The sequence below is a fragment of the Molossus molossus genome, unplaced genomic scaffold (genome assembly GCF_014108415.1).
Source record: "Molossus molossus isolate mMolMol1 unplaced genomic scaffold, mMolMol1.p scaffold_m16_p_3, whole genome shotgun sequence".
Classification (NCBI taxonomy): domain Eukaryota; kingdom Metazoa; phylum Chordata; class Mammalia; order Chiroptera; family Molossidae; genus Molossus; species Molossus molossus.
The window spans coordinates 5,362,424-5,650,781 of NW_023425366.1; the positions used below are offsets into that span (position 1 = coordinate 5,362,424).

The 288,358-nt window shown below is 46.3% G+C and overlaps 1 protein-coding gene across 2 annotated transcripts; it reads right to left on the reverse strand.

Annotated features, from left to right (window-relative positions):
* Nucleotides 1-29,546: 29,546 nt before the first annotated feature.
* Nucleotides 29,547-188,549, reverse strand: PARP8 (poly(ADP-ribose) polymerase family member 8). Of its 2 annotated transcripts, XM_036280606.1 has the most exons (26): nt 188,448-188,549; nt 187,532-187,586; nt 108,022-108,059; nt 99,443-99,532; nt 98,811-98,881; nt 96,851-96,928; nt 95,517-95,611; nt 83,967-84,027; nt 83,383-83,473; nt 74,957-75,023; nt 70,956-71,081; nt 69,695-70,256; nt 68,155-68,205; nt 67,955-68,050; nt 58,619-58,711; nt 54,871-54,996; nt 53,302-53,367; nt 50,387-50,454; nt 48,008-48,056; nt 46,825-46,937; nt 46,547-46,619; nt 45,083-45,152; nt 42,515-42,588; nt 41,308-41,377; nt 40,100-40,184; nt 29,555-30,206 (listed from the first exon to the last, which is right to left on the reverse strand). In XM_036280606.1, the coding sequence occupies exons 1-26, from the start codon at nt 188,536-188,538 to the stop codon at nt 30,104-30,106; spliced, it is 2,562 nt and encodes an 853-aa protein (XP_036136499.1). In that variant the 5' UTR covers nt 188,539-188,549; the 3' UTR covers nt 29,555-30,103. The 2 variants fall into 2 exon arrangements, with proteins under 2 accessions (XP_036136498.1, XP_036136499.1); XM_036280605.1 differs by lacking the exons at nt 96,851-96,928; nt 98,811-98,881; nt 99,443-99,532; ... (1 more) ...; nt 187,532-187,586; nt 188,448-188,549 and adding an exon at nt 96,176-96,685 and having other exon boundaries at nt 29,547-30,206.
* Between the last annotated feature and the right edge of the window lie 99,809 nt (nt 188,550-288,358).

A 288,358-nucleotide genomic window follows, 5' to 3' on the forward strand; every position in this document is an offset into this window, starting at 1 on the left:
CGTCTGAGAAGGTCAGTGGCCCAGCTGGGAGAGACCGATCCAGATTCTTCTGGTCAGTGCTATAAGGTAAACACCGGGGAATACGCTGTCAAGGAAACTATCTGCTCAGGATATTCTTTGTGGATCTTCGATCATCACAGAGCCACCCAAACCAGGTCACAGCCTAAGGCAAGAGTCTGGGACAAAAAGCACTTTCATTCCAGGACATTATTAAGGAAGCATCTAGCTGGTCAACCTCTTTCTTGTCTTCTTTTTCTCTGAGCAGAAGAAAGGGTGCCGGGGAAGAACCTGGGGTCCTCTACTGAATAAAGGTGGGAACAATGAGCGACCATGGCTACCAGGGCTTATTTTGCAAACTGTACCTCTGACCTTGAAGTGAATGCCAGTTACAAACAAGTACTCATTACTTGGGTCATCCTCCAGCTTAGATCATGAACAGAAACCTCTGAAATTGGCTGCCTCTCTTCATTCATCCATAATACTTTCCCAAGATAGTCATTTCCTGGGCCATTTGCTCTTTATAGAATACTTTTAAAACTTTTACTTATAAAGAAATCTACCTTTCAAGGAGCAGTAAGCAGCTCATCTTTCCCACCACAGTTTTATTAAGAGAATTGAAAGGGATAGAGGAACAACTTAAGTGTCAGCCAATGAATAAATGAATTTAATGTGGTATGCATATGCAATGGAATATTATTCAGCTATGTAAAAGGAGGAAATCTTTCATTTGCAACAACGTGAATAAATGTGGAGGACATGAGTGAAATGAGCCAGTCACAGAAAGGCAAATTCTGCTTAATCTCACTTATATGTGGACTCTAAAAAAAGCAGAGAGTAGATTGGTGGTTGCCAGGGGTTGCGGGGCGGGGAGGAGGGTGGAAATGGGGAGATGTTGGTCCAAGGGTACAAACGTTCAGTTAGAAGATGAATAAGTTCTGGGGATCTAATGAGAGAGGAAGGGAGAGGGAGAGTTAGAAACATCGATGAGAGAGAACATCGATTGGCTGCCTCCTGCATGCCCCCCACTGGGGATTTGGCCCACAACCTGGGCATGTGCCCTGACTGGGAATTGAACTGGTGACCTCTTGGTGCAGGGGTTGACGTTTAACCACTGAGTCACACCAGCTGGGCTAAGAATGTAGATCTGAAGTGTTCTTATCACACACACACAGTGTGAGGGGATGGATGTGTTAATCAGCTTGATTGTGGTAAACATTTCACAATAGATATGTAAGTATATCAAAACATGTTGTACACCTTATGTATACACAATTTTTATTGGTTTATTATAGCTCAATAAAGCTGGTGGGGGTGGGGAAAAAGAATTCAAAGACAGCCCCCCTTTCCCAAGATTCCTGTAGCACCATTACGGTTCTGTAGCCAGAGATCTCATTACCGATTACATCACAGTGCGCGGTGCCTCTGTCCAGTCTTCCCAGCTACAATGAACACTCCTGCTGGGTGCTGTCCGGTCCTAGGCGGTGTTCAGTCGTCAGCATTTACTCCGGGCTTTCCCACTAGTATTTTGGAAATAAATATACACATACTTGTGAAATATTAACTTAATGATGATACATGCGCACATGCTTCACTAAGACTAAGAAGAAGTAAAACCAATAAAACACGTAATGCGGAGGCACGATCTTTGACAGGCGGTGCTCCTTTGAACACGTTTCCCAGCCTTGTCAGCACCAAATAAGTTTTGTCCCAGGATGTGGGACCACAGTGGCTTTTTTTTTTTTTTTTTTTTTTTAGCAAAGTAGAAAGTGGCAGACAAGACTTATTTTCAGAAAACTGAAAGATTACTTTACAACAAGCAGACATCCCAGGGAAACTTGTTTCTGTTACTCGTGAGAACATCGCTGAGGCTTCTATAAATAGAAAAGCCAGGATAGAATTGTATCACAAAGGAAATAGCAGCTCAAGAAATCTCATATATGGTAACTATTTGAACCCTTTAAGAAGTATCATAACAATCACATTCTTAGGGCAGGAAAAAGAATGAGTGATCCGAGGAGAACACGGAAATCTTTATTCGTACTCGGGAAGTTAGGGATATAAAGAGGTATTCAGGGGAAAAAAGGGGACTCTGTTTCCTTGTTTGTGTCTTTAGATGTGCCTGTAGTTTGTACAGTGGTGAGTCACTTTAAATCCTGTTCCATAGACCACATTCCCATCCACACATCTGGTCATTCATTCATTCATTCATTCATCTATTCAAAAACTTTTTCAGTTCAAGGAGCCCTTCTTGTGATTTTTTTCACAGAAGCAATGAGGCCAAAATAATTACCTGATTCTTTAAATAATTAATTTTTTTATTACAAATGTTGCCCCGCCATTGACGCGCCCCTCCCTGCTTCTGCCACACCCCCCACGCTCCCCCACACTGTTGTCTGCGCCCAGCAGTCGTGCATCTATGCATATATGTTCTTCGGTTTATCTCTGCCTGCCCTCCCCCCTCTCCCTCTGAGGTTGTCAGTCTGTTCCCTGCCTCCTTGTCTCTGGATCTATTTTGTTTGTCGGTTTATTTTGTTTACGAGAGTCCACATATAAGGGAGGTCAGGTGGCACTTGTCTTTCTCTGACTGGCTTATTTTGCTCAGCATGATGCTCTCCAGGTCCCCCCAGGTCATCTCAAAGGGTAAGAGATTCTTCTTTCTTACAGCTGCATAGTGTCCCACTGTGTAAATGTACCACAGCCTTTTTATCCATACCTAAGGGTTTATAAAGTCATTTAGTCTAAAAAAATTAATAGGTGTTTATGTTCCAGCAACTTAGAAGGCATTACACACACCATGGGCTGGACAGTCGTGCCCCTTGGGCACTGCAGCCCTTCTCAAACCTGGGGATCAGATCAGAAGCTGCCACCCTTATCTCCTCGTCCGTATCTTTTTCTACCTAATACTTGCTTTTTATCACAGCAACCTCAGAAATCTCAGCTTCCCAAAGACATGACATCATCGGAAGAGATTGTAGCACAAAGTTGAACCTGGGAACGAACTTAAGGTGATAACTGCTAGTGTCTGACAGGTACTAAGTGCTTCCTCGAAGACTGAGCACCTCCTGCTGGGCCCTGGGAGTCCCCGAGGTGCCCTGGGGCCCCTGGCACACGGCCCGGAAAGTGTGGGTTGAAGGGGCTGCAGGAACTGTTACCCACACTTTCACCCCTGTTCTCAGAGCCGACAGCCCTCAGAGCGGGGTTGCTGCAGTGCAGACCCTTCCGCAGGTTGTTACAAATTCGTCACGTAGATAAAAGCACTGCTTACTGGTGTCCTCGGAGTCTCAGTAGGTGAAGTGTTCTCAAGACTGACTTCTACCCCTATGTTTGCCGAAACTCAACAGGAAGCCAGTGCTGTTAAGCAATCCATGTGGAAGCTCCCCCAGCACTCCTCTGCGTATTTCTGAAATACCTGTAAATATTTCTGTAGAATGCTCCCTGGCTGTCAGGCAGAGAAGCTCCCCAACGGAAACCAAAGTCTTGGGACTCCCTGTCCCACGCGGGCGACCCTACTCCGTTGGTCACCTCGCTGCTTCCTCCCGGCTGCCATGCTCACGGCGTCTCGCTGGAACCGTCTCTCGCTCCCCCAGTCAGACGGACAGCACGTCAGGCCTGCCCGTGCACAGCCTCACCTCCCCGGTGAGTGTCTGGCTCCCCACCTGGCGGCGAGGAGGGTGCAGGGTGCCTGAGGACACGGGTCAGCGCAGTGGCCGCGGGGCGAAGCGCTGGTTGCAGAGGCTCCTTCAAGGTGGAGGGAAGTTCGGCTGGGTTCGGGGTCTGGAAGCGCAGCCTGCAGACTTGATGTGGCCAGGATGGGAACTCCAGAAACAAGGCCCTCCTTACATTTACTGTACACGAGAAGCCCTGGAGGGTGGGGGGTCTGCCCTCCTGAGCTCTGCTGGGACCTCCGCTCCTCTGCATTTGTTCATGTTTCCAAAGGTCACTGGAAGGAAGGGGTCAGAAGCCCCCACCCCCTCCAGGAGGTAAATCCCTGAGGAGGGCGTGGAAATCATGTCTTCAGTCATGGACGGAGGACTCAACAAGCCCAGCTTGTCAGAGTGATCACTTTATACGTTATATACATGTCTAATCACCATGTTGTCACCTGAAACTAATATGTATTGTATGTCGATTATAATTTAAAAATGTCTTTTAATGATTAAAAAGAAGCCCAACTAACAGCAAGGGGCCGCGGTGCCTGGCTCTGTGCCCCCAGGAAGGTCCACGCTCTAGAGGCCTCCTCGCCTGCCTCCTGTCCCCGGGGTGCGTGGACATCACCGGAGCACGGGTCCCTGCGACACCCCATCTGCAGGGCAGGCCGGCCTCCCGCGGGGCCCGAGAGGGGCTCACGTACGGCAAGGACACGAGCCACGCTCTCCGGCACAGCGGAACAGAACTGCCAACCCTGAATTTTGTTTTACTGTTTCAATTATTTCTAGAAGACAATATACTTGCTTATCCTTCAGGACAGTTGAGTTAGCTCCACTTTCAGTTAATTAGCAGAAATTTCGGGTTAGTTCATTTTTCTGAAGGGCCCCAGCTAGCACGGCCTCGCGCCCAGCCGAGCCTCGCTGGCCACCACGTCTAACGTTTCTTCTCCCTCTGCTGAGGGCTGGGCCGAGTCTGCCACACTTGACCTTCAGCAGTGCCCCGCGGAGCTACCGCCATTTCAGAATATAACATTTACTTAAAGTAAACCCCAATCCATCGGATCGGTGACACCGCACCCCCAGTGCCCTTGGGGTACATGAAGGTGTCATCTGTCTGGGCAAAGAGAAAGCCCTCGGGTGTCCGGCACCGCCGCTCGGCATGTCTCGGGAATGACGAGAAGGCGAACGGACTTTTAGACGGAGAGAACACCCGCTCTCGCTGAAACAGGTCTGTGTGGCTCCCTGAAGAGGGTTCTCCCAGAACACAGGCGTTAGGGCTGAACCGTGTTCCCCCAATTCCCGTGTTGAGTCTCTAGCCCTCCGTCCGGCAGAATGTCACTGTATCTGAGGCAGAACCTTTAAAGAGCTGATCAAGTTAAAATGAAGCCTTTCGGGCGGGTCGCAATCCAGTATGACGGGTGTTCTCAGACGGGGGACGATGTGGACACAGAGAAGCACGAGGGGTACACACACCCACGGGAGAGAACATTCACGAACACAGTGAGCAAGAGGCATCTGCAGACCAAGGAGAGACGTCTCGGGAGAAACCAGAGCTGCTGACGCCTCGAGCTCAGGGTCCAGTCCCCAGAACAGGACGCACGTCCCTTGCTCAGGCCACCAGTCTGGGATTTCGCTCCTGCCGTCCGAGCAAACGAGTCCAACTGGACACGGAACGTCCCACGTAACACTGCAGAGCAAGACCACGTCTGCTGTCGGCCGACCAAGAGCAACGACGTCCTTCCGATTGAGTCCTGACCTCTTGTCCGATGACAGCAGGTTCAGCCGGATGAACTGTGTCTTTTCGTTCTTCAGACCCTGTCTCCCTAGAACCACGGGAAGAAGAAGGACATGGGAATAAGGAGGTGATGTTGACGGGTGTCGAGCTGACGTACAGAAATCTCCCACACGCCACATAGCACGGGCCTCGGGGAGGAGGGGACAGGCGCCAGGGAGGAGGGGACAGGTGCCAGGGGAGGAGGGGACAAGCACCAGGGGAGGAGGGGGCAGGTGCCAGGGGAGGAGGGGACAAGCACCAGGGGAGGAGGGGACAAGCACCAGGGGAGGAGGGGGCAGGTGCCAGGGGAGGAGGGGACAAGCACCAGGGGAGGAGGGGACAGGTGCCAGGGGAGGAGGGGACAAGCACCAGGGGAGGAGGGGACAGGCGCCAGGGGAGGAGGGGACAGGCGCCAGGGGAGGAGGGGACAGGCGCCAGGGGAGGAGGGGACAAGCACCAGGGGAGGAGGGGACAGGCGCTAGGGGAGGAGGGGACAGGTGCCAGGGGAGGAGGGGACAAGCACCAGGGGAGGAGGGGGCAGGTGCCAGGGGAGGAGGGGACAAGCACCAGGGGAGGAGGGGACAAGCACCAGGGGAGGAGGGGACAGGTGCCAGGGGAGGAGGGGACAAGCACCAGGGGAGGAGGGGGCAGGTGCCAGGAGAGGAGGGGACAAGCACCAGGGGAGGAGGGGACAGGTGCCAGGGGAGGAGGGGACAAGCACCAGGGGAGGAGGGGGCAGGTGCCAGGGGAGGAGGGGACAAGCACCAGGGGAGGAGGGGACAAGCACCAGGGGAGGAGGGGACAGGCGCCAGGGGAGGTGGGGACAGGTGCCAGGGAGGAGGGGACAGGTGCCAGGGAGGAGGGGACAGGCTCCAGGGGAGGAGGGATGACAAGAGGACGTAGAAGTGAGACGTGAGGACAGAGCGAGCCCAGGGACGCGGTCACGTCCCCACGCTGCCCCCGATGCCGGACACACGTGCACAGTGCAGCAGTTGTGTCCTGTGCCGTACTGCACCGAGCCCGTGTTTCTTTCAAAAGACAACCTCAGTTTCGAAGCCTGAAGGTGAATGGTTGGGTGGGTTTCATTTAGCTGGTGAGGGGTTTATGCTGAGATTTACTTCAGGCAGAAGGATGTGTCCGTCCCCAGTGACGTGGTGAATTCTCGGAGTGTGAAACCGCTCCTCGCTGCTGTTCACAGGTAAGGGCTTTGCAAAGTGTCCTGTGCATGTGAGAAGTGAGTGACGGCAGAATGTCTCAGAGTCGGGCAGATTCCTGATGATTGAGGTCAGGACATTACGCCATTGCCGGTGTGGCTCAGTGGACTGAACGTCGTCCAGGGACTGAGGGGTCCTGGTGTGATTCCCGTCAGGGCACAGGCCCGGGTTGCAGGCTCGATCCCCAGTAGGGGGCGTGCAGGAGGCAGCCTACCAATATCTCTCTCTTTTTCTCTCCAAAAAAAATCAATAAAAACATATTTTAAAAAAAAGGTTCAGTACATTATGTCTACTCCAAACTAAGCCAAGAATTGATTGCCACCAAGTCAGTGCACAGAATGGTTATCTAGACCTGGGAGAGCAGACAGAAATTTACTAATTTAGTTTGCTGAAGAACTGGTCCAGGGAAACCAAAAAACTCCCCGAAGGCCCCCACGCTGACACACCGGCGTAGCCCGCTCTTGCCATGTGGTCCCGGGAAGGTCATTAATAACCGCAGGGAGCGACTGGCCGTCAGCGTCTGTGAAACGGCACACAGCATGGAGCCCGAGCTGCATGACGCCGTTTCTCCTTCGAGGGGTGTTCAGGCTCCAAGCGAGAAATGCAGCACTCGTCACGGGGAAGACGGCCAGCCTGGAAGATGCCACGCATTTGCAGAGAACGGTGCTGGAAAAGACCTCTTGAGAGTGAGGAGAAAAATCCGATATTCATTGCAAACAGTTTTTCATGAAGGATTTTCAGACCTTCCTGGTGGGAGAGCCAGAACCACCTGTGGACGACATCCTGTGGTCCTTTTCTTCCATTGTCCCCTACACTGCATTTTCTCCTGGTGTCTTACTTCCTGGAGCACAGCTGAGTTGGCTGCCTTGAGGGTAAGCCCCAAATACCTAGGGGAACAGGGGGTGACATACGAAACAGAAGAGAAAAACGTAATGGCACCTTATACCTAAGATTCAGTCACCAGGGGTAAGTTACAGAAGGGGCTCCTGATGCCACGGGTCTGAGTCACTCCAGTCCCCGAGCAAGGCCATGGCGGGCTCTCAAATGTCTGGGTACTAATGGCAAACGGCGTCTCAGTGCGATGATGAAAATGGTTTTAACCTGCTGGACCCCCTGGAAGGGCCCCCAGGATGCACAGGAGCGCTCTGGCCACACTTTGAGAACCGTGGCCGTCGAGAGCCGATGGGACCTGCCCCGGACCGAGTCAACCTGGATAAGGAGGACGGGAACGTCACTGCTGGTCTTTCAGGCGGTGACACCGCTGCTTGGAAACCGAGAGAAGCGTGACTCAAAACCTACAAAAACCAAACCAAAGCGGGGTTGGAAACGCAGGTGGCCCTGCTGGTTTGCACTGGGAAGGGGGGGAGTAAGCTCGGTCCGTTCACTTCCAAATTGTGTCAAAGAATGAAGGGCGGATATGGGAGCAAAGTATCATTTCAATGAAATAAACACAAACCAGGCAATTGAAGTTTATTGCCACCACACTACCAGCAAAATCCAAGGGAAGGCTGTGATCAGCCCCCACGCACATGTATGTTAGGACATGTTAGCAATGCAACTTACGTAACTCCAGGTTAAAAAAAAAATTACCTGTATGAAACCTTACATAGTTTTCTCTTTTTCTTTTGCAATGCATTGCAAATAATAATTTTCCAATATGCTACAAATAATATCTTGTCACAGAAAATAAAAGAGAGAAAGAAAGGGGGGTAGAGAATGACAGAAACGTCAGAGTGGGGACATTGCACGGGTACAAATTCTCTCAATGCAAGCATTTCCTTTGCTCCTACCCTTCATCTTGGTAAAATTCACACCAGCCCATAAAAGTGTGAATGCTTCCGAAGTTAAAAAAATCTATAAGAGAAATACCTTTATAATAACTTCTGAGGGCTCAAGCCTTTGGTTTCTGTTTTTCTGCTTTGAAGGTGACGGTGACAGGTTCGACATTAACATCAGCAGAACCCAGTAGAAACGGCACCCGTGGACGGAGGCAAGGGCACGCGAAATAGAATGTCCCCTAAGAGGCACGGGTCAGGTGGACGGTGACAGACACCAGAATACTGCTAGCACGTAGGGATTAGAGTCATGCGGAGAAATAGTGCAGCACGTGGGATAAAACATAGCCTGGGTAAATGGGTCCTAGAGAAATACCAGTCTGGAAAATTTACAGTACCCTTTTCATTTTTCTAAACTAAAAATACAGAGTGTAGTTTTACTGGAAACACTTACGTGCATGTTTTAATGCCCTGGCCTGCCAGGGAAACGAGCCATCAGGGAACAGAAGAAGAAAGGACCAGCTATGGAGTGAAAATGACCTCAGTGCGCGCCGCCCAGCACAGAGGAGAGACTCCGCTGGGTTCTGTCATTGGCGCTCAGTGACCCCTTCCAGAGGACCCCCCGTCACCGACTCCGTGAGAGCCTGGAACAGTGGCCCCAGCGTGGTCTGTGAGGCTGAGCCCTGGTGCCAATCCCCAGCTCAGTGTTCTAGCCCACGTGGTCTTGAGCACGTCTGGGAGCCTCCTTGTGGGACCCGTGGGCTGTGCTAATACCAGAAGCTCTGAGATAAGGCACAGGAGGCCAAGTCTTGTTCTGAGACGCCGGTCCTCGGGCCCCCTTCCCTCTCTCAGAGTCATCTGGCGTTTTCTGGGCATCAATCTGGGCATTTTATGGGCGACACGGTTTGCGTGCCAAAATTCATAAATTTCTATAGAACTGTATTAGAATCCTCAACCAAGACATAACAAATAAAGGGATCTGTTTGATAACTATAAAGCACGTGCTAGCTCTCATATTTACAATTTGCTTCAGAACATACCTACAAAGATTTTTCACAGGGTTATTAGAAAAGTTGGAGTTAGGTTGCTTTGTAGAGAGAATAGACCAATGCTCTCTGTCCACAGACATGGGGGCATGACTGAGACCTACTATGGACCGATTTCTCCTTGCTGCCCATTCCGTTTGGTTTTATACATTGTTTGACCCTCTCTTGGCTCCCAAGCATTCTTGTCTTTGCTAAATCCTTTTAACACAGCTCTGCCCTTCAGTTGTGTGTGTGTGTGTGTGTGTGTGTGTGTGGTGTGTGTTTGGGTCAGCACCTGCATTCTCTTTTATTTTTCAGGTATAATGGATAAAGTCTCTATTTCCTGTCATGCGACTATTTACATAGGTTTCTGCTCCCAGCTTGCAAATAACCCTTGGGCTTTGCTAACTATTTCTCTTGTAGAGCATGAAATCCAACGTGGTCTAGGGTCCCGCTCACAACCACAGGATCTCTGCCGCACCCACACTCGCCTTCTGGGGAACGGAACGTTCGGGCTGTACCCAGGGATTTCTCGGCGGGGTTCAAGGCTGTCGTTGGTCCTGGAGAAAGTCTGGCGCCTGGCTTCCTGGCCAAGGGCCTCTAGGGAAAGTACCCGAGGAAATGCACCTGCTGAGCGGGTATGGGCTGGTGTTGTGGTCTCAAGCATCCCTCGCTCAGAAAGAGCCACAGAGGGTGTCTGGGAAGCAGCAGACGCTGTCCCATCACGTGCTCTCCTCTCTCCGGGCATTGCTTAGGGAGGAACACTAACATTGTAAAGGGCTGTATCATTTGTGTTCTTTTCAATCCACCATTGGGTTGTGTCACCATAAAAATACAGGCAGTGCTGATGAAGCTTCTTTGAACACAACGGCATTTTGCTGCTGCAGTCCTAGCCCGTGCAAGCCTGGGTCTGAAATGACTGTCTGCAACTCTGGGGAGCCAACAAGTACACCAGGGTACCTCCCACTCTTCTATCATTCCCTTTTCTTAATCAATAAAACAACAGAAATACAATTTAAGGTATCTCACCAATATGCAACATTATATCAGGTGGAGAAATAAAGAAATGTCTGAAAGCTACTACTACCATAATGTGGTGTATTCTCCAGTGTAGTGAGCACTGCCTTTCTTAGCTTTTTTGAATTAATGTAGCCCAGAATACCTCCCACACGTCCATGAAGTCTTTATAGTGGTCACATTTAATAGTAATAGAACTTTTTTAAATCTCATTTCAGCCATGGGAGCCCCTTCAGTCTCCATCTCTGAGCGACTGTAGTTACCGGGGAATTATGACGACTCTCTCCTTACTCTGATGCATTAAGCAGAGAAGAATTCGTGTTTTACTCGGTCTATGGCCTGGATGAAGCCTGAGAAGTAGAGGCCACAGCAGTCGTCATCATCCTCATCACCGATGGCCGAGTCGCTGAGGGGTTTACGTCCGGCAGTGTGCCCACTACCCTGCTTCCTGGGGTCTCAAGGTGGCAGCACCACACGGGCCCCTTGTACTCTGGGAGATGACCACAGAGTTATTGGCTTCCAAACGAGCGGCCAGAGTGACCTTGGTCCAGCCCTAGAGACCCCAGCACAGGCTCACAGCGCAGCACACCGTCGTGTGTCTTTCAAAACCTCCCCAACCTTGAAGCAGATGCTCGAGGCGAATCACTCCGGTAAGGTTTTAGCACAGCTCCTTTGCTGGGATGGAGTGTTGAAGGGAACGGCGGGGGACCCGGTCAGGCGCCTCCAGCTGTACCCTGTGACGTGCAGTGCAGGCCAAGGAACCTTCGTCACCCACAGAGGGCTTCTGCGTGGCCGTTTCCTGGGGCGACAGCTCGGGCAGGTCCCTCGCCGTCACCCCCAACATGCACTGCGGTGAGTGCAGACACGTGGCCAGGAAGGTGGGTGCTGCTGAGCCACGCGGTGAAGCGTGATGCGGTCTGTGGGTACGCAGCAGTCTTGCTGGAATTGAGCGTATATGTGAACACTTTCAAGGGTTTAAGTAAAAAGTCCTTCCCTAAAAGCATAGTTCAAAGCCTTTCTCCTCTGGGACTGTGAAACAGTATTAATTTTACATGGATAAAAATTAAAAGTAAGAGAAAATGGTAAACTGATTTTAAATATCTAAAAGAAAGGATGTACAAATGTTTATCTGACATTTGGATAAAGGCCTTTTAAGCTGTCTGCATGGGAAAAATCATATGGAAATCTATCGATGGATCTGCATACATAAATATGAAAAGTTCTATATTTCAACATTATAAACAAAAGTAAAAGTTGATAGAAAAAATTGGTAAGCCCTGGCCAGTTTGTCTCAGCGGTTGGAGCATCGGCCTGCGGGCCAGAGAGAGCCAGGTTCGATTCCCGCTACGGGCACGTACCAAACAAGAAAAAAAATTAAAAAAAAAAAAAAAGGTAAAAAAAAGATAAAATATTTGCAGCCAATTGTCATTGTTAACAATCTACAACTATAAATAGGTTGTGAATTAAAGATAGCAATGATAATTCAATAGTCAAAGATATCAGCAGCATCAACAGAAAATCCATGACAAAATAAAAACAAAAATCTCACAGAAATGGGAAACCAGTGGACGTCTACCTTCCAGAAGACGGAGTGGCCGTCTTCCCTTGTACGTCTCTAAGTGCAACGAAAGTCCCTGGACATTCCGTGTGAAGCAAACGCAGCCAGCGCATGAGCGTGGACGGAAGAAGGCAGACGGGCTGGAGACCTGGGGACCAAGGGACAAGGCAGAGATTAGTCTCCAGGGTTTTCCTCCTCATACATTCCGGACTTGGACCTAAAGAAGCCGGCAACCCAGAAATGTCCACCGTCACGGACCAAGCCCAATAAACGTGTGCTCTCTCCAGCCAGAGCACCAGGAGAGGGACGGCCTAGCAAAAGGGAGCAATTTTAGACAATAATCAGCCTGATGATCCCAGCCCCAGAAGAACAAACAAAGGACAAGTGGCTCCTCTACTACCCGCGGCAGAGGCCAGACTTCCACTCCCGCCCGCCGGTCCTAGAATGTCCTCTGCTCCCTGCTGGGCGGTGTCAGAGGACACCTGGCAGAGTCCAGGCTCTCCCCTGCCCTGTGGTTTCAGTGGCACCATACAGGGGGCAGCTAGAAGGCCTACCCAGTGGGAGCCAGACTCTCACCCCCTCCACAGTTAGCAGAGACCCACCTGCTCAGGTGTCTGCAGAGTCTGCGTGAGGTGACAGTCCAACATGTTCCTTGGGTTCTCAAGGGACCCAGGACCTACAGATGTTTAAACCACACAATATCCTCAATGACAAGATCACTTCTATTGATCCCTTATTCTGGCTTAACCCCTTCAAGAAGTTTCTTCCCGCCTGCCTGGTGTGGCTCAGTGGTTGAGCATCGACCCTGCACCAAGAGGTCTCCAGTTTGATTCCTGGTCGGGGCATGTGCCCAGGTTGTGGGCCTGATCCCCAGTGGGGGTCAAGCAGGAGGTGGCCAATCGATGTTCTCTCTCATCGATGTTTCTCTCTCATCGATGTTTCTATCGCTCTCTCCCTCTCCCTCTCTCTCTAAAAATAAATAAAGAAGAAAAATATCAAAAACAATAAGTTTCTTCCCTGTAGGAGTTAGGCTGAGACTCAGTCAGTGGATAAGGTAGAATCACTTAAGAAGGGGGAAATCTTGTCATTTACACTCCTTGTTAAGTGTGGAACACAGTGGCGTGGCTAGCTGGCGAAGAGCCAGCGAGGAGACCCCAGTGACAGAGCGGCTAAAGGACTTAAGAGCTTGTTAATGTCACAGAAACTGTCCGTGTTGCACCTGCCGCAGGTGTGTGGACGTGAGGGGATGGCCGAGTGCCGTGTCTGGGAAGAAGATGCGTGACTGACACCACGCACCTGGGCTCCCGGAGGTGGAAGCGACCTGAGCACAGGAATAAGTGACAGAAATCTCGAGTCAGGATTTCATAAGGTGTTGACCTAGGCGGACATTTAAGACAACTCTGTCTGAAGTTCAGGGGCAAGAAGGCAATGAGATGTTTGTAAGCAGCTTCTCCGAGCAGGTGGTCCACGGACGCACGTGCTGCCCGGACCCAGCCGTCCTGTGCGCTCCCCCTCCGCCTGCACAGGCTCGGTGTCCACGGACGCGCGCTGCCGGACCCAGCCATCCTGTGCGCTCCCCCTCCGCCTGCACAGGCGACACTTGGTGCTGCCTCCACCCGGAGCTGCAGGTATGCCTTCGACTGCTGAGCAAAGACTCCAGGTGAACAGAGCTGCAAAACCACGGCTTCCTGACACCTGGCAGTCCTCTTTCCCGATTCCGACATCAGTCTAGTCTGCACGCGACATTTTGGCGGCATTGGGCACTTGGCACGCGGCCCATCTGGCAGCCAGGGAGGCACCGCACCTCGGACACTGGGAGCTGAAGCTCTGCAGTTAAACACCAAACAGAAGCTGGTTGATGTCTGTTGGGACGGAGCAGCAGACCCCGGGTTTGTCCCCAGCCGCCCTCACGCAGACGTCCGTGCAGCAAAGCGGCCCCTGCCACTGAGAATCGTTTTTAACTAGATGGATAATTTCAGCAGCAGCTGCCTTTTGTGACAAAGAAAGAAAAAAAAAATACAAAACAACAAATGACAAGCAGAAACGGTGAAGGAAATCATCACAAAATGCTTGCTTAGCTTTTGGAACCGGTGTATCAAGGATAAAATGGCTTTGTGTGTTTAGCTAGTTCCCTTGCTCAAATCTTTCAGTGATTCCGCAGGCTGCCTCCAGGCTCCGTAGTTTGGCCGGCGCCTTTGCCATCTCGATGCGGTCATCTTCCCGTCCAGTCCCCGCAGTCCTGGGGTGCATCGTATTCCTACCCCGGAAGGAAGAAGCACGGAGCAGGCCTGGGCTCCCACCCGCTCTCTCCTCTCTGCCTTCTCGACCTGTGCAGTTTCTGATCTTGGACCAGCACATGGCCTGCTGTTCGCCCAACGTTTCTCCTTCGAAATGCAATTTCCCTAAACACGGGAAACACACCAAGAACTGTTTCCTTTTGTGTTCCTGTCGGGTGCGCGTCCCTGTCGTCATCTCTACTGTCCGTAGCGTGACGCCTGTATACGTGTTGACTCCCCACCCCAGATCTTTTGTCTACTGAACAGATATTGAGCAATGGCCTGTGATAGGCTGTGCTCTGGGCACAGAGAATGCAGCGGTCCTGTCAGTCAGGGTCTACGCTGTGAAACCCTGGAGGGTTTAGAGCAGAAAGGACACAATCACTGGTGATTCGGGTGATGGAGGAGGTTAGAAGCAGTGGGAAATGAGCAGCATCAGGAAGTCGCCAGCATCCCAGGATGAGAGAAGCTAAAGAAGGAAGAGATGCGAAGAGCCCAGAGGTTGGTCGGGGCCCCCTTTCCAAATGGGCGCCAAGTGAACCTGCCTGAAGCGGCCACGGAGGGGACCAGCCTGTGCCGGAGAAGCCGCCCAGGGAGCAAGAGGAAGAAATACCCCGTCCGCTCCGTCTGCTCCCCAGGCTCTGGGGTCTTCCCACAGCCCAAGTGCATGGAAGTCGGCCAGCGCAGGAGCGTGAGAAATGCCGAGGTCAGCTCCCAGGTGGCAGGGGGCCCTGGGAGAGAACAGGAGAGATCGGAGGGCAAAATGCCCAGGGCGGGCATGGTGGCGACCAATTACAGTCCCTCTTCCCTGGCCTCGCGCTAACTGCGCCGTCGTCCTCCTTTGTCTGTGTGCCCCTACCTCCGGCACGGCGACTGCACATGACAGTGCTCACACACATCTTGAAGACGGAAATGGTGAATAAAAAGCCGTCCAGAGTCACCAAGCTTTGTGATTTCACCGTTCCCTCCACAACTCAGACAAGTGGCTTCACGGGCAAACATCTTGATGGCAGCTTTACCTCCTGAGGCCAAATCAGCAGCGGAGCGTCCCCTTCTTCCCGCGTCGGTCTCTGTGAATCCCAGTCCTTGCTGTCTTCTGTGCTGTTCTGCTTGGAACCTCATGCACCTCATGGCATTCAAGGCGCCATAGTCCCGGGACCACAAGGTCGCAGCGTTCAGCCTCGCAGGATGGAGCCCGTCCCCGCAGCCCTTCCCGCGGACACGCGCTCAGCATTCTGCGGGCCGAGCCCGAGCTCCCTTCTGCAGCCTGGGCACGGCCAGGCCACTGCAGCCTCTCCAGCTCTTCTGGGCCGAGACTTCCGGTGTCCAAAGTTTGTGCTGAACTTGCTGGCAAAAGTCTCCGAGTGTTGTGAGTAGCATTTAGATTAGCAGCTGCTCTCAGTCGTATGAGGACCCTCTCACCGCCCAGGGCTTTTTCTGGCCCGTGGTCAATGGCAGAATTAGTTCCGAAGGCAGGGCCGAAGGTTTGCATCCACACTGCCCACGAGGACATTCAGCTCAGCCAATATTCGGGCGTGGGAACTCCGCGCTTGAAGCTGCGCTGACCAGGGGGTGAGCACGAGCTCGGGTACGGCCTGGGCCCCCGCACGCACGGACTCTGTCGGCCCGGCCATACTGTCCGCCCTCTGCTTCAGTGTCCGAGCATGTGAAATGGGGCAGTCCTGGAACCAGCCTCCAAGGTCCCCGAGTGAGAACGATGCCTGTGCACAGTCATCATCACCATCCCCGTTCTTACTCATCGGAGCTGTACGGGACTGTACACTCCGGAGGGCGAGGGCTGAGGCGAGACCACCTTGGACCCCAGCCCGTGCCCAGCACAGCATGTCTAGCACAGTGGCCGCTTTTTATTCTTTAACTCGATTCAAATATAACGAAAGGCCTCCTGTGGCTTCCTGTGCCCTGTTGGAAAGCACCCTCACTCCAGCCCTGACTTATTCAGTAGGAAAGGCTGTGCTGTACGGCCTCAGCCTCCAGGGTGTCCCCTGGCTGGCTGGCTTTCTGTCCAGCCTCCAGGGGTTGCTGGAGTCCAAGAGGGAGAGTGGGGAAGGTCAGGGAGACACAGGCGGATGAGGAAGGGACATTCAGAGTGGATGGGGCGTGGGCCAAAGTCCGTCACAAATCCCCACACCGAAGGAGATGAATTACCAGAAGACGATTCTCTCTCCTGTGGGCTCACTCAGCGTTTCCTCTGGCGGGGGCCTCCTGTGAACCCCCTTGCTTAGAAGCGTGCCTCTCCCTTCCTGCAGACCTCAGATCTTAACCGCCCTTGCTGGTCCCTGGATGTGTTTCTACTGGGTCTGCAGGAGCTTCTTCAACACAGCACAGAGTTCCCGGTAGCCTTGAGTGGGGTTACCGAGGGTCCCTACTGTGACCGCGTGGACTTCACACATGCGTTCGTCTCTGCGCCAGGCAACGCGCTCCCACAGTGAGGTCCACGGACCACCTCTCCGAACCAGGCACGGGACCGAGGCTCACGAGACAGGTGAGGGCCTCCAGGGCCAGGGCCTCAGCAGGCACAGAGACATCGATGTTACGTTCGGGAGATGACAGACGTCTACCTGGGACCGTGTGAGCAGGAAACAGGATGACTGACTCTCTGCAGGGTTTTTCTTGGCTGCGTATCCAGCCCTTTCAAAGGCCGACTTTCTCAGGCTGTTCACACTCCATTGGCTGGCCAGTCCGGTCTGTTCATGCAAGAGCTGTGTGCTGAGTACTCGTGACATGCTAAGCTTCACGTGCAGACATCCAAAGTATAAACATGTCTTCCCTCCTGAGTCTCTACCAAATGTTAACGAGACAAAAAATAAAAAATTCCTCACGTGCCTGGCCGGTGTGGCTCAGTGGTTGAACGTTGACCCAGCACTAAGAGGTCGCGGTTCAATTCCTGGTCAGGACACCTGCCCAGGTGGGGGGCATGCAGGAGGTGGCCCATCGATGTTCTCTCTCCTTGATGTTTCTATTGCTCTCTCTCTCCCTCTCCCTCTCTCTCTAAAATCAATAAAGAAAATTTTTTTTTTTTTAATTCCTCACGAAGCACCTTGAAACAGATTGCTCTGGAAAGAGGTCACGGGGCTGAGCTTGAGCCTGCAGAGATGGTCAGAGATCCGTCCGTAGAGGACAGAAGAAGGAGACCTTCTAGACAGGGGGGGAAGTAGGGATCCTCACGAGAGGGAACGGGCTCATGGCCAAGTTGAAGGGCGTGAGGAAGGAAGACGGGCTGAATCCAGGGTGCTGGGAGCAGGAGACACTGGGAGATAAGGTTCGGTTGATGAGTCCCCGGGGAAACCAGCCCCATTAATCACAGTACCTAGTCCCTGCTCTGTGCCCAGGGCCCCGTCCTGCACTTCCTGACAAAACAAAGGATAATGAATGAATTGTGGGTTTTCTTGGGCAAATGGAACACACTAGAGAGCTCTGCTGTGAAGAGAAGTTCGCCTGGACTCAAGATTGAACGTCTTGCCATGGCCACCTTCTTCAGTCCCGTCCCCGTCCCCGTCCCTGCCTTTCAGCAGGTTCGCCTTGACCTCTCTGTTGCTGTGAGGTCTGTCGGTGGCTACGTGGACGGTGGTGGTTACCTGGGTCCCCTCACTGTGCTTCTGCTGCTCACCCTCTGTCTGCAAGTCCTGAGATGATGACAGCTTGTCAACCATGTCACAGCCCATACGGGCCAACCTAGCACGCTCTCCCCGTGCAGGTGGACGCCCACACCTGCTGGTTCTGCGGGGCGGAGGGTGGAGAATGCAGCTGCCGTCTTGCTGGGGAAGACGCTTATTTCTGTAGATGAACACGATGTAAAGCAGCAGACAAATAAACGCGTATTTTTCAACCGGAATAGCTGGACGACTTGAGGTAACAGCTGCAGAGCCGGAGAGGAAAGCCAAGCAGGCATTTAAACAGAAGTGGATCATGTTTATCAAAAGGGGCATGAGACATGTGCTTGAGAAATACACCCGTCTCCGTCTCCTTGGTTCAGCGGGCTCCCAGACTACGCGAGAGGCCCCTCGCCGTGGCTTTCCCGCTGACCTGGGGTCCCCCCCTCTCCGCTGCTGAGGGACGACAGCGGCCCCCACTGGCCCCCGGTGTCCACTCCGCACAGTGCGTCAGCAAAGGAAGCAGAGGCCACCTTCCCAGGTCCCTGAAGGCGGCCGTGGAAGGGGACCGGGCTTCCTGGTGACCCTTTCTGTTTGCTTACAGGAAAAGGGTCCTCGCCTGGACACCGTGGTCGCTCCATCTACCACGTCAAAGGAAATGTCTGTCCCTGTAAGTCACCTGGGGATTCCCTGCCTGAAGCTGAGAGGGGTGGTTATTCCTGGAGGAGGGGGGGAGGGACCGGAGGGGACTGGAGGCCACGGGCTCCAAGGGGAAGGCTCCCTCCCTGTCCCTCCTGCTGCTGCAGCCCCAGGACGCCGCCCGGGCCTTGACCTGGGAACCAGGCTGTGAGCACGGTGTCACGGTAGCTGCATTTTCAAGACAAAACAGGACACATGGAGGACAACCAGGAATCCAAGTCGAAGGTCAGTTGTTTTTGTCTTCCCAGAGGGATGTCTGGTTGCTATTTGCACAGGGTCGCCACTTTGCTATAGTGAATTTGCAAAACAAGGTTCAGATCTATGTCCCCTCTGTTTGTAGTTCAGTCCCACTGGGGGGACGGGCAGGAATCGCTGAGGATGTTGCTGGCATGTAACTGCGTCTCCTGCTAATGTTCCAAACTATACTTCTTCATTCATTCATTTATTCATTCATTCATTCATTCATTCATTCATTCATTCATTCATTCAAACATATTTGCTGCTAGCTCCCTCAGGGTGGGGAGGACATCAGAAAGGCAATGTAAACACAGTCCTTGAGTTTCCGTTTGTGTGTCGTCATTATTTTTACCTGGAGGAGCTTCCTGTCTAGTGGGAGAGGCGGACCAAGGAGGGGCGGGGCCCACAGCAGTCTGTGGTGGCCCCGCGGGACATGTCCAGCTCATGGCTAAGAGAGGGCGTGGGAGGAAGAGACTGCACTGGGGGCTGAGCTTCAGAAGACGTAAGATTTCCTCTGAGATTTTTTAGGAGGAGAGGTTTAAAGCCAACCGACCGAGGGGGTGGGTGGAATGATTGGAATCAAGGGCAAACAGGGTAAGGACAGACAATGGACAGAATCCAAGGTTGGCCGGAAGCAGGGACGAGTGGGGACCCTGGTTTGACTGAAAATAAGTCGTATGAATCGATTTTGTGATATAAAAAGATGGAACTGTATTTAGTTTCTTCGCAGAGGGCTTGAATGCCATGTAGGATGCGTGGTCCACATAAGATCGAGACCCTGACAAGGTCTTCGAGGCTCGGTGAAGGGTTTCCTTCCATGACCCACCGTCACCATCTTCTGCGTCCTGGATCATAACTGCCTCTCTCTGTGCTCTCCTAAGGACTGTGACATCTTTCCGGGCAAGAATCACTCCTTTGAGGTGAACCATGAGCATCTAAGAGAACACCTGTCACAGAAACTGGTACATAGCCCGGGTTGAACAAAAAAGAGTTCCAAAGAGATAAATGACAACATTAGAGTTGGCGAGTATAACAGCAGACCAGAGGAGCAGAGAGAGTTTGGATGCAGACTGGACAGTTCTTGAAGATGGAGCGGATGTCGTGGGCAAGAGAAATGGTTTTCAACCTGGTGACCTTGGGGATGGAGGTGACTTGAGCAGAGATCAGGCAGTAAGGAAGCCATCGGCATCGCTCTTTCGATGGGAGAGGGGCTGGAGTCTTCTTCCCAACCCTCATTCTTAGAATGATGGAAGCCAAAGAACTTTTTATGATCCCTGGAAACACATGCCAATCAGATAATATTTCAAAACAGTCAATCCACAGGGTGGGGCAAAAGTAGGTTTACAGTTGAGAGTACACAAGTGTTTATTCTTCTATTGTTATTTATTGATTATTGTATCATTTTCCATGTGAACAACTGTAAACCTACTTTCGCCCCACCCTCTACCTATGAAATTTAATGTTTGCTTACACATTTGAAAAATGTCTTTTTATGGAAAAGCAAAGCATGCATTTGTCAAGTCTTTCAATCTGGCTTTTTCTACGTCTACAGGCAGCTCCTATCTTCCTTGCTCCGTGTCTACTGTAAGGACCAGTTGCTTTCACCCTCAACAGATGAAGGGAACTCCCATAATGAGGGTGGAAAGAAAGTGGTGAATCTGTTACACATTAAATTGTTCTGTAGCTAAATGGAAACTCTGCCCCATTATGTCCCCCAGGCCACCCTGGTTTGGTGGCAGAGATGGGCTTTAAAAAATTAAATAACAAATGTTCAACAGATTAAAGTCATGAAATTAAACATAACATTAGCAAGGAGAGGTTTTTGGCACAGTGGGTAGAGTGTAATGCTCAGGAATGCATTTTCTGGAGCCCCAGAAAAAGTGGTAACTCAATCAGTGCTACCAGAGAACTACAAGGGGTTGCAGAAAGACCTCGTTTATGGCTGGGTGCTCCAGGACATATTCATGTACTTGAAGGTACATGAGCTTAGCCTAGAATTATGGACAGATTTGCAAAGAGGCAGAATCTCAAGAAAAAATGTTCTAAATAAACAACTGCAGAAACCTATACTGCTCCGCGACTGCTGTATATTAGAACTAGAATTGACTGTGCTGTAAGCCTACTGCTATTAGGAAATATGTATCCCAGAAGTTCACCAGGGAATACATAAAGAACAGAAATGTTCCCAACTATACAGCTGCAAAAATTAAGTTGGGTGTCACAGAGCAGTTAGTACGTGTAATAAAATTCAGGCCCGTTACAATTTATACCATGTTAGAAGAATGCAGTTCCTTTGGAAGAAAATTTATCTCCCCATTGACTTATAATTATAGATGCACTTAGTTCCATCACTGATTTATTTTTATTGGTAATGAATATTAGTACTTTAGCTCAAAGTTTCATCTGCCATGTATGTCAAGTAGTTAATGACCTGTAAATGAACTCCTAAATATGCTAAAGAAGCTCATTATTTAAGGTAATTATTTAGCAAAGCACTGATCCTTTGGTTATGCAAATCACTGACATTAAATTATAAATTGTTAAGTGTCCAGCTTTGTGCTTCATTCTGGGCCCGCAAAATGACCTTCCAATCCAGGTATTGCTTGATCCAAAGTCAAGATAAATAATGGTAAGATGAAAAGATATACTTCAAGGTGACAGAGTAGATGATACCAAGACCTAACAATTCCTACATTTTCTGCAGGTGATGAGGCTGGAGCTGGAGCCCATGATGATGAAGATGAAGAAGATGATGAAGAAGAAGAAGAAGATGATGATGATGGCTCTGGCTTGTTCTCCTCCCCCTGCTGGAATTTTTTAGATTCATGAATTTATTATATGCCAATTAAAAGATATTTTAAGGATGTTTGGCTTTACTGTCACTTTATTTCAAGACCATCTTCATCAGATAGACATTTATGATTTTCTTGCGTGTGTGCCTACTGAGCGCCAAACATTGACCAGGGAGTGGACACCACCTGCGTCTGGTGGCATGGAGGAGGGGTCATGGGGGAAAGCAGGCAACTCAATCAGCCTTTTCATTGTCTGCTAAGTAACACAGGTGGGCTACGGTCAGACGGCAGGAGATTAGAACCATCTGGCCCACCTGGGAGTACGCGGGAAGCTTGGGAAAGAAATGAGAACTGACGGAGGTCCAACAGGGGTGAACCCTGGAGATGGGGCGGGGGCTCGGGCAACAGAAAAAGCCCGAGAGAGGAGGTGAGGAGGTGCCACTGCTGAGTGGACGGTCCACAGGGTGGGCGTGGGGTGAGGCTGCAGAGGGCGGAGGGGGACGCGGCAACAAGACTTTCTATCCCAGTGCGTGACAGAGGGGACACGGAAGGATTTCAAGTAAGGGTGTTACAAAATCAGATTTGCATTTTAGAAAGATCACTTTTGTTTCAGCACATGACAGGGTGTCAAGCCAGTTGTCATATTAAAAATATGTGGTAGCCTATTTGGCAGAGACCAACGGGTGGGAGAAGGGTGCCCGTGCTGAGCTCACCCTTCAGCGCTGCGTGCGGGCATCGGGACTCGGGGGCCGTGTCTCCGGCACAGGGGGTTTACAGCATCTTACCAACCACAAAGCTGCCATCAATGTGCTGGCGGAATATCTGAGCAGAGGACCCTGACTGCGGTCAGGAAAGGCCCCTGGAGATGCCGACATCACCCGCGTAAAGGTTAACGAAGACAGTCACAGGGCAGGGCGGGGAAACAATGCACTCCAGACAGGAAGAGGAATGGAGATGGCTTGGCCGCGCACTGGTGGGGATTGACTGGGAAGGCAGGCGGCTGGGAGGACGGGGCTGGCTTGTGTACAGGTGATGGTGTGGCCGCTCATGGGTTCACTGTGAGGCAGGCGAGAGGAGAGAATGGTGGCTGGGGACACTGCTTAGTTTGAGGTTTCCTTGGGACACCCGGAAGAGATGTTTGCTTGGTCTATTCGATCACATCGATTTGGTGCTCCAATTTCAAAGGAACAAGAGCTATAGGTTTAGAGGTCATCAGATCACGATGGGAGTTAGAGTCATCCATGGTGGACAGTGATTTCAAAGTAGTGCCTGGAATAAGAGGCCACCGTCCTGGGCAGTAGTTCTAAGCGTACCCCAGACTATAATGCATTGTACACACACACACACCACACACACACACACAATTTGATAGATCTGGGAAATGGATGTTGCATGGAAACAGACTTACTAAACTACTGACAATTCTCTTACAGATCAGAGTATTCCGCAGTCTGGTTTACAAGTGGAGGGTGTGAGGTGTCACAAACACACCCCCTTGTGGCCCAGCACCTCTCTACATGCCCCTTCACATGGCTGAATATGCGCGTACAGGCCTCTTGGGGTTGAGACAGTATTGCTGGGCCCGGTCCTCAGTGAGTCCTCCTCTCTTTCCTGCACACCAAAAGGAATGGAAGCGTGTTGACTGATCTCCAAGAAAAAGTCCAGGGGGAAATGACTCTCAATATATTAAGTTATCCCTATCACACAAACTGGGTCTCTGGTTTCTTCATTTACTGCTTCTTCCTAAATCTGTGTCTTCCCTCTATCCCTTTCCCTCAGTTGCCCGTCCAGTCCTGTGCACCTTCGTCGGAATGACAGAAACCGACCTCTAACACCTCTTGCTTTCTGCCAGCCTCAGAAATCCTCCCGGAGACGGCCGCCAGCATGCTTCCGAAACTCCAGTCGTGATGTCACACGCCCAAAGGCTGACAACAGTCTTCCGTTGCCAGTTACAGCACGTGCAGACTTCTCTCCTGCCAGGCTCCAAAACAAAGTCACGCCCAGCCTGTGCAAGGGTAGTTCAACAGCTCCGCTGCGCAACTCTCCCAGGCAACCAGACCTGTCTCTTCATCGACTCTCCTTACTAATCTGCCGTCACGCTTACTTGTATTTGCTGCTTGTGTTGCCGAGGTGGGGTTTCAGCGATAACAGACATGGTTTATTCGACAGGACAGAGGTGAGACTCAGAAACCCTGTCCCTAGTGACCCCTGGGGCAAGCTACCTAACTTCTCCTTTATAAGAGATAAAGGTATCTGCTGACACATTCCACAGAGTTATTTTGTAGGAAAAATGAGGCGTTTTCTACATTCGAAAGTGCTACATAAGGCAAATCCTATCTAATAAAACGTTTCTCTTATCTGGAATTCAAGAAAACATCACTTGTCAACTATGTGCGTGGCATCTTTGAAATTTTCATTCTGCTTAGATGAAATTCCAGGGCACTGCTATTTGAAGTCATTAAAAAGAGAGGCCTGGAATTTGGGAACAGCAATAGAAGTCCAATGAACACTCAACCAAACCTCAGGGATTCTTCACATTGGCTTTCCACAAAAACAAGCCTCTGTAGCTTTAAGTGAGCCTGGAAGCAGAAGCGACACTATTGCCAGCACATTCCCGAGGAGGAACTAGCCAGGTCACGGGGAAGGGCAGCTCAGGACACCAGTGCCACGGAGCCTCAAAGCCAAAACGCTGTCATTAAAATTTGGTTGAGGAATCGCAATCTAAATGCGCAAAAAAAATGAAGTGTTTTCTAATATACGAGTCTCTTGCAAAGCGGAGGCAGATGTACACGCCGATCATTGTGACTTTGTGGCGAAAAGTTTATGCAAAGTGGTATAAACAGAAATTAGTTACATGCTACCCATGAGCACACCTTTAAAGATTCAAAGTGTCATTTAAATTGTAGAAGTGTGTCCAGCCAGTGTGGCTCAGTGGTTGAGTGTCGACCCAGGCACCAAGAGGTTGCTGGTTTGATTCCTGGTCAGGACACAGGCCCAGGTTGCAGGCCTGATCCCCGGTGGGGGGCGTGCAGGAGGTGGTCAGCTGATGTTCTCGCTCATTGATGTTTCTATCTCTTTCCCTCTTACTTCCTCTCTCTGTAAAGTCAATAAAGAAAAAAAAGTGCTTGTTTCTGGAGGTCACCCAAATCCTTGCATGTTGGCCTATTGCCTCCACGCACCCCCTCTCCTCCACGTCCCTTCCCCACTGTCGGATGCACGTGATCTGTTCCTCCCCTCAGCCTGGCTTGCACTTTTGGTCTTTTCCATTCAGCATCATCGGCCTTGTGTTATTCTTGGATTATTTCCAGATGTGTTTGTTTTCTTTTCCCACAAAGATCGAATGCTCCTGAAGGCCAACGCAACAATCTAATCATCTCTATTCCTTATACCGACTAGACTCTTAACAGGTATTTCTGGAGCAAGTGAAATCAAGTCTAACAAACAGAAGTTTGCGTCTATGGTTTCTCAGCTGTAAATGTAACAGAAGTAAAAAATCATTTTAATTATGAGAATATAAACAACTCCTCATAAACATTTACTATGAATGTGATTAGAGAACTATGTTTATTTATGGACTAATGTCTTATGCAGTTAATGAGATGTATTTCATAAAAAGTGGTGTTAAAAATCACTTTCTTATTACTAACCGAGTCAGAAACGCTTAGAAAATCTGGGACGGTGTATTTGAAATGCTCCTTTGGGTATTATGCCAAAGCATTTATAAACAGAGCACACATACAAAAATCTTTCTTTTCCATCCTCTATTTCCTGACATAATTTGAAATTAAAATCACATGATCAGCTACATCTATCACAACTATTTGCAGAATGCAGGCAAAAACAGATTTTTTCCCTTGTATTCCCTCTTATTTTAAAAGTATTTTATAAGTGAAAAGGGAAACATCCTTTTTTAGAGTTTGTTGAGAACTTCAAATATCTAGTCTCCAGAAGCAAGATTCATCACGAGGAATACCTCAGCCTAACCGAGGTTTCAAAGCAGTGCCCACATAGACCATGCTTGTTGAACAAATTCAGATTTATTGAAAGTAAACATTTACATTGGCTACAATGTTGGAACTATTACAAAGCTGGATAAAAGAGGCTTAAGGAGCAATAGAAAGCAAGTGCAATAAAAAGTGAATAGAGAAAATATTTGGCCTTAGTGATCTCTTGGCAGTATTTACATTATGTACATATTGTTAAATATTTATAATAACTCTAAGGCACCAAAGGCTAAATAGCAGGTTGCAATACTATTTTGTGCACAAAAGTCAAGAAATGTGTTGTAAAGAAGGCGATTGAGTTAAAGAAACAGAGGCATGTTGTAATGTTTCCATAGAGGGGTGGCTGCATATTTTAAAATCTCAACTGATACGTTAAATATCGGGCAGATTGAAGAAATTATTTTTAGAACATTAAATTATGTTGACTATGTAAATAAGCACTATTTTTTTTTTTACTGACTTGCTGGTAAATGTGTAATGTAATCTATTCCTCAACACAGCTTTTTCACACTCATGGATATGTTTTGTCTAAAAACTACTTGAAATTCTTTTGACCTACAAAAAACTTATCCTAATATATCATGGTGTATACAAAAATCCCCCAAGAAAAATTAACTGGGTAATAATATACATCAATTTTATATATAATCTGACAGAAATTTAGCAGGCATTCAATGCCAAAATATTTGAATGTTCAGGGTGCCATTCTGGCGTAGGCATTGGGTATTTTTAATCCTTTAACTGTTCAGGGTGGGCATCTGTTTGTGGCTTTCGGTGAATGGACATAGATTTGGCCCCTGTAGAAAACCAATCTTAAAGGGAACTAATTATTTTCAAATTTTGCAACTTGAAACCCCTTCCCGTGGCTCATTGGGTGTTAAGTGTGTCATCCATCACCCATGACTGAAGTATCCCTTGTACTGTGTTGTCAAGAGACAACTGACAGTATCTGTGCCCAGCACAGCCTTGACCGTTGAATTGTTTGATGACTTCTATTTGTAAAACTCCCTTTCTTACACTGGAATCCCCAATTCACCTTGACAGACAGTCTTATCACTGGTCTTGAGGTAGTGTTATAACGAAGAATTCAGCAAGACAACAGAACAACATCACGATATTTTTAAGACGCCCGTTCAGGGCCACCACAAAATCCGTACGTCTAGATGGTAGGCGGCCCACGGTCCCGTGGCCTGACGGACAGACGTGTGAAATTACCACCTGACTTTAACAAGGGTGATGGATTTTTCCTGAACACGTCCTGAAACCCCGGGTCCTTATGAAGTTATGGTATTATGGCAGAAAGTGCTGCTATGCTACACAGCATCCTTCAGCCATCATAAAGACTTGAGAGGCTTGTGTATCAAAGGTTTTCCTTTCTTTTCGCAAAGGGGAGGACAATAGAGGATTTCTTTTCTAGATGCTTACATTTTTCAGTGAGTAATACTCAGAGCATTAACCACAGTTCGGATTGGATTCTTACATCACATAGTATTAGATAGTGAGTTTAAGGGCTTACTATCTTATACAAAATTTTATATTTATATTCAAATTTTAAATTAAAAAACCACCTTCAAGTCCAACATTTCCGACCTGCTGAGCAACAAAAATAAAAACCATTTCAACGTAATGTAATCGGAGGCCACTGAAGTACCTTGGCTTCGTGAATTCTACAGTAATAATATAAGTGTGTTATTGCTTTTTCTCTTCTTGAACATTTGATTATTTTCTTTTTTAATACAATAGACAATAAAAGAAGACAACTTATTTATAGTGAAATGTTCACAAAATCAGCAATACCAGAAAAAAAAAAAACAGAATAAATTAAGGTTCTTCTTTCCCTTCTTTGACAATGAAATGAACAGTAGCCTTTGCTCAGTGGGTTAACGTGATGTAGTAACAGCTACACAATTAATACAACTATTACAAAGCAGCAATAAACAGACTTCAAATGATCCTATAAATGCAATATAGTATCACATGCTTGGAATCATCAAATAAGTCAATAGATAGTATCTTAATGGGGTGACTGAATCAAGGCATGATAATAATGTTTAAACTTCTGAATTTTAAAGTTCTGTTTGGATTTTGGAAGTATGGTATTCACAAGGTACGCATCAGTATACTATAGTATACTGATAGTAACATTTTCAATGAAAAGATTGGCTCTAGAATATTTGCTTAAAAAGGATCTGACTTTTTGAAACAAATGTAAAATTTGTCATTCTGCACTACAGTAGCACTCCATTATCGTCAGAAGTCACCTCAATTGATTACCGTAAAAGGTGCCTATTGTCTGTAATATTATTAGGCATCAAAACTATCAAATACTTTCCTTGCTCTGAGAGAAGAATCTTTCATTCTTAAATTGGCAGAATTTTCTAGTAGGCTAGTTTTTCCTCCCCTCCTCCTATATTGAAATAGTCTCCCAAGTCCTTGAAGTTACCGTTACAGGTCAGATTTGAATACTGCACTCCTCACAGATCACTCGGCTGTTCCGTAAACCCTTAAGGAGTTGCATCAGTGGTTCTAAATTTTGCATGGAGGCACTGTTGAGTCTTTGGGGTGCCTCAGTGGCCCCAGGGGCCAAACAGGTGGGGCTCCAGGACCTCAATGTCCAAATCCTACTATTACATCTTCCTATTTATGTCAGATATAAAATGGCCCAGAAAATTAATTTGAAAAAATAATCTTGTGGCTTAAAAATGTTTTTAGAACACAGTCAAAGGGACCTGGGAGACTTCAGCAAATAGTTATCTTGTCCTACATGAAATCCTCAAACATTTGTTCACAGGCACGAAATAAGATGCTGCCTCTTGGCCCTATCCTGCCAACAGTATACCTCAGCGTCACTTTGGGTTTGAAGGTACAAGTCAAAACAGATCAATGTTTTAAGTGGACCGTGTCACAAGGATTAATATCCCAACCGTTTCAAGTCCTTTTTGCAGAAATCAAGTATTTACACTATAAGAAAACAAATGACTAGTCAAGGCTTCCCAAACAGCAACCCTTAATAACAAGGATGACCTTTTTTTTTTTCTCACCTTATATGCCAAAGAGAATAAACACAGAATAGTTACAACATTATACTTGCAAATGACTATACATTTTTATTTTTTTCTTTCTAAGTAAATTAGAATCAGATATGAGCCTTGATTCAGGGTTTGAATAGAGTGGCAGGCACAATAATTAAAACTGCTCTCATGAATGGCCCTATTCCAAAGACATCGCGTGAGAAAATTAAACACTGTCGAGTAAAACTCGTGATGACTAAGAAAAACCTTCGGAGCCAAAGAAACAGAAATGATGTCGATGAGCACATGACCCTCGAATGGAGAAGGATGGGTGCTGGTGTCATTGTTCTCTATAAACGTATTTTGTGTTCTTTTAATATAAAAGAAACTTCAAAGTTTGTCTTCTTTCTCAATATGAAAAAAAAATATGCAGAGGTATTAGATGAAAAAATATAAAAATGCTGGTGTGGCCTAAATAAATTTTTAAAATGTCCCATTGTAGAAAATAAAAAACATAAACGTTTGTTAAAATTCTTTTCTTTTTTTATACGTGTGGTCACTTGAATACAGACTTAGTCCACCAGGGGCTTCTATGTTCCCAAATTGTGACTTCTAATAACATTGTTAAAGAGTTGAATTTTAACTGAAGACCACAAACATTCTTTGAACACACTGAAATACTGTTTGCAAATATCTTCAGTGAATGGCTATGGTAAATTTGGCTCATATCTTGGTTTGTGTCCAGATTCACTGCTAACTGAACATCACATTTGTTTTCATTGAGTGAGAACAGGGTTGTGGGCTACGCCATCTGTCGCCATGACACACGTGTGCAAATACACATGTGTGCAAATACACACACATGTGCACAGTCACGCGTTTCGATGCATGAGTCTAGAGATATGTATATTACAAACTTTGGGGCAAAGCATTGCATCTACGACTAATTGTTTCTGTATAAGGGAAAAAAATAATGGCAGAATAAGAATCATCCCTCCAAAATAGCTGAAGGTTCATCTCACTAAGTGTACATAGCACGTCAGAATGTGCAAACATTTTACTTATTGCAAAGTATCTTAGAGATTTAGACATCATTATAAAATGTTCTCAGTTCTATTTTGGTAACCTAAAGTGTCGGTATATAATACCAAATTTCCAGTGGAAGAGTTTAATATAAAAATATCAGCACGAAACTGTTTTTTCAATCTGTTTATTGTGTGAGCAACCCAACTGCAGTTCAAGTGCTGCTGAACATTTATTCCTAGAGTCCAGAACCCTACAGTCGATCAACTTCATACCGTTTTAGGTATTTAATGAGATACTTAGAAATACTAAGAAAAAAATCAGTATTCAAAGGATTAATTTTGTTTATAATAACAATAAATTATTTCGTCCTCTTCTTCAGTTCAAAACCCAGCTTTGAACCCGAGGAAGGCTTCCAAAAGTCGCTAACGACCGGTCCTTCACCCAGTGGCGGTTTGGTTACCGATCACCCGAAGGATCTCTCTGTAAATGCTTCCTTCTTGTGTGTTAATGTTTGTGTCTCCCACCTGGCCATCTTCATAGCTAAAGTACAAAACAGAAACACAACACATTTAGAAGGGGGAAACATTTCCAAAAATTCAAAAGGCAATTCAAGCAGCTCAGAAATGTGATCGGAGACCGAAAAGACAGCCCAAGGTCATCGGGGGCAAAAGACTGTTATTTCTCAGTTGGGTGTAACAAGGCATCTGTACTGGGAGACACAGCAGAGCCTGGACTGCGACATGCCTGGTTGTTCTTCCCCATGCCTGCCCTCCCGCCCTCCCTCCCTCCTGCCCTCCCTCCTCCCTCCTCCCTTCCCTCCCTCCTCCCTCCTCCTTCCTCCCTTCTCTCCCTTCCTCCCTCCCTCCCTCCCTCCTTCCCTCCCTCCCTCCCTCCCTCCTTCCTTCCCCTCCTCCCTCTCTCCCTCCTTCCCCTCCTGCCTCCTTCCTTCCTTCCTCCCTCCCTCCCTCCCTCCCTCCCTCCCTCCTTCCCTCCTCCCTCCCTCCTTCTCCTTCCTTCCTTCCTTCCTTCCTTCCTTCCTTCCTTCCTTCCTTCCTTCTCTCCATCCCCCCTCTTCCTTCCTTCCTTCCTTCCTTCCTTCTCTCCATCCCCCCTCTTCCTTCCTTCCTTCCTTCCTTCCTTCCTTCCTTCCTTCCTCCCTCCTTTCCTTCCTCCCTTCCCTGTGCCCCGACCTGCCCGCCCTCCCGTCACCGTGTCGCTCTGTCCCCGAGCCCTGCCGACTGCAGGAAGAGTCTGTGCAGACACCCTCACAGCTGTCACAGGAAACCACTCCACTTCCTGCTCCTCGATTCTGGCTTCACCCCTATGTGGTCACTGGTTTATTTCCTGACCAGTGACACTGAGGAGCCCTTCCCTCTCTGCCACGCCTGCCTTCCACTCGTTACTCTGCGGTGACCAGGAAGAGCGTCTTCCCTGTCACTAGTGTCCCATTCGGCGGATCACACGGGCCCTTCCACGGGTCCTTCCCACGACCACGCACCAGGTCAGCGCAGCGCAAGTGAAAACAGGGCGCTCAGGGAGCAACTGCGACGTCCGTCAGGGAGACATAGTGGTGTTAGATGATAAAGCATTTCCTCAAAGAGACTTCCATGGGCAATGAAAACGTCCCAAGATGAACTGTGGAACTTCCATGACAATACTCAGTGTAGACGAGGTGCGGAATTAATTTCACTTCATAAAAATGACTTCAAGACAGCAGCTTTCGAGAAGTGGTAAGTACTTCAAAACAGGTAACCGGGGGGTGGGCACAGCCTCAAAGACGAGGGCACGCCGTGTCTTTTCCTCGTGTACACGGTCCTGAGGGCACCCACCCCGAGGCCCTGGGGCCCTGCCCGTCCCTGCTCACCCACCTCCTGACCGCCATTGGGATCAGGTTCAAACTCCTGGGCACTGACCCTGCGGGCCTGCCAACATCGTTCATTCTCGGCACACACCTGTCCACACACACGTACACGGGGCCCTCGGGGTAAACAGCCGGGAGAAGGAAAGAAGCACAGTCCAGGCGTAGACGTGTTCTCAGGAGATCAAGCGGAAAGCCCCGCGGTGAACTAGAGAATGTGCAAAGTGAAATGCTTCAGAGCTGCCCAGATCTAACTAGGGGCTTCGTGGCAAAATACGGAAAGACTGATCTGACTGGACAAGAAAATCTGTCATCCTGGTTTCTGAGTGAATCCTGGCTCCCCATGGGACCGAGGGTCCACTGAGCCAGCCAGGAATCCGAGCCAAGGCTGGGGGCAACCTGCCGAGGGGGTGATGCTGTTGACAGGGCCGCCTCCAGCCCCTCCAGGACGCCGAGGGGAAACCACAGGGGACAGAGTGGACTCCAGACTCCTGTCCTGGGAGAGAAACGGGACGAGTGGAAGGTCTGCAAACTGTTTCGGTGCTTGACGGCTTCCCGATTTCAAATACCGGTGCACACGTATCTCTAGCGTACATTTCCTAACAGGCATGTACATTTGTTCCAGTCTATGGCATGTTTGGTGCAGACAACACACCTACTGTCTCTAAACTTTAGACACCATGTTGAATAAGATACGTGCGGCGTGACTGAGACCTACACGCCACCATCTCCACTCCTTTCCAGTCAAAGTTGACCTTCAGTTAAGCTTTGTCTGCAACACAAAACTTCTCATCTTTCCCACAATCCACTGCAGTTGTGCACCTCGTCTACACCTGCACTGACGACGACCGGCATCGTCCACACCTGCACTGACGAAGACCGGCATCGTCTACACCTGCACTGACGAAGACCGGCATCGTCCACACCTGCACTGACGAAGACCGGCATCGTCCACACCTGCACTGACGACGACCGGCATCGTCCACACCTGCACTGACGACGACCGGCATCGTCCACACCTGCACTGACGACGACCGGCATCGTCCACACCTGCACTGACGAAGACCAGCATCGTCTACACCTGCACTGACGAAGACCGGCATCGTCCACACCAGCACTGACGACGACCGGCATCGTCCACACCTGCACTGACGAAGACCGGCATCGTCCACACCAGCACTGACGACGACCGGCATCGTCCACACCTGCACTGACGAAGACCGGCAACAGCTGCCCGCGGCCTCCTTGCTGACACTTGAGGAGATTTTATCTGCTACAAAATCTCTAGTCTGCAGCATGCGATACAGCTGCCTGCTCCGTTTCTTTGTATCTTTATTTTTCGATGACGGTGTACTTTCAATACTATTCTGTGTTGGTTTCCGGTGTGCGTTATAGTGGTTAGACAATCATCTCCCTCACCAACTGGTCCATTCTCCCGATATTTCCAGTACCCGCCTGGCCCGAGGCAGTCCTTCCCATATACTGACTACATTCCCTATGCTGCCCTTTCCGTCCCCATCAGAGCCGAAGGGGGGGGAGGTGGAGCTGGAAAATACTCAGAAAAGCACACAGTTTCCCATCGTGCATGAAGCCTGAGCACAGCAGCTGGAGGCCGGGGGACAGAACTGGCCCGAAGTGCTGGGGCGTCTCAAACCATGAGGCAGACATAAGAGCACAGGACACACGGACTAGCACCTGACTCGGTCAGCGGGCACAGCTCGGACATGTGACTGTTCGTGGCAGAGGGCACCGAGTCCAGCAGGGCAGACGGCCTCGGTGGCTATTTATCAGCACAGCAGACAAACACCAGGTTAATCGGGAGAAGTTCCTTCCAGTCCAGAAAGCAAGGCAATTTACAAGAGAAACATCAGATCTCAGCGGGGAAATGATACACTGACCGGGGTTCTATGAAGGAGGGGAAATGAAGCCATCTAAAAGGAAACAAGAATAACTTACGTTCCCAGGTGTATAAATGGGCGACAGCAATTTTAATTAGAAAAGAAACCAACTTGCTTAAAATGCCAGGAGAGATAAACGGAGAGACAGTTGGTGGGACTCTCCCGGGCACGCGAAGGTATCTCATGGGTACAGACTTCTAAACGTTTTTACCCCTCTTCTCAAATGGATATCGCAGCTCTGTGACAAGCCTACACTGGGCCCAGGTAAATCTGCTCTCTGTCTCCCTGGGTCTGGGACCGGACCACAGCCCTGGCGTCGATCGGCGGCAGGGAGGAGACGTTCCCTGCGAATGACTGACCCCGGCGCTCGCCCGAAGTCCTGGTGGGAACCTGAGCCGCACCAGCACCCGTGTCAACCTCCTCCCTGAGTGAGAACATCCGTCTCCTGTCACCGCTTTCACTCAACCTGTATTCAGTGCTTCTGCGCAGGACATGAGGTCCCCAAACTCGGACGCAATGTGCACTTTACTAGGGAAGATAACAGATACGTGAACAGCTGTAGGTCACGGTGGCCCGGGGGGTTGAGAGACAGGACGAGCAAAATTCGGAGTCAAGACAGGTGCCGTCTGATGGGGGCATCTGGAAAGGCCCGTGGGGACGACCCTGTGGCCCCCTCGGAAGACTGGCTGAAGGCCAGCTGTGTGGACGGACGGACGGACACAGTGAAGACACAGTCTTGGGAACACGGATCCCTACTGCTGGGTGATAATGTTATTCGATCGGTGGCTTGCGCCGGTAACCGGAGCAGGGACGTGGCCTCCGTGCTGCGGAAGGCCACGCGGTTAAACAGTAGCAGCCTGCTTGAGGAAGGAATAACCCAAAGTCTGCTCTGGGAAAATTAATGCGGTATAAATAGCATGATCTTAATATTTTAAATGCATAGACACGTAGGCTGCACACCAAGAGATGAACCGCAGCTAACTCTAAGCGGGGGCATCGTGGGCGGTTTTCTGCTCACCTTTGGTGTCAGTTCCTGGCATCAAGCAGGCACCACCAGTGCGACAGTGGCGATGCTTGGTGAGCCTGGCACTGCGAGGCGGGCTAGGAGCAATGGAGAAACCAGAAGTGTGCGAATAGCCCGGCTGTCGGAGCCCTGGCGAAGCGGCCAGTGGAAACAAAGGCCCCACCGCAGGAAACCGGCGCGGAGCTGTGAGTCAGGACCCAGAGCGGAGAACGACGCTCAGGCCCCAAGCCCGGGCGAGACGCTGCCGCGAGACCGGAGGGAGGCGCTGGCTGCCACCGAGCAAGCACAGGGCCTCCCTGCTCGCGGGGGTCTGAGGCGTCAGCAGACTTTCCGAGTGGAACACCCAGCAAGTGGCTGTAACGAGGGCATTTCATTCATTCCTCTACCGGCCGAGCGCGGCACTCGGCACGCAGACCACCCGACCTCAAGAAGCACACGAGTAAAGAAAAACTCCACACGTATAAAAAGTAATGCGCCGATCACACCGGGGCCTGTGCACACCCATCACACTGGGGCCTGGGCACACCGGGGCCTGGGCACACCCATCACACCAGGGCCTGGGCACACCGGGGGCTGGGCACACCCATCGCACCGGGGCCTGGGCACATCCATCACACTGGGGCCTGGGCACACCAGGGCCTGGGCACACCAACCACACTGGGGCCTGGGCACACCCATCACACCAGGGCCTGGGCACACGGGGGCTGGGCACACCCATCACACCAGGGCCTGGGCACACCGGGGGCTGGGCACACCCATTGCACCGGGGCCTGTGCACACCCATCACACCGGGACCTGGGCACACTGGGTCCTGTGCACACCCATCACACCAGGGCCTGGGCACACCGGGGCCTGGGCACACCAACCACACTGGGGCCTGTGCACACCCATCACACCAGGGCCTGGGCACACCCATCACACCAGGACCTGGGCACACCGGGGCCTGGGCACACCCATCACACTGGGACCTGGGCACACCAGGGCCTGGGCACACCGGGGCCTGGGCATGCCACAGCAGCATCAGCAGGGAGTCAAGGACGCTCCTAGGAGGATGGACGGCTTACACGGGGCTTCTAAAGAGGAGGAGGCATCAGGTAAGTGGGAGGAGAGAGGGAGAGGGCCCAGCTGAGTGGAGGAGGAGTCAAAGGAAGGAAGCGTGGGAACAATCGCCTTCGGTCCGGCCGCAAAGCCCAACCTCGTGGAGTGAGAACGGTGGGCTGTGCGGCTGGGCAGGGCTCTCCTGGACCTCCCCACGCAGGGGCACAGAGGGAGGAACAAGGGGCTCAGGGTTGGTGGGGTCCCTGTCACGGGGACTGGGCGTCATCTCCTAGGGAGTGAGCAGCGATCAGGGACTTTGAAGCAGGCGTGATGCGCAGTGTCAATCGGGAAGGAGATCCGGGTTGGAGACAGAGGAACCGGATTTATCAGACGGGACAAGGCCAAGCCCCTGAGCCTCCCAGCGTGGTGCCACACTGCCCGAGCAGGGGCTGATGCTCTGCCGCCTGGCTCTGTCCATGGGCTGTCTCCCCACTGCGCTCCCCGGGGCACGGTCGATGTTCTATAAAATCACGATGGAATAGCTCTCATTTCATTTAATGCCATTATACAGTTCTTATTTTATAAATTGTGCCTGTATCCGTCTCTTTAGATAGATTTCAAATGCTGACCTTAAATAAGAACCGCACATAATCCAAGATACTTTCCTTTTTTAAAAGGCCTTTGTCTCTGTTCGTTCATTTAAAATTTACTGACGAGCAAGCCCTGGCCAGTGTGGCTCAGTCGGTTGGGCACTGTTCTGTGACCCTGAAAGTCTCTGGTGTGATTCCCGGTCAGGGTACATACTCAGGGTGCGGGTTTGGTCCCCAGTCGGGGTGCATACACGAGGCAACCGAGAGATGTTTCTCTCTCTCTTTCACCCCTTCTCCCTCTAAAAATCAATTTTAAAAAAGTTATTGACAAGCGTGTGTGTGTCTGCGTTAGGACATCTGTAAGGACAGCTGGGCCTGCAGGGGACTGAAAACCAGGAGCAGACACAACGGATGAGCCGAGTTTTATTAAAACATTTTTTTCCCCTGTATTGATTTGAGAGAGAGAGGAGAGAGGGAGAGAGAGATAGAAACATCGATGAGAGAGAACATCGACTGGCCGCCTCCTGCACGCCCCGTACTGGGGATCGGGCCCACAACCTGGGCGTGTGTCCTGACCGGGAATCGAACCAGCGACTTCTAGGTGCCTGGGTCGACGCTCAGCCCCTGAGCCACACCGGCCGGGCTCTTAGCCCCTTTTAAAACCGTATTTCTACGTATTGACCTTCAAGGACCTGTACACACAGGGCTCAGGTCGGTAATGAAATCGAGCTTTAGCAACAATTCCCAGAATTGCCAAAAACTCTTGAAATTGGTTGGAATCTGTTCATAACACCGGAATTTTATTTTTGCCTGAAGCATTTATATTTGATTACGTTTATTCATTCTGGAATTTTTCATCAAGTTTTTTTTCAAACTTTTCATTCTGCTCCCCCCTCCAAGGGGCATGTTCCTTTAAATTTTACTTCCAATTTCTCTGATCCAGTCATCTGTTGCCTCAATGTCCCCCCAATTTTCCTCTCCTGTGTTATTGTCTACTTGTTGGAAATAATGTGATCAGGCCAGCAAATGACTATCTTATTTTATTTATTTATTTATTTATTATTATTTTTTATCCTCACCCGAGGACATTTTTGCATTTATATTCAGATAGAGCGGGAGGGAGAGAGAGAAACATCGATGTGAGAGAGACACATCGAGTGGTTGCCACCCACATGACCCCAACCAGGGCCAGGGACAAACTGCAACCAAGGTATGTGCCCTTAGCGGGAACCGAACCCGGGACTCTCTGGTCTGCGGGCCGACGCTCTAACCGCTGAGCCAGACCGGCCAGGGCTCAAATGACTATTTTATTATCTCCTTCACTCTAGAAATCCAATGAGCACAGAAGTTATTTTTATTTTTAATATTTTTACCTACTAACAGGTAAAAAGCAAGGCCCATTTGTTTATACACTAGTCATCGGCCCAGTGTCTAGCAGAGGAGATTGTGTAGCATGAAAAACATAAGAATAGGAATAAGAAGAACAGAAATGGATTCTCTGTCTGAAAATGGTATATTTGTGATAAATCACTTCTTTCTCATCCATTTCTTTATTTTTTACCTGGATGTTTCCACTCACCAGGGGGCATGTCACTAGAATTCTGCAGTCTCTTTTACAAAGAAAGTGATGGTTGTAACTAGAATATATGTTAACTAGCGAACGGATTCTCCTTTGGATGTGTTTTGGATATTTTCAGTTTCTCTTAATTAGTCCCTTCTCTCCGGAGGCTGCAGAGAAAAGGATGGAATCTCATTCATATTTATGAAAACCATGATCTTAACAGCACTGTTTCCCTTGGATTATGTGGAAAGCATGGGCATATTCTTCTCTTTTCTTCAGACGGTTTGTCCTCAACTTCTCCTTCTTAATAAAGAAATCTTGTTCTCCAGTAAACACACATATATACGCACCCCACATGTATATCCCTACAGATTCATTTTACATAATTTATGTAAAATGTCAAAGAATCACGCTTGAATGCCTCCTGCCCACTTAGATGTCTGAAGTTGTTTATTTAGCTCAAAAAATGTGAATGTTCGCGAGATGCTAAAAGAAACAGATTTCACGGACTGATGTCGGGCTAAGGAAAAGGCTTGAGAGTCATTCTGTCACAACCTCAAGGTCACGCCATGAAATAACTTTGGGGCTGGAGATGTCTTTCGGAAGGCGGGCCTTCTGTCAGTGGGTGATAGTCAGGACGGTGAAGAAAGAGAGGAAACAACATGTGACGAGCCTTGTGGGTGGCGACCTGCATGGTGGTGGCGGTCCTCACGAGAACCTCGGGGGAGGCCGCAGGTGCACACGGCACGGCTCTGTCCATTGCGCCCACTGTGCCCCCGGAGCCTGACCCGTGTGGACTCCATCAATGTGCCCCTTACCCTCTACTTTCTAGGGCCAATGCAGAGACACTGGCAAGAGGGCGAGGTCAGGTTCCCTCGTTCCAGACCCATCAGGGCACCCTGGCTGCCTCTGCCCCTCAACCAAAGGCCATGATTCCTTTCAAAGCTGCTAACCTAGTAAGTCCTCTCCTACCAGGTTCTGATGACTGCTTCCTGTCCTTGTCCTTTGGACCGAGGGACACGTAGCAGCTCTGGTGCTGCCAGATGCAGGTGACCTCACTAGTGACCTATGTTTCCCCTGAACCACACCTTCGCCAGTGATCTACTTGCAGATGACGGCCATGGTCACACTTTTCCCGGGCCTTGGGTTCCCACGGGAAGTCTGCCGGAGACACACTGTGCTGCTGTACATGCTGATGGTACTGCTCTGTGCCTACTGAGGACGCTCGAGAGGCCATGCAACTGGGCAAGTGTCACCGTGCGAATAACCGTGAGCCTAGGCACAGACTGTCTGGTCAAAACCACAGAACTCATACACATGTATGCATAACCGATGGACATGGACAACCCAGCTGGGGATGGGGTGGGGGAGGGGGATGGGGAGGAGGGTGCCAATGGGGGAAAAAGGAGAAACATCTGTAACAAAAATAAATTAATAAAAAAAAAAAGTGGGCTCTTCCCATTGTCCTCACTGCTGCCTGGCAAAGAAATCTACAGACGTGTGTCCGTCTCATAACATATAATTTACGTGTTAATATGTATCATATGCACACAGGCTACATAGATCCGTAACACATGAAACTGCATCATAAGAAATTCAGTTTCCATCCCGCCCAGAAGAGAGCAGGTGGGTCGCCCTCACTGGGACAGTCACGAGCCAACGGAAGGACGCTGCCCCGCGGTGCTGGACTCGGCACCGGCCACCGTGACGCAGTCACTCCCACGGCGCTTGTAAGAAACAAGCCGGTGAGCAATCCCAGCTTCTCTTTAGAAAACGACAAAACAGTACAAAAGAGGTGTGTGCTCAACTCTTCCGTGACGTCCTCTCTGGGATGGACTGTGGACAAGGAGGACACAGGCGTGGGGGCGGCTGGGAGTCGGGGGGATAATCGGAGAGGTCTACACACTCACCACTTAGTGAGGGGCGGGAGGAATGCTTGCACACTCTACACAGCTCTTATGTACAGTCGTGCGAAAAAACTGCCACAATATGCCCTACGTGGTCAGCCTATATTACATGGAACATAAAGAAGCTCTTCATAGGAACGAGACCTTCTCATTATTGTTGACATTCATGTTCTAATATTTGTAAATATACACAATTAAATAAAAAAATATATGTGTCTATGTATGTGCCTGCATATATCTATATAACATCTGAGTGTGTGTATACATACACACACCATGTATACACATGTACACACACACATGTATACACATGTACACATACACACATAGATGGTTAAAGAGACAATGTTTTTCTTCAGTTCACCTAAGTTAACAGCACTGAAACATCACTGTTGTTTTTTTTTTAACAGCTTATTGAAACAGAGCACACATTTTAAGTTGATGAGAAAGTGTGTGTCTGTTATATACGAGCAGCTGAAGTGGCCGAACAAACGCGTGGTCGCTACACCTCACCGCGGAGAAGACAGCGACATACAGTTGTGAGCCGTCACACTTACACAAAGAAGAACCGGGTGCAGACGTGATCGGTATTTGGGACGACCCATATCTCTCCGTGTTTGTGCAGGTCTGGTGAGGTGATCACTGTGAGCGAGAAGAAAAATTGAAGAACGGCTTTATTCTAAGTTATTACATCCCATCTCTTAGAAAAACCTAAATGCAAAAGGCATGCAGAACTCACATACGAAATGTGGTGAACCTGATTAGCGATCAGGAAATGTACAGGAAAACTACGAGATGCCACTCAACACTGGTAGTGTGGTAAGAGGCCGGAAGTCACTGGTGTCTCAGCTAATGGGCAGGGGTCCTGGCTTCCCGGACTCTGCAGAATGCAACCGGTGTCCCACAGAACCAAGTGTCCCGGGCTTACAAGGCAGTTCACAGTGGCTGCCCAAACGCCCAACACAAAGTCCAACTTCGTGTGTGTCAGAGTCAGATTTTAAAGCAAGAACAAAGTACGTCCAGCCGGTGTGGCTCAGTGGCTGAGCATCGATCCATGCACCAAGAGGTCGCCAGTCCCATTCCCGGTGAGGGCACATGTCCAGGTCGTGGGCCCCATCCCCAGGAGGCAGCCAATCAATCAATGTTCTCTCTCATCAATGTTTCTATCTCTCTCTCTCTCACTTCTTCTCACTCTCAAATCAATACAGGAAAAGGAAGGAAGGGAGGAAGGGAGGAAGGAAGGAAGGAAGGAAGGAAGGAAGGAAGGAAGGAAGGAAGGAAGGAAGGAAGGAAGGAAGGAAGGAAGGAAATAATCTTACAAACTGACCAGCTTAATTTTTCTGTCCCAAGATCACCATAGAAAAACAAGTTCGGTTTAGGAACAGAAAGACCTGGTGGGCTATCTCAGGGCTCGGCTGGTCTTTATAATTTTTCATAATATTACACATTCCAAAGCCAACTGAAAGAGGAAGGAGGCCTATGCACACGAGAGAGAAGCACGACTTGATCAGGAAGACATCGCTGACACTCCGAAATAGACACCAAGGATGAAACAGAGCCCTGTCCGAATCCTTGCCAGCTCGGCTCTCTGCTTTACCCTTTATGATCTCTCATGGACCCGTTTTCCATTTGTGCCCTTAGAGGTGGCCATGAGGAATAAGGCTTTCACTGTCCTATCATGAGCATCCTGTAAAGATATCCAAATTCCTAAACACAGATAAGACAGACAGTTAATGACAGGAGGTCTGCAGAAACCACAACTTACCTTCACATAAGGCTATGCATTTTAGGTTACGGCTCTGCAGGAATTGGGATTGCTGTCCTTTCTTCTGTGACTAAATTCCAGAAGAATGTAAAAATCAGAGTGAAAATGGGTCAGTCACTAAGCTGATCATAATTTTAAAATAACAGTCACTGAGACAGCTCCAACATTTTTAAAAGGCCCACCGAGACTAGCAGTAATGTCCCCGACCTCTCCCTTAAAGGCTAGCTATGTCTGCTACATCGTTCAATTCTGTACGTGATCATTATTAAATCTCTCCCAAAGTAAGTGAACTAAAAAGCACAAAATTACAGTTCAATCGTCTCACAACACAGAATTAGAACTCCAATTTAATTGCAACAGAAACCTGGACTCTTGACCACACGGGAAACAAAATTAAAGTAGCACGAGCTTCTCCAACCTAAACTCAAGAGTTTCCAGATCACCGCACTATGCAAAACCAGCTCCCGCGTGTAGCCTCACTAAGCCACAGAGGTTTCAGATTTGCCTCTTGGGGAACATCGGGGGTTTTGTTTTCAGATATTCAATAGCTATCTTCTTTTTAAAATTAAAAAAAAAAAAGTAAAAGTCACATTATTCATCAGGTGGATTTTATTTGTCCAGAAAGTTTGCTTTCTTTGAAACAAGGGATCTGTACCTGCTTTGCTCTCTGCCTGGGACGGTCTTCCTCCCGGAGAGCCACCACCTACTGCTCTCCCGAAACAGAGCCTTCTCCAGCATCCTTTCCTGACATTCATTCTAAGTCTGGTTCTACCGTTCTGGTTCTATCTTCCATGTTGCAGCATTCGACATGCTCTTTCCCGATCTCCCTCTGTCAGATTCACCACCATCTAGCATTCTGCCTCCACCATCTAGCATTCTGCCTCCCTGAATGTGTATCTCGTGTATTTATCCCTACCCCGTGGAAGGCAGGCTCCCAGAGGATTTTTCTACTTTTAATTGTCATTGCAGCTTAATGTCTTGGAGAGTCTCCAGCATTCCAGCAGGGGCTCAATAAATATTTGCTGGCTATTTATTGACTAAAGGCACTTTGGTTATTACATTTGAGGGTGAGTTTCATTCCTCTGTGAGTAATGACCACTTAAAATAAATCTGCAGTCCTAAAGAGCCCACGGATGTACTGCAACCCCGCTGGCTCACGGAGCTGCGGTCCACCCGCCACGCGCGGTCACTCGGGTTGCTACGCCACCTGGGACACGTTGCTGCTTTTGCTGCTGGAAGCCGGCTCATCCTTGGCTGACACCTTCTGCTTCTTGTTCATCCCTGAAAACATCAGCAAGACAATCATTTACGATCAAAGCTGCAGGACGCGGCTCAAGACTCAGCCCGTCTACAGTGCCAAGTAGCACTTCGGGCAAAGGTCTGGTTGCATCAGGCCACTGACGGTGACAATGGCCTGTGGACGGAGCAGTCTCTGTGTCCTCAGCACCCTAGTAGAAGCAGACCGTCCGTTTGTTTTTCTTCACATTTAAACAGGAATAGGAAATTCTCTTGCAGGAAACTGACTTAAGAAGACAATTCTTAAAACTGGGTTTGGAAAGGCTTTTTGCAAGGCATCCATTCATTCATTCTTGCCCTCCGGTTAGTAGGAGGACAAGATGGGGGGGGGTGTGAACAATATAAAAAATATTTATAGACCGTAACTTCAGCCCACGAATTGTTGATATAGGTTCAATTTCACGTAGAATTTACTCGTTCTCCCAATGAAGGAAAATTATGTATCCTTTGCCTCTGACACTCCAATGAGCTTCCTCGTTAATGCCACGGTTTTTTTACTGTGACATATTTCGGACCCAACGGGACTGAAATTCCCGTGTCTTCGACTTGGGGGATGTGTAGCTCTAGTTTATTTGAAAACGCTCACTGACTGATCTGAAGCGAGGAGGCCTGTTCATGTTTGTTGTTGCTGCTGTTTCTATAGAAGGCTGACGGAGAAGGGGCAGAGCCTGCGGACCAAATGCAAACTGTGCACACAGCCTTTTCCCGAGAGACTGCTCTGCTCGGCACCCCAAGACCTGCCGCCCTCGCAACCAGCAGGAAGCTACTTCATCTTACTGGCTCTTCCATTTCTTTCTGATCAAAGGTACTTCACGAATCTGATGACAGCGATGGGCCCTCCACCCAAATGAATGAACATTCTCACAAATTTTACATCCACCTGAATCCCCCCGCCCGGTCCTTCCCCTGAACCCATCTCAGGCGTCTACACACCAACTTCAGAAGCAGAAACATCAATGCTTCGTTGTGTTTCCTCCTCTATATGGAGGATGTTTTTATTGAAAGTGGTTTTACATTAGTTTTTTTTTTATTGTGCTCTGTTTTAATAAGACTGAAAGTCTGATTTACGCCGATTTTAATCGTCTCCATTGAACTAGGTCATTCTATCTCCTGCGCTATCTCCTTCTCCCTACTGCTATTTTCAGCGTCGACAGGTTGCACTTTCGAAGATCGCTGCAGCGACGTTTCTCAATCCACGCGCGTTCCCCGCGCGACCCTGCGCGCTTCATGAGGAACAGTCTGACGACCCAGGCCTGACTCAGGGGGCGCGGGCAGCTGTGGGCAGTGTGGGCAGGACGCGGCGCCCTCCGTCGTGAGGCGGGGGCAGAAGAGGCCTACGGGGCCCGCCTCCCTGAGGACAGGTGCTCTGCCAAAGGGAAGGCGAGCCCCTGAGAAACGCGCTCGGACTGGAAGAGCGTGAGCCAGGGCGAAGGAACGGGTCGCCCACTTCAGCGTCCGCCCCGTTAGACCCCCCAAGAAAGTGCCCCTTTCTATCAGGGGACCTGACCATCCAGGCACCACAGAACGTACCCCCGAGGTTGTTTAACACACTCATATAAACACATACACACACACGCAGACACATGCAAACACATGCGTGCACACATGCACATGCACCACAGAATGTATCCCCGAGGTTGTTTAACACACTCATATAAACACATACACACACGCGCACGCACACTTGTGCACGCACACTTGTGCACGTGCACACACACATGTGCACACACGCACGCACACATGCACTCACAGAAGCAAAATCACTCTTCAGGCAGATAAATGAATATAAAAGCGTTAAAACTCTAACGGGAAACGCACTGAACACAGGTTGTAGAAAAGAAAAAAACATTTTCACTGGTTAATTACTTAATATTTAAACAGAATAAATGATTGTTCTAAAAAATGACACTGATCATGGTAAAATAGTCCAAAAAGTTTTTCAATAAAAATAAGAAATCATCTCCAATCCCACCACCTGAGGGTAATAATTGCTAACAATTTGATTTTTTTTCACACAGTTTCATAAAAATATTAACAAGAAGCTACCAACAAGCAGGGTGATATTAAGGGCGTTTGTTTTCTCTAATGCTACCATCTCCACACTGTGGAAAACGTCTATAGCGGATAAATAAAGATCCAGATATGAGGTTGACATGCTGGAGAACTACACTCAGTGACGTAATAGGTATGAATACTTTTCAGCATTTTACTGACGGACAGACTACAGAAACTACTGAAACAACACTGAAATGGATTTTGAAATTGACGAAACCTATAGACCTTCACAGACACCAGGGGCATTAACATAAATTCATCTTGAAATGTCAGCTTTGTTTTGCTTCTGACATTCATCAAAAATATTTAATACACACATGTCACATGAACGTCAGTCCCCTGACAGAAAGCCGTGCCCGGAACATACGACGACAAAGAGAGAGGAGCGCGACCCATCGGAGGTCAGACGGAAGCGCGGGCTTACCTGAGTAGCCAAACGATATGCTTGACATCGGACTTAGGTAGATCCCGCTTCCGTACATGGCACCGTGGAGCTGCAACGGGCAGAGACGGGAGAGAGCGTCGGCCGCGATTCCGAACGAGCATTTCACGAGAGGAGGCAGGCCCTCGGGGGAGCCGGCTGCCAGAACACAGTCACGTCTCCTGGCAAGGTCTAACTGGAAGGTGGCGGTGCTGACACCCTTGTCCTTAACACTCGGGGTGAGCCGATACGTGGAAAATGACAGCCAGAGGGAAAGTCCCTCTCCGACGACAGAGAGCCACTCACGACAACGTACAGCTTTCGCGTTCATGAGTCTGAAACCCTGCAAGCCAAACGGGCTGAAACACGGGGCAGAATCTGGGGGAGCACCCACATGTCAACACCTCGACCAAGCGTCCTACTCAGATCTGCGTCGTACAACACGGTCACCCCGCTCTGAGCCTCTCTGTTGTTCAAGTTACCGAGTTTCATGAGCTGAAACTCCGACTGGACTGAGAAACTACTCGGAACAATGGAGCTTCCCTTTCGGTAGCTCTGTGTTCCAGGACCGTGCACCTTCTCGGGTACACACTGAACTCATGAACGTGTGCGTGCGATGGGGTCATCTCAGCCGCAGCGTGTGGGGTCTGGCCTAGGTGACTGGGGTGAGGGTCTCATGTCCTGACCTCCCACACCCTCAGATGGAAAAGGGCCCGACAGTCCTGGGGATGTCGGCCAGGATGGGCATGAATGGAGATGAGGACTGGACCACGGGGCGGCCAACTCCAATGTGTCTCCGGAGGCCAAGCAGCCGGCGGATGGCCGTTCAGTATCAATCGGCACTTTCCTGGTCGTCAGCCCCATCTTTTCTTCTTTTATTTTATTTATTTTTTTATTTCTTAAATCCTCACCTGAGGACATTCTTACACTTATCTTCAGACAGAGCGACAGGGAGAGAGAGAAAGAGAGAAACATCGATGCGCGAGAGTCACATCGAGTGGTCGCCACATGCACGACCCCAACCGGGGCCGGGGACGAACCACAACGGAGGTGCGTGCCCTTAGCTGGAATCGAACCCGGGACTCTGGCCCGCGGGCCGACGCTCTAACCCTCAAGCCACACTGGCCAGGGCCATCTCTCCTTCTTTTCAAGAATTCACCACAAAGCAGTGCTCAAAAAACGTGTGTTCAATGAACAGACAGACTGCTTGGCGGATGTCACTTCAGTGTGACCACTGTTTCTACTGAAGTTCAAGTGATTTCACTGCTTTCTCACAAGCATGTTGACGGTCAACTCTTCCTCCCGGGCTGTGCACAGGGCCTCTCTGCTGCAGTTCCTCCGTGGAAACCACTCAATGCCAACTAAAACCCCCACGTCATCTTAAAACACCCAAACAGGTTCTCTCTTCACAAGAGGAACACACACCGGGACCGCTTACGGAGCCCCAGCCGCGCGCACAGAACTCACCTGCAGCCTCGTGTTCGAAGCGACCACCAGGCCGTTCCTCAGGATGGAGTGCCAGTTCTCAATGTGCGAGCCACTGCAACAGAGGGGAGACAGCCCCAAACCATGGTCCTTTACGCCGCAATCACACGCGCGGAACAGTGACAGCAAGTTCTCAGCCAGGGAGGTTTCTGGAGCCCACGGCTCAGCGCTGGTTGCCGCCAGCTACCGAAAGGGCAGGTTCTCGCCCCCACGCTTCTGAAGACGGAGGTGGAGCGCCCCGCCCCCCCAGGCACACTCACTGAAATGCAAAGGTGCTTCCGAAGAGTTTTTTAGCAGCTCTGAAGTTGGCTTCTTTGGCTGGTGGGCTGCTGAGGAGAAGGAACTGGTGAGGGGTGTGCATGAACTTCAGTTGCTGCCATGGGAAAGAACGAGAAGAAAACAGGTGCCCTGTCACCTACACTTAGGCGGCAGACCGGTCCGCATTCTGCGGTTTAGGCACCAGCCAGCTTCACGCCATCACACAATGAGGCCGATCACATTAACAAGAGCCTTCGTGAAAGGAACAGAAACCAACCCTGCAGGAAGGACACCTCATGGCACTGCTGGTATGAAGGACTCCTTCGGCCAACAGAACACAGAGGACCGACAGTCCTGTCTGACTTTCAGCTCCGGGACACGCGACGCCGTCCCGGTCGAGGTCTGCCTTCCTGGCTACGTTTCTTCTTAAGCATTCCGTTACTAAGTCCCCCAAGTCCACACTAGCTGATCGACTGTGCAAATAGTCTGGGCGTTTGCTGAGCAAAAAGGAGAGTTTGTTCAAGGGGTTTACATGGCAAACCTTGCCATCATCATGCTGCATTTGCACAGATTTATAGAACTGGGAATCGCCTACATTCAAACAGTGTTTCCGGCTTTGTTTGGAGACAGAAATGAAAACAGAACCTAGTGGCTTGAACACATTTTCTGACGGCAGCCTGTCCCCTGGGAAGACAACCACACAGGGATGCAGTCCAGGGCTCACGGAGGAGTCGAGATGTCAGACACAGCTCGGGGATCATCGGAACAGAAAGCAGAGCGCATGAGCTTTCTCAGTATTTTGTTAGTGTTGGGCTGATCAGAAAGATATCTGGAGGCATTATCATCCCCGATATAGAAAGCAGAGCTGTGTCCACAGCAGACTGACGATGATAAAAAAGCACATTACCTTCTCCGGTCGATCCCTAGATAGCGTTCTTTCTATCACCTTTGGAATAACTGTCTCATATTGACTCTGATTTTCTTTAAAGGTCAGGGCAACAGCCTGAATTCGAATTTGGAATCTTGGAAAGGCCTGAACAGGTAGGCAATTCCACACGAAAAATTAGCCTCGACCTGAGTCTACTTTCATGTCCCGAGGAGGCGGCCGAATAACTCACAGGGTCATTTCTCCCAACTCCTAAGTGCCCCTCCCGTTCCCCCCAAACACGAGGAAAAACAACTTACCCTGTTGACTGGCAGTTTCACAATGTGGGACCTATTACTTGAAATAACCCTGAAATTAATTAAAATAATCCATCAGTCAAGGACGTTTGCCAAATATATTTCAAGTTTTATTTCTTAGTTGGCAAGTGATTGAGACTTACGCTCACTGTTACATAAACTAAATTGAGAAATAATTTTATTTAATGACATCGTTATGCTTTGCTTCCTAAAACAATTTAAAGAGCTTACGTAACAAAATGATGTTATCCTTAGAGATACTTTAATCTTTATTTTAAAACTTAAGATAGAATTTTTAATAATCGCAATCTCAGAAATCAGCAAAATGAACATCTCTGAATATACTTTCAAATAATGATAATCTAAATAACACAAAGAAGTTGATACCTACATCTATTTCCTTTGCTGCTCTCTACATCACCTAACTGAAAATTAATTTTTAATCAAGATCTTTTTCTTTTAGTATTTGAGAATCTCTTTTCGCTGATATATACAATGATTTATACACAAACTGTTATTCAACATATTTAGACACTGAAGTTGAAAAAATTAAATTCAGGTATCTCTCTGAAAGAACTGTTTCATGTATACAAAATAATAAGCAGAAAAAAATGGTAAAACATTTTGGTAGATTTTTTTTATTTTTCCTTGAAAGAAGATTGACTGCCTGGCCGGTGTGGCTCATTGGACTGAGCATCGTCCCAGGGACTGCGAGGTCCTGGTTTGATTCCCGGTCAGGGCACATGCCCGGGATGCAGGCTCCATCCCCAGTCGGGGGTGTGCAGGAGGCAGCAGATTGATATTTCTCTCTCACATCCATGTTTCTCTCTCTCTCTCAAAAAATCAATAAAAACATATTTTAAAAAAAGAAGATTAACTGATAAGCTGCAGGGAATGATCACAAATAATTAAAGGTTAATAATCAGGCTGATTTCAGGGGAAAAAGGAAATGAAATACCCGAGATTTGTACCTTCATTCTGAATGTGACTTAATGGGAGAATTTTTAAAAATTAAAACAAAAACTATAAGTTATTTTACCGAATTCAGAATTTGATTTTAATCCTCACCTGAGGACATTTTTGCCTTTATATTCAGATAGAGCGGAAGGGAGACAGAGGGGAAGAGAGAGAGAGAAACATCGACGTGAGAGACACATTGACCAGCTGCCACCCACATGACCCCAACCGGGGACAAACTGCCACCGAGGTACGTGTCTTAGCGGGAACCGAACCCAGGACTCTCTGGTCCACAGGCCGATGCTCTAACCGCTGAGCCAAACGGGCCAGGGCTGAATTCAGAATTTTAATAATAGACCATAAAACATTCAAAGAAGAAAGACTTCTAAACCTAATTTTTGTCACAGTCTTATTAGACAATTCAGTGTGTACTGTACAATTCTGACCAAGGGAAAGTTAAGTGATCAGAATCACGAGGTATTTGGAGTCTTTAGCCTTCGCCTGTCTTTACCTAATCTTTTTTTTTTTTTTTTTATCCTCACCCGAAGACATTTTTTTCCATTTTTTGTACAGATAGAGTGGGAGGGAGGGAGAGGAAGAGAGAGAGAGCGAGCGAGAGAAACATCGACGTGAAAGGGACATACCAAGTGGCTGCCACCTGCACGACCAACCAGGGCCGGGGACAAACTGCAACTGAGGTACATGCCCTTAGCGGGAACCGAACCCAGGTCTCTTTAAAAACTGCCTGGCTGCAGGACGGAGTAAACACTATTCTCTCCAACCTCTTAGAATCGTTACATTTGTATCACTGCATGATAACCGTGGTACATTCCACAGTCTGAATTTTCAGAAGAGGCCTGTACACGGAACCCTTACGGGTATGGTGAGCAGACACCGTTTTCATTCGGAAATGAGAAAACAGAGGGCATACGATCTGAATGGCATTCTGCAAGGTGCGTCCTCGACCCGCCCCCGGTCTCAGCCTGGCCCCTGCTGGACTCGGATGCCCCCCACAGGCTCCCTCGGAAACACTGCCTCACCGGCAGTCACCAGACATGGGGCTCATCTGACTGACACTGTCTCCTAAGGGAGCAAATTCTACAAAACATACATTTCAGACACATGTTCAATAGTGACTGAGTTTTTGCCACTTAGTCCTCAGTTAACTAGAAAAGTAAATGAACCCCAAACGGCTTCACCCGATAATCTCCTTGTTTAACATGACAGTCAGGTGAAGTCCACTGTGTGTCCACGTGGGGCACAGAGAGGGCTGTCTCCCCTTTGCAATGCGCGAGGTCTAACGACAGGGAGCGTCGGTCGGACCCGTGGACTGTGACGTCACCAGCTCAGGGGCACAGAGCTGGGCACGGCCGGACCGGTAAGAGGCTCGCCCCTGAGGTGGGCAGGGGAAACTGAGTCACTTACCATTGCAGCAGTGGGTGTGCAAGGGGGTCCTGCTTGTCCATCTGCTTCTTGATTTCCAGGTACGGAGCCTGAAAGAAAGTCGTCACCCTTCTTCACTGTCCTTGAAAATTCCCTTTTTTTTTTTTTTTGGCAGAAGGAAAATCAGCTTCAACAGGCAGGTTTGCCTAAACCTAGTGACACTTGAAAAACTGCAGCCGTGACATGGTCACAGCAGCAATGACAACAAGGACCCCAGTGGCTCCCCCCACCCCTTGACGTGAGCTCCGCCCATTCCTGAGGCAGGGAGCCGGTACTGGAACATTCTGCAGAGATGTTAGTGAAGCACTAGGCGTGTCCCTAAAGGTGACCCCAGGCCCCCTGCTGAGTCTTTGCTCAAGGACACTCAATGCCGCCAAACCATACAGGTGTGTTGTACCAACCAAATGGCCTACGTTTTCAGTAATTCTCCACGGACCCCTCCTTCATTTTCCATATTCCGCAGGCCCGTCTTCGCTCCTCCTCAGCCCTTGCTCCCTCTCTGTTCTCTTTCAAAATGTGAGTGACCTGTCTCGGCTGGGGGTGAGCTCAGCTCCCACCGCAGTCCTCCGAACAGAATCTGTCCTGCCACTTCCAATGAGCGCCCCCTGGCGTTTCTCTTGGACAGTGACCACTTTTAACTTTGACCCTGAACTAAAACTTGCAGAAGCTCCAACTCAGGCTCGTACAGGAAGTATCAACTCAGGCGTGGATCTTTGCATGAAGACACAATGGATAAAACTTAATCTAAGGAGAGCCCGTCTCTTAAAGCATTTAATGGCATTTGCGTTTTCATAGAAAAAAGGGCAAATCTGTCTGTGACAGTGCAGGTCTATCTATAGGGCAGTCCATTCTAGAAAACAGGACGGTATCATGTGATGTTTATGGGGAGAGGTTTAAAGACTTGGACTCAGTGAAACCTGACAGCATCCTTATAGTGTGCACACGGGGACGGTGTGTACACAGGGACAGCAAGCACACGGGGACAGTGTGACAGCATGCACACGAGGACAGAGTGCACATGAGGATAGTGCGATAGTGTGCACACAGGGACAGCACACACACGGGGACAGTGTGCATACAGGGACAGCGCGCACATGGGACAGTGCGCACATGGGGACAGCCTGCACACTGGGACAGCGTGTACATGGGGACAGTGTGACAGCGTGCACACGGGGACAGCATGTACACGGAAACAGTGTGCACACGGGGACAGCGCACAGTTATTCGCCATCTGGACAGTGAAGAGCACAGAGGCCTCAGGAGAGTGGGCCATCTGCCCAAGGTCACAGGCCACAGTACCAATGAGCAAGTTCTACAACGTGGGCCTCGAACTTCCTGGGATGAGCTCAGGGCCTCCACTGACCCTGAATAAAGGAAGCCATTTCTGCCATGAGCTGGTCCCCCAGCCAGAGTGTGCAGCTATTTTTAAATCCGAGAATGATCTGGGTCCAGGGGAGAGTATAAATATCCCACACCGAAGTCTCCGGGGACTGAAAATGCTGACTTAACTTCAGGGAAATTCTGCCATAGGCTCTTCTTTCCCTAAGTGGAATGCATTTATTGCTCTCTTTTCCTTATCACACATATATCTGTTTGAAAAGGATTCATATCACACAGAAAGGCACGGGCATTAAAAACTCCTGGAAAGGATGTCGAATAAGCAAATAATGTAACCTGGGAATGAAAAGCTCCTGTTTACCACAGCTGACACAGACGGACTGTGAATGAATGAACGAGTATCTGACTACATGAATAAATAACTAGCAAAAGAATTGAGAGTCAGATTTGGGAATGTAAAGACGTACTTTTGAAGCACATTTTCAAACAGAGAACAGATGATGGGGGGGTGGGGGGAGTAGAGCGGAAGCCTGTCTCCTCCCGACAAGGGGGGGTCCTCGATTCCCTCCCGAGAGAGGAGGTGACCCAGGTAATGAAACTCCTCCGCCTGCAGGGGTCTCTGGGCAGGGACGCTGTGAGACCTACAAGCTGAGCCCGCAGTGTGTGCTGCTGTCCATCTGAGAGGCTCATTTCTACCCAAAATGAGGAGTTTTAAACCCTTCTCCCAATCTCTGTCGGAGGAAAGGGCCTAATCACTCAGCCGCGTGTTTTCCAGGCGCTGGAATATATGGAGCCCAGGGAGGCACCAGCCTTTTGCCACGAACCCCCACCTCGGTCATCATGTTTCTACCAGGCCTCGCTCCCGGGGCCAGAAATACAAACGCTCCCCTCAGGGAGCCTGCTGACTTCCAGACCTGGTTGGAGATTCTGTTTTATATTGAAAATCTTTATAACAATTTAAATTTGATAATACATTTTTTTGTTGTTTTTTATCCTCACCCGAGGACATTTTTGCATTCATCTTTAGAGAGAGCGGGAGGGAGAGAGGGAGGAAGAGAGAGAGAGACATCGATGTGAGAGACACACATCGGCTGGCTGCCACCCACACGACCCAACCAGGGCCGGGGACAAACTGCAACCGAGGTACGTGCCCTTAGTGGGAACCGAACCCGGGTCTCTCTGGTCTGCGGGCCGACGCTCTAACCGCTGAGCCAAACCGGCCAGGGCAATACATTTGTTTTTAATGGCACATTAAAATATTCTGAAATTATTACCACTAATTAAAACAAACCATCCAGGAAGAGGTCCGGGGAGCCTCTGCCTTAAGCTCTCCGGACACGGCTGGTGCGTCCAGCGGTGGAAGCCAGCACGGCGACGTGAATCGGTCAGCACCTCAGTACCGCGCCCACGTCGTGCGATTTCAAGTACAGGCCCAGCTAGCAGAACAGTGTGCGCTGCGCTGCACGGCCGGTACTGCCCTTGTCCCCCTCGGAGACCTTCTTCAGATGTGACCTTCCTCAGGCAAAACGAACGGCCCTGGAGCACGACGACGCCCTTACCTGTGTCATCTCTCTAATGGAAGTTATGCTATCCAGTGCTTTCATTACGCGATCATAGTTCTTCTTCTGTGTGAATGCAAAAAAAAAAAAAGGAGTATTTTTGCAAGTCTGCACGTTACTGGAGAAACATATTATTATTTCCATACATTTCCCATCAGAAGGCATTTGACAGTGAGGACGGTGTTGGCACATAAAGGGGAGACTTTAATAAGATGGTTCCAGGATGCAGGAGTTGTCGCTGGATCGGGGAAGAAAGGGAGAACGAACGCCAGTCCTATGAAGCACAATCACGTGCAGCCTGCAGGGAGGAACTGTGAATACACAAGCATATGGGGCTCCCGATTCTGCCTTCACCTCTAAAAACGTAAGGCGCAATGAATGAAAAGTAAGCACAACATTCTTCTACAATTCAAAAACTCACTTGAAGTCTAACAATTTCATGCTGCTTTTATTTCCACTTGATGGGAAGACTGCTACCCAGAGAGGATGCCTGGCCGGCGTGTAAGACCACCGTGCACCCAACCACGATCCGTGCTGCAGCACGATGCAAATGTGCAATGTCTACCCTGTGCCACTTACGAGGACAGAAAGCTTTCCCAAGGAAATTGTACAGTCATTGTTTCCAGGAAATGCTTTCAAGATGAACAGTAACAGAAATCGAGGCAATTTTAGCTGTTGCGCAATTTGAAATTTTTGTTATTTCAGAGGGATTCTGCCTAACGTCCATTAATATTTAAGACAGTCTTTACTCAGGAAATGACAACTAACTGACAACATGAATTAAACTATCACCAACTTTCAGAAAACCAAGGGGGTGGGGGAGGGCAAGGGACGATGACTAAAAAATAACAGAAAAAGGGAAACTTGTCCTTTTTATACATGATTCTTTTTTGTTGTTGTTAATCCTCACCCGAGGATACTTTTCCATTGATTTTTTTTTTTTTTTAGAGAGAATGGTAGGCTGGGAGGGAGTTGGGGAGAGAGACAGAGAGAAACATCAATGTGAGAGAGAGGCATCGGATTGGTTGCCTCACACATACGTCCAGAATTGGGGGCGGGGATGAACTGCAACCCAGGTACGTGCACTTGACCAGTAATCAAACCTGAGCCCCTTTGGTGCACGGGCTGATGGTCTAACCATGGAGCCACACCGGCCAGAGCTCCACATAATTCCTGTAACTAGTTACATACGTCAGAATATGACATTAAAATAATCATATTGGCCATGATCATTATCAACCAATACTGTAGCTAGACACCCCCCTAGTGGCTGGGATGTGTGACGATCAGAACGCGAGCGGGATACACGGGTCCAGCGTCGTGAAGATGGAGGTCTGGGAATGACCGGGAGGATGGAAGGACAGCGAGTGAGGGGACAGTGGGCGACGGGAGGCAGAAGCACGTCCCGTGGGCAGGGAGAGTCCCAGCAGGGATCAGGGAACAACGGAAAGGGTGGGCGGAGCCATGGCATGCCCGCCCAGACAGCCAGACGGGAGGAGGAAGGCTGAGGTCCCGGCAGCTGCTGCTGAGGGAGCATGTGACCACGGGTGGGCGAGGACGGCCACTTACCCTGGGGTTGAAGGCCAGCATCTGTGGGTCGTTAGGGTCTACCACAGAAGGGTATGGCTCGAAAATGACGACTTTTCTAGGAGATTCCAACGCAGACCTGCACATGGATACCAGGAGGTCCACCACCTTGAAACACACAGAAGACAGTCACTGCCCTTCCAGTTCCCACCAAGTGTCTGGCCACCGCTTCCCCCTCTCGTGGTGACGAGATCAAGTTCGGGGTTGTGCTCAACCTCTCGCTCTGTCCTTTGTGACTGTGGACCACATGGGACCAAACTGGACCAAGAACTGGGAGGATCCGCACGTCTCCCAACCACTCACGTGCTCTTGCCGTGAACACGTATTACATGCTGAGTGGCCCGAGGGTCCCAGACAAGGCGATGGACAGGAGGAGCAGGTCCCTGCCCCACAGAACTGACATTCCAGTGAAATCGGTGCGCGGTGAAAATCCGAGACACAAATCAACGCTCAGATACAGTCCCTGGTGGTTAAATGCTACAAAAATACAGCAGGCGTCGCGGCTGACCGCAGCGACAGGGACAGCTCGCAGACGTTAATTCTTCCGTGGAGTGAGATGCCCACTTTAAATAACTGAAGACGACACGGCTGTGATCTGTGTAACCCCGAGTCGTGTGCTTCCTCACGCCCGCATTTAAACGCGGAGACTCCGAGAAGGACCTTGGCCACAGGGAAGTGCTGTGACCAGTTACAGACGGCCGTGTCCGGGCTGAGCAGAGAACCGTCGAGGTGACCTGGAGGCTGGCTGAGACACTTCGCATAGAAACGCCAAGGAATATTAAATTCAAGGATGGGGGTCACAACAGGGGACGTGAGTGACGATAAAAGGTCTGTGAGTTTATAGAACCACGTGTCTCTGGAGGGCACTGCGTGTGATCCAACTGGCAGAGCGGGGACCCCTCACCCACCCTCCCACCTCCACACAGACACGCAGGTATGAGCGGCCTCAGAGCTCCCGCCCAGGAGACCCTCAAGTCCAGGCTGGGAGGAAGGGCCCAGGCAGGAGCGTACAGAGACACCGTGTGTTCTGCAAAGAGAGGAACAGTTTGGAGACCAGGGGCCTTCAGACATTTCAGCTGTGACTCCGTTTCTTTTTCCAAAGAAAATCTTGTCTGAGAGCCTGCTCTAGCAAGAAGTGCGTGGCTGAGGTGGTTCCGGCTGAGGCGGTGCTCAGGACCCCCAGCTCGGCCCTGCCCAGCCCCCGAGGCACTCGGGACCCCACATGGAGAGGAGTCCGCAGCCGCGGGGCACGAGTCCTTTCTGCCCCGCAAAGCAGGCGGCTACCCTCCGAACACCGTGATGCCCCTGCAGGCAGTGAGAAGGAGATTTCATTTGGAGGAGAAACACTCAGTCTCGGAGGTCCGGGTACTGAAGCGGAGCTGAATCCCTATGCTGATCTGATGGAGCCTTGGACTCTGTACGATCATTATATGCCCCCGAATTAATTTCTCCTAGAGAACCAGTATTTTTAGAGACGTATCTTTAACAACAGGGCGGAAAGCACCTATTATTCTGTCATATTCTATCAACTTAGCCTACGTTAGCACGATGTGACTTTTCCTTCCAACCCATCACTTCTTACTTCTAGGCTTTAACTTTTTCCCTTGTCAAATGTTCGAGGAACAGTTTACACCCAGGGAAATGCACAAATGTTAACTCTGCTACCTGAAGAATTGCTACACTTATAAAAGGTAAATATACATGTATGTGTATTCACACACACACATCTGTGTCAAGTGTAATTGTTTTCACATAGCTAGAAATAGCACACATTAAAGTGGTGGGTTTGGTTTTTTGAACAATATTAGTTCCAAGGGATGAGAAAAACATTCACATTAAAAACAATAAAAGGGCCCGGCTGGTGTGGCTCAGTGGTTGAGCATCGACCCAGGCACCAAGAGGTCTCGGGTTCGATTCCCAGTCAGGGCACATGCCCAGGTTGTGGGCCCAATCCCCAGTGGGGGCATGCAGGAGGCGGCCAGTCGATGTTCTCTCTCATCGATGTTTCTCTCTCTCTCTCCCTCTCCTTTCCTCTTTCTAAAATCACTAAAGAAAAAAAAAAGAAAAAAAAAAGAAAAGCAAAAGACCCGCCCTGGTCAGACACTCTGAGAAACCCTCTAAGGACAGACCAGTCATGTCCTCTGTCTTAGGGACTCGGTACCTCAATGTGCACGTGTTGGGAGTAACACAATGCCAAGTTTTATGTTCGGAATTTATTTTAGTCATTGAGTTATTTTCCCACATCGCATAGGTTCAATGGTCTGTTTGAACTATTTTTCATTTATAACTCATTCTGCCACCAATATTGTCCTTAATGTTTCACGATATTAGTTCAGGTCATCAGTGGGACAGCGAGGTTAGGGGGCTGGGTGTAGGTCGTGCCCAGGTTATCTGTGCGGTCTGTGTGCCTTGCCCGGGGGGGGGGGCACCTGTGTGTTCCCCAGCAGGCCTGTGACCCCTGTGGAAAGAATGACCTTATGTCTGTTGCATGATCATTTCCCCCACCCGTCTTTGTGAATTTTATGGATGAGAGAGTGATAGGATTTTTAGTGACAATTTTCTCATGTCTCTTCACTAACTGTAGGTCCAGATCTGTGACTCACGCATTCATTCCATCTATTCATGTGTCGGGATATCTTCACGTTTTTCTCAGATTTTGTGGCTTTCATATAAGTACGTCTGCGGCAAGATAAACTGTTTCTCATTTAGCTCAAAAATGAACGGTCTCTTCAAGTAAAAAGAGAAGGTATGTACCGATGGCCCCGGCTACCCTCTTCCTGTAGGGTGCACGACTGCACCCACACACCCGACCCTGCCCAGGCCCCATGCACCTCCTCTGGTTGGCACGGGGCACTTTTAATCAAGACAAGTCAAGCCATCTGGAGTGTTTTTCCACACAGTCCCAATAAAGAGCTCAACTGATTCACCCACTTCAGGTCATCTCCTCCCATCACTTCCCAAATCACTTTTATTTTACCACTGGATGTGGTACCTCCTTCAACAAATAGGAAGTATTTCCGTCACTTGATGTATCTTGCGGATACTCTGCCATTCTATTCTTGCCACTACTGTATTTTGCAAGAATATTATAGGATTGTATTGTATGTTTTTGTATATGGATGGCCTAGCCTCCCTTAACTAACTTTGTTTTTCTTAGTTTTCTCTGACTTTTTCCTTCTAGATTTATTAGTGATTTAGTTATGCTCCATAAATGAAAAAAAAAGAAAAGAAACCAACTGAAATTTGGATGGGACTGCACACATCTAGGCACCTTTCTAATTCATTCTTTCCTTCCCAGAAATATGGACTGCTCCTCCACCTCTAGACTTTTATTTATTTTCATAGTCTCCTTTTTCCGTCCTAAACACTGCTGCTGTACAACTGAATGCTCTTTTCACGACATGCTCTCCGATTATCTTTTCATCTAAGTTTTAAAAATAAATCCACTTCCATTTTATGGCCCTTCGACATCTCAAGTTCACCGGGTGGAAAGGAACCACAACCACTGTCCACCCAGTAGGAAGCTGGTCGAATTCCTACCCTTGGCCACCGCAAAATGATGAGACAGAGACAGCAAAGTGTAGTTTATAACTGGAATACATCAAATGCCAGTTTGCTTTAACAATCAACTATCGAACATTTGCCCCAAAGAGCAGAGTGCAGAGATCTAGGGAATCAGAATAAAATTTTCAAGTCAAAATAAGGAATGATGGGCACCCCGAGTCTGTACCTGCGCCCCGGTGGCTATCTCGTCGGCTGCCTCGTTCATCACCCCCAGGGTCTGGAAGGCAAACACGCACAGCTCACGCTCACACACCGTGGGCTACAAAAGAAGGAGGAGTCAATGACCACCTTTTAGTCCATCTCCCAATTCCTCAGTTACATGTATGACGTTACATTTAACGAAGGGAAAACGCAAAGTGTTAGAATGTTCAAAAGAAAGGAATCCTATCAATTTTCCTAATTACAATTTCTGCAGTGAGGAGGTCACAATTGGTAAATAACCATTTATTGCTATAAAGTCACAAATGTGATTAAGAAATCCATTTCCGTTCGTTGCAGGCACTTTGACTAGGAATGATTTGGCAATAGATAAAAATAACCTTACACTAGAAAATCCATCTCCCCTGCTTAATATACATTTGCACCCGAGATGTGTGTGTGTGTGTGGGGGGGGATGTGTGTGTGTATGTAAAGCTGATACCTAAGCTGTTGAGATACTAAAAAAATAAGGTGAAACCCAAATCTGTGTAAAACAAACAAAGGAGAATTCCTCCTTTTCCTAAGTCATTTTCTTTGGAAGAGAGAAGCATGACTCTGCTCCCTCGCTACCCAGCTCTTGAAAGATTGGTTCTGCCGCAAAGATTTTTGACTTCAATAACCTCCCGAAGTCAGAGCACTGAAATATACACTGCCGCTGCTTCGGAAGAGCTCTCATCTTTTAAATCTGATACAGTGTCATCTGTTTGATTGATCTCGTCTCCCGGGTTACATTGCATTAGGCAGCTGATGAAGCCGAACACGGCGCTGCTGCACAGCAGAGGAGAAGCATTTGTTAGCCCCGCTGTCCCTGTTGCTCACTGCAGAGGACAGCTGGTCTACCGCCTAGCCGCTGGGGAGGTACGCCCCATTCGGGACATCCTTTACGTTCACATTGGGCTCCTCGGGTGGCTTGGCGGACATAAAACATGACCAATCACAAGGGTTTCTGGCTGACATTCCCCTAAGAGCATGTTAGAAAAAACAAAAATTGATAGATTTCCTTTGTCAGCCTTAAGTATACAGTTTGATTCCATTTTAGAAATATCAGGAAAAGCTACCTTTGGGAGGAAATTAATTGGAGAAAGTTCTTCATCCAGACCCAAGCAATACACACCATTCTGAATATATTTGGATATGCTTAGAGCAGACTGTGCAACTTCTATTTCTTTTTTTTGAGTGTTTAACCCATTCTTAATCTTCTATTTGTGTGTGTGTGTGTGTGTGTGATCTAAGTGCTATGTGTTTAACCCTCAATTTCCCCCACTAACAGTGGGTGGTTTTTTTTTTTGGTTTTTTTTTTTTTAATGTTCTTAAAACATGGTATAGTCTAAAACAATAATAGTAATTATTTGTGGTACATTATGGTGTCAAACACTAATATTGGTGTTTGAGTCTAGTGAAACTGTATATAAACAAGAGTCCAGGGAGAAAGCGAATCTTGCAAATAATTAAGGGCCCTGGGAATTAACCCACATACCAGTTACCCAGAGCTCACGAAGACATACAGGCACAGAGGTGCTGTTTTTAATACCCCTGCCAAGTAACCTACACTTTTTCTGGCTACAACCCATCAATCCCTAAACCTCACTGAGTGTATCTGAGTAATGACCGGTTTTTATTTTTTATTTCAGCTTTGGACAATCAATTACACTTACTCTGTGATTGTTCAAACAGGCATGTCTGTAGTGTGTTCCCCATGCACATCCTAGGACCATGACAACAGAAACTACCGTTTCAGTACCAGTGTGTTGCCTTAAATTTAAAACAATGAAAATGAAATAAAATAACTCGCTACCCTATATTGGAAGGTAATTTTTACAAATCGGTGAACTCTGAGATCAACACTTGCAAACTAGTTTTTGTAGGCGACTGACCCTCCCCCTCATGTTTATCCCCATTCTGAGAAGTGCAAATGTGAACACAAGAGGACACCCTGAAAGCAAGCTCTCAAATCACATCAGCGATCAAGGTAAGACGTGTCTCGTCATTCACACAGGACGTGCTTTTGGAGGAGGACCTGAATCAGTCCTTCCTAATGAGTGGACTGGGGACCTGCACTCTGATTCCTCCAGCCGACTCCCAGCCAGTGCCCGCCCCCCACAAACCCTGCTATCCCACTATTACTCACACAGAGGATTCCAGCATCAGCTCAAAACGGGACACGGTCATCTCACTGCTATTACTGGATACATGAAATGCTGTGTGTTACTACACATACTTTACTACAAAGCATGTGTACCTAAATATAACTAAATGTGTACAATATTTACAACATTTCTTATTTTAGAATAGTTTTAACTTGCAAAATATTACCTACTCTTTTTTTTAAAATATTGTATTTATTGAATCGAGAGGGGTTAGAGTGGGGAGAGAGACACACACATGGAAGCATCGACTTATCGTTCTACTTACTGATACTTTCACTGGCTGATGCTTTTACGTGCTCTGACCTGGGATCAAACCCTCAAACCTTGGCTTATCAGGACAACACTCTAACCAAGGAGCAGCCAGCCAGGGCTTAATGTTAGCTATTCTTTCTTTTGTAATCCTCACCCAAGGAAATGTTTCCATTTATCTTCACACAGAGTGGGAGGGAGGGAGAGAAACATCAACATGAGAGACATATCAATTGGTTGCCTCGCACACGACCCCGACCAGGGCCAGGGACCGAACTGCAACCGAGGTACATGCCTTTGACCAGAATCGAACCTTCGACTCTTTGGTCCAAGGGCCAACGCTCCAACCACTGAACCAAGCCAGCCGGGGCTAATGTTACCTAGCCTTAATGTCATATAATTATTTTGCCTTTGAGCAGCAAGGTCCTATAATTTATACTGTAAAACCACAGTAAGTCTCTCTTGCCACTACACATCACATCCGAATTTAATATTCATCATGCATCATTTAAAAACATCGGGAACTTCATCTGTCCCTAAGACGTTTTTAAGCTGCAATGAATACATTTTTAAATTTCTTTCAATAAAATCAACTTAAATGTGATCAGTAAAACATTATTTCAAACAATGGTTCTAACCCTTAAAGAATATCTGAGAACCTAACTGCACTTGAGAAACTTTGTATCTTCCAAGAATTCAAATCACTTCCTAATGAAAACAGAAAACAGCAACCACACAACGGAAGAGACTCTAGCTAGGAATTTATATGCGCAGCACAGTGTAGGTGACAGTTTCGATCCTTTCTGCCTGTCTATTTGTTCAAACAAAGTATTTTACGCAAACCCAATAAATAAAACAGACAGAAGTGCACACCATTCCAGTAGGCACACGTGGGCACGGTTTGGCCTTCCTGGCCGTGACACAGGAGAAAGACCACATCTAGCTCACCAGGCCAACGTGAGGACCAAGCGGGAAAGACAATAGGACGAGGTGAGGTTTATAAAATCTCCTGGAGGCAAACGCTGTTTAAATATTACAAAATCAAGTAACCTAGATTAGCTGTCTCTTCTTGTTTCACCCAGGGTATACACAGAAATAAGTGCTTAATAAAAATCTGTGCAGAAGCTATTATAAAGTAATGGTTTTTTATTTTCATGTTCAGTTTGTCAGAATTCTTAATTCATCACTAAAATCGTTCTTGCTAAGAAACTAGAAACACAAAACCTACAAGCCTTGAATTCTCTGTATTTCCGGTTTTATAATCAGTGCTGTGGGTTCTTCTCATGTTTTGGGGGAGGGACACAGATTTCCCGAGCATGGAGAAGACAGGAACGCCTCAGAGACCAAGACCTGCACCAAGAGGTCGCCGGTTCGATTCCCGGTCAGGGCACATGCCCAGGTTGTGGGCCCGATCCCTAGTGGGGGGCATGCAGGAGGCGGCCAATTGATGTTCTCTCTCATCGATGTTTCTATCTCTCTCACCCTCTCAGTTCTTCTGTCTCTAAAATCAGTAAAGGAAAAAAAAAGAAAAAAAAAAAAAACAATTTCTACTCAATTTAGATGCTAAAAAAAAATACTATTTTTTGTTTTTTGGTCTGTGCCCCTAGCAGGAACCGAACCTGGGACTCTCTGGTCGGCAGGTTGAACCTCCAACCACTGAGCCAAACCGGCCAGGGCAACACACACATTTTTAAACTGAAAGCTTCTTGGCGTCATTTTTACTTAGTTTGGCCTGTATCTCAGACCTTGAAATCTTAACTTCTGGGAAGGGGAAACAGGGAGGGAGCAGGAGGTGCTTTTCCATCCTTTCTTTAAATACTGAAGTCAGACCCGAACACAGGAAGACTGGGCTATTTTCCTCCAGGAAGGACAAAGGGCCGTACCCAGCTTCACCCTCATGTCCAATGTCTACAAGAGTTTTCATGGGAACGCCTTAAACTATGATGAATTATAACGGGGTATTGTGCACTTTGCCCTGATATTAGGGACCTTAGTGATGGGTATTTGTCGAAGGAACACGGTCAGGTTGGAGAGACAAAAACAGAGACTCTCCGGTCTCTCAGATGACTTTGCTTTCCTAGCAGTGGGCGTTATTCTCAGATGGTGAGAACGGACCCCTGGGACTGACCGATCCACTCGGAGCAAGTGATCGGGACACTTGCACATGGCCCGAGGAGTGGACGAGGTCACCGTTCTGACAGCCTGTGTTGATGTGAGTTAAGGGGAAAGTCTGTTAACCAGCGACACAGAGAAAGATCACCAATTATCAATGTTTGGTTTGGTTTTCTGATTAAGATCCAAACCCTGCTGCCAAGCTGGGAAGTGGGGCATCCCTGAGCAGCCTGCCGGTGCCAGCGTGAGGGCACGCACGTCGGCAGGTTACATGCCAGGACTCACCTGGGAGGAATAGTTATTAACTTTGGAACAAAGGAGAAAACTGGAGCATTCAGGTATTTCTAAATAAGCTGTCTAGTTCCCCACTAGCAGAAACTGAGACATGCTTGCCCAGACCTGAGCAAAGGGCAGAATAGTACATGTACGTCAAAATTTAGGGATTTGGGAAAATAGGGGACATCCCATAATAAAAACAAGCTTGGGGAAAAAATACAAGGAACAGAGATAATTTTGAAATAAAATTATATAAAAATGTAATAACATTAGACACAGAATTCTATAAAGCGCCAAGAATTTTATCCAGCTTGTTCAATCACCGACTGGGTTATCATTTATTCTCTTTGTGTCTCTGGGATTTATTAGTTTGTACCAAGGGCTAAATAAAAGGTCAGCGAGTCAGCTTGTTAATACTCCATGATATATTATATTTCTAATTTTTATACATTTCTATTAAAATTACAGGAAAGCACATTGCAATATATACAAGAATGAGACATAAAAATGAATAAGCCCGATTTAGGTAAACTTTCTAATGGAATCAAAGGGCAATTCTCTTCTGTTTACCTCTGTGCCCTTAAATATGAAATGTTTCTTTGATTTCCATTTCCCGATCTGACGTCAGGTCAGTTACTATCTAAGAAACCAAAGTAATGTGTCTGATTTCCTCAGATATTAGTCTGAATTACAGAAACATAACACCAAGTGATAACTAATGTATTTGTTTAGAAAATGTCGTTTTCTCTCTTGCTGACAAAAGCATGCCAAAGCCCGAAGAGAGTGGAAACTGGTACAGAGGGCTACAAAGCAAAACACAATCTGAAGTAAGGCACCAAGAACACTGACAGCAGCTACGAGGTTTCTGTCATTTGATACAGGGGTGAACCGCCAGGCGTCCAATCACCGAGGGAGCCGCCTGCAACGAATGGCACGTGCAGTAACTGCAGGATGTGGGAGTCGGACAAGCACAGAAGCCAAGGGGCCACAACCACCAAGAGCCATGACCACCAAGAGCCGCCATGACCACCAAGAGCCGCCACGATGACCAAGAGCCACCACGACGACCAAGAGCCACCACGACGACCAAGAGCCTCCACGACAACCAAGAGCCTCCATGATAACCAAGAGCCACCACGACCAAGAGCCGCCACGACACCCAAGAGCCACGACCAAGAGCCGCCACGATGACCAAGAGCCACTACGACCAAGAGCCGCCACAATGACCAAGAGCCACGACCAGGAGCCACCACGACAACCAAGAGCCACAACCAAGAGCCGCCACGATGACCAAGAGCCGCTACAACCAAGAGCTGCCACGATGACCAAGAGCCACGACCAAGAGCTGCCACAATGACCAAGAGCCACTACGACCAAGAGCCACCACAATGACCAAGAGCCACGACCAAGAGCCGCCACGACACCCAAGAGCCACGACCAAGAGCTGCCACGATGACCAAGAGCCGCCACAATGACCAAGAGCCACGACCAAGAGCTACCACGATGACCAAGAGCCGCTACAACCAAGAGCCGCTACGACCAAGAGCCACTACGACGACCAAGAGCCACGACCAAGAGCCACAATCAAGAGCCGCCACGACCAAGAGCTACCACAATGACCAAGAGCCACGACCAAGAGGAGCCACAACCAAGAGCCACCACGATGACCAAGAGCCACGACCAAGAGCCGCCACGATGACTAAGAACTGCCACAACTAAGAACCGTGGCCTCGCCCTGGCTGGTTTGGCTCAGCGGTCAGAGCATCAGCCGTGGACCAGGGAGGCCCGGGTTTGGTGCCCGCTGAGGGCACGTACCTCGGTTGCAGTTTGTCCCCGGCTCTGGGTGGGGTCTTGCGTTCGTGTGGGTGGCAGCCACTTGATGTGTCTCTCTCACATCAATGTTTCTGTCTCTCTTTTCCTCCCTTTCACTCTATCGGATGATAAATGCAAAAAACAGGTCCTCGGGTGAGAATTAAAAAAAACACACAAAGAACCGTGGTTCGGTGCCATTCTGCCCGCGTTCAAATCCTGTCTCTGTCACTAAGCAGCAATGTGACCTTTTCCTCATCTGTGAGGCAGAGGTAACACCACAACACACCTCATCGCGTACTGCGCGGGTTAGATCAGGTGATTCCTGTGAAGCACTTTGAACGTATGGTCACACGGAGCACATGCCTTTCCTACTGACACCACCATCAGTCCCTGCGGTGGGACGGCTCTGCCCGGGCTCCGCTCCCTGGACGAAGACCGACAGGTGGGGACGGACTACCTGCAGCGCCCCCGAGGAGCCTGTGGAGATGATCCACGGGTTCTCGCTGCTCACGGCAACGTGCACCCCCGTGATCGCGTACAAACAGCTCGCGTAAGCAAATGTGTAATAAATGCTGATTTAGTTAAATTGGGGGTTTAGAATAACAATGTATCTCTTTGAGAGAAACGCTGATCAGCAAAATATAGTATATGGGTGACAAGAAAAAAATGTTTCTGAATGCCCTGCTGGTTTGGCTCAGAGGTTAGAGCCTTGGTTCTCAGACCAGAGGGCCGAGGGTTCAGTTCCACTCAAGGCCGTGCACCTCAGTTGCTATTCGATCAGGGCGTGGGAGGCAGCCCACTGATGTGTCTCTCTCACATCCATGTTGGTTTTTTTCTCTCCCTCTCTTTCCCTCCCACTCTATCTGAAAATCAATGGAAAAACATCCCTGGGTAATGATTATATATATATATATATATATATATATATATATATATATATATATATATATCTCCCATAAACAAATAAAATGAAACAACTATAATAGATCATTATGTTCATAAATGGTTCTTACATAGGTTTTTTAAAGTATAAATCTTTAAATACAATGACTTAAATGTAAGATATAAACTGTACAACTATTAGGATAAATGCAGGTGTACATCTTTGTGACCCTGAATTAGCCAACAGTTCAACTAATAAATCTGGACTCCATTAAAATGAAGAACTGTGTGTCTCAGGAACACACAAGAGAAGACACAAGTGTCACATTATAAAGCTGTACACCTAAAATGTACATGTCAGTAATCAATGTTACCACAATAAATGTAATAAAATATTTTCAAAGCAAACCTAGTACACCTGAAACTCAGATGAAATAATATTGAATGTCAACTGTAATTGAAAACAAAAACAAAAACACAAACACAAAAAAGGAGAACATTTTTCCAAATCAAATACCTAATAAGGATATGCTATTCAGAATATAAAAAGAACTCTTAACTCAACAACAAAGAGTTAAAAAATAGGCAAAGAATTTGAACAGACATTTCCCCAGAGGAGATCTACAAAAGGCCAATACCCACATGAGAAGATGCTCAAAATCCTTAGTCATTAGGGAAGCAAGTCAAAATCACAGGGAGATACAATTTTACACTGTGATGGCTCTAATACAAGAAAAAAAAAAGACAGTAAAAAATGTTGGTGAAGATGTGGAGAAATTGGAACCATCCCATATAAAATGGTCAAAAAGTTTAGTTGTTCCTCAGAAAGTTCAACAGCATTAACACATGAGCCAGTAATATCCATTAACCGGTGATGGATAAACAAATGCGGTACATTATCCCACCCTAGAAAGGAATAAAGTTCAGACGCGTGCTACATGGATGAACTTGGAAAACATTAAACGAAGTCAGAGAAGCCCAAAACAAAAGGCCAAATGATGCATGGTTCCAGTTACATGGAAGTGTCCGGAACAGGTGGACTCATGGGGATGGAGCATCGATCAGTGGTTGGCAGGGAAGGGGGGGAGGGAAAACTGGGAGGGACCGCTGACAGTTACAGAGGTTCTTTCCCGGGTGACGGAAAGGTAGTAGACAGTGGTAATGGTGGTACAACATTGTGAATGTGCTAAAAACCAGTGAACTGTACACATTAAACTGTACACTGAGTTATATGTTATATAAATTTTATCTCAATAAGACAATTGTAAAACAAAGCTTGAAATTGGATAGTTCTCCCCAAAATGCACATCGATTCTTGGTTCTATGCTCTTTCATTTATGCCCCGACTGTGTCAGTGATTGGCATTTTCTGAAATTTTATTCTGATTTCCTGCATGTTATTCCATATCTCTAACTAGCATAAAGACTACCCTCTCCTCTCTATATTAAGCATCATAGATATACATATATATAATTGAAAACATATATATATATTTATATCTATCTCCATATCCATGTCCATTGTATGACACAGATGATCTATGACAGACACACAGAGAAACGGGTGGAAACAGAGAGAACAGGCACATACATGTGGAAGATACAATGAGAAATACTTTCCTAACATAACATCACTTGCTCTTGCATGGATTCCTTCAGAAACAGTGATTTGTTGGTCAAAATTTTACCACTTTGTGTAGTAAATAATTTGTTCAGCAAAGAGTAGTATTTACTGTAAATGCAGTCATTTGCTTATTGATCTGTAGATCCTAGCCCAATGCACCTAGATTCTAAATCAACACTGACATCCTCCCAACGAGAACTGACCCTGAGCATGGGGCCATTCTGAAACACGTGTCTCTCGTCACAAACCACACAGTACTCATTCAACACGGGGATCCGCTGCTCAGCAAACTCAATTGTCTGAATGAAACAACAAAGAGAAACAATTAGGTCACATTCACAAATGAGTTGAAAACCCGCTTAAAGCTAAAACATTCCGGCGGCGTTGGGGTCTTCGCTCCTACCTGCACCAGGAAGCCTCGGTCTCGGATTGGAATGCACTTGGCGCCATTTGGCTATAAAAGCAAAGTGAAAGAACAAAATAATTTTTCAAATGGGGAAGTATGCAAATTGTAGCCTTTGACTTGGTGCACCCATGACTGAATATGGATGCGCTCTTTCTAAGATCACCTGTAACATGAATGGAGTCCCTGGTATGACACGGAGACTGTGGAGGTCCTGTATTACCATGGACTTTCCGTCATTACTACTACAAACCTTTGTCTAAACGAAATAAAGCTTCTTTTTTTCTGACCTTCTGGTAAAACTTTCTAAAACTCCATTACTTACTTCCTCCATGACTCGGTGTCAAATGCTCCTATCTCCTCATTTAGAGTATTTCAATCTTATTTTACAATAAGATAGAACTATTCCTCCAAAGACATATAAGGCAGGCACTGAAAAGAATACACCACTAAATTATTTTATCAACTTCAGCTTAACCATACAGAAGGACGTTGGGATATTCTGTTTCACAGAGTATCTGACACTCTCTTCTTTAGATGTAATAAACATGCAAAACTTTCTACTATGTAACACTTCAACATCATTTTTCTGTATGTCCTCATACTTGGATTTGGTAAGAAATGAGTCTGAAGGGATGTCTACATAGAATTATCAATATATTCCAATACATTTTCTTAACACAAATATAATCTTAAGGTCAAATTTTCAAATTCACTTGAGAAATAAATCTATACGAGAAACACAACTTTCTAAAAAACAGTATCTTTTCTTTTTGCAATCTCATCTATTGCGAGGTGTGTCCATATTAGTAGTTAAGAGCTAAATAAGGATTTCCCCACACAGACATGCACACACATACTTACCAAAAGCAAACAAAACCCTGTATCAACTATTTTATGTAAATTGTGTACATAAGATAGGTCTGTTTCTTTATCTGAAACTGACTAGTGCAGATCACTAGAGGTAAATTTTGCTAAGACTGACTCTTCAGTAAATACTGCCCCAAGTACCGGAGTTTTAACACATTCACCTCCCAGCCTCTCTCCACCAAGAAAAACAGCTTCAGGATAAAGTCACTTGGGGTCTACAGACACCAAGAGCCACCAATGTTGCTTCTCTCTGCAGGTAATGATGTTCATGGCCAGGTTTGGCTCTTAAGTATAACAGAAAGGACATCACTCTTAAGGTACTTATTAGACAAACCTCATCCTCCACTACTTGGAAGAGAAAACCAGAGAGCAGATAAACCTACTTATTAAAACATGCACATTTTAGCTCGCTTCAAAAGAAAGGCTCTGTGAATCCAGGGCCCATCATTCCATGCTCGGCAGCATCTGTTACCCTTTGCACTGGACTGCAGATCAGGAGCTGCATTTATTCTTTTCGGAATCAAAATGAACGTTCCAGCAAACATCTGCTAGGCAACCTAGTATCTACACAAACCGGGAGGTTTAAAGAAACAAACACCTGGCTCCTTTCCTCTACTCAGCTCTAGCCCCTCTGCTACCGCGGGGGGAACTGCAGGAGAGAGCTACGCACGGCAGGCTGGGCGGATGCTGACGAAGGCGCTAAGATACCGATGAGCCCTGAGGTGAGAGAGAGCCTCCTGCCCTCGGCGCTGGGCTCCTGGAGGAGCTCGGGTCGGCACGACTTGGGGGCGCCGGCCGCAGCCTTGCTGAGCAGCTTGTGGCTCTTCAGTCCGTAGAACTCCTCCACCCGGAGGCTGCTGGAGTAGGACCTGCTCAGCAGTTTGTGGGGCTTCAGGCCGGCGTTGTGCTCGCAGCGGGGATCCCCGGAACAGGACCGAGTCAAGAGCTTGTGCGGCTTGAGGGGGCCGCAGTCCTCCTGCTTGATGGCCGCGGGGCAGGGCCGGGCCAAGAGTTTGTGGGACTTAATGGTGGCCACCGCCTGCTCGGCCCTGGGGTCGCTGGACAGGGAGCGGCCGAAGGCCCTGTGGGACTTGGGGGCGCACACGTCCTCGGCCTTGACGGTGCTGGAGCAAGTCCTTCTCAGCAGCTTGTGCGTCTTGGAGATGCCGTCCTGCTCGGGTTTCAGCTTGGACTTGCTCTTGCCGCAGCCGGGGGGAGGGTAGCTCGGCGACCTTCAAAAGGGAACGAGGATTAGGACGCGGCCGGCAGGGCAGCAAAGGCCCGGAGGACGCGCGCCGGCCGTGCGCTCAGGACCATGTGCTCCCCACACGGCCTACCAGCGACAACGGGAATCAAGACAGTGCGGAAGGACCTCGGGAACTGACTCGCATTTTCCCTGAAAAGCAGGAAAAGGTTATCAGGATCTCCCCCCTCCCGCTCATCCCGAGTCCGACAGGACCTAATTTAGGTAGAGAAAACTCGGTGATTAGAAAGCAAAGAATGCACCCAGCCAGCGTGGCTCAGTGGCTGAGCAGCGACCCTGCACCGAGAGGTCGCTGGTTCGATTCCCGGTCAGGGCACATGCCCAGGTTGTGGGCCGGATCCCCAGTGGGGGGCGTGCAGGAGGCGGCCAATGGATGTTCTCTCTCATCGATGTTTCTCTCTCTCCCTCCCTCTCCCTTTCTCTGTCTCTTAGATCAATACAGGAAGAAAAATTTAAAAAGAAAGAAAGCAAAGAATGCAATTTCAGTAAATCTAAGAAAACCGAAACTCGAACACGTCTCTGTTCTGAGGACGTGCGTGGACCCTGAGCTGTGGGGGGAGGCAGACGGAACGCAGCCGCCAGGAGCGGGAAGGATGCTCCGCCCCGAGCCCCTGACACGGAAGCGCACGCAGCCCCGCAGCCCGGGGCCAGGCTGCCTGGTACCCACCTGCGCAAGGTAGAGAACAAATGCAGGGGGGACTTCACCTTCTTCTCCGACAGCTTCTTGCCGTAGAGGCAGCCGGGTTTCTCTCTGCTCTGCTTCCACTGCTGCGTGACGAATGTCTGCATGATTCTGTCAACCCAGAGCGAGTCGGTTACCGCGGCCCGAGGCCGTGCAGGGCGAGCGTCTGGTGTTTATTACGTGGAGGACGCAACTGTCCGCAGGAAACAAAGGCCCGGGGATGAGGGAGATGCTACTTGAGAACCACACGAGATGCTCTCGTATGCAGGAAGGCACCGTGCCGAACACTGTTAGGACTTTACGAATTATTAATAAATTGCTGTGCTATAATTAAAAATGTAAATCACAGAAGAACTGATCAAAGAAGGAGGATAGAGAGAGACTTAAAAAGATTATAAAGCAACACGCCCTGGCCGGTTTGGCTCAGCGGTTAGAGCGTCTGCCTGCAGTCCAGAGAGACCCGGGTTCGGTTCCCAATAAGGGCATGTACCTCCGTTGCAGTTTGTCCCCGGCCCTGGATGGTCGTGTGGGTGGCAGCCACTCTATGTGTCCCTTTCACGTCGATGTTTCTCTCTCTCTCTCTTCCTCTCTCTCTCTCCCACTCTATCTGTACAAAAATTGGAAAAATGTCCTCGGATGAGGATAAAATAAATAAATAAATAAATAAAAAAGATGATAAAGCGACAGCCTTTAGGATCAATGGCATTGGTGGAAGTGGCCGAAAAAAAAATCTGAATTATTTTGTTGGTGTCAGGAACGTAGCTTAAAACATTTTTTGTTGTTGTTAATAATTATAACTTTATTTATTAAGATACCAGCAACGCCAACTTCTTTTTACTTGGTTTGCTTATGTGCTTTTCTTCATGGGAAGTAAGACAAGAGAAAATGTCTGATCCCAAGGACACTAAGCCGTGTGAGAAGGCCCCATGGAGAAATCTGAAATCAGCACAGTCAGTCTCATTTCACTGTACATATGATTTTTTAAACCTTTAGCTATTAGCATAAAGCAGGGATTTGGCAACGCCTGACCTCAGCGTGCTCAGTCAGGCTCACTCCGCGCTGTTTCGTGGCACGAGCCCTGGCCCGTGGCCGGAGGGCTGGGACCGCGCGGCCTGAGAAGGGGCCCACGCGGCAGGACCCTCGTGTCCCGCCTTTCGGTGGCAGTGGACCCTTCGTCTGACACTGAGGCAGACGGGAGCTGTGCCAGTTGAGAAGTAGGAGTGAGATAAAGGAAATGTCCTGACTGCCTTCCTTCTTCTGCACGTTCTTTTCGGTGATTTGCAACAGATTGCTTCTGTTACAACAGAACAATGGCCCACTATTCGCTCAGAATTTACAATGTATCGGGAAAGTAAAATATGAACCTCCAATGCAGATTTTTTTTCTCTTTAATTCTCAGGACACCTGCAGGAAGTAGCTATGTGCGTGGTGACAAACAGGAGAGGAAAGCAAGTCTGCCCGAGTCAGCCAGGGGAATGAAACGGCAGAGCGGCCGGACCCGCATTATCCAATACGATGGGCACACGGGAACGTCTGTTCAGAGAGACAGGTGTGGCCCTTGGCACTGAGCCAACATGGGTGTCTCCATGTCCTTCAGGTCTTACTGAACCAACTCAGGTCACCGGAAAGCTCAGCACCGAGCCCACTCCCCCCACCTCCGTCTGCCCGTGAGGTCAGCGAGGAGGCCACATGCGAAATGACGGGGTCTGTTCAGCTGTCGAGGAGGTGAGGAGGTGAGGAGGGAGAAGGCATGGACCTGTGATCGAGTGAGCACAGTTCCAATTTGCAGTAAATCCACCTCAGAGCTCAGGACAAGGAGATTTCATTTCATACTTAATTTCTGAAGACTGTTTTCATCCAAGATTGCGGCAAGATTTAAACGTCATCGCAATCTTAGAGTCATCCTTTGCCCTGTCCCCAGTCTGAAACCCTCAGTGACCCTCTGTACCGCTTCCTCCTAGGAAACACGGACACTCCGCGTACCATCCGACAGACCCAGCAGTACATATCAAGGATCATGAAAACAAGGTTTAAGTCCGTATCACCAGACTTGCCACATAACTAGAATGTATCCAGAGACGTGAACAACTTTTTAAAAATGCCAACCATTTGGGAATGTTAATAAAGTGCGGCACATATTCCATAAGGTAGATCAGTGGCGGATACAGTGCCTAGCTTTCCTCCATTTCTCAGGGGTGGAATTATGCACATCACTTCTTCGTACACATCACTTCTTCGTACGAATCCGAATGACATACTCAGGAGCCTTTAAGGGTAGGAAGCCATTCATTCAGATACGTCTGCGTTTTGATAATTCCTGCCTTGTTTGGACCCACCTCATTTCACTTAAGAAAAGTGTGTAAGAGGTTTACAAAAGTACATGAAGTGGACTTTGGGCGATAACGGTGTGTCAAAGGAGGCGCAGATGGCCCAGGTGAGGGAGGCGGTGTTCGGGAGGCTGTGCCTGTGTGGGGAGGGGTATACGGCAAGCCTCTGTGCCTTTAATTTTGCTGTGGACCTACAACTGCTCTAATAAAAAAAGCCATTAAATACAAACATTTTCAAACACAGGGAGACAGTTGGGGGAGGGGGAAAACATCACAGGTGTGCCACGGTGAGGTGGTACCCAACTGGGCTGGCATCACAGAGACGCTCAGCTCCAAGACCTGTGAGATACCAGCTCAGTGCAGCAGACAGACTCTGCCTGGAAAAGCAACAGATTGTTCTGGAAAACAAACCTGGGTGGTTGTGCGGAACACCGAGAAAGGGCCTTCGTGAATCCTTATAAAGAAAACACTGCGTAATATGATGTGCTAAACGTGTGTGCAAGATGAATTTAGTTACTGAGATGGAGAATTCTAAATATTAAAGGTTTTTTTACTTATACATATTTAAATCAAACCCTGGGGGTTTGCAAGACTTTTTCCTGTCCAATGTGATCCACATACAGGTCACGTTTGAGACAATGTGGCGCTCTGTGACACGTCCAACTACACGTGTAGCTTCCTACCACACTTACCACCACAAGCGAACTGAGCACAGTCAGTCCCGCATTTTGTAAATGAAACTGAACTGTTTCAGTCTCTCTCTTGGAGCACTGCTCAGTGAAAAGCTAAGTCATGGTGCCTGGTGACATTTCATTTGGGTAGAGGTGGACGGGCAGATGGCGTCATTCTGGAGGGACCACACCGCAAATTTAAATGGAAGTGAATTTTGTATATTCAGAAGAATAAGTAATCCTTGGAAAGTCTCCATGAGCCCACATTCTTAAAGCTGCCAGTTGAGTAAGTATGGAATTGATTAAGTTTCTATTTTGACTGTGACTGATTGAGATCTGCTCCACATTTCAGAAGCTGGTTCAAGTGGAGTAATTTTATGTTTGCAAGAGATAAGGTGGCTCATCGTAGGAGCTAAGGTCCAAACACAAAGTACAGGGTTTCTTTAATAAAGGAACCTTTCCAAGGTGTGGAGGTGGGAACCAGGGACAGGGCGGGAGTCCAGGGAGTCTGCAGAACTGTCCCCACCTGTCAGCACCAGGGAACAAGCAGAGAAAAACTCTAGAACCATGAGGGGCACGCCCGGCAGGGATGCAGCCGAAGCTGACAGAGCTTCAGGGATGGCCTGCTCATGGTGACCTCCCCGGGGAGAACCAAAGACAGGGAACATTCCCGCAGGCCCTTCCTCCTGTCGGCCCCGTGAGAGAGTGGACACTGGTGTCCACCCGGGACAGCCTCCCAGGTGCAGAGCCAGGTGTCGGCGACATGAGAGCGAATCTGGAGGAGCGCACAGGGGGCGCCGGGCCAGTTTTGAAGTCACACCCTGCCCCCTAGATTCCCAGTGCAGCTCTGAGCTTCCCAACGAACCCCTCTCCTAATGTGCTCACTCCGAAGAGTCCTTACTGAACACAACTAGGGGTGGGATGATGGGGACAGTCAGAACTCAGCTCTCTCAAACAGTCACAGATTTTTCATTCTTTAAAAACTTACTTTTTCAGCTGATGTCCCAATCCAAACCGCTCTTTGGTGGAAATCTGAAAGACATCAACAGTGGGTACTGAAAGAAAAAAAAAATCAGTCAGAATGAGGAGCTTGAGAAACTCAACCACCAGCCAGGAAACAAGGGTAGTAATATATATCACTCTGTGTGCATGTGTGTGTGTATCCATATAAGAAATGGTACATATGTGCATATGTATACGTTACATAACATGTAATATACACACATGTAAAAATAGTGTACACACAGTGCTATGCATTGCTTATATGCTTTCTGTACAGAGAATTTGAAGATCATTCTTGATCATTACATGCTGTATCTTAAGGCATAATATGTGTATATATAAATTTATAATGTGTATAATAATGAAGAACGATTTTAAAAATGATATTAATTGTGAGCAGCAATGTGTAGATCAGTGAACACTATTCTTTCATTGGGAGAGAAAGGTCTCCATATGTACACACCTCTTTCTGGAATAGAATACCAGAGGGTGCGGGTAAGGCCCAGGTCATTTGCTGTTCACTACAGGCCCTGTCATGGATCTCCCATTTTTACCAGATATATGCATTTCTGTAAGTTAATAACTGTTTAGGAAATTAAGAACCTTTCAAAAAAGTCACTTACTAGTCATCATTCAATGGTTTTATTCCATTTTTCCTTATTTTATATAATTTAGGTTGGGAAAAACTGCTTAAGATACGTGAAAATTATTCTAATACTCTGATCATGGAAACATAGAGGTACCAAAAACAAAATGATTTATACAGAACAAACATTTTAATGTTAGTTGTTTACCACTTTAAAGTAAAAGCATCCCTGTCCTTGAGATCAGAAATCAGACTTATACACCACCAATTTGGAAAAACTGTGCATCGTAAGAATCATAACAATTGCGTTTTTTTTACTTAGACTGTATTTCCCCACGTACAATGAAAATAACCCTTATCTTTGATTTCAAAGTCGATAAGGGGGTAGGTGTACTTCTTCAATTCTTTTCATTCCTGTTCACTCCCAGATACAGTGTCAGATTAGCTCTAGCAAATATTATAGTTCACACAAGTATTACTTATACATTCCCAAGGCCTAGACATAAATGCTTCTCAAAAGAACTGGTAACTAGGTCAGTCTGAACCTTGGATCAGGCGTACAGTTTTTGCAAGTTACGCTGATACCCTCATAGACATATTACAAAACAGTCAAGACATACTTTCTCGCTTTTTAATTTGCTTGCAATGATCCGAATCATAAAATAAAATGAAGCCTAATTGTTTTTTCTGGAAGGATAAACTATGTGTTCCTTTTTAGTATCACTGTCTCTTGTTGCTGTCATGCATTTCACATGAACGCTCATTTTCCGAAGGAAAAATAGCCTCGGGGAAATGCACGAGCCAGCCGGCGACGTGGAGAGAGTCCGAACGGGCCTCATCACAACCAGGCACTCGGGAAACAGGAGGACACCAGCAAAGGAACAGAAACTTGGAATAATGCCAGCCCCACCTGAGAACCTTCCAGAGAATTGTACTACAGAGAGAACAGATGGAAGCATCTTCAAGGGCCCTACAGGGCTGACCCCACACCCCATCCTATGGAAGAGGCGGGAGCGAAGGCACACCACCACTCACACCTCCAGGTAAAAGGGGTGCAGGAAGGGGGCAGCGATGTCCCGGGCAGCTCCCCGCAGGGCTGGACTGGCAGGCTTCCTCCTCGTTCCTGCCCCGTGACCCACCATCTAAGGTCAAGCTGGAGCCTGAGCTAAGATTTGGGGGCAAAGCTTTACTACGGATTGCCTCCTGGAGAAACCAGTCGGGGATGGAGGACGGGAGGAAGACAGGAGAAGGGTCAAGTCCGAGCTCCAGCTGGCCCTGCGGGGACACTGGAGGACAAATTACCCCACAAAGCCTGCCCAGCCTCGAGACAATGTCACTGGGCCCCAGGGCCCCACTGTCACACAGAGGGTTGGGCAGAGGTAAGGGACCCCCAGGAGACAAGGCTGCACCATGTCCAACAGGGAAGCCCGGGGTGAGCTGCCAACAGTGAGACCCGAAGACGCTGGGGGGGACAAGGTGCGGAACTGAGAGCCAGTCCGCTCTCCCCAGCTGTCCGGTCTCCGAGCCAAGGCAGGCAGAGCAGAGGGCGTGTGCACCCTTTCTCCCAGCTTCTTCATGGGAGACCTTGTACACAAATCACGCTAACTGCCGAAGCAAGTGCCTTTCAACTCCTGCTTCAACACCGAGCGAAACAAAACTTCATCTCTAGGAATAAAATCATCGATCTCAGACGATTAGTGATTTATGTTCACAACCAAATTCAGAATAATGCTGCCTAAATAAAATAAATGCAATTGATGAGAAAGATAAAATCAGAGGGTATCAGTAAAGATGGCAGTCAAATTAAAAATAGAAGGGGAACATTACATCAAAGAGTGATCATGAAAAAATCAACTTAATGGAGAAGACAAGTAGAAAAACATATAAAAGGCTCAGGTGAAAGATGAAACAATACACAATATGAAGCCAGAGGTGTGAGATCCAATCCACCCATGTCAGGTGAGCAGACAAAAAAGGAACAACCCAATAATTACATAAAAGTTGTTTGGGTAAATTAAGACTTAAGTATATCAATTTTTAAAACATATAAAAGAATATCAAGGAGAAAGAAGAAAAAAAAAAACAGCCCAGTAAGTACATATAACAAGCATAAACAAAACCAAAATAGAGTTATTTCAAAGGAATAAAATGAAAACACTTCCGTATATAAACTAGCGTGATTTTTTAAAAGAATTTTTGCCTTTGGGGGGGAACGATTAGGACCCCATCAATGTATCCTTGGTCAAGCTTGTTCACAAAACCCAGGGCCATTCTCAGGTAGGAAAAGGCAAAGCACAACCCTCCTTGTCTTCGGTTCACAAACTATTAAATATGTAAATCAACTAACAGATGAAAAATCAAATTATGGATGAGTTGTAATACTAGATAAGTGTTTTTGAATGATAAAATCATCTAAACATGAATTAAAGTGTAGTTGTTCAAATATGTATAAAACCATGCAATTATAACATGTCTTTAAAGAGACACCGTGATGGGCAGCTCCGTCTGAAACTGACCATGATTTAAACATGAGCAACAGCAGGGAGATTACAGGACCGCGTACCCCGTTCCCTTCTCTCACTTGTGGACTTGGGCGGAGCAGAGGGGACTGATCCAATTCTGTTCCTAACCCCCATAATTAAACAATTAAAAAGTTCTCACATGAAAGCTTGTTCCCCTTTAACCACTACCAGAATAGAATGACATGGGCACATTTCAAATCATTAAAAAAAGAAAAGAAAAACCAGATATCTATAGGCTAGAACAGTGCACAGATAGTACAAATCATGCCATTTTAGAATATTTAATGACTTGAGAACAGTCTCATGACATAACATTAAGATGCATAAATACCAATCAATTCAATGCCCACTTTATGGAAATCAAACATGCATGTATAGAAAACGTAAACCATCCACAGTTTTTTTAGTATACAGGGATTATGAGTAATTATTTTTCTTCTGTATTACATGTAAATGTATTTGAAACAACCACAATAAGAAACACCTATTGCCTACCACTAAATCGCTTCGGTGACTGTTATTTGTATCGAGGACTGATTGAGTAGAATACATTACACAAACAGAGAAAAGAGGTGGCAGAAAAATCATTTTCAAAATGAGTGATTTCCCTGTATATTTCATCAACTTGAAAGGACAGCCATTCTTCTCCTGTGAAAACTAAAACAGGTGTAGGTTCCGTGACATGCCTAAAGAAAACAGTGGAGCATGGACGGCAGATGAAAGATGGTTGCAACCTCAGGAGGAACCATCTACATTCCCATCCCTTGATTCTCAGTGGGTTCTTCCACTACTGTGATCAACAGAGCACAGTGGGAGGTTCCCAGAGCCTCTTGCCAGGCAGCACCCACACCCTGTCTCTTGGAACACTTGCCTTCGGACCCCAGATACCATGTTACAAGTAGCCCAAACCCCATGAAGAAGTCATGTGCAAGGTAGACACTCGAGTCAAGAGCCTAGCTGGGCTCCAAGATGACATCTGCATCAGTTACCAGCTACGTGAAAGTTTAGCTACTTGAGCATCCAACCTTTAATGACAGAAGCCTCACACATCGTCCATCTGAATGCAAAACACAGGGGATTCCAAGCAAGAGCTGCCCAGTTGATCCAGAGAATGGTGAGAGATGAGTTGTTCAAGCTGCTACATTTTGAGTTGTTATGCAACAGTAGGTAACAGGGACAAAATGAATAGATCCAGCCGCGCACGCGCGCGTGTGTGTGTATGCATCTAAGTTAGTAGGCAGGAAAAAAGGAATTTAATTCATAACTCTTGGAAAGATTTATAGCAGGATCCTTTGTCATAAATAGCTATCCATTGAGATACAGCAAAATCATCCCTTAAGGTACTGGAACACAAAAATATTATTTTGATCTTCATTTTCAAAAACAGAGATATATTACACTCAGGTTAAATTCATCAGTAATCAAGGGTGAGAAAAATATAGATGAAAATTAAATCTCAGGATGGAGAGTGGAGAGAGAGGAGCATGGCGGGGGGCAGCACTGGTGGGTGGGTGAGAGGGTGAGCGAGTGTGAGCGGGTGTGAGTGTGGATGAGCATCCACGCAGCAGTGTGGAAACGTAGGGCAGATGTTTCCAGCGCTGTGGACGGCGGAGCAGCTGGCTACCTGCCCGCTGTGCAATCTTGTCAGGTGCTTCTCCTTGCTAGGTGCTTCTCCTTCTAGGGACTGGGCGGCCCCACTATTTTGGAAGATCTGCTGGGTCCTCCTTGGAAGGAGGCCGTGGGGAGCGGCTAGGGCCCAGCACCTCGTGGGCACGAGTGTGCCTTGCACCATCAGCCTGGCGACCTCTGCTATGCCGATACCAACCTACGCACAGTAGCCCACCACCCAGGCACCTGCCCTGGCAGAAGCAGAGGCAGCAGCGGCACCTCAGGACTCGTGCACCCCAGCAGCACACCAGCTGCACCCGCACCCCCTAGCGGTGCCTACAATGACACAGGAACGCGAGTGGAGAGCCGCCAGGACTCCCAGATGACGGGACTGGATCTGAGGACCAGGTCTGGCATGACCCAACACCTCTGGAGGCACCCACCTGCCAGCACAACCCGGTGCACCCCAAACCACAAGGCTGCGAAATGGTGAGACAAAGAATCTCCAAATGAAAGAAAATGAGGAATCACCAGAAAATAAATGAAATGAAATGGAGGCAATCGGTTCGTCAGATAAAGAATTCAAAGTAATGGTAGTAAAGGTGCTCAAACAATTTAGGGAGAATTACAAGCAACTTAATGAGAACTATAAAGAACTCAGCAGGAGATTGAAAAAAGAGGTAAAAGCTGTTAATAAGAATGAAGTGGAAACAAAGAATGACATTGCTGAAATAATCACCTTGGAAGGATTCAATAGGACATTAGAAAAAACAGAGGACCAAATCAGCAAGGTAGAATTCAAGGTGGAAAAACCACTTAGCCCAGCTGCTATGGCTCAGTGGTTGAGCATCAACCCATGCACCAAGAGGTCACCAGTTCGATTCCTGGTCAGGGCACATGCCCAGGTTGTGGGCCAAATCCCCAGTGGGAGGCATGCAGGAGGTGGCCTATCAATGTTCTGTCTCTTCGATGTTTCTATCTCTCCCTCTCCCTTCCCTTCCTCTCTCTCTAAAATTGAGAAAAAATATTTTTTTAAAGATTAGCAAATCATATCCAGCAGTATATTAAAAATGTTATTCACCACAACCAAAAGGGATTTATCTCAGGGATGCAAGGCTGGTACAAAATTCACAAATCTATAAATGTGATATACCACATAAACAAAATGAAAGATAAAAATTATATGATCATATCAACAGATGCTGAAAAAGCATTTGACAAAATGCAACATCCATTTTTGATAAAAAACACTTAGCAAAGTGGGAATAGAAGGATCATACTTCAACATAATAAAGGCCATATATGACAAACCTACAGCCAACATCATACTCCATGGGCAAAAAATAAAAGCATTTCCCTAAAGAACAAGAACAAGTCAGGGATGTTCACTTTCACATTCAACACAGTACTGGAAATCTTATCCAGTGATCAGACAAGAAGAAAAAATAAAGTCATCCAAATTGGAAAGGAGGAAGTGAAACTGTAATTATTCACAGAGGACATAATATTGTACATAGAAAACACTACAGACTCCACCAAAAATCTACTAGACTTGAGAAATGAATCTGGCAAAGTAGTAGGTTACAAAATCAACATTCAGAAATTAATGGCATTTTTATACACCAATAATGAACACTCAGAAAGAGAAACTTAAAAAAAAATCTCATTTACCATTGCAACAAAAAAATTAAAATACCTAGGGATAAACTTAACCAAAAAGGTAAAAGACCTGTTCTCGGAAAACCTCAGGACATTGGAGAAAGAAATAGGGGACGATATAAAAAATGGAAGCATATACAATGTTCATGGATTGGAAGAATCAACATCATTAAAATATCCATATAACCCCAAAGTAATATATAGATTCAATGTAACCCCTATTAAAATACCAAAGGCATATTTCACAGAGTTAGAATGAAAACTCCAAAAGTTTATATGGAACTCAAAAAGACCCCTAATAGCCACAACAATCTTTAAAATGAAGACCAAAGTTGGAGGAATCGCAATATCAGATATCAGGTTATACTACAAAACCACTGTAATCAAAATAGCCTGGTACTGGCACAAGAACAGGCACACAGATCAATGGAACAGAACAGAGAACCCACAAATTGACCCAAGACATTATGCTCAATTAATATTTGACAAAGGTGGTAAGAGCATACAGTGGAGTAAAGACAGTCTCTTCAATAAATGCTGTTGGGAAAACTGGACAGCTACATGCAAAAAAAATGAAACTTGACCACTAACTTACACCATACACAAGAATAAACTCAAAATAAAATTTTAAAAAAGACTTAAATATTAAGTCATGAAACCATAAATATCCTAGAAGAAAATGTAGGCAGAAAAATTGTAGACATCACAAGAAACAAAATTTTCACCAACATATTGCTTAGGGCAAGAGCAACAGAAACAAAAAAAAATTTAAAAATGGGGCTACATCAAACTAAAAAGCTTCTGCACAGCAAAAGAAGCCAGCATAAAAATGAAAAGGAACCCACTGTATGGGAGAACATATTTGCCAATGACACATTGGATGAGGGGTTAATTTTCAAAATATATAGTGTGCTCATACTCAACAAAAGAAAGACAAATAATCCAATTAAAAATGGGCAGAGTATCTGAAAAGACACTTCTTTAAACAGGGCATACAAAGGGGGCCAAGAGACATATGAAAAAATGCTCAACATCCCTAACAATCATCAAACAAGTGCTGGCGAGGGTGTGGAGAAAAGGGGACTCTAGTACGCTGCTAGAAACAATATGGTGTTTAAAAAAAAATTAAAAATTGAACTGCCATTTGACCCAGTGATCCCACTTCTAGGAATATACCTTAGGAAGCCTGAAACACTAATCAGAAATAATTTATGCACCCCCTATGTTCATCGTAGCGCTATTCACAATAGCTATGATCTGGAAACAGCCCAAGTATCCATCAGTAGATGAGTGGATAAAAAGCTGTGGTACATGTACACAATGGAGTACTATGCAGCTGTGAGAAAGAAAGATCTCTTACCATTTGAGAAGATACGGAGGGACCCAGAGAGTATTATGCTAAGCAAAATAAGCCAGTCGGAGAAAGACAAGCACCATATGATCTCACTCATTTGTGGAATATAATGAACAAAATAAGCTGTCGAACAAAACAGATTCAGACTTGGAAGCAGGGAACAGACAGACAAACCTCAGAGAGAAGGAGGTGGCGGGGGGAGATAAACCAAAGATCTTACATGCATATATGCACAACCGATGGACACAGACAGCAGTGTGGTGAAGGTGTGTGTGTGGGGGGGGGGGGGGGAGTGGGGAGGAGGGTGTCAACGGGGAAAAAAGGAAGGATATCTGTAATACATTTAACAATAAAGATAAATTTTTAAAAAATAATCTCAGAATCATAGACATAATCAAATCTAAGGGCAACCCAAAAGACACTTGCTGAAGTTTTGCTATCTGCAAAGTTCCCTGTTGGGTTTGAATGTGCTTATTTCAGAGCAACCTGTCAACTTCGGAAATCTATACAACTCAATGTTATATGTTTCTCTATTAGTTATATTAGCAATAAACCATCTTTGTTAGAAGTGTATTTAAATATCATCATCAAGACAGCTGCATTTGCGCTTAGAATATCCAACTGCACAGTGTGCTTAATGCTCAGCTAATTAATCCTCGAAACAGCAGAGAAATAAAACCGACCTGGGCCATTCAAATACTGCGTCAGCGAGCAGTGCAGCCGGACGATGATGGGCTCTGTCCGAACCATTTCCCAGGCCACAGCGATCTCCTCCTGGCGAAACAGACGCGTGGGGAAGATGCATTAGTCCTGTTAGAGTTCTCGGTGCATTTTCCCCAGTTTAAAAACATTTTTAAACTTATGTTGAAGACATGCATAAATCATTAAGCCTTACAAATGATCGCCAAACCGACCGGTTTGTGAAAAGAAAACCAAAGTACTTTTAATTTTTGCCTTCTCACGTGAAAATAAAAATGAAAACGTAAGAAATACTGAAGTACTATACTGGGAGCCTGAAAATTTCAGGGAATATTTAAGAATCAACACAAATACATACATATTTCTATACACATATATGTGTACATATATGTGTGTGTGTATATATAAGCTGTTTCTTCAACCAGTCAAAGCATTTCTTCATAAATTACTCTGAAAAAGCCAATGTTATAAATGTCAATAGCATAAGAGAAACAAAAGTTATATTTTTCTCCAACAGAAATAAGCATTTTTTAAATATAGCCATCACGTTGCATACATTGATACTTACGTCAAGAAAGCTGACATCGATATGCAAATCAATATCTACGTCATCAATGGCTCCGTACTCCCTGGAAGCAAAGATTAGCATCAATTTTTTTTTTTTCAACTTCCTGAGAAGACGGAGTGTCCTAGGTTGTTTAAGTTAAAAGCTGAATAATAGTCTCATCTCTGATTTGCAGACAGCTCAGGAATGACTGGACCTGAATTAACTAACTGCGTCTAGTTGGACTGCCGTGTCCTGTGACCCCTTGGTCCCCGACAGACATTGTTCCACCTTCAGCCACGTGCACACGCACAGGTCGTGTCAAGAGTTTTTTTGGCCCATAGTTTCAAACATCCCCGGTTCTCTGTGGCAAAGCAAACAATCTCGAGTGGCTTCCCTGTGCTCACCGGGCTCCCCGAGGGTGCAGAGTGGCTTCCAGAACCATGAATGAGTCTCAGACACGAAGACGGGGCGGGGAAAGGATTTCCTGCCACAACAACATGCCATGAATTTTCTTCCGTCGATGGCTCTGCAGGGGAGCCAGGTGGTCCCACAGAAACGTGACTGTTCGATCGGCGGCTCAGAAAGTCTAACCCAGCAACGACAGCGCCCTTCCACACAGACCAATGAAGGCCAGCTTTTCTCCAGCCCAGGGAGCACCACACACCAGCATGTTGCTTAAAAGGCTAACAGAAGAGTCCTGGCCAGTTTGGCTCAGCGGTTAGAGCATCGGCCTGCGGTCCAGAGAGAGCCGGGTTCGGTTCCCGCTAAGGGCATGTACCTCGGTTGCAGTTTGTCCCCGGCCCTGGTTGGTCGTGCGGGTGGCAGCCACTCGATGTGTCCCTTTCACATCGATGTTCCTCTCTCTCCCTCCCACTCTACCTGAACAAAAAATGGAAAAATGGCCCTGGCCGGTTTGGCTCAGCGGTTGGAGTGTCGGCCTGCGGTCCAGAGAGAGCCGGGTTCGGTTCCCGCTAAGGGCATGTACCTCGGTTGCAGTTTGTCCCCGGCCCTGGTTGGTCGTGGTTAGAGCGTCGGCCTGCGGTCCAGAGAGAGCCGGGTTCAGTTCCCGCTAAGGGCACGTACCTCGGTTGCAGTTTGTTCCCAGCCCTGGTCGGTTGTGTGGGTGGCAGCCGCTCGATGTGTTCCTTTCACATCGATGTTTCTCTCTCTCTCTCTCTGTTCCTCTCTCTCCCTCCCACTCTACCTGAACAAAAAATGGAAAATTGTCCTTGGGTGAGGATTGAAAAAAAAAAAAAGTTAACAGAAGAGTATAAAAAGGATGGTTTTTATATCCTCCCTAGACACACGTCTCTGTTTTTGATGTTTTTATAAAAGTCTGGGCACCAACGCTACGCCTAGTGAGGGAGACAGCTGGAAAGATGGCAGAAATGACAGAAGTCAATGGTCAACATTTACGGAGCCGGAAATTGCTCTCGGGATGTTTTGCATGTGTGACCAGATGCACTCATTCATACATGCATTAACCAGACCCCAAGTGATCAAGGCAGCCAGCTAGCATCCCTCTGTGCGTACAGAGTCGAACCTGAACACGTACGTCCTATTTATTCATGCTGCTGCTCAGTCAACCTTCAGTCGACCACCACTCTGTGCTGGAAACCAGGTTGGACATTGATGGGTGATCTCGTTAGGGCCCCTCAGAGCCTTCCCACAAGAGCACTACTGCCGTCCTCACTTCCAGAGAGAAAACCCAGGTGCCGGAAAGCACGATCTGAAGGGCAGAGAGGAAGTCGGTGGGAAAGGCAGCTGCTGAGTCAGCGCTGCTGAGTCAGTGCCTGGCACCTAGCACGCAGTCAATGAAAATGTCTGTGTATCAGACAAACATTCGGGTAATGCTAATAGAGTACGAAACTGTGGCACTTCTACAGGGTTCAGGGAAGGCATTTCGAATGATTCGATAGTTTATGTAAATTGATGCATAAAAGAATCTAGGTAGCCTTTTTACTTTTGATATCTAGGGCAAAAACTTGCGGCATTTTAAAATACAGCTTAGCCTCTCTCCTTTCTCCATCCTCCCTTTAAAAATAATGGAAAGCACTGAGCACATTTTTGTTATTTAAAAAATCGCACTTTCTTTTCTTTCCTGATAATTCATTTAAAGGTTAGAAGATGAAAAGGTCAAAAATTCACATAGCGAATGTTTAGAACTGCGTGTGCCAAAACATGTGATCATGCTATTCAGAGTAAGAGCCTTCATTACCTTATGCAAAAGTAGACATCATATGCAGATTTAAATAAAAAAAGATGCCACCTCGTGATGGAGTTACTCAGAACCTAGACAAGCACAGGACTCAGCCCTGAAGCGCTGCTTCTGTGCCTCTAGTTCTGGGTTCAGTAAACTGTCCAGGAACGGTCAAGACAGTAAGTATTCTAGGCCACACAGAGTCTCTGTCATTCTCCTCTTGCTTGTCTGTCTGTTTGACAACCTCTTTAAAAGCACCCACGTGTGGCTCACGAGCTTTGCAAAACCAGGGCCCAGGGTCACGATGTGCTGACCGTGAGCCGGCCAGTTATTCAGAAATACGACACGTCAAATATCCACAGTGAGGCGTGGAAAGAAGAGGAGTACAGGTGATGCTGGGGACAGACTGACGATGGTCCACAGACACTCGAGGGGGTGAAGCGTGACTACAACCATTGCCCCCAAATTACAGCTCGTGCAGTGTCCCCTGGAAGAACGTACGTAACAGCAGAAGCTGGGAATGAAATGAACACTGAGTAAGAAAACACTTAAACTACAGCACATGGACATGATTTTTTAAGAATTACCCATTACTAACAAAGTGGATAATAAAAACATTTAATATCCTGAAGGAAATGTTCCAACATACCACTTACTAAGCAAGTCGATCACCAAAGAAGTATGCAAACTAATATAACCATTTAATAAAATAGAATTAAGAAAGCCAATAAAGTAAAGAGAGTACATCTATCCTAACTAAATTGTGGGTGAAATTTACTTCATAAATGTGCTATATATTTTCTAAAAACGGAGACTTTTTCTGATTAGAAAAGTAATATAGGCTCACTATATATTAAATGACAAATAGAAAAACAAGCAAAAATAACTCTGTGACACCCCCACTCCGGGATCATTCTTTTGCTTCTATCTCAGGCTGGTCTCTTTCGGATACTAATGTATCACACGACATACAAGAGACTGGGGACAGTACCATAGGTCAAGACTCCTGTGCTATTCTTCACTTCTTCTATGACTGTGGTTTCTGAATCGTGGAATAGCTTCCTCAACGACAAACTTAAGTGGCTGTATTTGTATAAACAGAATTGCATAATGTAACATTAGGCTGCTTTCCATTCTTTCTTTACACTGTAAGTATCGATGAATAGGTCCCTGGATAAAAATCTTCTCACGAAACAATTTCTGGAATTGCTGAGCGAAATAAATGGTACAACTATACTGAGGAGTCTTGGTCGACGCATATTGTTTAATGGTATCTTACAGGTTACAACCACTCACGATGCTGCCCGCCAGGGAGGAGCGAGCAGTCCCCATGGCTCCATCCCCACCAGGTACTGGTGTCTGCCCTCCTTTGCCAGTTTCATAGGGAAGAATAACTTTTATTTGGATTTATTTATGATGGCAGGACGTGGGCAGACAGCAAGAAATGAGAGATAAAGATCGGAAAGAGTCCAGCCGGTGTGGCTCAGTGGTTGAGCATCAGCCCAGGCACCAAGGGGTCACTGGTTCGATTCCCGGTCAGGACACATGCCCAAGTTGTGGGCCTGATCCCCAGTGGGGGGCACGCAGGAGGCGGACCATCAATGTTCTCTCTCATCGATGTTTCTCTCTCCCTCCCTCTCCCTCTAAAATCAATAAAGGGAAAAAAAGAATTTGTTTTTTTACATCAGGAGGAACCTTCCCCACAGGTTTCTTCATAAAGAGATTTCCAGACCACGCAACAGAATCTGTCATGAAGTTATGGATCAGAATGCGACATCATCCTTTTGAACCCTTCCTAGTGAATATTGAAGCCTTCTTGATAGGATTTCTTCAACTCTCTTTTGGTGAAAAGGTCGTCTCCTCCCCAATTCTAACACTATCAATTTCTTTCAAAGAAGGAAAAAAAAGGAAATACAGGGCTAAAAATGCTCGCCACAGCTTGGAATTCTAAGGAGGCAGAGGCATTAAAAGGTGTGCAACTAACTGGATTCTGCAGGTGCAGGTCCCAAATGGTTCCTCTTTTAGCTTCCCCGCCACACTTCAGAGAATTCGCAGCCATGCTGTGTACATGCGAACCCGCTTCTGCCACGCGGCCTTTGTATACGATGCCGGTAACTTCACACGGGGTCGCAGCGGGATTGCGTTCTGCCCAGACGCAGCCACCCAGTCCTAGGGCCTCTGCCCAGTGGCTCTCGGTAGCCCAGAGCTCACAAACTCTGCAAGTGCAGAACCTTGGCAGATGCTGGGGACCAGAGGCACCTCGAGCTGCGAGACGGGGTGTCTGATGGTGTCCCGAACGCGCCGCTGGGTTTGGGGTAACTCAGAGCCGCCTCGCGCTCTGCCTGTGTCCACTCACGGTGGGAGCGCATCGGCGTGGGCGTGGACACCGTCCGAAGGTGACGGAAGCACACAGGCGCAACCTGACCCAGCTCTCGGCCTGAGGCTCGGGGTCTGAGGGGACCTGCTCCCCAAATTCCTTTCCAGACATCCCAGCTACTCGGATCAACGCGGCGTCACACCTGGCCGTTGGGTGTGGTTACTTCCATGTGACCTAGTTTCCTCAAGGACAGGGCGGGGCTGTCGTGGGCTCACTGCTGCTCGTAGGGAACAGAATACAGTAACGAATACATAATAATACAGGAATGGACTCTGCTTCACGTACTCACAGCCGTACCCCTACTTTGCCGACCCCTGTACATGAAATATATTTTTCCATGAACATGTATTTTTTTTAGGGCACTTTGTGTTAGAATTATTGCCAATTTACTCTCCTTATAGGAAATAATCAAGACAACATCCTTACTAGTGAGACGTCACGTACATACTCTAACAGATTGGATACTACGTGGTCTGTGCCGGTTCTTTTTCTACACAACTACAGCGTATCCCTCAGGCTACCGCGAACACTGATCAACATTCCTAGTGACTGTGCTGGTTATAAATCACGTTTCGATAGCTAGCTTTTCTTTATTAACTGTACACGTCGTACGCATTACTAACTGTATAGTCCATGGACACCCTCACATACATGAAACTCCACCCGAGGTTCTTGGGAAATAAACCTCTATGACTTTAGGTTATTTCTACCTTCCACAACTGGTCGGCTTTGAGAAGAAGCATATTTCGTGACGAAGCAGACCCCTGCCGGTGACATCAGAAATGCAACAGCGTGCGTGCCCACCCACAGTCTCCGCAATGCATGTCTTCCCGTCGGTGCAGAGGCGTCTGTGGACGGCCAGGGACACGCACACGGCCGTCGGGGAGGAAGCCTGGCAGACGAGAGCATGACTGTACCCCGGGCAGCTATCGTTTCTCCAAGGACAGCGGGGCAGAATGAGGTCCCAACGCGAAAGGAAGCCGTAAGATCGTACGAGTCAGAGGCCTGGCATCGAGAGTTACCATAGCTCCGTCCTCAGCCTGAGAGTCTCGGCAGAGGGAGTAGAGGGGACCGTGGGGTCCAGCATCTCGAAGCTTCCATTAGACCACGCGCCTGGGGGTCTGGAAAACGCAACCCGCAGTGTTTCTTTGTCCCACGCGCCCCGTGGTCGCTCCCCCGCTCACGGAGGTGGACTGTCTTCCTCCTGCGCTCCGGAGGCCGGAGCAGGACTGCAAGCGCCGGGAAGGACACTCCGTTCCACCCGAGGTCTTTCGGTGACCGACGTACTTCAACGTAGGTTACGGTGGGAGTTAAGAAACATCCTCAAAATCCCAGTGTTTTACAACAAAACAGGGTTTCTCCCTCACTCACCGCACAGGGTCACTACGGCATCAGGGGTGTGGGGTGCTGCTCACTCGTCACTACGGGGCGCAGAGCACACGGGGTGCACACACCGGCGCGCATGCTCACGGCGCACTGACCACAGCGAGTCATGTGCCCACACCCGACCTGTACGGGCAGGACGCCCTCACCCCGGGGCGGAGGGGCAGCAGTGCAGGCCGCGCCGCGGGCGCCACCAAGGGAATCCGGCCCCCCGAGGAAGTGCTCACCCTGGTTTCTGGGGTCTTGGTCTTACCTTCCCCTTCCCTCTCTCTGGAGATACATGTTCGGATGGGGGCCCTGAATACCAGTGTCACCTCCCAGGACCTCAAACATCCCCAGCGAGCCCTGCCCTCCAAGCATCAGCTCCTGAAGGCCGGACCACAGTCGTCACCCACGGAAAGCGAGTGAAACACACGAGTCACAATCTTGCAATCTTCCGGCTTGCATTCAACATTAGTCCCACCAAAAGGGCAGAGTGCCCCGACCAGTTTGGGTCAGTGGTTAGAGCGTTGGCCCGTGGACCAAAGAGTCACGGGTTCGATTCCGGTCAAGGGCACGGACCTCCGTTGCGGCTCATCCCCAGCCCTGGTCAGGGTTGTGCGGGAGGTAGCCAGTCGATGTGTCTCTCTCATCGGTGTTTCTCTCTCTCCCTTTCTCCCCCTCCCACTCCATCTGAAGGTAAGTGGAATAATATCCTTGGGTGAGGATGCAAACAAAGGGCAGAGTATTGCTCAGATGGCTTCCGTCCTTTACGTGGAAGATGTAGCCACAGAGCGAGGCGCACTCGTGTGGGGTGCGAGTCTGAAACCTCGCAAACAAAGGATTAGAATCACCTCGTTCCTGACCTGATGAAAATTCTGTGACCTGTCCTTCCCGTTCTAAAAATTCTCAAATTGTTTCCAGAAGACACTAACCAGCATTTTTTTAAATAAATACCTGACTATAGGAGAAAACGTATGAGGAAAAACAAAACACCCTCATTCTGTGGCCTGACGCGAGAGGAGACGTGCAGACTAAACCCAGGTTAACGACGTTCACACAGACCGAACTCCCTTCCCACACAGGAGCCTCGAAGTCAGAGCCGCCATCCACGGCCACGGGTGTGGCTCGGCACAGCCAGCGCTCCGCTCTGACACTGGCCAGGGAGCGCGGAAGTCACCGCCTTGGATTAATTTCCCGTCAGTCGCTTTTCCTCTACGCCCTTTGCCCTTTCTGGGCGGTTCTGCCTCCAGCAAGGTAATCTCTGCTCTTTCCATCTCTTACAGAGAACTTGGATGTGGTCGGCTGCCTTCCTCATCCGATGTCACGTCTAAAAAATGACACCGAATAGGCTATTATGCATATTGAGGTACTTTTGTTCTTCAAACTCCATTAAGTTCTTATAAACCTCAATTAAGTAAAAGAACAGCTAATTAGAACAGTCTGTTTTCAATAGACTTCGAGCTTTGCAAGGGAGCTGAGTCTAAGACCTGAAGCATCATATTCTCTTTCCCCTGTGTCCAGTCCTCAGCATTCAAGATGCAACAGTAAATTTGTTCTTATCTAAGTAAATCAAACGCATCCTGCTGAGATTCACCGTTACATCACCAGGCCTCTGAGAGGCTGTTTATTCTGGAAACATCCTCTGTAGCTACAGAAAATCTAGAGCAGGCAAGAACATGGCTTGTATTCATGAAGATTTGAACTGGATCAAAACTTGCAAGTGAAATTTGTAAGGGGGAAAATAATCACAACCATTTCTGATCACAGATATTCATTTAAATAAAGTTCCAAATATTTATCTAATATCCACAGTTGATAAATTATCAATCATTTTATGAATAGTGGAAAACTACTAATAGAGATCATCACAGGTGTTTAGTGAATGCTTTCTGGAAAAACAAACAAACCCAAGTTCATACATATGTGACAGTGTAACTGAGGTCTAGACAGTATGGAAATAATATGATTTATAGACTTAATAAATGAATTTTGCAAAGTAGCAGGATACAAAATTAACGTCAAGGAATCGATGGCATTCTTATACATCAATGATGAACTCACAGAATGAGAAACTAAAAAAAAAAATCCCATTTACCATCGAGGCAAAAAAATTAAGATATCTAGAAATAAACTTAACCAAAGAAATAAAGGACCTATTCATACAAAATTACATGTTTTGAAAAAAGAAATAGAGGAAGATATAAAAAAGTGGAAGCACATACCTTGTTCATGGATTGGAGTAATTAACATCATTAAAATGTCCATACTACCCAAAGCAATCTATAGATTCGATTCAATCCCCATCAAAATACCAATGACATACTTCACAGAACTAGAACGAATACTTCAAAAGTTCATATGGAACCAAAAAAGACCTCAAATAGCCACAGCAATCTTGAAAAAGAAGAATAAAGTTGGAGGGATCACATTACCAGATTTCAGGTTATACTACAAAGCCACTGTAATGAAAACAGCCTGGTACTGGCACAAGAACAGGCAGATAGATCAATGGAACAGAACAGAGAACCTAGAAATGGACCCAAGGCAATATGCTCAATTAATATTTTACAAAGGTGGCAAGAGCATAGAGTGGAGTAAAGACAGCCTCTTTAATAAATGGTGTTGGGAAAATTGAACAGCTACATGCAAAAAAACGAAACTAGATCATCAATTTACACCATACACAAGAATAAACTCAAAATAGATAAAAGAATTAAATATGACTCATGAATCCATAAAAATCCTAGACGAAAATGTAGCAACAAAATTTTGGACATCATATGCAGCAGAATTTTCACTGATACATCACCTAAGGCAACAGAAACAAAGGAGAAAATGAACACACGGGACTATATCAAACGCAAAAGCTTCTGCACAGCAAAAGATACAATCATCAAAATGGAAAGGCAACCCACTGTATGGGAGAGCATAATTGCCAATGATATATCAGATAAGGGTTCATTTCCAATATATATAGAGTGCTCATACAACTCAAGAAAAAGAAGACAAAGAACCCAATTAAAAAATGGGCAGAGGAACTAAATAGACACCTCTCCAAACAGGTCATACAAATGGCTAAGAGACATATGAAGAAATACTCAACATCACTAATCATCAGAGAGATGCAAATTAAAACAACAATGAGGTATCACCTCACACCTGTCAGAATGGCCGCATCAACAAATCATCAAACAAGTTGGCGAGGGTGTGGAGAAAAGGGGAATCTAATACACTGCTGGTGGGAATGCAGACTGGTGCAGCCGCTATGGAAAACAATATGGTGTTACCTCAAAAAATTAAAAATTGAACTTCCATTTGACCCAGTGATCCCACTTCTAGGAATATACCCTAAGAAGCCTGAAACACCAATCAGAATGAACATATGTATCCCCATGTTCATAGCAGCACTGTTTACAGTAGCTAAGATCTAGAAACAGCCCAAGTGTCCATCAGTAGACAAATGGATAAAAAAAGCAGTGGTACATATACACAATAGAATACTATACAGCTGTAAGAAAGATCTCTTATCCTTTGAGACGACATGGAGGGACCTGGAAAGTATTATCCTAAGCGAAACAAGCGAAACAGAGAAAGACAAGTATCATATGATCTCACTTATTTGTGGAATACAATGAACATAACAGTCTGATGAATGGGGTAGTCCCAGAGACGTGGAAGTGGGGTACAGACTGACAATCCCCAGAAGAGGAGGTGGGAGAGAGTTAAACCACAGAACTTATATGCATGTATGTATGAACAATGGACATGGACAACAAAGCTGGGCACACGGCGGGGAGGGAAGGGAAGGGAGGAATCAGGGGGGGGGGGGGAGAAACATCTGTAACAAAATTTAATAAATTAATTTAAACAAAAAAGAAATAGTATGATTTACAGCCAACTTGTGCTAAGATAGTCCTCTAAGCAAAAATATGTATTTCAAAGGAAAGAAGTTGATGTCTATGTTGTATTGTATGATTAATTATATCACACAGACTTTTATTTTAGTGTGGGAGGGGGGTAAATTACTATGATTAAAGTTTTAAGCTTTCAAGTAAAGTTCAACTAAAGTTCAAACACGAGTCCTTGTTGGGGGCTGCGTGCTGACGGTCCCTACTGGCTTCTGCATCCGTCCATTCCGAAACACACACTGAATACCCATACACCCAACCTGGAGCCATAGAAGGGAGCAGCTAAGAAATGATTGCAGCTAAATTTGCTGAAATTTTGAAAACTGCCACGATCTGCTTTTCCAGCAGCATCCTAAGCACTCTCAGTCCATGACAGTCAATGTCCCTCCATGAGGCAGGGAGAGGCTTGGGTATGGGACCCGGCTCGTGCAGGCTGCAGGTCGTTGTGAGCTTCTGCTTCGACAATTAGAACGAAACATCTGGAACCGCAGAGCAATCAGCGGTGTGCTGCGCCCCCCGAATGACAGCGCTTGTTCGCTCTCCCCACATCTGGCGGGGTCCACTGGGAAGAATGAAACCAGATCACGGACGTGGTCTCTGAACACCGCCGCACGTCCACCCGCCTGAACTTCAGATGCGCCTGCGCTACGCGAAACACCAGGACACGAGCAGGACCGGAATCCAAACCAGAACCAAATAAAGCAAACAACACCCATGGGCATGGCCCCAGCGCCCACAGAATTCAGAGTCTGGAGGGGTGGACGTCGACCCTCAATTACAAAACACGAGGGTTACAGTCAATGAGGTAAGAACCAAAGGTGACGGGAGTCCAGAGGGCGATGACTGATCTGCGCGGGGGACGCATGCCCGGCTCGGAGGGAAGCCGACCTCCGGCAGGGCCTTGAGTAGGACCGCGGCGGGGTTTGCGAGGGAAGTGTTCCTTGATAAGAAAATGCCCACAGTCAGTGGGATGCAGCGCATGGGCGCGGTGGGGACGGTTCTGGTTTGGGTGCAAAGGCTAGAATGGAGGTCAGGCTGGGGAGGGTCCTGGAGCCCGTGGCAGGCTACCCTTTAGGCCAAGAACAGCCTGGCTGCTGGTAGGGAACCACCACGGTGGTAGAGAAGGAGTTTCCCTAAATTGAGGAGAGAAAAGAAAGGTCAAGGAGGAGGGTGGGCTCTTCTGAATGAGAAAAACTAATAAAAAAAAAATGGTCTAGAAATCAATCACCAAATAGTATATTAAATAACTGCAGAATAAAATACATTGACGTTCAGACAAACACTGCAAATGTATGTATTTTTCCTTCCTTCCTATTTCCGAAGGGCCAGATGACATATCTCGTGTGACTTGGTTACCAGCGGCTCAGCGTTACTTAGGTCTACTGTTCACGGGAATGCGTCATGGTAACAGCGAGGGCCCAGCGGGCCAATTCGACGATTGGAATTGATGATGACATGACTTAAGATTGATATGTTATCAAAGTAACTCTCCTAAATAACAAATTTTTAATGCAGTCAATGTAACCTTGAACCATGTACAAAAGAAAAAAAAAGAAGAAGCCATGTGGCCATAAAGATGCCATTCTGTATAAGCAGAAACACTCTAGAATCTCTCAAATATTTTCAAATGAAGCCTAAGAAAACTTCCACTGAAGTAAGGGCAATAGAAACCCCCAGGGCTTACCAAATAAATCTCATTTTTAGTCACCGGAGGTCCTTACCTGAGAGAAACCGCCTGCGGCCCGTAGATCTCTCTGACCGCTGACAGGTCAGCTTCGAGCTGGGGGTGCTTGTGCAGCTCCCCGTCATAGTTCACCTGCAGGAGAGGGACAGCTCAGAGGGACGCAGGGGAACAATAGAACGAACAGAACCAACCTACAAAGCATCTCGTGGCCAGGTTTGTACATGGGCATGTGCTTCTCCTTCATTCAACAACACAGAAAAGGCAGCGGTGTGACCACTTAAGTTCTTAGGTTCACATATGTGTGGTACAATTTATTGTGTTCAAAAGTCAAATTCGACTACTTTGATATGGAGAAAATGCAGATGTTGAAAGGGCTGGAGTAAGTGTCCGGCGGGTGATCAAAAAAACTCCTAGACGGCAGAAAAGCATTTATTCCCGCTCTGCAAGAATTAGCTGTGCAAACAAACATCAACACCAGACGAATCGCTTTTGCAACGTGAACGGGTTGTAATGGTCAAAGAACATTAGGGACAGTGTCTCACTGGAGAGGTGTGCCTGGAGGGAAGACGCACTTTTATTTGTGCCCATATCCCGGCTTCTAGCCTGTGCTGATTGACAACTTACTGGCTTTTCATTCTGAATCAACAAACTGACCTGCATGCTTTTGTGCAGTAATAACTCTGGCATTAAACCAACCTTCGTTATCATATGAGCATCCTATTGTTCTATCCCAGTTACAAAGCCTCGTGACGGGGGAGTTTACAGGAACAGAAGACACCTCCTATGGCCACATCCTCCAACAGATTGCTCAGTCCACGCTAACATCATCCCGGACAGCATCTCGGATTCCTTCACGTAGATGCCCATGTGGCTGTGCTATTTCCATGCCCATAAGTTATGATCTTTCTTCCCAACACTTTCTCAACAAATACTTTGTATCAGTGTAAGGGAAAAGGAAGACGATGCGTGCAGATAACAGGGTGCTCCATAACTAGGGCCCATTCGTATTTATTCAGATTCATCCTCCTGTATTTAAAACTGACAAGCCATGCTTTTGTTAGAATTGTCATCATTTCAATAGACTGCACCCAGCGAGCGCGAGAACCGGAAAAGTCGAAGGCATCATGAAATGCCGTGTGCAGAATCACTCTATGAAGCACACAACTTCGATGTCAGTGAATTATGACAAAGAACTGCAAAAGTAACCTTCATTTCTGAAAAAGCGTAGGATAGGAGAAACCAGTCAACTATACGGGTGTCCTAGTTAGTTACAGAACCCCAAGCAACACGCAGGTCTCTCGGGTCACACGCACAGACACACAAGGAACTGCTAGTTTGGAGAGCGGGGATTGGAGGACCTGGGGCCCTTACCTGTCCTCCATAATAAAATTCTTCAGAGTCATTGTCCCCTTCAGAATCTTCTTCCACTGTACTATTTTGTCTTGACTCCTTAAAATAATAGAGTAAGAAGACAATTTCAATGGTCAAACGGGTTCGCCTCCTTCTGGAAAGAAAGTAGCAAGTGGCCATAATAGGTGGGTCTTTGCATATCCCCTGGGATTTCTGTGGAAACATTCTTGGTGCAACGCAAACGAAAAACACAGCAGGTAGTATGAGACGGTCCGGGAGTTCATTAAGCTCTATGCACATATTGTGTGAACGTCTACTTCCCTTATCCTGAGTTGTACAATTTAATAGCATAGATATAGATATAGATATAGATATAGACATAGACATAGACATAGACATAGACATAGATATAGATATAGATATGTGTATATATACACATATACATATATAAATATAGATATGTAATTACAACTTTAAATTTGTTCTGATAAAACATCCCACAAGTTCATACTGATTCAACTTTTTAAAATTTTATTTTTCAATTACAGTTTATATTCAACATTATTTTCTATTGCTCTCAGATGTACTGATTCAACTTTTTATTAAGAAGTTCCTCGGCATTATTTATCACGGGCGGTTCTCACTTCCACTGCCAACTCTGCACAATGGTATGAAAGAAAAGACACTTTAATTTCAACAATAAAAAAATCAAATTATGAAAATAAATGTGAATCACATTATAAGATACTTTCAGAATACAGAAATTGCTTTCATATTCAAAAGAATATTTAATTAAATATGCTTGAACTTGAAGTTCGAGTTCTCATGAACTGAACCACATCCGGTCTGAGTCTAAAGTACAAACAATGAAAATGCACCTGAATGAACTCTTGGTTACTGTTAGTTACCGTCTCTATACCCAGCTCGGTTAAAATAACTAGGAGAAAGGTAGACTTTAGACACAAGAGTCTATTAACCCAGTGTTTTATAATCATCCCTAGATTTCTAGGCCAAATTTCACATTTTTAAGAAGAATGAAAACCTGAGAAAGGGAATTTGGGTTTTGGAAAATGTAACAGTTTTTGGCGTCAGCAACAGTGTTGCTAAAGCAGCGGAGCAGGGTGTTCCGAGCGGATGAAGACACTGGAATGAGCGGCTCAACATCAGGAGCCTTGTATTGAGTGTACAGTTTTAAAAGTCAAGAACTGACGGCTCCGTTGCCCTCGTATGATTTAATGTCTCAGTATTTATTTATAGCTTCAAGTAAAATGATCAAAGATGAGGAAAGCAGATGAGTTTGTTGCTACTGCTGCTGACTTAATACCTGACAGTAACAATAAGACTATACCCACAGTCTGAGCTACTTTAGCTAAAGTGATCATCTTTCACAAATGAAATTTTAAGGGTTCTATCAAAACCAGTTACAGCTGCCCTGGACAGTGTGGCTCTGTGGTTAGAGTGTCGACCAGCACACTAGGGGGTTTTTGTTCAATTCTTGGTCAAGGGCATGCCCCTAGTCGTGGTGCATGTGGGAGGCAACCAATCGATGCATCTCTCACGTGACCTTTCGCTCTGTCTTCCCTCCCTCCCTCCTTTCACTGTCTCTAAAAATCAGTGGGAAAATCTTCGGGTGAGGATTAACAACAACAAAAACTAGGTAGAACCACATCTAGTTCTTGTAACTATAAGTCACAAAAGTGTTCCTCAGTCAACTACGTTATTTGACGAAAATACAGAGAATAGGGTAGGTTTCGTAGGCACTTTATTCAGACTTAGGCAGGCGTTCTACTGTTGAAAGGGAGCTTCCTTCTCGGAGCTAATGTTAGGCCTACTGCTTTCCCGGCAACGAGTCCCTAAGACCCGGGTTCAAGCTTTGTTCTCTCCAGGCAATCTTAACCTGAACAGCAATGATGGTATCGACTGCAAACACACAGTGAATTGAAAATACAGACACTGTTTGAAAGAAATATGATTTACATACCTCCCCATTTTCCTTCTGTAGTTTGGATTTTATGGATAAGCAACAGTTAATGTCATTTGTCTTTCTTAACTCTGAAAGTTATAAATTAAAAAATAATTTTAGTTTTCAGCATACTATTAACACACATTCATAAGTTGCAGCATAAAAACACTTTTTAGGTGATCCTCTCATTTGCAAGAAAATGAAGGGATATTCTGAAATTATATTATGTTGGGGGATTACATAATATGCAAGCTATTCTGATTTTTCATTGCTCATAAAAACATGGTCAAACTAAAGTGCCATTCTACACATTCTTTCAGCTCTCATTATATATTTCATTATATATTTCAATGCCTAGAGTATGCTTTTTAAATATTCCTGTTTGCCTAGCAGTGTAATTATGTATTTTACAAGAGCAAATATCAACATAATACATTTAAACAAGACTTTTTTAAAGCACTATAAATTTATGCACTTAAACTATCAAAAACAAATGAATGCACTTGCAATAGAAAATTTGTATGGAGAACCAGATTTCTAGATGCTAAGGATTAATTATCAGTTATATGGGCTAAAGGAAACCAAAACACAAAGCTACCTACCATCAAAAAAGTATTAGCCTAGAACAAACAATAGTGTATTCCTATTACCTGTGGCTATTCGATGAAAAATTACTGGAATTGGCTCTGTGGTCACTAATACATCTTCATCATTTTCTGAACTTGACACATATGTATTATCTGCAAAACAATATAGACAATTAAAGACACAGTACCTTGAAAAAGTACATCCTTTTTAAAAATATAGTTACATCCATATCACTTCTAACACTCATGAAGCACACACTGTTCTCACACGGGTCAGGAAATAGTGAAGGAAATTGAAGATTTATGTGTGAAATCATTGTAAATAGCATCTTTAAAGGTGTTTGCATCTCCTAGAGAAACAGGCTCTGGGACAGACCCTATCCACATATACCTCAAGTGTCTCATATGTGGCACCGAATCATCTGGATGCAACTGGTTGCCCCGCTCACTGAACAGGGTCCTTGCAGGTCATTCTCTAGGACAGGAAGCCGGGCTCCCAAGTGGAGGGAGAACACGCTGGGGGGACCAGGTGCAAAAGGAAGACTCCATATCCCGCCCCTAAGGAATCTGAGCCAAAACCTTTGTTGTAAATCATATCTTTCACATGATGCTAATATGTATTTTGCTTTTGTTTCTTTTTTAGAATATATTTTCATCTTTATTTTTGAAAGTATTATAGATCTCTCCCCCCACTGACACCCTTCCTACCCCCCCCCCCCTTCTTTCTCAGCACTGCAGGGTGTCCATTGGCTGTGCTTATATGCACATAAATTCTTTGGTTTATCTCTTCCCTCCACCCCCCCCCCTCTGAGGTTTTTCAGCCTGTTTCCTACTTCCATGTCTCTGGATCTATTTTATTCATCAGTTTATTTTGTTCATTAGAGTCCACAAATAAGTGAGATCATGTGGTATGTCTTTCTTTGACTGGCTGATGTCATCACTCAGCATAATACTCTCCAGATCCCTCCATGTCATCTCAAATGGTAAGAGAGCTTTCTTTCTTACAGCTGCATAGTATTCCATTGTGTACACGTACCACAGCTTTCCCCCCCGCTTTACCTTCATATTATTTTGTACTGGTTTCAGGTGTACAGCATAGTGGTTAGACAATCATATACTTGACATAGTATGTTTTTAAATTGACATGAAGTGTCACAATTCTTCTTCCACAAATTAACTTTAAATAATAGCATGCAAGTGAAATGCATAGAACATTGGATTATTCTATAGATTCTTTGTTTCTTATGCACTTTTTGTTTCCTCTGGGGGGAAAATAACTTTGTCACTGTAGGACTTTGCCCTGATAAATACTGGTCTGCCAGTCTGTGACAGAACACAGAGCTCCGTGGCCTGCTTGGCTGGCCGGCTGGCGGCCACGGGGCATCTGCGAGGCGGCTCTTCCGCAAACCCCACCAATTCATCAGTAACGGTCCACAGTCCACCGAATGACGCACACAACAGAGACGTGGAAAACCAGAAGTACGAACAGCCCTGACACGCGGTGGAGGCCTGGATCAGTTTCTGCTGGGAAAGTGTTCCGACGACCGGATACACAATCAAAGGTGTCGAGAAACGTTTTCACAACACTGTGTCCGTACACTGAGGAGATGCATTTTAACTGGCGTGTCTGCAAGTCATCGCTTTGTTTCCGAAGAAACATCTGTGCTGTTTTTAGACCCCAAGGAGTGAGGCGAGACCACGACAGGTACTGGCAGCCCAGCCCACGGAAGAACAGACACGAGGCTGGATGCGTTGTTCTGGCGAGAGGAGACCGCGTGGGTTAGACCCGCCAGCAAACAGGAGTCCCTGGGATTTATGACCAAGTCGGCCTTGTTTCATTTTCAAGGAGCACGGAGGAGGGTGTGAGAGTTTTGTGTTTAACAAGTGGGAACACGGATTAAGAAACAGATTCGACACAGCTTTGGTTCAGTTGTCTCCTCATTAGCTGAGACTGCTCAGAGCCCCGCAGGTTCAGGTAATGGTTCAGAACACCCTCTTTCCAGCCGTTTCCAAGGTCTCAGCCCTCACGCAGCCGTGCGGACGCGGAGCTGTCTGCCCAGAGTCGACTGGATAGGTCTGCCCTGTGCACGGTGGGGTCCTTGGAGCTCACTGTGGAGGGCGTGAGAGGAAGCAGGAAAAGCAACAAGTGACATGTCTGCAGTAGCCTGAGGGGAGCGACAGCGGAGCCGTGACGTGGACACGGAGACCTGCAGACCTCGGTGCCGTGGAGGGGGGACCTGCAGACCTCGGTGTCCTGGGGGGGGCGGGCTGCAGACCTCGGTGCCGTGGAGGGGGGACCTGCAGACCTCGGTGCCGTGGAGGGGGGACCTGCAGACCTCGGTGTCCTGGAGGGGGACCTGCAGACCTCGGTGTCCTGGGGGGGGGGACCTGCAGACCTCGGTGCCGTGGAGGGGGGACCTGTAGACCTCGGTGTCCTGGGGGGGGACCTGCAGACCTCGGTGTCCTGGGGGGGGACCTGCAGACCTCGGTGTCCTGGAGGGGGACCTGCAGACCTCGGTGTCCTGGGGGGGGACCTGCAGACCTCGGTGTCCTGAGGGGGGGACCTGCAGACCTCGGTGTCCTGGGGGGGGGACCTGCAGACCTCGGTGTCCTGAGGGGGGGACCTGCAGACCTCGGTGTCCTGGGGGGGGACCTGCAGACCTCGGTGTCCTGGGGGGGGACCTGCAGACCTCGGTGTCCTGGAGGGGGACCTGCAGACCTCGGTGCCGTGGAGGGGGGACCTGTAGACTTCGGTGTCCTGGGGGGGGACCTGCAGACCTCGGTGTCATGGAGGGGGGACCTGCAGACCTCGGTGCCGTGTAGGGGGCACTGACTGAAGCATCGAGAGGCAAGTAGCCCTGGCTGGTTTTGCTCAGCGGTTAGAACGCCGGCCTGCGGTCCAGAGAAAGAGGCAGGTACATGAGGACTTTCTGCTTCAGACAATGGGGATTTAAAGGATGAAACAGCTTATGTCAACTGTTGTCACTGGAAGGCCGTCAGATTTGATTCAAGAAAATACAGCTTGGTAAATATGTGGTGCCTGATGCTGAAAAGATAGGATCGTGCAGCAACCATATTTTTTCCTAAGAGATTTTCACCAATTTGTATTTTTGTTAGTATTGAGGCATTAGAACACTTTTAATTTCTGTTTCTGGCTTAATTTACTCAAACCAAAGTGTTTTCAGGTTCCAGGACAATATCTATTAAATTCCTTTCCAATGGCCCTGGCTGGTTTGGCTCAGTGGTTAGAGCGTCGGCCTGCGGTCCGGAGAGACCTGGGTTCGGTTCCCGCTAAGGGCACGTACCTCGGTTGCAGTTTGTCCCCGGCCCTGGTTGGTCGTGTGGGTGGCAGCCACTCGATGTGTCCCTTCACGTCGATGTTTCTCTCTCTCTCTCTCTCTCTCTCTCCCTCCCACTCTACCTGAACAAAAAATAGAAGAATGTCCTCAGGTGAGGATAAAAAAAAAAAAAATTCCTTTACAATGTAAGGAGCCCGATCACAGAGGTACACCCAAGTCAGAAACAGACACGGAGGGCAGCAGGACGGGGCCGCCAAACGAGACCTGCCCCCAACCAGTGAGCCAGGCGGACTAAAGCTCTGTGTTCTGTTCACCTGGAAATCGGAGAGGGTCGTCCAGCTGCAGGAGCGGATTCTAGGCTTTCTCCTGCTGCTTGGATAATGGTTTCTAAATCCTCCTCAAAGTACCCTGACCTCTGCCGCAGCGCCCTCATGGGGTTTGGACAGGGCAAAGCGGGACCGCGAAGGCTACGAAATGCATGAACTCCAGGCCGCAGAATGAGTCAGGACTGAACAGTTTCCAATTAATGCTCCTTCGTTGGGCGTCTCCTGCGCGACCCCAGGGCCGCTGATTTTTTCTTAAAACTTCTGAGGATCGTTTGGTTCTCGAGTGCGTATGTGTGGCTGAGACCTACCCATCTTTGTTACAAGCGGTTAAGAGTAGGAATAGCTTCTCTTCCCTCCCCCCCAGACCATGCAAGCGTGACCCCAATGTGCGTGGACAATGGGGAGCTACGGAAAAGCATCTTTTAAACTCTTGCTTTTACTCTATTTCAGATGCAACATAATTTAGGCCAAGTCATCCCATTATTCACCCCTGTGTGACTTCAGGGAAATAATTATAACTAATAATTACACTGTTATAATATAATGTGGATATTTTCCCTGAAGGTTATATGTAATATTCATGTCAACCCCAAGCCAATCAATTATCATCCCTCTTTGAAGGATGAGGAAACCAAGGCTCAGAGAAATTAACTTGCTCGATTTATTTACATAATTAAAGTATTAACACCACAGTTGGTAAGCGGTGAAACTGACTGAATCCGAAAATCAGTGCTTTGATTATTATTTTTTTTAATGATCGCAATACCCTAGAGAACAGAAAGAGGAAGAGGGAATCCATAAGCCTCCTAATTAAAGGACTGATGAGCCCTGGCCGGTTTAGCTCAGCGGTTAGAGCGTCGGCCTGCGGTCCGGAGAGACCCGGGTTCGGTTCCCGCTAAGGGTGCGTGCCTCGGTTGCAGTTTGTCCCCGGCCCTGGTTGGTCGTGCGGGTGGCAGCCACTTGATGTGTCCCTCTCACATCAATGTTTCTCTCTCTTCTTTCTCTCCCTCCCACTCTATCTGAACAAAAAATGGAAAAATGTCCTCGGGTGAGGATAAAAAAAAAATAAAAAAAAATAAAGGACTGATGAGAACGATTCTGCTCCTGTTACAGTACAGCCACCTCCACCCCATACTCACCTTTAAGAAACAACATGCTGTCTCCAGCGCACACTCCACACAGAAGTACAGTAACCCTGGAGGCTGCTCTAGTCTTCACTTCACCCTGAAGACCCAGCACAGCAGCGACCACCTGCCTCATACACAGGTTATCCCGTCTCCCTGGCGCTCAACCAAGACCCTCTCAAGTTTCGTTTTCACAAAACAAACGATGAAAGGAGTTTCAGGACCCAGGTGACTTAGTAGATTAAAATGATAAAATGGCAACTCTGCTTCTAAAGAAATACACCCAGGCTGGCATAATCCTGCATTTGGAGGATTCTGCTAAAACAGTTCCAGAAGGCGAGAAAAAGTCCATATTTTCCAGCTCAGGTGAGGAGCTGATCATTGACCCAGATAATCCAGGAAGGGGAGAGTCCGGGGGACATTAGCAGGAGAAACTAACTCTGAGGGGAAAGACAAGAACGAATATAAAACACCAGGAACGAGAAAGGAGAAAGACATGCGGAGATGCAGAAGACTCAGATTTATAGACCGAATGCTGAAAAACCTCTCGCTAAAAAAGCTGGACATGTGGCCCACACAGTGGGCTTTCAAGAACACGGGTTAAAAACGACTAGGAGACAGGAAAATTGGACGGATCCATAATCACAGCGGAAAAATACAACAATTGCCCTAACCCTTCCTTAAAACGTTCACAAAGATTGGCTTGCAAGTTCTAGCAAATGCCAAAAAAAGGTTAATTCCTTTAGCAACTCAAAGTCTCTCAATAACAATGTATTATTGACAAAATGCACACAATTCTTATAGAGCCACGTGAAGGATCTGCCAACATAACTTTTCATTTTGTTGTTCAAAGGAGAAAGTATATGATACCTGGATGGATGCCAAAAAAGGTGACGGAAATTTCATACCCATTCTTTAAACAAAAAGACGAACAAAAAGCCTGGTAAAGGGAAAGAAATCAACTGCAAACATGCTCACTGGTTTTGAGAAAAGGGACAATGCTGCCAACATTCCTATCTATGTTCCGGGCAGTGCAGAAGGAGAAAAAACACAGGTGTGAACACTAGCAAGGAAGAGCAAACATATAATTCTTAAATAATACTGTCTATCTGAGAAGTCAGGCATATTCACTGCACTCTTAGTACAAACAGATGTAGATTAAAATTTAATAATTGGGAAAATGTTATCATACTGATGTGCACTTCAAAGAGAGCTCCATAGAAGCCCGAGGACTAATTCTCCAGAAGCGATGGGAATCCGAACTGAACTGCAGACTTGGTTTTATCACCAAACAGCATGCCCTTGGGAAATACGACTGCACTGCACTCAGCTCATCTCTTCAAGTATAAAATGTCATGATAGCCCCTGTTCTGTCTCTACAAGGACTGACATTTAGAATCAATTCAATTATGTCCACGAAAAGACCCGACATATAGTGTACTGGCTGTGTCTACTATTCAAAATTCTACCCCAGAATTCACTGATCTCGCTCCCATTCTTGGGCTTTATTTATACTCCTTTTCTTTTTAAAAATAAAATTATATTGGCCTGGCCGGTGTGACTCAGTGGACAGTGTCGTCCCGTGGACTGAGAGGTCCCGGTTTGATTCCAGGTCAGGGCACAGGCCTGGGTTGCGGGCTCGATCCCCAGTAGGGGGCGTGCAGGAGGCAGCTGATTGATGCTTCTCTCTGACATCAATGTTTCTCTCTCTCCCTTTTTTCTCTCTAAAAAAATCTTTAAATAAAAACATATCTAAAAAAAATAAAATAGCCCAGCTGGGTGGCTCGGTGGTTGAGTGTCAACCCCTGCACCAAGAGGTCGCTGGTTCGATTCCCAGTCAGGGCACATGCCCAGGTTGTGGGCCAAACCCCCAGTGCGCGGCATGCAGGAGGCGGCCAGTCCATGTTCTCTCTCATCGATGTTTCTTTCTCGCCCTCTCCCTTCCTTTCTCTAAAATCAATAAAGAAAAAAATAAATAAATACAATTATATTGGAAATTCACTACAAACTGCTTCAAGAAAGGAATTTAATTTTTAAAAAGCGCAAATGAAAACCAGTGCTTTATTTTAAATTTCAATTGTTCTATATTGTTATTTCCATGTGGGGCTCCCCTGTGGCAAGAAAACAAGTAGTACCTCTTGGCCACAAGAGGGAGCTAAACATTTGGTTCACTTGATTTATTGAAGGCATCTTTTACCATATTCCCTGTGCTACAGAGTTAATTCACTGTCTTCAAGTTGGTCTTTGAATTGTGGCATTATTTCTATCACCTTGAATAGATTACTTGAATTAAAGTCCTGCACTGCTCATGGCTGACATCACTAGAATCTGCCTAGATAAGAAGCACAATGCTTATAATATTTACAACGAATACTGGGCCTTTTATTTTCCTAACATGTTTAGCATATGTTCAGCATCAAAACTATACTATGTCATAATAAATGAGACCTGACTGCAGAGCAATATACAAAGAATATTTTTCCCAATAAAATTTGCCCAGAATACTTTTTACACTACTGTTAAAAATAGGCTTATCTTTAATAAGTAATTTCCCCTTGTAAAATTATACAACAGATAAAATATTGTGCTTAAAACATAGCGATCGTACCAAAAAGAAGGTAATAAAACGACCTCCTGTTCTTGGAAAGGAGTTTATGATTCACAAAATTATTTTAAAAGGTGACATTTGGTCTTATAAAAAGGTTAAAATTCAATATACATAATGCAAACTGGCACAGGGAACATTTAGCGCAAATGCTAAAGGAATAAGTTTTACAATGTCCTCATACCACATTATAAACAAATTATTTTTAAAGTACTCAAAGTACATATAATCAAAGTTACTTATATCAATCTAGTCATTTCATACAGAAAAATATGATCCTAATCATGCAAGTATGTAAGTAAAATGGCTAGATTTGATTAGGAATTGGAAATATGATTCCAATTTATGACCCTGATAGATTATAGTAGTTACTTTGATAACCATCTGATTTTATACAGTAAGAATACTGGAGTAAAATATATAAATTATACACACACACACATACATACATACATACATGGTGTGGCAAAAGTAGGTTCACAGTTATAAGTAAGCAAAACAGTTTATTCTTGTATTATTGTTTATTAAGTATTGTATTATTTTCCATACAAACAACTGTAGACCTACGTATGCCCACCCTGTATTCATGAAATATAGGCAGCTAAAACTGGCTTCTCTTTGCATTAGATTCTCGCATTACACCTTTTTCACGGGAATAAACTAATCGAGTCATATTCACTGGGCTACACCACGTCAAGGATGCTTGCTTCTGCTCCTGTTCAGGATAAAATTATGAATATCATGTGTGAGGAAAAATGCTAAAGAGAAGCATCTTGCTGCTGACTTCAAGTTATCACAACTTAGATGTCAGCTCCCCGTCCCGGGCTCTGTCGCGGGAACAGCGAGCCTGGAGCACACGCCTGACCCAGAAGGAAGACGCGTGTTGGCCTTTACAGAAAACAGGGCTGCAGCGACCTCACAACTGTTTCTACTGTTTTAGCTATTATGTTTCCCCTGTTATTTTTACATCAGGGAAAGCCAAATGGTGCTGCATAGCCAACAACTAGCCCAGGTTAAAGAACCTTTCTTTTCATTGTAACGAGGCAGATACTGAGGCTGGGCTATCAAAGTGGGCAGCTTCTCAGGAGAGACCACGTGGACCCCCAAATGCACCCCAGGCTGAGACGCGCACCTGGCGGGCATGCGGATTTCCTGTATCTTTCAGTCGTCCCTGGAGCGTTTCCCCCTAAATACAGTTCTATACACTTTACATCTCCAGAAGAAGAAAATACCCAAGGGAATCATGATATACACATTTGTACTACAAATAAAAAGAAGAAAAACATACCTGGGTAATCTTCAGATACATGCACTGAATAGGATACACTGTCAAGACAGGAAAAACGAGAAAAGAAGGTCAAGTTACTGCAATGGAATGCTTTTACAAAATACAAACAACCTCGTGCACACGCTCACTTATACAGATCTAAGTACACAGGTACCATGCAAGACAGAGGAGAAGTCCCTGTTGGCATCTGATGTCGTAAACTTACAAATTTTTAAAATATGAGACAGGAAACGTACAGATTTTGAAGAGACATTTTCCATGAGTATAAATGGTCTTGGAAATATCTTTCTCCCAATAGTGCTGTTTTCTTTAGTATATAGAGACAGGTATTTTTATCTCAGCAAAGTGGAACATCCCCTGATTTATGATCATTTCTGTCATTTGTGCAGATTTTATTGAATCATCTTTTCTACCAAAAATAAAAGTATTCTTCCTGTTTAGTATGGCAGTCAAGAACTGCAAGATATACTTTTAATATTCTTCCCCACAATATACTGTGCTTTTGAAACATGGCCTTTTTTTTTTCCTGAAAGAATTAACAAAATGAAGACAGTGTGACTAACAGTTCTGCATCCGCCGATTTCTCATCATCGCCAGGCCTCAGACACCCCTCCTGTTCTCCGAAGGAGGGACCTGCTTCACAAACGACGTTTAAATGGCACCTGGCCAGTTCCACAGCTCCGGTCTCAGGAACCCCACCGCCTCGGAGCCCCTCTCAGCCGGCCAGGGAGCCGGCCACACTTAGTGGCTCACTTTCTACCTCTATCACCTCGACTGCAAGACCATGTCTGCCTGTATTTTCGGCGTAGTCACTATCTGAGTTCGGCCACACGGTGCACGCTCAACGTTAACTTTCTGAATGGATGAGCGAAGCCGCTACCTGCCACAGAGAAGTCGAAATTTAGTTCAAGCTCAGCCTAATTAACTGCCTGTTAAGACCAAAAAAAAAAAAAAAAATCAATTCTTTCTACAGGACCATGCAAAATACAGAGTCTAAGTGATGCACAGTATCATTTTCAAAGTGAATCCAGTGCAATCCAAATGATCTGATATATGAACACGCAAGAAAATGCAACCTATAGCCAAGAGAAAATCCGACCCACGCGTCGGGATTCGCCCACAAGGATAGCGAGGCAGTTCTTGCAAGTATCCTCGCGGAAGTGAAGGAAAACCTAATCTCAAGAAGAAGCAAAAGCAGATTACCAGCATCGTGTGGGACACCAGCAGAAAGGCAAACGTTTTGTGTAATTACTGAGTTTCAGAAGGTGAAGAGGGAGAGAGAATAATGCAGGGGGATGACTAATGATCTCCCAAGCTGGGTGAAGGTGTGGATGGATGGACTGAAGAAGCTCGGAAAACCCCAAACAGAAGGACCGGACAGAGAACTACACCCAGTACACAGTCAAAACGCTGAAAACCAAATATTAGAAAAAACCATAAAGGAAAAATGCCTGATGTTTTACATACAGGGAAACAAGAAGGATGTTGAGTTTCATAAACTGTGGAGGACAGAGGGCAGCAGACAGTAAAGAGCCTGGCGTGGGGGACAACGGTGAGCCCAGAATTCTACATCTAGACCACGTATCGGAAGGCGAATAAAGAAGCTTTCAGATGGGAGAAAATTATGGACATCTCTCCCAGAAGACCTAACATAAGTGAGAAATCCCCAAGTTCTCTAGGCTGAATATCAGGCAGTCAAATATCCAGAAGGAATGAAAAGCACCAAAAATTTTAAATATAAAAGTCTATTTTTGCCAGGTCAGAGTGGCTCCGTTGGTTGAGCATCATCCGTGCACCAATAGGTTGCTGGTAGGATCCGGTCAGAGCAGATTCCTCGGTTACAAGTTCGAGCCCCAGTCAGGGAGCGGACGCAAGGCAACAGACTGATGTTTCTCACGTCAATGTCTCTCTCTCTCTAAGCATGGACTTGGGTGAAGATTGGGGGAAAAAAAAGACTATTTTTCTCATAATGTTTTAAAAATATGGCCCTGGCCGGTTTGGCTCAGCGGTTAGAGCGTCGGCCTGCGGTCCGGAGAGACCCGGGTTTGGTTCCCGCTAAGGGCATGTACCTCGGTTGCAGTTTGTCCCCGGCCCTGGTTGGGTTGTGAGGGTGGCAACCACTCGATGTGTCCCTTTCACGTCGATGTTTCTCTCTCTCTCTCTCTCTCCCACTCTATCTGAACAAAATACCAAAAAAAAAAAAAAAAAAAAAAAGTATGACGGTTTAAAGTCACAATTCTAACCCTTCATTGTGGGATATAACATATGCAGATATAATACACATGACAATTGTAATGTCAGGGACACGTTAATGGTCATACAGTTTCTAGGTGTTTACATCGTATGTGAAACGGTACAATATTCACCCTAAGCAATAACGCTAAGGAAACCGGAAGAGAATGACTGTAAGCCCTAGAGCAGCATAAACAAAAGCTTTGAAAACAATCGATAAAGTGGAACTCTAAAATCGTTTCTGGAACATCCAGTCCCGAAGAAGAGGGGAGCAGAGGAGCAGGGCGTGGGGGGCGTGGGGCACAAGAGGGAAGCAGTAAACGGTGTCTGGTCCGACCTCGCAGACACTGCATGAGAGGCTAGTGGGCTAACACACTGAGTAACGGGCAAAGGACCAGCATGGCCAGCTGTCCCGGGAGACAAAAGTCAAGGACGGAAAACACAGACCCTGCCCGCGGTAAGCGTGACGCTGAAGTGCTTAGCCAGCCGGTGGGGCTCAGTGGTTTGAGCGTCGTCCACGGACTGAGAGGTCCCAGTTCGATTCCTCGTCAGGGCACATGCCCGGGTTGTGGGTTCGATCCCTTGGGGGCGGGGGGTGGAGTGTGTGTGCAGGAGGCAGCCGATCCATGTTGCTATCTCTCTCCCTTCCTCTCTTTCAGTCTAAAAAAGCAAAAAAAAAAAATATTTAAAAACAAAGACTGAAGTGCTTAAATTAGTCACAAAGACTTCAAGACAGGCTACCAAGAGATCACCATAATAGAGGGTCAGCTCACCAGCGTAGGGGCAAAAGCGTGCGTGTGTGATGCACCTCACAACAGAGGTTCCGAAGGCAGGAGGCAAACCCGACAGACGCAGACAACTCCACGATCAGAGCCTGAGTAATTGCAGAGCCCGATCAATAAAAAAACATCACCAAAGACACAGAAGATGGGAAATAGATTTTCACCGAAAACTCCAAGCAGAGAATACCCCTCATTTTTCAGGTATGTTCCCCCAGACAGATCCATCCTGGGCTGTAAAACCAGCCCAATGAGTCGAGAGGAGGGTTGCTCAGCACGGTTCCGCCCAGTGCCAGGCGCGGCCTGCCCTAGGACAGCAGCCTCAAGTCTCCAACAAGATCAGGCGGAGCCAAGGACTGAATAAGGAAGGGGGTAGGAGAGGAAGACAGGAAGTGATGAGACCACGTATGGATACAACTGAGCTTCCATAAAGCACGTTTCGTTGTTTAACTCCAGAAGCATTTCTTGATACCTTGATATAAGTCAAACACCGTGTTAATGCCCAGTGAGATTTAGGGAGAAAGAAGAATCAGGACATGACTTTGAATGTCTGATTCAGAAAGAAACACAGACTATGGAGTGTGATGAATATGACAGAGGACCGACAGTACCTCTCTCACTGTTTTTGTGTTTTGTTTTCTTTTTAATAGGCGCCCATGGTCACTTCTCAGCCTTTGACTAAGATACAGGCCAAGTAGGCTCACCGGAGGCCGCAGATGGCACGGGGAGGTGCCAGGTGCCTTCCCCCGCTGCCCGCACCCCTCCCCCACCCCATGCCCAGAGCATAGCAGCAAGAGCGGGGCATGGACATGAGTGTCAGGCTTGGGTACGGTTCTGTCCTCCCATCACGCGTGTGTCCTGGACCCAGTACTTGCCGATCAAGGCGCAGACGGTCCGATCAGAGACTCCCTGCCTGCTACCCACTCCGGTCTCCCTCCACACACCCCTCAACCCGGCAGCCACCAACAACTCCATCTCTGTAACTTCGTGGCTTCAAGAAAGTTATATAAATGGCATTGCGGAGCACGAAGCCTAATAGTGTGTTGAGGAGGTTTCTTGTTGGGAAAACATTGCTGAGGTTGGCAGTGTTTAGGGTACAGCAAAGACCGTCGAATAGGAAGCTGCCGTCATAGAACCTGAGCACCACCCGCGGGCAGGTCTCTAGTGGGGAGAAGGCAGGAGCAAAGGGCAGATACTGGCCCCCTGCCCCGTGCCCAGTGTGGGGAATCACGGCCCGGAACCCAACGCCAAGAATCACAAGAGCCCTGGCCGGTTTGGCTCAGTGGTTAGAGCATCGGCCTGCGGTGCAGAGAGACCCAGGTTCGGTTCCTGCTAAGGGCCTGTACCTCGGTTGCAGTTTGTCCCCGGCCCTGGTTGGGTCATGCGGGTGGCAGCCACTCGATGTGTCCCTTTCACACCGATGTCTCTCTCTCTTTTCCTCCCGCTCTATCTGCACAAAAAATGGAAGAATGTCCTCGGGTGAGGATAAAAAAAAAAGAATCACGAGAGAAAATAACCACACCCATGGTGCCGCAGACATGCCGGGGGAAATACACGCTCTGACCCCACGTGGACTGGTTTCCCGGGACCCCTCGTGGAGGGGAGCTGGGCTGCGCAGAAATGAAGTCACTGACGCGCAAGGCAGCGCCCACGGCAGAGCCCAGGGCCGGGCCACACTCGGTAGGGAGGCGGAGTCCGTCCAAGGAGCCTACTGTCTCCCCAGGGCACTCGGCTTCATCTTCTCGCGACATCAATGTCTGACCCCCAAGTGAAGCCCTCCTGCACGGCCCTGTCGCCCTCCTCTCGGGGGGCCTGCAGAGCAGGAGCTACCGAACCGGGCGCCGGCCCAGTGCTGAGCCTGGGGGCTGGGGGGGGAAGACGTCTCTACACGCTCCACCTCCTCTCAGCGACCGGGAGCATCCAGACCCGCACAGGCTGCTGTGAGGGCCCCATGGCCTACGGGTGCTGGGCCGCAGGACGGCACCAGACACAGAGGCGGCGCCAAGCAGGTGCCAAGCGGCTGCAGCGCGTCCGGGAGGAGCCCTGGGAAGGCCCAGAGGCGAAGTGCCCCGTGAGCCAGTGCTGTGTGGGGAACGCAGTTTGCTCAGAACCACGACACGCGTGTTCCCTGGGTCAGCGATGAAAGCTAACCCCGATGATTGTTTTACGGCAGCGTTATCCTCGGGATGTCAGGAGACATTTCCACGTGCAGGATCACACTCGTCTTTCAAGTACCAGGCGGAAGGCAATAGCCCCGCGGGCCGACCCAGCAGCCCCCGGCCACGGCAGCTCCTGGCGGCACACGGAGACCACGGGGCTGAGAAATCCCAACCGGCTCCGCTCTGCGGCTCGGACCAACGGCAGGCAGCAGGCTCCGATGGCTGAGCGGAGCCCCCACTGGGAGGGCCCGACACGGAGCAGGGACCCCGGCTGGCACGCAAGGGGAAGGCGCGTGTGCGGATGACGCCAAAGCAGGACACAGCCTGGGGAGAGTGAAGTGCAGGTGCACGGGAGAAGCAAGGAAACGGCGCGGGCTCGGAATTCTGACTCGGGATTTGCAATCATGTTCGGGCGCTTCGCCACCCGGGCCGGTCCGTGAACGTGTGCCCGGTATACACTAGTATACCACACGCGTGACACAGTACGCGGCTCTTAGTACCCCAGGGTTACAACTGGGGTCTGGACAGTATCTGACACCTCGACACATTTTTTATTTTATTAATTTATTTGTTGTTAATCCTCACCCTAGGTGGGGATAGAGTGGACAGGAGGAAGGGAGGGAGGGGGAGAGAGAGAGAAAATCGATGTGAGAGGGACACATTGATTGGCTGCCTCCTGCACAACCCCAACCAGTGCCGGGGATCAAACCTGCAACCCAGGTACATGCCCTTGACTGGGAATCGAACCCACCACCCTTCAGTCTGCAGGCTGACACTCTAACTGCTAAGCGGAACTGGACAGGGCTAAATTTTTTAAAATAATATAGTTGCTTCCACCCCTTACTCCTCCAAAAGCACGGGCCCCACCAAGGACACCTCGCAGCTTCCCAGAGCGTAGGGGGTCCCTGCTGGAACCCTCAGAGGGCGAGGGTCTGCCGGCCCTTGATTCTGTTTATATGTTTGTTTCCACCTATAATTAAAATCGGCCAGAGGGTCATTCCTGTGTCTAAACTCACCACGCACCCATGACGACCCTATTCCTTTGAGCCGTCGACGAACACGGAGGAGAGACAGAGCCCCGATCTGGCCCCCACGTTCTCGGAGCGAAGACAGTTCTCCGAACCGCAGGGCGGCAGTCTTACCGCAGCAGGACAGACGGAGCCCAGACCTGAGATGGGAGTTCGATTCAGAAGACTCAGGAGTACTGAGTCCAGTATCTGCATGTGATGAGGGGCCCCCCAACCTGTGACATTCACGCACCCCGAACAACTCCTGGATCCCAGGCGTGTGCTCGCCAGCAGAACCTGAGGGTTCCCCTGTGCACCGCCTCGTACCTCACTCTCTAACCCTAACACACACCTCTGATCAACCAAATCCTCACGCATCTCTTCTCTCCCACCGAGATCACTTCGAACTTCCTTGAGCAAAAGCAAAATGCAGCAAGTAAGAGAAATGTCGCAGCCAGTGGCAAACATCCCCCTGCGTACTATGGTATGTGTCCACGTCTCCACGCTGGGAGCTCACGTGCAAGAGGACAGCCCAGACTGGAGGAAGTGTGCACGGATCCCACGCCCACACCCCCGGGGGCTTCCCGGAACAGCACTCACTCCAGCACGCAACTCGCTCCTGCTCCTAGCCCTGCAGGGTGAAAGGGGCTGTCGGATCCCCACCTCCAAAACCAACCCTTGCTCCTCAAGCCAGAAGGCAGTTTGGGGCCGGCCAGACGCTCACACTTGCTGTTCGATGCCACGCTCTTCCAAAAGCAGTCATCATCCCTTAACGATCACTTTTCTCTTCCAAAAATGTTTCCAAATATCCAGGTCAACCAGCTGAGAGTGCCCTCATTCTTTCATATTGTTAGCTGTCTTTTATGCAGAACGAGGGGTTCCCAGGGTATTCTCTCCTCTGATGGGGAACCCTCACTTCACCCACATCCACATGGACAACGTTCAGCTGCATCTAGTCCACGGCCTCATCTCCCCTCACCTTCAGCTCACCAGAACCCCAGCTGTCCGCCCCCGGATGTCCCACTTGCTAGCCACGAGTTATCATTTTTCAGCCCTCGGCCCTTATTCCTCCTGCCTGACATCCTCCAGTCCTCATGCTCGGGCTCTGCAGTCAGTCCCTCCCGGCATCTTTCCTTCTGCGTGTGACCACAGGCCCTCAGGGCTCCCTGCACTGGCCTCCCTCACGCACCCCAGCCCAGCCACGCGGCCATGCATCTCACCTCCCACGGGTGTTTTTCCCACACCTTCACAACTTTCCAACGTGGTATAACCACCTGTCCTTTCGCTATTTACACTAAGATAAAGTAGATTATCACATGGTTACTTCCTCAAGGATTCTCCCAAACACCCACAAGCGCATCCTTCCCTCCTTGAAGCCAGAGAGAAGGACATGTCTGTCCTTTCATGCAAGACTAATCCATCTACTTGATCCATAGATCCCATCGGCCCACACTGCACTGGGACCTTGTTCTACCAATTTAATCTAACAACTCCGCAATTTGATATGCATCAAAACATTTGTAAATAAGAAGTGTGAAAAGATGCACCCACACAGATATTATTGGTAGCACAATTTAAAATGAAAAGTATCCAAAAAAGCCAGAGTGCTAATAATACAGTTATGCAAACCATCATACACACATTGTAACATGAGGCAACCGGGAGAAAGAAATGGTGTGAAATAGCATGTAATGAACGAGATACGTGTTTCTGATACATTAAGGTACATACAAAAAAACTGGGCAGCTGAAACACAGTTCCATTAAAACTATGTAAATACCTATCTGCTATAAATATCTACTGATAGAAACATGACTTGAAAAATAACGACACATTTTAACAGTTGTCCTCTCTTGATTATTGGATAAAAGGTATCTTTATTCTTTCTGTGTCTCTGTGTTGTTTCGATCTTTAAAATCAGTGTGTATTGTGTAAAATGAATAAAAAGCTAGTGATGTATCTCGCCCTTTACCTTGTAGCCTTTTCTGATCAGCACCTTACTCTTTCCTGCAGATCTGACAGAGCAGTCTAACCTGCTTTCACTGTCCCCACACTGGCTTCCACGCCAAGTACTCGACTGGAATTCTCCTTCTTCAGTGACCATTGGCTTATTTTTCCAAGTCCTTTTCTTACACAGATTCTCAGATGCACTTAATAAAAATGAAGACTTCATAAAACCTTCCTTCCTCGGTTCCTGAACTCCACCTCTCCCCCTAGATCTCCTCCTGCTTTTGAAGATGCTCCTCTTAATTTTTTGACTTTGGCATTTCACGTCATGTTTCCATTTCTCAATGCTTTTTAGCCATGCTGCCTGCTCTATTCTTCCACCCAAGTAATCGAAACTACATCCATGAGTCTCCTACTGACCATAAGCAGAAGCGTCAAAAACTCCCCATCTCCCATCCAAGTAGGGAGCTTCTCCTTTTTCACGTTTTCAATAGGATGTTCTACCAGCAAATGAAACCCAGAACTCAGAGCCTTCTTTATATTAATGTTCAACTCAGAGAATTAACGACCAGGAAATCCGGGGCCAATAACAGCAGCAGATGACTTACCCCTTGACCACATCAGACCTCGAGCCCTTGGCCCCTTTCTGGGGCCGGAAAAATCTGCTTTAGTAGATACAATAAAGTGGGAGCTGGGAGTGAGTATTTCCGAAAAGCACCCCGTGTGTTTCTGGTGAAGGTCAGTGCCGGACCCTGTTTCCAAAAGGCACGACTACTGACTGTGCAGAATGAAATCCTAACTCCTTAGCGTGTCCTCATGCCCTTCATGATCTGACCCCAACTCACTCGACCAGCCCAAACCCTGACAAACACCCGCAGACCTAACTTCCAACCATTTCAAGCACCACTATTCCCGAAGAGGGTCCTTTTTTTTTTTTTTTTTTTGCACAGAGGAAGTGGAGCCAGACTGTTTGGATCTGAAGTCTGGCCCCGCCATTAGTAACTGGAGGACAGCGGCTGGATAACTCTCTGCCTCGGTTTCCCCATCTGTGGCACCCATCCCTGAGGGCCATTTATTCCCTGTGGTGAATAAACAAGTTAATACTCAAAGCACTCAGAAGAAGGAAAAAAGCAAAGTATGCAATAAACATCAGCGGCTTCATTAATCATGTTGCTATGATCGTTATGACCCCTACACAGAGACCTACTTCCCTGGACTATATTCCCTCTGCCCTCCTGACTCATCTCAGGGGCAAGACTCCCTGAAACTTCGCCGGTAACCCAGGCAGACGCGGGTGTCCCTCCCCCAGGTCCCACTTCAGCTTGACAATAACCGTCCTCTGGACTGAAGGTTCAGACCCAACACTTTCATCTGCGGGTTCCAGGTTCGGACACAGTCACTTAGCACTCAGTACATCGTCTCTGCACAAATCATATATTTCCCCCAAATGACCCGGAGATAAGTCATGACGGTGCTTGACAGACGTCTACTGCTCGGGCAAGGGTTTACACGCGGTAAGAGCCAGCGCATGCCGGTCCCCGAGAGCTCGCCCTGGGGGAACACACCACCCCCACGTCCCGTCAGGGGTTTCTCGTGACGTCCAGAGAGTGGGCTCTGAATTCCTGGGCCGTGGGTATTCCCTGCAGTTTCACTGTCACATCTGCACAACGAGAACGACACTTGCATTGTCACCGAATGAGATGAAATTCAATGACACGACAGAGGGGCAGATCTCTGAGATGCTCCCCCAAACGGAAACCCCAGTTCCTTCCAGTACAACGACGTGGAGAGGTGAGCGCGTTCAGCCGGTCGGTCACTTGCTGACTGGCTGGCCGGGAGCAGCGTCAGTCCTCCCAGACGAAGGGGGCAGTGGCGTGGAAAATGCTGGACCAGAAATCGGAGGCAGCATCACACACTCCAGGCAAGGACCACGGAAGCCTTTCCAAGGTCTCCAGTGTCAACTCCGCTCGGGCACCCTCTTCCCGGCTCAACGTGAACGCAGGACAGCGGAGTCCTCACGCCACAAGAGAAACGCATCTTTTCCACCAACGAAATAAACTGTCCACACTGGACAACTCAACACACCTTTACCAAGGTGAAAGGGGGAAGACGCCAGCCTGTTGAACATTCTCTTCTCAAGAACACATGTGCTGCCCGGCCGGTGTGGCTCCGTGGTTCAGCGTCGACCCTGCACCAAGAGGTCGCCTGTTCCATTCCCATCAGGGCACATGCCCAGGTTGTGGGCCAGACCCCCAGTGGGGGGCGTGCAGGAGGCGGCCAATCTGTGTTCTCTCTCATCGATGTTTCTCTCTCTCCCTCTCCCTTCTTCTCTCTCTAAAATCAATAAAGAAAAAAATAAGAAAGAATACATATGCTCCTATTTTCAAAACGTATTCTGATCATCTTTAAAGTGCTCTTTCAACAAGTGAAGTAACAGGATCGAAAGGAATGGGGTGTGTGTGATTTTTCGGGAAGTGGCAGAGTCAGCAACTTCTGTGCTTAAACAGTGTACCGCAGGTCACGTGCTCAGGTTTTTAAGCAAACTCTCTTCTCAACAGAGATGAACTTGAAAGACCTCCGTGCAGCGTTGGTTAGAAACGTAGAGGCATGTTTTATTTATGGTATCACTACACCATATGGCCTGAGCAAAATCTCTCTCTTACCTGCCATCGTCGGAAGCAAGAGCCAGCAGTGTATGTAAATAAAGTTCTGCTTCTTTCTCATTCCTCCGTGGCAACCAAACGTAAAAAGAGGTCACGAATGCAGTTCTGAGAGGATGTGAGCAGGGAGGGGGCGTGCCAAGTCACCGGCATTAAATCAATTGCCTTTAAATATGATTCCACGTCTCTTCTTCAGGCGTTCCATGTAGGGATCTTTCTTCTCTGCGCCGTCTGCAGCGATAACTCATTCAATATTGTTTCGATAAATATTCACTAAAATGCAGATGCCTTTGCTTCCCTGTTTTACATCTAAGCTGAAGTTACAAAAGGTGATAAAAAATGCTCACAGCCTGTGCAGATGATTTACACAGCGTACCACAGCCAAAGAGCCAGACGAGATGGAATCATTCATAACCAAGGCCAGGTTTTGTTGGGGCAAGAAAACATGTTTTAAGAAAACACTATAAATATTCAGAGAGAACTGTCATAGATGCTAAGATATTACGTCAGCCACTTTCTCACAGATTTAAGGTATAAACAGTTCTTTGTTGTTTGTTTCCTTTACTGATTTGAGAGAGAGAGGAAGGGAGAGAGGAGAGAGCAATAGAAACATCCATGAGAGAGAACACTGACTGGCCGCCTCCTGCACGCCCCACACTGGGGGTTTGGCCACCAACCTGGGCATGTGCCCTGACCGGGAATAGAACTGGCGACCTCTTGGAGCAGGGTCAACGCTCAACCACTGAGCCACACTGGCTAGACCAAGCAGTTCTTTCCAAAATAATTTCCTGTGACATATCAAGCACAATTGTTTTCTAAGTTCAGTGTGTTGGGGTAACGTTGGTTAATAGCATCGCATACGTTTTAGGTGCAGATCAAGCAGGATCCACCGAGCTACTTGTCTGGTCCTTGTCTTCCAACACTGCTGAGTTCTCTCTCTGAGCCAATAAACGCAAAAAGGTCCCCTTTCAGCCCTGTTCCCCCTGCCTGGACTCCTCCCTCCCCCCTCCCTCCCATTCCTTTCTGCCTGTGAACTCGAATCAAACACATCGCCTCCTCGGAAACATTCCGATGGCCCTTCCCAGATCTGCATGCGTCGCACTACAGAGCAGTGACACAGCGTGTAATTATACTCGCACGACATTAATATCTGCTTCCCCACTAAATCTATTCTGCAATTTGAAGGCTTTCTTCAGCACGGTATCCCAGCAGCTACTGTATAACTAGCACACAGTAGGAGCACTGTCATTATCCGTGATGTGAATGTTTATTAAAAATCAATAAATCCTTTGATCTTCCAACTCAGAATAATCTCCATCGCGAAATCCCTTAGCACACATGATTTGGTCTAGATCCCGAAGGATAAAGAGCACGAGCTTTGGAATACTACACTTTCCTCAGGGATCCCGAGAAACACAGACGGGCTGACCCGCTTCTGCTTCTCGGTGGGATGACGCCTAGCTCCCGGCATGGTCACGAGGGTCATGTGGAAGGTGGTATGTGCGAGACAGCTGTGTCATGACCGACCGGAGAGGATGAGTGAAAATGATTTCTCAACTCCCTTCCCCAAAATGCAGGAATGGGAAGAAGCAGAATAATCCTGGCAGGACGTCCACAGGCTTCCTCCTTGTCCACTCAGCTCCTTCCCCTCCTGGTGTGTGTGTGTGTGGAAGGGGGGAGACATGGGACACGAAGACCCTGGGCTGGCAGGGAGGGGGATGGAACAGCCTGATAAGCCAAGAGGACGGCGATCTGTTTCCCACAGTGGGAGAGAAGTTACCGGCCTACCCGTGGGCCTGCTGGCCTCAGTGGTGGTTGAGGGTGGTCTGTTCAGAGTGGAGCTTGGAAATTTATATAATGGTTTTGGGAAGAGATGCTCCCTCCCGCCGGGTGTGAACGAGGAAGCTCACTGTCCCAGTTTCTGCAGGGAGCCTTCGAAGAGCCACGTAAACAGAGACAGTGGAGCTTAGGAAACTCCAGAGAGAGGCAGAGCCCTCATCAAACTACACTCAACCTCATGGTCAGGGCACGTCCCCTTGCATGAACAGATAACGGACCTTTCACCACTTGACGCAATGAACTATCTTTGCTTCCTACAACCGAAACCATCCTCGTTTGTACACAGACCTATTAACCTGCTGGAAATACTTGTATGCAAATATCTACGAGCTATTTACATTCCTTTAAAAAACTAATAGCTATCTAGCCTTGATTTAATCTCACGCTTTTTGCCTACTTATTTTCATGTAGAGAATATAGTAGTAATTTATGTAGTTTTCCAGGTAATATTCCTAAACTTTATAGAACTTAGGACCTAAAAAAATGGTAATAAACTAGATATTACGCAACAAAAGTCACAAGTTCACCAAGTCTGATTATTTTTCTGTTTGCCAAAGATAAGGTCATTTTCTTTTTAGGCCTGACACTCTTTTCCCTTGTGGCTGAATGTTTTGTCGTCCGTCATAGGCTTTCGATGGTTATTTTGTTTCGATACTATTTGGACATAAAACTGGCCTTGAAAAGCTGCAGGTCCAGCCACTGCCTGTCCTGCTTCTCTGGGGACCACAGCCCCCCGGGAGGCCAGCGTCCAGGAGGGCGGCGACACTTCGAGACACAGAGGGGTACTTCTCCGAGCGTACTAACCCCCACCCCCCGCCTTGCACTCTCTGCTTCTGCAAAACGGCTCCTCCTCACAAGACTGACGGGCGAGGCACAATCACTCGGAAACAAAGGTACTAGACTTAAATCTGACATAGTTTGACCACAAAGTTAATCGATTCCTAGATCTTCGATTAGCCAATGCTGCTCATCCTTCAGCCAGTGAACGTGTCACTAAAAGACAACCTCCGAAGAACCGTGCAGAGAGACGGCCATGTGACCCGCCTGGCCAGAGGAAAGGGGACACTTGAGACCGTTACAGCGGCAGGACCAGTTCCGAGCGCGTGTCTCTCTCCAACGCAAATGTGACCGGTGTCCTGCGGAAGCAGGAGCTGCAGGGCCGCCGCTGCTGACTTGGGAGCCGAGGGAGCCGGGATTACATAAGCCTGGGTGACCTGATGCGACACGCTGAGGCACAGCAATTGGTGTAGATGTTGTTGCTGTTTGAATGCTGTTTTCTAATGGATAGATGAGGAACACGCTCACGGTTTTGTTTTTTAAGCTACATTTTCAATTTTGTACGCATCACCTGCATAACCTAAAATGAACCGTTGAGAAAGAGCGTCCACATCTCAGGGATCCTTCTAGACTTCAGAAACGTCTGTCCTTACTTTCACGGCTAGATCGCTACTTGCACTGGTTCAGTAAGAACAGCCACACCCGTTTTTTTTAACCAGGAAATTATTGGACACGTCAGCTGTGTCACCAGTTGTGCCCAGAGCACCAGACTGGAAAGTGACTGCGTTTCATCAGCAATGACCGGCACCTGCTGGGGGCAAGGGCAGGCTTTACGTGTGGAACCAGCACCTACGGATCCCTCAGGAAAACGGCCCAGCACCTGGCAGGCAGGTTCCCGGCTCTGTCAAGGTGAGCAGGGGCGCTTTCTGGAAGGGCGGGAACCTCAACACATGTTGGGGGCCTCAGCCAATTACATGGGTACTGAAGGGGACCTCTGTTGGAGACAGAAAAAAAACTCTGTTGGTTTTTTTTCTAGCCTCCAAGAAACAAATAACAGGTTTTGGAAAGTCCCATTCAAGATTCCTTAGAAAACTTTCTGGAGAGAAGTTAATTCTATCACTTCAGTGGCCCGCGGTTCTGGGATTGCCCACTCAGGACGCTATGGCCACGCAGCAGTCCCGTGGCAGCTTTCTTGACGAAAATTACCTTCTGAAATCACTTATGATTTCAAGGGGAAGACTGTAAGGAGACACTGTCAAGAACGTGGGAACAGGCAGAGAGTCCAGGTCTTCTCCACTGGAGCCCTGGGCACGGTCCAGGGTCCTGCGGGGTCCTGCGGGGAGCATGGATTCCACACGGGTTTCTGATTCCAAACGGGTTTCTGATTCCACACGGGTTTCTGATCGCCTCAGCTTTTCTACTCCTCAGGGATAAAAGCTAAAGTCAAGAACGGATCACAGTGTCAATGATTCCTGTTCGTGGTGTTACAAACGCATTTTTTCGTAGTCAAAAATATGTACCTCGGTAAGTTAAATGCCTGTTCCCCACTACCGACCTGAACCCGTTAGTAAGCAAACATAAGCAAAGCAGCTCTGGAATGACAAAATAAACACCCTCTTATATCAGATGAGTTTGGGCCCTAAGCGAATTAAGCCAACTTTATAAATAAAGTAGACTTTGCTTAAAATACCTTTGGTTTGCTAAAAAGTTAAAGGTAACTAAAAGATTCACACATAAGGATCACTTAATAATCAATAGTGTGTCTATCACAAACACCCTACGGTCAGGCACTATGATAAAAAGATAAGATGCTACACCCTGTGATGTAGTGATGTTATGACCCTGTTTTTATTAAAAATTTGTATTTATATGTGAATGTTAGAATATGGATTTATTGTTGCACAGGGCTTTTTTCTGGGGAGAAGGGTATAAGGGTATGCTTCTAGGGAGGGGAGGGTTTCTTGGATCATTGATGACTTATTACTTATGATATTTACTCTTTTTTTTTCTGAAATAAACTTCATTAATAGTAGTCAAGTACATAGGGGAAAACCATTAGAATTAATTTTAAAATTATATTCCACGACTCGACTAAGAGTGTATTCATTAATAAAATGGGGTGAACTCCTCTGTGTCTTCTGCTAGATCCGATCCACCCTTCGACCCTTCGGGAATTAGTCCACATCTCTACATTCTCGAGTTTTTACTTTCTGAAGTCCTCCCTCCTCTCAGCTTCTGCCACACTCTGTCCAGCCTGACCCAGACAAGGTTAAGTTCCCTCACTAAACTAAGCACGTCACAGGGTCCTCTACTCAACCCCCCGAAAACTTTCCAGTTATAATTTGGGTGTGCTTCTTTCTCCCACTAGATCAAATTCCTCTGTGTATCTCAGCCACAGGAATGTCCTGGGTGCACAAGACATATACATAGTGTCCCCTAAGAGGGGCTCAAAATACACCCCTCGTCACGTACTTGAATGGCTCTTAACATGTGGCAGAAGAAAGGCGTTCTGTCCCATCAAAGACAGACGGCCTAATCCAACGGGCGTGACTCTGCTGACAACTCGGGCTTTGGAACAGGTAACACTTGCGTTTCGCTCACGAAACACATTTTTCACGTACAGAATATTTTAAGGGATATAACGCGTCTGCATGAAACAACTCCTCTCGTGGAATTTTATCGCAGCGCATGATGTCGTGAAATGAGAACAAGGGAGTCCCACAGGTGTGTTTACATATTCCACGCTGAGTCCATTCATCCACCGTTCAACAAGCTCGCAATCATGAGTATCTTACTCCTGGATGTGCAACACTGATGATAAAATCTGAACAAACAGCAAAGGGCGCAGCGCTCTTGAAATCCCAAAGTTTGCAGGCCAGGCAAGTACGTTCAGATGACTCCAGAGAGCCCCCCAGGAGCCAACCAAACGCGCGCCGGACCCGTTACTACCCTGGCACCGGGGGGAGGACCGCCAGTCCGGCTCCAGCAGCGTCCCTCCGGTCCCCACACCCTTTCGTTCGGCGTGGGTTTCTACCCCGGCCGAACAGGACAGAGCTGCTAATGGCCCCGAGGCTCCGGAGCACACGTTTGTCTGACTTGACTCCGCGTGTATGACCTCGGTACGGTATGGATTTAGGTGGGCGTGAGTACCCCACGGGCTCCGCTCCCTCTCCAGGCGGTGCATGTTAAAGAATCAAGCCGGGTCTCAGCATCCTTGACTCGAGCACTGTGAATTCACTGAAGAAAATGGGAAAACTTCCGCATCCATGGAAAAGTCACTTCTGTTTCTAAAAATAGACAAACCTCTTAGCTCCAAATAAGCCACTGAAGAAATTTCTCAGGGTACAGAATGCAGAGAAAAGCGGGGAGGGGTGGGCAGGCTACCCGTCTTTGTTCAGCCCTGAGCCGGGAAACGTGCACCAGCCATCCCCGGACGTTGGCAATTAGGTTGAGAATGACACAGTTCTAAGGACATGAAATAAGAAAGGAAATCAATTTTACATAATAGTAAATACATTACTGACAAATGGACTTGTTTAAAGTGATTATGTCATTTCCAACAAGCGGTTCAACTCCATGCTGTTATCACGGAGAACTGACCGTGTATGGTTATCATCACTCATCAGCCGTGACAGCCCAAAGCAGGGGACGAACTGGAGACTTACACACCAGCACACAGGTCTTTCCTCCCCCCCCCCGTCCCCCTTTCTTAAGAGAGCCAGCCAGAAGGAAAACAATGACATTTCCTTCATGAGATTTCCTAACCTCCATCTCCACCCTCGAGATCCTTCATATATAATATAAATTTCACATACACCAACGGAAAATAGATAAATATCCATATGGGATCTTAAATAAAATCTCCATAAAAGAGTAAGATAAAGTTCAATGTTAAAAGCCTTTACATCACTCGTATCTATATTTTTATTGATTGATTTTAAGAGAAAGAGAGAGAAACATTAATTTGTTGTTCCACTTATTCACGCGTTCATTGATTGTTCCTTATATGTGCCGTGACCAGGGATCAAACCCGCAACGCCGGAGTATCGGGACGATGCTCTAAACAACTGAGCTATTGGCCACGGCTATATTTGTATACTTAATATCAGTTTATCATAGATTCCCTCAAGATTGTATGAGTGCTTCCAAAATTCCTTTTTATAACACAGTGTGTCACTGAAGTTCATCTCCCTCCTTCAGTAAAGTTATCAGTTACTGTGCAGAGTGTGAGAAAAGAAAGGAAAGGTTCCCCGTGGGGCCGGACTTGAGGAAGGGTTCTGGGGTTACTGTGTGATGCCTGAGGAGACACCAGAAACTGGTGACACCTGCAGACTTCAGGAAAAGATGAACTCCAGTGAGACCCAGATGTGCAGGGGATTCCAGGCCACCTGACTTGGTAGGAAAAGCAGTCATACTGAACATTAGCATGACTCTCCCTTCAGAAGAAGAGACTGAAAATGGCAATGAAGACATTAGATTCTACCATAGATGTTGACAAAAATGCCCCTTGTTAGGTATAGCAAACTGTGTGGTCGAGAGTCAATAATCAATGAGCCATTTTCTAAATTATTTAACAGCCACTATTTCTGTCTCTAGATATAGTTTAATAGAAATCTTAATATAAAAACTGTTATTGTAGCTCAACGTAATCTTTCAAAAAACTGACTTATTATAAAATTAGAATATTAAGTAATAGTCAATCAATCAGAAATCATTAGAAAGTTTTAAAAAAGTATTTCAAGAATTTTTAAATATGAAGGTCTTTTAAGCAAAAGAACATATTTTTCAACAGCTATTAGTATTAGCAATTTAAATTCTGGGTTCTGTTTAAAAAGTCAATTGGAGGCCCTGGCTAGGTAGCTCAGTTTGTTAATGTCATCTGATACACCAAGGTCGGGGCACAAACTAGAATCAACCAATGAATGTATAAATAAGTGAAACAATAAGTGTGTGTGTGTGTGTGTGTGTGTGTGTGTGTGTGTCTCCCTCCTTCCCTCTCTATCTCCCTTCCTCTCTCTCTCTCTCTCTAAAAATCAATTAAAAAAAAAAGTCAATTGGACCCGAAAGTCCAACGAACACCATCTGTTATGCCAGAAACAAGCATTTAATCTATTCTGAATCAGCCGTCTATGACCACGGATCAAAAATGAAAAAGCACCGCTATGTGAAAATTATTCAGTTTCATTCCTATAGAAGTTACAAAAAAAAGATACGATCCTGCTGAGTCAACATCATTGTATGTCCCTTGCATTTGTCAGTTAAAAAAAATTTTTACTACTTTGCTTTCAAAGCCAAATTACTCACCAAAATGCTTCCAAACCAGTCCATTCATTAGCTTTGCAAATATCATTCTGTGTATCAACAATTTCTATTCAGAATGTATTTTAACCCCGTTTAACAAATCTGTACAGAACACTTTGCATTTATAGTTAACAGAAGACTGGCTTTGAAATTTACAGGCTCTAGGCACTAATTTTTATGGGTAAGTACTATCATATATTTTTTTAATATTTTATTAATTCGTTTATTTTTGTTACAGATGTTTCTCCTTTCTCCCTTCTAGACACCCTCCTCTGTACCCCCCACCCCCCGCCCCGCCCAGCATTGTTGTCTGTGTCCACTGGTTCCGCATACATGCATGTAAGTTCTTCAGCTTATCTCCCCCACCCCGAGTGTTTAAGATCTTCTCCCATAATGTACGTAGTTTATTTTTCAAGATTCTAATTCCAACTGTTTGTAGGCACAATCACTGAATTACTGTCTATTTATTGCATTGTATTTCACTGAGAACAATAATAATAATAAAAAAAACAATACTCTTATGCTTATATGCTAATCTTATGGGAAAATTAATGATGCTAAATATCGTAATCGCTTATCTGAACTCCCAACGGCTACATGTGCTTTGGAGGTTTTCATAGTTCAGGAATGTACCAGAATGCATATTTCACACCTTACCCTAAAAAACAATAACGTATTTGCAGAGAGGTGAATGAATCATGTTCCCATTATAAATAATCTCATGTCAGTTCAAATCAGATTGCACTAAATATGGGCCAAATTTATAAAATAATTTTCTTCAATTTTCAGAGCTTTTTAGGTTCAGAAATTCTGGATAATAAATTGCATATAATCCATATATTTCAACTTTTACCATCTGAAAGTCTGGCTCATGAGGCCATGTTCTATAATTATGCAAACACATAACTGATTAGAATAAGAAATCTATGCATAAACACCTCAGCCTTGAGTCCCATACCCATGTTTTCCCAATAACTGTATCCAGAAAAAGAATTAAAATATCTGAAGGGGATAATGAACATTTGCCATCAGAGGAAGACTAGAATGATTCTGTCTTCATAGTGGAAAGAACACACATTGTCTGGAGAACCTCATTCGGGGTTCAGCAAGCACACCTTTCTTCCTTAGCACGCCAGGAACTCCAAGACCTCCAGCCGACTTCCACCAGCCAGGCCCGCGCAAACATGCAATGCTGCGAGCCCCCCAATGGACACTCACATTGGCTCGACTGCAGCAGAGGGACATGCGCATTCTTTTGGACAGAAGAGCAAAGGAGAAATCAATTGGACAAAAATCTAAATGGAGAGACTTTTGTTTGGATTTTACTCTCCAAAGGCCAAGGGATAAAGGCTTTGGAAATGGGGGAAATGTACATGATAAATACGATCATGATTTCCCAGTGTTAGAGTGAGAAAGAAGTCAGTAATCACCCAAAGCACACCCTCACCCACTGCAGAAACATTACATGTGCAGGGGTTTGAGTCCTGTGTGGCCTCGGTAACAGAGCCAGGCTTCTGACGTTCTCCTCTGTCCCTGGCCTCTCGTGATTTTGCACACTGAGTTTGCTATAGCAAGAAACTTCGGATTACTTTGTGACAAGATCTAATCTTTCTTCTTCAAAGTATTTCTAAACATATAGTTAGCAGAGTCCGCCAAAGCCCACCAGGTACCCCGCCCTCACAGGGGACATCCCTGTCTTCTAACTCAGTGCCTAAGTTCATGCAGTTATTTCTCTCTTCTCCTTCACCTTTGATCACTGTTCACAAAAGAACCGCATATTCTAAAGGTACAAAGTTGTTTTCAAAGGAAATCATTTAGAATATAACAAAATAGCTCCCTGATTTCTGGCACTGAATTTCGTTAGCTACAGTCCTGGTTAATGACCAACACAGAGAGATTCAATTCTGTCCTAACCCCTTCCACAAAGTGAAAATAGGTTTGGCATTTATAAAATTACACAGATGAACAAAGAAGAAGCTGGTACAACTAAGACCAAACAAAATCCAGTTAAAATCCTTCTACAACCTGTACTGGTGACTCTACGTTTTATGTTTTCTAACATCTATTTTAATTTTAAAAGAGGAAATATTGCCCTAATCGGTAGCAGACAGGCAAAAACACTTCTTAATACCTTAGTTAATACATTTCCATATCTGCTCACTTTAGAACGTACTTAGAATATTTACTTGACTATACCTGCATTCTCAAATGGATCTAGCTCTTTCCTTTTCCCATTCCGCAGTCTAAACTAAATTCTGTTTGGGTAAGGGACCTTGAATCAGAGAGAGGATATGTTTCAGGGCCAGGCTTCATAGTCCTAACGCATACCTTTTTCCCCTCTAAAAACCAATGGGTATCTTCTTGTTTAAAGTTGCCAGGCAACAACGAGGACACTGAAGCTGTCATCAGTATCCAGGAGTTGGGATTTATTGGTAAGAAAAGGAAGGAAAAACATTTTTGACAACTAATCTCGAAGAAGTTGATGGAAGATGAGCTACTCATACCCAACTGAAAAGAAATCAGTCAAAAAGAGTTAGCTTCCCAACTGCATAGAGAAATACAGCTTCTCCCATAACACTCAGAGAATTGCAGTCATAAAAACAGGCCATCTGGGCCTTTCATTTTATAGGTAAGAAAATTAGGGCCCAGAGAGGTCTATCAATCTGCCCTTAGCCACACAGCGCTTGGTCCAGAACTTAGGTCTCGTTAGGTACAGATGCCTTTCGTCAAATTTTACCATTTTCACAATTATTTACCTTAATTTGTGCAGGGCATTTATTAACATTTATACATAGCAGAACACTAGCTCCTGATCCAACTCAGGAATCAGTCGATAAACCAATCATGAAAGATATTTAACAGCCAGATGTGAAGAAAAAATTATTTTTCCTCTGTGTACTGCCTTAGCAAAACAATGGATGCAAATGGAGACAGGTCCAATTCTGTTTGGCATCAGCTTCAACAAAGGAAGGTCCCTATCATGACGAGGTGACTGCTGAACACGGTTTTTACTTAGTTACAGATGCCAAAGCAATGAGTGCAAGAAATGGTCTAATTTTAGTTTTTTAAGGGAATGGGATTTTCACTTTGGAAGAGGAGCAGTGTTCGACCACCGCACAGGTGCGCCGTAAACATGCCACATACCTGGGTGCATTGATGAGAAATGAAAGGTTTAAGGTTCACTCAGTCTAAATAAAAAGGAGCCACTGGTTATTTTTTTCTACATCGATTTTTGACTTGTCTCATCACTTTATTAAGTAGTTTTCAAAGCTAACCTACAGGTATCTCCAATACAACAGGATATGGGAAAATGCTAAGGTAGTTCACATAAAATTTCATCTTGAGTAATATCAAAATCATACTTCATAAACTACGCAACATTTTAAATTTTGTTGGCGAAGCTATCAACTCAAAAATATTTCAGTTTCTTAATATTAAAGTATTTCAAATATTAAAATGCTAGGCTTACTCTCTTTTTTGGAAGGATTTCTCCATCAGATGGAATAGGGAAGGGAGGAGACTATCGGAAAGGCCCGACGTAAGACCAGTCTGGTAAATAGCAAAGGGGAAGGGAGCTAAGCATCAATTACATTGCACTCGGAATACTAGAGAGGAAAAAGTATGAGAAAGACGTCAACTCTAAAAGAGTGTATGCAAATACCAAAATGACAAGTTTCTCAGAACTCAAAATGTTACAACCCAGAGATCACGTTTATCACTTGTGATGAGTTGATTCATCAATAATTCAAAGCCGATCGTTCTTTTTCAAGTCACCCACTCGTCACCCATACCCACTCTGATATCTAAAACTGCAAATATCAAAGAGCCTCTTTGTTGAATGTTGTCATTTAACAGGAAACAAGATAATGGCTTAGAAACGTTCATTAGAACCAAAAGGAAAATTAAGCCTTCATTTACTTCCAAGAGAAAATGACACAGATCTAATGGGAGCTGACAATGTTCATGTCTTCCCAGCTCCAGTCCCCAGACCCTTCTCCAAATGCCGGTCTTAACCCATCCAACAGCAACACGACTGAGGAGCAACCAAAGGGGTCACCCCTTATGACCAAAATACACTACAACATGAAAGCACATGAGAGCTTTCACATGACAAATACTCAGCCCTTGAGAGAAGTGACATTCAAACTCAGAGTGAAAAGAATAAGAAAACGAATTCTACAATTACTAATTAACAGTCAGAACTCAACGTTCAACCAAGCCTGGGGTAAATGAAGACTGAATGAAAAGAGACAAGGCTCCTGAACTCAGGATGTTTCTAGTCCACTGAAGGAAAACACAGTGAAAATATCACCCCAAGAAACGGAAGCTATAGTCCGGCCAGAGGCTCCGAGGACAGCCGACACCCTAATCTGGGCACACAGCGAGGCAACGGGATGGGAAGGAAGGTCCCCGGAGATGGGACCGAAATCTGCAGATGAGTCAAAGACAAGACTTGGAGGCCTTTAAACACAGCACCCTCATCCTCCAAACGCTTCATGTTTCAGTCTGATGGCTCCGGGCCTCAGCGCAGGACCCGGACGCCCTCGTGGGCAGAGGCTCCCGCGCGTGGGACGTGCAAAGGGTCAGGGACCTTTACACATGTTGTTGAAAAGAACTGAAAGCAACCCAACAAGTCATGCAGGTCACCTGACACATCTGACTTTGAAAGACGCAGCCCACACAAACCGTTGCCAAACTGTGAGCACCGGACCCACGGGAAGGGGAGGAGGGGTCCGCGGAGGGGATCCAGCTGGTCTGCTGGGGAAGCCGGGGGAAGCAAGCCGCAGGCAGGGCTGGGCACACTCCGCGGAGGCGCACCTGGCACGCAGCCCGGGCTGACGCACACCCTGTCCCAAAGTGCCTCCCACCCCTTGCAGGGGGAAGTGGCTCAAATACTCAGGACCAAGTGGGAGGCCGTAAAAATACTACAGCCCTGCCCATGGGGAGCGAAGGCTCAAATCACCACCAACAGGGCCTGAGAGCCACGCCCTGTCACTCCCCAAACGCGACTGCAAAGTGCTCCTGCTTATCTTCCAGGCTTCAAAGCCCGAGAGATCTCCGATGGCTTTGATTTTTGACTATAAATGCCATCCTTACCACCCGGCCCAGGATTACCTCGTCCTTCAATGGCAGAGAGCTTCCTAATGACTCGCTCCTCCGGTTACTCCCCCCCCCAAATACTGCAGAAGACAGAGGCTGTGTCATTCTAAGAGGCAAATCCCTCCGCGCACCGCCACTGGCTTCCCCCCTTCGGGAAAGGTCGAGAGCAAGAGCCGGAGGTGACCCGTGGTGGCAACGTCGTGCACAGCATCTGGCCAGCCTGAAGTCCTGGGAGGTCCTGCCCTTCGCAGGGGACACTCAGGGCCCAGGGAGCCGACAGAGCAGCCTGCAGAAGCTGCCTGTGGGCGTCCAAACCGGGGACAGGAGCTGTCTGGGTCATGTGTCCAGGCCAACGGGAGCCAATGGAGCTCTGTTCCCAGGGAACTTCCCAGCGGCGGCGTCAGTGGCAACATGCAACGTGCTTCCCAGCTGTGAGTGATGCTAATCAGTGTGGCTACATGAGGAAACACAGCCTCCCTTTCGGGGCTGGAAATCAACCGGAGGCACTCATGTCCGTAAAGACACTACTCACACTACGGGAACAGCAAGCGAGCCTGGAGGGACTGACGGAACAGCCGGCACACCCTTCGGCCGTGCCACAGGTTTTCACTGAACACCTCTGACACTCCAAGCCCTTCACCGAGCCATGGAACAAACACACGCGCTGTTGCTGCACAGCTGAGCGACAGACTCCCAAGGACAGACACTCCAAAGCCACCGGGCAAAAGTCATTCCCAGGTCTGTCTGACACACGGCTGGGAGAACCTAAGAAAAAGAGGGAGAAGAAGTTGGGGGGCGGGGGCAACCTGCAGCAATAGGGCAGAGCTGTGGCAACCACATGCAAAGCACTCAGACTAGTCTGTCAGCTGCTGCAAAGCCGGGGGACCGCGGACACTAGAGCAGGCGTCTGCCACACAGGGCTCGGGCTGGCAGCGGCGCTGCTCCCGCCGGCGACCGGGGCGTCTGGCACGTTTGCGCAGAATCAGAAAAGCATCTACGCAGCATTGCGTACAAACCTGTAAGATCAACACCTGCAGTGCCATTTTGAAATACAAACACCAACAGAAAAGGCCATACTGATTGTATTTTGGAAAAACTGGCTTAAGACCTAACAGGACCCCTGCTGTTCCAACCTAGGAACTGTAAACACCTGTTTTAGCCCCAGCGTTGTTCAAACTGAAGACGTGTGCCATGGGAAAAACAGTTAGGAAACTGATCAATCACAAAGAACTCATACAACTCAACGAGAGGAAGACAAACAATCCAACTAAAAATGGGCAAAGGACCTGAATAGACACTTCTCCAAAGAGGACATGAAAAAATGCTCGATGTCACTAGTCCTCACCTCACACCTGTCACAATGGCCGCCATCAATAAATCAACAAACAACAAGTGCTGGCGAGGGTGTGGAGAAAAGGGGACTCCAGCACACTGCTGCTGGGAATGCAGACTGGTGCAGCCACTATGGAAAATAGTATGGAATTTACTAGAAAAATTAAAAAAGGAACTACCGTTTGACCCAGCAATCCATTTATAGGAATATATGCTAAGAAGACTGACTGAAACATCAATCAGATAGAATATATGTACCCCCATGTTCATAGCAGCACTATTTACAACAGCTAAGATCTGGAAATAGCCCAAGTGCCCATCAGTAGATGAATGGATAAAAAAGCTGTGGTACATTTACACAATGGAATACTATGCAGCTGTAAAAAGGGGGGTATTTCTTACCCTTTCCAACAGCATAGTTGGAACTGGAAAGTATTATTCAGAGTGAAATAAGCCAGTCAGAGAAAGACAAATATCACATGATTTCACTCTTATGTGAAATCTAATGAACATTATAAACTGATGAACAAAACAAGTCCAGAGGCGTGGATTTATGAAGAGGCTGACATGTCTCAGAGGGGGTGGGGAGCGGAAAGAGATGAACCAAGGAACTTACATACAGATGTGCACAGCCAATGGACAGAGACAATAGTGTGCGGAAGGCCTAAGATGCAGCCGGGGCTGGGGGGAGGGGAGCTAAGGCAGGGGAAATTGGGCAACATCTATAATACTGTCAACAGTAAAGTAAATAAAATGAAAAAATTTGATATTTGACACTTTAATTTATGTTATTTATCCCACTAATTCTGCTTTAATTAACACCCATTATTAGCAGTAAACATGGGAAATTATGTTTGAATTTGACAGATACGCCCTGATTGAACATGTGTTCACATTAGGGAGCAACAGTTAGCTAATAGCTTCCCAGATTACAGTGATGGATCAAATATATGATTTTTATTTGAACTGCTGCATAAGTATCTTATTAACATGTAAATGGGTAAATAACCCACTAATGGTTTTTTCTTACTTTACGTATCAGTCAGCCTCCACTGCTAGCTAACACACACCTACACAAGCATTATGTAAAACGGTTTATGAAAAACAACTCAATTCATTTAACAGGTGTGAAACTACTCCTCCAACCAAAAGAGTTCAGACATCTTAGCTACAATTATAACAATAAAAATAGTAAATAAAAGAGTAGTATACAAACAAATTTTAATATATATCACTTTTACGCAAACCTAAAACCCAGTAACATAATCACGATATTTTCCATTAATAAAACAACAAAGTATATGTCCGGCTGGTGTGGCTCAGTGGATTGAGGTTCATCCCGTGGACTGAGAGGTCTCAGCCAACTGATGTTTCTCTCTCACAGTGATGTTTCTAACCCTCCCCCTCCCTTCCTCTTTCTCTAAAAAATCAATAAAATGATTTAAAAATAACAAAACAATAAATTATAGACAGATAGAAGAGGGAAGAGTTATCTCACATATCACCCCGTATCAGGAGGAGTCATTTCTGACAGACACACGTGTGATTCTCACGTCAATCTGGCCATATCAATCACGTAGCTACAGATTCAGTCCTGAGCCAATTAACTTGTTTTCGGTGGAAGATTCCAAAGCCAGATTTCCCTGTGCTGTGCTGGCACATGCACTGTGTCACTTCAAAGGAAACAAAGTGACATTTGATTCACTACAACTTGTTATAAATGAGAACCTACTGACAAGTTAGCAATTTGCATGCTTACGAAGGTAGGTAAAAATAGAGAATCCATTTTCACAGGTGCCATGTCATTTCCGCGAGCTGTGTGTGCGTGTTCACTCCACCGCAGAAAGGCGAGGCATGGCGTGGGAACAGGCAGCCGCATTCCCACCAGTGTCTGCAGGGGTTCTCGTCGACCCCTCACAAGCACGTTGCAGACGGACGCCAGCCAAAGGCGGCAGTTTCTTCCGGAGTGTTCCAAACACACCACTGAAGATGTCAACGGGAAACTAAGTTTCTCGTGGAGTTTAGAAAATATGTCAGTGCTTCTAGGATGTAAGACTTTCAGGAGAGACTCTTTAAGAATCTTAAAGAAGATTTTTAAAACATCTAATAAGGAATACGAATAAACCTGTTTGGGGAAATCTAAAAACATCCCTCAGTCACTTTTTTATGTTTCCTTTATTTTTTATTTATTTTTTTTTATCCTCACCCAAGGACATTTTTTTTCCATTTTTTATTCAGATAGAGTGGTAGGGAGAGAGAGAGAGAGAGAGAGAAACATCAGTGTGAAAGGGACACATCCAGTGGCTGCCACCCACACGACCAACCAGGGCCGGGGACAAACTGCAACCGAGGTACGTGCCCTTAGCGGGAACCGAACCCGGGTCTCTCTGGACCGCAGGCCTGTGCTCTAACCGCTGAGCCAAACCAGCCAGGGCTCCTTTATTTTTCTAATTCACTTTTCTCTTTGGTCATTTTCCTTCTTCAAAATCGTGTTCTTACCTCTAATTTTAGGGTTCCTGCCAGCAAAAGGTGGGGCACTACCTGCCACGCGCGAACCCTAAATCCAATGGATCCCATGATCAGAGAGTGTTCGAGGGCTCTCCACTTTCCATAACGTAGGCCAGAATGAGCAGGAGAGCAAAGAAAGGTTAAGAGACTTACTTGACATCACAAAGTAAGAAAGTGATAGAATTAGCACGAGCGCCCAGTTTCCAGCAAACCCAGATTACCGAGGTGAAATTCAGTATTAACCTGCCCGGAACAAACCACCACTGCGCTCAGAAAAGAAGCCCTTGGCCTTTGATAGCCAAAACCCTGAGTCATATTAACAGGACCTTCGTCACCACCACCACCACCACCAAAGTCTTGAGAAAGCAACTTCTTGATCCGGAAAGTGAGAGCAGTCTTGTCCTAGCAGAGGAGTCGCTGATCCAGGTCCTGGTCAGGACGGCCAGCGGGAACCCCCCTGCTCCCTCAGACAGGGAAGACAGAGCTTCATCCCGGACTCCGGGGGGCGGGGGGGTTCTGGACTCAATCTGCCCTCCTGAAATAACCATCTGAAACAAATGATACATCTTTTAAAAAATTATTATCCACGAAAGGCATCTGGAAGTTGACTCTCAAGGGAAAGGAATTTTTAGCGTATTACCAATATTTGCACGTAAAGGAAAAGCTCTTACCATATTTAAAAATACACTCCAATGTTCGTCAAGTGAAAATGCTGAGCAAGAACGAACAGCTTATCTCCAATCAGTCGATTATTTCCAATGGCTCTGACGGCGGGTGACGGTCACCCAGCCCAGCCGCAGGCGGGCGATGCAGAGACAATGGCCAGTTCCCCGCCGCGGAAACACGCGCGATTCCTAGCGGGTTGCAAGGCCTCCCTGAGGCTGGACTGTGCACACACTCCCGGTGGGCAGAGCGCTCAGCACTCTGCGGGGAGCCGAGGCAGAATCTTCATCTCAGCACACAAACGGCCACGCTTGAAAGTGCGCCGTGTGACCTCCACCACGTGCACGGTCCCGTGTGCTCGGTGTCCAGTGCTCCACGGCTGCGCTGCGCAGACAGCAAGGTCTGGGGAGCGTGCACTTTTGGGCGTCAATTCTTACATGAGATTTCAGTAGCTTAACACAACGGGCTGACTTCTCCTCCATCCCACAGTACATGGGGCGAGAGGGGGACTCTACTCCACACGGTCACGGAGGGCGTCTGCACGGGCAACGCCCCGGGAGGGCACGCGTGATTTCCTCTCCCTGGGGCCCGGGTGCCACCACACCTAACTGGCTGGGAGGCTGAGAGATGAAACCGAGCTGTGTGCCCCGGAAGGAAGGGTTCGGCGAACACACAGAAGTCTAGGCCCAAGTGTCTTTAAACATTATTAATACATTCGGTTTACAGCAAAATTTAAATCCTTTGAAAAGTATTTTGTTAGCTACGGAACTTCAGTTTTCAGTGGCGGCACCTTTAATTAGAAGTTAACGACGGAGATCAACGAATATAGGTCATTTGAAAGCAGATCTCAGTAATCCCAAAAACTCTGACCAAAAAAAACCACCCAGAAAACACGGATCGGTCCAGCTGTCCCTCATCCTTCAGACACTGTCCTGCCACATTCGCTGTGCAAACTAGAACATCTTGTAAGTGGACACAATAAAAAGGCAACCGTGTGGGTGTGAAAAGTAAAAATCTGACTCATCCTTAATCCTATTACAAAGTTACAAAATGTTTGGAGCATGACAGAGATACACAGAAAACACAAAATACATTTCAAAAAAGAAAATTATATTATAAGAACGGCCTGAAAAAAGGAGAACACTCAGAATACAGCTTCAGCACTTTTTAAACATCATTACATGTTGCCTACCACGAGTTCTTACCAACCCATACGAACTTTTTGTTTTACTGAGGAAAAATTTTCCTATGAATTCACTCACTCTTCATTGCTGAATAAGAGTGTTGTGGGTTTTTTTTTTTGTTTGTTTTTCTTTAAGAATCTTAAAAGCTACAGGAGCCCGGCTGAGCCCCAGAATGTTGTCAGTTTCATTCCCCTATCAGCACGGTTGCTTCAAAGGTGCCCCAGCCATCTGAGCACATCAACCGGACAGCGGGGGCAGGGACAACAGGTCCTGGAAGAAGTCGCAGGTACCTGACTTCGGGAACACAGAGACAACGGGAGGGGGACTCGGTGACCTGATTATTCTCTCTCAAGAAGGTCGGTTCTGGACTCCGAGATCAATGGCAATGTATGGACACAGGTCCTGCTTCTTAGACATCTGGCCAATGTCCCTCCGCCAGGACCCATCCATCTATCAGGGTGCGACTGCATTACAAAAGCTGACCCTTCCTCTGATGAACAGGGGTCTCCTGAGCCTCCTGTGTTGACACAGCATGTTTTCTGAACAGAGGCCCCCACAGCCGCCCCCTGCTAACCAAAACTACAGGACGAGAGACGCGTTTCTCCTGGGAGCAGGGGGCTGTTGCACGGGGTGTTGAAGTACTGGGGGGGGTTTTCTCCCACCTCAAACGTACTTCACACAGGACCCTGCAGAAGGGGAAGCCCCGATATTCCTGCCTCGTGCGAGTCCCTTTAATTAGGTCATCACAGTGCCTCCTCCCACACGGAGCAGAAGACAGGGGAGAAGAGGCATCACAGCCAAGAAACGGGGTGCCAGGTAGGGCTCCGGCTGGGCCCGGGAGCTGGGGTCAGGCCTGCGCCCCGCACCTTGCAGCCCGGTCACCTTCTCATTGTCGATGTCCCATGCGGAGGGAAAGGGAAGGAGAGATGCTCTCAGAGCCTGGGACATGTCAAGGCAAGGCCGACCTCGGTGGTGCCGGGGTGGATGCGCGGGAAATGCGTCTCCTTGACCCTAGTCTTGATTCACACCTTTTCCTATAGAAACCCGGTGCTTAGCTTGGGACACGGTTGCCCTAAATCAAGCCTCTTTCCCAACCGCTCCTGCACCCAAGAACTACTGTGTGATCCCGTCTGGTCAACAGGGCGCACCCAGAAATGTCCTGCAGCACCGGGCTCTCCCCTAAAAGAAGGCTGGCTCATGTCCTCCTTCCAGATGTTGGGAACACGGACAGCACCCTGGCCCGGGAGGAAGGGGTGAGCTGCAAGGGCCTGCGTCCCCGAGCAGAGGAACCAGACCCGTCCCGAAAGACTTAAAGAGAAAAAACAGAAAACGAAACCGCCTGTAGCCAGTGTTATGACCGGCCGTGATCTGCGGCCGAAGGGCCATGTGAAGACGCTGAAGCCCGGGGGCTGAGGACACAGAGGGAACAGAGGGCCCGAAGCAAACAACTTCCCCGGCACGGGGTCCAGGACACGTCCCTGAGGATGGAGGCCAAGCCACCGACACTTTGCAGCAATAAGAGGAAGCCTTCCCAAACACTCTTCTCCTGGAAGGTTCCCCATGAACAACGGTATTGCTGTTGATGGGATTCACAACAAGGATGGAAGTATGTCCCATACTTGCAAATACTTTTGCCTGAGGAGTTTATGATTTGTGGCAGCTATACCCGACAAGACAGTACAGGTTAAGTCTCTTGAAAGTTCGTATCACAGAGCCTATCTCGAGCTGCCTTTGAGGTGCGTGATGCAGACACTTCTGAGGGTGGACTGCATGTCCTGCTCCAAGGCTCAGTCCTCCTCTGAGGACACTAGAAACTGCTTGTTATCATTTCCCTTTGATCTTTTCAACCACTTAACTTCTGAGAGGGATGAAGGACACATATTTTAATAAGATTCTTCTTAAAACCTACAACAAAGGACTAAAATACTGACAATATTCTCTGTCCAAATTCCTGTTGGCACATGTCCAGAAACAAATGTGTGTGTGTGTGTGTGTGTGTGTGTGTGTGCGTGCGCATGTGTGTGTGTTTCTCCATGGTTTTAAAAGCATTTCCTATTTCTTCCACAGTAAGTGTATCATTTCTATAAAAAGACATTATACACGATTCTTTCTTTGAGAGAAAGAAGTTGTCAAAATCAATTTACCTGTGTATCACTTTCAAAATTTAGTATGCAGAGATACCAACCTTCTTATGCGGTCAAATTCCTAGATTTTAATATGAATTTCAATTGGTCACAACTGTATAATTCCTTGAAGATTATATTCTCAATTTCTTCTTTTTTTCTTATTTTACAATGACTGGTAGATAATCTAGATTTAAAACAATTTTTACTTTCATTCTTATACTCAATACTGTATTCATGTCTCGTTTAACACGGCCACTCACAACTGTAAAGAAAGTAGATACCACTGTGCATTATGACATGCAGATGAAAAACCATGACATGCTGAATCCATTTCTTCTAAAATTCCATTTGGGGAGGCATACAATTATAGGTACTCAGTCTTCGTCAACTTTAAGACACAATAATGCTTAAGAAGGGTAAACATAACATGAAGTTACATTTAAATTCATAATGTATTTCAATGCTATTCCAACCACCAATTTCCCTCTACATCATGACATTCACATGAAAGACTAGCATGTCATCAATGATGCCAATTAGAGGGACGCGCTACGCCTCAAATATTGTTGTATTTTAAAAGTTTATTTATTTATTTTTACTTTTTTGGTTTTTTAGAGTGGGAGAGAGAGACAGAAATATCGATGTGAGAGAGACACATCGATTGGTTGCCTTTCGCACAACCCAATCAGAGCCGGGGACAAACCGCAACTGAGGTATGTGCCCTTGACCGGAATTGAACCCTCAACTCTTTGGTCCTCGAGCCAATACTCTAATCGCTGAGCCAAACTGTCCAGGGCTTGAAAAGTTTAATTAAAACTCAAGGATAAAAAGCTGTTAATCGATAAATAGCTTACTCAATTGTAGCATAGTTTTCATGTTAAAATTAAATACTGACATTTAAAAAGCCATGAAGCAAATAATAAACCTTCAGAAATAGTCAAGAACTTAGTCCTTTGCCTACAAATTTTACTTTTTGTGGTTAATACAGGTAACATGCTTCTTACATAATCTCTTTTCACTTTGTGTCTACAAAAAAAATTGTCAACAGTCCTAAATTCTTTCTTTTCCAAATAAGGCCATTGCCCTACAGTAAGAAGTTACTGAATCTCAGGTTTGACATCAGTGGCACAAATGAAGTAACAATGTAACAAATTCACTGTTAGGTCAGGAGTCAGAGTGCAGCACAGTAACTAGCCATTCATAAGAGGTAGAATTCTTAATCAGTTTAAGGAAAAGATGTGGTAGTTGATGTCTGTGCTGTTGTATTAGTTACACACTATGAGTTTACTGCTCATTATGAGGGTAACAGAAGGGCAAAGGGAGGGCTCTTCGAAAGCGGTGGCTCATTGTCCTCGTTTGACAGGTGTCTCGGGGACTATTCCTGGGCATTAAAAGCACTTTCTCAGCCAGTGAAGGTAATTGATCATATATGGCATTTATCTCGGTTTTAAAAATCTTCAGAGTAAGGAAATCTAAGTTTCTGATCTCCCAAGGGCATGAGGAGGAAATAAATCTCCTTTTGTACCACTCTGACTGTAAGTCATAAATGGAACCATTCTCTCTGGTATCAATTATTGCATAGAAATTCCTGCACTACTAACCCACAGAATCAGTAACCTAATTGTTTCTAACTCATATTTGTCATAAACAATATTACAAATGGGTGGAACCTAAAATTTCTATTCAATCCATGATGTAGCCAAATGACTAGTATTTCAGTAAGACTCCACAGACCTCAGTAAGCACGGATAGCACAGACTTCATCCGCACAGTAACTCAAATGTGGGACGTTCACCTGGGAGTCTGTGGGTTCCAATCCTACATGAATGTCAATAAAAGGATCAGAAAAGTCATTTTATGAAATTTATAATAAAAATTGTAATAACTGTGTCTACCCACTGCCAAATGACAGTACGGCTTACATTTTATTAAATGTACATAACTCTTAGATAATTACATAGATAGTTCAAAACAGCATACAGAAGTTGTAAAAAAAAAAAAAGTAAAATTCACAGCCAAGTGATGCTTCTTCCAGTTGACTGAAAATTATCTCATGATGTTGGGGCCATTATGATGAGCCAATCAGATTACAGATTCTTACCTAAATTATTTTTAAATGGACTTTATTAGTTCTTTTTTACTGATTTTGAGAACTCAGAAAAGGAGATGTTTATTTATATTAGGTCCAGATCCGTTTAGCAATATTTCCTTCACAACTGCTGGTAATAATGTATACAAGTCAATAATCATGTTAAAGTTAACATAACACTGTTGACAAACAACATAAAAACAGGATTGTTTCCCTCACATTTAATTTTAACATCTTATACGTTGGTTAAGGGTTAGACAGAGTGGCTCCTTAAGGAGACTGAGCGACCTTTAGCTATTTACTTCAAAGAGATCATTTGTCCTCATTTTACTAAGTATGACTTAGCATTTTAAAGAATGATCACCATGTCAGCTTTGGGGAATGTAAGATAAGTAGAAAGAACAGCTGCTTTTTGCTAATATTTGAGATTGAAATATATTTGGTTCTAGAAGTCTCACAGATCTGTTTCCCCAGCTATGCTTCTACCTACACAGAGGACAGGTGCACAGAGCGAAACAGAAAAGCTGAGTCCTGTCTTCTAAAGACATAGTTAACCCATGATCAGGTTCATGCTCAGATGATTTATAACTTAATACTCTGAAAACGCCTACCATTAATTTGCAGTTGCCACATTTACGAAGAAACTTCTGGGTAAGAGAATCTTTTAAAAACATTGCCTGGTGTTACATTTAGGCCCCAAGTTCATTTATTTTCATCACCTATGACACCTTTGCAATTTTTTTTTTTTTAGCTTAGGAAAAATCCATTGTTAATATGGCTTCACTCCATCACACCCATACTCTGCAAAGTGTGTTACACACAAGGGGAGCAGTAAGACCACCTGCATGGACAAAAGGGAAGACTTTCCTTTCACATCAAAATTAAAATGGTTTCACACTTATGATAATAACCGAAAACATCTTGGAAAAGACAAATAATGGTCTTGACTGTACCCGTTCATTGCATGTTTCTGCCTCTGGTTGCAATGTGAAGTACTCTGATTTGGAGCTTTAAGTTCTATTTTTGCTCTTAGCTTCAAGTAGACTCTTCAGCATACGAACTTGAATGGCTGACACCACCACCATGACCGCTACGTTAACCAGCCCTGAAACGGACCCCATCAAAGTGCCTTCTTGTCTGTTTCCATCGCGGGTTTCAGACGCTCGAAGCAGAGTTTGGTGAGAACTACTGTGACTTTGCATGGTCGGCACTTGATACGGCGGCTGGATTCCAGGGTGTCTTCCAGCTTCACGTCCAGTCTCTGTGCCGGCCGTACATTCCTTCCGTCCTCCTGGCCTGGATCCTGTCCTCCCCGACTGCCCAGGGTGAGGTCAAAGAAAACCACCTTCTCAGAAACGGTGCTGAATGTGTCATCAAGGCGGAATGTGTGGTCCCCAACGTCAGCCTCAACCCTGTGAACGCCATCTGATTTTCCTTGTTCAAAACTAAGGCTCTGCCTCTGGAGAAGCAGGATGGAAATCAGTACGTGACCCTGCTCCGTCTAAAACGTGGTGCTGAATCTCCACCGAGGCCTCGGGCACAGGCTGGCAGGCTGCAGGGTCACCGTGAAGCCCCCCCCCCCCCCCCCCCCGCCCAGCGGCACTGGAGGCACTGGGGACAGGAGGGGCACCAGGAGGGGCAGCCAGATCTTGTCACCCATCCCCGCCAGGGTGACCCGGGCTGAAAAAGGAAGGGGGGGGGGCATTGGCACGTAGGCTCCAGTTTTCCTCCCCGGACTCCGGCGGTTAGCAGGGAAACCTGGTGCCTAAGCCGAACACTCCCGTGGGGGTTTGGGGAGATACGCGGGTCTCCCAACAAGGACTCTTCTCAATTTCTTCACCACCTGACATTTGAAATGAGCCTGTTTGCCATCACAAATGCTCTTGAATCATTTCCATCAGCCTCCACCCACACACCCTCTAGTATCGTTTTTCTGAGCTACATCCTGTTTTTGCTTCACTTCATAGGAACAGTTCTGGAAAGAGCTGCCGATACTTGCTATTCCCATTTTCCCTCTCTCGCCATCAGGCTGGGTTGATGATCAACTGCCTCCCGGTCGGCAGTGCGGTCTCTCTGGCTCCTGCCACGGCGGGGCGCTCGGCAGCACTGGGCAGTTGACAGTGTCCTCTCCTGCAGCCCTTTCTTCACCTTGGCCCCCAGGACATCCTCCTCTGAGCTTCTGCCTGTGGTCCCTCCATGCTGTCAATGGCTGAATCCGTCTTCTTGCATGTCCTCTGGATTATGCAACGTCCCATGCTCAGTCCTACAGCGCCCTGTCTGTCTGCACAGATGTTCCAACATCTACTCCCGGGCTTTATCACCTGTTTCCACCAACTCCAAATCCAGCCTTTCTCCCTGACCTCACACGTAAACTCCAGAACAGAAATCTAACTTCCTGACTGTGGATTCCCTGCGCCCCGCTAAACCTGATGCTTCCCAGACTTCTCTGTCTGTACTACCCCAACGCTTGCTCAGGCCAGCATCCGCGGAATCGTGATTCATTCCTTGCCTGCCTGCCTTCCCTGTCTGCTGCGACATCGTGCGTCTTACTGACTCCTCCCTGTGCCGATGCCCACCGCTCTGCTCCTCCTCTCCTCACCCCCAGGCAAGCCCCCACCTCGTCCCCGATCTGCCTTCACAACTCCACCCAGTCGTCCAACCCCCTGTTTCTCCACACGATCCATTATGTACGAGAACCCAGAGCGATCAATTCATAAATTACAGAACTTATTTACATATTTTCAAATTACGTCCTTTGGCTGATAACAATCCTCCAGTGGCCTCCACTCTAGTTAGAAGGTAATTTAAATTTCTCAGAATGCCCAGCACAACTTCCCCCTGCCCACCTCGCCTTTTCAGTTATCGACACAGCACCAAGAACAGTGGCTGAGGCACCATCCATGCGCCATCTCTGTCTGCTGAAGGGTCGGAAGGAATAAATACAAAAATACACTAAATTACAGTGTTTATTCCAACACACAGATTCACTAGCAGTAAGAAACTAAATATTTTACTGAATTCCTTTAAACTAAGAATCTTAGTGTTATACAGGCCCTAGCTGATTGGTCACCCAGCCCTCTGATGAGCAAGGAGAAAGGTAGGAAGTGAACAGGTAGGGTATCCACTCCACCGGCACAGCTGAGAACCCAACCACCGCACCTCAAACAGCTACCGTCTCACGTGGAAAGCTCCGGACACTTCACCCTGTGTCACCAGCTCTTCACAGAAGGCTCCGGTTAGCAGAGTCCAGCCTCCCTGTGGGAACGCGAGAGTCTAAAGGGATCGCTTTGAAGCACAGCAGTTTGGAAAGAATTACTCGGTTTATGAAGCATAATAAATTCAAGATTCTTGCTGCGATGCCAGTTTCATTCATTCAGATCTACCTTCCCGAGTGGAAGTGAAGGAGGAAATGAAGTTCCAGTTACAACGCTGGGAAGGGAAACCTTACAGATCTAATAGGGTGTTCGTCTTTAAAGAGCAGATGAGGGAAGTCTGAATGACTCTTGTCCATGACATGAGAATGCGAAGGCATATCTGTTCTGTAAAGACCGAACAGTGATATTTCCAACTGCACACAGAAATGAGAAACTGTTACTATAAGTTAAAAGGCAAATTCACTATGTATCATTTATAAACACTAGGCTTTTAAAAATACTTCCTTAATTTCCACTGGCTCCCCTCTTAATACTGTCTGTGATGTGGTGGTCTGAATAAGTGTTTAAAAAGGAACGTTTTAAAGTTCTGATTAATCACCTGGTCTTTTCCTTACTGAATAACCGGTGTTGGTGGTCTTCATCTGCAGAATTTCACCTCCGTAAACGGTCTCTAAGAACGCCAGGGCACTGAAGAGAAGCATGCATGGTCATGTCCTTCTTGCTCCCAGGACGGAAGCATGAGTAAATTCTCAGTCGATTCGTAACAAATAAACGAATTCACAGAAATTTGTCCAAAAAATAAGCAACATATCCGTTGTGAGTGCCTCGGCAGGGTGGAGGAACAGTCCACCGTCTACCTACGCGTGACCACTGAGACCATGCGGGAAGACCTCTCAGGAGCGCAGAGACTGGGGTGCTTTCCTAAGGCCACTGAGACCTCCCCTGCGTCCCCTGGGCTGAACGGATGGCCCGCCTGCGGCCTCCCGAGGACGCTCGGTGCAGCGGGCACTGCCATGGGTCAAACATCCCACTGCTGGGGTCCAGCGAGGCTGGCTGACCACTGGTTTCTGCTTCCTGATAAACGCTGACTAATGGGAGTCAAGGAGGCGGGGAAAAGGCACACGCACAGGGACTGGAAGAAGGGGGACCCCACAGCGGAGAGATTTCAAACTCTTCCGGGGAAAAGGAGCTAGGAAAGTGTCCACGGGTTTGCCAGGGTGCACTGTGTCTCCGGGAGGAGGCGATGAGGCCCTGACCTCGCTGCCAGCGCTCAGGACTTGCAGGGAAGCGAAGGGAGGCCACCAGGCTCGCTGCAGGGGCACAGGGTCCCTGCTGGTGACATCTTCCGTCATCAGGTCCCCAAGTGCACAGGCCCTGCTCATACCCCAGAGACGCCCCAAACCGTGCCAGTCACTGACCTCCCGGAGCTCGCTGCTGCTGCTGCATTAATGAAGCGGGACCAAATCTACCTGTTACTTGTTTTCTGCTGTTGCTGGAACAAATGACCACAAACTCAGTGGCTTAACATGGCTCACATTTATTTTTTTATTATTATTATTTTTTTTTATCCTCACCCGAGGACATTTTTCCAATTTTTGTACAGATAGAGTGGGAGGGAGAGAGGGAGAGAGAGAAACATCGACGTGAAAGGGACACATCGAGTGGCTGCCACCCGCACGACCAACCAGGGCAGGGGACAAACTGCAACCGAAGTACGTGCCCTTAGCGGGAACCGAACCCGGGTCTCTCCGGACCGCAGGCCAACGCTTAACCGCTGAGCCAAACCGGCCAGGGCATGGCTCACATTTATTATCTCGCTGCTCTGGGAGTCGGAATCCAAAAACGGACCTGACCAGGCCCAACCTCAGCTGACATCCGGTCCCTCCCTGCCCCCAGGACTCGGGGAGACCGGCTTCCAGGCTGCCCCTGCCCCCTGCTCGGGCGCCTTCCTGTCTCTGCAGCTGGGCTTCTGCAGATCTCCAGGCTGGCGCTACCCTGCCTTCATCACAGCTCCTGATCCCCTCCTGTCCAGGGACCCTGTCCCACAGCAGGCACAGTGTGGCAATGCAGGATGACTTCCCCATCCCGAAGTCCTGTCTGTCACCAAGGCAGCCCATTCCCAGGTTCAGGAGGAGGGGTGGACATCTGGGCATCCACTGTTCTGTCTACCACAGGACCTGGTCAGATTTCTGCAGAGCCTGGATGAGACTGGACCAGGAATAATGATAGCGACGCAATGGTTTCTGATCACACAATACAGGCCAAGCACGCTCCTTCGTCCTTCAGAGATCTGACGCGTTGAAACCTCACAAGAGCCAATGCAGGCTACACGATCACCCCCATTTTCAGTTGAGCAAAATACAGCACAGTTCCTGTTCCTGAGGTCACACAGCAGGTACATGACAGGGGGGATGAAAAACTCCATCCTGCCCTGGCCAGGGAGCCAGTTGGTTAGAGCGTCGTCCCCATACACTGAGGCTGAGGGTTCCACCCCGGGTCAGGGCACATCCAAGAATCAACCAAAGGTGCATAAACAAGTGGGACACAAACGATGTTCCAGTTTCTCAGTTCCTCTCTCTCTCCCTAAAACCAATCAATCAAACAATAATTTTTTAAATAAAATTTTGAAAACTCCATCCTCACTCTCTTAACCTGGCAAACACTAGATAAATCCTGTATCTCTGCACTGAGTGTGTGTGTGTGTGTGTGTGTTTTATCCTCACCTGAGGACACTTTTGCATTCATCCTCAGATAGAGAGGGAGAGAGGGAGGAAGAAAGAGGGAAAAACATCGATGTGAGAGAGACAGAGTGGTTGCCACCCACATGACCCCAACTGGGGCCGGAGACAAACTGCAACTGAGGTACGTGCCCTGAGCAGAAACCGAACCTGGGACTCTCTGGTCCGCGGGCCGATGCTCTAACCACTGAGCAACCGGCCAGGGCTGCACTGAGTTTTTACATAAATCTGATGCTATGAACATAAACCATGATAAAGATCAGAATTTCCAAAAAAAAAAAAAAAAGTCTTTATGTGCCTCCTACTTCCCTATTTTAAATATTCCTTCTACCAAAACATCTTCCTTCCTCCGTCCCCATGAGATCATACATGGTGCCCATCTCCGTGCCCCTCCCACAGCTCCCTGCGCTCCCCCACACTGCCACTCAGACACAGAATGCACCCTGTCCGCCTCTATACTGCCCCCCTGTGAGCACCTTGCGGACAGGGCCTTCTCTGACTCAGGTGGCCTGTGGGGCCTGGGCGCCGAGGCTCACTGAGTGGATCAGTGAAGAAATAATATGCTACAATAGTTTTAAGATCCAGCAGTTTGGCCAAGAATATTTAACAACTGTCACCATTCCGTATGTTTTCATATTTATACACTGTCTCCTTGTATTACCATAAAATCAATATGAAGATGGATAGACCCTGAAATGTTCCTGGTGAGTTAGTCTCTGCCATCAACAGTACAGTAATCAAAGCATGAAAAACAAGAACAATTCATTTAGTTGTCGTGAACTCCTCGACAAGCCAGTATCTAGTCACTGTGGAGAAAGAGACCCTTTCCGTAAGTGTGTGATGGTTTGTTTTTGTTTTAATAAAATGCCAAATATCTGTTTCCAAAGATCTGACTCTGGGAGAAGTCTGCACAACGGTCAGCGACAGCCAAGGGTCAGCACGCACTGTCTGTTCGTACTATTTTGGCCATAAGAGAACTGAGCTTCTGCCGTTCCCCTTTGTAATCTATTTCACGCCATTCTGAATAAAGTGAAGATTAATACAAGTGATTCTTCTTTAAATTGATAAAGAAGAAAAGCATACCAGTCCATAAATATCTGTCAGAGATGCAAAAGTAATGAGAGCCTTCGGGAAGCAGGTAAAGCAGTTTTACGGAAAAATCCTTTAGAGTTTTGTTTCTCCGAAGGCTCATCATCGCCGCGGCCATACTAGACCAACAGCCTGGCCTCCCATCCACTCCCCAGCTTCAAGGCAAAAGGACATCAACGGGTGCGAATAATCACCACAGGAAATGCAGGTGAGAGAAAGCAGTGGTGTGTTGCTCCAATGGTGCTTCGGGCTGTAAGTGTCAAAGCCCAAACTGCCCGGAACAGGCCTGGATTATCTTAGGCAACCTACAGACCACGTGTCACAGAGCTGTGCACTTGAAACCTATGTGCTGTTGTTGACCAACGTCATCCCAATACATTTCATTCAAAAGAGAAAAAGGTACAGACATGGGCTGGAGAATAGGGGTGGAGGAACTCCATGACTAACTGATGGCTTCATGCCCCAGCTCCATAATGACGTCAAGCACACTCGCTTCCTTCCATCTACCTTCTCCATCTCTTAGCATGTCGGTTTCCCTGGGGGCTGACTTCCCGCTGGCTCTCGAGACGGTTCTGCAGCCCCCGCAGCGAGTCCAGACATGACAGTGTCTAGAGCACAACTTCCTGTCTCCTCCTCCAGCGTGAGAGTCGGTTCCCACAGCCTGTCCGGTGACCTCCTCCCCCATGTCCCCGAGGCCAGATGCGGGTCCCACAGCCAGCCCAGGCTCCACCAGGCTGGGGGGCGGGGGGCTGGGCCAGAGGGACAAGCACCTGGACTGAGCGGAACTAATTCGCTTGTAGCCCTGGACAGAGGCCACTCATTTTCCACCAAGGGGATCTCGTAAACAATAATAGTTTTCTCTTTGCGTGAAAAAGGCAGGAATCGATGTCTAACAGACATAATGTCTGAAACGAGTTAGCTCTGCAACAGGAGGCGGCCGTCTCTGCAGAGGAGAGCGCGAGGGAGGGGCTCGTCATCAGATCCCGGAGCTCCCCAGAGCGGGGAGCAAACGCCACCTTGCAGGTGACCGGGGACAAGGACGATTCACGTGCGCAGCTGCACGAGCTAACATACGCTGAGGCTAGGAACGAGCTCACGCGTACGTGTGAGTGTACGCACACACCCATGCACGTATGAATGCGTGTGTGTGTGAATATGTAATACAGAGGTAGATGGGTTGAGTCATTCCAACCAGAACCTCTTGGATATAATCAAATACATAGGAAGCAGACATGGAGGCACAGTAATGTTCTTGTAAAAGAAGTCAAGAGCGGAGTCACATTGCTCAATCTGTCACTTGAATACTGACGCTCCGAAAGGGAGAGGAGCCGAGAGAATCCACGCGGGGAAGGCACACACATGCACAACATAAGCTCTGTCTCATCCTTCTCTGGCAAGTTCCCACCAGAACCAAGGACTCAGCCGGGAATGAGAATCACAAAACTGTGTGAACCCGGTCCCACTGGGTGTTGAACCCATTCCAGTCTCTGGTTCTTCTACACGAAAGATTCCCCTTTAAGAAGCACATCAATACAAGCATGTGAGTCCTTCTCTGCTACTACTGCTGATAAAGTTCTAAGGCAGCAGCAACCACGGTCTCATAAATCATCCCAAAATAGAGACGAAAAGCAGAAGATAGAATCGAAGCCAAGATCCTTGGAATTACAAAACACAGTCAATTTCTGCTTCTGGTTCATCAGGTTGAACCAGACATACAAATGGATGTCCCGGCGACAGCAGCAGCTGACATGTGCAGGTGAGGCGCAGGCTGGCCGGCGGTGCTCATTCCACCACCTTAAATGACTGCGGAAGGACCGTGCAGGAATAATGACATAATACAATAAAAACATATAATTAACCCTACAATTTTCCTTTGCCATTTTTTTCTGGCCAAAATCTGCCAAAGCTTCTCCTTAATACGGATCATTGAATTCATTTCACAGACATCCTGAATCCACATTCTCGTCGTCATTTATTCATTCTCTAAATCTCTCTCCACCTTCCACCCCCTCCTGCAGACACACACCCTTATCAATCCGTCCATCTTTGACTTTTTTTTTAAACCATTTTTTTAAAAAATTTTAATTGATTTTTAGAGAGAGAGAAAGGGAGAGGGAGGGAGAGATAGAAACTTGGATGAGAGAGAACATCGACTGGCCGCCTCCTGCAGCCCCTCACTGAGGATTTGGCCCACAACCTGGGCATGTGCCCTGACCGGGAATCAAACCGGCGACCTCTTGGTGCAGGGTCGACACTAAACCACTGAGCCACACCAGCCGGGCCCATCTGTGAGTTTTGGTCCATGTCTCTTTTGGTCTCTTGATCTGTCTGTGTCTCTTATTTTTCTTTTTTGCAGCAGTAGTGGGGCTTAAGGATACCAGGCATACTTTGAGGGAAGAGGTGCATTTTTGGATGAATCCTGAGACGACACAGTCCTCTATGCCCTGCGGTCACTGTACCCTAGATCACTGCCTTCTGCCATGACACTGACCTCGATGTCCCTGTTTCCCGTGCCTTCCCTGTAAGAGCAAAGGGCCAGGGAAAGATGACCAGGGTGTGGGAGAGCCTCCAACACGGTGGAGGAGAAGCAACAAAGAAGAGAGGCAACTGGAGAAGACGGGAACAGCAGAGCAAGGGGAGGGAATTTAAACTGACAGAGAGATGCAGACAGGCAGAGAATATCCCGTACGGAAAACAATAACAAAAGGTTTCTTGAGGTTCAAGAGGAAAAGAAAAAAGAAAAAAAAATAAGAACAAACCCTGGGAAATTTAAACTATCACACTAACAATTGAGAATTTAATGCCAGGGCTGGATGGTGACTTTGGGGAAACCTTGGAAAAGCAAAGCAAAGAGATGATGACATGGAAAATATGAAAAAGGAAAAAGAAACGGGTTTATTACAGGAAGCTCAACGGCAGACTCGGAAAAGGGAGTCACAGAAGATGACAAACGTTGTCAGAGGCACATATAAGATAATTTCCTCGGAGGACGGGAGCTTCCACACTAAAAGGCTTCCCTGTGAACACTGAAGTCTAACAGACTTAAAAAAAAAAAAAAAAAATAGTTCTGCACCAAACAGCATCATCTTGAAATTTCAGAACTTGAAGGGTAAAAAGCACTGTGGAAAGCTTCCGGAGAGATGCAAAGACGAGCTACAAATAAAGGAGTTTGAACCAGGAGGGTACTCACGTGCACTGGATACAACAAGGTTATTGAGCAAAATCTTCAAAATTACGAGGGACAACGAGTTCTAACCCAGAGCCTCCAAACCTTCTCAGCCAATTAAAATGGAGATCAAATACAGATATCTTAGACATGCCCAGACTCAAAAGATTGACCTTTAACACAACTTTTCTCTGGCAGCAAAAAGATTCTGTTTCAACAAAACAAGGAAAGGATGGTGTCCAAGAATAGAGGACACAAGGCAGGTGTTATTTTTCAGCAGAATCCTATCAGACCAGCAGAGAATGTGGTTCAGATTCAAGGACACAAGAGCGTTCAAGGAGGCCTCTAGGACAGGGAAGGCATGGACAAGGATGGTCATTGCCTTGATGCGTCTGACCATTTGGGAAAACTATTAAAAGCTATGAGAAAAGTTCTAAAAGAACTGAAAAATTATACACACACACGCACGCACGCACTATATAGTCAGTAAAGGCTAATGGAAAAATTCATAGGCAATTTTTAACTGTGCAAAATAATAAAAAGCTATAGAAGAAAAAATATACAAGAGTCAGAATGGCACAGTCACTGCAACTGCCACACTGATGACTGATGCAACCAGAACTTGAGAAATGACTCCGTTGCGAGACGGCAGAGTGAGGCAACATGAGAGAGAGAAACATTAACATAACAGGCTCTGAGAACTTGTCTAAAACGCAATCAGTAAACACCAGTTTGAGCAGATTATGTTAAAAGATGGTAAATACAGTTGAAATAAAACTGTACCATCTGATTTCATAATTACACATGTATTTACTTCCACAAAAGTAGAATTTTAAAAAAAACTACCCACTGATAACAAGGGACCCGAACAAACAGAGGCAGGTTAACATCGGTGTGCATTGAAGTCCAAAAGAAGCAGTCAATATAATCAACTTTCAAAAGACAATCTTGGCAAAAAGCATGGTCTCTACACTTGCTGAATGCCCCCTAAAAAGTAGCAGGACACACCCATGTATGCCGTTGGAATATCTCCCAAAGATTAAGCCTTAAAATCACTCAAATATTATACTCAGACATTAAGAGGTTAGTTTTAATGACTAAGGAATTTCAATCAAACCTTTAGAACTGGCCTACTGCTTCTGAGAAAAAGACTATGCATTCTAAGTTGCTCTATCAAGTCTGTTTGTTGCTGTAAAATGAACTAAAAAATTTAAATTTAAAACATCTGCAAAATACAAAAACACCCGAGGAGAATCACCACATGAGCAGCAATCACAACTCGTATATATCAAAGAAAGTTTATTTCCTGCAGGATGTTGGCCATGCGAGGGAAATACTGATTGATCATATATGTATGTTAATTAAATGATGAATTATATATTCTTTTTATAGTGCTTACACTATATATAAACAACAGTTCACACCAATGCATGGTTGACAAGTATCTGATTTATTAAATCAATAACTGCTCTTATAAATGTGTATAAAAAGAATTGATATCAGTTTACAAAGAACATAATGATTTAGTGAGCTACATAAATATATGCAAATGTAACACCAGACTACCCAAAGACGGGGCTATCTAGGTTTCTGTGTAAATTATGAAACCCTTGAGAAGTGATTTCATAAGCAAGACGCGTGTGTACCAGTACATGAAAACTGCAGAAATCAATCCCTCTGTTCCACCAGCATCACAATGGACTGTAACAATATGAATTAGGAAATGCTCAGATTAACGATGTTTTATTTAAGTGAAAGCACTCTGGAAGCATAAGGCATTTGGCAAAATGAGCACTGTTGGTTCTTTTTTTCTTACTATTGGTAATAATACTGATACTGCTTCCATGTATGGTAGGGACAGTTCCAAGCTCTGAGTTAAATATTTGTGTGCGTATATTACAGCAAGTTATTATTCCTATGTAGAAACTGGAGGGATTAAATAACTGCCCAAGGTCATGCAGAGTCTGGATTCAGACGGAAACTTTTGGACTCAAAACCTTGATTTTAACGGGCAAAATCATTGTGACGTAGGCTCATTTCTGACATTAACCATCACATGTTTACAATCAGAAGGCTCCAGATTCAGTAAGTGGGACAGGAAGGGGATTCAACGATTTTTCAGATGGAAAAAAACTGGTACCAGACATGAGAAGTTTTGCACGCCGTAAAGACATACTTTTTAAAACATATTTAAAATCCAATAAAATATATGCAAAAGAATGAGATGTCACAGAAATAAAGTTCCAAACTTTCAATGCTTTAAAAATCCTCCAACTCCCTAATAAACAGTGGATATGAATTAAAGTAATACGATTTAACACACATTACCAGCAAGAATGTGGAAAATGGTAACTTTCCGCCTTTCTGCCTGGAATATAGTGATACAACCAGTTGAGAAAGCACTGTTGAGGTGAGTTTATCTTACTCCAACAATTCCACCTTGAAAATATACCCTGGAGAGCCCTGGCCGGTTTGGCTCAGTGGTTAGAGCGTCGGCCTGCGGTCTGGAGAGACCCGGGTTTGGTTCCCGCTAAGGGCACGTACTTCGGTTGCAGTTTGTCCCCGGCCCTGGTTGGTCGTGCGGGTGGCAGCCACTCGATGTGTCCCTTCACGTCGATGTTTCTCTCACTCTCTCTCTCTTCCTCTCTCTCCCTCCCACTCTATCTGTACAAAAAATGGAAAAATATCCTCAGGTGAGGATAAAAACAAACAAACAAACAAACAAACAAAAAAAAGAAAATATACCCTGGAGAGAATCTAGGTCAAGTATCAGAGACATCAAAGATCCTCAATAAGACTGGTGCCTATACTGACTTAAATAACCGTAATAGTGAAATAAGAGTTTATGAAAAATTGATATAAGGTAACCCAATGATCTGAAAGTAGCTATATACCATGCTTTATGAAAAAACATATATTTCTATATTGCTACCCTCAAAAGTTGTGTGTAAGCTGAAAAATACAGTGTCTTTATTTTGAATATAAAATGACTCATGCTCTGGCTGGCGTGGCTCAGTGGTTAGAGTGTCAGCCTGCTCACTGAAGGGTCTTGGGCTTGATTCCCTGTCAAGGGCACGCACCTGGGCTGCAGGTTCAATCCGCGGCCCCAGTCGGGGTTGTGCAGGAGGCAACCAGTCGATGGGTCTCTCGCACATCGATGTTCCTCTCGTGCTCCCCCTCTCTCCTCCCTCACTTGCACTCTGAAAAAAAAAAAAAAAAAAATGGAAAAATATACTCAGGTGAGGATTAACAAAAACAAAATGAAACAAAAAAATTATTCATGAACAATTTTTCTCCAAATAGGACACTACCTCAGTACTTTAAAACACATCCAGTATTATGAAAGAATTATTTTACATGTATGTAATGAAGACACTACAATGTGACGAAGAATCCGAAACTTACCTGTTTCATTAAGTAACAGGGATCCTGAATTAATAACCGTTCATTCTAAATCTATAAACTAAGCCCTGGCCAGTTTGGCTCAGCGGTTAGAGCGTCGGCCTGCGGTCCGGAGAGACCCGGATTCGGTTCCCGCTAAGGGCACGTACTTCGGTTGCAGTTTGTCCCCGGCCCTGGTTGGTCGTGCGGGTGGCAGCCACTCGATGTGTCCCTTCACGTCGATGTTTCTCTCTCTCTCCCTTCCTCTCTCTCCCTCCCACTCTATCTGTACAAAAAATGGAAAAATATCCTCGGGTGAGGATAAAAAAATAAATAAATAAATAAATCTATAAACTAAAAATCAGTATGTTAAAGGTTAAAAATACTTTTCTGACCCAAATGACAACTAAGTCTATCCTAAAGATTTGAAATTCAACAAATCTTAAAAATGTAAACATTCCAGAAACCTTTGTCTCACCTAAACTCTTACCACCTTCCTCCAGATCCTTTTTGAGCAAGCTCTGGTTCTTTAACAAACTCCTGAATTTTCCAGACGTCAAAAGAGCCAATCTCATTTACCAAAGCCACTTCAAAAATGATTATTCAATCTGTAAACGTGATTACATAATTAAAATGTCTTATATCTTAAATGCCACTTAGGAAAACTATGCTCAGGAAAGCTAATTACTACTGATAAAAAATAATTCGGATAAAAAGCGTATTCTTTGTTAGAAGGAAAGCCTTCCACCCCAAATTCACTATGCTTTGACCTTGACTGACTTCCCTCGTCCCCACCCACACATCCAATCAACACCAAATCCCTACAATTTTGCCATTAAATCTCTCTTCAATTCATCTACTCTTGCCCATGCTTTAACAGTGTCCTGTTGTTAGAGATAATGCTATGAAATGCTTTCCATTTTATCGTTCTTCTCAGAAAGACGTGGGTGAGAAGAGAACATGACGGGCTGTCAGCTCTCCAGTCTGTGTCCAGTTAACTGCACGCCAAGGATTAAAAACTGTAGGACTTGAATTTACGTCAGTCGTTAACACGAAATCACACGTAAAAGTAGAATGACAGTGTTCAAACAACGTTTACAACATAAACTCTACTATGAAAAATTCTCCATGGCATAATCTGGGAGACTCCCATTGTCTCCCAGAATAGAAATCAGAAATCCCTGTATCACCACCCAGCATGTTAATGGGTTACCAGCCGATCTGGAGTACTACTTGGAAGATTATCTAGTAACAACTTCAAGTATGAAAGTGAGGATGACTAAGTGGAATGATTACCCAGGGAGGAGGCTTTTGCCAGATTCAAAAAAGAAAGATATGGAAGTTTATGGAACAGTAGCGGAATTAGCATTACTACATAATTTAACACTGCATTGGGGGGGGGGCATAACTTTGAGAAACAAATACCCAGTTATTAAGCAAATCAAGAGGCTACACACACAGTTAAAATGAGAGAAAACCCAACGTATATTCCAATTCTTCTCCATTTAAATACTCGCCTTAAACCATTGCTTAGTAAGCTTGGGTCACATTATGTTTATTTCCTTGTAATTGATCGAATTAAGTCTCCGATCTCACTGCATTACAGAAAAAGTAAAATACAAATTCATGCTTGGAGACCGAGGCTTCAAGGAGAAGGGGTTTACTGCGCAAACTTATTACCTTGTCTCCCAACTGGGAATGAAGTTATCTGCAGAATAATCAGGAGTCAGATGGAACTCGGTTTTCTCTGCAGAAGCTTCATCCTCTCTCGGAGAATGTTAACGAGGAAAAGCACACCAAGACACGTTCTTTTTTCAGCTGCAACAGAAGGCAACCCCAGTTCTTCAGCCCGACCCCAGGGCACGGCCTTCTCCGCAGGCTGATCCCAGCACACCTGGGCCCGGCGACAGCAGGAAGAGGACAAATGATGATCTAAGACTTAGCCTCCACTCTTTTCCTGACTTTAACCCAGCAACGATATCTGAAAGCCTCGTTTTTCTCACCAGAAGGAGGCGGAGTTTAGAAATGGACTGCACTGTCTGCTTCCATGTACGGATTTTCCGCGAAGACAGGTTCCATGAGTCATGCCATAGCCTGCGTGCTAATGGGACTTGCACATATCCAGGGGGTGACGCTATCCTGTGCTGAGTGTGTCAGCCAGACAAAGACAATGGGAGGTCTCGGTTGCAGCCCAAACCCCTCATGTCTCAGCAATGTTGCTCTGCAGAATCCGGTCCACTATCCAGCTCACCTTGCTAAAAACAGGGCATCCTGGCCCAAATCTGAATCAGTAGATGCTTCAGAAACCCTATCACATCACGTCTGAGATTTGATGCACAGCACAATGCTTCTCCGTCACCCTGAGCGTGGAGCTGGCGCTGCAAATAATGTGGCTGACCCACGCGGGTCTCCAGGACCCCATCTGGGGGAATTCAAGAGGGTGATGTCGTAATGCGGGTGGCAAGTACAACATGCTCCCTCTGACCCAACCACCTCTTCACACGGACGGGCTCCCAGGACGACGGGGAAACCGAGGCAGCTTCGGAGATGAGATTAGATGATGTATGAACACATTTTGTAAACGGTACAGTTTTAAGGACCTGTCGGGGCTGTGATGTTCTCTGCAGGTTGCATTTCCGCCGAAGTCCACGTTGTTTAGTTAAAGGACTTGGCAAGGGAGGAATCACAGGCCCGCGTTTCCTTCCTTGTCCCTGTGACGTGAGTTTCCCATCCCCGGTCAGTCACGTACCATACACTCGTAACACTGCCCCTGAACAGCCAGTGGAGGGGAACAGACGACCCCACCCGCGTGGGGCTCACACGGCCAGGCTCTAGGGCCGATGTCACCCTCCTGCAATACACAAGGCCCAGGGACACCCCCGGGCCCTCACGTACCGAACAGAAAAGTGTGGGAAAATACCTTTCTACAAGAGTTCCAGAAAGGCAAGGTTAAAACTTTAAGAACTTTTCTTTTCTCGTGACACTAAGGAAAATCCGGCTCTGCCTTCCCCGTGCGGGGAGGACGTGTCTTGAACAGACTCACTTGGCACGTTTTTAACCTGCTAGTCAGAAGCTACAGCCCACGCGGCTGCTCCGTCCGCAACACGGAGCGTCCAGTCCGCTTCTCTCCCCGAAAGTTTTCAGGGGTCCTGACCCCAGGGCTTCTTCTCAGGCTTTTTCGTTTCCTTTTTATTCCTTCGGGTGACTTGTCCCTCCAGTCGGAGGGTAAAGCAGCCACCTCGTCCGGATACGACATGGTCTTGGACGCAGTGAAGGCGGCTGGTCCTTCCCTCTCCCCATGGGCGCAGGAATGCCATTTCCCTTGAGATTCTGCGGCACGGAGGCGCCTCCGGTAAGACGCGGGGTCACCTTCCCAGGGACAGGAAGGGAAGAGCTGCCAGGAGACGAGCGCCCTTCACTCACAACACTCCCCGCTGCTCAGGAGTCCAGGCGCCCCGAACGGGACAGGGAGGCCCTGGCTAACACGGACACCTCCGGGGCCAGGGTGGAACCCTCCGGTTCCCGGCGCCCCCGTCTGTCGGAGGGTGGACGAGTGAGTCGACCTGTCACACATCCCGTACTCGCAAGTGTTCTTATCGAAACCTCCGATTTAATCACGAGGCACCGACTCATCATTCACTTATCAGGGACTCAATGGAGACGGTCACCGAGCCCCGGTGTGTACCACTCACTGTGTGCACAGACAGGGCATCCAAAGCCCTGGTGGCGGTCAGTCCCCAGACGGGCATGAGATGAGCACATGCCCATGTGTAAAACTGCAGTGGCAGTCCTGTGAGAACCTCCTGTGGGAGGATGTGACCGAATGAGAGAGTCAGGGGGAGGCCCTGCCAGGTGACGCGGAGGTGACCCGAGGACACAAAGAGGAAAACGGAAGCAGAGCCCCTGGTCCAACCCAGCCATCCCTCTCATTATTAGGAAAGTGGGTACAACAGACAAGGGAGCATAAGCCATATGCTGAAAGACATGATGGATGACAAATGAGAATGTTACTCATCCCGCGGAAGACGCATCCAGACCTGCGGAGAATATTCATGAGTTCGTCGGATCCAACACTGACGATGCCTGGCAGCAGGACCTCCAGCGCTCGGGAGAGGGACAGCTGTGTAGCTTCTTTTATGCATCTGGGACTGAGGACGCAGGTAAGGAAGAGGATTCCAGGACCCGTGCTCTGCTGAGGGTGGTTGTGCCCTCCGAGGGGCGTTACGTCCAGCACTTCCAAGGTGCATTAACCTCGGTGCACAGAACACGGGACAGAGCTGGCTGAAAGAACGCCCACCAAGAAGCTACAGGTCTGGGGCGACCCCCCTCCGAGAACTGCCCAGGGAGGAAATGCATGATTTATGTCAGCACCCCCTCTCCGTCCGCACTTACGCAAGCAACAGCTCTGAGTAGCCAACAACATCTATCATCACCAAGAAAATGATCCCAATCATGTTGGGTTTTTCTTTTTCTCTGGAATCAATAAGGCTTTTTTTTTAAAAAAATGTATTAACGTCTTGAATTTAAGTACTGGTTTTCTTCTTTCAAATACTATTGGCCAGGATCTCAGATAAAAGAGAGAGGGTCTCCGGGTAAAATTCTGGCCTTCTCTTCAATACCTTTCCAAAAACCCTAGATTTTATGGTCCTAGATTTTCTGGTGCGGAAGGAGACAATCATGTTCTTCGGACCTGTTTTTGTCCGGTTCCTCAGTGACAGCCGGTGGCCAATGTGGGTCTCACCATCACAAAGGCGGAGACCGCCACCCAGGGCCAGAGAATTCGGTCCCAGGCCAGAGACAAGGAGCCCGAGTCCTCAGGGGCCGCGGCCAGAGCTAAGGGTGTGAAAGCCGAATACCTTCCCAGGACGACAGAGCCGACGAAGAAAGGGGCAAGGAGATGAAGAGGTGCGGATGTGGCAATGCAGAGGCTTGAGAAGTGATTAGAAAAAGAAAAAGGACAAACAAAATCAGGAGTGATGAGCGAGTGAGAAATGAAGAGCATATGCCATCGCTAAGGGGGGAGGAGAAGGGGGGTAGCTGAGCGAAAACAGACTGTGCCTTTGTCTTCACACACGACAATCAGGGCCACCTTACAGGGCTCATCTTTTCAAATGGAAAGTTATGGGCTGGAGCCCTAGCCGGCTTTGCTCAGTGGTTAGAGCATCGGCCTGCGGACCAGAGTCTCCCTGGTTCAACTCCTGCTAAGGGCACGTACCTCGGTTGCAGTTTGTCCCCAGCCCCGGTGGGGGTCATGTGGGTGGCAACCAGTCAATGTGTCTCTCTCACATTGATGTTTCTCCCTCTCTCCTTCCTGTTGTATCTAAAGATAAATGCAAAAATGTCCTCGAGTGAGGATAAAAACTAATAATAAAGTAAAAAAGGAAGTTATGGATTGATTATTCAAGAAATGTAATGGATGTTTTCCACAACATTAAAATATGGTACCTTGGATGCCCTAATTCAATTTAAAATTTGGGACAATTTTTCAGTTACCCAAGTTTAAACTTAGAATAAAACCTCTGGCTTTCACCCAGGTAAAGCCTAGGAGAGTTTTGATTTAATTTCTTTATACGAAATGTCTGTGAGGCAGTCCAAACAGCGCGAAGTGACTAGAGACTGATGAAAACCCAGCCCATGGAGGCAGCCGCGCTCCTCTGCGTCTCCTCCATCCTCTGCGACATTATCCATTTGAAATTAATTCAAAGTAACTGTTTTTTCTTTGCCTCGTTTTAAACAAAATCTTTCATCTCTCCCGTATAAGCATTAAATGATGTCCTCTAAGTGCTGGTACACACATTTAATTTATGAGATTTACATAATTCCTAACGCTAAAGAGCATGTATTTCTTTCATCTAAATCATGTCTGCGTTCAGAAACAAACAGTAAATTCAAATTAAAATATGTCAATATAATTCCACGGTGCAGAATAACTCTGAACTCACCCAAGTGAACATTTTTGAAATTTGTAATTCCCACAGCAACTCTAAATCACACAAAAAAATTGCTCAGTACACTAAAACTCAACTTCTGCATATTCAAAAGTAAATCAACGTTGCAGTACTCTGGGAATAAGGATCCGTATCTACTGAGTTAGTCTTCAATCAAAAGAATTTATTATTAGGAAAAAAGTCTGGAAATAACCCATCACTAAACTATACAGTGAAAGCACGGATACCAAAGCTATAAAGAAAACTGACCCCTTACCAAATGAAAAAGTGACTACATTTATTTTTTAAAAGCACCATTAAAAAAAAAAAAGGCTTATGAAAACATTTTGCTCTGTTATTGACAACAATAATCACTAATCAATTAGTGTACCTTATTAGTACAGATCGCAGAACCTACCGATTTGCTTTTATGAAGTGTGTCTAATACATATTTGAACAGCTGAACCATTCAGCCTGCAGCATTTATGAGCAGGGCACTAATGTAGGAGGCTGGGTGGCTAAGCTCAAACCTGGACGAGGTTGTTACTGTTTCATTTTCACTGGGGGCCCTGCACTGGGTCATGGTTGCACCTAAGGCTCAGGCCGACCGACATTCAGTATTCATGTCAAGGCCCTGGGCACAGTGCTCACTCCATGCCTACACCTGGGAGCGTATCACTCCACAGACCACACACATCGCTGAGTACACACGGCCCCCATTTCTACAAGGGGGACACCTCCCAAGCTACACTGTCAGACCCATAGTCAAAACCACCCCAAGAAAACGCCTCAAGGACAGGAAATGTGTATCAGCAGAATGGAAACCCCTTCGCAAGTGTGTTTCCAAGTCCCTCACAGGGGCTTCTGTTCAAATCTAGGAGAGTAAACAAAACGTGAAAACATATTCAATCTCATCACTAATTACATACATGCAAATTAGAACTGTAATAAGAGCCAACATTGTGGGCATGGAATTGGCAACACTGAAACTCTAACCTCCTGCATGAGCTGCGTCATGAGAGGGCTTGCAGGGTGGACTGGTGTCACTTGCATAAGGGCATTTTCACAACATGTGTCAAAAGACTCTGAACTGTCACTCTAGGGACATATCACAAGTCAGCAGACAAGTGCAAGAAAATATAATTACAAGGATCCTTGCTCATTGTGGCATGCGGAAAGCAACAGAAAATTCACAAATCGTCGCTTCAAACCTAAAGCGTGGTCCATGAAGTGTTCCTAGACATGTACTGCTGTTGTCATGAAGAAAGGGCTACTTGCAAAACACCGTTTAGGAATTTACGTTAGTCCTTGAGACCACAGAAACACGAGAGTGAGAGAGCAACTGTGAGCTGCTGAACCATTATCCTTGGGGCTGAAACTAAAAGCAACTGTACTGTCCTCTGCGCACCCTTCTGCACTGTCAAGACGTCTGGGGTGAGTATGCATCACTGAACGCCGGGCAACGTAGATACACAGAAGTTCCGAAGTCTGAGCCATAGCGGTCCAGAAATGTTAAACATGTTTTTTGTTTTTATTAGTACAGGGTAACCCACTGTATTACATATGTGAGCTTTTATCTGTTACGTACATGGGTTTGATTACAGGAATTAATAAAGAATTCTGTAAATAGCCCTGGCCATTTGCTCAGTGGTTAGAGCATCAGCTTACGGACCAGAGAGTCCCGGGTTCCATTCCCACTAAGGGCAAGTACCTCGGTTGCAGTTTGTCCCCAGCCCTGGTTGGGTTATGCAGGTGGGCAGGTGGCAGCCACTCTATGTGTCCCTTTCACATCGATGTTTCTCTCTCTTCCTTCCTCTCTCCCTCCCGCTCTATCTGAAGATAAATGCAAAAACGTCCTCAGGTGAGGATTAAAAAAGAGTTCTGTAAATAAACTTTTAGAATTCTGTAATATCACCCTACACCCTGAACACGTTCTTCTACAAACGTAGCCATGTCTGTCCTCACGTAGGTCCTGACCTCCTAAGGAAATCAACAGCCACACCCCGACAGCGCTCATTTCCAACTACCTTCAGAACACAGCTCAGATGCAAAATGCTAGCAAAGTGTGACCCTGCTCTGCCGTTAGCCGCTTCCAGCCGTCGTGGTACATGAACAAATACAGGTGAGAAAACACCAGAATTATAATCGCTACTCCGCATGCTTCTGCAAGTTTTACTTGAGACAGAAACCAGGGGGGGGGAATCTGTGCCCAACCGTAATACAGAATTAAAAGCAAAGGGAAAAGGCATTTAAAATATTCCTTTCATGTATCCTCACCTGCGAACCTGGCTTAAGACCTACCAACTGGCATCCTGGTTCGGTAATCATCCTGCAAACCTCTAGGTTTAACTTACAGAAGAATTCCCAAGGGCAGGCCCCAACACCCTCAGAATAAAAACACCAAGAGCTCCTGTTCTCCTGGACCAGCCATCTAGAGACGCAGATCAGAACAACAGAGAATCCTGCCTCAAAGACTTACCGGCAGGGCGTGAACACAGGCCGCAGAACCAACCATTACAGAAGTCACCGCTGTAAGTTTTATAACAACAGATGCGCACAGGAGCCCGGGGGGGCAGAGCAAGTAACCCTAAAACGAGGTCATGCCCGCCCAGGTGTGACTACTGAAGCTGAGTCTGAAAGGATACTACACTTTCATCAACTGGCTTAGGGAGGCAAAGGGTGTTCATTTTTACCGTCTGAAGGAAATAAGAAAAAGCAATATTGGGGACAAAGAGAATTTCGCATCGGCAGGTCCGTCCCATTTGGTTTCCGTTACATTTACGCTTTCGTTGAAAGGTTTTGATTATCTCCTTTAACTCGGACACTGTGCTAAGTGAAAAAAAAATAACTGTTCTTGCTCTTAAGGAGCATAAAAGACAGAGTCATAAACGGGGAAGTGGAATCACTATGCACACAGCCACGTGTTGGGGGCCGGGCAGCCCTGGGGGGGCCGAACAACCTAGGCGCGAAGGTTTCAGGGGGAACTTCTCGGAGGCGATGCCATCTCCACGGAAATAAAAACAAACAGGAGTGCATCATGCAAAATAAAAATAAATATCTAAAATAAGCAGAGGGCTGGGGACAGTGAGCTGTGGCCCCCACAGGAGAGGGCCTCAGGACAAAGGGGGTTCTGACCCAGGTGTAGACTTCAGACTCGCTCTGCAGTCGGGGTGGAGCCAGAGGCCTGTCGGAGGAGCAAGGAATGCGGGCAGATCTGTACTCTACAGAGAGTATTTTGCTGGGGGTGGAAGTAATGAAATGAAGCAAGACCAGAAGAACGGAGAAGAATTGGGAAAAGGCTTTGGAATAACCAAGGGAGAAATGCTGCTGGTGAGGGGAACCAAGAGGGAGCTGGGACGGAAGCAGCCATCTGACCGGTACTAAGGAGTTAAGTCACTAACAACATAAAGATTGATTCCAAGTAGGGTGTGTGGGAGACAAAGGCATCTTGGATGCCACCCACAGGTTTCACACGGGTGATTACGGGTGAGCAGTGAGCCACCCAATGGCAGGGGAACTTGGGAAGGGGTCGGAGAAGGGTTCATTTTGTATAATGTTTATACAATGTTTGAAGCTGTGATGTCTAGGAGACAGGCAGAGGTCCAGAACACAGATCTGGGCTGAAGCACAGGGCTCAGGAGTTCGGGGGATCTGAGACAGAGCCGGGAGCCCACCGGGGGCTGTGGGGGGCTGGGGGAACCTGTCCAAGGCTACCCCAAGTCCAGGGACATCAGAGCAGTGCTGGGGGCGATGCTGGGTGGCTGGCCAGTTGAAGAGAAAAGCTGAGGGTGTGCAGCAAAGGAGCAGACACATCTGTCCGAGCATCTGGCTGGGGGAGGGAGGCAGCTGGAACGAGAGGAGGAGGCAGGGAGCTGGTATTTGTGAGGCAAGTTGCTCTTCCTCAGAGGCGGAACGGAGTGTAAGGGCGGAAGATCCAGGTCTGTGGATTCCAAGAGACCTTCTTCCAAGGGCAGGGTGGCGAGGGGAGGAATCCGTCCCCCAAAACCTCGCCAAGTGTCCAGAAACTGTGCCATGCTCTGGTCACAGGAAAATAGAGCAGGTGTAGCAATGCGGGGCACTCTTCCCGTCGCTGCCCTTCGCTGTAACCCTCAAGTCTGGGACTAGTGTGAGCCCTTGACAGGGGAAAGGAAGCTCATGTCACCTCTGGGCTCCGGAAAGGCGAGGCCCCTGTCGAACTGCCCAGTCTCTCTCTCCCTGCATGAAGACAGAGCAGGCTCATGTCCAGACAATGCAGGGACTCGGAGGGGCTCTTCATCCTGACTCTTCAGCTGACCCTCCGGAGCCCCCGCCAGCCACAGACGGACAGAGAGGGAGAGAAGCAAGCCTCAGTCAGTGCAGGGCTCGGCCTCCGGTTACCTGGTTGTGGCAGCGTACGAGGCGGTGCTCACTAACGGTAGCAAACTCCACGTGGGCCAAACGGTGAGAGCCGACAGGAAAGAATCAGGGGAGGACAGAGAAGCCAGGTTCCCAGCTCAGGCAGCCCCGCCTCCTGCAAAACCACACCTCAGATCACCGTGGCCTGAAGAGTCTCTTCCCCAAAATGCCGGAGGGTCAAATGGCAGCTTACGGGCCCGCAGCCGCCAGGGAGCATCCCCCGAAGAATCCACAAGGGTACCTATCTAAACAGCTCCCCAAGCCACCCCCCCTCCCCCCGGCACAAACAAGGAAGCAGTTCTGAATGATGGTGTTTGTCCAAGATCAAGTGCACCAAAGCCATCATTTTCTACCTGAGGGCCCCGGGCCACAGCTCAACCAACAATACATCGTGACAGTCATACCTCTCTCTACTGACAAGGCCATATAACGAAAGGAAAAGAATACATACAGCCACTCATTATATACAGACGGCTTTCTCTCAGTAGAGAATTTAAATGCTACTTGAATTAGCTTCTCGGCGTCATACACATATTGAAAACGTTCATAATTCGATGTTAGATAGACACAAGAATTACCTGATGTGTAATTCCTATCGTTATTGGTTTAAAGTATTAGCACATACTTGATGTCACCTGTGTGAGTCTGAAACCCAGGTCAATAACGTATGTTCAGATGAACTGCAACCTAGTATCCGAAAGAATAACATGTGCATTTCTTCCCTGCCATCTGGCTGGCGTGGGGCCCTTGGACATCCTGATCTATCTCCTCCGGGAAGCCCGCATGAGCGCCTGCTCTCCAGGGGTCTTGAGATTCATGGCGAAACCCGGGCCAGCAGTTGGAGAAGGCTGCCCTGGGCACACTCCCAACAAGCAGCGTGTCTTGCTCGTGTGACAGAGGCTGTGTGACAGACAGAAGCATCCTCCCACGGCACAGCACCTTTCTTCGCTTCAGGTAAGTGCACCCATTTCCCACACTGTCCAAGGCCAAACAGAGAAGCAAACTATGAAACGGAGATGGGCAAATTCTCTGCAGTGGACCGCGTGGCTGCCGACCAGCGTGTCCCCTTGTTCTTGGGGGCATTCCTCTGTCAGGTCTCCCTCGGGGTAGCTGACGTGGGGCAGTGCCGTTCAGCCCGACTCGAGCGATGGGACACGGAGCTGGGGCCTGAAGGAGTCGGCTCCCGGAACCCGCTCTCCGCCGGGGTGTGGAAGGACAAGCCCTGGAATTATCTGCAGCGGTCTCGAAACCCCACGAGGAAGCCGAGCGCCAGATGAACTTAAATCCTCTCCCATTTGAGCCCAATGGACTCGGGTGTTGTGTCCTCAGCACAGGGCCACAAGAGTGTGGTTGGTTCTCCAGCTCAGGGAGAGCGGCCCAAACACTTGCTGTCCCCCGTCTGACCGGCTACTAATAACATTTTAAATCTGGAGATGTCATGAGGTCTGCATTTCTGAAAAAGGGACTTACTGGTCCACCGCAGTCGTTGGAAGCAGGACCTAGGAAGCACCGGAGATGTCACGTGAGGGATCGTCACTGGATGGAGATGCGCAGGCACAGGGCCCTGGGTGCCCGGCAGGTGCACCACCTACGGAGAGACCTCATCCCACCTGGCTTCTGGGAAAGGATCAGGAGGCAGAACAGACACGGATGCCACCTGTGACACCAAGCTCGGGGCTTTCCGAGTAGCCTCACGGATGGGAGCCTTTGGAAAAGTCCACGCCACAAACACGACGTCAGGGCAGTCCAGAGGTCACTGCCGACACCGGTTCAAACAGCACATGGCTGGCCCCGCAAGACTGTCGTGGGCCCTCACAGGCCACGGGACTCCTGCAGTCGGATGCTGCTGCTCTCGGGACTACATGTAGGCATCTTGCCATTTGTATGGTATTAGGTAAGTGTAAGAGAAACAGAGCACATGCATGCGCATAAACCTTTGTCACGGACTGCTGTTCTCAATCAGCGTTGTTTCGGCCCATGATTCCATGTTAGTTCACATACTCGAGTCTTCACAGACGTTCAGCTGAGATGACACACCTATCCGTCTCCCTCCGCCCGCCCAAGACACGATGTCTCTGTTACTTGGCAGAGACAGAGGCTGCTGATTCCAGTTCTGTTATTTTCCTTTTCCAAAAAAACACAAACCCAAGCTGAGAAATAAATCCAGGGGAGAACTTCTCCTTCCTGTACTAATTTAGGAAGTAGAGTCTTTCTTTCTTTTCCTACCCAAACTAGAGAACCAGGCGCACACTATGAACGTACCTACTTTTACCTGCTCAGACTGAAACAAAAGACCAGCGTCTGGGGCGGGCGGTCAAAGCTGTGATTCAGTGAGCCTGGGACCCGGCCAGCTCACAGTCCTCGGCCAGGACATACCACCAGCCTCTTCTGCAAACGGTGTGCACTGCTCTACTAGACTAGTCTATTGATGCTTATTAGAAATAATTCATCTATTTTCATTCAAACTGTGGGGTACGCTTTTCTAATGCTAATTAAGGAATAGACTGTATGCTTTTTAATGCTAATTAAGGAATACGACTATTAGAGACTTTTTAAAAAATTTCTCTTTGGGAGTATTTCACAAATAACAATGTAAGGTTAAAATTACTCTCAATGGGCCCATTTAAGATAAGGCCAATGTATTTTAATGGAAAAAACGCACATGTCTGGAGTTTATTATGGTTGCAATTTGTGGGGTTTGTTAGTAAGAAGAACAGTTCATATAGCACTGATTTTAATACAGAAAAAAGGGAGGTTACGTTGTTTCTTACAGTAGAAGGTAAAGGGTACCTCTAAATTTACAAAGAAAAAACGAATTGACAAAGTCAAAATGCCTGTCAGTGATGTTGGGCAAAGATCAGCTGTTCCTGAAATTGAGGGTGTTATGTGCCCCCACAAGAACTCAGATTATAATGGAAATTTTCAACATCAGATTTGAACAAATAACGTAATGAGGGCAGAAGTCGCCCTATTCATTCCTCTTTGCATTCCCAATTAGGACACCTGGGATAGTGTCTTCATTCTAATTGGTATTCAGCAAATATTTGTAAAATGAATAAATAAGGAATGAATGACCAAAAAAAAAAAAAAAAAAAAAGATAAACAGCTCCTCTGCCTCCTGGGAATTCAATGCACTACTTCCCTTTAAATTTAATTAATCCTCAACGTGCTTGTAAAACAGCCAAAGGGGAAATGCATCTCCATGACATCGGTACCTGATGGGCTCTGTGAAGGACCCAACACCTTCCTCCAGCAAAGACGCGCTCACGCTCCAGCTAGGACCGGGGGTCCAGGTCGTTTCCTGTGAGAGCCCCTCATGCACCCCCCCCCGAACTCTCCCCAATCTGTTCAGATCTGTCCTCTGTCCCCAGGATTGAGTCTGGCTGCTAATCTGTGCTCTCTGCCACTGCACTGCTTCAAACTTCCTTCTCAGTCCCCTGCCTCCTAATCCACAAATACAGGGACCAAGTGTTTGGGGGCAGCCCTGGCGTGAAGCAGTCTCTCTCGCCTGCCCCGGACGTACTCACCGATCAGACTGGTACTGTCACAACCTGGTCGTTACCGGACAGGAAAGGGGTGAAGGTGAGACCCCATGTACACAGCTTCCTCAGGAGCTGCAGGGAAGGGACTGGACACAGGCAGTGTAGACGCATGCCCAGGAAAGTCTGGCCGGGATGGGCAGCTGCTTACCTGTCTGTCAGTCACACCTGGGACAGAGTCAGTGCCAGAACAGGCGTGGCTCCTGCAAAGGCAGGAAACCTGAATACCTAAGGCCCCAGACAAAGGCAGTCTGCTCTTTCCCTCTCTTGGCACTTGGCCCCCTGCCCTCTTGGGGCCCCTGTTACAGAGGGAGTGTTCCCCTGCATGCGCCACGTGACCCACGGCCATGTGGACCCCTCACAGTGGACGAAAGGGTTAATGCAGCGCTGGACCGGCTGCAGCATGGAAGGAACCTCTGGACACTGGTCCTGCTTCTAGCTTTGTTGAACCCACAGCCGCCCCTTTTCCAGTGCTGGGCTACGGGACCGGGGCTTTGCAACCCCAGGAATGTAACTCCGTGCCGATAAAGTCCTTTTCCACATCTCATTCTCCCGTGGGGGCTTCTGAAAATGCTTATTTCAGCGGCACCCCAAGAACCTCACTCCCATGAGCAGTGGGGCAACCGTGCCCCCTAATTCCTCCAGTGACAAGACCACAGGTCCCAATATTAGTTCAGGAGGGAAACAGAAAAGTTACCACACCTGTACATGAGAGTTCAGGGAAAAACAGGTTACCAACCTTTGAAAAGAGCATGACCGCCCTGTGTCTGGTGCACAGCTAAGCAATTATGTAAACGTTCATGAGGATACTCTTTATGAACTGGAAGTCTGACACAACATTCGCGTGACCTCATTTTGAACACTTAAAGGCCTCTAGGCTTAATTTTCTTTTTTATCCTCACCCGAGGACATTTTTGCATTTATCTTCAGATAGAGTGGGAGGGAGAGAAGGAAGAAGAGAGAGAGAGAGAGAGAAACATCGATATGAGAAACACACATCGAGTGGTTGCCACTCACGACCCCAACCGGGACCGGGGACAAACTGCAACCGAGGTACGTGCCCTTAGCGGGAACCAAACCAGGGGCTCTCTGGACCGCAGGCCGACGCTCTAACCGTTGAGCCAAACTGGCCAGGGCTCTAGGCTTATTTTTATACAGGAAACCTTCAAGGGTCACAAGCAAGCACACTGTCCCTGTGCTGTGGGACGCTGGCCACGGTTTTTCACTTGAAGCCCCTGATGTTTAGAACGGCAGCCTCCCCATGCCTGCAGGACAAGGCAGTGGTCACGCCGAACACCACTCTGCACTGTCTTCCCCAGCAAGCAGAATCAATATTAACATGAGCCGAAAATGTTAAGTGACTATAAATAAACCCAAAGGATTTCATTAAAATTCAGTGATGCAAAATGTTACATTCATGCTTTGGGTAGAAAACCTTTTTTATTCATATTCAAATCCAACGACTAATTCACAAGCTAAGAAAGTGGCTGGCGTGTTCGCCACACCCCTCACCCCCCATAAATACACTGAATGATGCTCAGCGAGGCTCTAGGGGAAGCAGAAATGTCCTGATCCTTGGGAAAACAAGTTTCTGATGTCACAGCCTTGATCACAAGTCCAACCAGCTACATGCTGCCACCTGCCAACATGACTAACGGTACCATGTGCACCATTCGAACTGCTTGCAGCCAAAGCTCTAAGTCAGAGGACATGGAGCAATGACCATAAAATTAATCACAGAAGAACACAACATCGTTTTAAACCATCACTGTCACGAGGCCACGTCCGTAGGTTCTGTCAGGCCCCGGAACAGAGTCTGCGCCATGTTAAACAGGATCCCGGCAAGCTTGGTTATTTGGTTCCGAGTGGCATCATACTGGGAAAGTACGGGGCGTGGGGAGACAGACAGAAAGCTGGAGGTTCAGAGTTGGGACGTTCCCCCGACAGGTCCCACAGTAAGCACTGGACGAGTCCCCCTGAATGATCACACTACATTTCACATGAGGGTCTGTAAGTTTGCTGCTCTGGAGCAGAGGAAGGTCTGCCTTCCCAGCTTCCCGGTGCCAATCGCGCTCACTCTGAGTAAGCAGGCTGCAAGACGCTCGCAAGGGTCTGTCCACCATCAGGATGATTAAATGACCTTCGCCTCCTAGATCAGTGACCCCACAGACCTTCAAGAATGAATGAACTAATGCAAAGCCAAACTCAGTTTTAAGACCACAAAGCTTACAGGTATTGGAGAAACAAATCTCAGTTGCTCAAGAGTATTTTACTGGAACAACTTTTTTTCTTTTTTGATTTTTTAGAGAGAAAGAAAGAGAGAGAGAAAGAAACATCAATGAGAGAGAACATCGATTGGCTGCCTCCTGCATGCCCCCCACTGGGGATCAGGCCCACAACCTGGGCATGTGCCCTGACCGGGAATCGAACTGGTGACCTCTTGATGCAACCACTGAGCAACACCAGCCAGGCTGAAACAACTCTTTAAAATGAAACAAGATAGGGGGCGGGGGGAGCCAGTGGGGGGGAAAGGAGAAACATCTGTAACAAAAATAAATTAATTAATAAAAATAAATAAATAAAATGAAACAAGGTATTTAAATTTTTAAGAAAAAGTAATAACTATATTTATGATTTTTCTGGTCTATCTGTGGTAATACATATTCTTTTTAGTTGCAACTAAAACTCACTCATGCCCTATGATTAGGGAAATTATGTAAATTAATTAAGAAAACTAAGGTCTATCTTTTGAATTCATGAAAAAAGATAAAATCCAGCCTTTTATAAAATTTTAACCATTTGCAAAATTTCTAAGACACTTAAGGCATTCGTGTGCTTTTACAAGCAGGGCACCGAAGACAATTCTTGCCTGTGTGGAGGGCAAAGCATGGCTCACACGGAAGTGAGGAAGGCCCCAGTGCTGACAGCGCCCAGGGCTAATGGGTCTGTGCCGGATGTATCCAGGTTTTCCTTTCTACTTAATTTTTATTTTTTCATCCTCACGCGAGGACATTTTTGCATTTATCTTCAGATAAAGCGGGAGGGAGAGAGGGAGGAAGAGAGAGACAGAAACATCGATGTGAGAGAGACACACTGACTGGTTGCTACTGGCACAACCCCAACCAGGGCTGGAGACGAACTGCAACCGAGGCACGTGCCCCTAGCGGGAACCGAACCCGGGACTCTCCGATCCGCGGGCCGACGCTCTAACCACTGAGCCAAACGGGTCAGGGCCCCTCTCACTCACATCGGATGGGACGACCCGTCCTCTCACCCCGTGGCTCCCAGCACTGCGCGAAGAGCAAGCCTTCCAAAGGGCTGCCTGCGCTGCTGGCCATAGGAAGGGCGCACACTAGGGAAACACAGACGGACAGCGGCGTTTTTCTTCGCTGGGTGTAAAGAAGATTCTTAGGGGGAATAATCCACTGACTTATTTGTCATGTCAGTTGGTACATCCTCTAAAATAATCAATCTCCCCAGAGTTAACTGTGATAACAGCTGCTCTATAAAAATTTCAGGTGGGTGCATATAAAACCTAGATTGTAAACAGACGCACACACAGAGACAGACCACAGACCGCGGGCAGGAGCTGCGGGAACACGTGTCTACAAAGGACCTCCCGCTCCTTCACCTTCCCGTCTCCATCGGCAGAGCACCACCGTGGAAAACGAGAACAGGAGGCCGGCGGGACGTGCAGAGACCTGCAGGGTCGAGCAGTGGGACGTCTTGAAGGGTATCCGCCCAGGACGCTGACCCAGGGTCACAAGGCGGCAAGGAGACAAACAAGCAGTCCCAAAAGCCCTTTCCCACAGAGTCTGAAAAGCATTCTGTTTATTAAACTGCTTAAAATTGATTTACATCATCAAACAGCCGGGCCGGTGTGGCTCAGTGGTTGAGCGTCGACCCCTGCATCAAGAGGTCGCCGGTTTGATTCCTGGTCAGGGCACATGCCCAGGTTGCGGGCCTGATCCCCAGTGGGGGGCATGCAGGAGGCGGCCAGTCGATGTTCTCTCTCATCGATGCTTCTCTCTTTCCCTTTCCCTTTTTCTCTCTCTCAAATCAATAAAGAAAAAAAAAATGTGTCTTAAATAATAATAATAATAAATCATCAAACAGATGCTCAATTAGACACATGAAGGTTGAGGCAGCCAGGGCATCAGCACGCCGAGTGGCTCCCGACTCCTTTCCCCCCAGCGGCTCCCCTGGACACCGGGACGCAGACCGAACGTCAACAGGTTCGGCACAGACGCAGGTGGAGGCCAGCTGTGAGCACGCTTCAGAAATCAGGACTCAGAAACGACTTGTGGGTCTCAGAGTCGTTGCTCCTTCCACGGGTAACCCATGCCGGTCATTCGGTAAAACTTGGCTATTATTGAAGTTTCTTAATAATCAAACTCAGGTTTTTTAGCTGTGTCTCTAAAATATACAGTAGTCCCCCTCTTCTGCAGCTTCAGTTACCAGTGGTCAATCATGGTCCGAAATAAACAGTTCACAAGCTTTACGGTGCACACCGCTGGAAGAAGTGCGAGGGACCTCACGCTGTCCTGCTCCGTCCAGCCAGGCCCTGACTCGCCCTCCGTCCAGGCTGTCCGCACTGCACACGCTCCCCAGCCGTCAGTCACTTCGTGGCCACGTGAGCTCTCGGACCGACGGCACAGGATGCCCGCGTGCGTGCTCAGGGAACTCTCATTTTACTCACGAACGGCCCCCAGCGCACGAGCAGTGGTCTTGGCCATTCGGATATGCCCAAGAGGATCCATCAGTGCTTCCTTTAAGTGAAAAGGTTATTGAAGTTCTTGACTCAATAAGGAAAGAAAGACAAGTCAACGCCGAGGCTGCTAAGATCGACAGTAAGAACGGATCTTCTATCCGTGAAACCGTTAAGTTTCCTGCTAGTTTGCTGCTGCACCTCAAACATGTACCTACAGGGCCTGGGCAGTGTGCTCAGTGGTTGGGGCACCGGCCTACATACTGGGTTCAACTCCAGTCAAGGGCACGTACTTGGGTTGCAGGTGTGATCCCCAGCCACGGCTGGGGCGCATGTCGGAGACAACCCATCAATGTGTCTTGCTCACATCCATGTTTCTCTCTCTCTCCACCCACCCCTCCCACTCTCTCTAAAAATCAATGGATAAAATATCCTCGGGTGAGGATTAACAACAACAACAATGCATGTATAGGGAATAATATAGTGTACGTAGGTTTGGCACTGTCCACGGTTTCAACTGGGGGTCTTGAGCCCCTGCAGATGAGGAGGAATGACCGTCGATCAGATAAACACCGCAACCACTACGCAGGAGGGAGCTGCGACATGCACCTGCCAGTGTCAGCAAGAGTGGGAACTCAGCCCTCGAAAGAATGTTCCACTTCCATCTGAGCGTCACCGCCGCTCACCCTGGAGACCCCGCCCGCTGGGTGAAGCCACGGCGCGGGGTGAATCCCACGGACAGGGTTGGTCCACGTCAGGCGATGTGAGAAGAGTCGGCGGGAACTGCCAGGCCACCAGAACACTGACCACCTTCTAAGGACGGGAGGCCGGTGTGACGGCAGGGACGTGCCAAGAGGGGCCTCTCGCGCTGGCCCTGCGCCGGGCCAGCTGAATCCAGAGAAACTCAGTTTTCACTATGACACCATTCAGCGTAAGGAAGGGAAAGAGCAGTCCGGCCGGTGTGGCTCAGAGGTTCAGCGTCGACTCTGCACCGAGAAGTCACGGGTTCGATTCCCGGTCAGGACACAGTCCCAGGTTGTGGGCCTGATCGCCAATGGGGGGCGTGCAGGAGGCGGCCAATCCATGTTCTCTCTCATCAATGTTTCTCTCTCTCCCTCTCCCTTCCTCTCTAAAATCAATAAAGAAAAAAAAATTTTTAAGGGAAAATATACAAATAAGAAATATAGACCCAAACCTACCTATTTTCAAATTAAAAAGAAAGAATCCTAACTGTTCCCGGTGAAGACTGGGAGCCCAGGACAAGGGCAGAGGGGGTCTGCTCGCTGTGGCAATCCAAGGGTCCAAGCGAGTCTGGGCCATCTTTGGACGAAAACTAACAAAGTTCACACCTGGCCCTGGCGACACAGAAATGCGATGGTATGAACGCTACTGCTTTTGTTGATACTTTTGTGTACACTGAATATCGTTTTTATGATAAACTGCTATTCAATCAGAGCACATCTTGTAAATTAATACCTTTTTAAACTGAGAAAAATTTGTATTTCCGAATCAATTAGGGCAGTTGTCCTACCAAAAGGGGGGGGGCCTTTCTCCCCTTATTCTGCTTGCTCCTAGGGTCCAGACTCGCAATCAGCCCTGGCCAGTTTGGCTCAGCGGTTACAGTGTCGGCCTGCGGTCCAGAGATTCCTGGGTTCGGTTCCCGCTAAGGGCATGTACCCCGGTTGCAGTTTGTCCCCGGCCCTGGTTGGTTGTGCGGGTGGCAGCCACTCAATGTGTCCCTTTCACGTCGATGTTTCTCTCTCTCCCTTCCTCTCTCTCCCTCCCACTCTATCTGTACAAAAAAATGGGAGAATGTCCTCGGGTGAGGATAAAAAAATAAATAAATAAATAAATAAATAATCTTATAACTTAACCAACAGTCACCGTGTGTCCTCCGGAAAGTATAAAATGCAATTTCATAAACTCTGAAAAGTGATTAGACTCTAAGTAATCTGTAAACACAGCCCAACTTCTGTGCATTAAGAATTCAATGTAGCTCTCTGGTGGTTCTGGAAGCAGTACTGTGGTATCAGAAGTTTTTAAAATTACATACTGTTCCTTGCCTCCTGACCCCTTCCCACCTGAAAAAAAATTTCCAGTGTAACTCAGTTCTCAATGCTTCCCATCTCTGAAAACAGTGGACACGGGCATGTGTATGTATGACACAGTATCAATGTTACAGTACCACTGACCGTTCACCCTATGCTGTCCTCCCCTGACTGTTGTTTGCAACTGGCAACTTGTTCTTAATCCCTTCACCCTTTTTCACCCACCCCCCAACTTCCTTCCCATCTGACAACATCAATTTGTTCCAGGCACTTTTATTTAAGAAGTCCTTAAACTTCTGATTGATCAGAATCTTTATTGAGAGGTCTTGGTAAACACCTGCTTTTAGTTTTCTGGCTTTTTTTTTTTTAAAAACAGGCTTTATTCTTTAGGTCACCTTGACACCTACAGCAAAACAGAACAGACCGTACAGAGATTCCTGCATGCCCTCTGTCCCACACATGCAGCCTTCCCTTTTACCAACGTCCCCCACAGAACAGTATTGTCACCAGTGACACCTGTTTGCCACACCACGATCCCCCGGAGTCCACGGTTCATCTCACTGAGGGCTCACGCTCGGCGCTGTCCCTTCTATGGACTTGGACAAACGTAGAGTGACATGTAACCACCCACTACACACTTCATACGGGATAGTTCCAATGAGTCCTCTGCGCTCTGCCTCCTCATCCCTCCCAGCCTCCCCCGCAACCCCTGGCAACCACTGACCGTTTTACGTTCTCTGCAGTTTTGCCTTTTCCAGAATGCCATGCAGCTGAAATTATTCAGTAGGTATGATGACTTCTTTCCCTTAGCAAGAGGACATAAGTAAGGTTCCTCCGTGTCTTCTCATGGCTTGAGAGCTCATCCCTTTTTATTTATTTGTTTTTTATCCTCACCCGAGGATATTTTTCCATTTTTTGTACAGATAGAGTGGGAGGGAGAGAGAGGAAGGGAGAGAGAGAGAGAAACATCGACGTGAAGGGACACATCGAGTGGTTGCCACCCGCACGAACAACCAGGGCCGGGGACAAACTGCAACCGAAGTACGTGCCCTTAGCGGGAACCGAACCCGGGTCTCTCTGGACCGCAGGCCGACGCTCTAACCACTGAGCCAAACTGGCCAGGGCAAGAGCTCATCCCTTTTTAATGCTGAATACGCTGCACTGTCTGGAGGCTCCGCAGGTCACCTGCCACTCACCTCCTGAAGGACATCCGGGCTGCTTCCAGGTTTGGGCAATTTTGATTAAAACGGCTGCACACACTACGTGAAGGGGGTGTGTGGACACGCGTTTTCAACTCCTCTGGGTCATCACCGAGGAGCGATTGCGGGGTCGCGGGCAAGAGTATGTGTGGTTCCCTAAGAAGCAGCAGGAACTGCCTACACTTTGCGTTCCTATCAGCAGTGGATACCGGCTCCTGTTGCTTCTCGCCCTCGCCAGCACCCGGTGCCGCCGCGTCCTGGACTGTGGCCACTGTCATCCGTGTGCAGTGTGAAAGCGCCTGCAGTTTGATTCCAAAGTACATTTGAAATGTGCCGTTTCCCAGAATGCACCCCGAAGGCTGGAAATGTCAATATTGCTCTGTTCTAAAAAACCTTCTGCGAAACCACTGCCCTAAATAGGTTTTCCCCTGCTTATTACCTACAGCGGGGGAGGATTTTGCGTATACAGGACATCGAGAATTCAGGCTACTGCAAATGTTAAATAAATGACAGAGGAAGTCAACGCAGAAAGCTCATATTAAACCGAACTAGAATGAGTTCAAAAAACCCAGCTGGAAGCCTTTCTTGGCCTGAGTTTCATCATTTGGGGGCCAAATTCAGCTAAGAAGAGGCAATCCTCAAGGAAGTCGCTTCAGTGAGACTCTGAAATCGCCGTCCTCGGCTGGTTCCCCCAGAAGGTGGACAGCTTAGAGAGAGTCCAGAAAGGGCTCAGCTCACCCTGCCGTCTCCCAGCGTCTCCGTTCACGCACCATGAGCCCGACCGTTCACGGAGAGACCGCACCGAGCTCCGCGCTAACAATAATGACTGCGCTTCAGCCGGAGGGACTGTTTCATTTCATTTCGCTGCCCGTTTCGCCGGGACGCGTCGGGATGAGAAACGACGGCTGCGTCAGCTTTCATCCGTGGAGCAGATCTGAGCATTCGAGCAGGTCTCCCAAATGCCAACGCCTAGCACTGTCCCTAAGAGACACGATCCACACAGATGGACACAGGTAGTCTCACAGTAATCATCCCCTCGGTGAAGATTCGGCACACTGCCTTCCACATGACACGGCAAGAATGCTGGCTTCTCAGTACGGGTGACGTTCCCCGGGGTCTCCGGAATCACAAGGCTACGGAGCACGCGTACGGGAACATGTCTGCAGCCAACAGGAACCATCACACACCCGGCCCTGTGCCCACAGGCGTGCACTGAGGCTCCCCCCCCACCCGCGGCGAGTGCCTCGCGGGGCGGAGACGGCCAGGACCTTCAGGTGGGGCGTCTGCTTCCAGCCTAATGCTGAAAGAGCCCTGCAAAATGTCTGGAAACCCCTCCCTTAAGTTTCCCACTTGGTCCCCGGGAGGAGAATGATTTTCCAAAATAGATACCTTCGTAGCTTTTCTAAATATCCTTTATCAAATAAACGAAACATTTAGAGAACGTCCAGATTTCCCTCACCACGAACTTCTCCAAAAGCATCCTCCGTCACGGCTGGCCTGCGGCCCAGGGACAGTTTCCGAGGACCTATGACGGCTTCCGCTGTATGGAATCGTGATCTAGCGCGAACGCGTCTTTTGAGGCCGCTGTTTAATCAGGCAGGCACCTAGAGGACCTGCTAACTCCAGGGCTTTGATGAACAAGCATCCCTGAGAGCCCTTGTCCTAACCGGATTCGGCACAACAGAAGGCGGAGCGAGACCCCGAGAAACGCATCCTCAAAGAGAGAAATTAGTGGCACGAAACCCAAACGCCTTTCACTGAAGCTCTTCTTGCCACAGCGCGAGTGCTACAAAAATTACTGAAAATGAATTCTTCAGGGCTGGATGTGATTCGGCAATTTCCATTTCTGTGACAGTGTCCTGTTTACTCAGATTTTAATGAATTAAGACTCAGGGTTTGCCAGAGCGTTTTCCACAAAACGGCTCTCCGAGGTTCCAGAGCCGTGATCAAATCCGTCTGACGCGCCGGGAGCACAGGGTTCGCCTCCTGTCCACGCACAATGGACCACGCCCCGGCTCTGAAGCCAGCCCCCCCCCCCTTCCCGCCCAGCGCTGTCCCGGGGCCTTCCCCAGGCGTCTCTGGCCACACTCCTCACGTCTAATTCAACAGTTTGGGAAATGCTATCACATAATGTAGGAAAAATATTCCTGCCCTTTAAGAAACACTAAGAAACATTCACTACATTTTAAGCACGCTGCTAGGACCTGGAGTTCCAGTCTTTAAAACAAAAAAACCTGATTTATGTTTTGGGACTATTTTTTTCTTTAATTTGACGTATTCTCTCTGTTACACAGTTCTGTCGGTAAGGGTATTTCGGTTTGCTGTTTTCCAGTTTATCTGAACTTTTCTGCTTCGTGGACGCAAGAGCCTAACAAAGGAAGAGCAGCGGCATTCATCACTGGCTCAATCCTAGACTCCAGACACAAAAATATTCTCTAAGTGGTTCTTGGATAACAACCTCTACGTGTTTTTTAGTCCAAACGACGACCGCGCTTCAGAGATGACTGACACGTCCTGAGAACTCTGGCAGGCCGTTAGGAAACGCACTTTACACATTTCAACACGTTCAGAAAGAAGCCATCTGGGAGGACGCGTTAGCAGCTAGTTAACTTCTTTCTGTCCACTAATTTCTTCCCGGGGAAAACTGATCTGACTGCGCAAGGGCTGAAGTGAGTCTCCCTTTTAAATTCAACACTGATCGATTCGTCACCCTCCATTAAATACCCCAAGAAGGTGTCAGCCACAAATGAGGATGTCACCGATATGCAGATGCACTACGCTCGGGACGTACGGCTGTCCTGTAACGGACTGGGGAGGATCGATTCGTGTCTGCATCCTCTCCTGCCCGATTCCACTGTCTTCTCATGCTCACCGTGTTCCATTCATCGTCACATCGACCCTTTTCTGGAGCATCAATCTGCTGCCTATTTTCACAGCGATGCCACTCGCGGCCAAAGGCACGTTTCAACGAACTGGTCTTCGTGATAATAAAGCCACAATCTTGATATTCATAACCAAGTATTGGGCGCCACCGATGTTATCAGTCAGTGAACCCTGGAGAGCTGTGTGTGCCTAATGCTCTGACTATACAAACTGCTCTTGGGCGGAGAGGAGGCCAATGAACCAAGAGTAGTAAGTTGGTGTTCAGAAGCCTGGAAACTGAAGGGCGGGACGGGGCCTCTGGAGAGGGAGGAAGGAGGGCTCCAATCTGATACGGAGAGGTCTCGGCTGCCTTTGAAGCCTTCTGAGCAGAGACCTCGTGCTTAAAGAGTTCAGATACAGCCCTGGCCGGTTTGGCTCAGCGGTTAGAGCGTCAGCCTGCGGTCCAGAGAGACCCGGGTTCGGTTCCCGCTAAGGGCATGTACCTCGGTTGCAGTTTGTCCCCGGTCCTGGTTGGGTCATGCGGGTGGCAGCCACTCGATGTGTCTGTCCCTTTCACATCAATGTTTCTCTCTCTCTCTCTCTCTCTCTTCCTCTCTCTCCCTCCCACTCTACCTGAACAAAAAATGGAAAAAATGTCCTCGGCTGAGGATAAAAAAAAAAAAAAATGAGTTCAGATACAAATACACTGACGGGTGAGAACCGAAAGACACAGGCTAGAGACTGGCCTAAGTCACGTGTCCACATGGGGCGGGACGGAGAGGCCAGCCAGGGTGTCAGCCAGAGTCAGTGCTTTGAAAGACGTGAAAAAGGTGGGACACAAGAATCCTGAGACTGGGACCCCCACACCTGGCTCACGTGATGTGCTACTAAGCAGTGAAAGGTGGGGGAAGAGATGCTGCTGCTTTTAAAGAGAAACGATGGGTTGTTTCCAGGTGCTGGTTTAACTGTCTGACATTTAAGTGAGAAAACCGAACAGAAAACCTAAATGATGTCACAACAAAACAGAATGACAAGCATTATCCACAAAGGCATTACTTCTTATTAGTCTTTCCTGGGATGCACGGAAGACGGAACTTCAGAAATTTAGAGAATAAAAAAGAGGAAGATTAGATGTCAGCAACTTGACTAAGATTTCATGCAAGTCAACGGCAGCTCCCTTGGCGCAAGATTCATCTCCTACACAGAGTCTATCCCCAAGCGAATCTGTGCAGAAAATCACCAAAGAGGTCTTGGACTGGTAAAATGTCCCTCGTCCATCTTCTGTAACGCTGCAGAGGGGAATGATGGGGAATTTAAACAGATCGGCCGAGTATCTGCATAAGGGTTGCTCGGCCAATGTACATAATTTCCTGACTATTAATGCTCATCCCTGGGCTCGGGCACCCCGCGCGCCCACCAGCAGGTTCTCAGCAATGCCCTGGCAGACGTCCATCAGGAACCCCCCACCCCCCCCCCATCCTCACACATTCCCAGCTACTCCAGTTCCATCAATGCCCCGTAGACTCACACTGCGGTGACTACTTCTTAGTGACTGTGAGTTGGTTAAATGACCCCAGCCTCTCAGTATGTGCAGCTACGAAATGTAAAATAGCTGAACACATACTCATCCGTCTTTGTTGCAGACACAGGATGTCAAGTAAGCAGAAAGGACCGCTGAGAGTATGCCCAATAAACACGATCGGTAGTATTACCTTAAGCCATGAAATAAATGGAGTTTAAACGTGTTGTTAATATAGAAGCATCCATAAAGTTATATGTGTGTTAAATTTGGTGGTTATTTTAGATCCGTGGTTTTAAAACTCATTTGACAATGAAACCCATTTCTAAGAACATTGTAGACAGCACAGAAATGAGCAAAGCAGCTCTAAGTGAGGACGGGCTATGACGCCCCATCTCCCTCATTCAGCCTTCAAGGTAGGTCCCGAGGGCTCCAATGAACATGCTTATTTTTTAAAGTCATTATTTTGGATAATAATTGACATAACAAAATTAAAATGAGCCCTGGCCGGTTTGGCTCAGCGGTTAGAGCGTCGGCCTGCGGTCCGGCGAGACTCAGGTTCGGTTCCTGCTGAGGGCACGGACCTCGGTTGCAGTTTGTCCGCGGTCCTGGTTGGGTCCGTGTGGGTGGCAGCCACTCGATGTGTCCCTCTCACGTCAATGCTTCTCTCTCTCTCTCTCTCCCTCCCTTTCTATCTGAACGAAAAATGTCCTCGGGTGAGGATTAAAAAAAAAAATTATAATGAGCAAGTCCCCATTGCCAAGAGGAACAGGCTAATTTTTAAATTAAAAAAAAAAAAAAGATCCTTCTTTTCATTCTGAAACTTAAGGAACACTTGATGGCTTCAAAGCCATCGCCTCGCTCCAGACTCCTGGGTGAGCACGCGCAGCCTTCAGAAGGGAACCCATGACTCTGCGATGACCGGAGACCTTTCCACCCCATCCCCACCCCCACCCCAGCCCCTCCTGCGGGCGCGGTGCCTTCTCCTGCCTGAGGAAGTCCAAAGAGAACAAACCCACTTGGCAATCAAGTAGTCTGTTGCTCTCCGTGGCAACCCGAGTAAATTGCACACTGGGGAGCCCAGGTGGGTTGACCTCCCCTGCCAAGAAATCTGCTTGATCACAGAGCTCCGCTGATTCTGTGAAACTGAAGTAAATACTCTCGGAATCCAAATTCTCGTGTGCCACAGTCCCCATAGCTCCCAATGACCCCAAACAATCACATTTCTATCTGTCCCCAGAAATCCTTAGAGCATGTGACCCAGAGAACAGGGCGTGAGACTCGGCGAGGCAGCTCTGTCACTCTGAAGTCGCATCACCAGACTTTGGGAAGGATCTGAGGACCTGTACACCTGGTCATTTTGGTTAGGGAGCTGCCTCTCCCCTGCAGGAGGCCTTTCAGCACTCGTTGAGTGATTCATTCAACATCTATTTGTTGAGAAAATACCCTGTACTAGGCAGAAGGCTGGGGCCTGCGGAAACTGCACAGACCCTGCCTCCGAGAGGCTCCCCTTCAGACAGACGGCAAGTGAACACGTGCTAACCATACACTGCGACAACATGGTTTTAGAAAGGTCCTCAGAGGGGAGTTCAGCTCAGCAAAGATCTGGACAATGCAGGCTGACTAGGCCTCAGGAGGAGCAGGGGGTGCAGGACACAGATGGGGGCTCCAGGCAGCACATGCAAAGGCCCAGGGGGAGGAAGAGAGGCAGACCTCAGCGTGCACATCCGTAATGTGAGGGACTGCAGAGCAGTATTACTGTTGTGACATATTTGATGTTCCAAAACATTCACGTGGACAGAACCTCCTAACACAAGGGACGCACTTCAGAAGATGCCAATTCTACCCCTGACCACACGCAAGGCTGTCTTTTCATACAGGGAAGGGGGCGCCTATGCAGGCAACTCAAATTTCCGATGTATTGATCATTTCTAATATACATATTTGAGTCCTTATGCAGAGTCACATCCCTTGATTGGAAGAACTCCCAATTTAATAAACATTTCTATATTCTCATAGCCTGTCTAAGAAGAAAGACATTGCTATATTCCTGGGTGAAAAGCAGCGAGGTCTCAAAAGAATATAATACAGTCCGTGGACACATATATCTCATATGCATATAGACAGATAAAATTTCTGAAAGAATACATTCTAATACACTAATAGAAGATGAAGAAATCATCTTCCAAGTTTATCTCTTTTTCTAATTCTTTTTACAATACCAATTACTATTTGTGTGTTTATAAAACCTTAGTTCTATCTTCACAGGACTTTTGGTGCTGGAAATCCCTCTCCAGGAGTCCCCAGGGGGGTGGGGCCAGGTCCAGGGGTTCCCCTTGCTCTCCCTGTTTTTGTTAAGTTGGGCAGAGACTCAGCCTGAGGTCCCATCCTCCCCGTAGCTGTCACTACTCCCTGGATCCTTTCCGTTTCTTCCATCACTAACTGCATGTCCCACCACAAGTGAGATGAAGGACCAGAATGCCTAACCTTCGTGGTCTTAAGTTTTCTGCCAGTAACACAGGACCAAGAGCAGGCGGGAGACCACCAGCATGACCACGTGCAGGGAAGGAACACTTTTTGCATAAACACACACTGCGTACAGTTGAGGCCCCTGGCTGACAGTTCTGGGCACAGCCCCGAAACTGGGAGGCAGCACTGGGTAGAAGGCCCACGCGGGCGCTGACCCACGGGAGCTGTGGTGCCGGACCGAGCAGTCCAGGAGTCAGAGGTGCTACAAAGACCGCAGCTAAAAGGAGTTAGCCTTGCCGGACATATACAAGTATTCAAGCATAGGCAGATGGTACTCATCATCAGATTTATAACATCAAACACTTCCTCTCTCACTGTTTCTCAATCAAAAGACACTAAACAACGACCCCTCTCAGGTAAGTATCTGCCTAATTTCTTTTATGTTAAAGTGTCTCCCAGCTCGAAAAGAGCACAGGTCTCGGCGCGACAGGGCAGGGTGCAGAGGCAGCTCGGTCGTTTAGCTGAGCCCACTGGAGCATGTTTCGCAGACTCTCAGCCTCCTAGACTCTCAGCCTCGGTTTGCACGGCCCGAGGGGAGAACAATAATAATCCATGAACCCCCAGGAGGGAAAACGCGATGAACTCAGCCTTCCAGGGGGCCATCCGCTCCCCCTTTCCTCGCCTAACATCAGGAGAGCATGCTAAGGGGCCCTCTGTCCCTCCGAGGACCTCTGAATGAACGGCCGGCCCTTTACCAGGCCACCAGCCAGGCCTGACACTGCCACTTCTCGGCATTTTCTCTTAACCCACAGACACACAAAAAAGTACATATAAAAAAAGCCCTCAACATTCCTTCTTTTTTTTTGAATGGGAACATGTAAGATCAACCTTCGCCTGAGGAACAAAGTGTAACTCATTCTTGGAGGGGGCCAGAAAGGAAACCGTGTGTTAAGTTTCATCTCCATCCAACGCGAATTAAAAATTATTCTTGAAATGTGTTCTCAATGGTTTAGATAAAATGATAGTTAAAGATAATTTAGGATAATCATGTACTACCCCTCCATAAAATTCCTATAATGATGAAGTCTAATTTACTCCAAATAACACTATTAATTGCATATTTTAAGTTGCTAAGCACATGAAATCAAAACAGAGCAAGACTGTTTCAATTTTCAATGCTCAATTGACACGTTGCAATGAGAAACATACTAAATATCAGATTCTAACGTAGTTAAAACAATACATATTTTCATATCTTTATTTTCAGAAAAAGATGTCTCCTCTGCTACTAGCTAAGAAACCTACAGAGGGATTGGCATTAAGGAGATTACTACTACTACACTAAAACCTCCCTGGATATAGTATTGTTTTGTAGAACAAGCTCCTGGGAAGACAAATCAGGTCAACATTTTTTTTTCTTCTTCTTCTTTACCAGGCCAGCCACCTTAGAAGCACAGCGCCTGGTATTTAAATCAGGGCCCAAAGAAAACACTGTCCCCTAATAGGATTACAGAGAAAAGTAAACATCCCTTACTTTAAAAGCAACCTTGGTCCCAGTTCCTCGGTGAAAACTTGATGTTATCTCCAGTGGTTAATTATTCATCCCGGCCCCCTGGCCCAGCTCCTGGAGGCATGCATACCTTCCCCACCTCCTGCTTGTTAACACTCTTGGGCAATTTACTGATAAAGAATGTTACTGGGTATCTACTCACACATTTTAAAGAGATTAAGGGTGCAGTGCACCCTCCTCTCGTGGTACACATAAGTAAACTGAGGCCAAAAGAATTCGGGCAGCTAATTGAAAATAATAAAGCTAATGAGTCGAACAGCTTACCCAGGGCTTTCCACTACTGAGCGGTTCAGAGGCTCAAACAGATACTGACCGGCTCCCAGGGCAGTGTTCTCAGCACAAGGCTTGTCCGCATACCTGGCTCACTGCACTTCACAGATATTGTGTCCTGCAGGCTGAAGGTAAGACCCTCCACCAGCAAAAAGATTAGGACTTGCTGAAGTCTCAGCTGACGGCTAACATTTTTTATCAATAAAGTAGTTTTTAATTAAGGTAGATACACGGTGTTTTTAGACATAATGCTATTGCAAACTTAACTGACTACAGTATAGTGTAAACATAAGTTTTATATGCACTGGAAGAACAAACTATTCATGTAATTCACTTTACTGCGATATTTGCTTTATTTCTGTGGTTCCATTTCTGTGGAAGCGAACCCACAATATCTCAGAGGTATACTTTTATTTTAATTGTTAACATAATCCAAGAATATATTAGTCATACACCAATGTCCTCTAGATAGTAAGTGTAGGAGCAGCGTTGAGTTGAATCTTCTCTAATTTATTCTTTTCTGTTCATACTTACAAAGACAATGGTAAATTAAGAAGCACTATAATTTTACTCTGTCCCAAGAAGCACATATTATATTTTCAACTAGTAAATGGAATCAATATACCAATCCCACTTGGAATGAACACACAATACAATATACAGAGGATGCATTATAGAACTGTACACCTGACACCTATGCAATTTTATTAACCAACGCCACATCAATGAATTCAATAAAAGAGTTAAAAAAAATTAAAAGACAAGATAAAATCCAATACAATTCTGACGCATAGACAAATTGTACATGTGGGAAACCTGACCACTGTTTTCATTAAAGCTTTGTTGAAATGTAGACTGCAGCAACTGAGCCCAGCATTTTAAAGATCTACCTTAATTCCAAGCTTTAAAAAAATATGTTTACAGAAGAACGCTGCTTCTGCAGTTAATAAGTTCATGAATGTTTCCATTAGCGAAGAGATATTGTGGAATGTGATCAAATGATACTGAACGGCAAGTCCTCCCTGCAAGGCCAGATCTCTGACAGTTCACATATGTGGTCACTGCTCATTTAAGCCACTATGTTCCCAAAGGGCTAAAAGAGAGAAAATCCGAACTTAACAAGTGAAGGTAGCAAGACATGTTTTAATGCTATTTTTCATTTTAACTCTACCTCCTAAATATTAAAGATTTAGTATTACTGTAAGCATTTGTCATTCTTCCCCCTCAAGAAAGAAGGGATACCCTACAGCTACACGCATGTAACTTCCATATGTGTTCCTTCAAATGTGAACCCCAGAACATCACTCTTTAGGAAAAAAAAAAAAAGTATGGAGAATTGGCAGACTGCATGTTTATGTCAACCGTAGAAAACATGGAGCAGCTATTCACCAGGAAAAGCGTTACTTCTGACCCGACTATGGTGTGGCATCTTATATCTTTTCGGCATTGCACTTCACACCCAGTATTCCAGTTTTGCACCCGCTTGACTGTATCAACTCCCAAAAGCCGGAGGAGCAAGCTACTGCATAGAAAAGCTCTAACGTGAGCAGGGCACGAGTTCTGCCCACTGCCCGTGGCCTGAGCTTAAAACACGCGTGGACCAAACATTTATTTCCCCGTGCTATTAAAACCGAGCACCGCGACGTGGGATGTGGTTAAAGGGCAGCAACAAGAGTTAAAAAAAAAAAAGAAAATCCCAACACGGAACACACCAGGAACAAAGGAAACACGCGTGTGAACAGGAAATGAAGCAACTCCAGACACACAAATACCTTTTGGAGCCTCCAAGGTAAGTGAAGGTAAAGGTGGAATCGGAGTATCTGAAATCTGAAAGAGAAAGTCCTGTTAGAAGCTGCTGGGTGGACGGTCCCGGGCAGGCTGGGGCCCCCGTGAGTGGAGCCAGGCCCGACCCCGCGGGACGCGAGGGCTGGAGTCCGCGGGGACCCCGGCGCGCGGGAGGGGATGCCCCGGGCCCACGCCGCGGGAGGCCGCCCCCCCGCAACAAGTGCCAGGTGCCATGGCAACGGCGGGACGGGCCCGGTCGGGGCGGCCGGAAGCGGCCCCCGCCGAACTCGAGGCTGCGAGAGCCCAACGCGATCCCTCCCCCGGGGGAGGACAATGGACGCAGGACGGCCGCCAGGAGGGGACGCTGGGCGACGCGGGCACCCCGGCATCCCTCTTTCCGGGCCACGCACGGCGGCCGGAGGGGCTGGACGGCGCTGCGGAGCCGCGGTCGGCCCAGCGCTGCCCGGGCCTGGGCGCAGCGGCGAGCGCGGCGCAGCGCAGCGGGCTCGGTTCCCGGCCGCCGCCGATCCGGCCGCTGCGCAAACCCGCCGGTCCCGCCCGCCCCGCTCGGTCGCTGCCGCTGCCGAAACCCCGGCGGCGGGCTCGGAGCTCGGGCGTGCACGGGGCCAAAAATACAACGGAGGCCCCCGGCAGGGCCGCCCGGGTTCGGACCCCGCTGCCGGCCGCCCCGGGCCGGGGGAGGGGGAAGGGGCCCGGCTGACGCCCCCTCCCCCTGTTGGCTCGCGCTCTCGCTGCAGCAGCTGCTGCCAAACGATCCCCGGAATGGGGACGTGCGACCCACCCCCACCCCGGCCACACACGTCGCGGCCAGCACCCTGGGAAGGGGCGGCGGGCGGCCGAGGAGCTGCGCGGGGTCCGAGGCTCGGAGAGGCGAGGACTCACCTGCAAACAGGCAGTCCTTCTCGGCTCTGGACTTCTGGATCACGACGTCGATATCCTTCTGAATTCGCTCTTGCCTTGAACACATCCCCATGAAATCCACCCCTGGAAAAGAAGCAGCCGCTATTTCCACCCACCCCACCCCCTCGCACGCTTCCAGCTTTCGTAAATACTCAGTGAAAAATGAAACCTCTGGCCGAGGCAGGGGCCGAAGGCGAAGCGGCTTCGGAAGTGATCCCGGGCGAGGGAGGAGGCGGCGGGGGAGGGGGAGGGGGGTCGGCTGTGCATTCCCAGATGTGACCGCCCAGCTGCCGCTCGCCGCCGCTGGATTGCAATTTCCTCCTTCCTGACAATGGATGCTGATGACACCGAGTCTCACTTTCTCCCTCCCCCGCCCGGAGCGAGGGCCGCGGGGGCCCGGGGTGCTGGCGGCGGCCGGAGAGCGAGCAACGGCGGGGCGGCGGGCGCCGGCGAGGGGCGAGCCCCGCTCCGCCTCCAGCGCGCACGCCCCCCGCGGCCCGCACGCCGGCCTCCACTCCCGCGCACACTCGCGCCCGCGGGCGGCGGCGGTGCCTGGGCTGCTGCAGCGCCGCCCGCCGCAGACCCTCCCGCGCCCGCCGCCGGTCACCCGGCCCCGGCCGCCGGGGCTGCGATGGTCGCCGCCGTCCCGGGCGCGGGCCGGCTCGGTGGGAATGTAGGAAGTGAAGACGCCTTGGGGCTCCGGGCCAGCCCCCCCACCGCCACTTTTATGAATTCCACTCCACTTTCAGAAGGAATTATGAGTCAGATGGAAAAGCCAACCGGAGTGGCCGGGAGGGGGTGGGGTGGGGGGGGATAAAGAAAAATCTTAAAATAGGAAATAAATAAATAAAACGAACAAATCTCTCCTTGTTGCCACATCAGGCGAGATGGAAAAAGCCCTGAAATTACTCCAGACGCGCACCCTCCGGCGCCCTCACTGCCCGAGTCTTTTTCTCCCCAATGGAAGCAGTTCGGCCCCTCTGGGGCGCCCCTTAGGAACCGCTGCCCCCCTGAGGGACTTCCTCCACGTCCAAAGCCTCGTCAGTTTTCCCCTCCTGGGCATTTCTGTCCATAAAAGATTGGCCGACTCAATTGGCACGGGTCAGGGGCTCCCTAAAAGAGAGATGTCTGTTTGGCTTGTTTTAAAAGGCCACCCCTGTGCCTGCCAGTCAAGGCAAAGCTCCTACAATCCTCTTGTCTTGCTGACGAAAGACACTGCTCGGAGCCTCACTTGCTCTTCTGCCTCAGGGCACCTGGGCTGACCGGCTGCCCTGCCTCTGTCTTGCCACACGCCTCAGGGCAGGCCTCCAGTGGTTCGCTTCTCGTTAATGTGTTCTCCACCCAGAAGACTCCTCTGGTTCTGCATTCCCAGGGCCTGGCGCCGTGTCTGGAACATAGGAGGGAAGCTGAAATGTTGGCGGAATGCGTGAATGGCCGTGCCTGGCAGCCTCTTTATAGTACCCCAGTTTCAACCAGCTTCCTTATCAGCAGAAGTACCCCAGAGCTGCCAAACAGGCTCACACCCTTCATCAGTGCGGTTGATTCTGACAGTGGCAACATGATGTTTAGGAGAATTGGGAATGACTGTCATCCCTGGCAGATTCTTAAGATTCTGGAGACAAAAGCAATGAGAAATGATTTGCTCCCATTCTTTCATCTCACGGAAAAGAAAGCATGACATTATTTGTTGTACAGCCTCGAACACAGCACACCGATTGCGAATTTCAGTTCAGAAAGGTCCCTCTGCAGCACTGGGACCTGCAGGCTTTGACACAGTGCAGCCAGAGTCACAACACAGTACCTCCGCTCACACCTCTCCCGAAACACTTCCTGTCTGGGGCAGGGCAGGTCCACGTCCTTCCTGGTGCGCCGCTTGGCTACCAGAAGCATTTTTCTCCTTTTTATCCACAACCCTGAGTATCACGCAGACTTCCTTCTTCCAGTCTGTGCTCTAATCTCTCCACAAAGCTTTAAATCTACCAAGTCAGGATGATTTATCTTACATTCCTCTAGCCACAGAGCCTGCATTCTTAAAGCAGAACCCTTACTGCAAACACACCTGACGTCGTTTTCAAGCCACCAGGTGCTTTCTTGTCCGGCTCGCCTCTTGGTTTTCTGCTCCGTAAATAGGCCTCCATGTGACCTGTGCTATATTTCATTGTTTCCCCAGCTTCACGGGTGGCTCTGTTCTTGTTAAACAAAGCTCACCTCACTCTGTTTGTGCCCTGAAGGTGTGATACAGTTAAGTATTTTTAAATTTTAAGGAATAAAATAAAACATAAAAACCAACCTTCTTCTCTAGTATGTATTTCTGCGAGGTAAGTTTCTCTAATAAAAACTGCATGAAGACATCAGTGTTCCTTGCTAGGTCCTTATGGCATGATTCTTTCAAATTCTGCCCGGAACCACATCCTACTGACCTGTCTCATCTCAGACTCTTAGTTAAACATTTAGATTATTTGTACTCTTATTAAAAAACTATATGCATCTTTGAGATGAGGGCATTACATCCTTGCCTTAAATATGCATGTGTGTGCACGCATACACACACACACACACACACACTCAGGAACCCAGCCTGTATTAGGCTGTTAGTAAGTTTGTTACATCAGTGAAACCCATCATTCACAATGAGAGAACTCTGTTTGTATCCTGCAGTGAAGAATGTATTAGAACAGTCTGACACTGCTCTAAATACTTTACATATAGTTACTTATTTCATATTTACAGTAACTCTGTAAGCTAGCTATTGTCTTATTCGTCACATTGTGCAAAAGAGGGAACTGAGGCACAGATGGGTTAATGATTGCATCTCAGGTTTTTCCTCTCTCCACACCTTTCAGCAGTTGAACTGCACTTTAAGGAAAATACATGTTCAGAAGTGTCACTGGGAGGAAAGGGGCCCGGCCAGTGGCAGCAGGCCCCAGTGAAGCCCAGATGCCCTGTGACGGCGCCCGAGGGGCCTGGAGCATGTGTCCCTTGAAGCGGCCTGTTCCAGTGGCCGTCATGACTTCCCTTTCCTGTGCTGAACTTCCCTTCCCAAATGAAACCCAGCCCTTGGTAAATCTTAAGAAAAAGCCTGCCCTCTGCTATTCCCTGGGGATTAAGAAAAGGGGTTGACAGAGAGAACAGTGTCCTTTCCCAGATACTTGGGGTGCTATCTGTAGACGAGGCCGGTGGGAGTGTCCAGCGACCCCTGGACACTCTCGTGACAGCTTGCCCTGTGGCAGAATCAAAGTGGAAAAGGGAGAGGGTGGATTCCCTGGGAAGAGACCACCAAGGGCCTTTAAACTGGGGTGAGGAAGGGGGATTTTAGAGAAATGAGAAGGAAAGAAAGGGAGCTGAAATTTCATTCCAATTATTCGATTTATATAACTTCTTCTTGCAATGCCGCTGTAACGGGAAGAAACGTGTACAACTCAAAACGCCGGCTTGGCCCAATGGCTTCTGCTGAATAAAGTGAACTCGGGCAATTCTTTCTTTCTTAAGCTGCTGGTACTTCTGCTTTGGGAGAAATTAATCCTGATATCCTGACCTCATCTGATAGGTCTAGCCATCAAAGTGTGAGCAAACCCAAGTCAGCCTTGAATAAACTCGACAGAATGTAGACTTTGAGGGGCTGGATGTGACATTTGTTCCAATTGGGTCCTCACCTAAGGTCAACCGGGGCAGCACAGTGGTTGTTTTGAGGTTTTATGGCCTTTTCTAGCCTCACTGAATGGAACTAATACCAAAGCGAGAGTGTGAATTGCTCTCTCTTGTTCCCAGGTTCTCTTTCATTTAGTGCCATTTGTCTCTCTTTAAATTTTATTCCCATTTCTCCTTAACCCTAGCTTGAGAAGATGCTCATGGTCCCATGCAAACCAACTCATCCTTCTCCATTTGTATTCATAGTAATTCTACTTTGTTTTGAATATCTCTCGTTTCCTTTATTTTTAAACGTGCATAAATACTGCAAGAATGTATTCCCTGGGAAAATTGTTTAAAACATCCAGGAGTACAGGGATTCCACCCAACCTAATGCCCAATTCCACTCCTCACCGCAAATGTAACTAGTATTTATAGTTACAAGAGAATTCTTTCATTCTTTCATTCTTACATTCATACAGCCACACAAAGGTACACACGCTCATAGATTGATACATGCGCAAAGTTTAATTTAAAAGGAACCACATAATTCACGTTATTATGCAACTTGGTTTTCCACTGTCTTGGAGAAGTGTCTATGTCAGTGCAAAGACATCTATCCTGTAGCCCCGGCAGAGAATTGTATTGAATGGATGAACCATCAGATATTCTGCGCATGCCTCTACAGTTATGATGAGTTTTTCAAATGTTCTGTGATTCAAACAATTTGCAACAAATTCATATCTCTCTGCACTGTTTCAGCAGTTTCTTTGGGATAGATTGTTAGGAGAGTAACTGGATTACCAGGGACTGGCGATTTAAAAATTTAATAGGTACAAGCAAATTGCTTTCTAAATGTCCTCCTCATTTTATACTCCACCAACTGTTTTTGAGAGGACTTAATTCTCCCCGACATTCCTGACACAGATAGCATCAGCCTTTACATCTTTCGCTAATGAGTTGGACTGAAAATATTCATCTTGTTTTTATTTCCTTCCCTGATTGTTAGTGAGGTGGGGCATTTTTTCAAGTGTTTATTGGCAATTTGTGTGGCCGTTTGAGTATTCGAATATGAATATGATTGTCTGTCATATCCTGTCCCTACTTTCCTATTGGGTTTTTCTGGCTCTTAATTATGTATTCAGAGATCTTTATATATTCTACCGACAATCCCTTTTCTAGTATAGATTCTTTTTAGTCACACGAAATTTAAGATTTTTATTTATGAAAAATAACAAAAACAAAAAATGTTATACTAACTCCTTCAGACCAAATTCTACCCTCTTCAAAAAATCTTTTCTGGTTTTCCAATTTATCAGTATCCCCTGTACCCTGAACTCCTCATTTCTAGACTGTAAACTCCTTGCAGGCAGGGACTGGTTCTACTCCTCTTAGTAGCCACCACAGAGCTCACAGTAGACACGATTCATAGAATGCACAGGAGTTAAATGGATAGTTATCGGGTTGACTTAAAGTCTTAATTATTGTCTTTACTGCTGTTGTTCTCAATTCCTTGACATTTAGATGGCCCTGTGACAGGCCTTTGTTCCCACAGGCCCTCAGGAGGCCTTGGCACAGTGATGAGCGAGCTGAAGGTGCTCAGGAAAGACGCAGTGATTGAGTAATTGGTTTCATTTTGTTATGACCCTGCACATCGTGTTGTATTCGCAAAAGAGAACCATCTCCCCAAGGGTTTTCCATAGCATATAATTACCTAATGAGATCTGCCCCCAAAATTAAATTTAAGTCAATTTGGGGGAAAGTACATTAAATAAAGTTAAATAGGTTTCTCTCTCATTCCTAACTAAGAGGGACATGGCATTTCCAAGAACTTCTAGGTGACTGAACACTTGGAGTTTTTGTTTATTGGTTGATTTTTTTTTGTCAGTGAATTGTGTTCTATGTAATTTCAATATGTGTGTGTGTGCGTGTGTGTGTGTGCATGTGTGTGTGTGTGTGTATATATATATATATATACATTAATTCAGGTAAAAATTTCCAATAGATATTCTTTTTCTTATTTGTGATATCAATTGTGGAACCATTTTAATATTCACCACCCAAAAAAAACGCTTGTGGCGACAGGGCTTTCGAGGGGTACAGGATCAAATTCTGAGTCGCCAACTTGGGAGAGGTGTAAACGTAGGCCAAGTACACAACCACCTTGTTATTACGTCAGATCTGTTTCCTCACCTGAAAATGAGGGGAGCAATGGCCCCTTCCTATCCCTTAGCGGTTGCAGAGAGGATTAAATGAGATAAGCATAAGCAAAGAGAAACATAGAACTTGCTTGGTAAGACTTAATCATTAAGGAGCCACTTAAAACTTTCTCTTCCTCACCCCTATACACAGGTGACTGGTTCCACCTTTATGTCCCCCACGAGTCGGTCGTTTCCTGCAGATCGGCTGACACGCGCGCTACAAGCGGTCAGTCTGTGCACAGCGCTCCCTGCCGGTGCCACGCGGGACGCCGCCAGACCTGCGTGGGCGGACGGCTCCCGAAGGTGCGCATCCTACCCTCCAGCCTGCCTCCCGAGCTCCTCCAGGGCCTCCGCAGACGTCAGGAAACATCTGTGTGACGGACCCACGTCCGGCCAGCACGGGCAGACGACGTTTGCTGGCTCGTGTCCGGAGGAGGCTCCAGGCTCAGCACACCAAGGACGAGGTGGAGGAACCGGGCTCGCGGAACCGAACCGGGGCCTCAACCCAGATGTCCTCTCTTCCCATTTCCGTTTCTTCTCCGCGTTGTTCACACTTTCAGATCACAGGGGAAAGGGCCCTCTGGTCACCCCAAACTTGTAACATTACAGAGCAGTGAACCCAGAGGCAGAAGGGCAACTGCGTTTCCCCAGCAACCACGCACCGCCCCCAGGACGGCAGTGGTGTAACCAGCAGCCCTGGGGAGCCAAGGGCCTGCCTCCTGGACAGCCGCTGCCGCTGAGCGCGGTGCTGGACAGGCGCGCGCGTCCCTGCTCCGCGCGCGTGGAAAGGACGGACGGAATGCCTCCTGCCGGCCTCCTGCCGGCTCTCCGGTCTGATTTAAATCCACGTGGACCAGTTCCCTGCACCTCCCCGTGCCGGACCTGGATGTCCACACATCTCTCGAGGGGTGGATTGTATCAAGAAATGGATTATTTGATTCCTCGCAGTGTGCATGCCTTCTCATTGTGTTCGACCCAACCGTGGACTAGTTACAGTTTCAGGCTATGTTGCCTGTCCCGCGCCTCCTCTGGGCTTACCCGGGAACAGCATGGAACACAGAGCTCAGAGCCCCCGTGATTCGCTCTGCCAACAATGTCTCCTACCCTTCAGCTGCTGTGTGAAACGCAGAAAACGCTCAGTAAATACTGAAAGGGAGAAAGAGAGTATCCTTCCATGGTGCCAAATAGGTACACAGACATGCAGCATGTAACTCTGACTGAGGGGGGGTGCACTGTGCGGGTGTCCGGGAGGCTGGGTGTGGAAGGAACCGTGGAGTCACCACGGAGATGAGGCAGAGGGGGCTGGAGGCCCGGAGGCCCGGAGGCCTGAGCCCGCTCCCAGGAACTTGGCGAGACCAGCTGTGCCGCCTCTTCCCCACTCCACGTTGTGACCGCACACGGTCGCTTGAAAGCAGCTGCAGTGGGAGTCTGCATGTACCCCAGAAATCGGAATCACTGCAAAGCAGGCCTTCACCTGTTCTGTCGTTTGTTTTCCATTAGAGAGCTGACTGTCAAACATTCACCTTTGCCGGCTCGGCGTGGACGGCCGGGGAGGAGAGGAATATTACCGCAGATGACGCTGGAGAGGTGCTCAAAAATCAGTCGTGGAGAAGCTGTGTGAAGCACAGGCATCTGAACTGCTCAGTCACTGGAAGAGTCTGAAAGAGAAAGCCCATGGGGCTTGCTCGTCGTCTTCTGGGGACTTCTTCAACAATTGCTCTGCATGATGAACTTGGCAGAAGATGACAGTCATCACCCTATACTAAATGCTTGCAGTTCTAGGCAAGTTATTGCCTGTCCTAGCAAATCAGTCTCAGCCAACAGCTCAGCCTAGGACTTTGCCAGTCCTAACCTAAGCTTGCCTCCCTCAGGACCAGGTGTGGTGCAGTGCCAGCGCCACCTTGCATCAGGGTCATCGGTCGTATATCCCTGTAGCACCGTCTGTTTCCTCCCGACGCCTGGCACGCCGGCCCACGGAGATGTTGATATTACCAGGCTTCCAGCAAGCAGCTGGCCAACTCCAGCCATATTTGTTCTTTTCTGTCTACGTTATTCCAGGTGTGGTCCTGTCTAACAGCAAAGGCATGAACTAAATGGATTTTCACTTTTCTTCTGACTGTAATCTATAAATATACTTAGAGAGAAAGGTTTATTTAAGAGAAAGAGAAAGGTGGAGAAGGAGGAGGGAGAAGGAGGGAGGGAGGAAGGAGGAAGAAGGAAGGAAGGGAGGGAGGGAGGGAGGGAGGGAGGGAGGGAGGGAGGGAGGGAGGAAGGGAGGGAGGGAGGGAGGGAGGAAGGAAGGAAGGGAGGAGGGAGGGAGGGAGGGAGGGAGGAAGGAAGGAAGGGAGGGAGGAAGGAGGAGGGAGGAAGAAGGGAGGAGGAAGGAAGGGAGGAGGAAGGAAGGAGGAAGGAAGGAAGGAAGGAAGGGAGGAAGGGAGGAAGGCACAGACAGGTGAATGAGCACAGATGGTCAGACGAGATCGGGCATGTTCAGGGTGATATGGCTGTAGACAGAATAAATGGTCATTGTCTTAAGCCATGGAATCTGGAGCGAATTTGTTACTCAGTATTACTATGGTCACTGCTGACCGATACAAACAGTAAAAACAAAAGAAATTGATAAAAACCGTGTGCACAGTTCATCAGACCATCGCTGGTGTCAGCTAGAGAACTGTGAATTTCTTGAAAAGAAAACCTAATACAACCACCACCGACTCTACACCTACAAAGATGCCTCATGCCTTCCTGGTGGCGCCCAGGTTGCCCGGCTCAGCCCATGTCTTCCAAGCTGAATGGACCTTCAGATCCGTAACCTCAGATTCTTTCGCTCTGATGGTTATGTCGAGTCGTGTGCCTAGAAACCGCACCAACATGTTCAGAGTGCTTGTTTCTGAATGCTGGTCTGTCCTTATTTTAAATTTTCAATAATAATGCAGATTGTGGGGCATAATTTTAAACATTTCAGTCAACTTTAAGAAGAACAGATTCAGCCTGATTTTCAAAGGATAGACTTTGAAGGGGTCACCTGTTTCCCTGTGAGATTTTCAGAACAACAATTCAAACAAGGGAAAGCCGACGTTGCTACACGTCAGGACGTAAGGCATTTATTTTACTTTTACTCTGTCTTCCTCAGCTCTCAAGATGTTTACATGAATTTCTTTAGTAAAACCCGGTTTCCTGTGATGTCAGGGAGGCTCTGTGACAGGGCTCTGTCTGACCAGGGCTCAGGAGCAGGGAGTTTCTCTTCCATGTAGCTTCCCCAGGCCCTTGCATCGGGGGCACGGCAGGAGTGTCATTTCTCCCCGAGGGCACAGTGCTGCCCAGGGGCCTGAGCAGGGGCCACAGCGGGAAGCGAGAGCATCGCCCCCGGGGTGAGGCAGCGTCTGCTTCTGCAGGTGGTGGCGGAGCAGCTCCGCTGTGGTCAGCGTTCTGTCCCCAGCAGCACCCCACACATCTGTGGGGGTGTCTCTTCACAAAGAGCTCTCTCTCTGGGACTAACGCTTAATTCCACTTCCATTCTTCCCGTCTCTCTTTTCCATTTGAACACAAGTATTTTGGATTTTGTTTTGTGTGTTTTTTTTTTTAATAGAAAGTACTCTGCCTCAACGTACCTTGAGATAGGATCCTCTCTGTCTTCCTGACGCCTAGAACTTTAGAAACCAAAACCAGAAAACCACTTTTCTTTGCTTTATGTTTTCACACCCTCCCGCAGAGGAAGCAGGCGTCCTGTGGTCTACAAAGTTCTCTACGTGTCTACTTAGGTCGTTGGCCCAGGTTTTAACTAGACTGTTTGTATTCCTCTTGTTAAGTTGTATTCGTTCTTTATATATTTTGGAAATTAACTCCTTATCATAAGTATCATTGGCAAATGCGTTCTCCCATACAGAGAGCCAACAGACATGCAAAAATGTTCAGTGTCACTAATCATCAGAGAGATGCAAATTAAAACAACAATGAGGTATCACCTCACACCTGCCAGAATGGCCGCCATCAACAAATCCTCAAACAAGTGCTGGCGAGGGTGTGGAGAAAAGGGGACTCTAGTACACTGCTGGTGGGAATGCAGACTGGTGCAGCCACTATGGAAAACAATATAGAGTTTCCTCAAAAAATTAAAAATGAAAACTGCCATTTGATCCAGTGATTCCACTTCTAGGAATATATCCCAAGAAGCCTGAAACACCAATCAGAAAGAATATATGTACCTCCACGTTCATAGCAGCACTATTTACAATAGCTAAGATGTGGAAACAGCCCAAGTGTCCATCAGTAGATGAGTGGATAAAAAAGCTGTGGTACATGTACACAATGGAATACTATGCAGCTGTAAGAAAGAGAGATCTCTTATCCTTTGAGGCGACATGGAGGGACCTAGAGAGTATTATACTAAGTGAAATAAGCCGGTAAGAGAAAGACAAATATCACGTGATTTCACTTATATGTGGAATCTAATGAAAAAAATAAACTGTTGAACAAAACAGACCCAGAGACATGGAAGTAGGGAACAGACTGTTGAACCTCGGAGGGAAGGGGGGGGAGGGTGGGAAGAGATAAACCAAAGAACGGATGTGCATATATGCACAACCAATGGGCACAGACAACAGTGTGGTGAAGGCGTGGGTGGGGGGGGTTGGAATGGAGGGACATTCGTAATACTTTCAACTATAAAGATGAATTTTAAAAAATAAATGAAAAGTTCTTGAAAGCATTGTTGGGAAGAAGACAGAGAAAAGCAAAATAAATCAATGATGGCTTTAGGTAGGGAGGTGGGTAGAGGTATATGTTTAATAAATTAACAGGCGTATTGTCCTCTCATTAGGATTCTTTCTCTGTGCTAGTTTTTAAGAGACACACTTAGCTTTCTCCCTGTGGAAAGGTCGAAGCTCCCATCCCCTGTCTGCTATTCCCTCAGCTAAAAACAGCAGGCGCTGCTGGATTCGCGGGGCTGGAACCCGGGGCAGCAGCCCTGCCCCGGCCTGTCCTCCGCGCCTCCCTGCAGCCCGCCGGGCAGCCAGCCTCTGGCCTGCTCCATCCTCCCTGATCACTGCCTGTCCGCCCAGACCCCTCCCACGCTCGCTGGCTCTGAACCGTCCTCACAGCACCTTCTCTGCCCGCTTCCGACCACGAGGAAGGCCCCTCTGTTTCCAGATTCTCTGCAAGTCACTTCTTTCTTGTCTTCACCAAGATGCGACTTTCCCGAGCGACACCAGGCTTCGCGGCAGCGTCTCCAATGTCCCCAGACTCCAGGGCCCGGGCCTCGCGCTGTGCCCCCTGCTTCAGTCACGCTGGTCCACCTTCGTCTCGAGGCCCAGCTGCTGTCCTGTCTTCACATGTACGGTCACTTTAACTTTATCTAACGATGTATTGCAACTGGATCTGGCACTTGGAGGAAAAGAGTATCCTCTGAGGTCCTGCCCATGATCCAGTCCGGGACTCTCAGATGTAGGACTTACAGACTTAGATGTAGGACATGTCTGTGCTCACACCTGTCTTCAGACCTCTTTCCACTTCACACATTTCTTCCTCAGCACCAACTGTTAAGAAATAATCGTTTTCCCCCTATTGTTTACCTGTCGTGGCCTACCTCATACACCCTCTGAATGCATAATCAGAATGTATACTTACGAATACTTTGATTTGGGCTTGTTTGGTTGCTGAAAGCGAAGTTAACAGAGAAGTCTTTAAGCGTCTAGACACGGCCAAGGAAATGTTCCCCAAGCTGAACTTACCTAGAGTTCTCCACCGACGCATAAACTATTTTATAAAGAAATGTGCCAACCGGGTAACGGCCAGTCAGTACGGTTAACCAAGGTCACTTGGCCCGACTCTGTGTGGTGGGTGTGGACAGAATAGATTTGGAAAGAGAGAGTCCCTGGAATTAAATAACGAAAAGAGAAGCACTTGTATCATGCAGATATGTGGACAGTGGAGCAGGGGAGAGAGACCAAATCAGAACCGAAGGAGAGGTTCCTGCCCGTGGGGACAATTTCTCTGCAGCAGAGCGTCTTCCACACCAAGTCCCAAGATCCATCCATGTGCTCAATGAGGGCGCGGGACCTGAGCTTTGAAGAACGTCCAGCTAATTCCCAGCATGCTTACAGGACGTCACAGCTCACCAGTCAAGTGGGCAGGGACATCTGTGAATGAAATTTCTCCATATTCATCTGGCAATAGCTTTAATCATGTCTTGTTAGAAAGTCTATTTGAGAGATTTTAAAAAATCATAAGACATGAGTAAAAACGTTGAAAGAATTAACTGGCAAGGCAAAGTAAAACCATTCATTCAGTCAGCCAGTTAGTTGCTTATGAACAAATGTGACTTCATTACTACGACAGCCTCTGGGAGGAAGTGGACATTCTTTTCGAACTGTCCCCGTCTTTCAGAAGTCCGGGTATGATTTTCCCTCCCAAGTAAACTCTAGGTTCCCAGAGGAAAGCTCTGTCATTCCTGTTTCTTCTGACTCCCTCACTGGTACGCATGAACAGTTAGAAGCATGTTCATAACTGTTACTGAATATAAATGTTCAGTAAATATTCCCCATCACGTTCCCATTTGGGCCCACGCAAAGCTCCAGGCGGTGCAGAGATGAATCGGCCTCACGCTACAGCGGACGTGGCGGGGGGACACGGAGACACGGGTTGTGAGATGTAGACGCAGTGATACACATCTCAACAGGACAGAGCTATTGGCAGAGGCAGATTCCAGGGCCCAGTGTCCTCGTCCTTAAATAGTAACGAAGAATGGCCCTTATCTCAGAGCGCTGGAATGCGGGTCCCCAGGAATTACGCGCCGGCTCCGCCCCCAGTGGTTTGCAGGGCCCATTGCTCTCTGCTCGCCGGGCCCATGGGAGCCGGCAACTTGCCTCTGAAGAAATCTTCCCCTGGTGATCTACAGGGAGGTTTGGAAAGTTCCCATCCTCCAAGTAGGAAGGGCAAAGAATAAACAGTTGTTTACATACACGGTGTTTGTAAATCTTTCTAAGTAGCAAGAGCTTCTGCAATCGTTGTTAAACGTTAAACGAATTGAGAAAGAATGGCTAGATTCATATGCAGCTGATAAAGAGTAATTCCTTAACCTTCCACCTGATCCAGACAGGGGCCTCGGCTGTAGTGTTGCTGGTAGCTTGAGAACAGGGCTCTCTCTGCTCAAATCAAACACTCGTAGAGAAAGTGCATAGCAAGCAAATCTTTTTGGTGTACAATGCAGTGGATTCCATAAAAATTAGCAGTGTGTATTCGCCTGGACAGGGCAACCCCGATGATGTACTTGTAAAAATATAGGTATGTGAGCCAGGGAAAACTGGAAACAATGTAGATGACCCACTAGCAGGAGTGAACAAACAGCCTCTGCAAACGCTGAAGCAGGAACCGAAAGCATGGGGTAGAGATACATGCTGTTAGGAAAAGAGTTTTGAGACATGTTAGCAGATGATGAAATCAAGGCTCAAGAATAAATAGTACAGATACTAGCACGGGACACGGCTTTTTTACAAAGGAAAAGTAACCCACAAAAAGATGAACATGAAATTAGTAACAGCACCTACCTCTGGGTAATAAAACTATAGGTAGGGGGAGAGGAAGACATTTATTTTTCATTTTAAACCCAATGAGTTATTTCCATCTAATGCCATGGAATCTATTATTTTCATAATAAAATAAGTAAGTAAGCACCAATACACATTTTTAAGCACTTGGGATATAAATGAAACATTGATGCAATACAACACTAAAAGTTTCGGAATCGTTGCCCTAATATTAGACTGTAGGAACCTCATGCGTAGCATCTTTTAGCTAAACAATACCTTTAGCATCCTGATTCTTTCTGAGACCATTGAAAGGTTTGTAGCCTAGACTTTCAGTCATTCTTTGGTATTTTATTTGGTCCTTTTCGTGCCCTGGGATTAGCAGTTCCAGACCTCAAATTGCTCACTCATCTTTCTGGCAAGTTAACCGCTTTCTCTTAAAAAATATTTTAAATTATTTTTTTCTTGCTGCATGTCATAGGGTTTTTGTATTACCCCTTATCCTCTTACAATGGTTGGTCCTGATAGACCGCTTTCCTCAAAATTCATCTCAGTTTTTTGGCTGTTTGCTTTTTGGCTTATAATCAAAAATCAATTTCTGATTTGTTTTGTCCTAGATAGAAACTCAGTGAAGTCTAAATAGGATATTAATTAAAAATATAAACCTTGCAAAAACCCTAACATTGAGGCTTTAACTCAAAGACACCTCCAACAGTTGATGTGGCCATTCATTCCTCAAAACCAGCGATTTTTCTTTTGAAGTGCATGCATTACCTTTAATTCTGTAAATTGAATGTTACATAGCACCGGACAGACCGCTGTGAGTAATTATCATGCTCATTGCTGAGGATGTGACTTCTTCCTCAAGCGAGGCTTTTGAGGGAAATTGCATGATTAGATCCCTAGGTGTCTCGGCTTGCTCGGGAATCTCCTTGGCCCTCCAGGGAGCTAATGCGTCTTTAATTATTTACAGGTTCACAGGAGACCCCTCATAGGCATAAGAACATCAGCTCAGTAGCTAAATGACAGTAGCACGACCGCGTCAGACACGGAGGAAAGAAGCGAAGCTGATGCAGACACAGGGGCCACCCTCTCTCCGCAGCATCTGTGTCTCTGTCACTACCTGGCTGACAGCTGAGGACCACTGGGCCCGTGTGCAGGGCCAGGTGTTAGGCCCATCCCCAAAAGGAGGGGCCTTCGACATGTCTACATAGGAGCTTGAGAAACAAATTACATCTGGAATATACTTTGATATCTTTTCATTGAGAGCCCAATTTATTTATTTATTTATTTATTTTATTAAAAACATTTTATTGACTTTAGAGAGAGAGGAAGGGACAGGGAGAGGGAGATAGAAACATCGATGAGAGAGAACATCGACTGGCTGCCTCCTGCATGCTCCCCACTAGGGATCAGGCCCACAACCTGGGCATGTGCCCTGACCGGGAATCAAACCGGCGACCTCTTGGTGCATGGGTCGATGCTCAACCATTGAGCCACACCAGCCTGGCAATTTTTTTTTCAATCCTCACTCGAGGATATGCTTTCATTAATTCCAGAAAAAGAGAAACATCGATCGGCTGCTCTCATACACACCCCGTCTGGGGATCGAACTCTCAAACTGGGTATGTGCCCTGACTGGGAATCGAACCCACAGCCTTTCAGTGTACAGGATGACGTTTCAAGTAACAGCTACACTGGCCAGGGCAAGAAAGCCAAATTTATTAAAGGGAAATCATCTCCTTCTTTTAAAGTGGTGTTTAAATTATGAAAATACAATAACTCTGAAATGTAAAATAGTTAGATGCTCATGTTACAAATGTAAATAAAGTAAAAAGGTTTTCTTTTCATCTCCTGCACCCATCTTTTTTGTTCAGTCTCTAAGAGAAATAGTTTAATGTGAAAGCCTCCAAACTATATGTGTTGGTGTGTATGTATGTGTGTATATATGTGTGTGCATGTGTGTATATGTGTGTACACATGTATATGTGTATGTATATGTGTGCATGTTAAAATATTTATATGTAATATACGTATCTTATATAAAAAATGCAATGCATGCATGTATACACACAAATGGAATACCCCGAACATACAGGTCTAAACAGTGCCAATATAAATGTGCACTGGGATGTACAGGCACCTTGGAGATTCAAAAGCGAGCTCATTTTGCTGGGTCAACAAAATCATCTGGGTCCTCCGTCCCTGCTCCCCAGATTTTTGTTTCAGTAGCATCTCAACGGCAGAGCTAACTGGGCTGGAAACACATGTGGCAGATACTGTGGGAAATGCATGCGGGGGCCTCCCATCGGCACCCACTCCTCACGGGACAGTGACCCCCTCAGCCACCATGATGTTGGAGTGGGTGGACCCCTGCCCAGTGCCTGGTGATGGCCATCGGTGCCGGAAGGAGCATATGTCCTCAGCTCATTCAATAAGAAGGGAACGCAGGTTTTTCATTCAGTGATCAGGAGCAAACCTGCCTCCCAGAGGTGGCAGAAGAAGCCATAAGAACAGTTGTCTTGATATGACATAGAGTTTCAAGCCACAGACAAAAACTGAGCCGAGACCCAGAGCGGACAGGAAGTATTTGTATTTCATCATCAATAAACCTCTGCATTAAATTACCCTCAATTCTCACTGTTATCTGAATTCTCTTGACTATATGAGCCCGTTTGACTTATGATGTTGTGTTATTTGCAGCCAAAATTATTTGAATATATTAGTGTTAAAATGTCATATCATTATTAATCTATACTAGTGTTTGCCAAAGTGTTTAGGGGAATAATTATGTATTCACTTTTTAGTAAGTAAAACAGGCCATGTTGAAATTCATTTGGAAAATACTGAGGTTTATATTTTATACTTTTAGAGATTTTCAAAGACAGAAAATATTAAACACTTCAAGAAGTAAAAAAATCTGATTGCAGTTATACTCACAGTTTTCATATTAACTACATATTCCTTTTTTCATGTAATAGCAATTGAAAACCTGTAAAAAAACCAAAAAGCTATTTTCTAGAATTGAAAAAGTACTGTTCCTGATTTTTGCTATAGATTCATGTCCCACTTTCGCCACACAATTAGAGTCAACATTGTCAGTCAGCACGTTGGGACCCAAACACCCACACCACTTAGAATGTTAGTGTACTACTTGTTTGTTTTTGTTTGTTTGACCTAAAGTGTTTTCTACCGAGTCAAAAACAGAAGGCCTACCTAGTTACATTTTTAAGAAAAGCCAGACTTAAGATATCTTTGGTCTTTACCTCAATTCGACTTGTCGCATTTTGTTCATGCTTTCTGATGTGACATAGATTTTATCTAAACTTAAAAAGACAGCCCGACCAGTGCGGCTCAGTGGTTGAGCATCCACCCACGCACCAGGACGCGCCAGTTCCACTCCCACGCAGGGCACATGCCCAGGTTGTGGGCCTGATCCCCAGTGGGGGGCATGGAGGGGGCGGCCCGTCGATGTTCTCTCTCATCGATGTTTCTCTCTCTCCCCCTCTCCGTTCCTCTCTCTCTCTCAAATCAATAAAGAAAAAATAAATTTAAAAAAAGACAACTGTCTGCTGACAAGTCAAATGTCTTGCAGAAATGCTGGGGAGCTCGCGGGGCCGTGGGGAAGGCTGGCACACCCGTGCCAGGGCTGAGTGCCGGGCACACGCCCCGAGCACAGCTGCAGAGCTGGTCTGCAGAGGAAGCCGCCAGCCAGCCTCCAGCTGTACCTGTTGCTCAAGCCCAGGCCAGCTGTGAAACCACCACCCCCACTGCTCTGTCTCCCCAGAAACAGAGAAGACCGAACCACATCTGCTTTCTGCATGAACTCCCAGGGCAGCTGCAGCCCGGCCAGCAGAGCCGGCGTGTGCTGGGCACCGCGCTGCCAAGGAGGCTCAGAGAGATGCGTTCGGTGTTTCAGCTTCCAGGGCGGAGGTGGCCTCTGGCGCCCATCAGGACCCACAGGCTGGGGCTTCCTCAGACACAGGGGCACCGACAGATAAGAACCCATAGCTGTGCGCTGACTCACTAGCAGCATCGGCTTCTACTTTTTCAAGGAGACACGAAAGCCCTGTGCGTCCTATAACAGAACGCAACTGTTTTCCCACAGGTGAGCACTCTCTGCGACGCGGGGACCTCGGCACGTCTCCTCGGTCAACGGCGTCGGTGCCCAGTCCGAGAATTCGGGGTGACGTCCATTCCTCTCTGAGTCCATCACCGTGTCATCTTGATATTTTGTCATGTATGGCTTCAAAATTAAGCTAACCGCCCCCCACACATCCTGGATGAAAAAGAGGAAGGAACGGGGAGGAAAGGAAAAGGAAGAACAGTTAACACATGACGTTGCGAGAAAGAAAATGTGAAAGTTAAGGTCCTTGTTCTGTGACCGGTCACCAGGCCTCGACGGGGACCAGGTGCCCTCAGCCATCACCTCTGCCAGCCTGGGTTCACCCTGTACGGAGCCCAGATCCTCATCCCGACAGAAATGTCCTACATCATCGACTTGCCCTCTGTGGTCACCCTCAACGCATTTTTGTTCAAAAAAAAGGAATAGACTTTATTGTTCAGAGCAGTTTTAGGTGAGAAAAACTGCGTAGAAAAATACATGTGCCCTTTTTGTCCACCCCCGCCCCCCAGGTTCCCCCATTTTAAGCAGCTGCACTGCTGTGGTACACTTGTCAAAACCCATGACCCAATACTGACACACGGCTACTAACTGAAGTCTGCAGTTTCCACCAGGGCTGGCTCCTTGTGTTGTCCCGGTCTCTGGATTTGCCCGGTGCCGAGTACCACGTCTCCACCGTCACAGAGCCGCGCAGGACAGTGCCCTGAACACGCCCGCAGCTTCCGGTCATTCCTCCCCCTTCAGTCCCGGCACCGGGACGTGGTACTTTCTCTGGACGTGGTACTTTCTCTGCAGGTCCCGGAACGTCCCACAGTGGAAATGTTTCAGGACACCGCTTTTGCAGTCCAGCTCCTTACGCTTAGCAAAATGCATTTGTTCCCTTTTGCTTCCTAGCTCTTCATTTTATTTTTTTTAAATCACTGAGTCACATCCCAGGTGTGGATATACGACTGTTTATGTATCCATCCACCTATGGAAAGACATCTTGGTTGTTTCCAAGTTTTGTCAATTAGTCTTCATTAATTTTCCCCACAGGACTTGTCAGAATTGGTAGCCACCCAAGGGAATCCCCTGGGTTCTTCCAAATTTTCTCAGAAATGGCAGCTTAAATTCCCCTCTGGAGTCCAGGTTTAGTACCCCAGCCAACAACGTACCCACCTCTTCCATTGTTCTATTGTTTCTCCAGAGGCAGAGAAACTCTAAAAGGCCAATTCAGTGGCAGATTTCTGTGCATCTCCCCTTGGGCAACAACTCAGCAAAGCCTAGTGTCCCAGAGGTAGGAGACAGAACTTGGAAAAACATCAGGAGCGGTAGTGGCGCAAGGTGTCACTCTGACATCAGTAACTCAGGTCGAAGAGACCTGTATGTGCTCGGGGAGGGACACCCAACAAGCTCATACTTAGTGACCAGATCAGAAGACACACCTCTAGCATCAGCCCCACCTTGCTAGCCACTGTCTCTAAGCTGGCATGGAGTTGACCTTGAATAGAATAGTCACCATTCTGTAATACTAGTTATTTTAGGGCAATAGAGCAAATGATAAGACAGGCAAGTCCAATGATTCTTACTCTTTGGTTATAAAGTGAATTCCTTGCACACAAACAATATGGAATCAGATACCGTGGCAGAACGTAAGGCATTCAGCGTGCCCATGGAGGGCATTGTCCGGAGAAGCATGATGTACGGATAAAGACAATCAATCCCAGAATTAATAACTGTTTCCGTTATACAGCTCCCTGAGCCACTGAGAGAGAAGTCCCGGTGTTACAACAAGCCTGCAAAAAGGGGGGTGGCTTTTTCACCCAAAATGTAGTACTGGGTGCTTAGTCTTGGTCCCTACAACTTGCGTGCTGGGCAGCGAGAGTTCTGGAGGTCAGCGGGCTGTGCTGAGGGATGGGGCATGTGGGTGAGGCTACGCACACTCTCCCCTGCAGCCCCCAAGGCCGCTGGCTCCTTAGGCTGTCTCTCACCTGCACGTCTGATCGATCGCCTTCTCCACAGTAGCTTCGTGAGCATGCCCATTAGACATAAATTGTTCTCATACTTTGGCCCTTTCTCAATGCTTCATCTACATATTTCTTCCCCCAAACTCACTGTTACCAATCCTCCAATCTTGTTCCTTCCAAGTCCCTAATCACTTAGCCAAATCATTAGTCACCACACATAAATCAACCATATCTCTAGTAGCAGGAATAGCGTGCAGCCAAATATATAGCCTGAAATTCTTTTATTGCACTCCAGTGGGCTGTAAATCCTAAGCAGTCTCCTCGTGCTGGTGCTGAAATATTGTGCTCTGCCTCCTATAAATCAGGCTCCATTTTTGTCTCATTGGTCAACTGGCCCTGGGAGCCTACCATGAAGACGCAGGTGAGGACGGAGGAGAAGCAACAGTGCAGAGGAAGCTCAGGCAGCTCCCTGTGTCTGCAGGATCTGTTTCGGCTCAAGTCCAATTATTTATATATAATTTCCACGTGTTGCTGGAGTAGACTAGTTAATTGAGTAGTATTTATTTCATCATAAGCCCTTCATGTTGTCATGTTTATTTCATTGATAGGACTTCATTCTCTGATGGCCTAGTTGCATATCAAGAGGTGTTTCTTAGCCTTGGCCACTGTGGCTCAGCTGGTTGGGTGTGGCCCCATGCACCGAGAGTTCAATGCCCGGTCAGAGCACATGCCCGTGTTGAGGGCTCGATCCCAGGGAGGGGCGCGCAGGAGGAAGCTGATTGATATTTGTCTCTCACATCAATATTTCTCTCTCTCTAAAAAAAAATGTTTTTTCTAAAAAATTATGTTATTTTACATGGAAGCTTTTGCTCTACATTCTGTGAACTTCAGAGGGGTACCCTAGACCATTAGTGTAAAGAAAATACGTTATTTTTATTTATAATGAAGTATGTTCGAAGAGTACATGATGCACAGAAAGGCAGCCATAGGCTATGAAATCAATGGAAATGGCATAGAAAAGCTCACATCGGAAATGAACATAGGGCAAGTATAAGGCAAGGAGACATAGGCTCCTCAGTATGAAGCCAACAACACAAGAATGAACTATTGAAAAATAAAGACAAGTTTATACATTAGAATATGTACTTATTTATGTCCGATGATCCCAGTTGATCATGCTAGGCAATACAAAACTTGACTCACACAGCAACATTTGATTTTGACTTAACCGGAAGTCTTAAGGTAGTTGGTTCCAGGGCTGGTTTGGTGGCTCAGTGGTATCTTAAACATCTGGTTTCTTTCCACCTTGGGACTCTGCCTTCCTTGGGGTGTCAGATTTCATCATCAGAAGCTTCACTTCCCCGTTGTAAACAGCTGTATCAGCTCCAGGTAACCCACACTTCTTGGAAGTTCTCAAAGTGGGAAAGTAGAGAAAGGAGCAGAAAGGTCTTCTCCTTTTTTATTAGGGGTGAAAAAGTTCCCAGAAGCCCTCAACGTATTTCTTCTTCTCAGAGACCAGAAGCAAGTCACACCCCGCCTCTGCACAATCACAAGGAGAGGGGGGATAGTGCAACACTGTGGCTCAGGCTTTGTCAGCGTCCATCAGTCGAGGTGAAGGTCTTACACAGGAGAGCTCTGTGACAGAGGAGGAATGGAAAGCAGCTGTTGAGTAAACAGAAAAAGAATCTGCCTCAATTATATTTTTGTGGGTACAGTATTCTTTTTTTTTTTTTTTATCCTCACCTGAGGACATTTTTCGATATTTTGTTCAGATAGAGTGAGAGGGAGAGAGAGAGAAAAAAACATCGAGTGGCCGCCACTCACACGACCAACCAGAACCGGGGACAAACTGCAACCGAGGCACGTGCCCCTAGCGGGAACCGAACCCAGGTCTCTCCAGACCGCAGGCCGAGGCTCTAACCGCTGAGCCAAACCGGCCAGGGCTGTACAGCATTCTTTATAACCACCTGAAAAAGTGAGAGGGTCTACTCTGTTCTCTAGCTCTAATCCATTTAGTGATTTTGATGTTATAATCTGAAATGATTTCACTAGTGTCTTTCCTAAAACTTGGACTGATTGAAGATAAATTCATCTATAATATAGCCACCATGAGCTGTAATCTATTACTTGTCCCCAAATCTTGTAGAGACAAGCAAAAAGAAACCATAACTTTGTCCAGAAATGAAGTATGTAAGAAAAAGTTAAAAGGTCACGGAAAATACCTCTGATCACATGAAAATAACCACACACAGAAAGCAGAACACCACATGTAGAGGAAAGAGCAGGAGGTTAGGGAACATGTAAGAACTATATTTCCCAGTCAAAATGCTGAAGTTGTGGGGGGGCCTCATATTTGTCAAATTCTTCAGAGAAACAAAACCAACAGGGAATTAGCTCACGCGATGTGGAGGCTGGAGGCTGGCAAGTCCCCAGATCCGCAGGGTGAGTCCCCCAGCTGGGGACCCAGGAGTGCCAAGGTATATGGTTTGAAGACCTGCAGGCTCTAGACCAGGGAAGAACTGGTGTTTCAGTTCAAGTCGGAGGTCAGAGACAAGCTGAAGGCCCACTTCAAAAGCAGCTGGGCAGAAAGCCTCCTCTCGGATGTGGGGGGGGGGGGGGGCTGCAGCTCTTTGCTCCATTCAGGCCTTCAGCTGATTGGACGATGCCCACTCCTATTAGGGAGAGTAACCTGCTTCCATCAGTCCACTATTTAAACATGAACCTCACCCCAAGACACCCTAACAGAAACACCTGGAGCAGTGTTTGACCGAAGATTTGGGCACTTTGTGGTCCAATCAAGTTGACGCCTGAAATTAACCATCAGACACCTGGTGGATTTTAAAAAGACACCGATTCTTACAAACTTTGGAACAACCACTGTGACTGCCCTGAAGGTCACTGAACAGGCACACATGCCCAAATCTGTGGTCTGTGTGATGGTGTCCGGTTTGTGAAAAGAACAAAGTTAAACACAGTTCCCTGGTCTTTTCTCCATCCGCTACTCTACGTATTGGCACATGTATTCTGTATGTTTACAATAAAATAGATCAAACGAACAAGACATAAATAAGATTCAAAGTTGAAGAAATAAGAATGGGTGTAGGTTTTTATTTGGCAGCGTGGACCAGAACAGAAAGGAAGAGCCGATCAAACCCACGATTGCAGGGTAAGTCCAACCACCAATGGAAGTGGTTCTAACCTGAGGGAGTCCTTTCGGTTTGGACAGCGTCCATGCAGGGGGCAGGCTCGATCTACTGGGGTGCTGTTCTCTTCATACACTACTCACCTCTCTCAAACACCTCCACGGCCCCAGAACAGTCCCCTTTGAACTCTGAAATACAGCGTATTGTTACTGTGTAGTGATGGGCTCACTCATCAGCTATTCATGATGTTCTGCCTGCTCTGCTTCTTCACCACTGAAATTCAGCACAAAATTGTTGAAATCGAAATGCTTATCGCTTAAAGTACTCAGCTACCTAGTCAGGCAATTTGGGTTTCTAGATCTATTTATTCTGTCGTTATTATGCATGCACACACACACCCCATTTATTTATTTACCAATTATTTTATTTCTAAGTAGAAAGGGAAGCCCTGGAACTTGAAAATACAGCAGAATATGTACGTTCTGCATCTGTGCAACACTGGAACAGGGCTACTGGATAAATCGTCCTCTTTTTCCATTTTACTGAATTTGGTATGGAAAAACACACAGTTTGTATAATAATGAGCTTTATTCACTAAGCTCACTCCATCCAAGAACATTGAAATACAATCTAACCCATTGTAAGCACTTATTGTGGGGCGAAAAGTTAATATCTTCAATTTGAAAATATCATATCTCAGGATCACAAAGTATAAGCATATTTTTCAGAATATCATTTTCTAAAGTTAACAGAAAAAATAATGCTGATCAGAAGAGCGGCTACTGGTTGATAATTAAGTGGGGATTTTTAGATACTGGTAACTGGATTTTCATCAAGAAGAAGAAAATAATTGTAAATAGTATACTATGCAACTTCTGGTATAGACTAGCAGTGTGAGGAGAGCTGACCGTTGGGCTGCTAACTGGCTGTGTGCACTGTTTGTAAGAAAGCAGTACAATGAAGAGGGCGAGGTGCCATTGCGTGTTGAAGCTAGCTGCTGTCTAGGGCCTCGGGTTCTATAACCCCATTGTTTCTTCCCTTTGCCTCAAAGAGAAGAAAAAAAAAATCTGCCTCCAATTGTTTCAGTAGCTCGTTTAGCAAATATAATTGTACCACAGGTATGCTTTAAATGAACAATCTTGCTCTCAGTCTCTGTCATCTCTATTTGTACTTGGGATTGAATAACCTGTTTGCCACTGAAAATACAGCCAGCATCTGCTCCTTCTCATTAAGAAATGTGATTTTTGCTTGATTAACTAATGATGTCCCTGCAACTAACCTGAGGCAGGTAGAAGAGTCTTCAGTCTCTCAGAGCAGTGCTTGCAAACTGAACTGCTCATTACAATTCCCCGGGGACCCTGATGAACTGCAGACTCTGACTCCATGGCTCCAAGCAGGGCGGGAAATGTGGTCTTCTTAACAAGCCCCCAAGCGAAGCTGATGCTGCCGGTCCCAGGACCCCTCTATGACAACAAGGTCTAGTGAAAAATGAAAAAAGTGTAGACATGGACAAATAAAAACAAATAGTAGAGAAATGAGAAAAAGTTAATATTTTAAAAAGTGACATGTTTAGCCTGTTCAGAATAAAACTCAGGAGTGTCCCAGGAATTCATAACCATGCTCCACTAGTCAGAAATATGATCTTAAGGTCCTCATTTATGTATCAATACATCCATTTTCTTGTTCTCAAATTGGTATAATAATTTGCTTCCAAGGAGCTTAGTGTATTTTATTTTTTGGCTGAATGAAGGCAAATAAGGGTTACAGCTGCTATTTGGGGAAATTCTTTAGAGAAAAAAAAGCTTGAATAAGTTATATTACTAAAAAAATACAATCGAATGAGCATAAAGACGATCAAATTGAAATAAAGAATATGTAGTAGGGTATAGACTATTAAGCCCTTGATGAGATTTCCCAGGTAACAGGAAATAAAAAGAACACAGAAAAGGTACATTCAAATCCTGGAAATGTTGTGGGAGGTTGGGAGTAAGAAATAGTATATCATAGAATACAGTAAAATATTTGTTTATCTTATGAAAAAAGAGAGAGAGCAACAGACCAGAAGCTGCAGGAAATAGAAGAGGTTTATCTGTAAGTATTAAAACAAACAAAAAAGATTAAATAGAGCTATTTGAAGAAAGCTTTATGAAATTTAGATTTATAGAAAATATATCTTAATGCAGACATTAGTTATGATAAAATATTCATAATTCATATATAATGCAGATAGATTTTATAAGATAGAAATACAAAGGGGAATAATCTGATATAAAATGTATAAATTGAGGAATATATAATTTTGCTCCGTAAGCAATTTTGGATGAAGAAATTAGTGATTTAGGGTTTATATTAAAACAAAAAAATTAAAAAATGGGATATGTTTTGTTTGAAAATAGATGATAAAGTGTTGAGTAATTTAGTACTCTAGTAATCAGATTAATACAAATTGAAATAATAAGATGCCTTTAAATCTTTGCCAGACTTCTAAATAGAGCGATAGCCTGTTTAGGTAGGAGTTCAGTGAAATGGGCACTTTCATATAGAACTGATCTCAGTATAAATTAGTATCATTATTTCTGGAATGCAATTCAAAATATGTACGTCAGTCTTCAAAAATGTTTATAAATAATAATTCACTAATTATCCCTGAGGCAAAATCCTTAATGCATTTATATTGATTGATCTTTTTTGCAACATGGCTTAAAATAGTTTTGAGTACAAGCTTCACTTCTGAAAAAAAGGGCAGGGGAAAAAATTAAATATATGATAACAAATATATAAGTATATAACAAAGTCCTTCCTGTGTGGTTATTTATTAAAAGCACATTTGTGAAAAATATTAGTGGCGATACAAATCATTTGATATAATGTTTTCAAAAAGCAGGAGATTTTTTTTTCCTATCAGCACTGTGGTAGACTAGATTTGCTGAATCCCTCATCTTGGTATATAACATCTATAAATACATAAAATTTACATGTCATATTTTAAAGTCTATTGCTGACCTGCAAAGGAATTAAGGTGAACCCCATAGACTAAACATAAGAATACATGAACCTGTTTGACAAAATGAGTGAATACTTCCCTAATATGGTTAAAAAAAAAAAAAGACACACAAGTCCAAGAAGTGCAGAGTGTTCCAAACAAGATGAACCTAAAGAGTGGCCTACTCCAAGACACATCATAATTAAAATAGCAAATGTTAAAGACCATGAGGGAATCCTAAAAGCAAAAAGAGAAACACAGTTACATACAAAGAAGCTCTCATAAGACTATCAGCTGATTTCTCAACAGAAACATTTCATGCCAGAAGATATTGATACAAAATATTCAAAGTGATGAAAAGCAAAGGCTTACAACCAAGACTACTCTACTCAGCAAGGCTATCATTTAAAAATGAAGGAGAAATTAAAAGTTTTGTAGACAAGAAAGTGCTAAACAAATTCATCACCAAGAAACCAGCATTATAAAAAATGTTGAGACTTTTTTTTTTTTGTACAGATAGAGTGGGAGGGAGAGACAGGAAGGGAGAGAGATGGAAACATCGACGTGAAGGGACACATCGAGCGGCTGCCACCCGCACGACCAACCAGGGCCGGGGACAAACTGCAACCAAAGTACATGCCCTTAGCGGGAACCGAACCCAGGTCTCTCCGGACTGCAGGCCGACGCTCTGACCGCTGAGCCAAACCGGCCAGGGTGAGACTTCTTTAAAAAGAGGAAAGAAAAAATAAATAAAAAGCAACAGAGTTATAAAGAATAAAATTGTGACAGTTACATATTTACCAATAATCACTCTAAAAGTAAATGGATTAAATGCTACCATAAAAAATCATAGGGCAGTTAAATGGATAAGAAAACAATACCCATATTTATGCTGTCTACAAGCAACCCACTTCAGAACACATAGACTGAAAGAGATTAAAAAATACATATTACACAAATTAAAACAACAACGAAAAGAGCTCAGGTAACTATACTTGTATCAGACAAAAAAGACTTTAAAATATAGGCTATAATAAGAGACAAAGAAGGACACTACATAATGATAAAGGAATCAATCCAACAAGAGGATATAACCCTTGTATACTTGTATGCACCTAACATATGAGAACCTAAATATATAAAGCAAATCATGATGCACATAAAGGAAGAAATTGACAGTAATACAATTATAGTAGGTGATTTTAACACACCATTGACATCAATGGATAGATCTTAGGGATAGTAAATCAATAAGGAAAAGATTACCTTAAATGACACACTAGACAAGATGGATTTAATTAATATTTTCAGAGAATTTGCCACAAAGCAGCAGAATGTATGTTATTTTTAAGTGCACACAGAACATTTTCTAGGATAGATGAAATATTAGGACACAAAACAACTCTCAATAGATTTAAGAAGACTGAAATCATATCAAGCATCTTCTCTGACTACAATGGTATGAAACAAGAAATCAATTACTAAAAAATTTTTAAAAAAGGAAAGAAAGAAAGAAAGAAAGAAAGAAAGAAAGAAAGAAAGAAAGAAAGAAAGACAGACACATGGAGGCTAAGTAACATGTTACTAAACAATGAATGGGTTAATAATGAGATCAAGAAAGAAATCAAAAAATGCCTTCAGACATAACAACACAAAATCTTTGGGACACAGCAAAAGCAGTCTTACAAGGAAAATCATAGTATTACAAGCCTATCTCAAGAAGCAAGAAAATCTCAGATAGACAATTTAACCTCACACCTAAAGGAATTAGAAAAAGAATAACAAAAAAGCCTAAAGTGAGTAGAAGGAAGGAAATAATAAATATCAGAGTAAAAATAAGCAATATAGAGTCTAAAAGCAATACAAAAGATCAATGAAATCAACAGCTGATTCTTTGAAAAGACAAATAAGATTGATAAAGCTTTAACCAGATTAACCATGGGGAAAAAAGAGAGAGAGAGAGAGAGACAACCCACATAAATAAAGCCAGAAATGGAAGAGGATAAATAACTGACACAACGGAAATCCAAAGGATTATATAAAAATATTATGAACAACTATATGTCAACAGCACAAGCTGGAAGAAATGGATAAATTCCTAGAAACATACAATCTTCCAAAACTAAATCAGGAGGAATCAGAGAATCTGAATAGATTTAGATTACAACTAATTAAAATTGAAGCAGTAATAAAATGAAATAAAAAACACAACACAACAAAACAAAAACAACTCCCAAGAAATAAAAGTTCTGGACCAGATGGTTTCACAGGTGAATGTTACCAAACATTCGATTAAAACCTATCTTTCTCAAACTATTCCAAAAAATTCAAGAGGAGGGAAGACTACCAAGCTCATTTTATGAGTCCAGCAGTATCCTAATTTCAAAACCAGATAAAGACACTACAAAGGAAGAAAATTATAGGCCAATATCCCTGGATAAGCATAGATGCTAAAATCCTCAACACAATATTAACAAACTGGATCTAGCAATGCATTAAAAAGATCATACACCATGATCAAGTGGGATTTATTCCAGGGATGCAACATTGGTTTAATATGTGCAAATCAATTAATATAATGTACCACTTAAACAAAATAAAAAATATAAATCATATGATCATATCAATAGATGCAGAAAAAGACATTTCACAAAATTCAGCACCCATTTACAATAAAAATTCACAGCTAAGTTGGACCACAGGGAACATATCTCAACATAATAAAGGCGATATATGACAAACTCACAGCTAACATCATACTCAATGGGAAAAAGCTAAAAGTGTTTTTCTTAAGATCAGGAATAAGACAGGGATGTCCACTTTTATCACTTTTACTCAGTATAGTATTGGTAGTCCTAGCCACAGCAATCAGAAAAGAAAAAGATATTAAAAAGTATCCACATTGGAATACTTGATGACATGATACTGTATATGGTATACTTATATAGAGGACCCTAAAGATTCCTCCCAAAAGCTACTAGAACTGATAAATGAATTAAATAAAGTAGCAGGATACAAAATAAATATTCAGGAATCAGTTGCTTTTTTGTTGTTGTTATTATTCCTCACCTGAGGATAATTTTTCCATTGATTTTTAGAGAGAGTAGAGAGGGAGAGAGAGAGACAGAAAGAGAAACATTGATATGAGAGAGACATAGTGATTGGTTGCCTCCTGCACATGCCCCAGCTGGGGCCAGGAATCAAACCTGCAATCCAAGTACATGCTCTTGGCTGGGAATTGAACCTGTGAGCCTTTGGTCCATGGGCCAATGCTCTAACCACTTAGCAACACTGGCCAGGGCTTGGTAGCATTTTGATACACCAATAATGAACTATCAGAAAGAGAAATTAAGAAAATAATTTTATTTACAACAGAATTTTAAAAAACCTAGGAGCCCTGGCCGGTTTGGCTCAGTGGTTAGAGCATCAGCCCATGGACCAGAGTCCCAGGTTAGGTTCCTGCTGAGGGCATGTACCTCAGTTGCAGTTCGTCCCCAGCCCCGGTTGGGGTTGTGCGAGTGGCAGCCAGTTGATATGTCTCTCTCACATCGATGTCTCTCTCTCTCTCTCTTTCTCCCTCTCTCCTTCCCGCTCTATCTAAAGATAAGTGCAAAAGTGTCCTTGGATGAGGATTAATAATAATAATAATAATAATAATAAAATAAAATAACCAAGAAATACATTTAGCCAAGGAGGTAAAAGACCTGTACTCAAAAAATTATAAGACACTGAAGAAAGAAACTGAAAAAAATACAAATAAATGGAAGCATATACTGTGTTCATGAATAGGCAGAATTAACATTATTAAAATGTGCATACTATCCAAAGCAACCTGTAGATTCAATGCAATCCCTACCAAAATACTAATGGTATTTTTCACAGAACTAGAACAAATAATTCAAAAATTTATATGGAACCACAAAAGACCTCAAATAGCCATAGAAACCTTGAGAAGAAAGAACAGTTGGAAATATCACAAAACCTAATATCAAGCTATACTACAAGATTATAGAAATCAAAACAGCATGGTACTGGCATAAAAACAGACATGTAGATCAATGGAACAGAATAAAGAGCTCAGAAACCCATGTCTATATGGTCAATTAATATATGACAAAGGAGGCAAGAACATAAAATGAGGTAAAGACAGTATATATAATAAATGATGTTGGGGAAATGGATAGATACATGCATGCAAACAAAACTACACCATATACAAGTATAAACTCCAAATGGATTAAAGACTAAAATGTAAGACTCAAAACCATAAAACTCCTACACAAAAAACCATAGGCAGTTAAGTCTCTGACATTTCTCTTGCTGATATATCTCCTCAGAAAAGGGAAACGAAAGAAAAATTAGACAGATGGGACTTCATCAAAATAAAAAGATTTTATACAGCAAAGAAAATCATCAGCCCTGGCCAGTTTGGCTCAGCGGTTAGAGCGTTGGCCTGTGGTCCAGAGAGACCCGGGTTCGGTTCCTGCTAAGGGTGCATATTTCGGTTGCGGGTTGTTTCCGGACCTGGTTGGGTCATGCAGGTGGCAACCACTTGATGTGTCCCTTTCAGGTCGATGTTTCTCTCTCTCTTTCCCTCCCACTCTATCTGAACAAAACATCAAAAAATGTCCTCAGGTGAGGAGAAAAAAAAAAAAGAAAATCATCAACAAAATAAAAAGATGAGCTACTGACTGAGAATATATTCACCAATGACACATCTGATAAGAAGTTAATATCCAAAATTTCTAAAGACCTCATATAATTCAACATCTACAAAACAAACAATTCAATGAAAAAAAGGGGTGAGGACCTGAATAAATACTTCTCCAAAGAGGACATACAGATTGCCTACAGACATATTAAAAAATGTTCAATGTCATTAACCATCAGAGAAATGCAAATTAAAACCACAATGAGATATCACCTCGTACCTGTCAGAGTGCCTGTCATCAATAAATCAACAAACAACAAGTGTTGGGAAGTCTGTGAAGGAAAAGAAACCCTCATGCACGGTTGGTGGGAATTGGTGCAGCCACTTTGGAAAACATTATGGAGATTTTTCAAAAAATTAATAATGGAACTGCCTCATGACCCAGTGATTCTACTTCTGGGTACATATCCGAAGAAACTCGAACCACTGATTTGAAAAGATATATGTAACTCTATATTCACTTGTAGCATTATTTACAATAGCTGATATATGAAAGCAACCCAGGTGTCCATCAATAGACAAGTGAATACAAATACTGTGGTACACATGTGGCAGAAGAGTAAGAAGCTATAAAAATTCCTAGGCAAATGGAGTAGAGAAACTGAGACAAGAAAGTTAAACAAGGCTAAACAGTTTGGGCAGCTTGTAGCCAGCTTGCAGCAAGACCTTATCTTCCCCAACCAAGGACCCTTGAGAGCAAATGGTTAATACCTCTCCTCCCTAACCAGAGAATACATAGCTTAAATCATCCTAGCCTGGGAAAACAGAGAACAAAGACCCAGCTAAACCCAAGGACAGATATCACTTGGGGAATACTAAGACAGGAGAAGGGGAAGGAAGAAGAAAAAAATGGGGAAAGTTTTATCTCACCCACTGAACAAAGAAGTCAGCAGTCTTGGCACTTGCCAACATAAAACTCCCAGATGTTCTCATAAATTCTGGGGAACGCCACAACAAAATAAAAGGGGGACCTTTAATTCTAGTCTCTTGCCCATGATATCCTGCCGGGAAGCTTTGTAATCTACAGGGAGAAGGGTATAAAACCACTTGAATCCCACTGGGTGGTGCACTCAGATTACCTGGGTGGCCTACCTCTGCTTTATGCCAAGTGTATTTAACAAAATAAAAATTTTCTGTATTGATTTTAGAGAGAGAGAAAGGGAGAGGGAGAGAGAGATGAAAACATCGATGAGAGAGAACATTGATTGGCTGCCTCTTGCATGCCCCACACTGGGGATTTGGCCCACAACCTGGGCATGTGCTTCGACCGGGAATCAAACCGGTGACCTCTTGGTGCATGGATCAACACTCAACCGTTGAGCCACACTGGCTGGGCTATGCCAAGTGTATTTTTAATACATTTGCTTGCCTCGTTTCCTTTATAAATTTGCTTGCTTTGCTACAGTGTTGCTTGCTGTCTGTCATTCGTTTGAAATCTTTCTTACAAAACTGACAAGAACTGAGGGGACAGCCCTCTCCCTCCAACTCTGGGGGCTCTCTGGTAACATCCTTTCTGGTGCCAATAACACATATGTACAATGCAATATTACTCAGCCGCAAAAAAGAATGAAATCTTACCATGCGTGGTAGCATACAGGGACTTAGAGTATATTATGCTAAGTAAAATAAGTCAGAGCAAAACAAATATCATTTGATTTCACTTATATGTGGAATCTAAAGAACAAAATAAATGAATAAACAAAACGGAAACAGACTCATAGATGCAGAGAGAAGACTGAGGGATGCCAGAGGGAAGGGGGGTGGGGGCTCAGTCTAAAAGGTGGAGGGATTCAGAAGTGCAGGGGGTAGTTACAGAATAGTCGTGGGGACATAAAGTGCAGCATAGGGAATAGAGTCATAATATTGTAATAACTATGTATGATGCCACGTGGGTACTGGACATATGACTGTCTAACCACTATGCTGTATACCAGAAACTAATACAACATAATATTGAATGTAAACTGTAATTGAAAAATAACATTTAATAAGTTAAACCTACATCATTCATAAAAATAATGTATAATAAAAGAAAATTATAACCAATTTCCCTCATGAACCTAACGGCAAAAATTCTAAATTAGAAATTAACAAAGGATATCTAGCCACCTATAAAAAAAGAATATAGTATGAAAATCAGGTTTAGTCCCCAAAATGCAGGGATTTTTAATAATAGAAAAAAACAGCTATAAATGCAATTCATCACACTAACAATTAAAGGAGGAGAACCATTCAGTAAAATTAAAGAATTAAGATTGGTAAATCTTTTTAGCAAACTAGAAATAGAAGAGCTTTTAGTGTCCACTTATAAATCAGAGACACGCTTCTTGGTCTTTCAAGTGGAGGAGATTTAATATAGGTGATTGATTTCACGGATGATGAGAACCACACCAGGAATGGCGAGTCAGCTACTGAAGAGCACCAGTGTTGTCCCTGGGGCTGGAAGGTTAGTGGTAGGAGGTACTGTCATCAGAGTAGAGAGCGCAGGTTGAAGGCAGGTGCTAGAGCAAGATCAACATTGTCTAGCGCAGCTGGCTTCGTGGAAGGAGGGGCCTCTGTCAGGAGCTGGGCCCTCAGAAAAGACAAGCTTTGCTGGAGATACCACAGGAGAAAGAGAGATGATACCCTGGCTTCTCCTAGTGACTTCCATGGGCTACCTCATGGACAATCAAAGGCCAAAGATGCCAGGGAATGAGTTTTCCTGAAATAGCCAATAGGATAAGAGAGTAGACAGGAAGGGATCTGAGAACAAACTAGTTTGGGACCCAGAAAATGACTCACTGGAGCAGGGAAGAGAGGGCCTGGTCAGCGCAGGTGGGTTTCACAGATGGTGAGTGTTTCAACGTCCTAGTTTGCAAACTTGGATTTGACCAAGTTAATGTTTTATTACTAATGTGCACATCGTCTGTATATTTTATAAGTGTCATTTCATATATATTCAGTATTTAAGTACTTTTCAAAAGAGCAGTGTACAAGTGTGCATGTATGGTACAACCCCATTATTGTCTTATATACTTTTACATACAGTATTAAACATTGCTGACCGCGCTCCAGGTAACTCGGGTTTGCACTTGCATTAGTTATTGCAACTTCTGAAACTCAGAGTAATAGAGGACGATTGTATTTGTGACTCTTCGCCCTGAGGGTCGAAGTTTGGAAAACAGGACACGGTTCTATATTTTTGAAGTAGCTCGGGAATGGGTGTCTGCTGTTCAGATGGGTGACCTTCTGAAAGAGCTCCCTACTCACCTTTTAGGCTTTCCGGGCAACTAAAAGACCACGTTTTAGGAACAATAGTCACTGGTGTAAAAAAACTAGAAAGTGTAAAGTGTGTGTTTCAAAAGGTGATTGCTATACAGTATACCACACCAAAAAAAATCACTAAAATATAAAGTACGTATAAAATATAATATGTAGCAGATACGTACAAGTTTCATTTAAATTCGTTATGTATAAATCAAGCATACTGAAGTTTATTTCGATTGTTTCACTTTCATACGCAATTAAGAAATAATAGCCAGTGACATGAGATAACTTCTGCGTAAAACTGCCGGCCAACAATGTGTTAAATACGTAACTATGGAAATACCCTAAAAACCCAAAACTGTGACCTCCTCCACTGTCTCACTCTGTTCTGGCTGCTGTTGAGAAATTGCCACAGACTGGTGGTTCACAGAGGACAGAGGTTTATTTCTCAGAGTCTGGAGGCTGGGCGTGCAAGGTCGGGGTGCCAGTGGGGTTGGGTCTGGTGAGGGCCTGCTTCCTGGTTTCATTGTGGTTGTCTTTTTGCTGGGTGCTCAGATGGCAGAAATGGCCATGGATCTCTCCGGGGTCTCTCTCCTAAGGACACTGATCCCAGTTTTGTTTTGTTTTTTAATCCTCACCCAAGGACTTTTTCTTTTGCATTTATCTTCAGAAGGGAGAAAGAGAGAGAGAGAAACATAGATGTGAGAGAGACTCATCGACTGGTTGCCACCCACACAACCCCAACCGGGCCGGGGGACAAACTGCAACCAAGGTACATGCCCTTAGCAGGAACCGAACCTGGGACTCTCCGGTCCGCGGGCCGACGCTCTAACCGCTGAACCAAACTGGCCAGGGCTGATCCCAGTTTTGAGGGATCCACCCCATGACCTAATCACCTCCCAATGCCCCACTTTTTATAGCATCACCTTGGGGCTCTTGATTTCAACATATGAATTTGGGGGGGATACAAATATTCAGACCAGTCGTGAGAGAGCAAGACACAGGCAGAGAGAGGGTGATCAATCACCCGGGTTGCCCAGGAGGAGTTGTCTGGGCGTAGGACTTTTGTTGCTAAAATCAAGATAGCACAGGACACAGCAAGACTGCAGAAAAGTTGTGTAGGAATTTAGTTTTTAACTGTGAATTTCTGTCTCGGTCTAGACACCTGCCTGTACTGATGAACAGGGTGGGAAGATGAAGTATTCCGGGAAAGAAAACAGAGTTTCTATAGCCGGCCCGATTAAATATATAGATTCTCTGCATCCTTGTGAGAAAATATCTAACACTTTTGAAAACGAACGTCTTAGCTAATTAGCTGAGAGCAAGCCTTTAGGGACTGTGACCTAAGTCAGGTTCCAGTGTAGAAGACCAAGGAAAGTTGATAAAAGAAGTTGAGAGAAGACCATGGAAAACATTCTCTAATCTCATGATTTTCCTAGGACTGGCCCTGTACTGCAGAGTGCAAATACCTTCACTCGAGATAGAGTTCTTGAAATTAACTCTGACATGGATCTTTTTAAACCAAAGTTTTAAAAAATCATGCAGAAGAATATGTGACTTGTAATTGGGCTTTATTTCCCATTATTATTATTATTATTATTATTATTATTATTATTATTATTATCCTGTGCTTAGGGTTCCTTGGGATCTCTTTGGGCAAGAGGGACATTGTATTTGATGAGGCAGAACTTGGATTTTCTTGGCCCAGTAGGGGGTTCTCAACCTTGGCCGTTCATTAGTATTATATGGAAAAAATTTAAAATATCCCAATGCCCATGTAAAGGAAATACAATCAACAGTGTTGTAATAACTGTGTAAGGTGTCAGAGGAGCACTAGATTTATTGGGGTGATCACTTCCTAAGTTATATAAATGCGTAATCTCTATGTTGTACACCTGAAACTAAGAGGATATTGTATGTCAACTGTAATTAAAAAACATTATAAAACATTTGAAAAATAAAATAAAAGAGAATACCCCAAGTCCCAGGCCACACTAATGACATGGCCAAGTGTCAGTATTTCTTTTTTTAAATCTCTCAGACCTAAGAACCATTCACCTTACAACAGTGAAGTTTCTAGAAAGAACATGGATGCTGTGAGTAGTTACAGCCACGCTATCACCCAGGACAGATCCGTGTAGAGAAATCCATCAGCTGTCAGGACTGGGATTAAACTGAAAAGCAGTACCATCAATACAGAGTAATGCTTGGTCCTTCCTGAAGGCCAGGGCACATGAGCGTGATGGGATCATGCAACTTTTGGAAAAAGCCCTGGTCCCACTGTATCCCAATTCACCCGAATCTCTATTGGATTGAGTCCAGAATGTTAGTATAAAGAAACAGTGATTCTTAGGTGCAGCCAGGGGTAAGCACCGGCGTGCAGAAGGATTTACGGGAAAACAGATGTTTCGAAGGGACTGTCCAGATTTTGAATTCGGAAGGACAGGCAGGACAAAGAAAACCGCCACCAAGCCGAAGGTCTCAAGGAGCTGGGAGGTAACAGGGCGCCACTCCCACGGATTCCGTTCTTACGTGAGATGGGAGTGTAATCTTACTGAAATAATCGTCGGTTAGCCGAGCAGACGAACACACCGAGCTTCCCTTTACAGAAAGCACAGTGTGTTTGGGGTGATTGGAGAGAAGCTGTAGGCGTTGGGCATTTTCTCCGTAGCAAAGGTTTTGTTTTATTTTATGTACGTGATGTGATATGTTTGGCCACCCGGAGTCATGCCTGAAGGTGGATGGAAAAACTGTAGTCAGTGAGGCTGACTAATAATCATGGAAAAATAGGCCGAGTGGAAAAACACATTCATGTAATTGCCTCATTTTGCTGAAGGATTTGTTTGGGAAGTGATTTTCGCTATTTAACTGGGTAGATTGGTAGATCGGAGAAAGGTCTCGGAAATGACATTACACAGTTTTGTTCATAACACAGAATTAGTTTGACCTGGAAGGTATGTGCCGTTTTTGTATGTACCTTCTAAGGCCTCTGTCTGGAGAAAATCATTGTCTTACAGCGTACACAGTCTTTGCGACAGGAAATAGGAACCGAGCAGAGGGCTTTCCTAAAAACCATGGACTTAGAGTGATCCAATTTTAAAACGACAAGCCTTATTTTCTTTATTTATACACAAAAGACACGGAGGGGAACAGAAATGGCTCATCTCATTTACCTGGTTCATATTCATGCGGATGAAAACACAGTCCACATGTGTGGCATGAAAATCCAGAATGAAATCCTGTAAAATAAATAGAAAAGTCCCTTCCTGTAGTTGTCTGTCCCTGGACATCTAGAGCTTCCGTAAAGGTAATCACTGTTAACAGCTTCTTGGCTATTATTCTGAAAATGGTTTAATTGAGATCTCCCCGTATAGAATGCATATCTTAAACAAGTTGCAGGAAATATACCTTTAACTTTTAGAACGAACAAAAGGATGTTCAGAACCTATGAGTTGTGTTTTTCCCCCGCTTTATGAGATACAATTGATAAGTAACATGTAGGCTGAAGCTGTGCAGTGTGGTGATTCAATGGACGCAGTATTGTAAGATGTTTGCCTAGACTTTGTTTCCATTTAATAATGTCTCCTCAAGACAGTCTGACTTTTAACACTGTGTTGAATGATTATGTAATACTTTATTTAAATAATCTGCTACCAGGAACATTACTTACATAGCCTGGTTTATGTACTTTTGCAAGATTATCAATGTGATAAATTCCTGTCATGAAATTGCTGCAGAATATGTCAGTTTAAGTTTTTGTTGCTGTGACCCAAATATGCTCCCAAAGCATGGCTCCAGTTTGTATTCTACCAACATCGTATGAGAATGTTCCATACTCATACCCTTGCTAATATTAAATATGATTGCATTTTCTAAAGTTTCACTGAGCCCTGAATTTTAAAATGAAATCTGATGCATTTAAAAAAAACAGTCTCTGCTTCTTCCATTTGAAATTCTCTGATCATTAGCAGATCAGGCATCAACATCATTCCTTTAAGATGCAAATACTGATAATGTGTATAATTATAATAAATGTCAAGAGTCTAGAAGCCAAGGATCCCGGTAAATTAAATATCGGAATTCCCCGGAGAACGCGGCACTGGCTGTGGACCTGGAAAGTTCCTGGAGAAACCCCGCCTCTTCCAGCTACTGGTTTTGCAAACGTGGGGCAGTCGCTTTGCTTTTCTAAGTTTCAGTTTCCATAAACCCAAATTGGACCGAGTCATCATACCTACCTACAGCTTGGGGCGTTGCGATAACATCAAGGAGCGCCACCTGTTAACGTGGAGACAGCTCCAGGCACAGAAGGCAAGAGCACACGCTCGTGTTACTAGGGTTCGTGTCACCCCCTGACACGCTTTTACCTCTTTTCTCTCGAGGATCTTGAGCCAAACGCTGATGCAAGACAAGAGCTGAATGAGTCGACTCGATGACCTCAATCAAGTCACATTTGAAATATCTTACAATATTTTGCTGGCAAAACAAAAGACACCTGCTGCCATAATTGGGCAGCGACCCTTTCATTAAAGTATAGAGGCAAACATTATTATAAAATGAGAACATCTACATCCAAACAAAAACCACACAAAATGAAGCAACACACACACACAAACCACATACACAGAAACTTAACAGTGGGTTCCTGGAATCCTTGCCGGGGAGACAGTCACCCAGTGAGGACTGCAATGTCTCTGTGGATGACTAGGTGTCCCCTGTGAATCCAAAGCACCAGCTCACCCATCACTCACGATTCCTCTTCCCAGTGTTTTATAGCTTTGCCATTTGTCTCTATAAATTCACTCACTTTTGCCAATCTTCCATTCTTACAGTTGAATCATCTTATCAGTTTATAATAACAACCTTCCTTTATCAAATGGTAGTCTGCATTTGTTTATCCTCGGCCATTTGAAAGCACTTGGTATAATTTCCTTTAAATCACCTTCCTCGCATCTCACAACGCTGCGTGATTTCCCATTAATTCCCAACCAACTCTTAATTGTCTGTGCCCTGTTCAAGGCCGCAGAGTCAATCCCTGTGTAAGCCAATGGGTTCACCTCCTTCCACGAACAAATCGTTCACGGACGCCGCTCACAAGCCGGAGTATTAACTGCATCTGGTTTCAGGACTTTCCACTTTCCTTGATCTTCCTCTTTTTTGTTCTTCAGGAAGAGGTCGAAGGGTCCTGGTGCTAGTAAAGAATGTGGTAAGAAGTAGAGAGCACAGTCCAAGGAGGCCGGGCTGCTCTCCCCAGCGGACGGGCTGCCTTGCGCCGGTGCAGGTTGACAGCGCGTGACGGGACAGTACTGTCCTGGAAGCTCTTCTCCAGGCCACGCAGAGCCACGCACACCGGTGGCGTGTGACTTCACCAGCATCAACCATGAGAACATACTGCGGTGGCAGATGCGATGATACCGTTTCAACTGGAATCAGTTTTACAAAATGGAAATAACTTCCTTATTTTAAATTGTAAAAGTAATACGTGCTGATCATTTAAAAAAGAACAAGAATGTCTAAAAAGAAAAAGGGGTAGAATTACCAGCAGTCCTACATCCCAGAGACAATCACTGTTAACACGTAGATGGAAAAGCTCCAAACATTTTTCCTATAAATAAAGTTAGTTTTCACCAAAAAGGAACATACCACGCATGTTATTTTTGAATAACCTGTGTTTTGCTAAGTGAATGTATATAAAATGAATGTCTCCACTTGGCAGTATAAACTAATCTATTCTTTTAAATATCAAGATACATTTCATTGTATAACACACATAACATAATACTGCATAAAATTTTCACTGAGGCCTCTGGATGGGAAATTAGGTTGCTCATGATTTCCCGATCACAAACAATGTATTACAAACATTATAAAAATAAATTTTATAAAGACATTTTCTCCTGTATTATTTGTGTAGAAAAATTACTAGAAAGATTTTCTGGATCAAAGATACACAATTTAAATTTCAAAATAGTGGATCTAATTGTCCTTCAAAATATTGTGTTATATAGTCTGTGAGTTTCTTTTTCTCCATTTTTTTTCTACTGCCAATCATTTTAATCTTTGCCAATCTCTGAGGCGAAAAAGACAAAAAAAAAAAAAAAAAAATCCGAGGCAATAATATACAAGGGAGATGAATAAACAGAAAAACCCTCCCGTGGCCAGGAGTAATAAGAGATGCTCATTGTCAGTACAGGAGTAATAAGGGATGCTCATTGTCAGTACAATGAGGACTCAGGGATATCAACATTATACATTGTTTGGAGAAATGTGAATTTGAAACTTTTTGTAAAACAATCTGTCAACAGTTTTTATAAGATAAAAAATACTTTTGACATGCAGTTCCACTTTTGGGACCAGAGCCTACGGAAATTAAACCCCCAGTGTGAAAGGATACATATTTCAGAACGTTAGAATGTTTATCGCTACTTTGCTTTGGTAGCAAAATACATGGGACTGGGGCGAACCCCCATCAACAGGAGAACAATGAAATAACTCGTAGCAGCAACATGCAACACCTGACTCATCTGGGGCACTGACCTCCTTTCCCTTAGCCTGTCAAATAAAAAATGACAATGGCCAACACAACAAAAGCCGCCCCGTGTGAATGAATCAAAATTATATCTATTTTTTTTTAGTCAAATGGGTAAAAAATATAATACAATTTTGGTGTGCTGCAGAATTTTAATAATTAGTTTATGTGTGCCATGAGATGACAAAGGTTGAAAATCATTGACTTGTAGAATTTAGTTATATGTACACATATATTCATACACACTGATATACATACACACACATATATATTATTATTTATGTGTAAAAATCATGTTGTTATATAAAGTAACAGTTTTCATTTTTGCTTATTAACCTGGGGGAATGTTTATATTGCATCAACGAGAAAATCATTTTGAGCTGCAGTGACAATGTCAACTTGTGTTTATAAAGTATATTACAGATTTTATAAAGGGAAAAAATGTAAATATACATTCCTTAAAAATTATTAACAAAGCACGGTGAAACACTCTGTGCAGCTTATTTTTATGGTCCTGGGACACTGGTTCTAATTTGGCCTCCGTTATATCACTAACAGGGGTCAGCCTGAGTTGTGGCAAAGGACTCATGGCCATCTTTCTTTTTTTCCTTCACTGGGAAAAAAAAGACTGGAAAGAGATGAATTCTTTTGCTCTGAAATTCACAACATTTCAAGGAAGCAGGAATTGAAATTTGATTGTACTAATGTATTTACATTTTCTTAGGAGAAATCAAAGAATTGCTAGGTTTTCAGAAAGCTTGAATAGCACAGAGAAAACAGAAGAAAATACCAAGGATGCTGGCGTGGTCTAGGGCCCGTGGATGACCGTGGATAGCCACCCTGTGGTATTACTGAAGTCATCCAGATGTTCTGCTTTCGAGCCTCCGTGTCCAGGGCTTGTTGGAGATGTGCTGTCGGCCACAGCTCTTTGATTTTGTTGTGAAATGTCAGGGAGCTTCTCTCTTGGGTGAAAGTGTTGGGGACTCTAACAGACAGTCTATGTTTCTTTGGGCGGGGGGGTCTATTTGTATTGAAGACCATGATACCTGCTGCATCTTCTGTGCTGAATTTTCTGTTTGCACAATATAAGCTCAAAATTGTTGCGCTCATTGGGATGGAGAGCCAGCCACCCTTTGGGATCTGGCTCGGTGACACGTCCTTCTGTGCTTCCTTCGGACAGTAAATGGATAGTGAACTGTGTGTGGTGGGGATGCAATCACGTTTTCTCCAGTCTTCGCCATGAAGTTTGATTCGCTTTTGCCGCGGGTCCGTTTTTGTTTTTGTTTTAAGTCCTCACCTGAGGACACTGTTTGCATTCATAGGGCTAGAGGGAGACAGGGAGGAAGAGCGAGAGGGAAACATCGATGCGAGAGACACATCCAGGGGTGGCCACCCACACGACCCCAACCAGGGCAGAGGGTCCGTTTCTAAGTGTTGCCGCTGTGTTCATTTTCTTCTCTGGGAAACTGCAGGTGAACTGAAGTCAGAGACCAGTCCCTTGTGAACGGTCTAGGACAGCAGATCTCAGCATGACCTGGGGACCTGTGGCGTGGGAGGTCTCAGACCTTGCCTACTGACTCACAGACTGCCACGGAGGCCGAGGACTCTGGATTTGGGTCAGCCTGCGGCAGTAACCAGGCAGGTCTGCGTGGCCCTGCGGCGGGAGCGGGGACCGCGGAGAGGGCGCGCGTGGTGTGCCTGGGGCCTGCATGAGCCCGGACCGGTCTGAAGGAGGAAGCGTGGCTTTGGACTGTCTGGGGTCGCATGCCCTCTGAAAACTCGAGAGGGGTACACATGCATACATTTCTCCATTCTTGCCAAAGAAAACAAAAAACAGCATAGAAACATAAACGTGGGAGGGGTGTTCTGTATGCCCACAGCGAGGTGTTCCTGATCTTCAGCAATTCCGCCCTTGCTCGGCCCACAATCTGACCGGATGAGGACAGCAAATAGCACATCCAAGTACGTCATCAAAGAGGGAGAAAGTCACCGCTGGCCCAGGATTTAATCATGACCTCCTGTTGGATAATGTCAACATCTTTGAAGAAATTCTTATATATCTTACTATCTCTGGAAAAAAAATAACAAATTAGGTTAAACAGTCTCTTAAATTTAAGGAAGCTCCTGTTTCCATCGGTGCATCTATTTAAATACAGGCGACTTGTTTGACTGAAGCTTGGAGGAAAACAGTTAGAGGATTACTTCTGCGTTGAATGAACGGACTTAGTTCTGTGTCAGATAAGAAACGGAGGAATGCCCAGGCCCGTGTGGCTCAGCTGGGTGGAGTGCCAAGCTGTACACGGAGGTTGTGGGTTCGGTTCCTGGTCAGGGCACGTGTGCGAGGCAACCAATCAAAGTTTCTCTCTCTCTCTAAAAAAGTCAATAAACATATCCTCGGGTGAGGATAAATAAAACAACCACAAACAAGCTTCTCTCTGAAAAAAAAAAAGAAGAAGAAGCAGAGAAAGGCGGGAGAGTATGAGGAAACACAATGCTAAAGACGCTGGTGTTTAAAAAAATGGAAGGATTTTTCTATTTAATTAAAATGAAGGTCACTGGTATTTCTAATCATGGCAAGTGCTTGGATAAATGCATATGGTTTCATAGATTGGTTTAAACAAATTATGTTTTTTTTCTCCAGATTTTATCACAAAGTTAGGACTAATGTTAGCATGTTTCTCTAATTTACAAAATACCCTAATTAATCAGAGCTCTCTAAATGCCCGACACCAGTTTTATGGTTCAAATAAATTGAATTACAATAACTGTTGTCTTTTAAACAGTTTTGTTCCCAGAACTTGGGGTAGGGCTACTAATCATTACACCATCCGGGTGAAATAACATATACACTGGGAGAAACTTATAAAATTTCATATCTGACAGAATTTTAATATAAATTTTTGTTTCTCTATAATGCATCAGCTTGAACTGAATTTAATACACTAGTTAACTAGGTTGTGGCTGTCAGATGAGAGAATGAACAGAAAGTACACACACCTTGAACACCTATCTGCTTGTGTTCACTTTACAACTTGAAGAATTTCAGTCAGTGTGAATGTGGGAGAAGTGCGTGTAAGGTAACTAACGTGTTTTTGTTTATCAGGACAAAATGAAAGTAACTTTTCCTAAAAGCAAAATGGTTATGGTTATGCCAGAATATAAAATTAAACTTAAAAGGCCTGCTGGTGTGGTCAGTGGGCTGAGGGTCGCCACATGAGCTGAGAGGTCCTGGTTCGATTCCCGGTCAGAGCACATGCCTGGGTTGTGGGTTTGAGCCCCAGTAGGGGGTGTGCAGTAGGCAGCCAATCTATGTATCTCATTTGCATTGATGTTTCTATCTCTCCCTTCCTTTCTCTCTAAAAAATCAATGAAAACATATTTAAAAAATTAAACTTTAAGATACAGAGTTCAGGGTGTGTAATAATTATAAAATATCTAAGGGAATTCTACTTTATTCACTACATTTTATAACTGCAAATAAAAGAAAACCTAGCAACTTAAATGTGTCCTAGATGAATGAAATGCAATAATTGTGTATGGCGATGTTGTAACAATTATGTACTTTTCCGGTTCGACTGAGAAATATTTATATTCATGTATAAGGACTGGTATGTAATTGTCAACCAATTGATTTTTTAAAAATAACCTCATCAACTGATGACAATAGTCATAATCTATACTTTATGGGTAAAGCAAAGGCCCTGGAGATGCATCAGAATACTCGTATCGTCCTTCATACAATCTATCTTTTATGGTATTCACCAATAAAAGCTTTTTTTTTAAAAAAATATGTTTTTATTGATATTTTTAGAGAGGGAGGAAGGGAGAGTGAGACAGAAATATCGATGTGAGAGAGAAACATTGATCAGCTGCCTCCTGCATACCCCTCACCAGGGACTGAACCCAAAACCCGGGCATATGCCCTGATCGGGACTTGAACCAGGACCTCTCGTCCATGGGATGATGCTCTGTCCACTGAGCCACACCGGTCATACCTCAGGGAGAATTCCATTCTCCTCCATTGTGATTGTGATGTGATTTGCTATGACAAAAATAAAGCAGACTTTTCAGTCTTGTTATCGACCACTTCTTCGTTCCCTTTAAACATACCTAAACGTTTTTCCTACAAAGTACCAGTCAGAAGCTGAGTGGTCTGAAAGAAATCTCCAAAGAGCTTCAGGAAGAGATGCATCGCATGCTGTCGGTACTCTCAGTACCCCAGGAAATGGATCACGGATGTAGGTCTCCACGAACGAGCTGACTTTGTCCACAAACAATATTCTAACTCTGCCAAGCGATCAGTCAGGACTTCCGAGACTCGTGTCACGTAGACGGGACACCGCGCAGCTCACGACCAGCCAAACGAGAAGTCATTCCACAGGACAGAAGGGGCTTAACAACATGATTTAATTGGGATTAATTTGATTTTCTCTTTAGTGAACACAAGAGAAGCCGCTTTCCTTTCTCTGAATCTATCTCTAACTCTCAGTTTAAGAGATTAAATGTTTAAGAACGAAATGGAGCACTCTGAATTTGAGTCCTCAGTGTTAAAAAAAATATGAAAATTCTTACTATAAAATCAAAACTAATAAGCTGTCAACAAAACCATGCAAATAGTGATTTTGTAAAAAAAAAAATAGGACATGTAAAATTTGGCTTTGTCTATTAAAAGACTCATAAAATTAGTTATAATGGTTAAACATTATACAAAATTACTTTTAATAAAGACCTTTACTTTTCATGATAATGTCGTTATTTGTATTGGCTCAGTAAGAATCTGTTCTCTTCCCTACCTGAATATGACTGGAACAATTCAAATTTTAACATTATCATGCACAAGTTCCAGCATAAAAACAAGCTCTATGCTTTGCATGCAGAAATGATGCGTACATCATCCCTCAGGGAGCTGGTCCGTGTTATGAAGTGAGGAATCTCAGACCTGGAGGTGGAAAAAAGTGTCACTTTTGGCAGGGCAGGGACAGAGAAATTTGGGTATCTTTGGATAAAGGAAACCCTTAAAATTATAAGCATTGCAGATGAAATCAGGTAGGGGTGAATTGGACGGTTTAGTCTGCTCTCTACTGAGCGAGGATACAAAGGAATACATTGAAACCAGAAAGGCTCTATAAACCTATAGACAAGTAAACTCTTGAGTCCAAGTAGCATATTGTTCCATTAAAAAACACACAAGGAGGTAATTATATAGTAAACAACCCGTCTTGTCACGGCTACACAGTTTAAATGAGTCCAAGTCAAATATAAAATCAACGCTACTGTCTGAGAAAACTGTTAAGCAAATGTTGGCAGACAAATGCGTACGGAGGGGGAGGAAGCGTGACCACAAGAACTGTAAAAACAGAAGTGACACCTGCATCGCCTCCATTGTCTGCACATACGTCACATCCCATCAGGGAAGAAAAAAGAGAACCAACCTCCCCGTCCACTCCAATATAAATAAACACAGAAGACTCTCTCGGTCCAGTTCTCGTTGCTCAAGTAGAACCTGAAGTATTTCCTGTAAATTGCGGAGTCTTCATGAAAATGACTTTATCCCAATAGCGAGGCTATTAGCCGAAGATACGTCATGAACGTTGGGAATAGGGTCACTGTGATGCAACTGCCGTTTTCCTTCATGAACAGGCTCACGTAGAGTCGATCGTCTTCATAACACTGTGTGTTTGTTGAAAAACTTGTCTGTAGTTAAATTTAAGCCACTGCTCCTGCAGTCCAACTGTGTCACATTGCTTTGCCAGGACATGTCCCGCCTGCTTTCTTCTCTCCGCGTTGTGTCTGGGCCTTCCTTTCACGGTACACACAGCAGCAGGTGATAGAAGCTGCAGCTATATTTGGGACTTTCTGCTTCACTGCTTGCTTTCAGCGGGAAAGAATGTTTTTATTCCAGCCTTCTTAACAAAAGACCTGAAATTCACCCCGAGCCAATAAATGTCCTTTTCATTTCTCTCTGGCAAGAAGGATTCCTACTCCCAGCTTATTATTTCAGTATTTGCTGTTATTTAACACTTGCTTCTAATCCAGACCTAATCTGTGTTCTTGCCTTTCTTTCTTTCTTTCTTTCTTTCTTTCTTTCTTTCTTTCTTTCTTTCTTTCTTTCTTTCTCTCTCTCTCTCTCTCTCTCTCTCTCTCTCTCCTTCCTTCCTTCCTTCCTTCCTTCCTTCCTTCCTTCCTTCCTTCCTTCCTTCCTTCCTTTCTTTCTTTCTTTCTTTCTCTCTCTCCCTCTCCCTCTCCCTCTCTCTCTCTCTCTCATCCTCACCTGAGGACGTTTTTGCATTCATTTTCAGATAGAGCGGGAGGAAGAGAGAGAGAAACATCCACCAGCTGCCTCCTGCATGGTCCTTACTGGTGGAGCCCACCGCCTGGGCGTGTGCCCTGACCAGGAATGGAACCAGGACCTCTCAGTCCACGGGATGATGCTCAGTCCACTGAGCCTCACTGGCCGGGCATGTTCTTGCCTTTCTTATGCGTGATAATTGGTCCCGAGACCCGGCACCAGGCCACGTGTCAGTCTGTTGTCTCTGGGCCACTTTCCCTCAGTGCACAGCTTTGTCCGCCAGCCTGTCTTTCCTCCTTTCCTAACACAGCTCCCCGCGCGGATTCACCCACGCGCGGAAACACCGCCCGTGGGCCCCGCACTGCCAGCTGGCCTGGGCGCACACTGGCTTCTGGTTCTTACCGTCCTCAGAGTCTGAAAACTTTGGACTGTAGATCTCCTCCAGCCAGGCCTGCTCCCCCAGGACCGGCCTTTAAAAGTCAGCTTCTTTTCAGTCCATCGCCCCATCTCCCCCACTTCATGGCAGTTCGAGGCGCTCTGCACTGATGTGTGACAGTCGGGTCGTGGCCGACCAGGTGTTGTCCGGGGTGAGCTCAGGGGGCGCTGACCGAGGAGTCGCTGAGCTGGGTTCCGACGATGTTGTCTGCGGAGCCGGGTGAAGACATGATGGAGGGTGAGGTCGGCGCAGATGGACACACCGTGCGAGCAAAGCCAGAGACAGGCAGGGAGGAGGCTCTGATGCAGCCAGGGTGGAGGGAGCTGGGCTTCAGCGATTGGGAATCAGCGATTGATGTATCAGAGCAGGAGCTCGGCTGGGGGATGGGCGGACCCCGCGATCCACGAGATTCAGCAGGTGGAGTGGCTTCTTGGTCGTAAACATGCCCGAAGGTCGCTGCACATTAAGGCCATCCTTCGATGGAAACCTTACTGACACCAGCCCTGGCCGGGTAGCTCAGTTGGTTAGAGCATCATCCCCGTGCACCAAGGTTGTGGGTTCGATCCCCAGTCAGGGCGCATACAAGGATCAACCAGTGACTGCATCAATAACTAGAACAACAAATCCATGTTTCCCCTCTCTCTCCCTTCTTCTCTCTAGAAGCAAGTCCCTGAGGAAAAGTGCAGGATGGAGTGACGGCAGAGAACCTTGACAGGGCTGCTGAGCAGGTCCGGGAAAGCCCCTCTCTTTGCTGTGGCTTCAGCGGGACGCAGGGCCCGATGCAGGCGGCACTCCAGGTACAGCCCGACTGGAACCGTAAACCCAGTCCCAGCAAACGCCAGAGCGCATCCCAGCAGAGACAAGAAGCAGGAGATTTACAAGGGCAAAGACAAACTAAATTAGATCTTGCCTTCCAACAAGCTTCCCGATGTTTCTCAGCCGCTGCCCACCTGACTTCCGCCAGCTGGTGGGCCGTCCTATGGGCTGACTCCCCGTGCTGATCACCTGATATCTCCTGGCCGTGGGGAGAAGGATTCTTAGACTACTAATATTCTATGCAGAAGAAGCCAAGCTTCTATCAAATAAAAGGTTAAAATCAGGCAATAATAAACAATAGAGAAGGGACACAGCATTTCCTTACCTGAGGAGTAGTTAGGTACAATGATATGCAGGCCTGAAGAAGTAATGATCATATTGCAGAAACATATAAAAATAGTAGGAGTCTATAAACCGTAAGTCTAGCGATGAATTCCATGATCTGGCTGTATTTCTCTCCGGGCGGTAATGGTCCTTATAAAGGGTCTTGGCTTTGCATCCCAGGGGAGAAGAGCTGAGCACCTGGTAGAGAAGCCATCATTTCAAGGTTCAGTTTCTGCTTTCCACAAATTAACTGTCATTTTGTAAACAACTTCTTAATGTCTTTGCAAACACATTTTTAATCCTACTGGTTTATCTATTGTATCAAGTAAATAGGCAATTCCACAGGGGGAGGATTAGAGGCTCCTAAGTGAGAATCAATATTTCATTTGGATAATGGCTAAGAAAATCCCAACTGTCAAAATAAAGGAGAGATTAAGCCCCGATAACAACTCAGAAGACAGAGTGAGGGAGAAGCGTGGACGAAGGAAAAGGACTTGATTCACGCGGCAGCTTAGAACTGTGGCTTAGAACAGCTTAGAGTTGTGCCCCCTGCCTGCTGCCCAAGCAAAGTGAGCACATCAACAAACAAAGCACACGAGGGGACCAGGATGACCCACAGTGACAGCGCCCATCAGTCACAAGGCCCCGTGGCAATCACTGTCACCCCGCTCGGCTGTCTGGATGAAGCAAGTGTGGGTGACCTGCCAAGAACAGCGCCCCGCAGCCAGAGACTCGCGGTCTCTCTAGTTCAGAACCGGGGACCACCTTATCATGTGCTTTGCACACATGGCTTAACTTCTGCTTCCTCCACTTCTCGCGTGACGTCCCCCTTTCTTTCAGGGGCTCTGCTGAGGATCGGAGCTGGTGAGATGCAGGCAACAGGGTCCAAGTGGCAAATGTAAAGCAACCGGCAAACCATTCCGCCGGGTAGAACATCAGATTCTAGAGGAAGCGGGGCTGCAGGAGAAGGTGACAGGTGGGTGTGCCCCCCGGAGCCCTCAGGGTCTCCCTCTGCTTCCTGAGCAGCTGCCGCAGAAGTGTGCGGGGGGAAGGCGTCCGGTGTAAACACGGGTCCTGCCTGTGCTCACTTTGCAGGCGGAGGAGCAGGATGAAGGGGCTGCCTTTCCTCCTGTCCCCTTGACACAGCTGTCAGAGAAACAAACACAAAAGGGGTGCATGTTTGGAAGAAAAAGACCTAACTAATTTGTGAGAAAAAAATGATGTGTAGACCAGAAGGGGCACCCCAGAGAAAGAGAAAAGAGGTCAGAGTATTATACTAGTCTGGCTGGTGTGGCTCAGTGGTTGAGCATCAGCTCATGCACCAGGAGGTCACCGGTTCGATTCCCAGTCAGGGCACACGCCCAGGTTGTGGGCCCGATCCCCAGTGGGGAACATGCAGGAGACGGCTGGTTAATGTTCTCTCTCACTGGTGTTTCTATCTCTCTCTCCCTCTCACTTCCTCTCTCTCTAAGATCAATAAAGAAAAAAAAGAAAAGAGTATTACACTAACTGAAATAAGCCAGTCGGAGAAAGACAAGCATCACATGATCTCACATACCTGTGGAAAATCATGAACAAAATGAGCTGAGGAACAAAATAGATCCAGAGACAGGAAGTGGGCAACAGACTGTGGAACCTCAGAGGGAAGAGGGGTGGGGGAGGGGAGAGATGAGCCAAAGAACTCATATGTAATATGCACAACCAATGGACACAGACGACAGTGTGGTGAAGGGGTGGGGGTGGAGTGGGGGGGTCGATAGGTGAAGAAAACGAGGGACATCTGTAGTACTTTCGACAATAGAGATCAATTTAAAGAAAGAAAGGTGTGGGAAAAGGCTCAGAAACAGGAACGTGCTGCAGAAAGATAAGGTAAGAGTGTCCCTAAGAGGATCTTGGTTGTTTTGCTTTTGTTTCCAGAGTGAGCTTCCTTCATCTGCATTGCTGTCTGAGTTCTTCTCCGGATGTTTTCTGTGGGTTCCTTTGGGAAGAAGCACACATTTCTTTTATCCATCGAGGCCCCCTCAAATGCAAATGATGTTTATTAAGATAATATTTTTAAAGGATATGCATTATGTACATTTTTTTAATGCTTCCACATAGGACTGAAGGGAAATATTACCATGATAATGAGCATAGAACACAATTTGTTTTCCAGAGAGTGGGAAGGATTGGAGAAAACCCTGCGTAGGATCCTGTTACCCGAGGGCCCGGACGGGGGGGCAGCCCCAGGGCCGACTCTCCCAAGGCCGCAGTCTCTGTGATGAGCAGTTAGTGGTCAGCAGTGGCTTTTAAACTGTGTACACTTGGTTGCAGTTTGTCCCCGGCCCTGGTTGGTCTTGCGGGTGGCAGCCACTCGATGTGTCGCTTTCACATCGATGTTTCCCTCTCTCTCTCTTCCTCTCTCTCCCTCCCACTCTGTCTGTACAAAAAATGGGAAAATGTCCTCGAATGAGGATAAAAAAATAAATAAAAAATAAAAAAAAATAAACTGTGTGCAAACGAGAAGACCGACGAGAACGCCCACTGCAAGGCAACAGCATTGCCAAACATGAAACGTGACGGTGAGAACGGGTGATGAATTGAGGCATCGTGAGAGGAGCCTGGACCCCAAATCGGGAAACAGGGGCTTCCGGTCTCTCATCATCAAGATGAAGGAACTGGATTTTCAATCTCCAAGGGTCTCTGGTGGGGGGTCTATGGGTTTTCAGTTTCTGGCCATAACAAAACTTTGAGGGACGTGATCAGATCTGTTTCAAACCAATAAAAAAAAAGTGGGGAATGAAGGAAATACATGGACTACTTCTGCCCAAATGACTGTTACAGAGAAAAGCCACATGAGACGGGGCAGTGCAGTGAGTGGGGGGCTCCAGGAATTAGACAGAAAACAAAACAAAATGAAAAAAGAAGTTTTGGTGATGGAGATGACGTGAAGGAAGACGGGGAGCGTGGCCGCACACGAGAGACTGTGCGTGGAGAAAGGGAGGACTGAACGTTCCCTCGAAGTCTAGCCACGGAAAGGCAGGACGCGAAAAGGCGTGAACGGATGTGTCCCCTGAAGGAAAGGGTCACAGAAGTAGGTCAACAGGCCCCACGCAGTGGACCACAAGGCCCGGAAGTCTGGCCGCAGAGAAGCAGGGCAGTAACTGGACCCGAGACAAATGGTAGGAGCAGGAAGAGAGAAATCGAAGGGAGGGGAATGAAAAGAAAAATATTATTCGTGTTGGTATTGTTGCTGCTGTTATTATTACTTCAGATTTTCCATGCACTGCGTTATTCTACATTTACCTTTTGAGAATACGGGGCTTTATTTTGAGAGGGGAAGGGGAGGTTTTCTCGTGGGCCTGCTCTGAAGAGAAACAGCTCTTTGAGGGTAATTTCTCTGCATACAGCAGTGATTCAAAGGATATTTTAGTTTCAACTCAGGGAACAGGAATAGAACTAGAACAAAGATAAATGATGTCTGAAGCCCAATAATAGGGATCAACATAATAGGATATAAGGTCAAAGTTCATTTATTTGCATATAGGTGCTAACATCTAGATTGTAACAACAACAACAACAAAAAGACAAAAAGAAAAGAAAATCAAGAAGTCAATAACAAGTAACAGTTCGTCTGGATAATACTGTGATGGCTATTTTCAGAAATGTGATCTCAACTGAACCTCAAAACCACCTCAGGGAGGAAGATGGCACCGTTCCCGACAATGTCAGGATCCATTTCTCAAAACCTGGAAAATGGGAAGCGGCAGGTAAGGACAGACAAATGCCATCATAAATGGGACTACCTTGGAGATACAGGACATGGCTCTAAAATATTTAAATATTTTCTTGTGGCACCACTAGCACTTACTCATTCTAGTGAAAAGTTAAAAAATGCTGAAAAACAAAGACAAATCACCTATAAACTCACCACATTTACTATGGAACTTTTCAAACATTTATACAGGTAGAGCACAGTCAATCCCTTGGACCCGCCACATGGTCAACGATTATCAACATTCTGTCCACCTTGCTCTCTGTTGTCCCACCCACCCCAACACATACAATTAGAAGAAGTGGTATTGGAGTATGTTAAGTTAAATTCAACTCATCATTACATTGTACCAGAAAATACTTCAGTGTGCTTCTCTCACAGATAGGCTTTCAAAAAATATCACCGTGATGCCATTATCATACCAAAAAATGTCAATAATTAGTCCTTCCTATAATGTCACTGGTACTCTCAAAAAGGTTCTGTGGGGAACAGGAAATATAAGGAAGGAAAGAAGCACTCTCTTGAAACTAGAAAGCGTCATGCCTGTGGTAGGATCTGATCTAGCCATCCTGCATGTTACTACTGCTGGTGGTCCGAAGCCTTTGGCATTCATTCTCAGACACTGAGCTCCCTGGTTTTGTGAATTCGGCTAACTTCCTGGTAGAACTACGGAAGAGAGGAACAGGACCTCCCGGTGCCCGGTTTCTACCCGCCATTCTGGTTTCAGACATCCCGTGGCTTGGTATGCTGACTTCTCATGGGATACTCAGAGCTGTCTCAGTGACTTCTCAAAAAATTCTTTAATCTCCCTTCAGGGTAAATGGAGTTCTATGTGCATGGGTGTCCTGGCTCTGATACTTTGTTCCTACAGGTTAATTTCAGTAAAAGCGATAGGGCCAATTCATATTTGTAAATGTTTATTCTGGGGGGGCGGGGAAGGTTGTGGGTGCTCTAATGGTTAAGAGAAAGGTTATGGTCCAGCCGGTGTGGCTCAGTGGTTGAATGTCGACCCCTGCACCAAAAGATTGCCGATTCAATTCCCAGTCAGGGCACATGCCCAGGTTGTGGGCCAAACCCCCAGTGGGGGGCATGCAGGAGGTGGCCAATCGATGTTCTCTCTCAGCGATGCTTCTCTTTCTCTCTCGAATCAATAAAGAACAAAAATTTTTTTAAAAAAGGAGAAAGGTTCTGTCCAAAAGAACCCAAACGAACAGATCCACCATGGAGTCTTTCTTATTTCCTAACATCTATCACTTAGCCTGTCTGATGTCAATATGTCATTCTGGCTTTCTGTCCAGGGACTGCCCTCACGGTCACTCATCTCCTTGCCATTGGCCATCTGGGTCTCGTCTGCCGTGTAGACGTGGAGCCACAGTCCATGGAAGTCATCCTCATTTGTAAGCCACCACTCGGCCGTCGCGGGTCAGAGTGCGTCGACGCGGACAAATGACTGCGGGAACGTTTCACTGGATTTGAGTTGCACAGCATTGACCTGGGAAGAGGTTGGCTGGCATCCTTACTGTCAAAACAGAATCCAAAGTGACATCACTTCATGAACCTCATGTTCGCTGTTCAACCTCTTACTCTAGGAGACAACAGGAACCAATGGGAAGGGACCTTGGGCAGCACTGGTCACTGGGCAGATCCTACTAGAATTTGTTCTGATTCTAATGCCTCTTCATACTTACTGGACACATTTTTTTTCTTTCTTGTTATCTCCAGTCTTATACTAGACCCCCCAAATATTTATTAACTAAAATAGTATACAAGGAAACACTTTTGTGGTAATCCACAGAAATAGGTGAGGATGTTATATACCATCTTGACCACTACCCCTGTGTGATCAGTCCAAGGCCACTGGTTGAAAACATTAGAAACTGGCTCTGGTTAAATTAGGTAAATAAAGATATCTAAAAAGAAGATATTCCCAGCTAATATCTCAACCCCAATAGCACCGTAGCATGCGGTTCAAGATCCAGCCTCCAGGAGACAAAGCATGTTTGTTTACCACTGTGGGTTAGGAAGGGCCGGCCACCGTGACCTGCTGGCTAAAGTCAGTGAGCTGTTACAGAGGGCGCAGCGCTCCTGGGGAGACGTTCACTCCAGCCACGGCCCGTGCATTTGCAGAGAAAGGGCTTGGGAACGAGGCAAGGTCATTAGCTACATATACTGCTGTAGATTCTATCTTTAGAAATGTAGCTTAAATGTGAGAAGGGCTAAAAGATCACAATACGAATGTGCACATCCAACCCGAGCCCTGTCCTGGCGTAAAGAGACACGAGAGCAGAGATGCTGGAAGGGGACAATGTGTCAAATAAGAATCTTAAAAATGGAGGAAGAGAAATCTTGTATAACCCTTTAAAAATGGCACTTCAAGAAATTAGTAAATAAAAATAAATGAAGCAAACTGGAAAATGAAGGAGGAAGCCATTAAAACGTATCATTAGAAATCAATAAAACTAGACATTTAATTAAATTTAATGAAGCAAAGAGGAATACCTGTCATTTGTTGCTGAGAGATGGCAGCCCCCTTTGGTTTTCCAGCCTAAATATTTTCCTCCAAATGTGACAATGTTATTTATCACTGTGAAGTACATGTGAGGATGCGTGTGTGTTCGTTTTCTACTGCTGCAGTAAGAAATGATCATGAACTGAACAGAAAACACAAACGTATGTTCTAGATCTGTGGACCAGAAGTCTGGAGGCTCAGGGGGAGGCAAAGGTTGTCCAGGCTCTGAAGGTCACTCATGATCCGTGGCCCTCGGCTCGCTTCCTGCGTTTTCCAGGCCAGCAATGCCTAGTCTCCCCCTCCCAGTACCTCATCGCTCTGACCTTTGTCATCAGCCTTTCTCGGACTGAAGCTCAGAAAGGTTCTTTGCTTTCCAGGGCTCGTGAGTAGATGGGCCATCGGGATAATGTCCTTACTTTCAGTTTAGCCGATTAGCAACCTGAATTCCATTTGTCATGTGACGTAACAGACTGATGGTTTCCAGCGGGTTCGGACGTGTTCGTTTTTGAGGGTCATGATTCAGCCCATCATGACATGGAATAGAAGTTAGAACGATTCAAGAAGCAGGAATATAATAGTGAATATTTTTAAATAATAAAATGATCACCTAGAAAACTGAAGGAAATTTGTTAATACTAATGAAATTAATAATTGAGTGGAGTGGTCAAAACTAACAATAAAAATGTGAAAATACATGTGAACTAAAAAATAGGATATTATTGATACTCTCACCGATTAGGAGTATGATGGAATCTACAGGGTGGTCCCAAAAAATGTATACAGGGTGTTGGTAGATCTTACTACATTTTGAAAATGAAATGTATTTTAATAAACACTGGCTTTGTAATTATTCAAAGTTGTGTATACATCTTTGGGGGGGACACCCTATATATTTTTGATACTTTCCAAAATTTTCTATCATGATTATTATTATTTTTTAAAGATAAATAATTCAAATTGCATTTACACTAGTAAAAGTATTAGGTACATATCTTTTAAAAAGAAACTTTACTGAGAAACAAAAGATAATATTTGGAAGGAAAAAGAAGCATACTAAGTTCTGAGAGAGCAAATTCAATTATTTCAGAATTAATTTAGAAGTGTAATGTCATTTTTTATAAAGTTACCCTGGGGAACATTTTTAATGTAATTTTATTTTGGAATTGGACCAAGCTTGACAAAATGTACTTGGTGATATAAACAGTCCAAACAATTTAGAGCACTTTGAAGAAAAGACGACGACAATGGGAAGGACCTCACTGTTAGATATAGGACGTATTTTGGGGCTGCAATGCACACCACTGAACTCGAAGTATATAAAACAAGCTGTGAAGCAGTATGGAGATGTCAGAATTAGACCCTACCTGGAGCATCCATCTGAACAAAATAGTCCTGTATATATACAACAGGAGACCTGTTGGTGGGTGAAGACAAATAAATGTTCATATCAAGGTACTTGGCAAGGAAATCAAGGCTTAATAGAGAAGAGAAACCCCAGAGTTAATTCAATTTGTGAAACAATTAAACACCAAATGGAAATTTATTTATTCCTAGCCAAATGATCATGTCTTCTACAAAGTTCTGTCTGCATTATTGAAAGAAACTTTTATTATTGAAAGTTGTCAGCTTTGGATGAAGTCATGAAAGCTTAGATACTTACTTCATTATGTATCAAAAGACTTTGATCTTTTAAAGACTTATCTTCTTATAATTTATATACCATCCAAACCAAACAAACAGATTTCAAGCATTCGGGAAATCATATTTAAAAACTCCAAATATCCAAGAAAAGCATTCAAACTCTCCTACTTCTATTTGCCACCTGTTAAAGCTCAACCAGCCAAAGTCAACCAAACTCAAGCCCAGAGTTTGACAAAATCATACTGATTGACTTGCAAGCAAGGAGCTCACTCCAGGAAAGCCATGATTGACACTGTCCATGGGGGGGGCGGGGCGTGAGGTGCTGTCTTTGGTGAGGCCTGGGATCCTGCTAAAGGGTGCTGAGGAAGCTCTGGGCACAGGGAGACCAGTTCTGGGTTAGATGCTGTTTCTGCAGCTGGACTAAGAGGGGCTTGGCTGCTGACATGAGGAGGGTTGTTTAGCCACGGGGGGGTCCCCAGTAAGAGGTGTGTGGGGGTAGCAAAGTAGGTCTGTAGGTGTCATTGTTAACAAAGCAGTGCTCATACAAAGAAAGAGGGGGCCTTGATGACATATTGCAGTTGCTCGTGGCCTTGGAAGAAACCATATATCCTGTCAGCTCTGTAGGGGCTTGATCTGTGTGTGTCCCCCAGCCCGACGGGCTTCAGGGCGGCTTCTTCCTTTTTCAGTCCAAGCTGATTGTCGGTACTTGAGTCCCAGACAGACTTTACCCTTTCACATCTACAGAACCAACGCCAGTTTAATTTCCCCTTTTGTTACAGCTTCTGAAAAGAGCTGTATCCGTTGATAACCAGCTTTATCTAACAATCCAACAGACAAACATTGTGCATTTATGTGGTTGTCACTCAGAATTTTTCTATGAAGACATGGATGAACAGCTAGGAAAATTCAGCCTAAGACTCCCTTCGGGTTTTGGTTTTGAGTTTCAGCAGAAAGACGAGGCAACGAGAACACTGGGAACACATTCTAACCGCTGATGAGCTAAGCGTGCAGGTTCTTCTGAGTGGGCGCTGGGCCATGGGTTGAAATGGATGAGGAAGACCCCTCGAGAAGGGCGAGGACCACAAAATAGCATGCCCCCCCCCCCCTTATCACCTGCTCACACTGTTCTCCATCGGACCAACACTGACATTTCAGTCACCATTTTCCAAAGGCTGCCTATGACGTCTTTCCTGTCCTCGGTCACAGAACCTTGGGAAGGGAGCGCTCCTACTAGGTAATAGGTCAGAAGAAGTGAGTTCCCCTGCTCTGTCTTATTCTCCCCTCTCCCAACCCCCCAACTCTCCCTCTTCCCTGACCAAGCTACATGTCCACTTAAGCTACATCCTCCCTCACCCTTCCTGTGGGGGAATGATTGATGCAAAAATAAATACCCATAAAGAAATATCAAGGGTGATCTTGCTGAATAAGAAAGATGAATAGATTTGCTGATGGGCATCTTTGAGGGGTGGCTGAAAAGCAGCTTTGGGTTGTGAGTGTGTTTGTATAACTGTTAGATAAAGTCAACTTAAAACTCCTACGTAAGAGACAAAGCATGTGCTCAAGAGAAGGAAAGAGAGCAAAATGATCTCCAAATGTGCCTAAACTAAAACTGGGGTAAGAAGGGTGGGCTCATTATATTGACAAAGAATCTTATCACATGTAAAGGGGGGAATCTAGAATTACCCACTGAGAAGTATGGGCTTTGGGGGATATCGCCGTTTGATTTGAAAGCATCGCTTTGTATGGGTTCAGTAGACAAAAGACCCTGCCGTGTGAAAGCCAGGGCAGAAGACCAAGTGGAAAAAGGCAGCAAAGGGAAGACAATAGCCCCTGAGTTTACAGGAGCCCCCCCATTATCTGTGATTTTGCTTTCCAGAGTTTCATTTACCCGTGGTCAGCTTGTGGTCCAAAAATATGAAGCGGAAAATTCCAGAAACAAACAATTCACAGGTTTTTAATTGCACAGGGTTCCGAGTGTCATGATGAAATGATCCCTCCGCCCAGTGTGTCCACGCTGTGTGTGACACCCACCTGTCGTCAATTAGCAGCCGTGGGCTGTCAGATCGACTGCCAAGTGTCCCCATGCTGTGGTCAAGGAGCCCAATGCAGCGTCACAGTGGCCTCGTCAGTCAGTCCCTCACCTCGTGGCGAGGGCGTCGGACCATCTCACATCATCACAGAGGGAAGGGGAGGCCAGTACTGTAAGATCTTTGAGAGAACACATTCACGTAACTGTACTTCAGTGCATTGTTATCACTGTTCTATCTTATTTCTGGTTTTGTTCATTTCTTACTGTGCCTAATTTATAAATAAAATTTGCCATGGTTGTGTAGGTACAGGAAAAAGCAGAGTACATACACGGTTCAGTACCACCTGCAGTTTCAGGCATCCACTGGGGGTCTTGGAGTGTAGGCCCCGCAGATAAGAGGGGGTATGGTATAGTCTTTATAATGCTTTGTTATCTAATGCTTCTGGAGGGTCCATGGGTTTGGTGATCAGAATAAAGTCATGAAAGCGGAACCAAGTCAGTGATAAAAGTGTGCAAACACCGTAAGTGTGTCTTTGTTAGACATCATTAGCCCTGGTGATTTCTAGGAGTAACTGCCAACGACATGCACACTTCTTATTGGGAAACAGACGTTTTGAAACATTGATTGTCTACTGGGAAGTGGGTAAAAAAAACGCGTAGAAGTGACTACCTGAAATGGTAACAAGAATTACCTAAGCGCCTGGTGTGGTGGGAACTTAGGAAATTCACCTTTTAAGTTTGGATAAACATTGTCATAAAGTGCAAATGTCTACACTATTAAGAAGGGAAAAAAATTAGCTAAACTTTTTTGATATACATGGGAAAACTTTTTTTAGATATTCCCACACTAAGTGCAAACAAGCTGATATTTGACAAAGTAACTGAGAAGAGTTAGTCGGTATAAAACTGAGTATATGAGACTGCCGATACTGAATGACCTTTGACTCAGGGAAATGGTAATTTCATGTGATTCAGTTTTGTTGGTAATTTATAAGTATTTATTGAGTGCTAACTGCACACCGAATAATGTGCAGTTTCGCCTTCAAGGTGGAGAAGTTCTTTAGCCACACTCACCCGAAGGTAATCACGGCAGGGAAGTAAGAGCATTGACAAATGCCATAAATGTTGAGACAGAGACAGAGTGGGAGTAGCCACCGTGGCCGTGCAATACACTTCCCCTTGTGTATTTTCATTTTCTTGTTTTCGGCCAACGCCTTCAGGATTCATACAATGTTTTACAAACATCCTACTTTGCTATGAGGTAACTTCTTTATCTGTTAGTAATGTCTGATAGGACATTTTAATATCGATGATCTCGTTGAACAAAACATCTCTGAAAAATTATATTGAGAACGCTTCCTGTGCCCGAATCTCTAAAATGAGAACTTACTGTGACATCTCTGGGGAACTCAGACATTTTTCTAAGGGGACCTGCCAAACAGCTTTCAGCAGCAAGCCCCAGGGGCTGCAAGGAGCGAGCAGCTTGAACCCCCTGGAGACGGTAATAAAGAGAAAGACTGGATTTTCATTTTGGCTTAGAAAGTGACATCAGTTTCTTCTGGAGTTTTGAGAATTTAACTTAAATTAAAAGTTAGCTGTTTCCGTCCTAAACAATGCGTGGGCTGCTGGAGGCAGAGCAAGTATGTTTCATCCAGAGGAATTTGGAAATAAATCACAATAGAAAACACACACTCTCTCTCTCTCTCATCCCCAAATTTTCATTGTCATCACAAATATCCAGGTTGTCTTTGTATTAAAACTTATTTTCTGCCCTGGCTGGTTTGGGTCAGTAGTTAGAGTGTTGGCCCACGAACCAAAGAGTTGCGAGTATGATTCCGGTCAAGGGCACGTACCTGGGTTGTGGTTTGGTCCCCATCCCTGGGGTCATGTAGGAGGAAACCAATTGATACGTCTCTCTCACGTAGATGTTTCTCTCTCTCTCTCCCTCTCTCTCTTGCTCTCTCTCTTTCCTTCCCACTCTGTCTGAAGATAAATAGAAAAGTATCCTCAGGTGAGGATTAAATATTGAGTATTATTTGATTGTTTTTTCATTGAGCTCATATCATGTTAATGATACCGTAAGAACTTTCTTTTTTTTTTTTTTTCATTTTACTTCTCCACTCCATTCTGTCCCAAGTTTGGGAACATGTGGAAGAAAAGGCCAAATTCAGCTCATCAAGTGAAAGGGACACAATTTTTTTTCTGACTTGAGGTTTTCGCATTACAGCTGTATGATTGCCTCATTTTACAAAATCCTTTGAGGTATGTATGCCACTTGATTCTGCATTTCTTTGACCTGGGAGGAAACCGAGGCACAGATTGGTTAGTGATATGCCCAAAATAAAGAACGATATTCTGATGAGTGGCCTCCCGGTGCCTAGTCTCAAGCTGTGAACCACCCCATCTCATGATGCTCATTCTAGGCCCGAAGCCCCTGTCCCACGGGCTTAGCTAGAAATTCTGGGCCCCGGACTGATAAATCTGAAAGAGCGCCCTTACCCTGAAGACGCCAGGGGCCATGTGGTGATGGGTAAGAAGAAGCTATAACGAAGGAACGCCCTGCCCCGTGTCTCCTCCCCACAGCTGTCCGTGCAGACCAGAGGCACACACCAGGGTCTCTGACCAACTGAGAAATGGATGTGAGCGAGAGGTGCTCACAGCCTCCGGAGATTCAGCTGAAATGAGGGTGGCAAATACAGTGTCTAGCAGCTGAGTAAACACTGCTGATCGAATTGTGTCCTCCAATTCTGTGATTCCGGATTTGTCTCCTGGGAGCCCTCCAGCCCTCAGGCCTCCAATCCTTCCCAGGACTCCCTCGGGCTAACCCTATGCTGTAGGGTTGCCTTTTTGGGTGGGGGCTTGGCTTTGTTTGGTTTGGTTTGGTTTCAGACAAAAGAGCAGGACCATTTTCGAAATAACGTATGATCTAAAGTAGCCATTCTCAATCCTGACACTTAAAAATAAACTCAGACCTTAGTCCTACCGCAAAGATTCCTATTTAATTGGGCCCAAGCAACAGTGCTTTTTAAAGCCCTCAAGAGGTTCTGATGTGGAGGGAGGGCTGGGGATCCTGTTCCCAGCAGAGCAGGATGGGCATATCGCAGAGCAGCTCCAGAGAGATCAGAGCACAGTGCAATGCCACATGTATGCAAAACTGCAAAGAACATGGATGAAGAAAATGTATGTACTGAGGAAATGCTAATTCCGGAAGAGATTCAGAGCCCTGATGGGACCATCATGGTACACAGGTTTGCACCTGGGTGGGCTCAGCTCTTCGGCTCAGGGAAGCCGAAAGGAGGCAAACTGGACACACTGCTCTGATGGAGAACATCTGACCCAGTCAAGGCGCATGAGAGGCAGAAGAGAACCTCTGATGCTTGAGGTTAAGATGGTGGCATAGGGCCCTGGCCAGTTTGGCTCAGTGGTTGGAGCATCGGCCTTCGGACCAGAGAGTCCTGGGTTCGGTTCGCGCTAGGGGCACGTACAACGAGGAAAAAAACATGGTGGCGTGGGCAATCGTGGTCCTCGGTACTCCGAACCTCCCACAGCCACGTCACAATTACAGCCACACTACAGAACGGCCAGTGCTGAGCACCACCTGAAATCTAGCTGAATGGACTCTCACAAGTAGGGAATTACAACAGAAGCCACATTGGAATTGGTAGGAGGGGCGGAGACACGCAGTCTGAGCTGCTCCTACACCCATGGGTGGTGGATAGAAATCCACCAAGGGATATCTTGGCTGTGGATGTCCCTCCTGAGGGGGTCCCACCCCTACATCAGGCCCCTCAGCCCCGGGTTCCTGTGCCAGGAAGAGAAGTCCCCCAAACTTCCGGCTGTAAATGCCAGAGGAGATTGCAGCTGAGCGAGAGGAGGTGTTGGAGTCCCAGGCAGTTCCTCTTAAAGGGCCCACACACAGACTTACTTGGACTTATTGGACTCTGAGCCCCAGCACTGGGACAGCAGCTTGAAAGGATCCGGGGACATACAGGAGGAGCTGACCTGTCTGGCATCAGGGGGAGAGACGGGCTGACAAAAGTGCTGGCAGAGGCCACTATTCCTTGGCTGAGCCGTCCCCCTTCAGGCTCAGGTGTGAGCCATATCTAAGTCTCCATCGACCTGGTTAACACCGTTCACCTGGTCCTGAGCCCCAGACCACTCAAATGTTTGGCCCACCCAAGTCAGTTCCAATGTCTTTTCTACACAAGTGGCTTTACTTGGTCATGCTTAAGACATTCATAAAATCTCTCAAAGGTTTACAAACCCCCCAAAAGCAGCTTCTAGTCTCTGTGTGCCCTGTACTGTTTATTAAGTGGTCTCAGGCCTAGCACTAGCTGCAGCTGACCTTGCTTCGCAGCTTGGTTTCTTCTGGGCTCATCCAAGCCCAACTCAAGAAGCAGCCATCTGCAGATCACTCTGTAGCTCACACTGGGTGGCCCCTGGCAGGGCACTGGTGGTGGCTGACCTTGGCCTGCGCCTCCCTGGAGACCCCAGAGCCAGCTCACCCGTGGGCAGCTTGAGACTGCAGAAGCACCACCTAATCTCCTCCACAATCAATACACTCAAGGGTAGACTCAGAAGGCACCAGGGTCCTGCTGAAGTGAGCTTTGTTCTTTGGGTTGGCCCCTGCATAGCAGCTCATCCGGTGTAGTTGTGGCTGGCCCTTGGAGCTCATTGGCCTGGAAGGTAAATCCCTCCCACTGATGTGCCAACAGCCATCAAGGCTCAGCTATAGCAGGAGGGTGTACACATCCCACATGGATGGTGCACCTGGAGTGCCCAGCTTGGGTGACTGAAGAGGCTGCATCACTGCGTACTATAGGACACCTTCTACATAAGGCCAGAGAAAGAAAAAAATAAAATGGAGACAAGCAATGTACCAGATGCAGAGTTCAAAACACTGATTATAAGGATGTTCAGTGACTCAGGGGAAGAGTAGATGAACGTAGTGAGAACTTCAGCAAAGAGAGAGAAAACATAAACATGGAGAATAAAACACAAAAAAAGAACCAATAAGAAATAAAGAATATAATAACTGAAATGAAGAATACATTACAGGCAATCAACAGCAGAGGTCAAATCAGTGATTTGGAAGGTATGAAAGCAGAAAACACCTAATCAAAACAGTAAAAAAAAAAAAGAGAGAATCAAAAAATGAATAAATAAAATGAGGATAGTATAAGGAGATTCTGGGACAACTTCAAGCATACCAACATTTATACCACGGGGGTGTCAGAAAGAGAAGAGAGAGAGAGCAAGGAATTGAAAACCTATTAGAAAAAATAATGACAGAAAAAATTCCCTCACCTGGTGAAGGAAATAGACATACACGTCCAGAAAGCACAGAGAGTCCCAAATAAGATGAACCCAAAGGGGCCCACACCAAGATACTTTATAATTAAAATGCAAACATTTATAGACAAAGAGAATCTTAAAAGCAGCAAGAGAAAAGCAATTAGTTACCTACAAGGGAGTTCCCATAAGACTGTCAGTTGATTTCTCACCAGAAACTCTGCAGGCCAGAATGGAATGGCAAGAAAAATTCAAAGTGATGAAAGAAGGACCCACAACCAAGATTACTCTATCCTGCAAAGCCATCATTTAGAATCAAAGGACAGATAAAGAGCTTCCCAGACAAGAAAAAATAAAGGAGTTCATTACCATCAAACCAGTACAACAAGAAATGTTAAAGGGTCCCCTTTAGAAGAAGAAACAAAAGATTAAAACTATGAATAATAAAATGACAATAAATACAAATCTGTTAATAATTACTGTAATGCAAATGGATTAAATGCTCCAATGGAAAGACATACGGTAGCCCTGGCCAGTTTGGCTCAGCAGTAGAGCGTGGGCCTGCGGTCCAGAGAGACCTGGGTTTGGTTCCTGCCAAGGGCATGTACCTTGGTTGCTGTTTGTCCCCGGCCCCGGTTGGGTCATGTGGGTGGCAACCACTCAATGTGTCCCTTTCACGTCGAAGTTTCTCTCTCTCTCTCCTTCCCCACTCTACCTGAACAAAAAATGGAAAAATGTCCTCGGGTGAGGATAGAAAGAAAGACATACGCTGGCTAGATGGATAGCAAAACAAGAGATTTATATATGCTGTCTACAAGAGACTCATTTTAGCTTGAAAGACACACAGACTTAAAGTAAAGGGATGGAAAAGTATGTTTCATGAAAATGGAAACAAACATGAAAAGCTTGGGCAGCAATACTTGTACTAGACAAAACAGACCCAAATAGACTTTAAACAGAGACTCCATAGGAAGAAACAGCAAGGACCAGCAGGTCTACCCATGGGTATTTATCTGAAGAAACTCAAAGCACTAAATCAAAAAGACATACGCGGCCCTATCTTCCCTGCAGCAGTATTTATGATAACCTAGATGTGGAAGCAACCTAAGTGTCCATCAATAGATGGATGGATAGAGAAGTAGTCATATACACAGTCACATATGGCTTAGCCATAAAAAAAGAAAGATAGAAGTCTTGCCATCTGCAACACCATGGATGAACCTAGATGGTATAGTGCTGAGTGAAATAAGCCAGGCAGAGAAAGACAAATGCCGTATGATTTGACTGATGTGTGAAATCTGAGAAACCAAATAAGGAACAAACAAAACAGACTCACAGGTGCAGAGATCATTAGGACAGTTGCCAGATGGGAGGGTTGTTGGGGTGTTGGGTGGAAAAGCTGAATGGATTCAGCAGAAATTGGTGGTTACAAAACAGTCCCGGGGGGTAAAGTACAGCCTAGGGAATACGGTCAGTAAGTTCGTGACCACTATGTGTGGTGCCAAGGGGTACTAGATGTAGTGGGGTGATCACTTCCTAAGTTATGTAAATGTCTAATCACTGGGCTATAACCCTGAGTAGTAAAAGCCTTATTAATTCAATAGCTTTTTCTAAGAGAGCTTGTAACCCTGGGCAGCGGGATCAAGCAGGGATGACACGGGGCTCGGTCAGACCTGCAGCCACATTGTGACGCAGGCTGTTCCTGGTAAGAGGAAGGACCTGGGAACACTGACCTATGTGCTTCTCCTTCTCACCTCCTGCACATCCCCTAGCTCAGGACCTGGGAACACTGACCTATGTGCTTCTCCTTCTCACCTCCTGTGCATCCCCTAGCTCAGGACCTGGGAACACTGACCTATGTGCTTCTCCTTCTCACCTCCTGCACATCCCCTAGCCTAGGATCTGGGAACACTGACCTATGTGCATCTCCTTCTCACCTCCTGCACACCCCCTAGCTCAGGACCTGGGAACACTGACCTATGTGCATCTCCTTCTCACCCCCTGCGCATCCCCTAGCCTAGGACCTGGAAACACTGACCTCTGTGCATCTCCTTCTCACCCCCTGCGCATCCCCTAGCCTAGGACCTGGGAACACTGACCTATGTGCTTCTCCTTCTCACCTCCTGCACATCCCCTAGCTCAGGACCTGGGAACACTGACCTATGTGCTTCTCCTTCTCACCTCCTGCACATCCTCTACCTCAGGACCCGGGAACACTGACCTATGTGCTTCTCCTTCTCACCTCCTGTGCATCCCCTAGCTCAGGACCTGGGGACACTGACCTATGTGCTTCTCCTTCTCACCTCCTGCGCATCCCCTAGCTCAGGACCTGGGAACACTGACCTATGTGCTTCTCCTTCTCACCCCCTGTGCATCCCCTACCTCAGGACCTGGGAACACTGACCTATGTGCTTCTCCTTCTCACCTCCTGCGCATCCCCTAGCTCAGGACCTGGGAACACTGACCTATGTGCTTATCCTTCTCACCTCCTGCACATCCCCTAGCTCAGGACCTGGGAACACTGACTTATGTGCTTCTCCTTCTCACCTCCTGTGCATCCCCTACCTCAGGACCTGGGAACACTGACCTATGTGCTTCTCCTTCTCACCTCCTGTGCATCCCCTAGCTCAGGACCTGGGAACACTGACCACTGTGCATCTCCTTCTCACCCCCTGCGCATCCCCTAGCCTAGGACCTGGGAACACTGACCTATGTGCATCTCCTTCTCACCTCCTGCACACCCCCTAGCTCAGGACCTGGGAACACTGACCACTGTGCATCTCCTTCTCACCCCCTGCGCATCCCCTAGCCTAGGACCTGGGAACACTGACCTATGTGCATCTCCTTCTCACCTCCTGTGCATCCCCTAGCTCAGGACCTGGGAACACTGACCTATGTGCATCTCCTTCTCACCTCCTGTGCATCCCCTAGCTCAGGACCTGGGAACACTGACCTATGTGATTCTCCTTCTCACCCCCTGCGCATCCCCTACCTCAGGACCTGGGAACACTGACCTATGTGCTTCTCCTTCTCACCCCCTGCGCATCCCCTACCTCAGGACCTGGGAACACTGACCTATGTGCATCTCCTTCTCACCTCCTGCACACCCCCTAGCTCAGGACCTGGGAACAGTGACCTATGTGCTTCTCCTTCTCACCTCCTGCACATCCCCTACCTCAGGACCTGGGAACACTGACCTATGTGCATCTCCTTCTCACCTCCTGCACACCCCCTAGCTCAGGACCTGGGAACACTGACCTATGTGATTCTCCTTCTCACCCCCTGCGCATCCCCTACCTCAGGACCTGGGAACACTGACCTATGTGCATCTCCTTCTCACCTCCTGCACACCCCCTAGCTCAGGACCTGGGAACACTGACCACTGTGCATCTCCTTCTCACCTCCTGCGCATCCCCTAGCTCAGGACCTGGGAACACTGACCACTGTGCATCTCCTTCTCACCTCCTGCGCATCCCCTAGCTCAGGACCTGGGAACACTGACCTATGTGCATCTCCTTCTCACCTCCTGCACACCCCCTAGCTCAGGACCTGGGAACACTGACCTATGTGATTCTCCTTCTCACCCCCTGCGCATCCCCTACCTCAGGACCTGGGAACACTGACCTATGTGCATCTCCTTCTCACCTCCTGCACACCCCCTAGCTCAGGACCTGGGAACAGTGACCTATGTGCTTCTCCTTCTCACCTCCTGCACATCCCCTACCTCAGGACCTGGGAACACTGACCTATGTGCATCTCCTTCTCACCTCCTGCGCATCCCCTAGCTCAGGACCTGGGAACACTGACCACTGTGCATCTCCTTCTCACCTCCTGCGCATCCCCTAGCTCAGGACCTGGGAACACTGACCTATGTGCATCTCCTTCTCACCTCCTGCACACCCCCTAGCTCAGGACCTGGGAACACTGACCTATGTGCTTCTCCTTCTCACCTCCTGCACATCCCCTAGCTCAGGACCTGGGAACACTGACCTATGTGCTTCTCCTTCTCACCTCCTGCACACCCCCTAGCTCAGGACCTGGGAACACTGACCTCTGTGCATCTCCTTCTCACCTCCTGCGCATCCCCTAGCTCAGGACCTGGGAACACTGACCTATGTGCATCTCCTTCTCACCTGCTGCGCATCCCCTACCTCAGGACCTGGGAACACTGACCTATGTGCTTCTCCTTCTCACCTCCTGCGCATCCCCTAGCTCAGGACCTGGGAACACTGACCTATGTGCATCTCCTTTCTCACCTCCTGCGCATCCCCTACCTCAGGACCTGGGAACACTGACCTATGTGCTTCTCCTTCTCACCCCTGCGCATCCCCTAGCTCAGGACCTGGGAACACTGACCTATGTGCTTCTCCTTCTCACCTCCTGCGCATCCCCTAGCTCAGGACCTGGGAACACTGACCTATGTGCATCTCCTTCTCACCTCCTGCGCATCCCCTACCTCAGGACCTGGGAACACTGACCTATGTGCTTCTCCTTCTCACCTCCTGTGCATCCCCTACCTCAGGACCTGGGAACACTGACCTATGTGCTTCTCCTTCTCACCTCCTGTGCATCCCCTACCTCAGGACCTGGGAACACTGACCTATGTGCTTCTCCTTCTCACCTCCTGTGCATCCCCTACCTCAGGACCTGGGAACACTGACCTCTGTGCATCTCCTTCTCACCTCCTGCGCATCCCCTAGCTCAGGACCTGGGAACACTGACCTATGTGCTTCTCCTTCTCACCTCCTGCACATCCCCTACCTCAGGACCTGGGAACACTGACCTCTGTGCATCTCCTTCTCACCTCCTGCACACCCCCTAGCTCAGGACCTGGGAACACTGACCTATGTGCTTCTCCTTCTCACCCCCTGCGCATCCCCTAGCCTAGGACCTGGGAACACTGACCTCTGTGCATCTCCTTCTCACCCCCTGCGCATCCCCTAGCCTAGGACCTGGGAACACTGACCTATGTGCTTCTCCTTCTCACCTCCTGCACATCCCCTAGCTCAGGACCTGGGAACACTGACCTATGTGCTTCTCCTTCTCACCTCCTGCACATCCCCTAGCTCAGGACCCGGGAACACTGACCTATGTGCATCTCCTTCTCACCTCCTGTGCATCCCCTAGCTCAGGACCTGGGAACACTGACCTATGTGCTTCTCCTTCTCACCTCCTGTGCATCCCCTAGCTCAGGACCCGGGAACACTGACCTATGTGCTTCTCCTTCTCACCTCCTGCACATCCCCTAGCTCAGGACCCGGGAACACTGACCTATGTGCATCTCCTTCTCACCTCCTGTGCATCCCCTAGCTCAGGACCTGGGAACACTGACCTATGTGCATCTCCTTCTCACCTCCTGTGCATCCCCTAGCTCAGGACCTGGGAACACTGACCTATGTGCTTCTCCTTCTCACCTCCTGCGCATCCCCTAGCTCAGGACCTCGGAACACTGACCTATGTGCTTCTCCTTCTCACCTCCTGTGCATCCCCTACCTCAGGACCTGGGAACACTGACCTATGTGCATCTCCTTCTCACCTCCTGTGCATCCCCTACCTCAGGACCTGGGAACACTGACCTATGTGCTTCTCCTTCTCACCCCCTGTGCATCCCCTAGCTCAGGACCTGGGAACACTGACCTATGTGCTTCTCCTTCTCACCCCCTGCGCATCCCCTAGCTCAGGACCTGGGGACACTGACCTATGTGCTTCTCCTTCTCACCCCCTGTGCATCCCCTAGCTCAGGACCTGGGGACACTGACCTATGTGCTTCTCCTTCTCACCTCCTGCACACCCCCTAGCTCAGGACCTGGGAACACTGACCTCTGTGCATCTCCTTCTCACCCCCTGCGCATCCCCTAGCCTAGGACCTGGGAACACTGACCTATGTGCATCTCCTTCTCACCTCCTGCACACCCCCTAGCTCAGGACCTGGGAACACTGACCTATGTGCTTCTCCTTCTCAACTCCTGCACATCCCCTACCTCAGGACCCGGCAACACTGACCTATGTGCATCTCCTTCTCACCTCCTGCACACCCCCTACCTCAGGACCTGGGAACACTGACCTCTGTGCATCTCCTTCTCACCTCCTGTGCATCCCCTAGCTCAGGACCTGGGAACACTGACCTATGTGCTTCTCCTTCTCACCCCCTGTGCATCCCCTAGCTCAGGACCTGGGAACACTGACCTATGTGCTTCTCCTTCTCACCTCCTGTGCATCCCCTACCTCAGGACCTGGGAACACTGACCTATGTGCTTCTCCTTCTCACCCCTGTGCATCCCCTAGCTCAGGACCTGGGAACACTGACCTATGTGCTTCTCCTTCTCACCTCCTGTGCATCCCCTACCTCAGGACCTGGGAACACTGACCTATGTGCTTCTCCTTCTCACCTCCTGCACATCCCCTAGCTCAGGACCTGGGAACACTGACTTAGAAAAATTGGGTAGAGCAAAGAGGGAAAAGCAGCTAATTGATCTTTTTTTACTTTCAGTCCAGACTAATGAGATGAAAGGGGAAGGCTGTGAGCGGCAGAGCGCAGGCGATGCTATACCCATGCGTCTCTGTGTCTGGGACACTGCGGGAAGGTGGCCAGGCGGGAGGAGGAGTGGGGAGGGGACCTGCCTGTTAAATTTCTGGGGAGAGGAACTGGGGTGCTCCTGCTAGAGAGAGGGCTGTTTGAAGAGCTATTTAAAATATGTGCTGGGCCCCTCCTGAGCTCTGGTGCGGGCTAGGGGGGACTCCAATCTGCGCATTTCCGCACCGGTTCCCAAAACGTTCCTGAGGCCAATGAAAGGATTCCTTTGGCTTTGTCATCACTCTGACTGGAGGCCACTGATGGATGTGTGGCCGCCTTTGTAATAAAGTCTCACGTCTCTGGAGTTGAGTGTCTCCAACAAGCTCATACTGACTGGCAGGTAGGTGTGACCATAACACGCCTTTCCATTCTCTGCCTTGGGTGAATCCAGCTACATAAAAAATGTAAGCATAAAAGACAATGTCTCTCATTTGCGAAACAATAGGTTTTATCTTTTTTGAACGGTCTCATGCCAGCTGCTTTGCAAGTCACCTCATCAACCCTCAGAGCAAGCAGAGAGGGTAGACAGTAATGTCACTTGATCAATCTATGTTTTGCAAGTTTCTAGAACAAATGACTATCCCTTGGGACTTCTGGAGCCTTGTTCTTCAATGTGTGGTCTGGAACAGTGACATCAGCGTCACCCGTAGAATTTCAGACTAGCAGGCTCCACCCCAGACCCACTGGATCTGAAACGTACAGAAGGCAATTTATTTTTTTATTTTATTTTTTCTTTATAGATTTTAGAGAGAGAGGAAGGAAGAGGGACAGAGAGATAGGAACATCGATGAGAAAGAATATCGATTGGCTGCCTCCTGCACGCCCCCCCGGGGATCGGGCCCACAACCTGGGCATGTGCCCTGACTGGGAATCAAACCAGCGACCTGTTGGTGCCTGGGTCGACGCTCAACCAATGAGCCACACAGGCTAATGCCAGCCTAGGGTGGTTCATTTGCCACACTACAGTTGAAAAAATACCGCAAGTTTAAGTACTCAGGTGGTTTAGTAAACACTGTCCACTCAGCTGTCTGTTAATTTGAGACAAGTAGTATTCATGCTGCAAAGAATGAATAGCAGTATATAAATGAAAAGTCTTTATAATGTATGCTTACTCTCCGATGAAAAAACCGTAGTGTTTTTGTATCACTCCATTAAAACAACACCACCACTAGCTTAATTCACTGACCCGTGATTTGTACAAGCGACTCAAAGGTCCATTAGGTGAGGTCCAAGGAATTTCCAGATGAAAGATCACTGCACTTGATTAGTTTCACAACTATTGCATTCAGGACAGCCGTGGCCAACAGCCATCATAACCTTTTAAAGGACACCCACGGGACAGCTTCCTGACAACCAAGCCTCGTTCTCATTATTTGCAGTCTGTGCTGGAGGACAAATTTCATTAGAGAATTTTGCTTTTCCTTCACCCCGTCAAGCAGAGATGTCAATGTCACAGCAGAACGTTTACTCTGACCCCGAGGAACAGATGTGGTTGGTAACGGGAGAGGTTCTTCCCGCGCTTGTTGATGCCAATAGCGTTTAAGAATATGCAATGCAAACGCAGATCCTTCATTCTAAAACTTAGCTGCAGCTCATAGTACTTCAATGTCTTCCTTAAGACACCCAAAGAGCCCTGGCCGGTTTGGCTCAGCGGTTAGAGCGTCAGCCTGCGGTCCCGAGAGACCCGGGTTCGGTTCCCGCTAAGGGCACGTACCTCGGTTGCAGTTTGTCCCCGGCCCTGGTCGGTTGTGCGGGTGGCAGCCACTCGATGTGTCCCTTTCACGTCGATGTTTCTCTCTCTCTCTCTCTGTTCCTCTCTCTCCCCCCCACTCTACCTGAACAAAAGGTGGAAAAATGTCCTCGGGTGAGGAAAAAAAAAAAAAAAAAGACACCCAAAGAGTAAATGTCATTAACTAGTTGGACTACTAGTAGACACTCAGCTAAATACCACTGTAATAAATATCTATGAAACATTTCCATACACATCACTATCTAAGATGATGATGATGATGATGATGATGATGATTTAGTTTGTCTACCCATTATGGACTATTTGGGGCCCACCCAAATTCATATATTGAATCCCAAACCTGCAGTGTGACTGTGTTGTATTTGGAGACGCGGTCTCTAAGGAAGTGTTGTAGGTTATGAGGTCATAAGCGTGGGGCCCTAATCTGATAGGGTTGGTGTCCTCACAGGAGACACTAGGGAGCTTGTTCGGTCTTTTTGTCATGTGAGGACAGCAAGCAGGTGACTATCTGCAAGCCAGGAAGAGAGTTCTGACCCCAAACGAACCCCGCGAGACCTGGTTCTGGGACTCCCAGCATGACTGTGAGAGAGTCACCCTGCCGTCCGAGACGCCCAGTCTGCGGGGTTTGTTCTGGTGGCCTGGGGACCCCGGTTCTGTTTTGCCTTCTGCTCCACACAGAGGAGAGCGCTCCCTGTAATACAGCCTACGGGGGGCTCGAGCTTTCAGCCAACATGTGACCCTCAAGTTCTCTTCAAATTGCTGAAGAAGTCTCCCAGAGCCCTTGTCGGTGGCCAGCACTTTGCACGGATGTGTTTCTGAGTCTCACTTCTCAAACAAACGATTTTTAACAAGTTTGCTTATTTGGTTTCGCTTCTCATGGAAGATTGAAAACCGAAGGAATGAGAAATGCTAGAAGTCTGGCAAGTTTGGGCACCCTTGGGGCTGTAGCCGTGGGCAGACCTGTTTCGGAGGGCGAGCCATGCAGCCTAAAATGTGGTCTAGTACTCTACTGAGTGGTGGGTGTTCATCGGAGAGAGCAGCATGGAGTTTCCTCCGAAAGTTAAAACTAGACTGCCTTATGACTCAGCAATTGCGTTTCTGGAAATTTGTCCGAAGGAACCCGAAACACTAATTCGAAAGAATACATGCACCCCTATGTTCACTGCAATGTTATTTACCACAGTCAAGATTTGGAAGCAGCCCAAGTGCCCCTCAGCAGATGAGTGGATAAAAAAGCTGTGGTACATGTACACAGTGGAATACTACTCAGTCGTGAAAAAGAAGGAAATTATACCCTTCCCGACAGCATGGATGGACCTGGAGAGCATTGTGCTAAGTGAAATAAGCCAGTCAGAGAAAGACAGGTACCATCTGATCTCACTCATGTGTGGAATCTAATGAACAAGCGAAACAGAGCTGGAGTCAGAGATGGAGAGCAGGAGGTGAGGGACCGGTGAGGGGTGGGGATTGAGAAAAAAAAAAAAAGAGAAAGAACTCTTTGCCATGGACAACAGTTTGGTGATTTTGTGGGTGGGCTGGGGGTGAAGGTAGAAGAGGGTATAGAAGGGATAAATGGTGACGGAAAAAATAATAATAAAGTCTTGAAATCTAATTGTGACAATTAAATCTTACTGACGACTTAGAAAACAATTTTTCCATTAGTCAAAAGAAAGGCAAAATGCCTGTGTAAATACAATTATTTCTTAAAACAGTCTTCAAGTCAGTATGGAGGTACATGGATTACCCCTGGTTCAAAGAGGTAAAAATGAGGTGTCCTTAGTAATAGTCCCATCTAACATTACCAAAGCCACGTAAGGGCGGGGACTGTGTTCTCCGTGGCACAGGGTTAGCCTAGTGCTTGGCAAATGCAGTTGGCATACGTGGAATGTATGCTTACAGAGTGAGTACTGAAGTAAGCACAGGGATGCCCCTTGGAGCTGCAAGAAATCTACTTAGGTGACATATAGCGATCGCGTCGCTGACTGCTTCATTGCATTTCGAAGAGGAGTAGTCCATTTGTGGAACACCAATACTGAAAAACTTGAAGCAAGCTTGATATGGTATTATTTCTTCGTATTCGTTGCGTGTACAATAAACAAAGGCACACAGTATAAAATTCTCACGTGTTCCTTCCATAAACTTACCCACCCTTCTAGTGCTTTCCCCAGCAGCAAACACAATTCTTGTTTATTGGCTTCCTTTCCTAACTACTATGACATGCAAGCACAATTTAATTCTATTCGTTTCCGTATTGTTTAGGGGATGCTGCCCTAGAAAAGCAGGTGCTCTTTATCATAAGGTAAACTTGTCATTAGAATAATTTACATACCACAGATGAAATGCTGTCCAAAACGCAATGATCCAGAAGTGTTCTTTGAACATTAAAGTATAAATGTGCGTTGCTGTTCTTTATTATTTCCTGATGAAATTAGACTTGGCAGGAGCCGTGTCTGGGTTAACGCCAAGTTTATTCCCAGACTTTGCAATCAGAGAGCAGATTGTACTAGAAACCTTGAAGGCAGCATCGTGAGTGATCATTGGGTGAGTATTGGGCAATAACCAGGAACTTGAAAGAAAAGAACAGATCTTTATTAATCAGTGATGATTAAAATAATGTGGTAAAAGGATTCCTGCACCCTCAAGACACTTGAGATTGGTCCTTGACTTTCTTTCTAAACCGTTGCTTTACCTGGGGGTATTGGCTTAGCTTCTCTGGGTAAGGGGTCCTACTCCTATAGGAAAATTTCAAATATCTCTTGCAAAACTAGTATTTGAAAATTCTCACAGGCTGGCCATAGGTTGTCTTAACCATTACAAACTCTCTTCATTGACTATAAAGTGTTATAGAACCTAAAATATTATTATTGTAATACACTCCATTTCCACTTAACCTCCAAATTTAGAATTTTTAATTTAGGCTTTTAAAGTTTCTGGATCTAGGTTCTCACCAGAGAGGCTGCTTTGATGTATACATGCTACCTTTTGGCTCAAAAACTGTTTGTGTGACTGTGTATTTGTATCTGAATGCCTCGATGTTTTTGGCCACAATCAACAGCAATAGAGTCTACTTGGATGTTATTCTCTAAAGTTGCGAAACAAAAGATTTTAAAAATTACATCAGAAAAACCTGGATTTGAGCCCTGGCGCTTGCTTTGATGTAAATATCCGTTTTCTCACCTACCAGGAATGTAATAAATAATAGCAACTTGCTAAAGTTGATATAAAGATGAAATGAGATAATTCATTTAAAATGTTTAGCTCAGTGCCTGATCACAAACAACCATTCAATGAGTCCTTGTTGTATTCATGACACTCACGTTTCTGGTAGATCAGATGGTTTACTTTCCTTTTTCAGTGGGCTTGGAAGTTGCCCCATAAAATTGTTTTTGCTTTTCAGTCGGGTGAGAATTTGATTGCCGGAGATGAATCACAGAAGCTTCCCTGACTTCCTAGTTCCTTCCCTGCCTTCCTTTGAAAAATAACTTTATTGTGATGACATTCACAAGCTACCTAATTCACCTATGTAAAGTGTGTAATTTAGTGATGTTTACTATATCCAGCCTGTGCGACCATCACCGCAATTAATTTAGAACATGTGAATCACTCCACCAAGAAACCTGTGCCCATTAGCAGTTACCCTTTTTTACGTCACCTTGTCTGTGACAGTGAGGAAAAGTGCCCCCCTTACTAAAACTGCTCTTGGAATAAATAATTGGTGACTAAATGAGCAGTGCAGAAGGGGAGAGCATATAACATGAATAAACTTGAAAAGCACACACAAATACTTTAACACAACAAGTGCAGTAAAATTCCATGCGCCCCGTTTCAAATCTGTAGAGTGATAACCTCTGCCAAAAAGGGAGCCTGGTATTTCTTTTGACACACAATACCATTATCATGTTATCATTCTGTATAGAAATTACCATAAGGCATTCATTATTCTTGATTTAAGACTGTTCTTCTGGGCATACATCCTGGGAAATCATTCAGACTAGCGCAATTTCTTTTGGAAGAGTCCTGCTTACAGTGAGGATGTAGAACATGATAGATCCCCATTCCCCCTGACACGTTACCCAATAAACCAAAAAGTCGCACTTTTTAAAAAACACCATTTAGTGACAACGCTGTTTCACAGGTACAAATCAATCTGAAAGAACTAAACTGCCCCGAGAGACAAACTTTTCACAGAGGTGAAGAACACTTTCACCTGGTGCAGTCGCTGAGGTTGAGGACAACATTGGAAGAGGAACAAGCCTCAGAGCAAGGACACTTTTAGCTTAAAGTAAGAGAAACCTACCACATGTTTTTGAACATCTGAGCTGCTTTGAGGGCTTTGAGTCTGAGGAAGCCTCTTTGCAAAACATGCTTTTCCCCAGTCAGGTGTTTACGAGTCATCAAGTCTTGGGTCTAGTCTGGAAACGGAAAGAGATCACATCACCTGGCAGTCTCGCGGGGTAGAAGTCTCCTCTGCCACTGTGTTCTGGTCTCGGAAGTCCTGCCCTCTCCAAGGCGTGGAGCTGTGTGGTCTCGCTGTCCTGCAGTCCCGCAATGACTAGAAGGAGTGTACGGTGTTGACAGGAACATGGAGCAACTGGAAGTCTCACGCGTTGCTGGCGGTAATGAAAAGGATACAGTCACGCTGGAGAACGGTTGAGCATTCCCTTATGAGATTAACCACGCCTCTTCCCGTGGCCAAGACTTGCCACTCCTAAGCGAAAGGACAACGCGTGTCCACAAAAAGACTTGGACAAGGACACTGATAATAGTTTTATTCCTGATCTTCTACAACTAGAAATGACCCAAATGCCCTTTAACACACGAACAAATAAACAAATTCATACAATGAAATATTATATTACTCAGTGATAAAGAGGAATAAACTGCAGATATGGACAACCTGGAAAAATATTAAAAATATTATGCTGAGCCAAAAAAGTTGGACACAAGAATATATACTGCATGATTACTGTATATATCATTCTAGAACAAACCAAACTAATATATGGCGATAAAACTTGCAAGTGCCCTTGGGATAGGCAGATGGGGTAGGGGACAAGGTGGGATTGGTCGCAGATGAGCTCAGGGGAACTTCACATTTGTTGAAACTCATTGATCTGTGTAATTAAAATGTGTACATTTTATTATATATAAAGTATATCTCAATAAAATGGATTTCAAAAAGAAAAGTATACTTACAAATGGAAATAAGTTTTCTAAAGGGTTATTTGCTGGAAAATACTCATTTTAGTGTTCCCTAGCACAGAAAAACAAAGAAATTGAAACAGATTATACAACTCTCCGTTGGGCACTAGTACAGTCATGTTCAGGTACGCAGTGCTGAATGACACTGCTACTCAGGGAAGTTAAAGTTTCGAATTATGAAGACCTTGGAGCCCTGGCCAGGTAGCTCGGTTGGTTAGATCATCGTGCAGATATGTCAAGATTGCGTGTATGATCCCAGGTGAAGACACACACAAGTATCAACCAATGAATACATCAATAAGTGGAACAACAAATCAGTGTTTCTCTCTCTCTCTCCTTTCCTCTCTCTCTCTCTAAAAATGTTAATAAATAAATAGATTCTCTTTAAAAAAGAAGACCATGTAGCAGCATGACAATGTTTTGGGTATAAAGAGAATCATTTAACTAGGACACTCAGAGTAAGAAACTGAAATTTTATGGATTGTCGACATTGAGATTAATGAGACTCAACATCCAAGTTTTATAATCTTGAAAAAATCATAGTTGTCATTTTTAGCTGATTCTATATTTTACTGACACTGTGAGAACAAAATAACCATAATAATAAAAATTATTCTGCAGCAAGAAGAAGGCAGTAAATTAGAGCAAGAATATCTAGCTTAAGTGATTACACTTGTGAAAGTTTATCATCATTTTTTTCTCAATGAGAGTAATAAAAGCTTTTGTGAAATTTGGCATACTAAATAAACGTTTTCATTTCTAATATTATAAACATTAATATTTGTTAAGTATTTTCCGATTCCATTCTATTACTAAGTAAAACAAGTAGCATGAAATGTATATCTCTGTGCATTAGTCTTTGTATAAACAATATTTTAAAAGTTTAGCATAATCTTCAGATCATGTATTTTATCAATATATCAGTTTATTTTCAAGTGTAGCACCAGCCAATATTTGTGAAGAAATGTCTTAATATCTTATTATTTCTCAAGTTCTCTAAATACCTAACATTATAATAGAACTATAGTAAAATGAAACAGAATCTTACAACTTGCAATAAATTCATGTCTCAATTATAGACTATTTCTAGGTCAAAAATTCCCCAAAACAAAAACATTAAACATTTTTTTAGGAAATACATGTGAGGTTAAGATTCCTAGAGCTCATTACTATACTCTCATAATACCTGTCTTCTTTGTACAGAAATATAAATTTAATATACGACCTGCATTTTAAGCCTGTTTGATAAAAAAATAAACTGGTAAGAAAGACAACAGTAAGATTTGCACACATAGTTTAGCGTGGAAAAATACTCAGCAGTAGTCCACCTGTTCAGCGTCGTTAGCATCCTCAGAAGTGGAATTGATACTGATTTCTGCTCTATTTGTACCTGTAACCTGTACTACACAAGGACTCCGTGCTGTGCTTACAAAGAAGCCGTAGGTGAGACAGGGTATGTATGCGAGTTTGATTTGCATTTTGGCGCTCAGGGGCAGCGCATGAAGAATAACTGCAATCTGAGCTACTGTGGGCGGTTTTCAGAGTGGTCAACCGTCCAGTAAAGGGAGGCCCCAGACGCTCCCCTTACGCAAGGTGAAGGGCACAGTGGGATCAGGGCGCTGCGGCTGCATGTCCAGGCAGAGGAGGTCACACGGTGACATGGAAGATGTCAGACTGCATATGGCCCCTGCCATGAAGAGAAACAGAAAGGTAACGTTTTCTCCCACAAACTAGAGCGTTCCTAAATCTAAGGTTTTCTAAAGGTAGCCATTAACGTGTCTAGAATGGTTTATAGTTTAGAAGAACAGATGGTGGCTAGTTTTTCTATTTCTTCTAATGAATTATTTACAGAACTCAGGCTCATTGGCAGACCTTGCCGTGTCTCCCATGATTCATGTCTTTGCACCTGAAGAAGCACTGTTGCCTGAATGACGTGCGCATCTATCCTGAGCTAAGCATTGCCCAGGGGAAATCGTCTATTGCTTTGACAAAAGAGAGGTTTTCCATGCATATATTTACTTTGAAAGTAAAAGAAAAAAAAGAGTTGTTAATAATAAGATGTATGTAACGTATATATATATCTATCTTTTTTTTTTGGTATGGCAGGACTTTGTAAAGAACTGAGGTGTCAAAATTAAGTTTTCAAAGAGGGTGGGTTCCTTCTTTATTTTTTTGTCAATCCTCACTTGAAGATATTTTAGATAGATTAGAAGGGAGGGAGGAAGAAAGAGAGAAATATTGGTGTGAGAGAGACTCATCGACTGGTTGTCTCCCACATGACCCCAACCAGGGTCACGGATCAAACCTGCAACCCAGGCATGTGCCCTTGACTGGGAATTGAACCTGCAACCCTTTAGTCTGCAGGCTAATGCTTCAACTGCTGAGCAAGGGCTGGAGTCCTTACTTTTATTTGTTATATGTGACTTAATACACAGTATGTAATTCACAGAAAGCGGGTGAATCTTTTAAACATGGCGAGTTTTTTTGCAATGGCAAAGTTCCTACACATGAAATAGTGGACAGAGTTCCACACTATATAGATTCAATAAATAATAATTATTGGAATTTGACTACACTCGTAGGACCATAACTAACAAAAGTAGTATGTTTTTCTGCTCTTATTGTAGTCGAGTAGTGGAAGAAACACATTAATGAAATAATTTTAAAACAAGATCTAGTTAATAATCTTACTAAGAGCCTTGTAAGAAAACTGAATATTTTTCTAAGCATGCGGGATAGGTGTACATGGTCAGGTGAGGGTTTTCTGGGAATTAATCATTTGAACCGAGGTCTGAAAGATAAGAAGGAGGACGTAGGCAAGCAGAGGTGTTCCAAGATGAGACGAATGCCCGTGCAAAGGACCTGGGGCAGCAGAACAGAGTATTCGAGATCCTGAAAGGCTAGGGTGACTGGAGTTCAGAGTGAAGGGGAAAGTGAAACAAGAGGAAGCTGATAAGCAAGGCAAGGAGAAGAGTGTGTGGGGTTTTGAATTTTCTCCTCAGATTTAAGGAAACAGTAAAGTGTTTTAAGCAGGAGAGAGGAATGATCATATGTCAACAAGACACATTTTGGTTTCCATGTGAAGAATAAACAGGAAAGGAAAGTGTGAGGTGACTAGTTGGGAAGAAAGTATAGTTCTCAGGGTAGACAACAGAGAGAAGCTTTGACTAGGATGATGGCATTGGAAATGGAGAGAAGAAGATGGATCTGAAATATACGTGGGAGGCATAGCTAATAGGACTGGAGAATGGATTCAGTATGGAAAATAAAGGGGAGGTAAGTGAATGGATGAAAGATGACTCTCGGGTTTCTGCCTTGTAAGACTGGATGGTGGTACCATTTACTGAGCTAGTGAATCCTCCTAGAGGAACAAATCAGGAGTTTAGTTTTTGTTAGTTTCTTTATCTGTTTTTGAGTAAAGGGTAACTTTGAGGCAGGAAAGTGAAGATGTATAGCAGAAAAAAGGATATGTTGATCTAACATAAAAAGATGTCTACATTAAAGGTGAAAATTTGGAAATCAATACATAGAGATAGTAATAGAAGCTTTGGACATGAATGAAATTGTTGAGACTAAGCACACAGAGAAGAAAGAAAGTCCTACCGTTGAAGTATTTAATGTGAGTGTAAAAAAAAATCAACTTGACAAAGAAATTGAGTAGTTGGCACCAGAATATGAGAAGAAAACGGAATGAATAGTACTACCAATGAGGCCAAGGGAAGAAAGGAACAGCCAACAAGCACACAAAAATTATGAGGAAATTAAGTAAAATGAGGCTGTAAAAAATGGTTGGGTTACTATTTAGTGGGAGAGAGGATGGGAATTGAGGGGTGATGGGTGGGAAGAAGTGAAGATAGGGAGCATGGACAACTTATTCAAGGGGTTTGGTTGTGAAAAGGTAGATGGAGAAGTAACCAGAGGCCAAGTTTTCTGTTTGCTTTGGTTTTAAATATGGACAGACATGAAGATACGTACAAGCTGACGTGGTTGATCCAAGGAAGAAGAATAGTTTGTAGTGTGTTTCCTAAGAAGACAAAAGAAGAGTTGACTCAGAGAACCGTGAAGGCTCTGGTCTTTAACAGGAAGATGGTCAACTCCTTGACTTCGAAGGAGAAGGTGACTGAAGAGGGAGATTGTTGGGTTAATTTGGGGGAAATTAAGGTAGGTCCAGTCCAATGGCTTTTTTTTTCTAATATAACTTAGAAATTCCAGGTGTGGTTGGAGAAAAAGAACACCTGCTCCCACTGTTTCCCAAAACATTAATCTTACGTTCATTGTGAACATGAGAGAACTCTTGGATTCACCTGTATGCATTACAGACAATAAAGTTCTACTTATTTGTGATTATAATATATTTTCCATCATTATTCAAAAGAGCTCTGACAGCCACGCCATGTATTCATTCCTTCAGTCAAAAATATTTCTTGAGCACCTACTCGATCCTATGCCCAGGGTTAGGTTGGGAGGATAAAATGGTGAGTAAAATTGATAAGGTCCATTTTCACTCACAGACCTTAGCGAGTAATCTGTAACGGTGGCTATTAATCTACCTTCACTCAGTGTCAAGCTGTGACAAGTGGTTTGAAAGGCAATACTGGGACCTGGATGAGCATTGATCTAATCTGGGGGTCCGGGGAGTAATGTTTGAGCTCATACATAAAGCAAGATTTAACCGGAAGGGTGGCCGACACATTTCAGCAGAAAGCATGCAACGCAAGTGTGCTGAGGTCTTGGGCACTGTGGAACTTTGGGAGAACTAGAAGATGATCCCTGTGGCTGGTACATGGGGTTTTATTAAGGTTTTGTTAAAGAATCAGCCTTGGGAAACCATTAGAGGATTTAAGCTGGGAAAGTAAAAATGACGTATATTTTTAAACAATCACCCTAGACTCCGCTTTGGAAGACAGCATACACTCCTTCAATGTCCACGTAATCTGTGCTAAAGCCTGAAGCTCAGGTCTAAGTCACTGGAAACGTCAAACTGTTTTAAAATATGTTGAGTATTTAATAACACTCAGAGATCGCAAAGTACTTCAAATGCTTATTTGAGAGTATTTAAAAAAGCATAAAACGAGTAGTCTGCCACAATGTCGGGATTATTCTTGTCTCAAATTCAAAGGCATCCTCATTTGCATTCAAGCATACACGTGTGTGCATGTGCTTAAAATGCTAGCCAGCAGCTTCTCCATGAACAAGAAACAGAGCCGAGGCAGCCAGAGGCAGCGCTGTACTGAGTACACAGTGGCTGTCACCTTTGCCACAGTCTTTGTTCTTAACGTGAAAACAATTCGGAAGAGGTGCGGTATCATTCCTTCCCTTTACTTGGGGTCTGCAAAGCTATCGCTTTGTCGAAGCGATGATTACCTGCGTCTACGGGAGCACCTGAACCCCCGGAAGAAATTAGGGATGTGGGATCACCGATGACCTTTCTTTCCCCTCCTTCCTTCTCTCTTTGCCTCCTTCTTTCTTCTCCAGACATTTTCCTTGTGGACTTTTCCCACGGAGCCGAACAGTGTGGGTGCAGAGATTTGTTTCCACAGATCCATCCATGTGCTCATTTCTTCCCCGTCGGCCCTGACCTGCAGTCTCACGCCGAGTCTCGTTACCGCCGGACTTTGGTGCCCTGGCCCGGCTTGCTTTGCCCTGTGTCACTGTTCTCACGGAGGTCAAGGGAGGACCAATTAGGCACTGAGGGATCCAATGAAGAAAATAATGTCGTGCTACTGTCCAACAATTATGAATGCATTCTTATAAGAAACGATGCCTGACAAAAACAAGTAATGCGTTCTGAAACGGGACTCGTCCGGGAGGAACGGCACACTTTTAATGTACCGAAGTAAAACTGCTCTCCTATCGCAGCTTCCCATCCGAAGCTCTCCGGGCATTGAATAAATAGGAAGGTAACTTCAATAAGTACACTTTGTAATAATAAAAAAAAGAGATAAAAACTGTTAAAATTTTAAGATCAGAGTTAATGATACAATTGAAAGAGACTAAATATATTCTAATGGATAACCAAAGTAATTATTTTTATTGCACATTGCAAATGAGAACCATTTTCACTGAAAATGAAAACAGGAATATAATCTAAAGCTATATTAGAAATTTAAAAAAATTATAAGAGAACCCAATGAATAAGCACATGCTGGTAAATTTAAAAGCCTAAAAAATTTAGTAATTTTCTCCAGAGAATAAATTGCGATAATCAAGCCAAGGCAAAATATTAAAAATAAAAAACAAACAAAAATGAGAAAATACGCGTAGACTAATAACCACTTCATCAGGTAATTTAATGGCAATTATCTGTTAATAGCATTGTTTTGCTGTAGGAAAGATTAGAATGACTTCAAGGTCACGTGTCAGAAGGAACACATGCTAAGGAAGATTTTTCTAACCTATAACCCAAATTATCTAGCACACTGAATCACAAAAGGTGTTTTTAAATGTGTGTAAATCTGATTTGAAAATACAATAAAAACAAGCTATGCTATTTCAATAACTCTACAATACAACCATAAATAAACTATTTTATTTTACCTATTTGAAAATCTTAACTTCAGTTATATTTCGGATAACAATTCTAATCTTGATGAGAAAATCAAACATAACTTTCTTATCCTTTGCAGCCATTGACAATAGAATATAGCTTCTGGAGGGCTTATGTGAAAAGATGTACTTTGCCTTTAATTCGTACCGTATTATGTAAAATGCTGGAAAATGTTATGTAAGAAAATGCATTTGGATAAAGTTTGCTTTATTGAATGGTACTGTGAAACATGTTTTATTTCATTTCTTTTGTTTTGCTTTACTCAGTTATCTCAATTTTCTAAACTACACAGATATAATTCTTGGCACAGTATACAGACATGGGAGTTTTTTGTTTTGTTTTTAATGAGAAATGCAGTTGGATAGATTCCTAAAATTCTGTAAATGATTAATGTATGACAGTATAAAAGTGGCTAGATTATGGTAACTATTTTTCTCTTCCTGAAAATGACTGTGAAATTTAACTGCTGTAAAATGAAACCACAAATTATAATCTAGATGGCAAAGAAAGAAAATCTGTCAAAACACATTAAAAATTGTTAAAGATATAAGCAGATGTGTCTACCTAGACAAGATTTAGAACTGCTGAAGCCTTTTTAATTTTAGAAAGAAAAAGGAGCTTGGATTTTCAAGTCTCAATAGAATAACCGAAGAAAACAAGGCATTGACTTGAGCACATAGATGGATCCGTGGAAACAAATCTCTGCCATTAGTTATGATGATCATCCAGCCATATCTTGTATCCAATCAAATTATATAACATTTTAGTAGGAAGAAATACACTTCACTGAGAAAGGATAATAAATTTTACTAATTGAGAAAACTTAAACTGAACAGACCTCATAAATAAACACTTTGTTTGGATACTATAATTAGCAATGATAACAGTGATACATAAAGCAAAATATCAGAGCGAGTGATTTTTCTTCCTGCTTGGCTATAAAAGATGCTGTTTTAAGGGCACATTAGTACCACTTCCTTCTTAATGTAAGCTTGGGCTTCAGCCCAGGTAGCGTTCTAAAAGCACCAAGCATTTACCAAGGCGTCGTGCGGAACCATCAGCAGTGTTGCCTGGGAGGAGCCAGGCCTTGCTGGTGAAATGACTAAGTCATCATCAGCAACTTTCATAGAAATCTTTTGGGCAACTTTCCCACGGGCGCAATGAGACTAGTCACTAAATTGCTCAGGAAAATTAATTCCCAATGAAAGAATTGCATTTGCAATTCAAGAAATTGAATGGAAATGCCGATTAGTCATGCTTTCCTATTGAAGAATAGATTCGATAGACTTCAGGGCCAAGATGTCAGAGGAACACATATTAAAACGCCCCTTCTCGTGTGTGCTCTCTTATTCATTCTGTATACATCATACACACATATATGCATCTCTTCCTGCCATGTACATTTATAGAGCTACAAAACAGAAAGAATAATACATAAATAGAAGTATAGATATAGAATCTTCAATGTCAGAACAGGAAAGTAGTGTCTACATATAGAGCTGCCAGAAACAGAGAAGGAACATATGTATCCAATGAACCTGACTGAAGCCATTGGACCCATGCCGTGACTGTCACCTGGGGAGTCCATGATGGCTAAGACCTCGGCACCTGCGGAGACAGAGGAGCCAAGTCCCCACGCCCTACAAACCGTGGGGAATCAGAACTTGGAAACATCTGGGAAGCCAGAAGATGAGATGCATTAAAAATGACAAAGAAACCCGGCTGGTGTGCTCAGTGGTTAAAGTGTCAGCCCGTGGGTTCGATTCCGGTCAAGGGCACGTGCCTCAGTTGCAATTCATCCTCAGCCCTGGTCAGGTCGTGTGGGAGGCAACCAGTCGATGTGGCTTTATCACATAGATGTTTCTCTATGTCTCTCTCTCTCTCTCCCTCCCTCCCACTCTATCTGAAGATAAATAGAAAACTATCCTCGGGTGAGAAAAAAAAATTACAAAGAAAATATTTCATAATGATACAATGAACAATCGACTAAAATATGACAATTAAAACTGTACACTGAACCAGAAATTTGCAATATATAAAGTAAGACTGATAGACTTACAGAGGAAAAATCCCAAATCTACAATTCTGGTTGAGATATTTTAACCAATTAATTAAGAAAGTGACAGAGCCCTGGCCAGTTTGGCTCAGCAGTTAAGCATTGGCCCGCGGACCAGAGAGTCCTGGGTTCGGTTCCTGCTAGGGACACGTACCACAGGGGGGGAAAAAAGTGATAGATTAAGCAGACAAAAAGTAAGTCTTGAAATACTCAAACTTGATTAATATGTTTTAGCCAATAAATATTTAGAAAACTATTCACCCAACAGAAAAAAAAATGTTTTAAGAACATATTTTGCACCTTTATAAAAATGAATCATTATTTTTGATACAAGTTAAAAAAATTTAAAGAATAATGTTAAATAGTCCATAACTCTCCAATCAAAATGAATAAAATTAGAAATCAGCAACCAAAGATATCTAAGAAAACAAATGGACAAATGAGCTAACAAGCAAAATATGGACTCAGCGAGAGCAGGCTGGCAGCTCTGGGGGGTGTTGGGGAGCTAAGGAGATAGAGGGATTGAGAGAGAAAGAAAGAAAAAACCCAGGGACATGGACAACAGTGCAGTCATTGTTGGGGTTGGGAGGGGCGGTGGGAGGTGGAGGAGGCTGTAGGGGGATAAATGGTGATGGAAGGAGACTTGACTTGGGGTGGTGAACACACAATACAGTGTACAAATGATGTGGAATTGTTCACCTGAAACCTGTATAATTTTGCTCACCAGTGTCACCCAAATAAATGCAATAAAAAAAGAAAACAGACTAATTTTGGAAATAAAATATCACATTGTTAAATAACAATGAAGATTTACTAATATTGAAAACTAATAAACCAAAAAGGCACATTTTGTCCCAACTTGTGGTCCCAAATCCATATTTGGATGGAAATATGTGATTTCATATCCATTACTTAAAAGACAAATTGAGAATAAACAACTTTGACAACTGTCTCAAAAAGTTAGAAATGTAGTAAACTAACAGACTGGAGAGGAAGAAATACTAAAGGTAGAAGTATAAATTAATAAAACAGAAAATCAGAAGAGTGACAGAAGCAATTATAGCCAAAAATCAGAAATGATGATAGACAGAACTAGAAGATAATCAACTGAAAAGACAAATAAATCAGATATTCCTCTAAGCATGGTAAATAAAACCTGGAGAATAAAGTAAAAAAGCAGTACAGTAGTAGGAATGAAAATAAAGAACCTACATTAGAAAGTTTTTAATGTATAAGCGAATATAACACATCAATATATATCAACACATTTTAAAGGATAAATGAAATTTCGTTTTCTCAAAAGATTAAAGTATGTAAATCAAACCACGTCAAAGGAGAAGAGATAAACACAAACAAAATATATGGAAAACCTATTCACTTTCCTGAGAAGCAGGCCCCAATGCAAGCACTTGGGTGTAAGTAGTTTCTATAGGAGTTGACCTAGGGACATGGAGAAGGAAGACCGGGAACATTCTTGGGCAGGTTACCAATGGGGACAACAGGTGTCACGCCCCCTGGAGACCTCCGGAAGGCTGTGCGGAACTCCCCTCAGAATCATGCTACTCAGTGGCAAGGACACTAGGGCAATTATCCACAAACTCTCCTTTTTCACCTGTTGAAGATTTCTCCTGGGGGTGTTAGTTCTCTGGGACTTTTCAGCTGCTCCACAAGGAGCCAGAGCTAGTCCTCACCGGGGAACCCAGGTGCTGGCAGGAAGCCGCTGTTGGAACACGTGGTGCCATGAGATGTGGGCAGGGCCCTGCCAGCCCGTGCCGGGGCACCCACTCGTCGCTGTTTTGAAAACACTTCCTCAGGATGACTGAGGGAGCACAGCGATGGGGGTCCCCATCACAAAGCACCGGCGGCCCAACTCCTGACCACTCCGGTCTTCGCCTGTGATCTGGGAACTCAGGTGCCAGACGGATTTTTTTGGTTCGGGGTAATGAGAATAGACTTTTTAGAGGATGTGAAATATGAGTGGGTAGGGAGAAACGCAGAGGGCATTCCAGTTAGAGAAGATGACCCATGTGGAACAGGCAACAGAGGAGCAGAGAAAGCTCAGGGTGCGTGTTTACATTAATGAGTGACCCGGTTGACCGGAGCAAGTAGGTTGATTAGGGCACTGACTTGCATGGCGAGAGATTTCAGTGGTAGGTGATCTGGAAAGATTTGGGATATGGCTTTATCTAATTAACACTGCTAGCCACTTTCGGTAAGAAAGTAACAAAGACAGTGGTGTCGTAGGAAGTGAGATCTTTCAGGAAGATCGGAGGTGGATTTTAGGACCAAGAGCCGCAGAGAGTTTTGCAGGAATGTAAACATCAACAAAGTGGTAAATGCCTACATTTGGCAGGTCTGCATTGGGGATGGAGAAATGGAGACCCGTCTGAGAACAGAATCACACAGGGTTCTAGACTCGAGAGATATTTTAGAATACCACCCACTTCCCCAAGGTTCTGGTGACCAGGTAATTGAAGCAGAGAGGGGAAGTCACAGGGCTGGTTAGCCACCGAGAGAGAATAGATTCTGATTACTGGACGCTAGGCAAGGACTATTTTTAAATTCAGAGCCTCCTTCTTCCAATGATAAGCAAATGACTGAAGGGGTGGTTGTTACATTTAGAATTTCCTTTCCCCTTTCACGTTTGAGGCTTAGGAAAGGAAATAAGAAATAACTGCCAATCTCTTTTTCTTTTCTTCTTTGTTAATTTTTACCCGAGGGTATTTTTCCATTGACTTTTTAGGGAGCGTGGAAGGTGGGGGTGGGGGGGGAGAGAGAGAAATATCAATGTATCAATGTAAGAGAGACACATTGATTCGTTGCCTCCCACATGAGCCCTGGCTGGGGCTGGGAATTGAACCCGAGACCCCATGGTGCAGGCCAATGCTCTAACCACTGAACATACCGGCCAGGGCCCAATTTTCGTTTCTTATATCCCCAGAAAAAATTTTTAGACTCTGATAGCTGGTTAAAGGTGAGGTTTGAAATCAAATGAGGACTGAAAGACACATGTCAACTTTCAAGGCTTCCCGATTGGGAACATAAAATAGATTTTACCTGAGAAAATGAAATTGTTTTTGCAGAGATGCCAGCAGGCAACCTAGGCACAGGTGGTCGGCATGAAGACAGAGGTCATGATCAGGAGGGGCTGAGATCCATCTGCATGGCGGTGCTGACTTGCGTCAGAGAGTCTGTGATTTCACATATGCTCTTGAAGTTATTTTGTTTAATCAAAGTTCCCTTCTTTCCTGTCCTGAGAAACCGAGGATTGGACAGGGACTTCCTATCTGTGTAACTTGGGACAGGCTGACGACCTCTGAAACCCAGCTGCCACGTGGTAGCACCAGGACCCCTTCTACAAGTTTACAGTTAGACCAAGTTATTTTTAAACCCAATTTCACAGGGCAAGATTTGAATGTCTGGGAAAGATATATAGATACGATTTATTTTTAGCCAAGCGCAACTCATTCTTTGGAGAACGTCTAACAAGAATATCTTGAAATTATTTTTCAAGTGTGTCTGAACTTCTGCTCTATTAAATTTATTTTATAGAAAGTATTTTTCTTTGGGTGACTGCACATCTCTTTTCTTTCTTTTATTTATTCCTTCCTTTTTTCTCTTTTCTCTCTCTCTCTCATGGTGTTAAATTGACTTAATTTTGTAGAGCAGTTTTTAGTTTACAGTAAAATTGAGCGGGAGGCACAGAGGTTTCCCATAAACTCCTCAAACTTACGCAAGCATAACGACCCTCATTATCATCATCACTCCCCGGAGTGGTACTTACTTTAACCGAGAATGAACCTACATTGACACATCACCCAGAGCCCACAGTCTACCTCAGAGTTCACTGTAGCTGGTGTACACTTCATGGGCGGACACACCACCAGCATCCCACCTAATGCAGAAAGCAGCTTTTACACTTGGTGGTATTATCCTCACTTTAAAGATAAGGAAACGAAGATACTGAAAGATGAAATAAGTTGCCAATGTTCATAAAATCGCTAAGTGACAGAACCCGCAGGTGAACCAGGTCTTCATTCACTTGCTCACTCGTGAACTTGGAGGTTGGGAAAAACTGACCCTGCCTTGACGCTCAGCACATTTCCCACGGGGCTGGCCTCACCCTGGGCTTCGTCTGCTTTCTCAGCGAGCCCCAAGGTAGCTCAGCCGACCGTGGACAATCCTGCTTAGTGGGAGAATCCCTCAAAGTTTGTTCCCAGGGTTGTAAACTTCTGAAAAGTTTCAACACTGATTTGGGGCCCCCGACGCCGAGGTGGACACTGGTCCTTGGCTTTCCCGAGGTCGCCCAGTTGTCCAGAAACGCACACGGAGCCTCTGCTGCCCCGGCGAGTCCCTGAGGAGAAGGTGAGTGGGAAGAAAGCCCAAGGGTATTCCCATTCGGGAGTTACTAACAGCTGCGGGGGACTTCAAAGGAGCTGTAGGGAACAACTTCTCTAAATGTACCAGCACTCAACTTGATCATTCCTGGAGAGCCGACGTATTCATTCATTCATTCATTCATTCATTCAAATGTTCACTCACACCCAGCGTGAGCTGTGCAGTGGGCAGTGGGCTCGAGGGTCGCTGCGGAATCGTGGGCCCGGCCTCTGCTCTCATGGAGCACAGGTCAGTGGGGAAGGACACAGCAAGCAAGTGAGCCGACAAGGAAGGACAAAACAGATCGTGGGAAGTGACGGGACGGCATTAATGTTCTACTAGGTGCTGGGAATGTGACATTGGTGCCGAGACCAGAGAGCTGAGAAGGCTCCAGTCGGATGAGGGGACAGAAAAGTGGGGTTCCAAGCAAAGCTAACGGCAAGGGCAGTGTGGGGCGGGGCAAGCGCTGGGCCGGTGCTGGGGACAGACCGCGGCTGGCCTGGGGCAGCTGCCCAGGAAACGGAGGACGAGAGCGGGAAGCAAGTGAAGAAGGGCTCATGTTGCTGAACTGAACCGAAGTGTCCCAGCATAACTGGAGACCACAGACCCCTGAGTAGATTCTGCAGGCTTTTCACTGTTAAAAAGAGAATAAAAAGATAAATACCGCCCAGCCGGTGTGGCTCAGGGGTTGAGCGTCGACCCATGCACCAAGAGGTCACTGGTTTGATTCCTGGTCAGGGCACATGCCCAGGCTGTGGGCCTGATCCCCAGTGGGGGGCATGCAGGAGGCGGCCAGTTGATGTTTTCTCTCATCGATGTTTCTCTCTCTCTCCCTTCCTCTCTCTCTAAAAATCAATAAATAGAAAAAAAAGAGATAAATACCAATACAAGTGAATAAAAGGCTTGAACACCTACTTCACCAACAAAAATTGAGCATGGTTAATAAGTACAGGAAAAGATGCCCAATGTCATTAGTACCACCCCCTCACATGGCTGTGATGCTAACGAAGGACCGTGCCAAGTGTTGGGAAGGGTATGAAGCAGGTGGGACCTTTGTGTCTGCTTGTGGGTACAACTACTTCAGAAAGTAGCCATGGCAGTTTCTTACAAAGTTAAACAGACACTTACTATGAGATACAGCAATTCAACTATGAGATGTTTACTCAAAATGATGAAAATACCCATCCACAGAGAAGCCTGCACACAAATGTTTGTAGCAGCTGTATGTATGGATAACAGCCAAAAATTAGAGTCAGGACAAAGTCCTTCAGCACGTGGTGCATCGATACTGTAGCACATTCCTCAGAAAGGAAAAGGACCAGTCTGGCCGGTGTGGTTCCGTGGTTGAGTGTCGACCCTGCACCAAGAGGTCACCATTTCAATTCCTGGTCAGGACACATGCCCAGGTTGTGGGCCTGATCCCCAGTGGGGGGCATGCAGGAGGCGGCCAGTCGATGTTCTCTCTCATCGATGTTTCCATCTCTCTCTCTCTCTCTCTCTCTCTCTCTCCGCCTCTCCCTTCCTCTCTCTCTCAAATCAATAAAGGGAAAAAATATTAAAAGGAAAGGAAAAAGGACCAAGCCACCTGTACACTCAGCTGTATGGAAGGACCTCAAAAACATTATGCTGAGAGAAAGAGCCCCGCCCCCCCCACTCACACACACACACACACACACACACACACAGAGGATGGTTCTAAAACACACAAATGACTTCATAATGAATGACAGAAAGTGAAAGCTGACGGGACCACCGACTGGGGCTCAGTGTCGGGAAGTGTCGCTGCAAAGGTCATGAGCGAGCTATCTGGGGTGAGGCAAATCTCCCAAGGCCTGATTGGGAGGACCGTGATAAGGGTATGTGGGTCGAGGTATTGTCAGAACCATGAACTCTACACTTAGAATGGGTATACTGTACTGTACGAAAATTGCACCTCAATGACGTGCGCTGGAAGGAGAAAACAGTCAGTGGATTTGTTTTCCTGAGGTTACACATCACTGCTCACAAGCACAGTTTTCCACAGAGAAGCTGGATTGTCTACTGAACTAGGTTAATTGACTGGTATCATGGAGGCCTTCGCATTACGTGTTTTGTTGCTTGGCTTTTTGTTTGTTTAAAATTTGGGGCATTTTTGTTACAGAGTAATAACCATAGTCACAGGAAATTTTACAGGAATATTTAAAATTATTATTTTAGATTTCCCATAGGTTTCAGTGTGGGTGTGCTCCACAGCGGATGTCTTCAAGTTCCCGAAAAGATAGAGCCGAGGCCCAGCTCGGTCCTGAGACTGTACTGGGGGCTGAGGCCAGGGTAGCGGGAGGAGGGCGGACGGAGGCCAGGAAGGAGGACAGCGAGTCGCGGAGGAGGAAGGGACCTCGCCCGGCAGCCCCGCTTCGGAAGGAAGCACAACGGCCGTTACTAGCAGCAAGGAGGCTGGAAGGAGGTCTTGGAGCCCTGCTTTCCAGCAGCGTTTGAGAGAACGTGTCTGCGGGGCTCTCCCCACTCACCTGCCTCCAAGGCCGCTGTCTGAGTTTGTCCCGGGGCATGAAGCACCCACACCTCTGAGCCCAGACCCCACAGCACAACACCGCATCTGGGTCTGGACACGCTGGGCCCCCCGGAGCCGCTGGGGGTGCCGTCCAGGTGGGCCTGGTGCGGGCTGCTCCGGCTCTCCTTGCACACCTGCGCGCCTGCGCGCGGCTGCCAGAGTATTCCCACTGGCAGCCTGTCAAAGCCTCGGGGACAGTGTGACTGGGAAATGGCAGGTGCTTCATGTGGTTCTATACGCTGGATCAGAAGATTCTAGAAGCCAGTTGTGCATTGGTAAACTGTAGGTAGCTTGTCCTTTCAAGTGTTTGGAAAATTTGTTGGTGGTGGTGGTGGAGAAAAAGGAACATTTCTCTCCTGCACTACTTGGGGGGGGGGGAGGGTTCCTACTTCGAACTAATACTATTTGGTGCATTTAGCCTAAGGAGATGCACAAACATTTCTTATAAAGACACATATTACATTTCTTTTGGTGGTATCAGTGTATTTTATTTCCACCATAAGCCCACCTGCACCACCTTTAGTAAACTATGGAGTTGTACGTACATTCCGAATATTCATCTACAGGGATCCACACTGAGGCTGTGACCTGTTACATCTGCACCTGAACCCTTACTTCAAAACGAAACGAAACAAAGGTCATCATTTACATATGCCAAATGTGAGTTCGTGTACATTTTTATTCGAATAAAGCCGATGGCCACCTTAGCCAATACATGTTCACCTTCAAGTTGAAGTGGAGATTACATTTTTACAAATTAAAGAGTACTTTCAGTATTAGGTTAAATCCTTTTTAGGAAAGTACACAAATTCCACTTTATAATTTTTGGCACATCAGATATGTTTTCTGTGTAGTCTTATAAATATTTTATATCCTTAAAATAAAGTTGTGCTAAAATTTGACAAAGTCAGCTTACTTATATAACCCTAAGATCACGTGGCTCTGGCTAAGGAGAAAAGTGTAGGCATTAGCAAAGTCTGAAAGTTGCTTCTCTTTCATCTCATTTCTCCTCAAAATTTGTTTTCCTTTTGGGGAAAGTACATATTGTCTTTGTTCTTTCTGGTCCCAAGTAACCTAAGCTTTGGCTTTTCCCCACCCAAAGCGAACCTGACGAAACAGCTTGTTTCGTTCTGTGTGGTGCTAAGAAACTTTTGTTATCTCGGGGAAATTCTGGGCCACGTGTAAGTCATGGGTTGCCCGGGGAAAACCGAAACTTCTGCTAATATTGTGAGCTTACGTGTAGCAAACAAATATAATCAGTATGGATTACACAGTTCTGCAAAGGGAGGCAGATATTTATACCAGTGAGAAAAAAAATGAGACACCGGAAAAGGAATATCAGAGAAATTGAGTCGGAAAACTGGTCAGGGACCAAAGGACCCCTAGAACTTTGAAAACTGACGGCCAAGTACATTTTTGTCCGAGAGCCCATTCTATTGCAAGGCAATCTTTGCTGGATCTGACCTTAACATTTAATGGAAGGAGAAGAAATATTCTCCGCAGGCTCATTCAGAGTTATCTCAATGGCGCTTTCATCCAATCTGTAATTTTAATTCTGAGGTTGGCCACGCAGGGGTTTCTAGGTCAGAGACTCAATGTCTTTAATCAATGTTTATTAGTTTCAGACCAACTAAACATTTCTGTTTGATTATAGCGCTGACCTGTGCTGTGGATCAATGTCCATAATTAAAATTATATCACAGACACTTTGCACTGGCTACACATACATGTGCACACACATGCTTGTGTACACACACATATCAGAATACACACTCACACGACATCACAAATCTTCTGGATTATGAAACGCCTGGCAGATTTTCATGGGACGATACGTGGCTACCGACTAAGAGAGAGATGGGATTGGTGCCACCATTATATTTATTCTAGGTGAGGTGTGACACCTGCCTCCCATTCCCAAGTTTTAATTTTTTTTTGGACATGTGTCACTCTGCACATTATTATTTGAAATTGAGCAGAAAATCCTTAATAACATTAGTGACATATTGGTAATTAAAAATTGAGGAAATTACTTCCCCAACTTGAAAGTAGGAAAGGCAGATGAGGGTTCATGCACACGAAAGTACTTCATTTACTAATGCTCAAGTCACGAATGTAGAAATATTATTAACATCGTAGAGTTTGGGATCCAAGTTAAAGTAGCTTCTGGGTTATGGTTTCCCAACCCCCGGTGAAGTGTCGGGAAAGACAAGGCCGGGCAGAGCCCACACTACGCCCCACGCTTCGGGGCAGTAACCCTGCGAGAACGAAGAATACTGGTTTCCCAGAGGCGAGTCCCCCTCAGAAGCACGCGGTTGACGGCGCCCTGGGGCCAGGGGCTCTGAAATGGTACCAGACTTCCTTCTGCGGTCAGCCGTGCGCCGCTGTGTGGTCCCAGAGGGTCAGGGCTAAGTTAGCAGGACTTTTGCAAGTGGGTGTTACACAGAAGCTTGGATTCAGCCGGCCGTGGTGGGAGTAGTTACATCATAAAAATCAACAAAGGCTACAGATCAGCTCCATTCCTCCGGCAGCTGTGAGCACGTCCCTGCCCCCTCCCCCTCCTCTGTCCCCCCTCTTCTCTACCCCCTCCACCCTGCCCCCTCCTCCCTGCCCTCCCCTCCCCCTGCCCCTCCTCTCTCCCCTCCTCCCTCCCCCTCCCCCCTCCTCCCTCCCCCTCCCCTCCCCTGCCCCTCCCCTCCCCTCCCCTGCCCCTCCCCCTACCCTTCCTCCCTCCCTCCCCCCTCCCCTGCCCCTGCCCTCCCCGCCCCCTCCCCTCCCTCCCTCTCCCGTCCCTCTCCCCCTCCTCCCTGCCCTCCTTCCCCCCCAGAACTCCAAAGGCTGCTCCCCTGCAGCGTAGGGCGGGGACAGCGCAGGGGCATTCCAATGTCTCCTTCCTGCTTGTCTCCTCTTGGCCCAGGTGGACATCGTAAATTCCAGAACACGAGTGGGAGGTGCAGAGCAGAGGGCGCCAGTGGGGCGTGGGCAGGTCCAATCCTGCCAAGAAAGTAGGTCAGAGATGGTTTGGGGAGGGGCGTGGGGGACAACTCGGACCCACCCCCAACCCGAGTTCCATCCCCAGACCCTGCAGCTAATTCGCAGGGAAGTGATGGGACGGAAGCTGGAGAGTAACCACACTGTCCTTCCGCCCGGTTCACCCTGCTGGAGAGACTCACTCAACCCCATTCCCCGGGGTCCCTAAGGTGCCCCAATATTAGACTATTTTTACTAAACTCTTTTCCTTCACATATTTACCTACATGGATCCTCTTCTGCCTAATGACCTTCGCTCCTCTTTGCCCCTTGTCCGGATTGCCTGGCATTTCCCCTCCGCACAGACCCCCAGACTCAGGTCTGTGCCTTACCACGCTGAGGTCCACGCGCGGCCGCACTGTGCGTCGGGAACGGGTTTTACGTGGACGTGTGGTATCTCTGCAGCCTTTTCCACACCCCCTGTCGCTAGCGCAAGTCCTTGAGTTTCTCTGACCTTCCTGTCAGGTCTGCATATCGCATTCATGGTAGTTTATTTCTGTGATTTCCATATGTATGATTAATTTTTAAATTATCTGCGTTTTTTTAGTGAGGCTTTTTTTCTCTGAGATGATGTTTGGACACGATTTAAGGACTAGCTCCACCTTGGCCTTCCCAGGGGGCCTCGGGGAGTCACTCGGGAGCCAGTGAGGCCTCAGCGACAGGTCATTCAGCCCTCCAGCCCCCAGGACTGGACATTCACTGCACTTGGAGATTTTTCCCACGGAGCGGAGGCCGAGACAGGCACAGAGAAGCCCCCCTGCTGTCTCCTGTGACACTGGGCAGCTTTACAAATTAAAGGGTCCACCCAATGTGCAGACAACCGAGGCTCCCAGCTCTGTTCAGGTCTCTTTCCAAGTCTCTGTCCTGCGTGGGCCGGAGGGCCCGCCCCCGTCTCACATGGGAAATGCGATTTGGATCCCTCGTGTTCTGGGAGGAAGTGCACATCACAGGGCTGGCTCGGGTTCCACTCACACGCTTGCCCTCTGCTTTCAGTTTCCACTGTATTTCTGGTCCCTACAAGTGTCCCTGTCTGTTGAAAACGGAGCTGTGGGGCTAAACTAAGTGCTGTCCTGTCCGCCCACGTATCTAGGTGTTTATAGTGGTAGGTTTCTAGTTAGCTCACAGGCTCCTGCCAAGAGTGGAACTTGCATTTTACATCGTCACCAAGAATTGTTCGGAGAGAGAATTTGTGGAATAACAATCGCTGGTAAGATTATTTTGGTGGAATTAGATGCTGTTTTCTATACTGCTAAAGTGCAATATTTAAAAAGTGAGCACTACGTAAAATTTGCGACTACACATACATGGAGGGGGGGGGGATGCTCCTGATCGGTAGAGTCTTTGTAAATTTAGTAAAGAAATAAGTAAGAAGCTTCCTCCAATTGCAGAATAGCACTGAGGATGTCATCTTTAAAAAAAAAGGAAGGAAAATATATTGGAAGAAGACAGCTTTGTGGAATATTTGGGGGGAAATATGAAACCGATTTTTCTCAACACATGGGAGTTAATTCATACCCCAGCTCAAACCCCAGCCGGAAAGATGGTTGGGTAAAGTGTTGCCAGACCATAGTGCTGCTGAGGCAGTAGTCTCATTTCAGTTCAGTGTCACAGACATTTAAAAAAATTTTTTTTTCTTTATTGATTTTCAGAGAGAGAAGAAGGGAGAGAGAGAGATGGGAACATCGATGAGAGAGAACATTGATTGGCTGCCTCCTGCGTGCCCCCCACTGGGGATCGGGCCCACAACCTGGTCATGTGCCCTGACCGGGAATCAAACCAGTGACCTCTTGGTGCAGGGGTCGATGCTCACCCACTGAGCCACACCAGCCAGGCTACAGACCTTTTCGATGCAGCTATTATGTGCGAGGCATTGTGCCCAGACCTGGGTTACCCAAACACCATGGTCACTGAGAACAGCATGTAAAAAGCTAGAACTCAGCCCTGGCCGGTTTGGCTCAGCGGTTAGAGCGTCAGCCTGCGGACTGGAGAGACCCGGGTTTGGTTCCCGCTAAGGGCATGTACCTCGGGTGCAGTTTGTCCCTGGTCCTGGTTCGGTCATGTGGGTGGCAACCACTCGATGTGTCCCTTTCACGTCGATGTTTCTCTCTCTCTCTCCCACTCTATCTGAACAAAATAAATATTGAAAAATGTCCTCGGGTGAGGATAAAAAAAAAAAAAAGTTAGAACTCAGAGTGATGGCAGTGTACCAGTGGCATGGAGAAGAGCCAGACCTAATACCGGGAAGGAGGAGACTGCACCCTCTTGGAAAGATGAATCGAATTTGACATGCAAACTGCCAAGGGAAGGGCTTTCAGACACCGTGAAGGCGCCTAACACATCCGCGTGAAGCTTGATGGAAATGCCTGGTCGGGATCACCCACCAGCGGTTCTCAACCTGGGGGTCGCGACCCCTCTGGGGGTCGCACACCACTTTCTTAGGCAACCTGGGGGTCGCCTAAGACATAACAGTAGCAAAGTTACAGTTATGAAGTAGCAACAAAAATAATTTTATAATTGGGGGTCACCACAACGTGAGGAACTGTATTAAAGGGTCGTGGCATCCGGGAGGTTGAGAACCACTGATCTACACTCATGAAGGGTGCATGAATAAGGATTCACAAGGCTGGAGCCAGCGGATCTTGGAATACCCGTTAGGTTGATTCGGTGATTCATCAGGAAGAAACCCATTTGAGAAACAGAGCAGACTGCCCAGTCGGAGAAGACCAGCAAACTGGAGAGCAGGCTACAATGCTCGGGCTGGCTGGACAGAAGCCAGGTGGCAAGCCTGAGCCCAGGCGGGCGCTCGTTTTGTGCGGACGCGGGTGTGTGCTGTGGGTCACTGACGACTGTGCCGTCAGAACTCAGCGGAGGCCCTTCCTCCCATACAGTCCATGGACGGTGCAGTGTTCCTGAGCAGGAACAGTGGCCACGCCACGCAGGTTCAAAGCACAGGTTCACCAATTAATTGCGAGTTCCAGGACTTTGGAAAAATGACTTCCAAATGCCTTAGCTTGCTCATCGCCCCATGAGTAGAGCAACAGTGAGGACCTCGCGTCCTTGTAAGGACCTCGCGTCCTTGTAAGGCTGCGTTGTGTTACTGTGTGCTCAGTATTTAGAGAAGTAACTGAAATGTACTCTTCTTAAATATGGTTTTATTGCTTTTTAGATAGAGAGGAAGGGAGAGGGAGAGAAATAGTGATTCAGCCTGCAACCCAGGCATGTGCCCTGGCCGGGAACCGAACCGGTGACCTCTTGGTGCATGGGATGACACTCAATCCACTGAGCCTCACCAACCTGGCATGAAAGGTAACGGGAATTTACTAGACATGAGCTTTTTCTATTGTTGCTTATGTGGGTTGTCTGCCCTGGTTTCATTTCTTGTTCTTGTCACAACACATCAATTACGAAACAGAAATCCACATATCCACAAAATAATATTATATGTATTGTCCATGAGGTAGTGTTCAGAGGATCTCAATCTTATCTACAATATTTACACATTTTTATAGGGAGAATACATTTATGTATTACTTGCAGGTAATAACAATTTGAAATCATTCCAACTCTCTTTCTGTCTTCGCTTAGTGCTGGCTGAGATATAAGTTTCATCTTACCAGGGATACTTATTTTTTAAGCTTTCTTTTTCAGATTAACCACGAGTCTGACCAGTACCTCCCTCCTCCCCTCTTCCTGCATTTAAGATTCATTCTTCATCATTCGTCCCGTCACTTATTCCTACAGTCTGCAGCTACTGAGCTCCAGCTGTGTACAGGCATTGTTTCTAATTATTCAGGTATGAGTTATAGTTTGGTCTTTACAATGAGCAGATGGATGAAGGGAAACAAAAGCAGGGTGTACCTCCTGGAATCATCTCAGCAGGAAAACAGCATTTAGGAAACATTAAAAGGCTGGTAAGAAACAGAAAATGATGATTTTCATATATGCATAAAGAATAGGTGAGTCTGGCCAGTGTGACTCAGTGGTTGAGCATCACCTCATGCACCAAGTGGTCGCTGGTTCGATTCCTGGTCAGGGCACATGCCCAGGTGTGGGCCCGGTCCCCAGTGGGGGGCACGCAGGAGGCGGCCAATTGATGTTCTCTCTCATCGATGTTTCTATCTCTCTCTCCTTCTCCTTTTCTCTCTCTCTCAAATCAATAAAAAAAAAAAAATTAAAAAGGAAAAAGCCCTCTAGTTATACAACTATTGTGAATTATTAGTATTATTATCATTATGATCTAATAAGATCAGTTTGAGAGATACATGTGAGGGCACAATTACTCAAGTCCAACGTCCAAATAGGGTATTATTTCTGAAATACTGGAAAAGAGGTCAAGAAAACTTTCCATCGCTGTGTAGGTGGAGTAGATGATCCGTGAACTTGTTTGTGGTTGTATTGTTGATTTTTCCTATGAAGAGAAAACAAGATCATCTGGGGCTGAATTAAATTTTTGTAATGAAATACTTGACTTAACCTGACATAATGTTCTCTCCTTCCTGCCTTCTTACCTTCCTTCCTCTTTTTAGAAGAAATCTAATATCGTACTTTTAGAATCTCCATTTCTCAACTCTGGTGGGAAAACATGTGAGGTTGGGCATTTGGGTAACTCCCTTTCAAAGAACCCCGGTTTTATAGATGTCTCGTAGTGCATTTCCCAATGCTTTTTTGTCGTGGTGGTTGGTTAGCCTCCA

Bases quoted from the DNA above. Each gene is read 5' to 3' on its own strand.
- PARP8 (XM_036280606.1), bottom strand. From the start codon at position 188,538: ATGGGGATGTGTTCAAGGCAAGAGCGAATTCAGAAGGATATCGACGTC. The intron at 68,051-68,154 runs GTAGGAGCGAAG...TGTTTCATTCAG, and splicing joins ACCGAGGCTTCCTGGTGCAG to ACAATTGAGTTTGCTGAGCA. The intron at 45,153-46,546 runs GTGAGTTCTGTG...TGCCCGTTGCAG, and splicing joins CTTCGAACACGAGGCTGCAG to CTCCACGGTGCCATGTACGG.